This window comes from Coenobita brevimanus, chromosome 69, assembly GCF_032717465.1.
Source record: "Coenobita brevimanus isolate Jiangsu-jjx chromosome 69, ASM3271746v2, whole genome shotgun sequence".
NCBI classification, from domain to species: Eukaryota; Metazoa; Arthropoda; class Malacostraca; order Decapoda; family Coenobitidae; genus Coenobita; species Coenobita brevimanus.
Genome location: NC_137022.1, coordinates 25,294,998 through 25,583,355, shown reverse-complemented (window position 1 = coordinate 25,583,355; position 288,358 = coordinate 25,294,998). Strand labels below are relative to the sequence as shown.

Genomic DNA, 288,358 nt, shown 5'->3' with positions numbered 1-288,358 from the left:
GCTTTGCTGTCTGGCCGTACAAACATCCCTGAACTCCCGCCTAATCCCTCAAACTAGAGCCAGTGGACTGCAGGAAAAGGGCAGTGTCAGCCTGTAGTCCACTTTTGCATGACCAGCATCATATTCTACCGGCAATCCTTTATAAATTGTACTATACTTCTTTCACCTTAACATGGCCCATTTTCAGCATTTTGAAGCTTATTTCTCAATACTCAGTGATACAATAAGACAATTCTGTGGCCCTACATCCTTTCCATGGCACTAATTCATGACTAGCATCATATTCTAGTGTTTACTTTCAAAAGCTGTAAAATATTTCTTTCAACTTAACTTGGTCCAAATGTTCAGCCTTTTAAAGCTTTATTTCAAGAAGCTCATTGACAGTACAAGAGATCCGGAAGAAATGTTACCATTTTGCAAGCAGGTATTTTTAAAGTCTACCACAAACAGAGGGCAGCTTCACAATTATCACTTGGGAAGCTCACTTGTTATACTGTGACAGGCTTTTGTTTGCTTGTGACGGACCTGTTCCCTGTTGGAGGGGGTTGCCTTCATGTAGAGGCACTGATACAATCTGGCAGCTTTGCTGTCTGGCCGTACAAACATCCCTGAACTCCCGCCTAATCCCTCAAACTAGAGCCGGTGGACTGCAGGAAAAGGGCAGTGTCAGCCTGTAGTCCACTGGGTTCTTGTTCAGTTAAGCTTGGGGCCACAACCTTCTCACTTCAGCCATTCTTGACTGGGCCAAATGAAAGGAAATTGGTAGTTGCGGAAAAAGATCGGTTAGGTTCAGTCAGGAGAGTTAGGAGCTGTTAGGATTAGGGCATGAAGACATTAAGATTACTTAGAAAATGGTGAAAAGGGATGGGATTTAAACATAAATTTCATCCATTTTGCTCTACAATGCACCATTTCTGAGACATTGACAACCCTTCCATTTCAACTCCCTGGAATAAGTTTTCAACATTTCAGCTGTGGTTCCTCTACAGAGTGATGCTGCCTTTGAAACTTCATAAGCTCTAGTACAGGACATTAAGCGAAATGCTAGTCTTCCAAAGCTGCATTCTTGCTACTGTTGTTTGCAGCAAACCAAATGAACTATGCTCACTACCTCCCTGCAACAGTCTTGAGTATGAAGGACCTCCCTTTTAACAATCCAGGAAGAATTTCATACTGGTAACTTTGTTACCAAGCACAATGATGGTCAATCCAATTTAGTGTAGGTACACTGTGCCCTCGTGACTACAGAAAACAAGAACCTGAAAGGTGGAGAGGGGATCACAGGATTCACCTTCTGTGAAAAATGACTATATAGTTCTATGGTGCTTGGCAAGGCCAATAACAGCTCAATATGCTTCAAAATTTTTCCCTGGTTCCTAGGCAATGCCAAGCAAGACACCATTCAATGAGTCACCAGTAAAGAAATGGAATGATAATACAGTACAGTATTTCAAAACTGAAGGTAATGTTTGTCAGTTCCTACACTCACCCTTTCAGTCTGAGCAACCAGACAAATTAGTAATAAAGCCACAGGTGTCACTGCATCACCAAACACTAAGAACAGCATTCTTGGAGCTCTGGATAATACAGTAGAGAGAATGGTGGAGACATCTGGGCAGGAATCCAAAAAGCTACGACCCAATGTAACAGGCCATCATTCTGACAATGTCAGAGATGCAGAAGGTGAAAGTCAAGCGGAAATCAGTCAGTATGAATGGTGAACAGATATAAATGCAACTTCTTGCACAGAGCTCTCAGATCCATGTACTCTTTTCCAGAATAATGCCCTTCAAAAATGCCCCTGGTCCCCAGAGTCTATTCACAGATGAACAACTGCATGAAAAGTGATTTCCTCCATAAACTAAGAGGAAATTATGATGGAATACATGAAGACAGTACTGGTAACTTGACATACACTCACTATTGATGGGTTTGCATTGGTACAAACAATGCCAGAGCCAAGGTCACACTTGAGGAATGAGACATTTGCTCAACTCAATGCACAGTACCTAGACAAAGTGCTCAAACTAGCCAAGGGTGTGGGTTGCAGTTCTGGTCCAATTCACTGTATATGACAAGTGCTTGAGGGACAGCATTAAGGCCCAAACAATGATTCATAGAAACTCGGACTACAGAGACGTGTACCAAGTAAAACCAAACCACAACAGATGGTTTCTACTAGCTGGAAGCAAGTTCTTTCTGTTGGAGAACACAAAGCTGACCTAGTGGAATGCTTCAATGTACACACGAAAAACAAACCACAGCAGCACCTCAACACTAACCAGTGTCTTTTTCCTGGTGGCAGTAAGAAGGTTGAGACAGAAATGATACTGAAAGTAAGATGTCTGCCAGAACGTACATAGTAATCTGGTGGTAACAAGAACAGAGTATTGGTTAGGATCAGGTAGGAGGGTTTGGAGCCATTACGGTTAAGGCACAGTTAGAACTGATTACAAAATGGTTACAGGGGATGGAATTAGGAGCTCTTGGGGTAACAAATTTCATGTTTTGCTCTACAACACACTGTTTCCAAGATACTGATCATTAAAGGTTTAACCTATGCTCAGTTAGGTTGGTGGCAGTTGGTACTAGGATTAGTATTTATTTATTTATTTTTTTTAATTATTATTATTTTTTAATACTGTCATCTTAAAATGTCAGGACCAACTTGCCTAGCCCTGGGCTCCTACACTTGTGGGGCAACACAGAACTGGATGATGGATGAATAAGAATAGGATAGGGAGGGAGAGGGAGAATGAATTTCAACTCTTTTGCTCAACGACGTGTCTTCTTTAAATTTTGGCCGTTAAAGATTTTGTCAGATTTTTTCGCACCTGATTCAGTAAGCAGCAGTTAGGATTAGGGTTGTTGGGAGAGGTCATTCTGAAGGACCTCATCCCTTGTCTTCTTAGGTCTAGGTTTTGGTGCTCTAACTTCCACATTCACTCATTTATCTTTTCACCCAATATTCATCCTCTATGTCCAAACCACCTCAACCTCCCCTTACAAATAACAGCATCAACAATTCCATTTCCCAGCTTCTCATTTACAATTATACCTTATTTTTATGTACCAAAGAAAGAACCAAAAGATGCAAGTCTACTAAATGCTATTTCCAAGAAAAATTGAAAAAGTATTGTCAAATTTTGGAATTGTTCATTTCAACATGAACCTGGACACAAAGCATTTTGAAGACTTGGGGTCAATGTTAAACACAGACTAAGGAAAGCAATTCCAGAGCTGACCTGTTACAAACGTGAAAGACTGAGAATATTCATCCAATCATTAAGAGAAGCACTACACATCCATCTACTCTTAGTTCAACTTAGTTAGGTGTAAAATTAGCATCTCTTCCATCTTCAATGAACTTCAGTAAGAGTTCAACACACGTGGATAGTGCAGTCATGAAGTGTAACAAAAAGTATGGCGACAACACTAGATTATTTATCCACTGATCTACAGGGAAGAAATTGTAAGCAAACTAAAGTCTCCATTACACCAGTCCTGTATGCGACAGCCGTAGCATGTATTCAATGTGGACGGTGGGTGTTAGCACCGAAGTGGTGACATGTAGAGGTATATGGTATGTAGGAGTACTACTGGGCCTTGGTAGCAGGCTGTGAAGCCTATGCCCAGAGTTAGACACACACACACACACGCACGCACGCACGCACACACACACACACACACACACACACACACACACACACACACACACACACACACACACACACACACACAAAAGTTAAGGCGAATGAACTATGGTCATTCTCATTTCTGCATGGTCAAACCTAAACACATCCTCCCCCTTCATTGCCAAACACCATACACGTCTTACAAACAAAGAAAACAATTTTCTTTCAGTTTACTCTAAAGGGTAAAGTTGTCATAAATATCAAGAGGTAATGGTGTAGTTTCCTAATCTTCCATCCACTCCTAACAAAATCAGTGAAGACATATTCAGTTCCCCCCTGTAAAAATCACACCACAACTGGACACACAAAACAATGACATAAACATTATCAGAGTCTCTTCAAACAACAGTGCACCTCCATACATTCCATCACCATCAATAAGAAACTTAAGTATTCTTTTCACATGCATGGCAATGCACTACTTTGACCAGAGAATTATAATACATGCCCCCTTTCCCAATATCCAGCCATCACAGGTATCCTTAAACAAAAATGATCAAGTTTAACTCGCTACGCTTAAATCAGTATACACATTACCCTGCCCTCTTTAGTCACCAGCTCAGATTCATGCTGGGTGGAATTAACAATTAGATGTGCCTATTTGTAGAATAGGACCACACATCATACACCACATTATGGAGCACTGCATAACACGTCAGCCTAAGATGCACACAACAAGCATGGTGTTGGAAACCTATGAAACAAACCCCATGGGGGCAGTCGCTTCCCTGTGGTTGGGAGGTCTCTTCAGCCAGACAGTCTGGGATTAAGCAAAAACAAAAACAAATCTCATCACCCACATTTAAAAATTCCTCTACACATGCCAACAGGTCAGCTCTGGAACTGTCTCCCTCTATCTGTATTTCCTGCTGCCTATGATCTCCAGTCTTTCAAACGCAGTGTGTCCAGGCATCTCAAAATGATCGGATCTTGAATTTGGCTCTCTATTGAATTTTGTTTTTCTCTTGGAGGGAACTGTTACTGCGGGCTCTTGGCCTTTGGTTCCTTCTTCCTTGCATTAAAAATATATATATATATATATATATATATATATATTTGCAATATATATATATATATATATTTGCAAAGTCTATCTTAACATGTGCAGCCCTCTTTCCTTGTTCATTTATACCCATAATACATTCAAACTCTACTACATCCTACTTCTGACACCAATGCACCTCTTATGTATGTATTCATTACATCCACTCTGTCACGTTAAAGTAAATGTACCATGAGCCTCTTTCCTTGGCTAGGCAGGTTGGTCCTGACATTTAAGATGGGGGTGATCAGCCTCACTCATCCCTGATTGGCATTACATGAGAAATAAACCCCAACCATCCCTTGGATATAAACCTGCAGAGGCTCATATCTGACCGGAACTCTTTAATTACCCACTAAACCACCAGGTGCTATAATCTGGTTACATGTTTACCACCCAGCATACTAAGTGGTTTCCTGGCATACAGGAAACCATTTGACTTGTCACTCATTGCAAAGTCATCCATAGGCAGAAGGAAGAGGAAAGAATGAAGGAAAAATTCTGCCATATACTACAGCTTACTTCTGATACCACTGCACCTCTTGTGCATCCTTTAATTGCAAATATTAAATGGGTGCTGAAGATGGATGTCTTCAAGTAGTAGCACCAATACAACCAACTGACTGACAACAGATTCTCAACCCATTTTTTTTTTTTTTTTTTCTAGGGGGGGAGGGGGAGCTAAGGGTCCAAAAAATTTACCCCATCACTTGTGACACAAGGAACTTCCAGGAACTGATATGCTTAAGCCTAGTTCGATCCTTTCTGAGCTGGATTTGTATTGTTTCATCATCCCGTGCAATAACTGCTCAATGCTTGACCTTGAGTGCTAGCCAATTAAATTTTAGTACCAGTCCTTTGGCTAGACTTACAGTCCTGCAAGTGTTAGTAATATTATATTATGGTTCCCTGATTCTAACAGTATTTTATTTTTTTATTTTTTTTTGACTGAGGATCAAAATATATCTGTTTTAAATACTTAACTGCAATATAAGTACATCAGGTCAGCTCAGATGTTGCTGCACTGCAACACAATATTTTTAGTGAAAGGGGATCACAGAGCAAAAACTTGCTGCTAGAACTGCAGCCATCTCAGCAATACAGATCCAAGACTAAGCCAGAAGCACAAATAGCATATATACACTTACTGTGTCAGCAACATTCACTGTAAATTTATCAGACACCCCTATTCCTTTAAACATCAGTACTGTCCCGAGATTTCGAGGGCCTGCTTTACTTGTCCTGTGGTCTGCTTACTGTGCATTACTAACTCTAAAATGCCTCCCAACTTTCTGACACCACAGCTTCACTACAACTGCTTGTAATTTCTGTATACCTTCACTATAATTCCTAATTTTTTTCTTCATGTTACCCTATCATCACTGTGCATGAGTGCTTCCCCACCTTAAACTATGCTTCCTGGCATTCATCCACTTTGCTTCAATTTATTTCCCTGCCTTCCTTCTAATGCCTTAACACTGTACTGCTCTACATCCACTGTGTCCCATAAATTAACAAATCTCTGAGCTTTCCCGCCATAACTTTTCCCAAACACACAAGCTAGCAATCAACAATTTCTTGAGAACTTGATTAAAATTGCATCTTGAAAAAAAAAAAAAGCCATCAACAGGTAGTAGTAGTAGTAGCTGTTCCCAAGGCAGTTCAGCCATTAACAGATTGCTGCAGTACAAATGCTCTTTCATAGAACAAATGTATAATAACCAAATATGTACCATGCAAATGGCATCTCTTTATCCATTACATATTGCAATACAGTATGCAGCAAATCCCTCCCCCCTTTTTGTTTTTGTGGGAGGGGGGACAACCTGACCCTCCACCAACAACACCACTATCTCAAACTTACCCCCTATCCCCCAAAAGGCAGATAGCAGACTACACAACGGAAACTTCCGTCTCCAGTCTTTTAAAAGCAATAAGCCCAGGTATCTCAAAATGAACAGATCCTGGGTACGGCTTTCTTAACTGCATAAGCACAGCATAAATCTTTCCAACCGTACCCAGAGACAAAAGTTGATGGCCAGGAGTCATCAGATTAGAATGCCGATTTGACCAGCAACCATTAAGATTCATTTCTGCTTCATAACTATGGGTCACTGAATTTCATGGAAGCATGATTCTGCGATCAAGTTCAAGAACTGGCTAAATATCAAAGGACAAACACAAACCAACTTCAGTAATGAAGGATATTTCATTTTTACCACATAACTAAACATCATTAACTTTAATGCACCAAAGGCTTAGCATTCAATTTGTAAGCATAGCCCATTCCCATCAGATGAAAACAAGCTTATTATTGTCAAACTTCAATGTGGCCACCACCTTTCCCTGCTACAAAACCAACACAAAATGCAACTCATGAAGAAAAATCCACTCTGCCCACATTGCAATGCAGTCTCCCACACCACAGCACAGCTACCACATGAATCATGACATCACAAGACAGACAGTCGTTAAAAAAAAAAAAAAAAAAAAAAAAAAAAAAAAAAGACTTTTGGGAGTGACCAGTTGAAGTCACCACTATCCTGCAGTCAAGAGTAATATCTGACTGGGGTTTCAACAACAAAAGCACTATAATATGAAGCTAATCATGGACAGCCACTATGAAAAGAATGTTTGTGCCACAGTATTATCTTACTCTACTGCTGACCTACAGAATGGGAGAAAAAAAAATTTAGGGCAACAGATTGTCATCATAACTTACATTATTCCCATACCAAAGTTGCTGTGAGATGAAGAGCTGGTTGGGTGAAAGTCCATGAGCTTTTTCGTGAGGAAGAACATGTACAGTACATTTAAGGACATCGTTTACCTTTTTTTTTTTTTTTTTAATGCGAGGAAGAAGGAACCAAAGGCCATGAGCCCGCAGTAACAGTTCCCTCCAAGAGAAAAACAAAATACAATAGAGAGCCAAATTCAAGATCCGATCATTTTGAGATGCCTGGACACACTGCGTTTGAAAGACTGGAGATCATAGGCAGGAGGAAATACAGACAGAGGGAGACAGTTCCAGAGCTGACCTGTTGCATGAATGAAAGACTGGGAGTAACGGTTAACTCTTGCATTAGAGAGTTGGACAGAAAAGGGATGAGAGTTTGCTGCCAGACGGGTGCTACGCGCCCGTCGTAGAGGTGGAGGAATGCAAGCAGACAGTTCAGAGGAGCAGTGACCATTAAAGTAGCGATAGAAAAGAGATAAAGATGCAACAGTGCGGCGAAGAGACAGAGGTTGAAGGGAGTCAGTAAGAGGAGGAGAGTTAATGAGACGAAAAGCCTTTGACTCCACCCTATTGAGAAGGGCTGTATGTGGGAGCCTCCCCACACATGAGAGTTGTACTCCACACAGGGGCGGATAAAACCCCTGTATAGAGTCAATAATTGTGCAGGGGTAAGAAGAAAAGCGAGTCGGCTTAGCACACCCAATCTCTTGGAAGCAGATTTTACAAGAGATGTAATATGATCTTTCAAGATAAGTCCCAGTAAATGAAACCCCAAGCATGATCAAGGATGATGCAGGATTAATCTGAATATTATTAAACATTAGTGGGTATACCTGTGGAAGATTTTGTCGGGTTGATAGGTGTAAGAACTGAGTCTTAGAAGCATTAAAGACAACCATATTATTTTTACCCCAGTCAGAGATATGAGCCAAGTCAGACATTAGGTGTGCCATAGCCTCATCCCTTGTTTCTTGAAGTAACTGTTGAGATGGGCGTTGCGGGAACCGAATGGAAAGGTGAAGGGTGGAGTCATCAGCGTATGAGTGGATAGGGTTAGATGTACAGCTTAGAAGATCATTGATGAATAAAGGAAGAGAGTTGGTGATAGGACAGAGCCCTGAGGAACACCACTGTTGATAGATCTAGGAGAAGAACGATGGCCGTCTACGACAGCAGCTATAGAACGACCAGAAAGGAAGCTAGCGATGAAGGTACAGATAGAAGGATAGAAACCGTAGGAGGGCAGTTTGGAAATTAAAGATTTATGCCAGACTCGATCGAAAGCCTTTGAGATGTCAAGTGCAATGGCAAAGCTTTTCGCCAAAGTCCCGAAAGGAGGATGACCAGCAGTCTGAAAGGTAGGTGAGAAGATCGCCAGTGGAGGCGTCCCTGACGGAACCCATACTGACGATCGGAAGAAGGTTGTGATAGGAAAGATGCCTTAAAATTTTTTTATTAAGAATTGACTCGAAAACTTTAGAAAAACAGGACGTTAAAGAAATTTGACTATAGTTGGAGGGTTTGGAGTGGTCACCCTTATGTGGGACTGGCTGAATGAGAGCAAACTTCCAGCAAGAAGGAAAGGTACAAGTTGACAGACAAAGGCGAAATAGTTTGCCTAGGCAGGGTGTAAGCACAGAAAGCACAGTTTTTGAGAACAACAGGAGGGACCCATCAGGCCCATATGCCTTGTTGGTACTGAGGCCAGTGATGGCAGAAAATACATCAGCTGAAGAAATTTTAATGTCAGCCATGAGGAAGTCAGAGGGGGGAAGTCATGGGGGAACAGCACCGAATCGTCTAAGGTGGAATTGGAGGAGAAAGTCTGTGCGAAGAGATCTGCTTTATCAGTAGAAGAAATAGCTACAGAACCATCAGAGTAGAAAAGTGGAGGGAAGGATGATGAGGTAAAGTTGTTAGAAAGATTTTTGGCAAGGTGCCAGAAGGAGCGGGAAGAATTCGAGTTGGAGAGTTGAGAGCATTTAGTATGGATGAAATTATTTTTAGTAGAGCGAAGAACAGACTTAGCACGATTCCGGGCAGAAACGTAAAGATTATGTGATTCAGGGGTGGGTTGGCTCCGGTGCCTTTTGTAGGCCTTCTCCTTGTTGCGGACAGCATTAGAACAAGCGTGATTAAACCAAGGCTTTCTTGCGTTAGTCAAAGGATATGAGAAAGGGAATGTATGCTTCCATGCCCAGAGAATAACCTCCGTATCGCAAGGCACACTCAGATGGCTCACGGCCATGGAAGCAATAATCATTCCAGGAAAATCAAAGAAGTACTGCCTGAGGGCCTCCCAGTCCGCAGCTCCAAAATGCCAGAGACGACAGCGTTTCCCTGGAGGGTCCGCAGGCCGTACTGGGCGATAGGACAGGTTAAGGTAATAAGGTTGTGCTCGGAGGAGCCCAACGGAGAGAAAAGATTAACAGAGTAAGCAGAAGGATTAGTTGTGAGGAAGAGGTCAAGTATGTTGGAGCTCTCTCCAAGGCGGTCAGGGATACGGGTAGGGTGCTGTACAAGCTGCTCTAGGTCATTAAGGATAGAAAAGATGTAGGCTTGTTCACCAGGTGGATCCGTGAAAGGAGAGGAGAGCCAAAGGTGGTGGTGAACATTGAAATCTCCAAGCATGGAGATTTCAGAGAAAGGAGAAATGGACAGAATGTGTTCCATCGTAGAAGTAAGATAGTCGAAGAATTTTTGATAGTCAGTAGAATTAGGGGATAAGTAAACAGCACAGATATATTTAGTCAGAGAATGACAGGAAAGCCGAAGCCAGAGAGTGGAGAATTCAGAAGAATCAAGTTCAGGAACACGAGAGCAAGATAAGTCGTTGCGTATGTATACACAACAGCCACCTTTGGCTTTGAAATGAGTATAGAGAAAGTAGGAGGATACAGAAAAGGGTTTGCTGTCAGTTGCCTCAGACAGCTGAGTCTCCGTTAGAAAAAGAAGGTGAGGTTTAGAGGAGGAGAGGTGGTGCTCAACAGAGCGAAAGTTAGATGAAAGGCCGCGAATGCTGCAGAAATGAAGAAGAAGAGAGTCAGACAGTGGTTCCAGGCACCTCGAGTCGTCATTGGTGGCTGCTGCATTTATTTCACACTTATGGATATCTCTGTTACCTGGCTCCTGAACATCAGAATTATCTATTGGCAGGTATATAAATAAATCAGAACTCTCCCAGCTGAGAATAATACAGTAGGCAGCAGAGGAAAGTGGGAGATGAAATCCAAGGTAATGTTTTGTCAAACTGTACAAGATAAAGCATTTTCTAATTTGCACTGCACTGTTTTGGTTAATATTAGATGAATATTTGGTTCATTTATTCAATTATGTACCCAGTATCAATAAGTTTAAATGCATACACCATAATGCTGCAACCCTATTAAAAAAATAATAATTTCCTTCAATTCTGCTTCACCTACTATACAGTACACATTATTAGGCAATACAAATTATTCTACACACCTTAATCAAAATAATGGCAACCACCATCATCATTAGTGTTCATCATATAATAACAATCATTAATGACAATGATGATTAATCCTATACTGATATGTCTCAGGACAATTTTAATTCATTCTGACTAATCATATCTCTAGAGAGCCAACAGGGCTGAAAGGTTTATTGCAAATGTATAAGAAGCCATTTTTATCATTTAAAACAAATTTCACAGTTCAGTGACTGTATATAATAAAATGATCATAATAATAATAATAATAATAATAACAACAACAATAATTCCTCAAAGTCCGTAGTATTCAAAATTTACAATTAAGTTCTCTGTATAATTAAGCAGAAAGATAATTTTCTGCTAAACTTTTAGTTTAGCTCCTATAATTCCAAATATATATTTTATTCTTGCTACTACAAGACTATTTAACTGTTTGCATGAGAAAGAACATGTAATTGGGTGCCTGGTGGTTAGTAACTGGGTAGGGGAGTGGGGGTACTAAAAGTAGGTAATAGTGCACAGCACTAAAACTATGTCACCTTGAAAACTATTAAAGCTACAGTAGACCTACACATATCACTGGAAAGCTTGTGAAAAAGTGATCGATGCTGCTCTATTTACCTCTTCCAAACCATTAGGGATGATTTGATAGGCATGATTAGTGGTATGGACATAATGAAAGGATATGAAGGCATGCACGTATGGTACAAGGAATGAGGAGGGCGAAAATATACTAGAGTTTGGAGAAGCAATGAAAATGACTGTGTTCGACACTATTGTAAGGAAAAGGGACAGCAGGATTATAGAAGCAGGCTGTGAAGCCTATGCCCAGAGTCGGGGAAAAAAAAAAAAAAAAAAGGAATCCAGGGGTAATAGTATCCAGATTGACTACTGCCTGGGAAGGAGGGCTTATAAGATGCTGATAAAGGATGTGAAGGTTATAGAGCACAGAGAGTGTGTGCAGCACCACTGGTTACATGTGACATGGTACAAAAGAATCAGGTACAAAAGATGGGACCTATGCACTCAGGAGGAAAAATGGAAGTTTGAAAAAAACAAGCAGCAGGGGATGCCTTCTATAGCAAGACGAGTAAAAAGGTGGCCAAACAGGATGCTGCAGACACAAGTGTTAAATAGCAGTACTGAGCTCTCAAGAACAATCTCTTGAGGGTAACTGATTTCTCAAGAACAATCTCTTGAGGGTAACTGATTTCTCAAGAACAATCTCTTGAGGGTAACTGATTCAGTGTGTAAATGAACAAGGGGCCCACCAAGACACAAGGTAACATGGTGGTGGGGTGAGAGTGTAGAAACTGCAGACAAGGAGAAAAGAAGGAATGGAAAAGGGGTGGTAACAGAGGAAGACTTGGCTTCCATGCGCAGGACCAGAAGGGAGGTCTGTGGATATCACAGATTTCCACTGGAAAGCCTAAAAGTGTCAATAGGAAGAATGTGGTAATTAAGGTGGCAATGGAGATGAAGACAGTAAACTGGGGTGAGCAATGTGTCAAGAATGATGAAGGAAAAGTAGTGATGGACAGCAAGGATATTAAGATGCTTAGAGCAAATTATTACCAGCTGCTGATTAAGAAGGTTTGACGTCAGCAGAACCAGTGTTTGGCCCTTGGCCTTTCACTGATGCCGCTACTGTGAGCAGGGCAATTTGTAGGACACAGTTGGGGAAGGTAGCGGGTGTGTCTGGGTTGACCACTGAGATGTTGAATACCTCAAGAGATCTATGAGTGGGTTTAGTTCCGATTTGATAATTTCAATTATATACGAGTGTGTTGTTCCAGATAACTGGCTGAAGAGCACAACCGCAAATATGTACTGTATAAAGAGGAAAATGTGTCCCTGGAATGATGAAATTATACAGGTACAAAAATTCTAGACAATAATTAAGGTAATGGAGAGTCTTGGTAGGTGTAAGTGAGAGACTGAATACTGATAAGATGCAGTTTGGGTTTATGCCAGGCAAGGTGACCACTGATGCAATATTCAATGTCTGATTTCATGTGTGTGGTGTGCAGGAGAGACCATCCAGAGACTGATAGGTGGGAAAGGATTGACCTTCCTGGAGAGTCTCTTGAATGTATGGCCAAACTTTATTTGTGGGATGTAATATGTACTAGAGGTGGGGCTGGAACTAGCTATTTGTCCATGATAAGGAGTGGATGGAAATTAAGGGAACTGTTGCCTCTCCGGACATTCAGAGGACTCTCCTTACACGCTATGAGGTCCTTACATGCAGCATGTTAGGAGTGTAATGCTGTCCAGTAGTGACATGGGCAGTAAAAGAAAGGAAACTTGTAGGCTCAAATGTAGAGATGCAAATGATTAGATGGATGTTTGGTGTGTCTTTGAAAGACAGACCAGGGAGGCTAGGATTGCAAATTGATAACTAAAAAAAGGATGGGACTTGAATGTATTAGTACTGTACTGCAATGGGAAGGGGTTCACTGAGATGGTCTGGACATGTGAATAGTAAGGAGAATGATAACTGGATGCAGAGGGTATGATGTGTGAACGTTGAGGGAAGGGTTGCAAGAGGCAGACCAAAAAAGATCTGGGATGAGGTCATATTGGGACTGAATAGAGGCCGCTACAGATTGAGCAAATGGATAGCCGCCATTTGGTGACCAAGGCCAACTCTTGCGGGCATGTTGGTGCCTTTACAAATGATACAAACCAAATGCTTGTAAAACTACTGTATCTTAACATATTCCATCATTGGTCTGTGTATCAATCTGTCACCAAATCCTTTTTTACCCATGATTTTGGTGAAATAAAGTAAGAAGAGAGAAGCCAATCCCATATTACCTCTTTTGAGGTGTAACGGTCAATGGTTAAGTTACATTAACGGTAATCAACCAACTTCCCTAGATGACTGAAACACCTTCAGTCACCTTTTCAGATCTGAACCCATGCACACCATCATGCTGACTGAGGTATTGTAACCACATGAACACCAGGTGCTCTAGTTCATGTAGCAATTTCTTTAGACTAATAACAGAGAACTGTCTGAGATATTACAGCAGTCAACGGTTGGCAAATGAATTTAAAATGAAATCTAATAAAACTGATGCCATGATTCCTCTTGATGACATCCCAAATTTAAATTAGCTATGGTACAGCTGATGTTTTCAATGGACTGGAAGATAAACAAAGTGCTAAAACCAGCTTTTTATTTATTCCTAAGTGTGTGTCTCAAACATGAGACAAATAGGACAATAAAATAAATAAATAAATGTAAAAACTGTCTTTCCTTCCTTCAATCTTTCCTTGTCCTTCTGCCTACAGGTGACTTTACTATACCACTTCTTTTGTTCCTTCATTTTTTCCTCTTCCTTCTGCCCGTGGGTGACACTACACTGAGTGACAAGCAAAATGGTTTCCTGTACACCATTTATTACACTGAGTGGTAACCATATAACCAAATTTTGGCACCTGGTGGTTTAGTGGGTAATTACAGCACTCCATTCGGATTGAGCCTGTGTAGGTTTATATCTAAAGGGTGGTTAGGGTTTATAGTCCATATAATGCCACTCAGGGATGAGTGAGGTTGGTCACTCTCATCTTAAATGTCAGGACCTACTTGCCTAGCCCTGGGCTCCTACACTCCTCAAGGGGCGACATAGGATTGGATTGGATGATGAATGAATGAATGAAGTAAAAGGCATGAACAGATCTTGAATTTGGCTGTTATCTTGGTTTTGTTTTTTCTTTGAGGGAACAATCATGTGGGCTCCTGAACTTTGGTTCCTTCTTCCTTGCATTAAAAAAAAAAAAGGGCAGCCAAGGTACTGCTAATGTTTTCTATGGACTGGAAGCTAAATAAACTATCATATGGACTTACAATGAGGAAGTACTGCATGGTTCTGCCACATTACTGACCTGGGACAATTACAGTCAAAATTTTGCCCGGCACTTCCTAGCTATTGAATGGAAGGTGATATATGACATTATGAGACAGCAATATGAACCAAACAACAAAGGGGACTGAGAAGAAAGAACACTCTTATCTTCGGGAAAGAATGAGACGTTAATTACATAAAATACTGATGTGCTTGGGAAAGAGAGAGAAATTAATTACAGAAAACAAGAGTATTGTGATGTGATAACAATATGAAGGGAATGAGAAGAAATATTAGTCTTTGATGCTTGGGAAGGAATGAGAAATCTGATACATGAAATACTTTGTTGTGAGAGACAAATGGGTCTGAGGAGGAGGGACACTGACATTCAGGGAGGAATGAAATACAGGGAAGGCAGAACACAATGCTGGAAAGGGACTGTCAGTGAACTTTCACTTGCAATTGTAACTCAGGTCCATGGAAGAGCAGTGATTGACTTACCTTGTAATACACATTAAAATTTTTTATAAAACTATTGAACAATTTTCCAGTGTCAATGGTGCAGGTAGGAGCTGCCAATATAAATGCCCCTCAACTCCCTCCCCCTGCAAGAAGGATGGGGGACTGCAGGGTGAGGTACGGTCCAAAGCTCTTATACTTAATATGGCATGGGTACAACACCAATTTTCCAGCATCAGATGGTCCAGCTTTTAATCTGGACAATATCATGAGAGAGCACTTGAAATTCCCGCACCTGCCAGACTACTTTACCAGGTGGCCATAGTGTTCAGTGTAGTGTGTGCTCATGGGAATTTACTATGCTGCATGTCTTGGTGGTATCACCAGTATTCTGTGATTCTTATTTTACTTACAATAACCCTAGTTCCATTTCTAAGAAAGGTGCAGGTGCCAATGGTGATGTCATGCTAAACACCAGTCTATTCCAATACAGTCAAACCTCCTTCATTATGGTTAAGTGGTTTGCCAAACTACTGCAATGACAAAACCCATCAATAACCAACTAAAGCAATTAATGATTCTGGGTCCACAAGTTTACACTCTTTTGCCTAGTACCCAAATAATAATCCCTAAAACGACTGGAGGGACTGGATCAGCAAATGTCTACACCGATTCTGCTACTCTTGACTGTGAACCAAGCAGCTTTTTTCTCTTTTACTTCTAATTAATTTTCTGAGCCACCATTGTCATCAATGTATTTTGTGAATACGAAATTCTTACAATTAACCATTCCTAACCATCAATTTCTGTTCTTGTGAATACAACTATCTATCTATCTATAGCCCGACACCCTAATCCCGCAAAGGGTGGCCGCAGACAATACAACACTTCATCAAATTTCTCATTCTTTAGTTACGTTTACCATCACGTATTATATTGCCATTTCAGTTAATATTCTTAATGACAACCACAGTAAATTCAAAAGATTATTTTCATCACTGGTATCTATTAAAGCTTTATAAATGAGAGTGGAGTGCATAAAGCATTATTCCATTTCAGAGCTGTTTGCACGTAAAAGCCATTCGTCATGACGCAGGCTGTAACACAGTAACCAATACACAGCTACCCGGCAACCTACTGCACTGGCCACCTGGATCTCAAGTACATTATTACTCACCAGTCTGGCCATAATAGCATATTAACAGCTATTTGGGGAGATTCAATGCAGTAAAGAATGCTAAAAACAACAAGTAATATAGCAGGATAAGCTAGATTTGTTGAAAAAACTGGACTGTGGCATAACCATGTGGAAGTGAGCACATATGGTAGGCTACTGGTTCCCCAAGTGCTTATAACATCAAAGAGGGAAAATAAATACTGATTCTTCTAGGAAAACAGTGATTTGAAAAAGCAAATGAACATGAGAAAAACTATGAAAGATGGTAAAAGTACTGAACATGATATGGAATGGTTTTGACAGCAGCAGATGAAGTGGCCTTGTCAGGAAGCTTGATAACAAACCAGGCTCAGTTCTTCCATAAAAAAATTAAATCAGAACATGTATGTGATTACTCTGAACCTTAGTGGGTCAGAGGTGTATTGCTTAATTATTATACATGATCTCATGGTCCCAGTTGAATTATTATGAGACATAAGTAGCCTCAGTTAGTCTGGCAAAACGGTTCATCCAACACGGCTCTGGAATGAAGGGTGTCAGAAAACTGGTGGTGTACCTGTACCTAAAAAATGGGGAAATGAAACTCAGAAGCCTAACATTTATTTTTGTTGCTAAAGAGCAATTGGAAAGTGGGGTGCTTTCATGTGGCAGCACTGATACAAGAGGGTAAAGTACTGAAATGCCCTTCAGCTATCTTTTTTTTGCACATCCCATGAGGAGGATTTTGGTCTGCCGGAGAATGGATATTTCAGCCTGCAGTCCAGTGGGCTCATATCCAAGGGCCTCAACAACAATTTAACTGAATCTGGCCCAAATCATAGACCTAGAATCCTATGCCAATACTTCTCAATCAATATCAGCTTGTAGTCAAATTCCTTAATCCCATGCATTCCCAACAGCAAAACAGTAATCTCAGATCAGGCTTAAGTGAAATGAGTAAAAATATAACCAAAAGTCTTTATCCCAGATAGGGTGGCAGAACCATTTTTCTACTAATGCAACAATTAATGAAAAAATATCTTGTTACTCACAGATGCCCACAAAAAGCAGCAGAGGCATTGGTGGTGGAGATAGTGGTGATGGTTGTGGTGGCTGTGGTGGTGGTAGACACTTGTAGTAGTACCGTAACAGTGTTGGTGCCTTTTCTGTTTTCATTAGGAACATGAGGACACTCCCTGAAATCCAACAGTATGCCTTAGTGATCAGGTCTGAACATAAGATAACCCTTTTACTCTGGAGGCGTTACATCATAAATCTTTATAGTTTACGAAATCAGTGGTGATGAAGTATGCCCTCACACGCTGGCAATGACATGACCTGGCAGCCCTACTACCTAGCTTTAAAAACCTTCAACTCCTCCCTATTCCCCCAACAAAAGAATGGTGTGCTGCAGAAGGAAAACTTCAGCCCACAACCCATTTAGCCCATACCTAAATGAGGTTTGATCACAATAAAATAATAACAGCTAACAATCATAATGGCTGCGTGATAAATTACAATTAATTATCACAAATATCACCTACCGTAAATTAAGAAATGGCAAATCAACTTTATCACTGGCAGGGAAATTTTGATTAAAAAATTCTGTAAACCATACTGAAGATTTAACAATAAATAAGGAGGTACAAAAATGCTACATTACAATAAGGGACTACCATTTTACATACAACTACAGTACTGTAAACTGGGAGCTAGTAAATTTATGAGCATCAATGGAACTTCAATAAGCAATTTCTTTTTAATGAGGATTTTCATTTACCTAACACTGAATAATAATAATAATAATAATTATAATTATAATAATAACAACTGATGGCAATACTCATAAAAATCCCATTATAAGTAAAATTAATATACCTTATAAAGTAAATGAAATATCCAAGTACCACATAGATTTTCATCAAGGCAGCGGCCATGAACTGTCTCCATAGCTCCATCCATCTGCCCTCCCACCATGTCACACCACCTGAAAAAAAAAGATAACAATTAGTGTTTTGAAGGTGTATTCTTGTGGGCCCTTGCAGCATATCTTCCAAACCAATTTGAATATTCCACCAGAATGTTCTCTTGTATTTTTTTTTTTTTTTTTTATGCGAGGAAGAAGGAACCAAAGGCCATGAGCCCGCAATAACAGTTCCCTCCAAGAGAAAAACAAAATACAATAGAGAGCCAAATTCAAGATCCATTCATTTTGAGATGCCTGGACACACTGCGTCTGAAAGACTGGAGATCATAGGCAGCAGGAAATACAGACAGAGGGAGACAGTTCCAGAGCTGACCCGTTGCATAAATGAAGGACTGGGAGAACGGTTAACTCTTGCATTAGAGAGTTGGACAGAAAAGGGATGAGAGTTTGCTGCTAAACGGGTGCTACGTAACCGTCATAGAGGTGGAGGAATGCATGCAGACAGTTCAGAGGAGCAGTGACCTTTAAAGTAGCGACAGAAAAGAGATAAAGATGCAACAGTGCAGCGAAGAGACAGAGGTTGAAGGGAGTCAGTAAGAGGAGGAGGGTTAATGAGACGAAAAGCCTTTGACTCCACCCTATTGAGAAGAGCTGTATGTGGGGAGCCTCCCCACACATGAGAGTTGTACTCCACACAGGGGTGAATAAAACCCCTGTACAGAGTCAACAATTGTGCAGGGGTAAAGAAAGAAAGGAGTCGGCTTAGCACACCCAATCTCTTGGAAGCAGATTTTACAAGAGATGTAATATGATCTTTCCAAGATAAGTTCCGAGTAAATGAAACCCCAAGCATGTTCAAGGATAATGCAGGATTAAGCTGAATATCATTAAACATTAGTGGGTATACCTGTGGAAGATTTTGACGGGTTGATAGGTGTAAGAACCGAGTCTTAGATGCATTAAAAACAACAAGATTATTTTTACCTCCGTCAGAGATACGAGCCAAGTCAGACATTAGGTATGCCATAGCCTCATCCCTTGTTTGTTGAAGTAATTGTTGAGATGGGTGTTGCAGGAACCGAATGGAAAGGTGAGGGGTGGAGTCATCAGCGTATGAGTGGATAGGGTTAGATATACAGCTTAGAAGGTCATTGATGAATAAAAAGAAGAGAGTTGGTGATAGGACAGAGCCCTGAGGAACACCACTGTTGTTAGATCTAGGAGAAGAACGATGGCCGTCTACAACAGCGGCTATAGAATGACTAGAAAGGAAGTTAGCAATGAAGGCACAGAGAGAAGGATAGAAACCGTAAGAGGGCAGTTTGGAAATAAAAGATTTATGCCAGACTCGACTGAAAGCCTTTGAGATGTCAAGTGCAATGGCAAAGCTTTCACCAAAGTCCAGAAAGGAGGATGACCAGGAGTCTGAAAGGTAGGTGAGAAGATCGCCAGTGGAGCGTCCCTGACGGAACCCGTACTGATGATCAGAAAGAAGGCTGTGATAGGAAAGATGCCTTAAAATTTTTCTATTGAGAATTGACTCGAAAACTTTTGAAATACAGGACGTTAAAGCAATTGGACGATAGTTGGAGGGCTGGGAGTGGTCACTCTTCTTTGGGACTGGCTGAATGAGAGCAAACTTCCAGCAAGAAGGAAAGTACAAGTTGAAAGACAAAGGCGAAAGAGTTTGCCTAGGCAGGGTGTAAGCACAGAAGCACAGTTCTTGAGAACAACAGGAGGGACTCCATCAGGCCCATATGCCTTGTTAGTATTGAGGCCAGTGATGGCAGAAAATACATCAGCTGAAGAAATTTTAATGTCAGCCATGAGGAAGTCAGAGGGGGGAAGTGATGGAGGAACAGCACCGGAATCGTCTAAGGTGGAATTGGAGGAGAAAGTCTGTGCGAAGAGATCTGCTTTATCAGTAGAAGAAATAGCTACAGAACCATCAGAGTAGAAAAGAGGAGGGAAGGATGATGAGGTAAAGTTGTTAGAAAGGTTTTTGGCAAGGTGCCAGAAGGAGCGGGAAGAATTCGAGTTGAAGAGCTGAGAGCATCTTGTACAGATGAAATTATTTTTAGCAGAGCGAAGAACAGACTTGGCACGATTCCAGGCAGAAACGTAAAGATGATGTGATTCAAGGGTGGGTTGGCTCCGGTAATTTTTGTAGGCCCTCTCCTTGATGCGGACAGCATTAGAACAAGCGTGATTAAACCAAGGCTTTCTTGCGTTAGTCAGTGGATATGAGAAAGGAATGTATGCTTCCATGCCTGAGAGAATAACCTCTGTAATGCGCAAGGCACACTCAGATGGCTTCCGGCCATGGAAGCAATAATCATTCCAGGGAAAATCAAAAAAGTACTGCCTGAGGGTCTCCCAACTTGCGGCTCCAAAATGCCAGAGACGACGTTTCCCTGGAGGGTCCACAGGCAGTACCGGAGTGATAGGACAGGTTAAGGTAATAAGGTTGTGATCGGAGGAACCCAACGGAGAGAAAAAATTAACAGTGTAAGCAGAAGGATTAGTTGTAAGGAAGAGATCAAGTATGTTGGAGCTCTCTCCAAGGCGGTCAGGGATACGGGTAGGGTGCTGTACAAGCTGCTCTAGGTCATTAAGGATAGAAAAGATGTAGGCTTGTTCACCAGGTGGATCAGTGAAAGAAGAGGAGGGCCAAAGGTGGTGATGAACACTGAAATCTCCTAGAATGGAGATTGCAGAGAAAGGAGAAATGGATAGAATGTGTTCCATTGAAGATGTAAGATAGTCGAAGAATTTTTGATAGTAGAATTAGGGGATAAGTAAACAGCACAGATATATTTAGTCAGAGAATGACAGGAAAGCTGAAGCCATAGTGTAGAGAATTCAGAAGAATCGAGTTCAGGAACACGAGAGCAAGATAAGTCGTTGCGTATATATATACAACAGCCACCTTTGGCTTTGAAATGAGTATAGAGAAAGTAGGAGGATACAGAAAAGGGTTTCCTGTCAGTTGCCTCAGACAGCTGAGTCTCAGTTAGAAAAAGAAGGCGAGGTTTAGAGGAGGAGAGGTGGTGCCCAAAAGAGCGAAAGTTAGAGGAAAGGCCACGAATGTTGCGGAAATGAAGAAGAGAGTCAGACAGTGGTTCCAGGCACCTCGAGTCGTCACCGGGAGAGGGGCGCAAGGTGGGGGCATTTATGGTCCCCCCCCCCGGGGGACTCCGAGGCTGGGTGATGAGACGCCATTTTTTTTAAATTTTGGAAAAGGAAGTGTAGTGTGTACTGTGCATGTAGTTTGGTGTAGATAGAAAAATTTGTCTTGGAGAGCATGCTGGCCTACTCTCTGTGTAAATGAGACACTCAAAAAGTTCAACAAAGGGGAATGGTCAGGAACTAGTCCTGAGGGCTGATGAAACAGGAGCTCCAGCACTCCCTGTCATCAGCTTTCCATCCACCTCGGGAGTACTGCCCTGCTCAACTGGTGCTACAGTCTACTCCTCAGATTTGCTATTTATGTCTGTTTTAAGGCACTAGCACTAGAGAGGAATGCCAGGATAATAACTCATACTGTTATAATAACTATGCTCCACTGCTTCTTCACAGAAGCTTTCAACTACTTCCCTATCCCCCCAATGGACGACTGAAAACTCGACAAAAATGGCAAATTCATCCTGCAGTCCACTAGGTTCACATTCAGATGAGCTTGGGTCCACAAAAGACACATCGCAGTATTCCATTTATTAACCCCGAGGATGATTTGTATACGTGAAGGGGTTTATTAATGCTATGTCCAACTGTTCAAGTCTGATACCTCATTCCTAAGCTGAACAAAGGCTTCTGTTCAAAAAGTTAAAGCTCAATGGAGATAAAGAGCATAACACCGGTATGCATGTCCCTACACTAGAGATATGATTGATTTATTATCTTTATTATTTAATCAGTTATAGTCAGGCTTGCCTTAGGTTGCTATAGAAATGGCTTCAATGATCCACCTCCCCCAGTCCCTGGATCAGGTTGCTACAAGACTGATTCTTGTGATACCTGTATCAAGGAAGGAGATTTGTTTTCCTGTATCTATAATAATATTTACATATTTTCCTGTATCTATATCAATATTTACACCTACGCGTGTTTTCACAAACACACACTGTAACTGTAGTGCCTGAGGGCTGAACATCATTATCCCAACCTTTTGCTTCTTTTTCCCACCTATGAATGGGGTGAGGTGTTGTCCAAAGAAAATATCCAATACAGGAAAACACCTGCCCAGTTTAGGTAATAATAAAAATTAAAAAAAAATAAAAATAATAATAATAATAATAAAGAAATAAGTGCCTACAAGTTTAAACTTCGGGGGAAGGTAATTCAATCTGACATGCTGATGAATGGAAAGAGGTAAATTGGTTAAGAGTATTATAACTCAGTGCAGTAATTGAAAAAAAAAAAAAAAACTCAAAAATAAGGTAATCCCTAGATTATCCACAATAATATAGCCAAAGGCATGACCGAATACGGACAATGGACGGATACCGAGCAATATCCTCCACTGTACCCATACCCTACCTATATCCATACCCAACCTGTGTGTACAGTACTCCTCCTAATTTTGGCAGTTCTGCAATCTTTCGGCTGTTTTTATACATCGAAACACACATTGCAATATGCAATGTAATCCTCAACACAAAGGAAACAATGTATAAAAAAAAAAAAAATGCTCAGTACCCTTCCTAATTTTGGCGGTGTTGTGTGGTCTTTTGGCTATTTTGAGACACCAAATACGGTACACATTGGAATAGAGAATAAAATCCTAAACACTAAGAAATCAAAGCATAAACAACAATTATGAAAAAAAGAAAAAAAAAAGTACACTTACCACCCAGTGAACGGCAGACAGGCGTCATAACCCACCAGGTTGCAGCAGGTGTGCAGGTATCTTGTGTGGTCTAGTGGCTAAAAAAGCAACCCATCAAAGGTCAAAGAAATCCTCCTCCTCTTCCTCCACCTGCTGAAGCCGAGCAATGAGCAGGGATGTGAAGTGAGGCGATGGAGCCCTATCCACCCAAGGACTCTCTGAAGACAGCCGCAAGCTCACATCTAATGGTGACTCAATGGCCGTCAATGTGCTCAGTTGTGGGTCCGAGAATGAAGACTGGAGTTGAGCAGGTGGTGGTGGTTGTGGTGGGGTGAAGGGGCTGGCACTCCTGGGGGTGTTGTGCTTTAAAAGAGTCACTGTTCATCTGATTATAGGTACAGTGATTTTGTCAGAGGATGATGGAACTCCTGACTGCCCGCAGACCCATGGCCAGCTGAAGCGGCACTAACTCCTTGTCGCACCGAGGGTGCTCGGCATATTCAACCACCTGCCCAATGCTGGCCCGAAGTGCACCAAGATGAGTCACCAACTCCTTGTCGCACTGAGGGTGCTCAGCATATTCGAGCACGAGCCCAATGCTGGCCCGAAGTGCACCAAGACGAGGTAGTAAAGGAGTGGCAGGGCGGCCAGAGCCAGGGTCCTTGTCCATGTCCTCATCACTTTCCTCTGTCAGCCCTGCTGAGACAGCAATCTCCTCTTCAGACAATGTCTGATGACCTGGATCACTGCCATCGTAGTCCAGCCAATCCCTCACGTCATCGACGTCACATCCTTGCCTGTGTTTTGCAGCCAAAGGTGGAAATTGTCCACATCAAATCCTTCAAAGTCATGCATGGCCTCACATTCCTGAAGGAGATGACACCAACCACTTTCCAAGGTTTTGATGGAAACTTCCTCCCAAGCACTGGCCCAGTTGAAAATCACAGACTTGATGTAATGCTGCAGATTCTCCAAGGTCCGCTCCCCATATCTGTCATCTCCTTCCCCGTCCTCACGCACCACCATCACCTCATCAAGGAACCTCCGACAGTTAAGTCTCTTGCCCGCCACGATAAAATTCTGGTCCATTGGTTGAATGAGAGAAGTCGTATTAGGTGGAGGAAACAGACACCTAATCTGCCCATCATCAGCAATCAGATCTTTCTCTGACGGATGTGCAGTCACACTGTTGAGGATCTGGAGAGCCTTAACCTGGCAGCGAGGGATTCCACGTTCCTCCATCTGATAATGGATAACCTCCTTGACAAAGTGTCTGTGGAACCAATCTCTGAAGATCTTTGCAGTAAACCCAGCCTTCACAGTGCAGTATCCCACAACATGCAGGCTATCCATCAACCTACGGAGGCAATATGGCTGTTTTGGACATCCAACAATAACGGATTTGAGGCGGTGCATCCCGCTGGAACTGGCACAGCACAACCCCGAGACACATTGTTTGGACAACTTTTGACCAGGCACAGTCTTCTCCGTCTCTTCTGCCAGGGTGTTGGTGGGCAAAGCAGAAGAACAGGCCAGTTTCATCACCACTATACACCTGACCATGAGCAAGGCCCTCTTTCTCAATCAGGCGCTGCACTTTTGGCGAAACGGCTCAACATCTTCCACTGCCGCATCTAAAGCATCACCATGTGCCTCACAGCCAGTAAGTCCAATTCGAAATTTCAACTGGAAGAGCCAACCCTCGGATGCCTTGAAGTCGTGCACGTTGTGCAAGCGTGCAAACTTCTTGGCTGCAGCCTTCAACTTGGTCCCATGTACAAGCATGCCAGCAAAACCAAACCAAAGTCACCTGTACGATGATGACGTAACAGAGCTGGGACATAACCTTCCGGTCACTTTTTCGAGTGGTATTACTATGGTCCTGTCCATTCTGACATAGCATCTCCCATGATTTCTTGATATCAGACAAGGTTGAGTGGGGCATGTCAAATTCATGCAAAATGCATGAAGTTGGCCAGCCCGCATCAACCTTTGTCAACATAGTATTTCATGCATCTTCTCCAGTCAAAACCCTCCTCTTGTGTTTCTCGGGTGGTGGTGGATTCCTCGCACATACAGGAACACTGCAGAGGAGAATTAAGGCCTACAGAAGGTAAGGCATCACCACAAATGCTACAATGGAAGCTGCCATTGTTTAACTTCAGTCAAGAACATCCACACACAAAGACAAAGGCAGGAACTGAGGTGCGGTAGCGCTTGGGAGTGTACAGTGTTGCCATGTCGTTACCCACGCTTGGCTATAGGCATGCAAACCAAAAAGCGGCACACTGACTACAAGTGCAAGGGTCCTTTTTGGTCTCCCAGGCAAATGTAGCCATGTGGCAGAAACACTGGGCCCCCGTACATTTCAGGCCTAAGGTGTGACCAAGTAATCCGGCAGGCAATGCGACTTCTGACCACTTGATAAGGGAGCGGTTGGCCGTGTGTGGCTGGGAGTTTCTAGTCCAGGCGGCTGGGGGTATTTCGACCATACAGTAGGGACCCGTACAGCCATTCTCTCTCATCTTGTGGGTTACACTCTGTCTTCCTTGTGTGCCTCCGGAATGTTATTGGTGATCGAGGTGGCCAAAGGATTTCCACCATTTGGTAGGGACCTGTACAGCCATTCTCCCTCAGCTTGTTGTTTATGTCTGATTTCCTCACACGCAACCAATATGTTTCCATTGCTCAGGGTGGCCAGGTGATTTCGACAATACATTTGGGATCCGTACAGCCATTCTCACTCACTTTGTGGGTTTGTGTCTATTACTCATGTGTGGACACAGAAGCTGGTGAGCCATGGAACGAGTTTTTTTTTACTCTCGGCAGCAGGCCGGCTGCTGAAGTTCGGGCTTTTATGAACGGTTGCAAGATTTCACTTGCAATGTGAAATGCATAATAATTATCACTCACAGCTTATAGGTGGGACTAGAATTCCAATAAGCCTATATTAATTTTGTATCTGGTGAGAAAATATTCTATTATTCACAAATGGGAACTTTAACTAAAATTGTTAAGTAAATATAATTTAATTCTTGTGATTTTTATTCATTTATATTTTTTTCTTGTGACATGAAATAAATATTCAGACACTTGGGAGACCAGCCGCGAAGGCTGTCTGTTTTGTTTCCGAACAAGTGGAAATCAGATTGTGACCAATATTCGATATGGATCCTGCAGCAAGGGAACCTCTAGTAGACTGCCTTGTGGATCTGGAATTGCTGAAGTAGAAGAGGGGGTTGCAGAAACTGAGGAAAAGTGAGTGGGTACTCCGTGTTGGTTTGTTTACAAATGACTACGAGGCGCCAAGGCAGACGACACTGCTAGTCATTTTGGCTTGCAAAAACGCACACATGTGACGGCAACTCGACTTTGCTAGCTGTTTCGCTTCACAAAAGCTGCTCACATGTTAGCAGCTTTTGGCCCAGTGTGACGCTGCCTAAGAAGCACTGAAACTGAAAAACACACTCTGAAAAAAAATAAAACATCAAAGAAGAGGGAGAGTTGCCATGTGTGACTTACCACAAGGGTGTGGGAAATAATGCCATCTTGGGCCGTGTTTGTGATAAGTGGGTGCATGAGATATGTAGTGGTATTAGAGGCAGACTGAGAGATAATGGTGATTTCATGTGTGCAGTATGTTGGGGAGATCATGTGAGGATTGTCAGGCATGAAAGGATTGAACTTTCTGGCGAGTCTCTTGAGAGTAAGGAACAGTTTTCTTATTTGGGAGACATGTTATGTGCTGGAGGTGGGGCTAGACCTAGCTCTGTGGCTTGAGTGAGGAGTGGTTGGAAGAAGTTCAGGGATCTGTTGCCTCTCCTGACAATGAGAGGGCTCTCCCTCCATGCTCTGAGATCTTTGTATTCGGCATGTGTTAGGAGTATGATGCTGTATGGTAGTGAGACCTAAGCAGTAAAGGAAGAGGATATTCGCAGGCTCAAACATACAGAAATCATAATGATTAGACTGATGTTCAGTGCATTCCTTAGTGTGAGGACTAGGGGGATAGGTTCATGATAGAGGAGTTGAGAGGTAGAGTGGGACTGGAGTGTACTGGTGCTGTGATGAGATGTAGATTGAGATGGTTTGGGAATGGGTGCAGAAAGTGAGAAGTCTTAACATTAGGGGTAAGGTTGCGAGACGCAGACCGAAAAACACCTGGGATGAGGTCATTGAGTGAGACGTCAGGGATACGAGGCTCAACAGGGAAGATGAAAGAGATCGAGCAGCACTGACAGCTGCCATTAGGTGACCAAGGCCAATGCATGTTGGAGCCTTTAAAAAAAAAATAAAAAATAAAAAAAAATAAAATAAAATAAAATAAAAAATAAGAACCTTAATAAAGAAAAAACTGGAGAAAACTGCAAAATAAGATAGTCCCAAGTCTCCTTGATGAGTACTAAAAAAAAAAAAAAAAAAAAAAAAAAAAAAAAAAATTGATATCAGTACCACAGTACCCTGAAAACTTTTAAAAATAATATATATTCATCTAAAGTGGTTGCGAAAACTGCATAATATGGTTGTCCCATGCCTCCTGAAATGTAAAAAATAAAAGTTACCGTATGTATAAAAATGGCTATTAATTAAAAAAAAGGTTAGGTATACAAATGACTTGTAATTCATTTATGTATTGCATCATGTTAGGGTAGATATTTATGGTTTTTTATTTTTTTAACTGCGCAACACCTGGCTTTACTTCAGATTAAAATATATTTATCCCACGATTACAAAGTATTGACTGATTTTTACTTTGAAAATCATCCCCCCAATTCCTACTTAATGGGGCTGGCAGGTCAAAACCTATGAAACTAGTGATTTGCAAACGATCTGATGGTTTTCTCAAAACATACCAAACGGTATAAATACAATTCTATAATCCAGTGTCATGCTTTTCTAATAATTTAACTGCTGTACATAGACTTATAGGTCTACCTATCTTACCTCTAACACCTCAATCCAGTTTTTTTTTTTTTTTTTTTTTTCCATGCTACCTCCAATTCTAAATTCTCGAAAGGCCATACATACTGTTAAACAACCGCCCTTAACTTCCTCACAATTTGATATAACTGACAAGGGTGGGCAATGTTGTCCGTGAGTAGCACGAATGAAAAAAATAATACAACTAGTAAACGGCGACTAAGTGACGCTACCATTTTCAATACCATCACCAGCGAAATGAATTAAACTTTTCACTTAAAATTACTCTTTAAAAACTTTATTTTGTATGTTCCAAGCGATCTTGAATCTTTAATCACGCGGCAAATTCTGCCTATTTCACGTAAAATATGACATGAAGGAAAATGAAGAAACAAATAAAGACCACTCACCTGCGACAAAACGTCGCCCTCTTCGTCGTTTCCGTTCCAGTGATGGTTCAAACCTGATTAAGGACAAATAAAAACAAAACAGTCATTGTAAAAGGTCAAAATAATGCCTTACATACTATGCGAACAACTTATTCTACAAGGTAAGATTATCTTTTGGGAACTACGTCTAACAGAAGTAACAAAAATCAACGCAAGAATCCGTTTTATGCAGAGTTTACTATGCCATTTCGAGTTTTGGTGCCAGGGATTCGTGTTACCAAAGTTAACCATTTTTCTACTCGATGTGATATTCCACTTAGGGTCAATTTTGGCGTCTAGATTTGAGATGTTTTTTTTATTTTCTATAATAATATGAAGGACCAGAATCTTTTCCGTTAATGCACGTGCTTTTATAGGTATTTTCTTAAGCGTACTGTATTTAGCGTCAATCTAGTGTTTTTTGCTCTACTTTCATTTAGCAATTATATTAACGTTTAGGTGCAACATATCTTCCTATATTCTTGAAATTTCTCCATATTTATCGGTATTCCGTTGATTATATTATGTTTCTGCGATATGCTACAGGTTCTTGCTATAAAATATTCTAGCGGAGTTTGAGAACAGGTCGAATCTAGCAGCATTGGTAACACTCCTTCCTCCGGCATTTAAAGAGGGGCGGGTCATGAACTAGGTACATCGTTAACTAATCTTCTATATTATGGTTCACAGGAGGTACGTGCCTGGATTATTTATACAGAAATGTTGCCACAGGCGCCATGGACTTAATTACATGCAAAAATTCGTAGACAGGTTAGCTTTTCTTGCTGTAAAGAGGATTGTTTATGGTTACTCGTCAGAGAATGCCGGTACACCTTTAGATAAATTTAGCCAGTGGTCTTCCATATTTGGATGTCATGAATGAATTGTGCAATCTTTAGTAACATAAAGGATATTCCCACACAATCTGGTGTCGAAAATGGATTTACAAATGAAAAATTCCTGTTCTAAACTTCGTTTGTCTATAGGAACTCATGCAGATTGTCCCTTTATTACGTTGTTTTCTTAATTTATCTTGTAGTAGAATTAAACATACAGAACCTAACCCATCTGTGAAAGCTATGGACAGTAGGAATAGGAACGTTATTTTTTCTATGTTAGGCCCTCATCACAATATGTGGCTGTCTCAGATTTTTTTTTTTTTTTTTTTTTTTTTTAAACTACGAAAATTTTTATACCACGGATCCTGATCTAACCTTACCTCATTTAATTACTGCTGCTTAGTCTAACCTAACCATATGTAATATTCATAAGAAAATATAGGCTCCATTATCATCGATTATTTTTTTACATGTATGGAAAATCATCAGCAAAATGATATTAATAATAAACAGTCAGAAAATACAATTAAAAATCTGAAAGGTACACTTCATCCCCAATTTAACAAACCCAGTTTACCAAACAAAACCCTGTTTCCTCTTCTATCAATATCTATCTGTCTACTGTTACTGCTCAATGGCACATCCATAGACACTAATTCCTTGTTATTAGCTACTTTTTAAAGATCACTTATGAAATCAGCCAGAAATTTTAAAAAACTTGCTACCTGCCCATAAAGCTGATTTGCCACATTCTCTGATTCTGCAGTACCAATTATATGAAAGAAGTTTGCGATAATTTGGAAATGTCCTTGATTTACAATGAGGACAGCATGTATAATATTTATATTATTTACAGGATATATGTGTTTTCCTTGTACTTTGAATCCAGCCTCACTGTGTATGTGTGTTGTCCTTGCTCTTTGAACCTAGCCTCACTGTGAATGTGTGTTTTTGTTGCTCTTTAAGGCCTATTGCAGTGTTAATGTGTTTTTCTTGCTCTTTAAACCCATCTTCACTGTGTGTGTGTTTCTCTTTGAACCCTACCACACTGTGTATGTGTTTTTCTTGCCCTCTGACCCCTTCCTCACTATGAATGTGTGTGTTCTTGTTGCCCATTGAACCCTATCACACTGTGTGTACCGTATGAGTTTCTCTTGCTCTTGGAACCCCACCTTACTGTATTCATAGGTGGGCAATGAGCTGATGGTGATGATACTGGTTTACGTACATATATTCATCTCGCAGAGCAGTTTTCGTGCTCTCATGGATCAGAGTGTCTTCATGCATGACTTTTTGTTTCAGGTGCCTGGTGGTCTGTTAGTCAAAATACCTCAGCTGGGGTGACGGCCTTGCATACATTCAATTCCCAAGAGGTGGCTGGAGGTTTTTGATTTGAGTGTTGGCTGGTGTGATGCTGCTGCCGCTGAGGTTGGCTGGTGATGCTGCTGCCGCTGGGCCAGTGACATTGGACTCAGCTCCTGCTGCAACTACTACAGCTACTACCACCCTCCTGAAATATGAGTTGCACATTATTTGGTTTGTCCACCTTGACTTGGCAGTGATTTTTGTTCTTTGGTGGCCTTATTCCATAACTCAGAAGCAAAGTAAGACAGAAATAGCAATACTGTGGCTCTGCATCCTTTCCAAATCACTTTTAAGCCAAGTTGATGTGGACAGGGTATGTTAACAGTTGCTCCCCTATTTAGGAATGTTTTCTTGAGAATCCACACCCGATCCTTAGGTGGGAAAAGGAGTTAGGGCTGATGATGATGATGATGACAACTGTGATCAGTGGCAGTGCCAGGCTCCATGACCAGATCATTCCACCACTGGGGTATACAATTCCAGTTACTTCATTTAGGTTCTTATTTTACTTGCTAATGGACAACAGTGATGATAATGCAGTGCCAGGAATCAATTATTGGCACTATCAGGCTGACAGCTAAGCAGTAAAACAAACCACAAGGCCTAACAATATCCCAAGCTAGTTAATTGTTAACCTTGTCAACGACAAAAGTTCATAACTCAAAATAATGTTTGTAAGTGGGAGAGCAACACTCTTTTTTTTCTAACATCAGTTTTTTTTTTTTTTTTTTAACAGGGTGATTCATGGGGTTCTAAGGATGATTATGATCTTTAGTTTATAACCTGTCTGCAAGTCTACATCCTTACTATTAAACCTTTTCATGACTAGCATTATTCTATTTCATAAACTATATTGTTGAGAAGGTAATTTAATGCCCGGTTAGAGTAAGAAGAGCATACTAAGCAAATTCCCTAGGTATACCAGTAGCAGATATTGTTGAGAAGGTAATTTCATGCCAGGTTAGAGTAACAAGAACATACTAAGCATATTCCCTAGGTATACCAGTAGCAGATAGTTTTGAAACCTTGCCATTGCAATTCTTCATGATTAGCATGTTTCCTTGCTAAGCTGTTGCATCAACTCAACATTATTTCAAGTTGATAGACAGATAGATAGATAATCATTACACATCACAAACAGATGCAATATGTCCTGGTTATATGCCACAGATGCTCAGGATACAGGATGGTTCATATGTAACATGTCTGAATACATGTGTTTTGTCTTCTCTTTTTGGACCATATCTTACCCCATCCTTAGGTGGGAAGAAGAGGTTAGGATGATGATGATGATGATTATGATTGCAATGATGAGCATAATATGATGGCTGATGTTATTATGATGATGATTGATGTGGTGAACGGCTCAGTCATCAGTACCTATGTCTACTTTGCATCATTTTCTATTTCCCATAACCCTTCCTTACTTTATGGTGAGTGCTTGTTTGCATCCACTGTTTGCATTATTTTTTATAAAGTAATCAGATACATTCTTTTGCATCTGCTTCCAATACTTGCATAAAGTTCACTCATTTTAAGTAAGTAGAAATTTTTCCCCTCCTCTGACTTTTATCTGTGTAATGCCAGACACTTCAATCTCATAAGGGGCGTCCACAAACAAATTAACTTCACATCACTCTGTCTTCTGCCATTTGACTTGCCTCTCTCCAACTCAAACTCCCCTCCCTTGTATCTCCCTACTCCATTCTTCCATGTTAGCCTTAGTCTCTCCCTCTTCCTCTCCCCTGCCACCTAACCCACATACTCTCTTGTAGTCAGTCTCTCATTCTGCATTCTCACTACATGGCCAGACCATCTCAAAATATTTTTCCTAACAGTACTACAACACTGCCTTATTTTTTCATTGTCTTTCTGTGTGTTCATGAAACTCCACACAATCCTACTTCATTTCTACTGCTCTCACTCTTGATTTGTGTCCTTCCAACAGAATCCAAGCTTCACTTCCATGCTCACTTCCCTATTCCTTATCACAACTTTCAGTGATACAGCAACCTTTCTGTCCTGCTGTACCCTTTCAAGCACTTTCTTCCATCCTTACTCATCACACTACTTCAGTACTTGGGTACACTCTCATTCTCAATGTCCTCACCGTCCAGTCTCATTGTGTATGTTGTGACTTCCCTCAAGACCATAGTTTTACTCTTCTCTTCATTCTCTTTTAGATTCCATTTCCTACTTACACCCTCAAACTCATTCACCAAGACTTGCAGTTCACATTCATCCTCACTTAACAATACAGTATCATCAGCAAGCAACAGTTCAGAAAGTTTCCACACCTTTCCCTCTCTCATTAGGCACTCAATATATTCCCTTCCCTTCCTGTTATCTCTCATAGCTCTATCCATAAACAAACTGAACACAGAGATATGACACACAGAAACATCACATGAGGAGACATGACACACACAAAAACATAACACAAGGAGATATCACACACACACACACACACACACAGGCATGAGATTTTTTTCTTTATGCAGATTTACTTCCCATACCCCACTGGCAGAATAAGATAGCACTGTGGCCCAGCATCCTTTCCATAGCACTTCTTCATGACTAACACCATAATACAGTAGTCTTGTTTCAAATAGCATTGACAAAGAGATGGTAATTTGATGCCCTTACCTTAACTGGAGCATACTTGAATACCCGGTTGCTATTTCTGAAAGTCGTCATAATACCTACATCCCCCATACTAGCAGACTGAGTCGACAACACGCAATATATATATGAGCAGCCCTGTATTATGGTTCTGTAAATTGTGGGCTGCTGTTGCTGTGGTCCTGTATTCCTCTGTAGCAGTACCAAACCACTTCTCTGAACCAATATAGCATCAGTTTTAGCATTTTTACAGTGCTGTACAGTAACTGCTCCTTGACAAAGTGAAACAGGTCAGTTGTTTGTGTAGCTTATATGTGTGTGCCGATCATCTAGGTTCTTGAATGAGATGTCACTAAATGAGCTGTGAAATTCTGTGAAGGCTATATGCCCGTCATTTTCCAAAGTAGGCTGTTGGTAGTAAGATTCACACACACATCTGAAAAAGATTATTAGAGGATAACCTGTGTTGTAAGGATAAATTTGGAGCTTAACTCTTACAGAAAGTCAAATTGCTTTTCTTTCTAATTAGTTTCTCTAGCACTGACTGTGATTCTTAATAATGAAAATGAGGCAGGGACCACCACAACAGCCTCTATTATTAGCCCAAAAGTTCATAAATAAATGTGGTATATAAAAGGACTTTGATAAGCCATAGTGCTTTTTTACGTAACAATAATAGGTGTTTTGCATATATGATCCTGCCTGAAATATTGATATTTGTTGTGTTATATTTTTATGCCTATTTTCTTGTACTGATATGTTATTTTTGCAATTTTATTACAGCCATGTCATAGTGCTTTACTGCACAGTCTGCCACAGGAAGAAATATACTGAAATATATGCACCTATAGTCCTTGTTTGGAAGATTTTAATTGTCAACAGGTGAACTCTGAAACTGTTTTCCTTAGTCTTTATTTCCTTCTGCCTATGACCTCCAGTCTGTTAAATGCAATATTTGCAGGAATCTCAAAATTAACGGATCTTGAATTAGTCTCTCTTTTGTTTATTATTTCTTAAAGCCTTCTGTTTGTTCTCTGCATTAAAAAAGAATACTGCCCTGAATAGCTTTAAGAAATTAAGAACTAACGAGCATCATTAGTCAGCTATTAATGGGCAACTTGAGTTGTTTCCCTTAATTTCTAACCAAGAACAACGACCATTTTTAGTTGATTCTCTTCATTAAACATCCCCACTTGATTCCCTTCATTTATGTCGGAGATTAATGAGTTGAGAAGTTTCCCTTCATATACTGTATACAGTACGAACATTTGTCGTTGATACAGTTTATGTTTTCTGTCACCTTTTTTTTTTTTTTTTTTTTTTTCCCTGTGGCTAACTGTACGTTTATATATTGATTTGGGTATGTTTTTTGGTGCTTGTTTCTCTTGATTTATTCTGTATTCAGTTTGTGTTCACCTGACAGAGATTCATTACCTCTTAGCTTGGTTGATGGCCAAGTGCTGTCAGACTAGGGAGTCAATTGGACTAGTAACCAAGGAGGCTCATCCCTACCTCATCGCAAAGGCTTTTAGAATTATATACACCCATGATTTAGTACTGAAGTTATAAAAGTTGGCAGGCTTTCTCAGGTGAAAACAAACTGAACTACAGTTATGTATGTGCTGAATGTATTATGTTATTTTTACTTTTCTGTTCTTATTTGTAACACAGTGGGAAAATGTGCCCTTGTATGGTCATCTTTAGATGATTAAAGTTGTATGTAATGATCCTGAGGTGGCCACATGGACTGAACTATTTTGATATACTGTTTCAAATCACATAGCCATTTGCCGTATTTTCTTAAGCATTTGCAAGAACTAATTTGCATAATTTTGAATGGCTGTAGTGGCTAGGTAGTGAGTATGTACAGGATTAAATATTTATAGAAAAAAAAAAATGACTTAAAAAACATGGCATAATTATACACTAATGTAGTTCCATTCACATATCATTTGGATGGAGGTTGCCTATTAATTAATTTGGGCCAGTGGTCAAGTGAGAGCTCTAGTACAACATCTTAGGTGGTTTTAATGGCCATAATGCATTTGTTTTACCCTGATAAAGTGCAGTGAGACTGAGGGTCAGTTTAATTAGTAACCAAGGAGACTCATTCCTGTCTCATAACTAAGTTTGATGAAGTTTCATGGGATTGGTCCAGTTCTGTCAGATAAAAGTGAACTGACTTATTGTGAAGAGGACCATAGTGAGGTTGGACGAGAAGGCAACATCATAAGTCTGTGTGAAGGTCTTGTTGGGGTGTGGTGGTTGTTTACGATGTTTACGTGTTCATGTTTTTCTTAACTGAGAGTCCCTTGGTTGTCCTGTGTCTGTGTTTAGCCACGAGGGATCTCTGGCATTAAGAACACCAGCTGATATTGTATTGGTGTTGGTGTGGAATGGAAAAGTCATGGAGCTGATAATTACAAAGTGCTTTTGTAGAGAAAAATCTGAGATAGTCAGGATTCCAGAGGCTTAAATGGCAAGTGACCGAGCATCTGGCTTATTTTACTGGACATGGCCTGGTTATATCTGCCATCACATGAAGGTGTCTTCCCAGCAGCACATCTGTTTTGCAATTACCTTAACCTGCCCTGTTGCTCCGGTACGGCCTGTGGACCCTCCAAAGAAACGTCAACTGTGGCACTTTGCAGCTGCGGATTGGGAGGCCCTCAGGCAGTACTTCTTTGATTTTCCATGGAATGATTAGTGCTTCCATGGCCGGGAGCCATCTCGGTGTGCCTTGCGCATTACGGAGGTTATTCTCTTAGGCATGGAAGCTTACGTTCCTTTCTCATATCCTTTGACTAATGCAAGAAAGCCTTGATTTAATCATGCTTGTTCTAATGTTGTCCGCAACAAGGAGAGGGCCGATAAAAGGTACCAGAGTCAACACACCCCTGAATCACATCTTTATTATGTTTCTGCCCGGAATCATGCAAAGTCTGTTCTTTGCTCTGCTAAAAATAATGTCATCTATGCTAAATGCTCTCAACTGTTCAAATCAAATTCTTCTCGCTCCTTCTGTCAACTTGCCAAAAACCTTCCTAACAACTTTACCTCATCATCCTTCCCTCCTCTTGTCTACTGTGATGGCTCTGTAGTTATTTCTTCTACTGATAAAGCAGATATCTTTGCTCAGACTTTCTCCTCCAGTTCCACCTAAGACGATTCCGGTTCAGTTCCTCCATCACTTCCCCCCTCTGACTTCCTTATGGCTGACATTAAAATTTCTTCAGCTGATGTATTTTCTGCCATTACTGGCCTCAGTACTAACAAGGCATATGGGCCTGATGGTGTCTCCCTTGTTGTCCTCAAGAACTGTGCTTCTGCACTTACACCCTGCCTAGGTTAACTCTTTTGCCTTTGTCTTTCAACTTGTACTTTCCTTCTTGCTGGAAGTTTGCTCACATTCAGCCAGTCCCAGAGAAGGGTGACCATTTCCAACCCTCTAACTATCATCCAATTGCTTTAACATCCTGTGTTTCAAAAGTTTTTCGAGTCTATTCTTAACAGAAAAATTTTAAAGCATCTTTCCTATCACAACCTTCTTTCTGATTGTCAGTATGGGTTCCGTCAGGGATGCTCCACTGGCGATCTTCTCACCTACCTTTCAGATTCCTGGTCATCCTCCTTTTGGGACTTTGGTGAATGCTTTGCCATTGCACTTGACATCTTAAAGGCTTTCGATCAAGTTTGGCATAAATATTTAATTTCCCAATTGCCCTCTTATGGTTTCTATCCTTTTATCTGTGCCTTCATCTATAGTGTCCTTTCCAGTCATACGATAGCCGCTGTTGTAGACGGCCATTGTTCTCCTAGATCTGTCAAAAGTGGTGTTCCTCAGGGCTCTGTCCTATCACCAACTCTCTTTGTTTTCTTCATCAATGATCTTCTAAGCTGTATATCTAACCCTATCCACTCGTACGCTGATCATTCCACCCTTCACCTTTCCATTCGGTTCCTGCAATGTCCATCTCTGCAATTTCTTCAACAAACAAGGGATGAGGCTATGGCACAGCTAATGTCTGACTTGGCTTGTATCTCTGACTGGGGTAAAAATAATCTTGTTTTTAATGCATCAAAGGCTCAGTTTTTACACCTATCAACCCAACAAAATCTTCCACAGAAGTACCCACTAATGTTTAATAATATCCAGCTCAATCCTGCATCATCCTTGAACGTGCTTTGGGTTTCATTCACTCAGGATTTATCTTGGAAAGATCATATTGCATCTCTTGTAAAATCTGCTTCCAAGAGATTAGGCGTGCTAAGCCGACTCTGTACCTTCTTTACCCCTGCACAGTTGTTGACTTTATACAAAGTTTTTTTTTGCCACTGTGTAGATTACAATTCTCTTGTGTGGGGAGGCTCCCCACATAGAGCTCTTCTCAATAGGGTGGAGTCAAAGGCTTTTCGTCTCATTAACTCTCCTCGTCTTACTGGCTCCCTTCAACGTCTGTCTCTTTGCTGCAGTGTTGCCTCTTTATCTTTTCTATCACTACTTCAATGGTCACTGCTCCTCTTAACTGTCCGCTTGCATCCCTTCACCTCTACGATGGGTGCATATCACCTGTTTAGCAACAAACTCTCATCCCTTTTCTGTCGAACTCTCTAATGCAAGAGTTAACCGTTACTCCCAGTCATTCATTTATGCAACAAGTCAACTCTGGAGCTGTCTCCCTCTATCTGTATTTCCTACTTCCTATGATTTCCAGTCTTTCAAATGCAGTGTGTCCAGGCATCTCAAAATGAACGGATCTTGAATTTGGCTCTCTTTTGTATCGTTTTTTTGTTTTGTTTCTTGAAAGAAACTGTTTTGTGGGCTCCTAGCCTTTGGTTCCTTCTTCCTATTAAAAAAAAAAAAAAAATCCAGAGGGTGAGAAATGTGAGTGCAGGAAGTAGGGTTGAGAGAAGCAGACTGAAAAAGACCTGGGATGAGGTCACAGTATGTGACCTCAGGGATCAGGAACTGAACAGGGTAACAGTCAGAGATCAAGCAGCCTTTAGGCGTCCAAGACCAACGCAAGTGTGTTGGAGCCTTTATATACGATACAAACGTTACAAAAATTCCAAACTGCTCTAGAGGCCCATCATTATTCTCTGAATTTCAAGTTACTGCAGTAGTTCCGTATATATATGCATAGGATTTAACCCGTGGATTGCGAGCCACAGTTCAGGCTGGGTAGCGTCGCATTGTGAGCCACAGCTAAGGCTGTGCTAACCCTCCAGTGGTCAACCACTAACTACTCCACCCCTCAGCAAACTTACACATGGCACTACCCAGACGGAAAAAGAGAGATTTTTTTTCCTTTTCACCAGATGATGCCCTGGATGTTTATCTTCAGGTTTATAATAAACACAAACTAAAATTTCATTTTTTCACTACACCCTTACGCAAACTTACTCATAGGGCTCCGCAAGGAGAGAGGATTTTTTTTTTTTTTTTTTTTTTTCACTGTATGATGGCCTGGACCGTTTTGTTTTGTTTCGTTTTCAAAGGCTCCAACGTGCTTGCATGTGTCGGCCTTGGTCACTTAATGGCGTCTCTCCATGCTGCACGATCCATTGCAGCCTCCATGTTCAGTCCCTTAACCCTGAGGTCACACTTATTGACCTCGTCCCATGTCTTTCTCGGTCTACCCCTCTTAACCCCACCCCCAGTATTAACACTTCTCACCTTCCTCACCGAATTATCATCCCCCATCCTCTCCACATGTCCAAACCATCTCAATCTACCTCTCCTCATGACAACACCAATACACTCCAGTCCCATCCTACTTCTCAACTCTTCCATCGTAAACCCAGCCCCCCCAGATCTTGCATGCAGGAATGCACTACACATTTTGTTTATTTTATTTATTAAAAAAAAAAAAAAATGCACACGGGAAAAAAAAAAAAAGGTAATTGCGCAATCCACGTTACAAATGTTTAAATACATCTGAGATCTCGAGGCACATTTTCCACATTATTACAAACTGAATATGCATAAATTGTGAGTTTCGTTTGTGTATAATGCCAGCAAAGAGTAATTCCTCATTTAATAATCGATATATACTGTACTCCTATAAACTGTTAATAGATGAACATTGCGGGAAGCTAGGGTTAGGTTGCAGCAAAAGGGAATTTTTCTCAAGCATTTAAGGATCATATTCAAGACAGCAAGTAACAAGATATTTATGAATGGTAAATTTAAATTAGTGATATTTGTAGATGAATGAACCTTGATCTTTCACAACACACTTGAGAATAATTAAGAAGTTTGTGAAGCGTTTGTATTTTGACTGACAGTTTAAGGGAGAAACTTTGCTTACTGAAAGTATCTTAAATGAGGAATTACTGATAGGGTTTCACAGTTTATTATCATTATTATTAATATTTTACACTGTCAATTTCTGAAGCTTAAACTAATGATATCCCTTGTCGGCATTATATTAAAAATTGAAAACTTAAGTGTTATTTTCTGTGTGTGTTAGTATTTCAAATAGTTAATTTTTGTATTAGTCTCCCTTAATTCCCTCCTTCCACTCCATTTTCTTCTCCTGCTCCTTTTTCTTCCCCTTCCTCTTCATTTCTTGTTCCTCCCTCCTCCTCCTCCTCTTTCTTCCCCTTCCTCTTCATTTCTTGTTGCACCCTCCTCCTCCTCACCTTACCACACATCCAACCTTCCTACCACCACCACCATGCAACCAACCTCACTACCGCCACCACCACCACCATGTAACCAACCTTACTACCACCACCACCACCACCATGTAACCAACCTTACTACCACCACCACCATGTAACCAACCTTACTACCACCACCACCATGCAACCAACCTTACTACCACCACCACCATGCAACCAACCTTACTACCACCACCACCATGCAACCAACCTTACTACCACCACCACCATGCAACCAACCTTACTACCAGCACCACCATGCAACCAACCTTACTACCAGCACCACCATGCAACCAACCTTACTACCAGCACCACCATGCAACCAACCTTACTACCAGCACCACCATGCAACCAACCTTACTACCACCACCACCATGCAACCAACCTTAATACCACCACCACCATGCAACCAACCTTACTACCACCACCACCATGCAACCAACCTTACTACCACCACCACCATGCAACCAACCTTACTACCACCACCACCATGCAACCAACCTTACTACCACCACCACCATGCAACCAACCTTACTACCACCACCACCATGCAACCAACCTTACTACCACCACCACCATGCAACCAACCTTACTACCACCACCACCATGCAACCAACCTTACTACCACCACCACCATGGAACCAGCCATACCACCACCACCACCACCATCCTGCATGCCACCCATACCACCACCACCATCCTGCATGCCACCCTACCACCATCCCACCACTACCACTGCCCTGCAACCCACCCTACCATTACCACCACCGTGCAACCCACCCTACCATTACCACCACCCTGCAACCCACCCTACCATTACCACCACCCTGCAACCCACCCTACCATTACCACCACCCTGCAACCCACCCTACCACCACCACTGTCCTGCAGCCTACCCTACCACCACCACTGCCCTGCAGCCTACCCTACCACCACCACTGCCCTGCAGCCCACCCCACCCTGCCACCACCACTGCCCTGCAACCCACCCTACCACCACCACTGCCCTGCAACCCACCCTACCACCACTGTCCTGCAGCCTACACTACCATCACCACCACCACCACTGTCCTGCAGCCTACACTACCACCACCACCACTGTCCTGCAGCCTACACTACCACCACCACCACTGTCCTGCAGCCTATACCACCACCACCACCACCACCACCACCACCACCACCACCACTGTCCTGCAGCCTACACTACCACCACCACCACCACCACTGTCCTGCAGCCTACACTACCACCACCACCACTGTCCTGCAGCCTACCCTACCACCACCACCACTGTCCTGCAGCCTACCCTACCACCACCACTGCCCTGCAGCCCGCCCTGCCGCCCACCCTGCCCTGCTGTCTTCATGTCCTGCCCTTTTCCCTCCTCTTCCCAGTCTTCTGCCCTGCCCTGCTCTGCTTTGCCATCCCTTCCTCCCTGGATTGCTACCTTGCCATCACTGACATGTCCTATCCTGCAGCCTTGCAATACACAGCCATGCCCTCCCCTGCACCCTTCCTGTGCCCTGCCTTCCCGTGTTCTGCCATGTCTGCTATGTTCTTACCTTGTTGTGTCCTTCCCTGCTATCTCTGCTGTGTTATTATTGGCTTGTTGTGTCCTATCCTGTCCTATTCTTGGCCAGCCATGCTCTCCTTCCTCTGCTCTCCTCTTCCCTCCCTTGCTTTACCTCATCTGTAAATTGTGTAGTTTTATTTTAGAAGTTTGTTTATTTATAATTAACATTTCTTAGTTTGTAATTATCAAACCACAAGCCGATTTGTTTTGTCTGAATATATGTTCATGCTCAGCTTTTGCATATTCATAAGTCCTGAATGCTGATAATTTTTTAAAGTCTAGTTGCTGCTATTTACTAAAAAGCTTTGTGTATGTTTCATGTTGAGAGCATTCCAAGTTATGTTTTCTACATTCTGAGGTATATAGTGCAAAATGTGTCTAAGTTCAATAATTTTTCTATGTCCATCAACAATCGGGTTTTCCATATGTAGAACAAAGTGATATCTCCTTTGTACTATTCATGTCTGTTGGTATTATTTTTCTGATATTTTTCAAAGTCCACATTTGTATATATACATAAGTGATGTAGAAAGAAGGTATAGAATAAAGACATAGTAGTACAAGACATTGGTTTTATTTCCACTAGGTATACACAAGAGTAGAGGAGGTCAGAGTAGAGGTGGTCAAAAAATAACCTATCTCGATAAATGGGCCAGAGAAATAAGGACTGGTAACCCCAAGGTGTGAGGGTTGCCAGTCCTTATTTTCGTGGCCCATTTATCGAGATAGGTTCGGCGCTGCTCCCCTAGATACTTCCAAGAGCGTACCCTGCTCATCACTTCGTATATGCCATGTCTCGTATTGCTCTGCCCAGCTATAAGAGAAGCAGAGCTATACCAAGAAACATGGCAATCAACAATGGATGAGAAGGCCTTTCTTAACATGCATTAATTGCTAAACACAGTGTGCACCCTGTCTTTGCATTAATGCATGTTAAAGATCAACACAAAATAGTTTCGTACACAAAAATCAGTGGACTGACTAGGGACAATTAACCTCTTCAGTACAAGGACATTTTATGCCTGCTGACACCACACGATTTTATTTAGCTGAAGGGGTCGGGGAGGACATGGCTGGGTATAGCAAGGAGGTGATATACTGGAGAGGTAGGGGAGGGCACAGTTGGGTAAGCCTGACCCTGATAGCAAGGCAGGGATGGTACGAGAAATCCTTCCTAAGCTGAATAAAATAGTGTGCCACCAGCAAGAATAAACAAATAAAATCAAGTGGAATGTAGCAACAATAAACTAAGAAAAAACATCACAGTACTGAAAGGGTTCAAAGATAACATTCACCAGTTGTGATGCATGTTAAAGGTCAATTAACAAAATCACATTGCACTGAACCTAACAGTTTTATACCCTTCACTGTACAGTAACTTAGCAATTTCTCATTCTTTTCAAGCTGTCACATATCTTGTGGCATAGGAAGACAAAGTTATCGTTCAAGATCCTTTTCACAGTTTGAGAGTCGCATCATGTTCAAAGATTATTACAACTCACAATTCAGGCAGGAAAGATTAAAAATTTTGGTCAAGTGCTCTGAGTATAATCTCAGCAAACAAATCTTTTAAAGTATGTAACTCAAGCCCATATTACTGTTACCAAAAATGTCAAGGTGTGGACAAGCTATCTATAACCTGATTCACTAACCCTGTAGGGGTACAAACTGCCTCCCTGTCCCTTGCCATTTCACTGCCCTCCCTCCAACTTACATCTCCCCTCTCAATCATTAACTTAGTCTCCTACTCTCCATTCCCCCAAATCACACCCCCTCTCTCATATATCTCTCCACCCCATCCTTCAGTCTCCTCCTGCCTCTTCCCCCAAATCCACCTCACTCACATACACTTCTACTTAGTCTCACTCTTCATCTCTCCAACTTCCACCATCCTCTCTCTTATACCTCTACTACATCCATCCATCTCATCCTCAGCCTCCCCCTCCACCTCACTCAAGTGCCATCTCCTAGTTAATTCTCTCACTCCTTATTACTCCACTCCATCCCTCCACATCATCCTTAGTCTCCTAATTCTAATTTTTGGAGCCAAAGACAACAGAGTGACCTATTTCTGCCTAGACTACGATGTGTAATGCAGGCATAACAATTACCAATTACAGATCTTCCTGGAAAAAAAAAAAAAAAAAAGTAATATGGCCACAAATTATGAAGTAACAGTTCTCAGATTGTACAGGTTATGAAGTAACATTTCTCACCTTTAAGACTTTGTTCCCTAAAAAAAAAAAAAAAAAAAAAAAAAAAAAAAAAAAGGGGGGGCCTTTAGGAACAGCCTCCTGCAGTTTACATCCTTATTAATTTCTTGATCATATAACAGACAGACATGGATCTTAACTGAGACAGGTTGATGTTTAAATTAATTGCTCATGGTCTGGTGCATGTAAGCAACTAATAGTACAATTAAATTCAGTATGTTGTTCCTGGCCTATGCAGCCCTTTCAACCCATGAAACTAGTCTTTGATTAAGTCAAACATGACAGATGAACACTGCAGCAGATAATTTTTAGGCAATGCTGTTCCCAGAATGATTTGAATAACAAATATTTTTGGCAAGAAAGGAGGAGCCAAATGCTAGAAAGCCTGAAAGTTTGTTCCCTCCGACAAAAACAAAGTTATGAGCCAAGTTCAAGATCCATTCATTTTGAGATGCCTGGACAGCATTTCAAAGACTGGAGGGTCACAGGCAGTAGGAAGTGAGGAGGAAGGCAGTTCCAGAGTTGACTTGTTGCATACATGAAGGAATGGGAGTAATAGTTAACTCCTGCATTACAGAGTTGGTTAGAAAAGGGACGAGAGTTTGTTGCTAGACGGGTGCTACGCACCTGCCAGAGCGGTGCAGGAATGAAAGCACACACTTCAGAGGAGCACAGACCATTGACGTTGCAATAGAAATGAGATAAACATGCAACAGTTGTAGTCAGAAGGAATAAAAACTGGCACACTGCATCACCATGTGCAGTTTAAGCAAAATGTCAATAAGTCTCAAATAATTTTTGGTCTGCACCAGGAGCATGGATTTTTTTTGAGCTGCAGTTCATCAGTTACATGCTTAGTGTTTTGCGCAAGAGTTGCAAAAATACTTCACTCACTGGCAAAACTGAGGTAAGATTTTTAAAAGCACGATTAATTTTACCACATCCAAAATACTGCAAATTCTATGACTGCCCTGTCAAAATCTATCTGTTTTTCATATTACAAAAGTCTTATAGGTGAAAAACAGTGGACTCCACTAAACAGAATATTAAAACATTCATATTAAAGAATCATTTATTGGTATGAAAAAATGATATGATCAGCATATATAATTATACTGTACAGGTAATGGATGTGGGGTCATGACGGCAACATACTAAAACATCCATGAGTGAAGAACTGCTGAAAAATCAAAGGGTCTGACTGACTGAATGGCCAAGAGATGCTCCCACATCCACAATACAACAGTACAAAGGCCTACACAGATGTCCTCAGTTAGTAACAGGTATGGCCTTAACTAACAGTATTTCTTCCCAACAACTGGTTATGAAAATTCTGTCCTCTGACCAAGCTTTATAGGAAAAATTTTCAACTGACAGAACTTAAAAAAAAAAAAAAAAAAAAAAAAAAAAAAGTGGGGGGGGGGGAGGAATGCATTGTTTGATGATCTTTAGTTACGAGGAACGATCTCCTTGGTTACTTTTAGCTTCGTATCGCTTACAAGGCTCCAACATGCTTGCTGGGTTGGCCTTGGTCACCTAATGGCAACTCTCCATGTTATTCAATCTCTGGCAGTCTCCCTTTTCAGTCTCTTATCCCTGAGGTCTCACTCTATGACTTCATCCCAGGTCTTTTTGGGTCTGCCTCTCATAACTCTACCCTCAACAGTCACACTTTTCATCCTCCAAACCCAACTGTCATCCTCCATCCTCCCCACATGTCCAAACCATCTCGATCTACTCCTCCCCAACATTACACCAATACATTTACGTTCCATCCTTCCTTCCTCAACTCCTCAATTGCAATCCTAACACCCCCAAAGCCCTTGCATTCAAGGATACATTAGACACAAATCTAATCATTATTTCTTTATGTTTGAGATGAGAGGAGGGAGGAAGAGATCAGTAGGCCAGAAGTAGTAGAAGTAATGAAGAAGATCAAGATGGGAAAGACCCCAGGAATTGATGGATTGTGTGGTGAAATGCTGAAGTATGCGGGTGAGATTGTTGCGAAGTGGATATGGAAGTTGTGTGGCCTAGATTGGCTTGGGAAGAGGGAAGGTTTCCAGAGAACTGGAAATAAGGTATAAAAGTTCTTTCATACAAAGGAAAAGGGAAGAGAGAAGTATGTAGTAACCAGAGGGGTATTTGCCTTCTTAGTGTGACTGCAAAAATATATGGTAGAATACTCATTGATAGGGTCAGGCATATGACAGAGGAGCTAGTTGGAGAACAACAAGGGGGGTTTAGGAAGGGAAAAAGTGTGTAGATCAGATATTTGTTTTAAGATGTTTTGTGAAGTATCTAGACAAGGGAAAGAAAGTGTATGCTGCCTTCATGGACTTGGAGAAAGCTTATAACAGAATAGATAGGAACGGTATGTGGTAGGTATCAAGAATATATGGAGTGGATGGTAAGCTGAGCGAGTTCTTTGATTTAAATGTGGGACTGAAACAGGGATGTGTGGTGTCTCCATGGCTGTTTAATATATACATGGATGGGGTTGTAAAGGAGGTGCAAGGTAGGGCAGTGGATCTGTAGGTGGCTCTAATGAATGAGGGTGAGATGGGGAAGATTCTAATGTTTCTGTTTGCTGATGATACGGTACCGGTATTGTTGAGTGAAGATGAATGGGTGTTGCAAGGTTTGGTGAATGGATTTGGGACAGTGTGTAGGAAAAGGAATCTGAAGGTGAATGTAAACAAGAGTAAAGTTATGGTGTTTGAGAGGAATGAAGTCACAGAATGCACCATGAGGTTGGATGGTGAGGATATGGAGAAAGAGTGCATTCAAGTACTTGGGTAGTGTGATGAGTAAGGATGGAACTTTTGGGGATGAAGTGCTTGAAAGGGTACAGCAGGGAAGGAAGGTTGTTGGTTCAATGAAAACAGTGATGAGAAATGGGGAGGTGAGTATGGAAGTTAAGAAGTCACTGCATGATAGTATTGTGATCCCTACCCTGACGTATGGAAGCGAGGCATGGACCTTGCTAGAGGGGAACAAGTCAAGACAGAGCAGTGGAAATGTTACTTGAGACGAGCATGAGAAGTGACATGGAGGAACAGGCTGACGAATAAAGAAGTGAAGGAACGTTCTGGGCTGGATGAAGATGTGGTTGACAAAATTAGGAGAAATACTCTGAGGCGGTCTGGACATGTGGAGAGAATGAAGAATAAAAGACTGACTAAGAGAGTGTATGTGGGTGAAGAGGGGCGTGAGAGAGGGAGGGGAAAACCAAAGATGAGGTGGACGGATGGAGATGAAAAGTATATGAGGGAACGAGGAGTGAGTTGGGGGAAGGGCTGTCAAATGGTGGGTAACAGAGCGACTTGGAGGTGTTTTGTCTGCGGCCACCCTTTGCGGGATAAGGGCATCGGGCTATAGATAAATAGATAGAGTGACCATACGAATATCTCTTCCCTCACTACCCAGATTTCACCACCATACAACATTACACTCCTAACATGCTGCATACAAAGATCCCTTCGCACTTAGCACTGAGGGAGAGAGTTTTCAGTGTCAGATGCAACAGCTCCCTGAACTTCCTCCAACCACTTATTACCCTAGCAACAAAGCCAACTCCAGCCCACATCTCCAGCACATAATATCCCACCCCTCCCCCCAAAAAAGAATCCTCCAGACACTCAAGAGACCTACCACCAAGATAAATCCTTTCATGCCTGAATCTCCGTATACTCTCCCCCACACAACGCACACACCAAAGCAGCATTTTTCACAGTCTACCTCTAATACCACTACCCGGTACATCTCTTATGCACCCACTTATCAAACACTGAACAAGATGCAGTTACTTTCCATACCCTTGTGCCAAACCATACATGACCACACACCCTCTGCTTTGGGAGTACTGCCATCAGCCCTAGATGAGATCACTTTTGCATGCTAGTCATATCAGCCCTCCTATCTGACCACACTCCCATCAACTGAGGCAAAAGGGAATAAGGATCTGTCAGGTTTGAAAACATGCAATAACAACTACATTTTTTACACAATGGAGAGGGTTACCTTCATGACATGGCACAGTTTCCTCGATTATGGTTAGTAGTCAAATCAATGTGGTATAACAACAGACTTTGCCGAGACAAGAGGCCTGCTTTCATGTGCCTATTTGGTTACTAGTCCTTCAGGTGGTAGGTGATGGTTACCATCATTCACTCAATATACAGTGCAAACTCAAAAATTTGAAATCCTTTATGTCCACAAACTATTCAAACTTTTGAAAATTTTGAACTTTTGATAAAGCCTTTCTCTGGCTATCTTTTTCTTCATTCTCATAGTTTAGACATGCTTTTGACATAAGCATTTTAGTATGGGCTAACTAGCTTGCTTCAGGCATTCTATTTTCAAATTTTATAACACTACCATTTATCTCTTTTTCTAAACTCAAGGTAACGATAATTAATTAGTTTTTTTCTTGCACATTTCTCTTTCCTCATCTTGTGTATGCCGACTTGTTCTAACAGTTTGACAGTTGTATTCATATTTAACATCAATATGCTGTAAGGGACAATAATTCTCCATTCATTTATTTATGTAAAACAACTACATTACTGTACATGAATAGACATTTTTCACCATCCATCGCCCACTCAGTGTACAGTAGTGCTGCCAACTTTTTTCCTTCATCTTTATCATTTTTTCCCCCATGTCTGCATTATTATAATCATGCAGAAATACTGGAATCTCAGTGATGCAATGTGTGTGTGTACACTGTATGTGAAATGGTTGGAAAAAGATGGTGGGTGTTTATATCTACTCAAATATACTTTGCACTGTTTTTTAACAGTGATGCAAATCATCTGAGAGAATTATATTAGGGGACTGCTGCCTACCAACAACCATGCATATTAAAAGTGCATAAAATTCCTTAGTTGATGCATGATGGGTGTTCTATGGTGTTGTGTGGTTAAGGGATATTTACCAAAAATTCACTCAAAATTTAAAATTCTTATTACCCTGCTTTGTAATATCATTATGTTTAATGCGGCCACAATCTTTGAGAGCACGTGCAAAGAGTTATTTACTCTAGTTTCAGTTGGTGCAAAACTGAGTACCGATTCTTTAACATTCTTGTCATACATGGTAGTTTCCATCAACCCCCCCCCCACACACACACACAATAAGTACTTGTGTTTGCATTATGTTGCATACTTTCTTTTTTTTTTTTCTTCCAGCACTACACTAATCAGTAAAGCTAGGACACCTTTTTGATGCCACAAGTGTGGTGAAATGTGAATACGATAAAACTGAATCAAGGAATAACGAGTTCTTAATCACATGGAGGAAAGTTTTATTATCGGTGACTAGATGCTTTATAGTGAGGTCATAAGTACCAGTGTAGCTTGCAATTTTTGGTGATAGAGAGTCTGCAGTAATTTGCGAGCTAATTTAGGGAAATAAAACTATTTAATTATAGTATTCAAACTTTCAAGGTTGCACTGTAGTACTGCCTACTTCATCCTTCATCTCTCATCATTCTGTTTCTGTCCTCTCCACTTCTCCCTTTCCTTCCTGTCATTTTCTATTTCTCCTCTTTCCACTATGGGTAGTTCTAACCAGGTGACAAGTCTAATGTTTTCCTGCAACCCAAAAAACCATTTACAATGCTGGATGGTAACCATATAATCAGACAACAGGGTGATGTGGAGCCTACTATGGTGCCCATATTAACAGGATGGAGAGAAATGCAGCATCCATCCAGGAACCAAACTTCCACACTTTTCACTGCACCTCACAGTTGCAAGGAGCTGTCAGCCACAGGCAAATGACAACCCCCTGCAAGGAACTGTCATTTGCCTGTGGCTGATGGGTCTGCTTGGTCAGACAGACTGGGGTTGATCAACAGCTAGTACCTTGATTCAATCCCACCAAAACGTCCCTCAGTTCCCTCCCTATCCTCCCCAAAGATGGTGGACTATATGAGTCTCCATGGTTACTAGTCATATTAACCTAATTCATATGCACTGGAGAGGGTTGCCTTCATCAGTCTTCTTGCTTACTAGTCTTATACCTCCCTATCCTCCCAAAGGATAATGGTGGACTACAGGTGAAGAGGAAAGTCTGCCTGTAGACCACTATGTTCATGCTCATATAAACCTGGGGACAATATAATTCAGCATTTCTTCATGAGTGTCATATAAAAGAGCCTGGGGACAGGGAGTAAACTACCTTACCTGTATTTAGAACAAAAAAAATAAACAGAGACTATATACAACTATAGTTCTTCCACTAACTTTTCACAGCACTTCATGACTGACACAAACGAGCACTCTGTATATACAGCTATAATTTTCACCTTAGCTTGGTCAATATTTGTCCTTTGGAAGCATACTTTAGTTCAGTGGCAAAAACAAACAACAATGGCTCTACATCCTTTCCACAACACTTCATGACTAGCATCACAAATTCAAATCTACTCTCAAAGGTAAACACTTAAAATTCAAACACGGTAATTCTATGCCAAAGTTAAACCCTTCCCACAGCACTTCTTGAACAGCATGGTCATCTTAGGCCAAGTTAAAGCAAAAAGAGAGATGCAGTTTCAACACATTACCAATCTTCCTAGAACATAAAGTATGTTCCATTACACAGCTGGGCTGATCTTGCTGTCATTATACCATCTTCAACGATCTTGTTAGAAATTTACTCACCTCCTGCAAACAGAGAAAGACATTAGCTGGTTTGTTTGCATCTGATGAAACTGAACCACTCCCATCCCAACTCACCAGACCACCAGGCACCCAAACCCACTGGACCATCAGGCACTTAAACATGTTAACCTAATCGAAACACACTAACACACACCTAACATTCAAACACCTGCCAACTGATCACCTAACAAGATCATAACCCCCCTACCAAAAAAATAGAGGGGGGGGGGGACATCATATTCCAAAGCACTTCTAGCTGGATCACCTTTACCCACTAGACTACCAGACATTTACAGAACAATACACCAGCAAACACTATCTACTGTATCAATAGCCCGACACCCTAATCCCGCAAAGGGTGGCTGCAGACAAAACTCTTCCAAGTCGCTCTGTCACCCACCATTTGGCTGCCCTTCCCCCAACTCACTCCCCCCTCCCTCATATACCTCTCAACTCCATCCCTCCACCTCATCCTCGGTCTGCCCCACGCTCCACTTCACTTACATACACCCTCTTATGGTCAGTCTTTCATTCTCCACTCTCTCCACATGTCCAAACCACCTCAGTGTATTTCTCCTAATTTTCTCAGTCACATCTACATCCACTCCACAATGTTCATTTCACTTCTTCATTCATCAACCTGTCACTCCATGTCACTCCACATGCTCCTCTCAGGTAACTCATTTCTTCTGCTCTCACTCTTGACTTGTTCCCCTCTAGCAAGGTCCACGCCTTCCTTCCATACGTCATGGTAGGGATCACAGTATTATCATGCAGTGACTTCTTAACTTCCATACTCACATCTCTATTTCTCAACACCGCTTTCAGTGAACTAACAACCTTCCTTCCCTGCTGTACCCTTTCAAGCACTTCAACCCAAAACTTCCATCCTAACTCATCACACTACCCAAGTACTTGAATGCACTCACATTCTCCAGCAAACACACCCACTGAAAATCCAAACATCAGGCAATGGGAGCACCTCAACCCATTAAATGATGACAATGATGATGGCCAAATTTTTAAGGAAGCTACCTGTACTAACACACCAAAAGATAATCCACCATACTCTCCATGTTTTACATCTATTGAAGTAATCCTAGAGACAGTATTTTAAAGTTAGCATTACCGGTACAGTACATGAGAATGCTAGAACAATGAAAAAAATAAAATGAAAAAAACTTTCTGAACAATAACTGATCCATGATCCACTCACTGAAAGATGCTTTGATACCGTACTGTACTTCATTTAACCCGCGGCGTCCCGTCGACGTGAATTATATAACGTCCACACGTTTTGTCACTGCCAATCCCGTGGACGTACATAAACGCAAATCAATTGCACGGTCCCTAATTTGCACAATTTTCAATTTTCGCGAGTGATTTTTGCCACGTATACACGGGACACCTTCCTCTACAAGATGCCAGGCAGGGACAATGCCTTACCCAGCATGACCTCCTCCCCCCCCTGCATGCCCTTTACTCAGCAATTCACCTGTTATCAGTGACCTGGCCAGTAAAGCCGTCATGCCACGGTACGAAATTCAGGGCCAGAGTGATTCCCCAATCGATGACAATGTGGAGGACAAACAGAGGAAGAAACAGTCAGAAATGATGATCAGGTAATGTGGCAAAAAAAAGTCGGGAATGGTGATGAGTTAGTGAGTGAAACAATGCTTATAATGCCTATATTACCATTTGAAAACCAATATACTCCCGTACTACATATAAATTCGTACCAAATAAATAAATAAATACCGTTTATGAGTGGGGTGGAATAGTTATCCCCCCAAAGAACTCGGTTTCTTTGCAGCCAGCCTGATAGAAAACCCTGTAAGGTAAGGAGGTACTCCTACCTGGATCGAGTATTTTAAACCTCAGGTGAGCAATTTCTCTATGAATTTTCAATGTTTCTCACCAAAAGCGGAGGTTTGAGCCAAAAAAAAATTTTTCCAAAAATGGTCAGGATCGGGGGGAGTCAGTGGTGGAAAAGTGGTCGGGATGGGGCAGGTTAAAAGACAGTCACTGGCAGAAGAAAACAATTATTCAGTCATTGGTAAATGGAAACAGTCACATGCAAAAGAAAAAAAAATCACTAGCAGAAGGAGAAACGGTCACAGGAAGAAACTATTTTCCTACTTAAAATGGAGCCAAAGAGACCCTTATGTTAGGCCTGATATAACCAACTATCATTAACTACCACCCTATCCCCTGACCTGAAACGAGGATGGTGGACTGCAGGAGGGGGGGGGGGCAACTTGTCTGTAATCAATAGAGTTCATATTTCTGATGGACCTAGGGATGAATTCAAACATATTTCTAATTCCTTTACTTCCCTAGCACCTCTTAGTGATCTATTTTTGGGTTTCTTGCAATCACCAGCTAATTTTACAATGTAGGGAAGACCTATGGCTCTGATGGGCTCGTATTCTTGAGGTTCCCCTAGTACCTCTTCCTTTGTGATTTATTTTTGGTTTTATTCAGGAATTTTACAACTCACGGAGGGCCTATGACTGATAGGATTAACGAAGGTTGTCTTCCATTTTCATGGTGTATGGTAACGAAAATAGTCTGAAATTAGAATTTTTAAAATCAATCTATCAACTAGTTAAAGGTACCAATGCAACTTCAAAAAAAAAAAAAAAAAAAAAAAAAAAAAACATGGAAGGCAAGGTGTAAGGCTCTACTATCATGACAATGCTGTCCCTTAAAATACAGAAGTCTCGAAGCTGACTTTGGGTCAACCCCTACATCCTTGGTCACTTGTTCTGATTCACTCCTGCCAACACACAATTGTTGTATCCAGGTTAGGGAGTATTTTCTTGTGTAAAGAGGTAATAATGGCTATCTAACCCGTTCCTAGTCTCCAAAACTTTAGAGTGTCGTTTATATGACATTCTTGGGACTTGCAAAACTTGGATTAAGCGATTTTTACGTATAAAAATATAATATACAGTACTGGACGTACCTCTGCTTTGGCGAAAATACACCATCATCGTACAAGTTGTACATTTAATATCACAATATACATATAACACCACACTGTACAAGAGAACAGTACTGTACTCTTGTTTCCACCACTTAGTTTCACTTTGGGAGGTGCCATCGCGATATTTATCTGTTATAAATACCCAACACCAACCACGGTACACCCAAATACAACGTAAATATGGCAGCCGGGCCGGCCCAACAACGCTTGCCCTTACTCAAGCATTGTAAATGTAAACGTTACTATCGCGATGGCGTGAAAAAAGCCCGCCAAGTTTGAAATTTTGGTTGGGTCTGATTTCTTCGGTAAATTGAATTGAGAATTAATTAACAAAACCCTCGGTTAATGGCATTTTCCGGTTGCAAAAATGTCGTATAATCGAGTGACTACTGTGAAAGTACACAGAAAAGTTGTCAAATATACACAAGGTGGAAGGGGTATATAAATAATATCGAGATACGTGGCTGTTAGCCTTTTGATTCAACTACGATTGATCAGCTGTACGTGTTTTCATTTAGAAAGTCTATCTATCTATTGCCAGACGCCTCAATCCCGTTTGGGGTGGCCACAAACAAATCGCCTCCAAGTCGCCCTGTCCCCCGCCATTTCACTGCCCTGCTCCCAACTCACACACCCCTCTCTCATATACCTCTCCACCCCATCCCTTCATCTCATCCTCGGCCTCCCCCTCCCTCTTCCCCCCTCCACCTCACTCACATACACTCTCTTCGTCAGTCTTTCACCCTCCATCCTCTCCACATGGCCAAACCACCTCAGTGTGTTCCTCATAACGCTTCCTATCACATCCACATCCACACCACAACGCTCCTTTATATCCTCATTCGTCAACCTGTCTCTCCACGTGACTCCACAGGCTCCTCTTAAATAACTCATTTCCACTGCTCTCACTCTTGACTTGTGTCCTTCAAACAATGTCCAAGCTTCACTTCCGTACGTTAGAGTTGGTATCACAATACTGTCATGTAGTAACTTTTTCACTTCCATGCTCACTTCCCTGTTTCTTATCACTGCTTTCAAGGAACCAGCAACCTTTCTTCCCTGCTGTACCCTTTCAAGCACTTCACCCTCCAAACCTCCATCCTTACTCATCACACTACCCAAATACTTAAACGTACTCACATTTTCCAATTCCTCACCATCTAACCTCACTGTACATTCACTAACTTCACCTCTCTCAAAGACCATCACTTTACTCTTCCCTACATTCACCTTTAGGTTCCGTTTCTTACACACTCTCTCAAACTCATCCACCAAGCCTTGCAGCTCCCCTTCGTCTTCACTCAACAACACAGTATCATCTGCAAACAACAGTACAGGGAGTTTCCAAACACTATCCTCTCTCACCAGGGCCACTCCAACATCCACTACCCTACCTTGTACCTCTTTTATTACCCCATCCATGTACAGATTGAACAACCATGGAGACATGACACATCCCTGTTTCAAACCAACTTTCAAAGAGAATAATTCACTTAGTTCACCATCCACCATCCACACGCTTATTTTTTTTTATAAAAAAAAATAAGCAATACTTTTGCAAATTTAGCTTCCCAAGCTATTTAACCATAGGCTTTAGTGCATTCTAACTTCCCAGCACCTACTGAGGCAAGTTTTTCAACAAACTGTAAATTAGCAAAAGCTAGTACAATGGCAAGATTTAACAAACTAAACAGGTTGATGTATTATACACTCCACTGGGCCCATCGATGGTTATTTCAACAGACTGGCATCTAAATGATTAAGTAGCTATTACAGGCCTATATTTAAGATGGCTCACCATTTGGGTATCCAGCCGTATTGCTCCGCCACATCAAAGGTGATGGCTGTGGTGGTAGCGGTTGTTTACCACCAGACACCATCCTAGCAGGGGTGACCTCCTCTTTTCTTAAGTTGCCCCTCCTCTCCAAATGCCCTGAAGTACAAATATACTTTAGAACTCATTAACCCTTTATCTACAATGACAGTGCTACCTGTCAGGAGACTAACAGTTAATTTTCTTGCCATACAGGTATGTACCTATCCCTCAAAAAGAGGATGGCGGACTGCAGAAGGATAATTTCAACCTCAAGTCCCCCAGATTCACATGCCGATATGCATGAATCGACAACTGCTAAGGGCTCTAGTAAACCAGTTCTTCCCCAGTGAAAAACATTCACTCCAAAATTTACATGGTAACCAATGCTTCTTTTATTAAAGAGTATAATGCTACTTCCCTTTTCAAACTAAGCTAATGCAAAAAGTAAGTTAACTACCAGTATCTAGTGACAATTTTCCTTCATCCAGATCTTTTCCACCTAATGGTGGAGTGAAGCAAGGTGCAGAAAAAGATAGTTAGCCAACATTTCCTCCATTTATTCGTTTCTAAAGGCTCCCAGATGCTTCATTTATCCCGCTTAGGTCACCTAATGGCAACCCTCCATGCTGCTTGATTTCTAGCAGTTTCTCTATTCAGCCCCTTATCTCTGAGGCCACACTATGATCATCCCAGGCAATATTCAGTCTCCCACTCACATTTCTACCCTCAGCATTCACAATATCTCACCCTCTGCACCCAGCTATCCTCCATCCTCTCCACATTCCCAAACCATCTCAATCCATCCCTTTTCATCAAAACACTAATACATTCAGGTCTCATCCTTCCTCCCAAACCATTTCACTCTACCGCTTCTCAGTCTACCCCTTTCAACTCCACCTACGATATTCACTCCTTTCCTCCGCACTTATCCTCCATCCTCTTCACATGCCCAGTGAAAAGGACCACATTAAACTTCTATTACTGCACATACATTTATTTTACTCCTGCTCTCACCCACACTGGATAAAACAGTTAGGTCTCAAAGTTTCAGTCACAATCTGTCTCTAATACCTTCTTGCATGGTCTAACTTTAACATCAGTATCTAAATGAATGATGAGATTAATTCTGCTACTCAAAGAAGTGCAATGGCAAAGGTGCATAGACATGGTATAGTGTCATTTTAGCATTATGCTATATTAATCTACAAATGGACAAAAATATATAAAATTAAGGCTAAAAAACTACCTCCACCTTATTTCAATTTCTTAACTATGGGCAATATCTAACTAGAAAATTCTTACCTGATGGAACTAGTCTACTCCAACTTTAGTACACTAACTACAAAATTTCACTAACTTTATTGTTAAGGAGGTAGGAATGAGTCTCCCTGGTTATTATAACCAGTTTGTTTTCAATGGACAGAATGAACATTCCCACAATACTGTTTGGTTGCTTAAATTCAGTTTATCTATTGCCAGACACCTTAGGCCCATAGGGGGTGGCTACAAAACAAATTGCCTCCACATTGCCCTGTCCTGCCATATGACTGCCCTCCCTCTAACTCACACTCCCTCTCCAATCCCATTTCCATTCCATCCCTCCATGACGTCGAAGAGTCCTTGGTCAATTTAGCCTTACATAATTACCTAACTACACCAATAGCTGAAAATGCTAAGGAAGTTATCAGGTTAAAAACAAATGCACCACAGCACTATACGTATCTGGACGGACTTCTGCCGTTCTCCCCCGAGGAGTCAAGGCCCCTCGCTGCTTGACTTTTCTCGGAGTCTCCCACTGCTCCTCTTGAACCAGTATCAGGCTGCCCTTTCTGGAGCCACGCTGTCCTGATACTTCCTTTTCACCCACACGAACCCAGGGCCATCATAGAAACAGCGCTGCAATGATTGCAGAAATATAGTTTAAATTACTAACATTTAGAGTAGGCAATTATACAGTAGGTAACACTAGTGCTGCTACCTACTTGTCCTAGATTCTGACTTATGCAATCAATTTCCCATAGTTCAGTGGCAGAACAAGATTATGCTATTGCTAGTTTTCCTTTCCTCAGCACTTCGTGATCATATTCTAGTATTCATCTACTGTTACAACTCAAAATTCAAGATGCTTAGAAATTTTAGACCTAAGTTAAAGTAAACAGCTATAGCATCATAATTATTGTTTTTGTTACAGCTAAATATTCTGTGGAGAGTTGTCGCTTTAATCTGACAATGGGTCACTCCCACAAAAAACACGAAGATGTGGTTGCATGGACTTTGATGTGCCGTAGTTAAGAGTTAGGAATGAGTCCTCGTTATCATACTGCTTTTACTCTAACTTGGCCTAAAATTGGCATCTTTCCATCTTGAATGCCAAGTTGTAATACCTGATTAATACTAGAATAAGTCACGAAGAGTTACAAGAAGAAAGTAGAACCATACCATTGTCTTTCTGCCAATGAGCTATGTGAAATAAGTTACGGAGGAATGAAAATCTGGGCAAAGTTGTTGTGAAAGACCTAGAGTCAAAATTACCCTCACAGTCTGACTAAACTTGGCCATCAACGAAATTATATGAGGCTGGGGATCTTTATGAAGAGTGTCATAAGTTAATGTCTCTCTGGTTACTATTCAGAATAATTATCCCAGTTTTACTACACTTGGCTATAACTGAAAAGGTGTTAGGGATCACTTAGACGAGAACTGCCATACCATATGATATTTAGAATGTGAAAATATATATACCTAAACCTTCCAGAAGTCATGTGGAAGTAACAAGCATATAATAATAATAATAATAATAATAATAAAATTAAACTTTACACAGGGATGTGGGAAGTGTTAATACAGAAAAGGCTAAAGCATACTTACCAATTTAGTGTCCAGTTAAAAGCTCTCCAAAGTGATTGTTGTGGTTGCGCTAGTGATGGTGGTGGTGGTAGTTCTGGTAGTGGTTAAGCGTGGTGGTGTAGCTGTGGTAGTGGTAGTGGTATCCTAAAATGCCTTGAAACCGGAATGGGTGGCCACAAATTTTTCGCCTCCATGTCATGCTGTTTTTCGCCATCATGCTGGAACAAAGGTGACCTTATAAGCCATCACATCGAAAAAACACAAAAACGTCAACACTAAAATATCCATAAACACACTGAAAACTAAAATTCCACATCCAAAACCTGAATGTCACACCGACCCAGAACTCCACACGCACACGCCTACCCCACCCCAAACTCCACACGCATACCCAACCCCAAACTCCACAAGGGCACGCATACCTCACCCCAAACTCCACATAGGCACACACACCCGACGCCAAACTCCACACGCACACACACACCCGACCCCAAACTCCACACGCGCACACACATCCGACCCCAAACTCCACACGCACACACACATCCGACCCCAAACTCCACACACACACACGGCCGACCCCAAACTCCACACGCACACACACACACACGACCCCAAACTCCACACCCACACGCACACACGGCCGATCCCAAACCACACACACACACACACACACACGATCCTAAACTCCACACACGCGCACTCGACCCCAAACTCCACACACACACACACCCGACCCCAAACCTACACACGCACACCCGACGCCAAACTCCACACGCACACCCGACGCCAAACTCCACACGCACACCCGACGCCAAACTCCACGCGCACACCCGACGCCAAACTCCACGCGCACACCCGACGCCAAACTCCACGCGCACACCCGACGCCAAACTCCACGCGCACACCCGACGCCAAACTCCACGCGCACACCCGACTCCAAACTCCACGCGCACACCCGACTCCAAACTCCACGCGCACACCCGACTCCAAACTCCACGCGCACACCCGACTCCAAACTCCACGCGCACACCCGACTCCAAACTCCACGCGCACACCCGACTCCAAACTCCACGCGCACACCCGACTCCAAACTCCACGCGCACACCCGACTCCAAACTCCACGCGCACACCCGACTCCAAACTCCACGCGCACACCCGACTCCAAACTCCACGCGCACACCCGACTCCAAACTCCACGCGCACACCCGACTCCAAACTCCACGCGCACACCCGACTCCAAACTCCACGCGCACACCCGACTCCAAACTCCACGCGCACACCCGACTCCAAACTCCACGCGCACACCCGACTCCAAACTCCACGCGCACACCCGACTCCAAACTCCACGCGCACACCCGACTCCAAACTCCACGCGCACACCCGACTCCAAACTCCACGCGCACACCCGACTCCAAACTCCACGCGCACACCCGACTCCAAACTCCACGCGCACACCCGACTCCAAACTCCACGCGCACACCCGACTCCAAACTCCACGCGCACACCCTACTCCCAACACCACGCGCACACTCGACTCCAAACTCCACGCGCACACCCGACTCCAAACTCCACGCGCACACCCGACTCCAAACTCCACGCGCACACCCGACTCCAAACTCCACGCGCACACCCGACTCCAAACTCCACGCGCACACCCGACTCCAAACTCCACGCGCACACCCGACTCCAAACTCCACGCGCACACCCGACTCCAAACTCCACGCGCACACCCGACTCCAAACTCCACGCGCACACCCGACTCCAAACTCCACGCGCACACCCGACTCCAAACTCCACGCGCACACCCGACTCCAAACTCCACGCGCACACCCGACTCCAAACTCCACGCGCACACCCGACTCCAAACTCCACGCGCACACCCGACTCCAAACTCCACGCGCACACCCGACTCCAAACTCCACACACGCACACCCGACTCCAAACTCCACACGCACACCCGACTCCAAACTCCACACACGCACACCCTACCTCAAACTCCACACGCAAGCGCACACACCCAACTCTAAACTCCACACGCAAGCGCACACACCCAACTCTAAACTCCACATGCACGTACACACACCCAACCCTAAACTTTTCACACACAGACCCCTCTCCACACACAGACGACACAGCGCCGCCGTCCTTATATTTTCAGCTAATACGATTTCAGTATCTGAGTAAGCTTAGAACTGCTCAGGAGTGTTTATATTACAAACTAAGATCAATTTCATCTTCAAAAAAGCAACAAATGGGAAGGAAAAAGAAAAATATCTCACCACTGTCGCTGGGGACCTTCACGAGTCGCAGTTCAAGCCAGCCTGACCGAGAGCAGAGCCGGCGAATTCCACCTCCCCCCCCCTTTTCCCCCACTAGTTCTCCCCCTCTCCCCCCCCAACTTGCCTGTTTCCATCATTTTCCTTCCTTCATACCCTTTCTTCCTCATCCCTTCGCTCCCTCCACCCTCTCTCCCCCTTTTTTTTTTTTTTACTTTTCCTTAATTTCCTTTCCTTCCTTTCCCATTCTTGTCCTTCCACCTCTTGTCTTCCTCTTTCCCTACAACTCTTCCTCCTCCATGAAAAGCACGCTTCCTCCTCCCCCCCTCCCCTCTCCATCCCTCCCCCCTTATCTCCCCCCTCCCCTCCATACCCCTTCCCTCCTTCCCCCTTTACCTCCTCCCTCCCCTCCATCCCCTGTCGCTTTGTCCCTCCCCTTCCACCCTTCCTTCCTTCCCTCCTTATCGTTCTTCCAAACTCTGACTTCTAGAACATTCAATATTAGACACACACAAAAATACAAAGGAGAATTACTAGCACAGACTCTTGTAGGGAGCTACAAGAAGAATTAAATAAACTTCATGAATGGAGTAGTACATGGCAAATGGAATTCAATGTGGACAAGTGTCATGTAATCAAGTTTGGTAAAAGTGGAAAAAGACCTGATTGGGATTATAAGTTAGGAAATAAAACCCTATACACATCAGAAAGAGAGAAAGACCTAGGTGTGATTATCAATAACAGACTATCTCCGGCTGACCACATCAGCGAGAAGGTACGGAACTTGTATACACTGCTTGCAAATATGAGAATAGCATTCACATACATAAATGAAGACATGCTAAGAAGGATAATAACATCATTCATTAGACCAACCCTGGAATATGCATCAATAGTCTGGAGTCCTCATCTCAGAGAGCATATGGACGGGATTGAAAAAGTTCAAAGGGCCGCTACAAGATGGATACCAAGCTTAAGGGACCTAAGCTACGAAGAAAGACTAAATAAACTGAATCTACCAACACTACAGGAGAGAAGGAAAAGAGGTGACATGATAATGCTATATAAGTGCATATCAGGAAAGGAGAAAATAGACATAAATGATTACTTAACATATGGAGAAGCATCAGCAAGAGGACACTGCAAAGAGCTGCATAAGAAGAGAGGTGATAAAGACGTAAGGAAATTCAGTTTCCCAAACAGAGCAATTGATCAATGGAATGCACTACCGAATGAAATAGTGTGTGCCAAAACAATTCACAAATTTAAGGATATGTACGATAAATATGGTCTAAGACACGGGACAGTACGAGCTTGACTCATTCCTGTAAAGATACAATTAGGTAAGAACAATTAGGTAAGAACACACACACACACACACACACACACACACACACACAATCTACAGGATGATGATGATGACACTAATATTAATGGTTATATGATCTCAAACAGGATTAAAACCCCAGCAGACATTGCCACCAACCACCATCATTACCACTATTACTACTACCACCACCACAACCAACTTCCACCAATACCATCACCACAACCAACTACCACCAATACCACCATCACAACCAACTACCACCATTACCACCACCACAACTAACTACCACCAGTACCACCACCACAACCAACTATTACCAATACCACCATCACAACCAACTACCACCAATACCACCACCACAACCAACTACCACCAGTACCACCACCACAACCAACTACCACCAGTACCACCACCACAACCAACTACCACCAGTACCACCACCACAACCAACTACCACCAGTACCACCACCACAACCAACTACCGCCATTACCACCACCACAACCAACTATAACCAATACCACCATCACAACCAACTACCACCAATACCACCACCATAACCAACTATTACCAATACCACCATCACAACCAACTACCACCATTACCACCACCAACTACCACCACTGCCACCGACTCGACCAATTACCACAATTATCTCCACCACCACCAGCTACCACCATTACCACCACCAACAAAAACTACCACCGTTACCTCCACCATCACAACTACCTCCATTACCCCCACTACCACCACCACCACCACAACTACCTACCACCATCACCACCACCTACCACCATTACTATCACCACCACATACCACCATTACCATCACCACCACCTACCACCATAACCATCACCACCAACAACTACCACCATTACCTTCACCATCTACTACCACCATTACCATCACCACCACCAACAATACAACATCTACCACCATTACCACTACCACCAACTAATTACCACAATTACCAACCACCACCACAACCATAACTACCATCATTACCAACCACCATCACCACAACCATAACTACCATCATTACCAACCACCACCACCAATACTACCACAACCAACTACTACTATTACTACAACCAACTACCACTATTACCACCACCAAGAGCCAGAAAATTTAGAGAATGACAAAAATGATACCTGATGTTCGGCACCTTTAATATGCAGACCGAAAAGACTACTGTAAATTGCACTCACTAGAAAGGCGTAGAGTAAGGGGAGATTCAATGAGGTATTTAGGTGGATCAGGGGAATAAATAAGAGATATAAGCAAAACACTTACAAGTGAGCACACAGGACAGAACTAGAATTAATGGTGTCAACTGGATAAATGCCGTTTTAATAGGGAAACGGGTTGAAACTGTTTTGACAATAGATACGTGTCCCTTCCATTGAGAGTTTCAAGCACAGATTATCTATCTATCTATCTATATCCAGTATATCCATCACCCAATCCTATGTTGCCCCATAAGGAACGTAGGAGCCCGGGGCTAGGCAAGTTGGTCCTGACATTTAAGATGAGTGACCAGCCTCACTCATCCCTGAGTGCCATTACGTGAGCAATAAACCCCAACCACCCCTTGGATATAAATCTACACCGCCTCAATCCGATTGGAGCGCCTTAATTACCCACTAAACCACTAGGTGCCATAATTTGGTTATATGGTTACCACCCAGCGTAGTAAATAGTTTCCTGGCCTACCGCAGTAAGCCTTTTCTTATGTGCCCGTGTTGTGTGACCTTCAGTCGCACGTGAGCTCTTAATTCTTGCCAATATACATACATAACACCGTACTTACATCACGTGGAAGTAGCATTAATCAGGCCGAGGTCTATTTAGATGTTGATAAAGTGGCAAACTGTCACAGTCCCTAGTTATATATATATATATATATATATATATATATATATATATATATATATATATATATATATATATATATATATATATATATAATGCTGTTATGGTTGCAAATTTTAAAAAAATGTACAAGAAAAACGATCAGAAAAGTGATTACGAACAAAGTTTACCGCAAGTGCGGTGCAAATCGCCCACACTGAGTACGTACTCCGACGGAAGTGACTGGTTCTAGCATCTACAATTTCGTAACGTTCACATGAAAATGCTCGGGAAACACCTTTCTTCGCCTAACCCTATGTCTAGTACTATATTAAAACTATTTTGACCCCCTATGGATTTCAAACCGACACTTTTACCCACAGGATTTTCCTCCATTCTCAAGCCCCGGCCGTCCTCTTGTGTTGGCAGAACATAAACCACGGTTGGGGTATAAAATAACAAAGAAACATGCCTTAAATGAGGAGCAATACTAGTGTGAACAAGGCTTACAATAGAAGAAATAATTCCATACTCTAAAGCGTACTTTTTTACATCTTTATAGTCTCTGAATTAGTTCAGACAAAAATGTGACTTTACAAAATTACTAGAGGCAGTTCCCTCTCTCAATAACATATATCCAGTACAATATAGAACCTTTTCTTTATCCACATGCTTGCAACTACCTCCTTCATCTAAACTTTTTGCTCTAAACCTCCGCTCACTTTCTTGACCCTGTAACCTCTGTCCTATCAATGTCCTATGGCGGTCCATTCTCTCCACACATCATATGGAACCTTTCCATATTCCATTATTTCCTCAATCCGTCATCTGGAACCCATCCGATCTTCACTGTCCTCACTATTTCATGAACTCTACTCTCTCCTTCCATTTTTTGGGCTCCTAACAGATACACTAAATATGTGTCCTCATTTCCCACCAAACTACGGTACTACATTCTTGCACCTTCATGCTCACAGTTCCCCACCTGATAACTTCTTTAGTACCTTTCAGAGCAGCTGTTCCTGTAATTCTCTCTTCACGTATGAACTCTCAACAGCTGACCCACATACCAGATTCCGGTTACAGTAAACTAACTTTACTTAGCTATGGAACGCACTGCACCTGTATTTTTTTTTATCATGATCATTCTGAGCCTTATTGCCATCTAAAAATGAAATAAAACAGGATTAAGGAAAAAAAATATGAAAAATAACAAAACTCGGAGAACTATCAGCAGCATGCCCAGTGCCGTGCCCCATACAATCAGCCAAGTCCTGCAATCCCGTCTTCACCTTGCAAGGTTAACCATTTCCACATGCACGTATTATTGTCCCTTCACTCTCTACATATACTGTAAGCACAACATATATGGCATGGTCATTCCGTCGACTATTGCCAAAAAATGAAACCAAACCTCTGTCATGTGTTTCTTCATACATACTTAACTCGATGAACTCGATTCCATCAATTCCTTAGCCCCAGCAACGTCCAAGCATTTATTTCTCGCATACTGTACAGTACTGCCTTTGTACAGAACCCGAAGTGACCCGTGCAACTATGCTACAGCATATTTGCAGAATTGCAACACCAAAGAAACATCCCACTATTACCACCAACACACTGCATAAGCACATGACCTACATACAGTGCAAAACAAGTTTACTAGGCACAAGATAGGTGATATATATATATATATATATATATATATATATATATATATATATATATATATATATATATATATAAGCATATTCTAAATGAATATCAAAATAAGAAAATACAGGTATAGGGTAAAGCTGTACAAGTGTGTGGCACAAATGAATGAGACAATATTTAATATGCAATATCTGCAACAGAAAAAGAATTCGGACTGAAACTGTTTTAAATTAAGTGATCAAGATACACAGAAACGCATTTTTCCAATGCACATTAATTACTAATACAGAGGTGCCAAAAAATATTAGAAAGCAACTGTATAAAAAGCAGCAGCAGAATTATAAGAATAACAATACTTTTTTTTTTACATAAAGCAAGAGCAGTCACCACAAAGCCATAGAAATATATAAAACTCTACAAGCTGGGAAAAAAAAAAAAAAAAGTTCTGTAAAATTACAATTATCGTTAGGTAAGAACACACCCACCAAACATAGCAGCCAATTCTTCCCTCTTTGTATTGTTGCCCCTCACATCCGTCATTCATGCAACATACACCATCCTCCTCACAGCTTTAACTAATATAGTAAATTGGGTGGGCGAGATCCAAAATTATGCTGTTGATCAACCCCAGTCTGTCTGGTTGAGCAGACTCATTAACCAAAGGGAAACGACTGCCCCTGTGAAATGGGCAATATACCATTTAGCTTACCACTTCACATACAACCATGGAAAAATAATTGTTGACAAGCAGATTAAAATGGTGAGGAGCAATTTCCACAACGTACATCTCCAAGCATAGTTCACCCATCTCTTTCAATAACTTAGCCACCTCCACTTGCATACCTCACTTTCTCACATCTATTTCTCTATAGCTAGATGCCATACTCTCTTAAGGGGTGGCTGTTTTTCTTTGAGTTAGCTGCGTTACAAGGAGGGGCAATTCACCTCCGCCTACCCACTTGCTGACACGTAGGGAACATAATGAGTTGGTTATCACCCAGCGTTGTAAATGGTTTCCTGGCTTAAAGGAAACCATTTGGTTTGTCACTCCATGTAAAGGCACCTAAAAGGGAAAGAAGAGCAATAAAAAGTAACAGGAAAAATGAGAGAAATAGGAAGAGAGGAGGGCAGACACAGAATGATAAAGGAAGAGGTAGGCAACCTACATCGTGTGAGTGGATATTGGTCACCACCACCTACCACACACCTTTCACACATTCTAAATGCATCACTTTGCATTTGCATTCATCAAAGTTTAATGCATTATAATATTTATTACCTCAACCACTATTTCCACTTGATGAGGTATAGTAGGATCAAGAAACGAAATAAACAGAAGGAATTAAAGAGGGAGAAATAATCAACAACATGCCATGCGAAATGGGCCACACAATCAATCACTCATCATCACTCAAGCTGCCTCTGAGGGAATAACAATTCATATTTCTATTTCAATAGAATGTAAAAAGATTTATTGTTTTTCAATTTCTATTACAAACACTTTGTGATTGACATGAGGGATAGAAAAGAAGTTCTAAATACACGGAAGTCACTAACTTGGGCGTGCATCTGTCTAGTTGTACTACAAAAAATAATTTCATGGTGATTACACGAGACAGTTCTGGACAGTATATTTTCTATTTCTGTGGCACAATGTCATGTTCAGGATAAACCACATTGTATGGCTGTGTGGAATTATCAGAAACTTAGGACCATATACTTAAACCTTCTATTGTAAAGTGGAATGTAGGGCCCTAATTTCTGACAAATATTTGTGGAACTCCGGTAGTTATTAGGTAGGGTCAACCTGCATCCCATATTACACAGTGCACTCAGCAATGATACAGGCAGGCCAAACACGTTCCATCTTCATTACATACTTCAGAAACCGTCGTCAAAAATTGGAAGCCTGCATTCCAGTTCGCAACTTATGGTTTAAACATACTATCCCGAGTGTGAGACCTCCAGCAGTATACCAGGAAAATGGCATTATTAAATTAGGTGCCCCTTTAAGGAGCAAATGAATGAAGTGTCGTTCAAGTGTCAACTCCATAAATGCTCTTTTTTCGTAATTTAAGGCTTCAGAGGAAAAAAAAAAAAAAAAGTTGTAGTTTTCCCCCAATGGTTAACACTCAAAATGTAAACATAACATCTGAGGTCCCTTCATTCTTGTGTCCATTAACCCCCTCAGCTGAAGGGCATAATCTCTATTTCATTCTTGCTACAGCCAGATGAATTTTATTCAACTCACGGATGCTCTCTTAGTGAGGGGATTAATTCAGGCTGTGCATGATCCTCCACCTTAAAACTACTAAGCTTCATAAAATCATCCAGTGTTAGCAAGAACAGGCTAAAAAGTATGCCACCATACTGAACAGGTTAAGGTTAGCAGAGGGGAGGGTTGGCTGTAGGTAGGCAAGTTTAGGGGAGTTTGGGTGGGGGGGTGGTGGAGAGGGGGAGGGGGATCGTGTAATGCCCCTTAATGGTTCAGTGTTTGTGGCGAGTCAGCAACACCCACGCTGGAGCGACTTCTTAAAGCTAAATAGTGTCATCTAGGCCGCGGCAGTTTTTTTGAGACGTTGGTGAGGAGATGAGGGTGGTGGGTGTGTGGTGGCGGTCGCCCAAGTCAGGATGGGTCAGGTTCTCTGTGTACAGTCGCAAGCCATAGTTACTAGCTTATCCTCTACACCCTCCCCTACCTGAAGGGAAGTCATCACCAGGGATCCACAATGAACGAACACCTGTTGTTGGTAGTCTGGAGCTATAGTATTCTGTAGTTAAGAGTCATTACAAACTGTTCCTCAGAGTCTAGCTATGCTTCAGACTACCAATGTAGTCTGGGTTTCACACCAGGATGTTAATTTTACTCTTGCCACCTCCTGATAATTTTATACAGCGTATGATTCTCTTTTCAAACCAGAGGGGTTAGAAACAAAATTAATAAACCCCTTCATTGCATGATGCCTTTTCCCAGGTCGAATAAAAAGTCTGGCAGCTGCAAGAAAAAATTGCCAATGATGTCATTCAAAGCCAAGAGAATAATGGTGGTTAAGGGCTTTTCTACAGCACACGAGTAGCAGTGTCAATGCGAATTGTTCCCTATGCAGTCTAAAGAAGCTTCACTCACACTGCCACTGAACAGGTCTTCATTTGCTGTACAACCCTGGACAATGAATAGATCTCAACTCACTGTAACCCTGGGCATAACTTCTTTCCTGCCAGGGTTGTGGGCAGGGGGTAAGCAAGACCTAAGGCTTGCGAGTGTGCAACCCATTTGACGCTCCAAGTGTCTTGTGCATGTTTTATGTACAAAGTGTCTGCTGTAGGGGAGTGGTGGGTTGAAAAATGTCTTCTTTTAAAATATTTATAAAATAATTACACATTTCATGTATAAATTTTCTATCTTGACTTGATCCTGGTCAGTTATAGACAGGGCAATCATATGCCTTTGATAAGTCTTATCCCTGATCATATAAGCTATATATATGTATATATATAAATATATATATCTGGTAATAAATAACCAATTCTGGGAAGAATATCCCTATTTTGTGTCACAGGAGAAGAGATTTGGCTTAAAATGAGCCCACAACAACCAGTCGCCCCCATCTCCCCTGATTTCCGTCTTATACAAGAACACATCTTTATTAACAAATATGTTAATCAGATCATCTGTACAACTATAAATTATAATTATCATTCACTTGTACAACTGGCTCTGATGTGTTGAGTTCCAGCTCTGGGTCCCGGCGACAACTCGGGCTCAGTTGCAGAAATTGGTAGCAAGTTTGTGCTGTGGACACCTGCAGTGTTGAGGGTGGTGCGTGGCGAGGCGGGCCTGGTATGGGGCAGCTTCCAACCACTGCTACTTGCTACCATTCTTTTAATACTACATTGTACTGACAGGCGATCATGAGGCACATCAATTGATTTTATGCATCACTTATCTTAAATATTAAAGTTGCCATCAGCAGTCATTATAACATTTTAAGTGGACTCTGTGTGTGTGTGTGTGGTTTTTCCCAGTTTCTGAAGTTGGTACAGAACCTTGCAATACAGCACAGTGTCCACCCAGCGATGCTCTGAACACATAGTCACTGCTGTGTTGCTCCCTCCCTCACTGTACTGTACTATCACCAGCAAAAATTTGCCGACAATCCCCTACCAGTAACACATTCTGCCTTCCATACTTCTGGATTCCTCCTCAGGTGTCAGAGTGTATTCTCAAAACCTGTGTGCTTCATGTTGCTATCACATAAAAATATTTCATGTTCTACCTATCCCCACAACTGGCGGGGAAGTGTTAGCGAACTTCTGATTGCGATAATACTTCCCCTTCCTCCCTGCTGCATTTCACAGTCCACAACACCATCCCTGCTACTCTTGTACTCTCTAGGTGATGTCCACAAGCCCTCGCAGTTTGGTCTCTATTTACACGTCTTCAGTACAGTCTATAGTACAACTCAGTCACAGCTCAATGCGAGGGGGAGTGTATCGGTCCATCACTCTTCAAGTCACTCTTCATCAACACTTGGCATCTGGACTGTCCTGAAGGGGTCAAGTTTCAACACCAGGCGTTTGAACGGGAATCCGTGTGATGCCAAGCACTAAGAGTTCAGAGAGATGCCTGACCCCACTAGTTCTCTGGTCCCGTTCCAAAGCCACCCTAGCGTTAAGATCCCCCACTCACACTATTGCCGTTCCCTCCCCCACCCCCACCCTCATCCATTTCACACTTGTACTTGTTGTAAGGGGCAAATGGCGGGCGTGATGGATCATCAATTCGGACTGTCCGTGTGTTGTTCGGCCGCAAGCCTTCCGTGTGGCCCAGGAACCAGTCTGATGCAGCACGCTGGTCTGCCTCCGCCACGTGCCGGCTGCACCACGCGCCATGCCATGACACCAGACCACGACGCATCCTTTGGCTCACATGCTCGTGACTCTGAGTGATACACAGGGTACCATTGTCAACATACAGAGATGGAAACAAAATTATTATGAAACCAAGTTCCCCAGTCCATTCATCATTTGTTTGTGTGTGTATTACACACACACACACACACATTAACCCCTAAAGGAAACAATTCTCTCAGCAGGTCTGTCCCTCCAGCTGCAAAACATGGTTGGTTTTTCAACTTTCACCAAGGTAAAAATTTTTCTTCCACATTTCAAGAGACTGCATTTACACACCTGAAAATGTATGTTTCAGCCAGATTGACCAAATAGTTATCGCACAATCGCCCGTCAAAGATGCAAAAAAAGTTACCAATCCCCCATGGGCGAAAATAGAAAATGTACAGAAAATGCATTATTTACGGTAAATAATTATATATACATAACTAATGTCAATGTGAAGTGTTCCCTAGGCATGAAATGTCAGTGTGGCATACACCCACAGCAACAAAACAAGCCAGGCAAAAAGTGGAGGTGAAGTGTGTATGGCAGGAGGGGGGAGGATGATGGAGGGATAGGGGAGGAGGGAGAGAGAAGAAGGGTTGCTATGCACACACACCACTATAGAGGGTATGTTGGGGTATGGCTGGTTGGGAGGGGACAATGTGGAGATGACACAATGGGACTGAGGTAGGTAAAGTGACGGTGGTGGTGGGGGTTCCTTCTCCCCCATCTTAGGGGGCCAATCATGCCATACCACCCCAGACACTCTAGCTCTCATTGGTCTGATCCTATATATGTCACCAAAGGGGCAAAGTTAGCCTCCCCCAATTTTATGTGTGTCTTTATCGATTGTGCAGGATAGGTTGGCATGTTGAATTACACAAAAGCACGATTGTGCGGCATTGGTCTTAAGGGGTTAAAACAATATCGCTGTGACCAGTTTTGGTGGCACAGGTGAAAAATAAAAACAATCTCAATCAATCAACCTGCTGTCATTTACAATGGGCTACTGTACATCAAAGGAAACACAAAAACATAGTCAAGCTGTGTATGTGTGTGTCTAATTGTGCATTTGTTTGTTTCTATCATGGGAACAGTAATAGATATCGACCTACAGTAATTCGCATTAGGTCTGGGTAAGTCCAGTGAGTGTCTGAAAAAAACAAACAAACAAAAATTTTGGCTATGGCGCAAAACTGTCAAAAACTGCGACACAAAAAATATGCAAAAAATATTTTTTCAACTTTTGGGTCAGAATTGGTCATTATGGGCTCAATAATGGCATGGAAGCAAAGATAATGAGATCTGCAAATATCTGGTGATGAAAAGGCTATTAGTTAGTCTCGCAATTTTTTTTGGGGGGTAAGCACTATTTCTGTTAAAAAGTCTTCCCAAATGGTCCGCAGTTCACTGTGATCACTTCATGTTCATTCCAAATATTAAGCATCCATCTTTCTTTAAATACTTCTTATTTTAGAGCACTCATATCTCATCGTGTGCATCTCCCTACAACACATCATACTTTTTTCTTACACTCATTCTTGCATTCCTCTTGTATCATATTCTCCCCAACTCAGTCATCAACCGCTGAATTCTACCTTCTAAGTCTATAATGAAAGTTATGTCATCAACACGTGGCAAATGATATCCTCAAACACTAGTTACAGCAGACCCTCATTATATGATGAACCAGTATGCAAAGAATCACTTATACAATGATGAAATAGTCAGGGCCATCTTTTTCAGCATACAACAGAATTTTTACTTTAATGACAACGATCCTATATGAAGCCCCACTGGTGGATATGTGATTGCTGTTCTCACTTATGCAATTGCCTTCACGCAAGTCTACAGTCATTTGTTTGTTCCAAAATGGCATTTGCACATACCACCATCAGTTGCATCAGCATCAGTGATGGCACAGTAGTGTAGTGTTGGAGTTTAATCAGCAAATGATGTGCAGTGAAGTAAAATAACTACGGATTTAGTTGAGTTGGAAACTTGTTTTTAGGCCTCCTTTTGGTAGCAAAGCAGTAATTGCAGTAAAGTTAAATTACAACCAGTCTGACTGAGTTGCAAACTTACTTTCAGACTCTGTTGCGTGGGTGACCCTTGGCCAAAAGTGTATGTGTATCCCCACTGAACCCATGTTATGACTCCACATACAATAAACTGTTCAGCAAGATTTTTTTTTCAAATACATCATCTTAAAAAGAGGAAATGCTAAAATTAAAACAAGAACCATGAGTAAAAATACTGTCAAAATGTCCATCTATTTGTTACACAAATATTCATAAGCCATAATACCATATAGTAGTTGTTGTTATTCAACTAGTTTGTCAGACCAAGCAGACCCATCAACTACAGGCATGCAACTGCCCCTGCAAGGCAGTCCCGAATGGTGACTTAATGTTCCCTTGCAGCTGACAGCACCTTGCCACACCGAGGTGTGGGGAAAAGTGTAAGGTTTGGTTCCTGGATGTATGCTGCATTAGAGTCTCTCCATCTAGTTAACAGGTCACCACAGTAGGCTCTACTTCACCCTATGACTGGTTATATGGTTACTACCCTCCACTATAAATGGTTTCCTGGGTTACAGGAAACCATTAGACTTGTCACTCAGTGCAGAGCCACTTGAAATGGAAAGAAGAGCAATGAAAAGTGACAGAAAGAAAAGGGAGAAGTAGGAACAGAGGAGGGCAAACACAGAAATAGAATGATAAAGGTGAAGGAAGAAGTAGGCAGCACTACACTGTCAGTGGACGATCGTCACCACCACCTACTGCTGCAGCAATACAGTACTGGTATGTATATATAATAATATCCACACTGCAAGAATTATCCCCACTGTACTCTATCTGTCACAGAATATATCATATGTAACAATATCATTCCTACATGACACCAGTATTTTCTCCATCATATGAATCATAGCTACATATAGAAATTTTTAATAATATGTATTATAAAAATCAGACACTGGAACAAGGCATTAAAATGGAGAGGACTTTCCTCAGCACACCATACCAGACATCAAGGGGTTAAAGAAAGTAAAAAGGCACGGACTTTACACAATATATCATAAAGATGGAAAATGTGAAAAAGAGGTATTACAAAAAAAAAAAAAAAAAAAAAAAAAAAAAAAAAAAAAAGCTAAGATACACAGAAACTAAAGATAAAACCCAAGAATTAAATATTTACCTGTTTGGCCCTCTTGAGTGCCTGTTTCTTGTACATGTATGAGTCACTATTAACTACGAAGACCATTTTGAAGGATGACAGGTTGAATTTACACTGGGTGTTGTCAACCATGTCAATCTCAGGACACACTGGCGGCTTGACGTCCTCTGCACCACTTCCCCTAGACAGAAACACGTGCACACAAACATATCAGTCAATGTAAGGACTGCTAAATACGACAACAACACCATACAAGTCTACTTCACTGTAACCTCAACATTATCACAACCTTAATTCCCATTTGACATGGGGCAAGGCAGGTTCCAGAAACATACAAAAAGCACAAAAGATCTGTAAAAGCTTAATTATCATATGATCCTAACCCAATGTCTCATCCAAAAAACAGGATGAGTCAGGATTCAAAAACAAAGAAGGAAAAAACACCAACACCTATCAAACAGCATTCTGAATTTTATCTTGTGAAGATCTGGTATGTCTGCAGAAGGAAAAGAAAATTTAATCTATCAACAACTTTCATCTTTTTACTAACTACAAAACATGAGAGGAAATGAACTTCACATGTATTAAAATTTAAACAAATATCACCATTATCCTGGATGGCAACACTGTGGTGAAGGAAGGTATGTGGCCATGTGATGAGTGTGAAAAAACTTTAGGGGGCAATTCAATCTTACGTACTGTTTACAATAAATAGGTACACGAGGTATGGTGGTACCTGCGTTAAGCAGCCAGATGTGGTTGGCTCTGAGTGCGATGTGTGTAGGAATGAACGCAGAGAAAGTGCAGGATATCACGACAGACTCTGCAGACAAGTTTTTGAAGTTCGTGGAAGAACTTTGTTATCCGAGTTATTCTACCTGTGCTAGGGGAAGGATTGAAGAAGTTCAGGAAACTGTTTACTTTCTTGACACTGACTAGACTTTCCCTTTATACGTGTGTGATAAGTGTAACGATATGAAAACCAGGCAGTATTAAGGGGGACTGTATCAGTTGACTTACTTGTCTGTCTCCTGGCTGGCTTGCCTGGCTGCAGTCAACTTGCGCCAGGAACGTAAGTTTCGGGGGAGGAACACAGGTTTTCTCGACAGTTGCGCCTGCATCGCTGGTGACATCTGCAGGGCACACCACATATTGGTAATTAGAAAAGCCCTTTCAATGCTCTAAACAAACAATAAATACATTATCATCATCCCATCCCTAATACCTACCCACCTCTGAATTAAGTTATGAATACAGTATTTAACATCAAAGCATACCATTTTAGAATAAAAAAGTATCTTAAGTTATACACACACAAACAGTTTTTAGCCACTTCAACCCGGGGAAATCTTATCTAAGCTGAATAATACCATCAACCATTACCCAAATTACTTACAAAAAGAGATACCTGATCATTAGCCAAATTATTTACAAAAAGAGATGCCTGATATGAATGGCTTAAATCTGTTTATTTATGAACATGCTCCTTATGGATACAGACAGTTTGAAATCTGGATTAGACAAAAATTTCAATATAACCTTTTATGTAAAATATTTTTTTTACTTACACAGACTTAGTCTGATATACTGTATTCAGCTCTGTTTTTTCCTGTCAAGCTGCCAACAGGTGACATCATTTTGCATTGTCAATAGTCTCTACCCAGGTATAGCTGCATCATAATACATGGTTCCTTCCCGCCCTGTGATTTTTTTTGTACATATGGCAATGTCAGAGTGCTAGAACAGGTGGTGAATGAATATAAACTGCATGAACCATACAAGTAGATAATGATTTGAAAGAATATCCTGTGGGAATTGTACTTTCCGCAAACATTTTTCTCTGACTCACCGGTGGGGCGACTGATGAGACGTACTTTTCCACATACTCGCTCCATCTCTCCACCTCGGTCACAGCCGGGGGTATGGTGGTGGAGGCGGCAGGGGAAGTGGAGGGCCCCACAACAGAGGACCCACCTAGCCCAACCCCACCACTGTTGTTACCACCTCCGCTGTTCTCCTCAACCTCCTCAATCTCAGTGTCTATCAACTCTATCGTCATCTTGCAATTTCTCTTGTACTGTGTGAAGTATGACAGAAATCAACATTGTGTACAGAAAATTGCATGACTTAATTCCTATGTACTTATTAAACTATTTCTTTATCAACACTCATAATCTTGCCAATTCACTTATAAATTCCCTAATATTCATAAGCATATGCAAGTATAAAAGTGGCTGAAGAATGGCTGGGAGAAGGAGGGATATGAGAAGAGAGGAAGAAATCAGTAGGATGGGAGTTGTGAAAGCAATGAAGAAAGTCAAAAGGGGGAAAGCCCCACGACTGATGGAGTATGTGGTGAAATGCTGAAGCATGAGGGAGAGATAGTAATAGAATGGATATGGAAGATGTGCAGATTGGCCTGGGAGGAAGGTAGAGTCCCAGAGGATTGGAAGTCAGGTATAATTGTTCTCCTGTACAAAGGAAAAGGGAAAAAAGAAGTGTGTGGTAATCATGGGGGCACTGGTCTTCTTAGTGTAATAGGAAAAGTATATGGTGAGATACTTACTGGCAGACTTTGGGAAATAACAAAGGAATTAGTTGGAGAAGAACAGGTAGGTTTTAGGTGGGGAAGAGGTTGTGTTGATCAGATATTCATTCTTAGGTCTTTAGTGGTAAAGCTTCTAAAGAAGGGAAAGAAGTTGTATCCGGCCTTTGTGGATTTGGAGAATGCATATGGCAGGGTGGATAGACAAGGACTGGGGGAGGAATTAAGAGCATACGGAGTAAATAGAAAGCCGTGAAGAGTATGTATGTGGGTACTAAGGTTGCAGTGCATGTGGATAATGACCTGAATGAATTTTTCTATTTGAAGCATGGATTGAAATGGGGATGTGACATGTCTCCATGGTTGTTCAATCTGTATATGGAAAGGGTTATAAAAGAGATACAAAGTAGCAAAGTGGATGTTTGCGTGGCCTCAATGAGAGAGGGTAGTGTTTGGAAACTCCCTGCACTGTTGTCTGCAGATGATACTGTGTTGTTAAGTGAAGATGAAGGGGAGTTGCAAGGCTTGGTGAATGTATTTGGGAGTGTGTAAGAAATGGAATCTAAAGGTGAATGTAGGGAAGAGTAAAGTTATGGTCTTCGAGAGAAATGAAGTCAGTGGATGTACAGAGAGCGTGGATGAGGAGGAAATGGTAAATGTGAGTGCATTTAAGCACTTGTGTAGTGTGATGGGAAAGGATGGAAGTTTAAAGGGTGAAGTGCTTGAAAAGGTACAACAAGGAAGAAACGTTGCTTGTTCTTTGCAAGCAGTGATAAGAAACAGGGAAGTAGGCATGGAAGTAAGAAAGTTGCTGCATGACAGTATTGTGATACCAACTCTAACATATGGAGGTGAAGCTTGGACCTTGTTGGAGGAACACAAGTCAAGAGGGAGAGCAATGGAAATGAGTTATTTGAAAGAAGCATGTTGAGTCATATGGAAAGACAGACTGGCAAATAAGGAAGTGAAAGTGCATTGTGGAGTGGATGTGGATGTGACAGACAGCATTAGGAGATATACACTAAGGTGGTTTGGCCATATGGAGAGTGAGAGACTGATGAGATGAGTGTATGTGAGTGAGGTGCGGGGGGGGGGGGAAGCCAAGGATGAGATGGAGGGACGGAGTGGAGAGGTATAAGAGAGGGAGGTGTCGTGTCAGCTGGGAGCATAGAAGTGAAATGGTGGGGGACAGGGCAACATGGAGGTGATTTGTTTGTGGCCACCCCTTATGGGATTAAGGCATCTGGCAACAGATAGATGGATTAGTGTTAATTTATTGTTCTTTTGTAGGCTATGATAATTCTGAGGGATACTGTGCCATTTATGGGGCAGTATGGGGGATCTGGGAGGTTAGAACTGTATTACAGTATTTGTAAATTTCACATGAGTGTTGTGGCTGCGCAAGGATTACATGGGATGTCAGTGCCAGCTTTAACGTATTGGTGTGAGACTATGGTGTGGCATGAAAATAAAACGTCAAGATTAACAACAGGGGAGATGGGACTGCTGAGCAATGTATGTGGAGTACAGTGAGTGGCTAGAATACAGAATAATGTGATTCGTGAAAGATGCAGAGTGAGGAAGTTTGTGACCATCAGAATCGAAGAGAGTGTACTGAGATGGTATGGTTATATGGAAAGAATAGATAACAACTGAGTGGTGAAAAAGGTATACCTGAGTGAATTTGAAGGAAGGAGGAGGTGAGGTAGGCCAAGGAGAAGGTGGAAGGATATGGTGGATGAGTGTTTGAGCAAGAGAGGAATGGAAGTCAGTGAGGCTAGCAGACTGACAAGAGATCAAGCTGGCTGGATGAATGTTGTGAGAAGAAGTGCACGATCAGGGGTTTGACACCCCTTTTAAAATGACTGTGTTCAGACTGACTCTATCAGATATATATATATGTGTGAAGCTACAGAATGTGGTGAAAGTTTTTTGGTGGATCAGATACAGCCAGAATTCCGGGGGCTTGCATGATGAGTGCATGGCAGTGAGGCCTACTGGACTGGGCAAACTTTAGGCTGTCTGGACACTGCTACTCCTCACCCTGTCTTTGGGTGGGAAAGGAGGTCCAGATGATGATGTAAATTTCACATATTTGCACAAGCTTTGGTTATATTAGCATGGATTTTTATTAGTCTGCTGATCTGTGGATGGAAAATGGCCCCAAAATTAGTACCCAACAGAGCAACAGCTGAACTATCCACTTATCTTTTATATGTCCAAAAATTCTTCTATCATCTTGTGGTATTTCTTGTATATATAGTATATGTATTAAAAAAAAAAAAAAAAAAGTATTGTTATATAAAATAGCTATTTTTTTTTATCTAGCTATCATTAGGGAAGTGTCAAAATATATCTGTGTTCTTGATGCTTATCAATATTCTTGCCATATGGCATGTGTAGTCTTAAAAATCACTTAAATACCTGTACAAAGAAACACCCACCATAGCCAACACTCAGAAGGTATATTTTGAGAAACACATATATAATGTTAAAAAGACAAGACCCTCACTCCCATCCACACACACAAATCTTAACTCTCTCTCCTGAAGAGAAAAAAGTAAAATATATGACCAAAAACATACAACTATACAAAAATACCAAACAAACTCCACAAAAAGTCAACTCACAGTGTATATCTTAAAGCAGTTTTCATCCTGCAGTAACCTCTCTGACCGCTTCTGGTATGCATGCTCCTGTGCAAGCCGTCTATGTGCGGACGCCACTGGTCCCCCAGCCCCGCCCCTCTTGGCTTCACTCAGGAACATGGCTGTGCACTGGGCCGGGGGGTCATCACATACCAGGTGCTGCAATTGTCTTACTGCCCCCGTCACAACCTGAAGTTAAAGCCGAGGTAACATTTTAACGTTTAAATCAATAGAGGAACATAAGTCCTATTCAACTGCTTAACATGGTGCAGCAACATTATAAGTCTCACTTTAAACTACAGATTTATCTCCTATGTTTTATGGAAATCAGAGAGGAACACAAGTCCTATTCAACTGCTTTATATGGAGCAGCAACATTTTAAGTCTCACTAAGTTTTGCATGGAATTATATATTTGGTAGCCAGAATGGGATGACTCTATCACAACCGCACAGTAACATCAGTCAAAGCTAAATTCTTACTGCCACTGTTTCATCTTGGACAAAGTTCAAGACAATTAAAAATTCTACAATGAAAGGCAGTAACCACTCTGAATCATATCCTCAATGCCAAAAGAAGATTTAATACAAATGGCTGTAAGCTTAAAACTTAACCAGCAAATCAAAAAGGAGAATACAACCCCCCATTTTTGACAAGCATCTATAAATGCCTATGATTACTGAAACTGACCAGGAAAAGAGAGGTGAAAAGATTAGTAAAAGGGAGTAAGAAGAGAGTGGACAAGAAACTTAGAAGGAATTTGAGTGTAAAGCGGGAGGGAATGTAAGAAAATGTTCCAGAAAGAGGCAAAGACAGACAGGGTGATAAAGAAATTAGTCAGGGAGTGAAAGATAAAAATGGTAGATTGCTAGTGGAGAAGGGAGAAAAAGTGAGCAGATTGAGAGAACTTTCAGGAGCTGTCAAACAAAGAGAATGAAAGTGATGAGAGGTTAAGAGGCTGGGGAATTGCTGGAAGAAGGTGGGAGGTGAGAAGAAACGAAGAAATCAGTAGGATGGAACCAGTGGAAGCAATAAAGAACGTCAAAATACAGAAAGCCCCTCAATTAATGGAGTATGTGGCGAAATGCTGATGTATGAGGGACAATAGTAGAATGGACATGGAAGATGTGCAGATTGGCCAGGAAGGAAGGCAGGGTCCCGGAGGATTGGAAGTCAGGTATAATTATTCCCCTGTACAAAAGAAAAGGGGAAAAATAGGTGTGTGGTAATCTTAGGGGCATCTGCCTTCTTAGTGAAACAGGAAAAGTATGTGGTAGGATACTTATTGACAGAGTTAGGGAAACAATAGAGGAATTAGTTAGTGAAGAACAGGAATGTTTTACGAAGGGAGGAAGTTGCATAGATCAGACATTCATTCTTAGATCTTTAGTGGAAAAGTTTCTGGAGAAGGAAAAGAAGTTGTATGAGGCCTTCATGGATTTGGAGAAAGCAAATGACAGGGTGGATACACAAGGAATGTGGAAAATATTAAGAATATATGGAGTAAATGGGAAGTTGTTGAATGCCATGAAGAGTACGTATGGGGGCTAAGGCTGCAGTGCGTGTGGATAGTGAATTGAGTGAATTTTTCTATTTGAATGTTGGACTGGAACTGAGATGTGTCAAGTCTCCATGGTTGTTCAGTCTGCATATGGATGGGGTTATAAGAGATACAAGGTAGGGCAGTAGATGTTGGGGCGGCTTTAATGAGAGAGGGCAATGTTTGGAAATTCCCTGTACTATTGTTTGCGGATGATACTGTATTGTTAAGTGATGACGAAGGGGAGCTACAAGGCTTGGTGAATGTGTTTAGGTGTAAGAAATGGAATCTAAAGGTGAATGTAGTGAAGAGTAGTTATGGTCTTTGAAAGAAATGAAGTCACTGGATGTACAGTGAGGCTGGATAAGAAGGAAATGGAAAATGAGAGTGCATTTATGTGCATGGGTAGTGCAATGAGTATGGATGGAAGTTTGGAGGGTGAAGTGCTTGAAAGGGTGCAATGAGAAAGAAAGGTTGCTGGTTTTTTTAAAGCAGTGAAAGAAACAGGAAAATGAGCATGGAAGTAAAATAGTCGCCGCATGACAGTACTATGATACCAACTCTAATGTGTGGAAGTGGAGCTTGGACCTTGTTGGAAGGACACAAGTCAAGAGTGAGATCAGTAGAAATGAGTTACTACAGAGGAGCATGTGGTGTAACATGGAGAGACAGACTGACAAATGAAGAAGTGAGGGAACACTGTGGTGTGGATAAGGATGTGATAGAATGTGTTAGCAGAAATACAGAGGTGGTTTGGTCAAGTGGAGATGATGGAGAGCGCGAGACTAATGTAGGGAGTGTATGTGAATGAGGTGGAGGCCAAGGATGAGATGGAGGGATGGAATGGAGAGGTATATGAGATATGGGGGTGTGAGCTGGGAGCAGGGCAGTGAAATAGCAGGGGACTGGGTGAGATGGAGGCAGTTTGTCTGTGGCCACCCCCTAGGGGATTCAGGCATCTGGAAATAGACAGACAGATAGACCAGTCTGCATCTCCAATTACAGAGTGCATTTGGAAATGGCAGAGATGCCTAACACATTCCATTATTGTCATTTCCTGTAAAAATTATCATAGACAAGATTGCCAACATTCCATAGGGAATTCAAGATGGTCTCCACACAGCTAAAGTACACTTATATGCTTCTGTGCAAATTGCCATGATGATGATTAATGAATAAACACAAGATTTCAAATTTGCGAGTTTATATGGTCCTACATTTGACCTCATAAATCTCTTTAAAAGTCTTAATAAAAGAAATGAACAAGATTTCAGGGGCTATTGGCCTCAGAAATAGTTGTGCCAAGTTTACGGCAAACTGGTGAGAGTGAAAAAGCATTTGGAGGAAGAGCAGAGGAAATATAGTAGCTATCCACATTTTTCTGTGAAGACCTAAATACTGGGGGACTGTCGTCCCATTCATAATTCCTGCCTCAAGTATACTACAGTTAGGGTACACTTACATGCTTCTGTGCAAAGGTTTTAAGAGGTTGATGAATGGGATGAGTACGATTGAAAAATAGTAAGAGGAAACCACGAAAGTCGAATTATCAAAAGAATGCCATAATAACCATAAGTCTGAAAGATGTTACAAGACATATAAAATATATGAGTAGCACTGAGAAAGCAAAATTAACATCTATCCATCCATCATCCAATCCTATGTTGCCCCATGAGAAGTGTAGGTGCCCAGGGCAAAATTACTTCTTTTGAAATTTTCATTCTGGTTCTGTCAGACAAGTTCATCCAATTAAAAGTCCTCCTGTAGCAGCGTGATTAGAAGCAAGCTATAACCCCTTCAATACAATTACATCTCTCTTGTTTCATTCTTGCGACTGCCAGATTATCATACTCGCCTTAGGGGCCAGTACTCGAACTTGAACGGGAAAAATGTTTGCTACTGATGGGTCTTTAATATCAGTGCCATGAGATATATACAAATACAAGAAATTACATCCACACAATGAAGCTGTGTTCATTGTAAATATAAAATTTTAGTCTGACTTGGACCCTCTTCTGGGATGTGTTCATACTCACTACTAACCTTATCTAAAATGAAACCAGTGTTCACTACAAACCTTATCTAAGGTGCAACTAGAGTTCTCTACAAACCTTATCTAGGGTGAAACCAGTGAAGGCATGGATACCAAACATCTCCCTGAGTGTGTCCTCATATGCAGTGGACTCCAGATTGCCATCTAGTACATTCTTCACCATGTCCAGCATCGCTGGGTAGTAGTCCTCCACTGCTATCTCCGCTGTGAACACAATTATTACCATTCCTTCATTACTAGCATATTACAGTGGGGTGGGCAGCACAAAGTACATGTAATGGTAATAGTAGTTGTAGCACTAGGTTCAGCCGCAATGTGAACTCAATGGATTACGGGTCGAAGCTGCCTTTCCATGACAATCCACCATCCTCATTTCAAAGGATGGAAAGGGAATATCTGAAAAACCAGGCAGCTCCACCGACCATTCATTACAGTGCCACCATGCGAAGATGTCCCTCTCCAGCATCACAATGCACAGTGGTCGTCATCATCAAACAACTGTATCTTTTCAATGGAGGAAAGCACAGGAGCATAAAATACAGAGACAACACCTGGTGCATCAGAGCACTCATCAAAACTCAAATACTATCAACCTTATCCTATTTCTCACAAATAAATGAAGTAGGTAGGATTCAGAAACAGTAAAATAGGCTTTACAGCCATCATTCAAGCTTTCAAAATTAGGAACTGGATCTAAAGCAAAATCAGCAGGGATACGTATAATAGAGCTGCCAATGACGACGACAATGCAGTTTTAAGCCAAAACTCCATTCTTGCATAACTCTGGTGTTCTTCCTATTTTGAGGGCTTCACTGGAGCAGTAACGCCCTTCCTGCATAACTCTGGTGTTCTTCCTATTTTGAGGGCTTCACTGGAGCAGTAACGCCCTTCCTGATTTCAATCAATAGTTCATGGGCAGAATCATGTATCCCTTTTGATCTATACCATGCATCCTTAGACCACTATATTTCATAAACTATCTATTCTATGCATATATCACCTTAACACTTTCCCACTTATATAAAGAATGTGATTCCAAAAACAGAACAGAAAGAAGAAAACATACAAGCCACAGTGTCAAAAAGGCACTCAGTGAAACAATATACAAGTAATTTATGCTCACTCTTAGGCTTGAGGCGGAGGGCAACTGCAGTGGCCTCCTTGCGGTCCCGCTTATCCCTGGCCTCATCGGCAGCAATACGCACTGCTCGCTCATACATGGTAGTGAGGCGGCAGCACAGGATCTGGTGTAGCCGCAAGAACAGGTACCAGTTGTTGTTGCACATGAACAATCGATACTCATCATCCTGAAAACAAAGTAAGCATTTGTCACAATATACCCCGAGATTGATGCATGCAAGCAGGAACATGCAGCAAAACAAAGATTACTAACACATGACTTCATTTAGCTTAGGACAACTTTCCTATCCTCTTAGGGTTCATGTCTGGACTAGTCAACATGCTACAGATCTTTACACTGTAAGCATAAGCTATTCATGTTACCCTACTGCAGTGTATACATGGTGATAAGAAAAAAGCAAAGGCTAGTATTCTCACCGGCAATATGTTTCCACTGCCATGGATACCAGGCTCCTCCTTGATCTCCATCTTAATGTCACACGGTTCTGTTTTTATGTTCGTCTTCTCGTCCTCAGTTGCATCTCCATTTATCGCAGTCTTTCCCTTACCCTCTTCTTTGGTCTTGTTGTTGTTGTTGTTATTGTTGTTATTGTTATTATTATTATTGTTCCCACTGGAGTCCCTGTTTATTTTCAGATCTCCCTCCTTTTCCAACTCTATCCCCCTGTTCCGCGTTTTCCGCTTATTCGTGTTGCTGACCGTGGTGGTGGTTGATGTGGTAGTGGCGGTGGTTGTGGTACTGGAGTTTGTGGTGGTGTTGGAGGATAGTGTGGAGTTTGTGGTGGTGGATGTGGTGGTGTTTGTGGTGGTAGTTGTGTTGTTGTTGGTGGTAGGGGTGGTGGACCCAGAGGGTTGCTTACACTCCCGCCCCCTCAGGTCTCTCCGCCCTCCTCCACCTTCACCTTTCCCTTCACTCTTGTGGTCTTCTTCCTCCTCTTCCTCTTCTACAAAGAAAAGTAGTGATTACTCAACTAGAATAGTTTTCAGTTTTACACTGTTTTCTACATAGCTTGGCTAGATGCATTCACTATGAAAAGTATTGGAAATATTCTCAATTCAAACCACTTACAAAATTTCTCCTACTGTTGAACACACAAACATATACAAGCTTTCAATAACCATGTCTCTACAGACCAAACAGTACATTTCCACCTTCCACATACTACCCTACATGAATATATCACATCCTTGGCCATTTGAATCCTCCAACCATAGAGCATACTCACACAACAGCCAACATATATTCTTCTTTATAGGGTTGTGTTGATGTCATGATCCCTTTCCAAATTATAACAACTTTATACACCTCAAACAAACCCCAAACCACCCCTACTGAAACAATGCCTGTAATTCAAAACACCCACTATCTACATGCACCTCATTCACATATAATTATTTGACTAATATTTCACACATCATCCCCAGTGGCAACTAGTTCATTTAACAGAATTCATCCATCCATCCTTCATCGAATCCTACATTGCTCCATGAGAAGCGTAGGAGCCCAGGGTTAGGCAGCTGGTCCCGACATTTAAGATGAGAGTGAACAGTTTTAATGTAAGAAAATTATTAAAACTTTAATATTGGGTAACAACAATAACTATTCCTAAATAATCTGACACTCTTATAAAAGCTATCCCTCTTCCTCTTTCCAGGTTTCTGAACTGTCCATTACCTTTATTCCAACCACCAGTTATCCTTCCTAACTCTCCATAACCTCCACCTCCACCAGCTACAAACCACCCACATTCTTACTTTAGTCAGTCTGTTCCCATCTGATGGAACTGGGCCACTCACAAATTGAATTCTATGTTGTAGCTGCATGAAACTGGATGAGCCTTAGGCAGGAAAAAAAATCTCACTGATTGCTAGTAGCAAAAGTCAAACCGTTCTATCTGACTACACCTGATCAACAACTACACTACCGTGGGGTCAATTATCTTTGTTGGGTTAAGGTAAATGTGCTATAAAACCGTCTAACTCCAACACTGACATACACTCAACCCCTTGCAACCTTTCATTAACAAACCATCTCTGGTAACCATACATGACCTCCACTGCATGACAAACCAAACAACCATCCATCCTGATTTTCCATCACAACTGTATTACTCTTGAACATTAATCATCATAAATACCCTAACCATCCTTCCTGACATGGAGAAATAAATAAATAATAAAAAATAAAGGCAGTCATTTGTTTATCAAGTATTAGCTCTTCCTAAGGAATTCACTAACACTCTACACTCATTTACACTTTTACAATGACAAGAATTGTGACATCGCTAATGTGCAATATTCAATACAAACTAAAAACAGCAATTAAACCCTATAAATTGTCCACAATACCACCTATCCCCAAATCGTTGCTTCTTGCAAAGAGAAAGGCTTTGAGCTACCCGTAAATATTCAACATAAGTTAACTGCCTCATGAATATTGGCAATTTATTATATAACCTACAGGCTGTATAGGAAAAAGACCAACCAGAGAAAACGACTGATGAAAAGCTGCAGGCTCATCGAGGCACATGGAATCATCTTCACTTATCATCACACACGGGCATGCTGAGTGAAGTTTTAATTCAGCAAGTTACTTTGGTTCGCCAAATCTAAGAACCTTGAAAGTAATCCATCCATCCATCATCCAATCCTATGCTGCTCCATGAGGAGAGTAGAAGCCCAGGGCTAAGCAAGTTGGTCCTGACGCTTAAGATGAGAGTGACCAGCCTCACTCATCTCTGAGTGGCATTACATGAGCAACAAACCCCAACCACCCCTTAGATATAAACCTACACAGACTCCATCCGACTTGAGTGCTTTAATTATCCACTAGACCACCAGGCGCCATAATTTGGTTATATGGTTACCACACAGCGTAATAAATGGTTTCCCATTGAACAGGAAACCATTTGGCTTGTCACTCAGTGTAGATTCACCAACTGGCAGATGGAAGAGGAAAGAATAAAGGAAAGAAAGAAGAGGGAGTGTAAAGTCACCAGTAGGCAGGAGGAACAGGAATGAATGAAGGAAAGAAAGACATAAGAGGAAAGAAGGAAAAGAGAAAAAGGCAGACATCCAAAGCAGCACTACATCAAGTGAGTGGATAGTGAGTGTCCCTGCTTAACAGTTTAAAATTCAGTTCTAGCCTTTACTGGCAACCAGTGCAACTCAATTAGAAATGAGATGGTCAGAGTTCTTGGGGGAGCCAAAGATAGGCCTTGCTGCTCTACTCAACACAGAATGAACCTTCTTTTATTATTTTATTTGAGAGTTCTATCCATAACAAAACACAATAATCAACATCAAACAAGTCTATAACAAGGACCAATGTTTAGAGTCGATGACTATTCAGCAGCTTGCTCTTCAAGTACAAATTTCTGATGTGCAGATTACAACATCTGACAACTTGATTAATATGTACTTTATAATTTAGTTCTGAATTAAAATATACACCCAAGTTTTGGACAAAACTAGCCAGACAAAGTTGTGACTTGTCAATCTGCAGAGCCACGGTATTACCAGCCTCACCACCCCCCTTGTTTCCTTGAGTAATGATTATATCTGCTTTACTATTATTCAGCTTAAGTCTCCTCTTTGCCATCCACGTTTTAATATTGGTCATCAGAGATTACAATTTATTCTTGGTATCAATAATGTCTGTCATCTTAACACAGAGCTAAGTGTCATCACCATACCAAAGATACAACACCACAAGTGCTTCAAGAAGAGACAATAAACTACTCATATAAACTGTTATTAGAACTGGAACTAAAACAGATCCTTGAGGAACACCAAACAGAAGGTGAACTGAGCATGAGTAAGTGTTTTCCACAACTACTCTCTCACATGTCTTTTTTTTTTTAATGTGGGGAAGAAGGAACCAAAGGGAATGAGCCCGCAAAACTGTTCCTTTCAAGAGAAAAACAAAACACAAGAGAGAACCAAATTCAAGATCCAATCATTTTGAGACGCCTTGACACACTGCGTTTGAAAGACTGGAGTTCATAGGAAGCAGGAAATACAGACAGAGGGAGACAGCTCCAGAGTTGACCTGTAGCATAAATGAAGGACTGGGAGTAACGGTTAACTCTTGCATTAGAGAGTTGGACAGAGAAGGGGTGAGAGTTTGCTGCTAGACAGGTTCAACGCGCCTGTCGTAGAAGTGGAGGAATGCATGCAGACAGTTCAGAGGAACAGTGACCATTGAAGCAGCGATAGAAAAGAGATAAAGATGCAACAGTGCAGCGAAGAGACAGAGGTTGAAGGGAGTCAGTAAGAGGAGGAGAGTTAATGAGATGAAAAGCCTTTGACTCCACCCTATTGAGAAGAGCTGTATGTGGGGAGCCTCACCACACATGAGAGTTGTACTCCACACAGGGGTGGATAAAACCCCTGTATAGAGTCAACAATTGTGCAGGGGCAAAGAAGGAACGGAGTCGGCTTAGCACACCCAATCTTTTGGAAGCAAATTTTACAAGAGATGTAATATGATCCTTCCAAGACAAGTCCCGAGCAAATGAAACCCCAAGCATGTTCAACGATGATGCAGGATTAAGTTGAGTATTATTAAACATAAGTGGGTATACCTGTGGAAGATTTTGTCGGGTTGGTAGGTGCAAAAACTGAGTCTTTGATGCATTAAAAACAACCAGATTATTTTTACCCCAGTCAGAGATATGAGCCAAGTCAGACATTCGGTGTGCCATAGCCTCATCCCTTGCCTGTTGAAGTAACTGCTGAGATGGACATTGTGGGAATCGAATGGAAAGGTGAAGGGTGGAGTCATCAGCGTATGAGTGGATAGGGTTAGATGTACAGCTTAGAAGGTCATTGATGAATAAAAGGAAGAGAGTTGGTGATAGGACAGAGCCCTGAGGAACATCACTGTTAACAGATCTAGGAGAAGAACGATAGCCGTCTACAACAGCTGCTACAGAACGTACAGAAAGGAAGCTAGAGATGAAGGCACAGATAGAAGGATAGAAACAGTAAGAGGGCAGTTTGGAAATTAAAGATTTATGCCAGACTCAATCGAAAGCCTTTGAGATGTCAAGTGCAATGGCAATGCTTTCACCAAAGTCCCGAAAGGAGGATGACCAGGAGTCTGAAAGGCAGGTGAGAAGATCGCCTGTGAAGCGTCCCTGACGGAACCCATACTGACGATCAGAAAGAAGGTTGTGATAGGAAAGATGCTTTAAAATTTTTCTATTAAGAATAGACTCAAAAACTTTTGAGATACAGGATGTTAAAGCAATTGGACGATAGTTAGAGGGTTGGGAATGGTCACCCTTCTTTAGGACCGGCTGAATGAGAGCAAACTTCCAGCAAGAAGGAAAGGTATAAGTTGACAGACAAAGGCGAAAGAGTTTGCCTAGGCAGGGTGTAAGCACAGAAGTACAGTTCTTGAGAACAACAGGAGGGACTCCGTCAGGCTCATATGCCTTATTAGTACTGAGGCCAGCAATGGCAGAAAATACATCAGCTGAAGAAATTTTAATGTTAGCCATGAGGAAGTCAGAGGGGGGAAGTGATGGAGGAACAGCACCGGAATCATCTAAGGTGGAATTGGAGGAGAAAGTCTGAGCGAAGAGATCTGCTTTATCAGTAGAAGAAATAGCTACAGAGCCATCAGAGTAGAAAAGAGGAAGGAAGGATGATGAGGTAAAGTTGTTAGAAACGTTTTTGGCAAGGTGCCAGAAGGAGCAAGAAGAGTTCGAGTTAGAGAGTTGAGAGCATTTTGTACAGATGAAATTATTCTTAGCAGAGCGAAGAACAGACTTAGCACGATTCCGGGCAGAAATGTATAAAAGATGTGATTCAGGGGTGGGTTGGCTCCGGTACCTTTTGTAGCCCCTCTGACAGATATGACTTAAAGAGTAGAACAGCATCATCATGGATGCCATAAAACTGGAGGTCATTTAGCAATAGTTCATACTCTACTGGGTCAAACCCACAGGAAGATCCAACAGAACTAAGAGAGAGGTCAACCTGCTGCAGGTGGTCTGATCCAAGTCATCATGAATATTCATTAGTGCAGTTTCAGTCGAGTCGTACTTCCTATAGGCTGACTGAATGGGAGGAACAGGTCATCATGAATCTTCATTATTGCTGTTTCGGTTGAGTGGTATTTCCTATATGCCAACTGAATGGGAGGAAGAGCTCTGTTTTGTTCCAGTGCAGGTACAAGTTGATCTAGCATAGCTCGTTCAATAATCTTGGATATGAATGACAAACTGGAGACAGGATGAGAGTTTAACTTGCTCTGAACATCAAGACAAGGCTTCCTAAGCAGGGGCAGAAGCAAGGCACATTTCTTGGACTGCACAAAATAACCTTCTAAGAAGCATCTGTTTACCACAATTATTCCTCCCCCTGACCATCTTTTCCTTAAGCATCATCTATGAATGAGATGAGGTAGGATCCACAAGAAATGAAAGAGAGAGAGAGGACAAAACTGGGAGAACTATCAACAGAATACCCAGCTCTTCTAATGGGAGAACTATCAACATAATACCCAGCTCTTCTACCAGGGGAACGATCAACAGAATACCCAGCTCTTCTAATGGGAGAACTATCAACAGAATACCCAGCTCTTCTACCGGGAGAACTATCAACGGAAGACCCAGCTCTTCTACCTCTACTGCGACCAAATAATCAACAATCGTATGCAACAGCTCTCCATCGTAATAAGCTAATTTCCATATGATTTTTCTTGTATAATCAAAGCAACCACTTCTACACTTCCATAAAATAAAATCAAGAACAAGCAATCCTCCAACATTTCCTTCAATTTCCCACCACAAATATAACAATATTAACCTTCCAAACCTTCTCACTGCATTTTAACCTTCCACAACAGCTGTATTACCAATCAGCCATTCCAACCTTCCACCACACTAGTACAAGTCCTACAATTCCTTCTCGCTACATCTTAACCTTCCACCATGTTCCTACAACCATCCACCCACTCTAACCTCCCACCATATTCAAACTAACTTTCCATAGCTCTTATCATAATTTTTACCTTCTATCATATTCCTACAACTATCCACTCACTCTAACCTCCTATCACACTCAAACTAAGCTTCCAAATCTCTCTAATCATAATTTTAACCTTCAACCACACTTGCACCAACCTTCCAAATCCCTTTCATCATCAGACATCTCCTGCCGTGTGTGGAAGAGCAGGTCCGGGATAAAATGTCTGACTATCTGCTTGATCTTTGCCTTGTCCTCCTTGTGGTAGGTAGTCTGACGCTTGACATGGTGGATGATGAGCCCGGCTGCGTCATCTAGGATGGACTTGTCGGGGTAGTGGAGGACCAGGTGGGGGCCTGTGATCACCTCCCCACTCTCCTCTGCCTGTTCATGCCGCTGTGAAAGAATGTTGATTTTCATCATCATTCATCATCTAATCCTGCGTTGCTCCATGAGGAGCACAAGAGCCCTGGGCTAGGCAAGTTGGTCCTGAAATTTAAGATGAGGGTGACCAGTCTCACTCATCCCTGAGTGGCATTACAAGAGCAATAAACCCTAACCACCCCATGGATATAAATCTTCATTGGCTCAATCCGACTGGAGCGCCTTAATTGCCCACTAAACCTCCATGCTCCAATCAACAAATAATGCCTGACAACAATTCTTGCAATGTAACAATGATAACACTTCCATGATCAATGAAACCCTACTTCTTGCTGATAAATGGTGTAGGCAGGATTCAGGAATACTCTAACAGCAAGAAAAACAGTAGGAGAACTATCAATACAGTGCCCAGTGAAACAGGCCACACGTTTATCAACTTGGCATTAACACCATTTTTTTTTTTTGGGGGGGGGGGGGGGGTCCATTTTAGATAATTAATACTTTTCTCCCCTCCCCCCCCTTTTTTTTTTTTTTTTCCAAATAGCATTCAAAGTGCAATGAGTCAGATGCATACATTCAATTTTCATCAATCAAACCTATTATCAACACTTCTTTAATAAGAGTAATTTAAGCACAGCTACTCCTCACCCTGCCCTAGGGTGGGAAAGGAGATCTGGATGATGATGACAATGACGATGATGATGATGATGATAACTAGACACATTATGCACTGACCTCATCGAAAAGAGTTTCTATGTCATTAAGAAGACTCTTGGAGCGGATGGTTTTGACATCAGTCTGCTTGAAGGTGATGCCCTGGTGGTCGAGGCTCTTTAGGTAGTACTTCTCATTCTGTTCCCGCCAGATCTTGTTGAACCCTTTCTGTGCTTCCCGCCACTCCTCATCCTGGGGGAAGCCATGAGGGGCAAAGTTAGTTGGCAGGGTTGAATACTGGCCAAGGATTTACTCATTTACAACTTACTGGAAAACCATGACAAATTTAAGAGAATAAACCCAAATGTTTGAAGAGAAATGCAGTTCAAGGAAAATAATATTAGTCTTACTGTAGGATTACTAGAAAAGGAACTGAAAAACTGTAGCCACAGCATGTCACCTAGGTTTCAAAAGAAGTGCAGTTTATGGAAAAATACCAATCTCACTCTAAGATTATTAAAAAGAAAAAAGAAAAATTATACAGTGTATGTCAGGTTTCAATACCTTGATTTGTTCAACAGGACAAATTAAAGTACTGTACTCAATGGTCTTTGAAGATATACATTAACATTAATATTGCTGTACCATAACATTAACCACATAAGGAGGTGGCCAAAATTCATATGAAAGACCTGGATTAGAACTTATCTTACATGAAAATGCTAAGAGAAAGAGAGAAATGAGAAAAAGGGACAGAGAGGAGATGAAATACCGTAATCAAATCACACCTCACATCACTCACCTTGGCTTTTAACCTACGAAGAACAAGAGGAACTGCCACCACTGGATTCTTCTTCAGCCCATCAATAATATCCGGCGCCTTGTCTCCATATATTCTCCGGATGGTCCTCTGGTGTATGGTTGGGGAGTTGCCACCCAGGGAGTCGTCCAGGCGAAACCGTGCTGCCTCCTCTGGGCTCATTCTCTGCAATTTCTTGTGTACTCCCTCCAGCACTCGCATAGTTGCAAGGTTCGTTTCAAGGACAACATCAAGCTAGGAATGCAAAAGTAATATTATCATCCTCACTCTGTCTTCCATATTGACAATCATCATCACTACCCTGATCCCTCATATCGAGCTGAGGCTGCAGTACAAATATTATCATCCAATCACTACCCTGATCCCTCACATCAAGCTGAGGCTGCAGTACAAATATTATCATCCCATCACTACCCTGATCCCTCACATCAAGCTGGGGATGTAGTACAAATATCATCATCCCATCACTACCCTGATCCCTCATATCGAGCTGGGGATGCAGTACAAATATTATCATCCTCCTTCTAACCATTCAGCATATTAAAATTTATCACCATTATCCTAACCCCCCATACTGAGCTGGAGATAAGGAATAGGTATCACCCTCATTCAAACCATTCAGCATATCTATACAGTAGCCACCATGAATATTCTAACCCCTCCATGTCAAGCTAGGGACATGGTACAAGTATTTTCTTTCTCATCCTAGCCACCCAGCATATCTCTGAAGTCATCATTATTATTCTAACTCATTTTCAATTACTAAATGGAGTGGATATGATTCAGATGTAAGACAAGAAGGCAACAAAAGTACAGTAATCCCGCATTTTTGGCGGATTTTTTGTCTACGGTTTTGCCCTCTCGCGGATTTTCTTAGCATTAATAAGTTCAACTAAAATATCCTTGAATATACAGAAAAAAAAAAAATTGAAATTCCCGCAACTTCCAATTGTAGCGCGGTAAACTCACGCCACCCTCTGTCCCTTTCCCGCGGCCCCTCTGCCAGTGTTACCATATCTAGCATAATTTTATTCTTTTAGCATAATTTTGATAAAATTTTCGAGTCTGGAATATTTTTTAGCATATTAGAAGTTTTAGCATCATTCTAGTATAATTTAGAATGGAATGGAATATTTTTGGAATAATTTTATAAAAGCTACAAATCAGAGAGAGAGAGAGAGACGAATAAGGTAAGAAGATGTAAGGTTTGAATAGTTGGTTACTTTCAGTTTGGGCTTGGTTGGGTTGGATTAGGTTGGGTTGGATTAGGTTAGGTTAGGTTTTAGGTTAGGTTCGGTTTGGTTCGGTTAGGTTTGGTTAGGATAAGTTTGAGCTTTGTATTTTACCCATGAAACCTAGGTTTTTCCGATGGATTTTGGTATGATTCATTCGATTTTCAGCTTCATTTCAGTCGGAAATGACCATTTTCTGTGTTTCCCCCCCTCCCTATAACCCCCGATTCCCCAAAGCTCCCCCATTGTTGCAGGGGGATGGGGGGGGGTCATATATCAAAATCTGGTTATTTCCGACGGAAATGATGCTCAAAATCGAATGAATCACATCAAAATCCATCAGAAAAACGTAAGTTTCGTGGGAAAAAGCAGTATGGGCAGAAAACCGATATTTACCCTCTTACTGTATGTAGGTTCATTTTAATATTTTCATAGTAAACAGTACATAATTAATATGTAGCATGAATATGTATAGAATTTTATTATTTAGCTTCAAGTTAGCATAATTCATTTTTTACTTGGAACAAATTTGCTCAATCTAGCATAATTTTTTCACTGCCCTAGCATAATTTCGTTGTTTGGATATGGCAACACTGCTCTCTGCCCCACATTCTTCAGTCAACGCCTGACTGCCTCACGTGTTTGGTGTTCTTGTAACTGCACTATGATACGAGCCTCTTGCCTCCCACTTGCTTTCCACATGGCCCCAGGACGTAAGCCAGCCTCACCAAAGGCTAATAATACAATTAGTAAACACTCCAAAGTGACAAAACGATCAAGAAAAGTTATGACAGCAGAGAAAATTGTGTTACTGGACAAGCTAAGAAGCGACCGTGCGAGTGTTTGCTATCACCAGTTAATGCATGTTTTCATTTTGTACTGTTTTGTGAATGTGTAGATAATTGTGTATTACAGTACGGTGTTTACGTTTTTCCTTCATAATGGAGTATGTGCTTTCAATCTTGTAAGAAGGTATTTCGGGATGAGTATGGAGGTTTCAGGACAATTCGCAGTCACAACAAACACAAGATAATTCGCCTTCATTAATGAAGATAGCTATGGGTGACGCTAGAATATAATTCAAAGGCGACTACAGCGAGGAAGAAACAAGTTAATTATTGACTAAAGGTGCAACTAGTAAATAATATCCAGAACCTACGCTACTGAACATAGACTTTGCTGGATCCCGGATCCCCCTGAAATATAGTTATTAAAGTATTGATTAATTAATAATAAGTATATTTATAAAAGTATTGATTAGTATATTTATAAAATGGCGGGGAATCGTCCAGGGTGAGAATTGTTCTGAAGGGGAATCGTCCATGTTTTGACGGGGAATTGTCTGACGGCGAATTGTCTCGCAATCAGTATGGACATGGACTGTGTGATGGGCAGCATGGTGGACACAAGTGCAAGATTCAATTGTTAATAGAGTATTCGCGGATTTAAATTTTCGCGAGGGTTACAAGAACGTAACTACCGCGAAACATGCGGGATTACTGTATAAGTGAGATATCCAGTGAAAGTACAGTACAGTGAGTCCTTGAAATACGAAAACTCGAAGTACGAAAGCGATAAATGTAGGACAAATTCCACAATACGAAAGTACCTGTCTCCATGGTACATGAAAAACGATTCAAGAGGAAATACAAAAAATTCAAAATGGGCTCCTCTCCTCTCAGCTTTGCTGTACGTTACACTGTTTTTCACCATTCTTCACCTTTTCGTATTTTCAACATGCCTCCCAAGCACCCTGCATCATCTCCAGCATCCAGGGAACCAGCTGCAAAGAAGAAACAGCATCGTACTCTCACTCTTGAGAGGAAATTGGAAATAATAAGACGCCACGAGGAGGGGCCAGGAGTCTTGGAGATTGGGCGAGCTTTAGGCCTTGCACCATCAACCGTTGGGACTGTGACAAATGTACAAAAAGATGGCCACCTCCTTCTCTTCATCTTCAGCTGCCAGCCAAGCCATGAGGACCCGCAGCTTTCGCATGGACTTAGTGCCATATCGACACGAAATCTCCAGCCGCAGCACAGGTCTATATTTAACTGTACACTGTACTAATAATACAGTAATTAGTTGCATGTTTTATTTTTTTATGTCTGTACAATAGTATAGTACTGTATACGTGTATTGCATACTTCTAAATAGGAGGGGTAAAGTTTTATTGGAGGGTCCAATGGGGTCCTGGAACACATTCCCCCTTTTATATGTATATTTCAATGGGGAAAATCATTTCGATATACAAAATTTCGGATTACGAAAGTTTTTTTTTTTTTGGTCCCTATCCCTTTCGTATTTCGAGGACTCACTGTATGCCCTTGTTAAGCATCACAGCTTCTGATGTTCTGTTAATTACATAAATATTGTCAAGCAAATCTCCACTGCTACCTGTACAGTTCTGTCTACGTCCCCCAATTTACACCACTAACTTTATGGAAATATACACCTCTGAATTATATTGAGAAATGACTGCCTTCATTCACTCATCATTCAAGCTTTTAAAATTCTCTGCTCAAACTTATCATCATCATCATCACCAAACTTGTCAACACTCTAAAAAACAATCTTAATTTCAAAGCACACTCATCTAAGTAACTCACCTCAAACCTCTCATCCTCACAGCGGTAGATGTACTCCTCATACTGCGTCTTGCGAGAGGTGACAAAAGTGGAATCCTCAGACCAGGAAGGGAAGGATACCCAAGTGTCATTGAGCACCTCCCGACACAGGCTGTTGCGGCCTGAGCACTTAGGCTGAGGGTATGACTTAGGTAACGCACAGTACGATGCTCCCAGACGCTTGCAGGTTGTGTAATCTGCAGGCATAAAGAAAAAAACACAATTATCTACAGGTGATGCTGAAGAGGGACACCTTCATGTAGTGGTACCCATATAACCCTGTCTCCAAGTAACTGGTTGGTAATACAAATGTCCCTCAACTCCCACCCTATCTTCTGAAACGAAGGTGGTGGACTGCAAGAGAATGACAACTTCGGCCTGCAGTAAACTAGGTTCAGTCAAATGGGCCTAGGGTTGCAACTACAAACTACAGGTACTTTTAACATTACTGGTAAAACACTCATGGTAGGCTGGGTAATACAACTTACTGTGTTCATGGAAAATGAAAAGGTTATCTGCCGCTGAGACATGAAAAGGTGCATACTTACCGATTTCCATGGCAAGGTCCCCACTGATCCTCTCCTGCTTAGCCACAGTTGAGGTGATGATGTCTGACGAACCCAGTGCACCCTCTCGGTACCCCACAAACTCCTGTACATAAAATTAATGTTTAAGTCCTTCTTAATGATAACCTACACCAAAAATGACCAAACTACATATGACAGTCCACAGCATATTACTGAAATAATGCCACTCTAAATTTCACTGTTATTTATAAAGCTGATCTACCAGTTTCCCCTCCATTTCACAGTACTGATTTAATGGAAACCATTGTCGCTGTCACTGTTAATCAACCCCAGTCTGGCTGGGCAAGCAGACCCATCAAATGCAGGAAAGCAACTGTCCCTGTAAGGTTGTCCTGTGCAGTGAACCGATGTTTAGTTAGGGCAGACAGCTCTTCATATCAGTTAGGCATGAGGAAAAGTGTGGAGGTTTTGGTTCCTGGATGGATGCCACATTTGCATGGCTCCACCCAGTTAGCATGGACACCATATCACCCCATTATATGGTTACTGCCCAGAATTGTAAATGGATACCTACATTACATGAAACCAATAGGTTTGTCATTCACTGTAGAATTGCCTAATGAGGAAGGAGTAATAAAAGGTGAGAGGAAGGAAATGGAGAAAGTGGATGAGAGGAGGGAAGACAGGGACAAAATGATAAAGGTGAACGAAGAAGTATGCAGCACTATATAAGTGGATGATGGCTGCCACCAACTACCATCTGGAAAACATGGCGATATGTTCAAACACATCCCTGACTTATGATAGGGACTGCCTGTAACTTGAGAAGAAATGGTTATCATATATTGTCTGCCGCACCTTAAACCACTTGAGGAGGTCAGGGAACTTGGCAAGGAAGGGATGAACCAGCTGGACAAGTTCAGCGCGAGTGATGATCTCTTCGTTGTACAGGGTGATGCAACGCAGGAAGTTGTGGTAGGTTTCCTCATGACGCAATGCTTTTCGCACCTGATGAAGATTCAATGAAAACAATGTGGTGAGATGAATATTAGAACTCAGAAGGCAATTAAGTGGGATTAATTACAGGTGAGTTGCAAGGGAAAGTGAAGGGGTGGTAAGTCACGAGTAGATGAGGGAGGAAGTTAAAAATGACATCTATATTATAATGATCGTTTCTGTATGATTGTTGCTTTGTTTGTCCATTTGCTACCGTAACACAGGAAAAACGGCACACTGTAGTGCAATTTCTGTCACAGCAAGGTATTGCTAAAATACTCCTTGAAGAATAACAATTTCCAGTCCAATCGAGCAACCGGTTCCTGAGTCATGACTCACTTCTTGAATTCTCAAAATAACTGTGTACAGGCCTGTGAAAACTAGGCAAATGCACTGCACTAATAAATATCCATATTTTTGCCAGCACTGACACCAATTTTTCATCATCATCCAGACCTCCTTTCCCACCCTAGGGTAGGGTGAGGAGTAGCAACATCTAGACAGCCCAAGTCTGCCCAATCCAATGGGCCACACTTCCATTCACTCATCATCCAAGCTCCTGGAATCTTGGCTCTATCTGATACACCAGAAACATTCACATTCTGTGGCTTCACATAAAAGTATCCGATAGAGTCAATCCGGACGCTGTCATGTTAAAAAGGGGTGCCAAATCCCTGATCATGCACTTCTTCATTTTTTGAAGTTTCAAAAATCACTTTTTTTTTTTTTTTTTACCAATGTGAAGAGAATCGTCTGGAGCACCTGGTAACATAATTTTTAGCTTCCTAAACCCACCCTATAATTTGTAATGAATCGCAAGAAAAATCGTAAAATGACTGCGCACACACCTGTGGAAACTAAGTAAATGCACTGCACTAAAAAAATAAAACAAAATAAAATAAAATAATAAAAAAGTTTGCCGAACCGGTTTGGAATGACCAGAAATATGTAATACGAACAAAATTAGTACATATTATGGGAAATTTTATATAAAAAAGTTATTATGAAAGCAGAACATTGCACAATATTTGTAAGAGCAAGGGACTGTTAAATGCTCTAACTTGAAGAATAAAACAATTTCCAGCCCAATTGGGCCACCTGTTCCCGAATTATGACTCATTTCTAAAAACAGGGAGTGACGACATCAGGCAGAGATCACTAAAGGCGGCCTCTCAGTGAGTTCAAATAAAAGAGAATGGAGAGGGACCAAGTTATGCAAGAGGAAAGCAAAGGGAGTGTAAGTACAGAAGACGAGAGTGGAGGAAAAGGGAGTTAGATAAAAGTGGAAAGGTTTAGGAGAAAAATGACATGATCTTTTTCTTACATCTGCATAAAGGGGCAGAGATGACAGTAAGAGAATGGAGTGATGGGAAAGATGAGTTAATAAATGAAGGATGGGAGGATGATGGAGGGAGAATTACAAGTAAATGGCAAGGGGATAATATATGACAGAGTTGAAGGGGTGGAAAGTTGCACATGAAACAGTTTGGAAGGTGAGATGAGCAGCAAAAGAAAAGAAGGAAAAGAGATGTGTGTATGTGGAGAGAGAGAGAGAGAGAGAGAGATGAAGGGAGTGAAGGGGAAAGTGTCTAGTAGAGCACTGAGGGGAATGAATTAGGCAGCCGGGTGTGGATAGCATTAGGAAGGAAACAAAAAGGAGAAGACTGCAATCGTTTGAATATGGCGACAATGAATCCAAGGATTTAGGTGAAGAAACTTTGAGGCACCGGACTACTGATGGAGTGGGGGACTGAGGGAGACATGGAATGAGGTGGTGCATGCTGACCTTAGATCCCGATATATTATTACAGAGGTGGCACAGGGCAAAGCAAGATGTAGAAGTGCTTGCAAATTAACCTGTATGACCCATGTTTCAAGGAAAAGGACTAAAACTGACAATGATGATGGAATGTTTAAAGCCATGAGCTGTAAGGCATTATGCAGAGGGTGAAAAGATGCTAGCTCTCATACACACTCAAGAATGTGTACTCTGCAATCCCAAATGGTCACAGTGGCAACCTCTCTTCAGCTATACAGAAGATGGAAAGCACCTCCCCCCTCCACCCCCAAAAACTCAGCATGTACTGATCAAGGTATACCAATTAAACCCAGTCTACCTGAAGTTAAAAAAATCTCCACTTGTCTGGAGTTTCAAACCCATGCCTCCTGGATTAGTGGCCACTGACAGACACTGCAGATGGGTGAGTTTTGTAGGAGAGTTAAGGGACTGCATTAGGTTGGCAAGTTAGTGAAGCAAGTGGAGGGGAGAAGAGAAGTTAGGATAGGAGAGTGTAGGGCTAGTGAGTTATACAGGCAAGATGAGACGGAAAATGAGACATTAGAGTGTAAGACTGTGAGAGGGTGGGAGGGAATGAGGGGCACGGAGGTCTGTGGTGGAGCAGATTCATTTGTAAGACAGTTAAAATATGGAGAATCAAGAAACAATGGTAAATCTGGTTCTGGTAAAGTGGGATTGGGAGTGTGTGTGTGTGTGTGTGTGTGTGTGTGTGTGTGTGTGTGTGTGTGTGTGTGTGTGTGTGTGTGTGGGGGATGTGACACACGTAAAAACTTGTGCACACACACACAATGGAACAAGCTGAATGAAATAATCTGGTGATAGCATGAATACAATTTAAAAGGCAGTAGCTGAATAAATTATTCAGGGAAAAAAAAAAAAAAAAGTCACCTACATTGTGAACAGATTAAGCTACATGTGCCTCACCTTGTCAAAGAAGGCATACTCAGCCAAGGTGGCATACTTTCCAGCCTCAGCTGCACTCATGTCTTTCAAGTAGCCTAGCTTGGGCCTCTTGACAGGTGGCTGCTGGGCGTGAGGGTGCGGGTGGTGATGGGGATGGTGGTGTGGGTGTGGGTGGGTGGGGTGCCCCTGCGTGGTGGAGTGGGGTCGCTTCAGCTGGTGTCCAAACATGGGGGAGGTCTTGTTGGCTGCAGCATTGCCTGGTGGGCCCCCTCCACTGCCCCCACTTCCTGCCAGACTGCCCCCCACCCCTCCAACCATGTTGTTGCTGCTGTTGGTACCCCCACCGCCACCCGCACCACTCCCAGACCCCAGACCACATGGCACCCCACCCTTGAACCCTCCACCAGGCTTCTTGACGGAGGTGTGGTCGTTGCTCACCGACTTGTTGCTCTATTTAAAAAATACATAAATAAATAAAAAATATTAATAATCGTTGGTGTAATTAGGGCAGAATACATACCAACAATGACTCCATAAAACCTTGATTTACAATAGCACTACCCTACATGTAAAGTATCACGTGAAGTCACAAATGCACATCTCCGAAGAATCTAATTACACAACACATATAAAATTCCAATAAATTTTCTGCTATGGGGGGGAAAAAATAAAAAAAATAATAAACATGTTATAAAAAGCCGTGATTACTGAAAACTTCTGACTCCAACCTATTTAATACAAGCCTGGTTACATACCCCGTGATGGGTGCGGTACTGGTCCATGAAATCAGAGACGGCAGCCTGTGCAGCAGAGTTGTTGGTTGCATCAGGGAGGAACTGACCAAACTCCTGAAGTAAATCCTCTTGATTTTCAAACAGTTTGGCAACCTGGGAAAGGTACAATTTAATTATTATTATGAGCATTTCATCTCAATTTTTGTTAATTTCCTTGATTTGAACCACCATCATTTCAAGCATGTACTAGTAATTCCAACTATTTTTATATGGCAATGTACTTAGGATATCTGACCCTGGGAAGCCCATGGTGCTTAATGATGAATGGAATATTCTAGGCACAGAACATACTGTATGCTAGGAGGCACACATAATAGTTTTCTTGTAAAGTACCTGAGACTGATTACAAGTACTGTCATGAGAAATACAAAAAAATAAGGAAATGTCATGAAGCACATTTAGGGTCTGGGCAAATGCTGACATGCAGATAAATCAGTCCATCACTTTTTCTCTCTCTCTCTTTATGTTAAACAAACACAAGTGGTCCTACCTCATGTATTTTCTCATATGCTAGTTTCCACTACATTATTACCCAACACTCAACACAACCAATATTTAACCTACTCATAAAACACATTTACTCATCATGAATGTATTTCTAACAACACTCGCTTATCATCATCATCATCTCATCCCAGCCCCAAAATCCCCTTGAGAGAGAGAGAGAGAGAGAGAGAGAGAAAACCCTTATGCAGAACTATCAAATAAATGCTCAGTGAAATTGGCAAAATCAGCCAAGCCTTCAAAATAATTGCTCCATTAAGCAAAACAACCCTGGCAAAAACTTTTCCAAAAGTGCCCAGTCTGACAAACCTATGGTCAAGTGAGTTTAAATTATACAAACGAAGGATGACAACAGTAACAGCTGGCTTTCCATAAAGTGTATTATATCTCTAATGCAATCAATCATAATAAACATATGAGTGGTAGGTGGGGGCGCTCACCATCCACTCACTCGATGTACTGCTGCTTTGGGTGTCTTCCTTCTGCCTTTGGGTCACTCTACACTGAGTGACAAGCCAAATGGCCTCCTGTACACCAAGAAACCATTTACTATGCTGGGTGGCAACCACATAACCAAATTATGGTGCCTGGTGGTTTAGTGGGTAATTAAGGTGCTCCAATCAGATTGAGCCTGTGTAGGCTTATATCAAAGGGGTGGTTGGGGTTTATTGGTCACGTAATGCCACTCAGGGATGAGCGAGGCTGGTCACTCTCATCTTCAATGTCAGGACCAACTTGCCTAGCCCAGAGTTCCTACATTCTTTATGGGGTGACATAGGATTGGATGATGGATGGATACATTAACCTCTTCATTCTGATTATGTATTTATTTATTCTTACTATCTTCAAATAATTTTGTTCAGATCAGAAGTTTTTCAAATGGAGCGCTTAACTGTTGCCTTTGTTATTCCATTCCTTTTGAGAGAACTTTCCTGAGCTGAATGAAACTGCCTGGAGGTAGTAATAATGCAAGTAAACAGATGTCACCATACTGAAGAGGTTAAAGCACCAAATTAAGGGCTTTATGGGGCCTGAAGTGTGGCATGTGGGGAAGAGAATGGAGAATTGTGAGGGATTGACAAAGTAGGTGATTTGGTCAACATTGCCTTTCATTTATCATCCACTTCTTCACTTCCCTTCATTTATCATCCATTTCTTCACTGCCCAAGCAAGAGCCCTATAAAAAAACAAGGAAGAGAAGGAAGCAGCAATATATTCATCAGAAAGAATGGGCAAGTGTATAAAAGAATATGGGATGAGGGCATTACTACATATTATCAGGTCTTTTTGTAAGCATCAGTAAATAAACAAACTGAAAGTACTGTATAACAAAATATATCCACAAGTGGGAAGTAATGATGAGATTAATAATGAAGTACTAAATCAGAGACAACAAAGACCAGCATGACTTAAAATCCCTAAGTAAAGATGCTGATGTTGATGAACTGTTGAAACTACAAATACAGTACAAATATTGATGAACCACCAGACTTAAAACACTTGGCTATTCATGACTGGCGCTGACCTTGACAGCAGGTGTGCAGGCCATCACTCTATATCACCCTGTTCACCTGAGCTTCGTCCTGTCATTACAACATTCATGAATGCACTGCTTCGTTCTTGTTTCATTTACAGGTGCCTACTGTCTGAATCAGCAACATTATCACCATCATCGCTGTGACCTTTTATTTCCCATCTCAGGAAGGACTGTGGCAGAATCCAGAAAACAAGGAAAGATAAAGTATGCACCTGAGCTTCTTCCTGTCACAATATTCACTCATGGACTGCTTCATATTATGGTGCTTACTGTCTGAATCATCATCATCATCCTGACACCCCCACCCCACTTCCTTTTTTTTCCCCCTATCTCATGAAGGACTGCAGTAGGATCCAGGGAACAAGGAAAGAGGATGTACAAAAGTGGAAGAACTAAACTACCGACAAAACACCCAATGAAATACATAAGACTCTTAACACAGCATTCTGTATCCATCCAGCCATACATTGCCCCATAAGGAGCGTAAAAGCCCGGTACTAGGCTAGTTGGTCCTGACATTTAAGATCAGAGTGACTAACCTCACTCATCCCAGAGTGGCATTATGTGGGCAATAAACCCCAACCATCCCTTGGATATAAACCTACAAAGGCTCAATCCGATTGGAGCACCTTAATTACCCACCAAACCACCAGGCACCATAATTTGGTTATATGGTTACCACCCAGCATACTAACGGGTTTCCTTGTGTACAGGAAACCCTTTGGCATGTCACTCAGTGTGGCATCACCCATAAGCAGAAGGAAGGGGAAAGAATGAAGGAAAGACGGATGAGGATGGAAGGAAGAGAGGAAAGGACTGACACCCAAAGCAGCACTACACTGCGTAAGTGGATGGTGAGCACCTCACCTTAAAAAAAAAAAAAAAAAAAAAAAAAAAAAAAAAAAAAAGGATATATTACAAATACACCCATAAAGTCCAAAACACCTTAATTATTACTACTCATTACTGATCTGGAAGCCAGCTGCAGAGATGCAAAGTGTGCACAGTCATGTAACTCCATAAATTACTTACTATGCAAGGATTCAGTTTTAGCAACACTGAACATAACATGACACTGGTACAAACTGATTCATGGAGAAGAGTGTATGGGTTCAGTACACTTTCATCTATGCCATAATACTGTTAAACAGATGACCATCATCATGTCTAGCTCAGTTTTTCCCTTTTATATCCCTGCACAGTGAGAAATCAGTTTTACGAACAGAAGTAAATGTTAGCTTAAACTTAAAATTTCTTTGGGCATGTGGAGAGAATGGGGGATGATAACTGGATGCAAAAAGTGAGGTGTTACGTTAGGGGTAGAGTAGTGGGAGGTAGATCGAAAAAGACCTGGGACGAGGTCATTGAGTGTGACCTCAGGGTTAAGGGACTAAATAGGGTTGCCAGAGATCGAGCAGAATGGAAAGCAGTCATTAGGTGACCAAGGCTGAGGTATGCAAGCATGTCGGAGCTTTCAAAATCGAAAACGAAACATACACAAAACACTATAGTGTACAATGATTCATTACAAGCATTTACCCACTCCTGCTTCCAGTGACAACAAACTGGAAGGCATTCAGACACAAGAAAACAAAAATAGGAAAGTAGTAGCTATCACCTGTGCCTTGTGATAACCTGAGTAGGATTCAGACACATCACTAGGAGAGGAGGAGTGAAAAAATTATCACCTGTACATACCTAGTGAAAGTTGAACAGAATTCAGAAACACGGGAAACAAAACAGTTGTTCTGAACAAAGCACTATGAAAAGTGTCATACGTCCACTTATTCATCATAAAATACCTCACATGAAGCTTACACACAGATGAAAATGGGGAATTTCCATGAATAACCTTTTCAATCAACCTTGGTCTCAGTGAAGATGCAAGTGGGTATGGAGCACAGTGAAAAAAGCCAAAATAAAGATCTGGTCTTCTGGTTTTCAAGTGGCATTTCATTTCTTACAAAGGATGCCGCAAGTGTTTGAAACACATTTGCACCTTTATAGTTAGAAGAACTGTGGTGTTATTTATTTAAAATGCCAAATTCACCTGGAAAAGTGGTAACAATTATACAGTCAGTGGTCATGAGTTAGATGAATCACAGATGAAATAATAAAAAATTACCATCCCAGAAGTTTCATATTAGTTTCAGTCTTGGTTAGGATATGAGTGGGTGGAGTCCAATGAAAAGGGATGTTTTGTTTCGTTTCGTTTTTAAAGGCTCCAACATGCTTGCATGTGTCGGCCTTGGTCACCTAATGGCGGCTCTCCACGCTGAACGATCCATTGCAGCCTCCCTGTTCAGTCCCTTAACCCTAAGGTCACACTTAATGACCTCATCCCATGTCTTTCTCGGTCTACCCCTCATGACCCCACCCCCAATATTAACACTTCTCACCTTCCTCACCCAATTATCATCCCCCATCCTCTCCACATGTCCAAACCACCTCAATCTACCTCTCCTCATCACAACACCAATACACTCCAGTCCCATCCTACCTCTCAACTCTTCCATCGTAAACCCAGCCCCTCCAGGCCTTGGACGCAGGGACGCACTGCACATCCACCTAATCATTGTCATTTCTGTACGTCTGAGCCGGTGAATATCTTCCTCCTTCACTGCCCAGGTCTCACTACCATACAGCATTACACTCCTACCACATGCTGCATACAAAGACCCCTCAGCACGTAGGGAGAGCCCTCTCAATGTCAGGAGAGGCAAGAGCTCCCTGAACTTCTTCCAACCACTTCTCACCCTAGCCACAGAGCTAGCTCCAGCCCCACCTCCAGCACACAACATGTCTCCCAAATAACAAAACTCTTCCACACACTCAACAGATTCACCAGCAAGTTCAATCCTTTCACGTCTGACAATATCCACCTGCTCACCCCGACACGCCGTACACATAAAATCAGCATTATCTTGCAGTCTACCTCTGATACCACTACATCTCTTATGCACCCATTTATCACACACACTGCACAAGATGGAATTACTTCCCACGCCCTTGCGGCAAACTGCACATGGCCACTCTCCCTCGTCTTTGACACTACCGCCACCAACCCTAGATATCATCACTTTTGTTTTATCTGCATTTACCCTTAAACCCTTTTGCCCCATACCATCTCTCCACTTCCTAAGCCTTTCATCCGCCTCCCTTTCGTTCTCTGCAATCAACACCAAATCATCAGCATACAACAACTCCCACGGGAGTCTGTTTCTAAAGTCACGTGAAAGGGCTTCAAGTACCATGATAAACAACATGGGACTCAAGACTGACTCCTGATGCACACCAACATTCACGGAAAACTCATCACTCAAATCTCCATTCACACTCTCCTGGGTGTGAGCACCCATATACAGTACATGGCCATAACCACCCTAACCAGCCACTCCTCCAAGCCAAGCTTTCTCATTGCCCACTTCACCACCTCTCTAGGGACTCTGTCAAAGGCCTTTTCCAAATCAACAAAAACAAAATAAAGATCCCTTCTCCTACCAATATATTTTTCCTGAAGCTGTCGAACAATGAATATGGCATCAGTTGTCCCCCTACAAAACATAATCATCATTCAAAGGCTGGGTGAAGCTTACATGGTATAAAAGCCTAACTCATACAGCTGGAAATTCATCTTTATCTCTCTATCACCAGACACCTAAATCCCTTAAGTGGTGACCAAAAATGAATCACCTCCATGTCATCATGTCCTCTGGCATCATGCAGTCCTTTATTCAAATTACATCCCCAACTCTCACATACCTCTCTCCACCCTCTTTCTTCATTTTACCATCAGTCTTCCCCTCCCCTTCTCTCTCCACTTTACTCATATACATTCTACTAGCCAGTCTTTCATCCTCCTTTCTCTTCATATGGCTTAATCATCTCAAAGTAGTTTCCCCAATTCTTCCAAGCACAGAATGATAACAATTAATTCTCTTTACCTTTTCATACACCTCAGTTTCAGTAAGGGTGCGGGTGGGTATGGATCCGCCATCCTTGATGTGCCGTTGCTCCTTCTGGTAAGTGTGGAGGATTTCTAGGAACTGCTTGTAGATGTCTGGCTGCCCCTGGAACCGATGCTGGGGACATGGAGGGATTTGTTAAGAGGTTTGGTTCTGTGTCTATGTATCCATTTATCTATTTCGCTGTTTAAATCCATCTGTTTCTAGGAACTGTCACTATATGTCTGACTACCCTTAGAATCAGTGCTGGGAGGTGGAGGACTTTGTTACATGGTTCAGTTCCTTATATTAGTATCTTTCTTTTTATCAAGCAACGTACAACAATACCCCATTATAATGGACTATCCATCCATCCACCTATCATCCAATCCTATGATGCCCCATGAGGAGCGTAGGAGCCCGGGGCTAGGCAAATTGGTCCTGACATTTAAGATGCGAGTGACCAGCCTCACTCGCCCAAGTGACATTACGTGAGCAATAAACCCCAACCACCCCCTGGATATAAACCTACACAGGCTCAATCCGATTGGAACGTCTTAATTACCCACGAAACCACCAGGCGCCATAATTGGTTATATGGTTATCACCCAGCATAATAAATGGTTTCCAGGTATACAGGAAACCATTTGGCTTGTCACTCAGTGTAGAGTCACCCATAGGGAGAAGGAAGAGAAAAGAGCAAAGGAAAGAATGACAGAAGAGGAAGTGTAATGTCACACGTAGGCAGAAGGAAGAGGAAAGAATGAAGGGAAGAAAGACATAAGAGGAAGGAAGGGAGGAAAAGGCAGACACCCATAGGAGCACTACATCGAGTGAGTGGATGGTGAGCTACTGGGGGGAAGAGGCTGATGGTATATCTGATAGTTCAAGCCCAATAGGGACTCGCTATACTAGAAAGAGGGTCGATGTACTGGCATACCCTGATATCCGGCGCTTTGCTAACCAACAATTCGTTTGACTGAACAAAAGAAAAGGGGGAACATTCCCACGAACCACAAGGCTGTCGAATCGCTAGTCCGAACACTCCGCCACTCCCTAGGTTTGAAACGAGTGTCTAAATGCGGATGTGCACATGGATCTCCCTGTCCCCCCTACATCCCCTCTCTTCCCCCCCGTCCCTCCTCCATCCCCCATCACACTCAGCGCTGTCAGGAGCATCTCCCTCCCCATTCCCCCGCCCTCCTTCACCAGGGGTTGTCTCTCTCCCCGTCCTCCCACCCTCCTCTACCGCTGCTTGTCTCCTACATGCGTGCAAATGAGAGAGAGAGAGAGAGAGAGAGAGCAGGATGGGGGGTAGTAGGGCAATTTGGTTGTCTTGTCTCCCTCCCAGTCCCCCCACCCTCTCCCCCACCCCTGCTTGTCTCCCTCCCAGTCCCCCCACCCTCCCCCACCCCCACTTATCTCCCTCCCTATCCCCTCACCCTCCCTGACACCTGACCGCCTGCCCCGTTCCTTCACTCTCCAACCGCTTTGTCTGTTGGCCTGAATACCTTTCTGCATGTGATGTATATCTCATTTTTTAACAATAGTATGGTTTATGAGGATAATAATATTACCTATGGTGTTCCTGTGTCAATCTCTATTGACTGAGTAAGGTATATGAGAGTTTGGGTTTGGGCCTGGAATGCAACTCTGGATTTTCTTCAGGTTCTTATGGGGAAAATTGCTTCAATATCTGACATAATGTACTCACTAATCAAACACTCCCACTGGAATGCAACACTGCCATATATCAGTGTATGGGTGTATACAAAAAATGTTTCCTGTAGCAAGTTATCATCATCATATAATCCTGTGTAAGAGCCCTGGGCTAGTCAAGTTGGGCCTGACATGTAAGATGAGAGTGACCAGCTTCACTCATCCCTCAATGGTATTAAGTGGACAATAACCCCAACCAACCCTTGGCTATAAACCAACACAGACTCAATCTGACTGGAGCATCTTAATTACCTACTAAAATACCAGGCACCATAATTTGGTTATATGGTTACCACCCCACATAGTAAATGGTTTCCTGATGTACAAGAAATCACTTAGCCTGTCACTCAGTGTAGTCACCCACAGACAGAAGGAAGAGGAAAGTGAGGGAAAGGACATAAGCAGAAGGAAGAAGAGATGGAAGGAAGAGAGGAAAGGGTAGCCACCTGAGAGCAAGTTATGATGTCAATAAATCAGTACGTACGGGTTTGACCTGTGTCCCTTGATGTATAATAGATCAATAAGCAATAAAGAACTAATGTTGGCTCTCACTTCAATAGATAAAATTAAAATCAAGAGGAAATACAGTACTGGTCCTGGGATCAGTATAATAAAAAATTTGTCTAGTATACTGCTGGATGTGCTTCCTATATCAGACCTTGGTTCAGTATATAACACAGGTTGTCGGGTAGGGTCAAACAGTCCATTACATCCAAAGTCCAGTACAGTGTAAAAGGGTCCACTAAACCATGAGTTTACTGTACATCCATCTACTTTTAGGAACTGCTTGTAGATATCTGGGTGCCCTTAAGAGCAGTATAGCAGAGGCAGATGGGGTTTGTTAGGCTCAGCTGTACAGTAACCCACCTAAATTAATCAGAGTATTTATAAATCAAAGAACTACTGGTAAATTTTTGGCAAACCCTGAACCCACTGCTGAGGGTGTGAATGAACACCTATACAGTATGCTAATCTATCAATCTTTATCTTCCAATCAATGTACATTTTATCAGTGTATCTACAAGTACAGGTATACCCTGGTTTAAAGATCCAATTGGTTATGTAAAATCCCATCATTAGGCAGGGTATCATATACTGGGGTAGATTTAACATGTAAAGTACTGGGATGCATTTTTCAGCCTCGAGTTTCCCTCCCAACCAAGTCCAAAACCCACCCAAATGAGCCCAAAAACAAATTTAAAGTCAATCTAAATGGCCTAACCGATGTAAAAGAAGCTAACCTAAGCATTACAACAATAAATAGCTCACTAAAACCTACAAATAAAATCTGAAAATTGTCAAATATGGAAAAAAAAAAAAAAAAAAAAAAAAAAAAAATAGTAAACTGTACCCGAAAATGACAATGTTCACCCCACCTATGGCTAAAACACATTAATCTAAGTTTAATAAGTTTATAAATCAACCAAAACACACAATTTTAGTCTAAAATATCATCAAACTCTATTTAAAAAAACAAAAAACTATCATTAAACCTCAGTTTGGCCATTGTTAGGTGGGGTATGATGGTATTTCTACCCCATCATTAAGCCGGGGTATTGTATATCGAGGTATACCTACCATTTAAAACTAAATTTAAATTAATTCACTGCTATGCTGTAACAAGTTATGTATTATTCACCATACACTTCCTCAGTATTCAGTTACAAAACGAGAATCATATCTTACTTTATTTTTTTTAAAGGCTATTTATATCCAAACATTCCTATTTTTTTTAAAATAAATGTCTCGGGCATCACTAATGAGAACTCTGGGGAGAAATTTATAAACTTAGCAGACACTGAACTGTAACCTGAATTTACTCATACCAAAGTTCAGGCAGTGTACCTTAATCTTATTGACATAGTTGATGGCATGGTTGAACTCGACTGGTTGTGCTGGCTGCTGGTGGTGATGGTGGTGATGTTGGTGTGGTGGGGGTGGTGGTGGCGGTGGCTGAGGGTCCCGGCTGGGATGCTGTGGGGCAGTGTTGGTTGAGTGTGGCCCACCTGCCGCACTGCCCGTCACACCCGGGGTAGTGGCTGGAGTGGCATTGGGGTTGGTGGAGGGGGTACCACCGGCCACACCCACGCCCGACACCTGTGCGACGCCACTCCCGCCACCGCCTGTGCCCCCACCGCCAGCCACTGAGCCTCCTCCACCTGGTGTTGCTCCACTGCCAGCCCCACCACTGGCACCACCACCCCCTGGCCCTCCTCCGCCCACACTGTGAACACTGTGGGTGCTGACAAGACCTGCCCCGGGATGTTGCGTCACACTGGGGGGCAACGTGGTTCTGGACAGAACAAAATATATACAGTATATATATATATATATATATATATATATAAAGAATTTTGTCAATACACTATGAGCTTGAATTTCAACACTCAAGTATATAAATTAAATGCATCATCATTCTTATACAGACTTTTCACACCTGGGGATAGAGTGATGAGAGAGAGAGAGAGAGAGAGAGAAAAAAAATTTTTTTCCTAGCTCTGCCTCAGAGACATAACCATATGCACATGATTTGCTGATATTCTCTACTACAGATGTGCTTCACATATAGCTGCCAGAAGTACAAGCAAATCTATCACACAGCGTATTCATCGTAACTTGAATGTCAGCACCTGTAAATATAATAACTAAGTACTATCTTTAGGATACCTCCTTGCTCCATTATTACATATAACTCACATAAAACATTAAAAAGGCACTGTGAAACAATACTCAACATCTAAATCATCTCTCCCACATGTCCAAAGGGCAGGGAAATCCATAACAGAGGCCTTTGGATCTAGCATGGACATGAATATACAAGTGTAACTACAGTAACCCCTCCATTGTGTGGGTTCCATGTATGCAGATAAACACTACCCATATTCAATAAGTGTGTGTGCGGGGGGGTGGTCAGAAATTAACCTCTAAAACATGGGCTGCCAGGTGCCAACATTGAAAGTCCTGTGCAGTGCCATATGTCAACATGGCTGGTGATGTTTACATTAAATCTGCTACTCTTGATCATGAACCAGATGACCCTTTTCTCTCATATTTATCACAAGTAGAGAGCCAGTATTATGTGTTTTTGTCTGACATTACAAAATTCCCATAATTAACTGCTCCCAACCATCAGTTTCTGTCCTTGTGGATGACAGTTCACATAACATTTCGCATTCTTTTAGTAAAGTTTACCCTAACATTGTCAACACTTCAATTTATTCCTAATTACTAACCCAATCATATCTACAGCTTACTCCCATGACTGGAATCTACTGAGGCACTTTATAACTGAATGTGGAATGTACAAAGCATTATTACATTTTGAAGATGTTTGTTTTTGGAAGTCTGTCACTGTTCACTGTGGTGTTAAATGCAATAATAAATGAACAATGGCTTCTGACTATTCTACACCAGCTACTAGCGGAGGAAGAGACAGGCCTCAGAGAATGCCCATGTTGCTTCATCTCCTGTAATCATCACTTTTTAATAATTGTACAATCTAATTTTTTTTTTTTTTTTTAAATACCCAGCAATGTTCCTTCAGGTTGTATTCTTGCTAAAATGAGTGTTAGGCATGACCTGCCCCCCCTCCCCTCCAACTTTCCCTTGTGAGAGGCAAAAGGGGGACTTTGGGAAAATTTTTGGACTGCCCCACACCAATTAGCCATACTGATATAACATGGGTTTCAATGGTGTCATAAGTGCAGTTCAATCTACAAAGTAAACTTCAAAAATACTGTACATTAGTTGCACAAATGGAGGGGATACTGTATATCTGTCTCAATTAGAGTCATCATGAATTCTAGTTCACAGTCTAGCCTGCCAGGTGTCCATAGTGTAGCTTCTGGACAGAAAACTGAAACTGGACAGCTCAAAATATCCATACATATGTATATATTTCTGACAAACGTATTTTTCCCCATTTATTTTCTGTATAACATGTAATATATATGCAATATTGTACAATAACTGCAAGTGCTTCTTTGTCCTTGTGTTCACTGTTGAGCTCCTTCATCTTGGGATATATTCGGTATATACTTCACTCATTTTTCTTCAAATCCAGCAGCAGCATTCAGTGAATTCGTCCAAGTATTTCATTGCAGAATGTTTCATTACATGGCAGTCATCCCCTAATCTTAGTAACACCGTATGTAGTATCTTGCACTTATACCGAAATATGTTTCCCGGCTTGAACAATAACAAACCCAGCCCAGCTGACCAACCATGGGTATCGTCTGCTATGCTGCTAGGCTGAAAGTATTCTCAAGTACTGTGCCATTTATCAACAACATTTTATGAAATACATGTGTCAGGAAGATGGTCAGATGTCTTACTGACCTATAGGTAATTATAGGTCGATATATAGATATATACAGATAAATATATATAAGTATGTTACAGGCAGATTGTGAAATCATTCATTTCGTGAATTAAGGTTAGTTTAGTTTATTTAGGTTGGGCTGATCTAAGATAAGGTTAGGTTAGTTATGGATGGTTCAGGTTAGGTTAATTTAGGCTAAAGAAAAGGGGACGGTAACTTCCAGCATGACACTTCGTGCATACGACACTGGCAGTGTGATTCACCCCATGCAGTATGAAGTCAAATTCGTTTGAAAAATGGACTGTTGCACAGCTTAAGCAATACTGTACTTAAGACAAAGATCAGTGCCTCATTCGGGATATAGTAAAGGAAAACTAATACAGCTAGTGAGAAACTCTTCAACATCATGATTTACTGGATCAAGTTGAGCCAATTGATGGCAAGAGTGTAGGTGAATCGAGACAAACTGTTTGTGTTAATGGGAAATTATTGGCATTCCCAGATCCCCGTTTATAAACAAACTGGGATGATAACCAATTTCCTATCCAGTCAGTAAGATGTCTTGGGTAAACTGCATGGAATCTCGTAGCCTTCTATCCTTCATCCTGTTTACATCTATTTTCCCAGAGCTCTCGTCATTTTGGTTCCTTAGCTGAGGGAAATTTCGCCCAGTACATAACTTCAGCCACTGATGGATACTGATTAGTATTAGCACTCTTTATCTTTTAAAACATTAAATATTTCAATTCAATTCAATGCCTGTGAATTATTGTGTTATGTTGATGGTCCGAGACTCCCTAGAATGATAATCGTGCGCCTGGCAGCTTGGCGGGCATCTGCATGAAGATACAAGAGATTCCTCATTTCATATCTTGGCCAATTTATATCAACATTCACAGACAATGACATGCATTTAGATTACCTTTTACAATCTTACCATAGTTTCTGGGTACATAATAAGTCACTTCAGTAACCACTGGCTGTTCCAGAATGTATGAACGGGCTCTAAATTGGTATTTGTTAAATTTTCTTGTGGTAGGTGGGGGCGCTCACCATCCAATAACTCGATGAAGTGCTGCTCTCGGGTGTCTGCCCTTTCCTCTCCATCCTTCTTTCCTTCCATTCTCTTCTGTCTTTCTTTCCTTCATTCTTTCCACTTCCTTCAGCCTGTAGGTGACTCTGCACTGAGTGACAAGCCAGATGGTTTCCTATGCACCAGGAAACCATTTACTACGCTGGGTGGCAACCATATAACCAAATTTTGGCGCCTGGTGGTTTAGTGGGTAATTACTGCGCTCCAATCGGATTAAGCCGGTGAAGGTTTATATCCAAGGGATGGTTGGGGTTGATTGCTCATGTAATGCCACTCAGGGATGAGTGAGGCTGGTCACTCTTATCTTAAATGTCGGGACCGACTTCCTAGCCCCGGGCTCCTACGCTCCTCATGGGACAATGCAGGATTGGATGATGGATGGATAGATGGACGTTAAATTTCCTTACAAGGTTTGCAGTATTTACACGAGGATGACATGATTTTATTTATATTAGATAGTACATCTTTATATATACATACAATAATGAAAATTACTTTCAAGTATAGTTTAAGCTAAGGAACAAGAAAAATATAAATCTGTAACTGATTACTCCCTAACGTCCCTTGTCCCTATTCTCTGATAACAATACTATGAACACCTGGTGGGCTAGACCATGAACTAGAATTCGTGATGACTCTAATTTTTGCTGCATCAAGGGTGTTGGGGGCTCCTGGTTACTCAATTTTGAATTTTGACATTTAGGGTAAGGACAAACTGCCCTTTCATGCCAAATCCAACTTGATGGCCAGAAAAACAGGTATCCTATATTCAATTGCAATGTCGAGAACTCCCTATAGTGGCCTGATCATGAAAGATCAAGTCACCTCAAAAAAGCCTCTTTTTATCTAGCATGTATAACAGTGTCATAAGAATATAGTCTCATGCACTGTGCGAAACATGCAGAGAACAACTACCCCTTTTGTCAAACTGAGCAGGAGAACTGTTTTGTCTCCTACACTCTATAATCTATACATGCACGACATACCCACACCCGACACATCACAAATACACATAGCTTCCTATGCAGACGTCATAACACTAACATGTACACACCAAAATGCAAACACAACTGCAAACATCCTCCAATCTTACCTCAACTCACTACACAAATGGTTCACCACAAACAGACTCAAAATAGCCTCAGCCAAATCTAGTGACTCTTTTCACAAAGTGGACAGCAGAACATGGTAACATTCCACACCTCACCATAAACATCTCCCTACCACACACACACAAAATCCTTGGTGTAACATACATCAATGTCATTTATACAACACATCACAAGCATTATAAATAATCAGCATCAAGACTCCAAGGTCACTTGTCCTTACAATATTCGGACACAACAAAGAAACCTCCACCACAGTATACAAATAATATATGCGTTCCGTGATGAACTAAGCAAGCCCTGCTCGAGCTTCTAACCTCACTGAAACATAGTACAACACCATACAGACCATACAGAACAAGGCCCTAAAAATAATCGCAGGCTGCACAGCTACCACACCCACAGACTACCTACACAATGAAACCAAAGTCCTCAAAGTCAAGGATATGTAGACATGAAAGGCACATAAATTCTTGCTGCAGCCTCCACACACCATCCACTAAACTAAATGGTAGCACATCTACATACTCACCAAAAAACATCAAAACAAAACCCAGCACATGATATCATACACAAATACTGTCATCTCTTCCCCCTCTCCTGCCTCAAATCAGATTCCAGAAGCATATCCAAGCTCAAATTACCCACTGCTCCATTCAGTCACTCAAAGACAACACACTTCTGCATGCACGGTCTCCTGATATCCACTCTTCTGAATCCTACCTCCCTCATGAGGACAGGGTCCACCTGACCATGCTGAGATGTGGATATCATCCAGCCCTCTTGAGTTATCAGAAGAGGCTGGATGATTCCATCACTGATGCCTGTCCAGAATGCAACACAGCACCCCGTATTATTAAGCACATTATGGAAGACTGCATTACACACAATCGCCTGCACCAACAACACAACATACACTCCTTGAGAGCTCTGTGGGAAAGCCAGGTCTCAGCCATAGTCTTCCTTAGGGACTCGGGGCTGTTCAGCCAGACTGCTAATGGAACAACAACAACTACTACTACTACTACTACTACTGTTTGTTTGAAAGGGTAATGATGGTAACACTGCCAGGTCTATTTTTACCTCTGCCAAGGAGGTTGTGTTTGGCTCAGTTTGTTCGTCTTTCTGTCAGTCACCTAACAATATGGAGAAACTAAGAGAAACAAGCATTTAAATTTTCAGTTGTTGCTGTTGCTCAACCTCAGTCTCTCTGGCCAAACAGATCCACTGACTACAACAAAGAAGCCACTTCCTGCGGCAGATAGTGCCCCACCAGGGTTGCAAAAAGGTTCTTCCTCATGGCAAGGTACGTAATGTTCTTTATAGAATTGTACTTGAGTTTGGATGCATGATCCTGGACTTTCAGGGGGTCAAGATAACAACTGGCTCAATCACACCTGGGGCTTCAAAATATTGGCAAAGGTATGCACTTTGGGTGCCCTCGTTATGAATCATTCATTTGCCTTGTCTGTAGATTTCATAGTCTCTCATACACATAGCAAGTTCAACCTGGAATCACAACAGTAGCAAAAGAAATTATTATACCCATCCATTCACCATAAAAACCCTTTACTGTCCCATCAGGGGTAAAGGGGCCCTGGGCAAGGTTATTCAGTTCAAACATTAAAGATATGAATGACCAAATGCTCACCTCATATTGAAATATGTTTTCATGGGTATAATTCTTCCCTCTGAATGTGCCATCCACACATGATGACAAATAGCTATCACATACAACAATGAATCATTCTCTACACCTCCAAGCCAACATACCTTGGGGGTGGTGGGTGATGTGGGGGTTTGACTGTGACGGTGGGTGGTGGAGCAGGTGGGGGGTGATGTGTGGACGTTATATGATGGTGGACGCCCTGTGGAGTATGCACCACTGTCGTCTGCTGCCCAGGCACACTCACACTCACCTGAGGAACCAAAAACACAACAAACTGTAGCCGCTGGGGAGGAAAGGCATTTACATGGCCCTGCAAACAAATGCAGAGCTATGCAAACACATGAAAGGGTAACTGCTTTGTTGATATGGAGAGGCATTAGTACAGCCAAGTGGAATCATCCGCAACTCTGCAAAAAACAAAAAGAACCATGTGAGTTACTATCAACACACAAAAAGTCATTCCGTAATTCCCAAGTACAGTACATTCATAACTTTGAAAATCATGCATTCTGCTCAACCTCTTATCCTATCCGTGACTGGAGGGAAACTGTAACTGATTCTGAATCTGAATATTGTTTTTTAAAAGAACAATATATGTGAAGCTACAGAACATGGTGAATTTTTTTGGCCTATCTGATGAAGCCATGATTCCAGGGGCTTGAGTGACGACTGAATGGAAGCGTGGCCCATTGAATTGGGCAAACTAAGGCTGTCTGGATGGTGCTGCTCCTCACCCTGCCCTAGGGTGGGAGAGGAGGTCCAGATGATATGAAAATAATAATAATTGCTTTCCATGTCTGTGGTTCCAAATTAATGGAAACATGATTCTTAACCACCTGATTTTGTTACTCTTAACAGGGACCTCCTTAGGGTCTGACGATTTCCAGACAGTGTGAAGATTTCCAGACAGTGTGAAGGAACTACTGAATTCATACAGCTGTAAATAGCAGCTGCTGATTCTCCATCATCATCATCCAATCCTATACTGCTCCATGAGGAGCACAGATGCCCAGGGCTAGGCAAGATGGTCCTGAAATTTAAGATGAGAGTGACCAGCCTCACTCATCCCCGAGTGGCATTATGTGGGCAATAAACCTCAACCACCCCTTGGATACAAATGCACACAGGCTCAATCTGACTAGTGCACCTTAATTACTCACTAAACCACCAGGTGCCATAATTTGGTTATATGGTTCCCATTCAGCGTAGTAAATGGTTTCCTGGTGAACAGGAAACCGTTTGGCTTGTCACTCAGAGTAAAGTCACCCATAGGCAGAAGGAAGAGGAAAGTGTGAAGGAAAGACAGAAGAGGGAGTGTAAAGTCACCCATAGGCAGAAGGAAGGGGAAAGAATAAAGGAAAGAAAGACATAAGAGGAAGGAAGGAAGAGAGGAAAGGGCAGACACCCAAAGCGGCACTACATCAAGCGAATGGATGGTGAGCACCCCCATCTACCACTAAGCTGTCGATTCTAATGCAGAATATATGTAAATAATACAGTTCAGTTGGTATCACTAAATTGGAATGAAATAGATCTGGACAGCCTACAGAATGCACATATGGAATGTTTAGTTAGGAATGCTAAAGTCGTATGTGGTATGGCTGGAGTAACAACAAAAAAGAAAGGTACAGCACCGTGGGATGAAGAGGTTAAGAAAGCAGTGGAGAAATAGAGGAAGAAGTGGCTAGAGTGGTTACAGAACATGGGTTCAAAGGAAATAAGAAATGAATATACATGTATTGAGATCAAGAAGCACGTAAAGAGACTAACGAAGAAGAAAAAGATGGAGGTAAATGATGATCTAGGAAGAAAAATGAATGCAAATTGCTCTGAAAATGGGAAGTTTTTCTGGAAAGAGGTGTGGAAATGTAGAAGTGACAGCAGAAAGAAATGTGAAGGTGTGAAGTATGTAAGTGGTATACAGTATTATTAACCCATGGGGATGAAGTAAGGACAATATGGAAAGAATATTTTGAAAGTCTGATGAATGGGAATAGAGAGAGCAGAGTGACTGTAAACATGACTGGTTTTGGGGGTGTGCAGAGAAGGAATGCAGTGCCAGGAAACATGACACACAGATGAAGAACACTGTGAAGCAGTTGAAAAATGACAAAGCAGCTGCGGTTGATGAGGTGTATGCAGAGATGATTAAGTGTATTGGAGAAAGCAGATTGAAGTGCTTGTTGGAGATATGTAAGAAAGCATGGATGAGTGAAACTGTGCCAGCAGAGTAGAAAAAGGTTGTGATTGTACCCGTACAAAAATCAAGGTGAGCGAAGTGAAAGCAAGAATTACGTGGCATAAGTTTATTCAGTGTGGTAGGGAAGTATATAATTATAATAATAATAATAATAATAGAGAAAGTAAGAAAGATAAGAAAGAGAACAGAAATCCTAGTGAGTGATGAACAAAGTGGCTTCAGGAGTGGCAGAGGATGTGTGGACCAAATATTTGCTGTGAGACAAATAGTGGAGAAGGCTTGTGAGGAGGAGTATATGGAATTTAAGGCATTTATGGTCTGGAAAAAGCAAATGACAAAGTAGACAGAGAAGGATTGGGGAAGGTTTTGCGCATTTACAGCGTAGATGGTAAGCTGCTAGGTGCTGTTAAGAGTTTTCATGATGGTAGTGAGGCATGTGTAAGGGTAAATGGGCATCTAAGTAGTTCATGATTGACGTGGGCATGCGACAAGGTTGTGTGATGTCCCCATGCTTGTTCAATACATATATGGATGGGGTGATGAGGGAAGTAAAAACAAGAATAATGGAGAGAAGGATGAGGTTGGTAATGAATGATGGATGGATGGAATATCTCTAATTTGTTGTATGCTGATGATGCAGTGCTACTTAAAAATACTGGACAAGAACTTGGTAGACTAGTGCGGAGTTTTGCTGATGTTTGTGTGCATCATGCCCTGAGAGTAAATGGAGAAAAGAGTAAAGTGACGGTAATCGAGTGAGAAGGTGACTCCCAGTGTGATGTTACAGTGAATAGAGAGAGCTGGAATTGATGAGGGAGTTCAAGTACCTGGGTACAGTGATAGAACAGAGAGGAAAATGTGTAAAAGAAATGGAAAGTAGAGTGACACAAGGAAGGAAAGTAGCTGGTGCAATGAAGGCGTTGATAAGAAGACTTAAATGTTGCAGCTGCATGAGACTTACATGAAGGAGTGTTAGTGCCAGCTTTAACAAATGAGATATGAGACTATGGTGTGGTATATGAAAAGTCATGAGTGAAAGCAGTGGAGATGGGACTGCTGAGGAATGTATGTGGAGTATACAGAGTGGATAGGATACAAACTAACGTAATTTGTGAAAGATGTGGAGTGAGGAAGTCTGTGGACGCCAGAATCTAAGAGAGTGTACTGAGATGGTATGGCCATGTGGAGAGAATGGATAATAACAGAGTGGTGAAAATGGTATATCTGGGCATATCTGAAGGAGGGAGGAGGCGAGGTAGGCCAAGGAGAAGCCGGAGGGATATGGTGGATGAGTGTGTGAGGACAAGAGGAATGGAAGTCGGTGAGGCTAGCAGACTGACAAGAGATCAAGCTCGCTGGATGAATGTTGTGAGAAGAAATGCATGATCAGGGATTTGGCACCCCATTTTAACGTGACAGCGTTCAGATTGACTCTATTGGATACATTTATGTGAAGCTACAGAATGTGGTGAAAGTTTTTAGCATATCAGACTGAGCCAGGATTCCGGGGGCTTCAATGATGAGTGATTGGAAGCGTGACCCATTGGTTTGGGCAAACTCGGACTGTCTGGATGTTGCTACTCCTCACCCTGCCCTAGGGTGGGAAAGGAGGCCTGGATGATGATGATGATGATGATGAATACAGTCCTCACTCACAGTCACTCAATTACATCATCATGCAATCTCACCTAATTACACAATACATAGCAGCTGCTGATTCTAATGCAGAATGTAGGTAAATAACACAATCTTCACACTCAGTCACTCAATTACATCACCACCATACAGACCTAAGTAAATTACACAACTTAGGTTCTAATGCTATCCATTATGGTGATTCGCCAGCTTCCCCCTACTCAACATACCAACTGCATGGAAAAAGCTGTGATATTCTGCAACACATCCCTGACTTACAACAAAAACATCCTGTCATCATTCACTCAACATACAAGACATCAAAACTTTTGGATCCATGGGTTCTCCCATTGCTTAAGGAGGCCCTCTAGCACATCCTTATCAGCTTATTTCTGCATATGGCACATTATATTCTCTATAGCTATGTTATTTTTGCAATCAGAGATGAAATTAGTAACATTCAGATACCACTTTATATTAATCTGTAATATGCAAAATATACAGCTCAGGAAGAGGTACTATAAAGCCTCCCATGTCCATAAGAATATGACCCCATATCACAGGCTACACCATTCACAAATATACCACAGTACATATTAATATTAATCATTACACAACATACTGTATATAAAATACTGTACATATATACAGTATTGTATAACACAGTAAATAATATAATATGTTCATCACCAAACTTCTCCCTGATACATATGGTCATAATATATATATCAATAAATGTAAGAACTCCATTCAATTGTGCTGTATCTCGTCATGTCTCACTTGTAACAAAAGTTAGACAAAATTCTACTAACTAAAAACAGTGGCAAGAATGAAACTAGCAAACCAAAACCCAAATAAAAATCTAACCTGTTAGCTAACCTGAAAACACCTGTCCTCTGATAAAACAATTCCTCTACAAAAACATGGTTATGCACGCAAAAAACCAACATGCTTATGGAAAACTATCTACAGGGTAAACTTAACAAACTCTAACTTAATCACTAAATGAAACTACAACTAACTTTCCACATAATTTCAACAAATAATGCAGCAAAGAAAACTTGTCCAAAATTAAAAAACAATAAACTAACTTGACCTAAGTTACGAAAAGCAAAGACAAACCATAACTAAGTAAAACTCAAAATTTTAACTGACAACAAAAGAATCACTTACTTAAAAAATGAAAGAGTGTAAGTGTGAGACTCGCCATGTATATGAATGTGTCCTGAGATGAACTAACACACAAACATACTGGCCCCTTAGTACGGCCTACTTCAATGATTCAACTACTTCAGAAACATGGTATTTGAACAAAATCTCAATTCTTGCTACAGCCAAAAATTTTGAGAGAGAGAGAGGAAATCTTGAATGGTAAGCTATGGCTCATTAATCCTTTCATTACGATGATCTCTGCATAAAATTCTACAACCCACAGAGATGGTAACATTCTTTCAAGGATCAAAAAGTTCTTGCTAACAGATCTCCTTCTATCAGATTTTTCTCTTGCTCTCTGGACCTCACCCCATCCTTGGGTGGGAGAGATAAGAAGATTATGATGATGAAAATGATGATGATGATGTTAAGTTCTCCATTTCCAAAGGTCATTCATATTTTATAAACTAGTATGAACTGGGAACGTCTGTCATGTCAGACAGACAACTAAAATGCTCCAACAAGATCAATAGTTATAATTATTGACAGCTGAGGATGAAGTCACTATCTGCTGTCAATAATCTTAAAACAGCATTAAACTGTACTCCGTACTGATTTTCACAGCTAGGAATTGATAAACAGTATAAACTGTACTCCACACTACACAGTATCAACTGTTAAAAAGTGGTTATTGTTCAATATATTCAATGCAGCTGGCATTAAGATTGGCATATAAACTAATCATCATATTTCTGGGGCACACCATATGCAAATGTATGTGCATCCCATTAGGCACTAGCACATATACACAGCCGAGGTCTCTTGGTGTGGACGCGCACTGGCGTGTGTGTGGAGACAAGGAGACAAAACATCTGCGTGCAAACCTTCACCTGCTCATTCCCTTGCACCTCAATTTTGTAGCCGGGTGGCAGAAAGGTGTTGAAGCCGACAATGAGCTCTGGATGACCACGGAAGAGCTGGGACACGCGTGCGATGACCCCGGGTGTGTCAATGGACTGTGACTTGAACTCTTTCATGATGTCCAGGAAGTCATTGTACACCTGTGGCTGCTTCCCAAACCTCAGCTTCACCTGTTGAGGACAAATGGTTATCTGGGCACTACAAACTGGAGGTACATTAATTATAATACATTATCATCATCCAGACCTTACTGCAACCCAACCATGGGGTGAAGTAGGATCTACAAACAAGGAAACAGAAATTATGAAAGTAACTCAACTATCAACTGCATACCCAATGAAATGGGCCAAGTAATCAATCACATCAAAATCACAGCTCCAGCTCAATGTAAATAATGTACAAGTTAAAACACCAGTACACTCAAACAAAACATGATGAAATGAGTGCCATAATGTGGATGCATGACATGACTGTGGCACAAAGCATGATACCAATAGGCTTAGCAAACCTGCTGATATCAAAATCTGCACTCAAGGCCAGTGACAAGCATTAGCAAAACCTTATATCAATCATTAGCAATACTTCCAAATAAGAAATGGTGACAAGAACAAACCAGTCTTACGCTATTACTCATTCAAATCTCACTCTTCAATTGCCATGTATTTTAGCAAGGTACAGTGCTCATCATCACCAGCCCATCGTCTCATGACACACCAATCTTCCTTACAGCCTTCACGCATCCACCTAAACCACACTTCCACACACAGTCCTCCATACCATTCCCAGTCTAAATCTTCTCCCTCGGTCTCACCTGGTCCAGATAGGAGAGAGCATCCTCCACCTTAAGGCGCTGGAACTGTCCAGAACCTTGTGTAGCTCCGGCTGCCACCGCTGCCACACCCACAGCTGCAGCCGTCACATTGCTCCCTGTCTGGTGCACCACACTCCCTCCCCCCGCCACCTGCAAGACCAACAGTGTTGGTTGCATATCAAATAATGTGGTTTGGGGTTGTATTCTTGTAGGTCTGACCATTTCAGCCTGGAAATATCCATCCATAATCTAATCCTACGTTACCCCACGAGAAGCGTAGGAGCCCGGGGCTAGGTAAGGTGGTCCTGACATTTACGAAGAGAATGACCAGCCTCACTCATCCCTGAGTGGCATTACGTGAGCAATAACCCCAACCACCCCTTGGATATAAACCTACACCGGCTCAATCCACCTGGAGTGCTGTAATCACCCACTAAACCACCAGGCGCCATAATTTGGTTATATGGTTACCACCCAGTGTAGTAAATGGTTTCCTGGCATACAGGAAACTATTCGGCTTGTCACTCAGTGCTGAATCACCCACAGGCAGAAAGAAGAGGAATGAATAAAGGACAGAAAGACAAAAGAGAGAGTGTAAAGTCACCTGTAGGCAGAAGGACGTGGAAAGAATGAAGTAAAGAAAGAAGAAGAAGGAAGGAAAGGAGGGATGAGAGGAAAGGGCAGACACCTGAGAGCAGCACTACATCAACTGAGTGGATGGAAATATACTTTTCTTTTTATTCTCTCCAACAACCCAAGTTAGCCACAGGGTAATATAAAACAGCATCACATTCTTGTTGGCTTCACATCTTCAGCCCAGAGACATGCTTTTTATCACTGCTCTTTCTACCACTTGAATTTCTTATACTTCTCTAGAAAGAACTTTTTTCTGAACACGTTTAATGGAGGCTGTTTTGAACCCTTTCGTCATGAAAATTTCCCAGATGATAAGTACAACTGTCAGAAGGAAGTAAGAAAATGAACAGGCATCCACTGGCTGAAGGGGTTAAACACAGCTTCAGCACGGGAGTGAAACTATATCAGCAGACCAATTTACAAAACTGGAGGTTATTTCATAACAATATGAGTGAGAATGAAAGGGAAAGTGTAACTTTCAGTAATTTCCCGCATAATGGACATGTTCAGATTCTTTTGGCTACTGCCATTTCATTCTGCAGTGAGAAGTCACTGGCGGATTTAGTATTTCAAAATCCTTCAGAAACACAACAAAAATATGATTAAATGTCCAGGTATCATGACAGATATTGTGGAGAATGTCCTTGTTATAAGCCATCATATTTATGTTCTTTTTTTTTTTTTTTTTTTTTTTTTTTTTTTTGCAACTTAAGTCTAAAATAATCATTGAATGGTTACCTGTTAATGTTTCTGTTACACAGAAAACTGGTATGCCTGCTTAACGTAATTTACAATGCCATCTACATGTAACATGTCTCGGTATTTTAGAACACATCCCAGTCTTATAAGGAGGCCTGCCTGTACAATACTCAAAGTGGAGATAGTACACTGGCATGTGTACATTCGGCAAAGTGAATACAGATGTACTGCTCACTTATACAGCATCTGCACAATATTCCTACAAATGCTTTACAAATTAAATGCATTAATACTTGTGCTACTCATTTATACAGTATCTGCAAAGTTATATCTTGATATACGATACCTCTAGATGTGTTACCCGGTTTAACGATGGGGGTAGATATATGACCATACCCCGCCTAACGATGGCAAAACCCAGGTTTAACAAGGGGGTTTGATTTTTTAAAACCAATTTTGATGATAATATTAGACTAAAATTGTGTGTTTAGGTTGATTTATAAATTGTTTTTTTGACTTGATTAATGTGTTTTAGCCACAGGTAGGGAGAATATAGTCATTTTGGGGTACAGTTTACTAAGCCTGATTTTTTCCAGACTTATTTACAGGTGTTAGGCTTAGGTTAGCTTCTTTTACAGCTGTTAGGCCATTTAGATTGGCTTTAAAGCTTTAAACTTGTTTTTGGACTCATTTGGGTGGGTTTTGGACTTGGCTGGAGGGGAAACCCAAGGCTCAAAAATGCATCCCTATACTTTACATGTTAAATATACCCAAAGATACAATACCCCGCCTGATGACGGGTACGGTAAATACTTAACCAATTGCATCGTTAAGCTGGGGTATACCTGTACTCCTACAAATGTTTCACAAATTAAATGAATTAAAACATAAATACAGAAGCTTACTTTAGGTATTATAACAAAACCCTTCTCAACTAAAAACTCTAAGTACGACACATGCAACCTATAAAATAAATCACGAATAAGCATGCTGACTACATTCTCATTAAAGCAGCAGAAAATCAATTTTACATAATTTACAAGTGCTTGGTATATGTACAGTATGTTTTTAACCTTCCCTCCCCGCCCCCCATTCATCCATCCTTCCATCATCCAATCCTATGTTGCCCCATGAGGAGTGTTGGTGGCCGGGGCTAAGCAAGTTGGTCCTGACATTTAAACTCAACCACCCCTTGGATATAAACCTACACAGGCTCAATCTGACTGGAGTGCCTTAATTACCATTCCCATCCCCCTACTCATTCATGGTAAATTTAGAAAAAAATTTGAACCTAAAATCTCTAAATTTTTCCAAATTGGCCACCCGTTAAGCAAAGCCCTCAAGCTTAAGGAGTTTATTAGTCATATCTAATCCTTTCAGTACAGGCATAAATTAGAGATATATCAAACCCACCAATTCTAGAAGTCTAGCTCAGTCTGAGATACACTTGTCAAGAGATAGTATGAATTAAATAGTAAAGACGTCCCTGGTCTCTAACTAAAATAAGCGCTTTTAAATGACGAGTGAGAACCATAAGTGACAAATGAGAACAAAACCAGTGAAGTGAGAGCCTGACAAGACAAGTGCATGAAAACCAAACTCCAGTGGTTATCACTACTAAGCCTAAAATATTAGCTGGCAGTACCAGTTCATCAGGGCATCCACTCTGTTTTGGTACCTCAGACAAAGAGAGAAAGAGAAAGAGGGAGAGAGAGAGAGAGAAAAAAAAGAAAATTATGCCTTTTGCCAGGATGGTCTTTCAATTAATTTTTTATCCTTTTGGATGTTATTCACCTTATAACAGACTCCTTCAAGTGAAGGCATAAATATTATACATGAAAAGTACACCAAAAGCTAAGCTCTTAAATGATTTCAATACTGAAATGCCTTTAACAAAAATAAATTTTTTGATGCACAGAGTAAATAAAACTATCCAGCACCCCAAACATCCTATTGCACATTCTAACCTAACAAAACTCTAAACCCTCTCAAAACCTACAATGGCCAAGTATATTCACAATCAGTTTAATCAGTAACCAAGGAGACATAGTCCTAGCTAAGAATTCAAGCTCACTGAATATCATACAACCACAAATTAGTATTCACTGTTTTAATGGCTCAGAATCATCAATAACCAAAGAGATTTATTGCTACCTCACACTTCAGGCTCACTGAAGTTCATGCAACCAAAACATTTCATCAGATGAAAATAAACTATATTCCTACAAATCATGTGAAACAAGGGAGACTTTACTGTCATCTTATTCTTGCTACCACCAAATGACTTCCTTAAGCCTCACTGTGACCTCTAGTTATTAAGAGGTTGATGCACTAAACATATCCACTCATGGGAGAGGGGGAGGGAACTAAGCTGAAAACAGTACAACTGTCTAGAGGTTTTAATAAATAAAATAAATAAATAAATATAAACAGTGTAGTTATGTTCTTTCATTTTATTCTTGGCACCTCCTTACTTCCCCCCTCCCCGCCCCACTGGGTAGACTTTTTGAACTGGAGGGGTTAGATATTGCATTAATAAGTCCCCTTCAAAACAAGAAGCTATTCCCAAGTTAAACAGAAATTGTGTGGTAGCAACAAGAAGAAAGGAAACAAGTCATCACCCCATATCATCAGGATTATGACAGTAAGGAGTAACTATTACATCTACAGGTAAATATGCAAAATGTTACAGACGGCAACTGAGCCATAAACATGCAAATGTTACACACACTTATGCACACACAAACACACACAAAGTCCTTATATGTTCTAAAATACAAATGTCCTTAAGCAACATTACCCTCAATCTCTAATGGTAAAAAACTGACTCCAAAAACTTGTATGTAATTTTTGTTACCATGGGAAAAATTCATTACCGTAGTAATGTAGTGGCCTTTCAGCTCCAGAGTACAGGACCCACAGAAACATGCACAATCATCAAAGACAAACAGACTTAAAAAATAGAATACTGCATCAAAATAAGCAATAGACTTGATGACTAAAAAATGTGTGCAAAGTCCAATGAAAAATAACCCACACATTCCTATTACATATTTTAATTTTATTCTTGTTTCCATATGATTCTATTTGGCTTTGGAGAGACTAAGAACTGGAGGAGTCCAATACAGCCTTCATTAACTCTTTCACTAGTAGAGGTCTGTCTTCAGTTGAATAAAATCATCTGGTGATGGGTAAGAATAAAGTATATCCCTGGTTTGAGGGGATTACTAAATTAACAATACAGCACTAAAATGTAAATACATAAATAAATAAATAAATAAAAGGTACTGTCACCACCTAATCCAGAGTTGTCCCATGAGGAACGCAGGAGAAAATCAATCTATCAATCTATATAAAATATGAGTGCCTTAATCCCTGCAGTCAAGGGATGCCTCATTTCCCCCCCCCCCTCCCCATGCCAGATGGCTATACATGTATTCAGTTGCAGAAACACCTACCTACGCTAAGGGTTAAAAGCGATCAAAGTGGACTTATGAACAGTATACAGAATCATAACATTTATAATGTGTGCTTACAATATCACTACATAGGCAAGTGCAATGGCATAGTCAATAAATGTAAAGGGGAATATGTAAACCACTGTCAAAGACAAAACATAGCAATACAGTGATCCAGTGATGAAGAATGTTTAAGCCAAACATGTCCAATTCAGAGGGCCAACACTGAATTTGGCAAGAGATGGGCACAATATTGTAAAGACGTCATATAAAAAAAAGTCTAACCACAGCAAAATAGTGAATTATGATACAAGATGGGCACAATAACAAATCCGTAGTGAAGAATCAAAGAATGTTTGATAATATTAAAGCATGACACTGACTCAACCAAAAGATGGGAACAATTTCAACAATTTACTGAACAATTCAAAAGCAGACCCAAAATAGATGTTAAAAAAAAAAAAAAAAAAAAAAAAAAAAAATTGGTTCAGAGATCAAAGAGACAACAGGAGCAAAGAGACAGAAACAAACTTAACCATTCACACAGCAGTTATCAAGTAGCCACCAAATGATTCTCTGACCAAACAAAGTAGGTACAAAAAGACCAGTAAATCATTCCCAGGCTAAGCACAATAGACATAAGGAGACCAGCCAACACTTCTGTGACCAAGCACTGAGCTGGTATATGGAGGCCAATGAAATTATTCCATGCAGTGAAATATGTGACATCAAGACCATGCTATGCCATGATGGATTGGCATACCTAATGACAACTGTGGATAAGCAATTGGGTAAGGGGGAGGATAATACTGAGAGCATCATCAAATCTTTAGATGGCAATGCGAGGCAAAAATTAATGGTTCCAAGACAGAACAGAGAATATGCAACTTAAAGACCATGCTAAGAGAAACTAGCACTGTAAATTATTCCTAGACCAAGCAGAGGACAGATATAAATTAGGCTGCCACAACATGATTGCACAAGAAAATAAAGAGTAAGCATAAAAGAGACCAGTAATTGATTCTGAGATGAAGCAGAGAATATTCGACACCATGCTTTGCAATGAGAAGGGTGGATGCGTACCTTGTGGCACACCTGAGAGTGAGCAGCAGAATAGGAATAGAGAGGCGAAATGAGTAGCTCCAAAGGCAAATACAATACAGTGTAGGTACGAACAGGCCTAGTTAATCATTTCATTAAGCACTGAGTATGCGATACCATGCTATGCTATAAGATGCGGTGGGCGCATACCTTATGGCGCACCTGGGAGTGAGCGGCAGGGTGAGGGAGGACAGTAGTGGGAGCACCACCACCACCGCCACCACCTCCACTGCCCACAAGACCTGCTCCTCTACTCTCCACCACACCCGCCAGGCCGCCTTCTCCCTGCCACCACCACATCAATCAAGGTCAGCCAGGTAACACCAATTTAACCCATTCAATCCAATGGCTTTATTTGAGCCTGCCTGTCTCCAGCTGATCATGTTCAGCTATGGGGAGGCTGAAAGTAGTAGCAGCTGCAGCCCCAAGTTTATCTCAACATGAACCCAGAGGATTGCAAGTTAAAGTTACCTTCCTCCTGCAGTCCACCATCCTCGATTTGGGGGACTGGGAGGGAACTGTGGAACATTTGTATAAACTAGCAGCAGAGCCACCCAGTCATGCTGGTGCCACCATGTGAAGGCATCCCTCTCCACGACATCCTCTTTTGGTAAAGGAGTAAACTTCTCCATATCCAAAGATCTCAACAGCTTATAAAAAAAAAAAAATCTGGAGGTAGCAACAACAGAATGAAAAATATATCACCAGACTGAATGGGTTAACATAAGACACACACAATCATATCTCAACTGCCCCAAAACCTAACTGGGAAGTACATCAAATGTATGTGATCACATTAGAAAGATATTACCACAGATGAAGCATCCCAATCGAAAAATCATAATGTGCCGAAGTTATACTGTTATCCAGCAAAATTGAGATTTTGGCCTAAGTGGTGAGTTGGGTCCTTTGGATGGTATATGTCTCAAACGTAAACCTACGTAACTGATTCAACCTGAATGCATTTTTTTTTTTCTTTCTGATTTATAGGCAAAAGCAAAATTATTTTATTTCACTTAGGTCATCCTTGTCTGAAGGAGCTAAAGGCAAGCTCTATTTACCTCTCCTGCCCAAGGATGTGTTTAGATTTAATACTGGTTACCGACTTTTTTTTTTTATATTCTGCTTAAATTATGTTTTCTGGATGAAGGTACTGATATTACAACCTCACTCTACATCAAATAAGTTCATCCCAAAAACATTTGTACCAACTAAGCTACAGATTAATGTAGTTGCAGGTTCACATTATACATGTGGAATAAATGTAACACTCTGACCCTGCACAGTCAACCTGATAAACCTTTGCAGGGACGTGTTACACATCAGGATTTTATTTGTTTTATGGCATGGAACATCTTAATCTCTTCAATCTGATGATGTGCTTCATTAATTCACTCCTGCTACCACCAAATGACTTAATTTTAGTCTCTCTCTAAAGCTGAACATCACTGTCTAGTGGTATCAAAACTTAAATGATGAAGAGTGAAGAGGTTAACCAAGCGGGATAATAAATACTCCTCCATTATCTCCAATGTGTTAAGCTAACTCAGACAGGAAGCAACCTCCCATTAAATAACTGTTAGTAAAACTGTACAAGCGGTGAGCAGCATGGATAAATTTTCAAAAAGCAAAGATGATTGGTTATTAACACAATAAAGTGGCCGCATTTTAAAGGGCTGCTCTTAAATGCAACACCACAAAATCTTGTAAGCTACTATCTTGGACTTCCTCGCTTATTAACATATTTCTACATCAAAGTCACTTGGATTGCACACTACCACCTGCTTCCTCACAGGCTCCTAAAAACTAATTCAAATACCGGTACAGTCAAAGCATGTGTGTAACAATGTTACACATGCACTCTGAAAAGCAACTCCCATATTCATATCTCACATCCAGACAACTGTGCATCAAGACTGACTTGACAGATAAAACCCCAAAGTTACACATATGAATGCGATGGCAATTTGGGAAGCACAGCATTCGATAACTCAACCCATAGACCATTTTCTTTGTTCAGACAAACAGCTAGTACCAGTACCTTACGAGCTAAGATGATTAGCCCTTTCAGTACTATGTCTTTTCTGTCAATGTTCTTGTTATTGCCAGGTGATGTTAAGTTTATAAGATGTTTATTTATACTTGTTATTAATACATCATGTGATAAAGGTACTGTAAGTGATTTCAATGAACCACCTCAGTATGACTACTATTTTTACTGCACAGTTACTAGTCCCATCCATCTGTCTATCATCCAATCTCTGACTGCCTTAACAAAAGTGTAAGGGCTTAGGGCCTGGGCCACAGTCAAATAATTTTTTCAATTTCTGGGAGATTTTTCATAGGGAAGGGGTTACAGACTTCACCTTAAAGAACTTTTATAATGAAGGATGAAAAAGTTCACTCTGAACTGCTGTAAGTGGCTTAAGTTTCCAAACATCTCTTCCTCTGCAAGTTATTCTGAACATTACCCATCAATATCCTATTTTGTGTTGCTGTTGCAAGTTTTGTTAATAACAAAACTACATAAATAACCCACAAATGAGAGTAAAGGTGCAATACAAAAAAATAAATGGCTGAGGATGAGGTGCTTTAAACCTTCTATGCCACCCAAAATGGAATCTTTTATTGTATATTCAAGCAGATACCATGATTACCCTGCACCTCAGACACTGAAGGGAGAGGGAGCAGACTGACCTGAGACTGTGGTGCAGTGGAGAGAGTGGCGGAGTAGGCAGGGACGGCGTGGTGAACCCCTGCATGCATCTCCACCTTTCCGCCAGCGTAACCTGTGAACACTGAGCAAATGTTACTCATCTGCAATCACATAACAATTAAAATATATATCCATCAATCCATCAAACTAAATTATTTACAGAATTTATAAGCCTGTATGTTGCGTACTGGTGCAGTGCATTAATCCTATTGACATCACACTTTTTTAGATGCCTGGTGGTCTGGCAAGTCAAAAGTCCACAAACTAGGTGTGGCCCATACTGGTTTAATTCCAAGGGATGGTTGGGGTATACTGACTCAGATGCCACTATGGGGTGAGCAAATGGACACTCTTGCCTTAAATTTCTAGAATGTGGTGCCTAGCCTCTGGCCCCTATGATCCTGATGATGATTCTGATAATGATGACATACCAATGCCACTAAAAAGCTTAAGAATCAAAACACCTTAGAAAAATGGGCTTGGGTTTGATTAAAATATAGTGTGTGTCATTGTATATCTGAGCCCTAAAACCAGAATAATTCATGGTGCTAGACAGAGGAAGCACATTTGTTAACCCCTTCTGCCAGGGGGGGAAAAAAAAAAAGAAAAAAAGAGGCTGCTATCATACAGATTTTACACAGCTTAGAAAAGCCCCCTGGTAGTGGATGGTTGGGTGAAGGCTAATATCTAAACCCTGAAGGTCAAATAGTCTTTCCTAAGCTGAATAATACTGGCTGGAGACAGCAACAGTTGCTGCTGTTATTGTTCCACCCCGGTATTTCTGGCAGAGAAGACACATCAGTCACAAACAAGTGGAAGAATAAAATACAGGCAGACCCCAAAATACAATACCCCTTCATGCAATACCCTATTAACGATGGGGATAGAAATACCATGCTATGCCGCCTAACAATGGCCAAACCCTGGTTTAATGATGGACTTTTAATTTTTTAAAACAAATTTTGATATTTTTTCTCAAATTTTGTGTTTAGGTTGATTTATAAACTGTTCTTAGACTTGGATTAATGTGTTTTTAATCACAGGTTGGGTGAACATTGTCATTTTGGAGTACAGTTTACTACATTTGATTTTTTCCAGACATATTTGATGATTTTCAGATTTTATTTTTGGGTTTGGGTGAGTTATGGCTTGGTTTAGCTTGTTTTAAACCTATTTTGGGGTTTAGGTTAGCTATTAACTTGTTTTTGGACTCATTTGGGTGGGTTTAGGACTTCACTGGGGGGGAGGGGTGACCCAAGGCTCAAAAATGCATCCCTATACAAGTTAAATCTACCCTGAGATACAATACCTGCCTAGTGATGGGTTTTTACTTAACCAACTGCATCATTAAACCTGGGTATGCCTGTACAGCTATCACTCATTATGACTTTTTTTTTAAACTATTAATACGTCAATTATAGACATACTGTATTACCCCTTAAAATCTTCACTGACACCGACAAAGTTGATCCTGCCAGTTTCCTAGACACGGTTCTCACTGACATTAAGCATGCAATCTTGGCACAATATGTTGGAGACTGACATAGAGCAAAGTCCTGTACATCAAAGCACTGCCAATAATAAGTCTTCAAAATCATTCCAACCCTATTTCCCACTACAGAGAATATGTTGAGGTGGTTATAATAATACCATCTTATTTTAATTTGGTGATTTGCTGGCAATTTAGGTGACAGCCATATTATAATCATGATCTCATAACTTTCACAACTTTCTTCACATCTTTTAAACTCCTGAACTAAGTTTTTCATTACACATTAATGTACAAGCAAACCAATACAGAATTTCCAAGCCTTTTCACTTGGGTCATGATAACAAGATTTACAGTGAACCAGCAACAGTAATACTCCTTTATTTCAACAATAACTGGATTGCCAAGCTGATGATATAATGGAATGGCTAGCTTACTGGAAGAACAGTGGGAGCAGAAAATACGAAACAACAGTGAAATGTAATACATCATAATAAGACGGAGAGAGAGAGAGAGAGAGAAGGACAACATAATGCTAATCAGACTGCTGTACTCTACAAGTGTTTTTCCTTCCTTTATTTGCAAAGTCTGATTTGCATTACTCAGAAGTACACTGACATCACAGTACAGTACTGTACAGCAATAATTATATTTATTATAAAGTACACCAAAATCATAAGATCTGGCTTTATACAACACCATGTTAGAATACACGAATCCATGTATCTTTCGAAAAAACAGAAAACTGGAATGATAAAATAAGAGAATAGAATAAATGGTGTAACATAATGAAGAAAATAAAGAACTATTACAAAGCCAAAATAATGTATGAAATATTTTATTCAAACAGACTGTATGAGAGTTTGTGATGACACTGTTACTGCACATGGGTAGGAAAAGTTTTGAACTACCAGCAACAGGTGTGCAAACCATGACTATGATGACATCCTTTCAATCAAGAACAGTTATAGAGTCAAGCAGAAACTATAGCACACAACTGTACAATATCAGCATTACTGGTCAAGGCCTTACTGTTGGAATGACATAGGCACAGATTCTCACCGGGCTGAGATGGGGGGTTGTGGGGCTGGTGGTCGAGGGGTGAGGGAGCTGCTCCGCCCACCCCCGCCCCGGCCGTAGTGGCAGGGACTGGCACGACTCCGGGAACTGATGCCCCAGAGACCACAGGTGGGGCAACCACAGGGGTGTTGGGTTGCCCTGGTCGTGCCCCCAGCTGGGTGATTGGGGGCCCACGCACGTAGCACCCTGAGCCCCCCTGGGCTCCCCCCTGCGTCAGCCCTGCTCCCACACCCCCAGCACTCACTATGCCCGACACTGCTGCCTCACCCCGACCCGAAAGTTCATCAACACGACGTTTCATCACGCACTACATTACACCTGAAACAAACACAAATATAACAACTCTGCAAGAAATACAATGCACCTTAAGCATAACATAGCAGCTCTGCAAGTAATAAAATATAGTTTAAACAAACATAACACAGTCTAACTAATAATTCTGCAAGTGACACACTACACAGCAACATTCTCATAACTTAAATCATCTAGAAACTTTGCAAAAACTTTGAAATACTACGGTAATTCAAGTATGTCGCCACACTATATTACGGTATACCAGAAACAACATTAATGAAATACATGCATTAATAATAAGTAATAATAATAATCATAATGATATAATCACCATCATCATTATCCGGACCTCCTTTCCCACCCTAGGGCAGGGTGAGGAATAATAAATTGATAAAGCAGTCACTATCACTCTAATCCTATTTTGCACTAATATGAGGCAGCACTGAGCACAGTATAAGGCTACAGTACTAAACTGCACATTAAAACTCCTGCAGTGTTAACAAAACTTATAATCCTGGATATTATGAGATCACTAAGTAAAAATGACAGACATGTATGAAACCAAAGGAGGCTACTTACAAGTTTTATACAAAACTGTTCAGCAGCCCCTTCAAACTGATGATGTGTTTTGCCTTACATCTAAGCTACCTCCAGGCGATTTTGCATAGGTTTGTATCAATTATATATTCACCCTACATTGCTAAGGTAATGCTTTTACTAACCCCTTCAGTGCAACAGGTCTTTCCTACGATGCAACAAATAATACTTTCCTTAGCAAGAATGAAATATAAAATACATCATTGGAATGAAGAGGTTAAAATTATGATAATCCTGAACCGTACTAACCTGACAAAATATTTTAAATGCTTTTAAAAGACTGAATCAAGGTGACCTTATCAGAGGAATAAAAAAAAAAAAAAAATGATGAGGTTTAAGTCTTTGTGAAGCTGATTATCATACAATCGGACTCACTTCCGGCCGTACTCCACAGCATCTCCCTCCCCCTCCCGTTTAAAGCAAGGTGAGTTAAAATGTTGAACTTGTTTCTGTCTATAGTTCACAAGCATACAAGTACATTGACTAGAACCAATCTGTTAAGTGGAAAACAACATCCACTATATTATCTACATCTCATTCAAACTGAGATGACTGCTTTAGGTTAAATCCTAGTACATAATTTTGATAACTACCCAGCTTCATCTAAATACTCGTAGACATGGACTCATGAAACAGTCAGTCATCATCCTAACTCTAAACCCACATTATAATATAGGGCGCAAACCCAAAATAGGTACTGCAAATTAGGGATAACTGGCTAATCTGCTTTTCTGGCAGCAATGTATCGAAACTTTCCCATTGAAATAGGACATACTGGTGGCTTGTGGTGACTTCCTATATACGCTTTTCCCCTGGTAATGAATGTGGAGTCAGCTACCCACTGTAAATGCCATCGTACAATCTATTTACCCCCAAGAAACTCAACCTTTATAACAAAATTAGGCACCTGTACTATCCCTTCTGAATGAAATAGGCCAGACTAATGTTTATATTTTACTAGTGTGAAATTTCTTTACCTACAAACTTTCCCCTGCACGGTCGGTGTGGTCTATATCTAGGTAATTCATAATGAAAATGTGACTTATCTTCCATGCCTACACTACTTTCTATTATGATTCTGAAATACGCAGCTTCCTACCTATCTCAGTTCCAAGGTAACATTTTTTCTAAAACAGAGTATAACAAGGTGTTGAAAGTCACCGAACAACGTATAGCTTTAATTATCAACAAGGATGCACCCAACGTTAATATCTGCCTCAGTTTACTATTTCAACCGCAGGCCCCTGGTAACGCAGTGTGGCGGCGCAGTTGTTTTGAGAGGGTGCGGGTGGTGGCTGGGAGGGAGGCGGGGCCGAGTGCGCAGAAGCCAGGAGCGTGTGTATCGATCACTCAGTCAAGCTTCAGTCAAGTGGAGCTACGGCTGGAGAGGAGTGTGTGGCCTATCTATTCTCAGAGTTCCCTCACCCCCTATATTAACTGCAGTATTCTAGGGGTCGTATTGTCTGTGACTGGAATTTCGTAACACCTCTTCCTTACCGATTCATTCTGCACAGTATGCCTCAATATATGCAAATTATGTCCATATATTAATACGGCATAATTGCACACAAAAAAACGTTACGGAGTGGTACGTAAAATAAATAGCTAAGGAAAGGGTGCTACGAAACCTCCCATGCCACCTAGAATACGTCCTACCAGCATCTTCGCGATCTGTTTAGCCTGCAACAGCTTTCCCATGTATTTTATATCATTTAGCACTGATAATTTACAAAATGGGTAATGAGGTAATGTGCAGTATAAATCGCTAAGGAAGAGGCGTTACGAAATCTCCAAAGCCACTTACAAAACGACTCTAGGCACCTACCCAACCCCGTTATCAATGGGATAGCTGTCCCCCACACGGCCAAGAACACTGGGTCGATTGTTGCATTGCAAATCAATCCGCATTCACCTCACAGATCCCTACCATACTTGAGAATTTTATTAAACTTGCGAAAACATGTTGCAAGATCCATTCATGTATCATAAACCCCCGTCTCAGTTCTAATACTGAAATTGATAACATCATTGGCGTTATTCCCCACCACACAAAATTCGGAAATCTGAGTACACATACCTGTACCTCAATCTAAAACAATTCAAGGTTGAAACGATTACCAGCCAACCATATTGTCGCAATATCAATTTTAACGCGCCTCGGAACATAAGAACGAAATCTATTGTTTATTCTCGTGTTTACTGAATCATTTGCCAGGACATGTGATTCTTGTGAAGTTTGGGATGCAGGTGTCTGGCCTGACACGCGCAGCTTTTAAAAATAAGCAAAAATACCTGCTTAAAATACTGAAGTTTGGGCTGCGTGCCTTAAACTGATGATAAAACGTGCTTAACATGTCAGTTTGGGTTGTTCGTCACTAGTAAAAAAAAAAAAAAAAACTTCAAGCTAGTATTAAAAGACGCAAATGACCATGACCTTAAAACAACAAAAACAATAATAAATAAAATCAATTAAATGATGGTTGAGCATTTCAATGACCGAGGTCGATAATTCAGCCGGAACTGCTGTTATGCGAACCTGGAGACCAGAAAAATAAAAAGCTGCTACCTCGCCCTTCACACCAGCCAGCCTTGCGTCTCAACATCTGCCAGTGGAGGGAAAAAACGACCAACGGAAAGAGAAAGGATGCAACATGGGAGGGAGAGAAAAAGGGGCATGCATAAGAATACTCTCCACCGGCGGGAGGAGAGTTCAAGGAGAGATCTGGGGAGACTGACTTTAGTAAGGGAAAGGTTTCAGGGGAGGAGAGAAATTGAGGGAGATTCACTGGGAAGGGAGAAAGAATACGCGATACTCTACCGGTGGGGGGGAGTTCAAGGAGAGACATCTAGGGAGACTTGATTTTAAAACTGAGGGAGAGGTTTCCAGGGAGAGGAAAACAGATTCAAAGGAAGGAAGGGAGATATTGAGAATACAAACGAGTACTCTACCGGTGGGAGGGAGTTCAAGGAGGGGCATCTAGGGAGACGGATTGGAAAACTGAAGGTGAGGAAGAGGAGGGAATTAAAGGGAGATTCAAAGGGAGGGATGGAGGGAGGGACAGAAAGAGAGGGAGGATTCAAGGGCGGCTCTTTGCACTCTCCCCCTGCAAATACAAGACTAGCCAAGACGTTCGCACAAAGACTTGATCGATTTATTCCAAAGCCGGGCTCGTACATTGCAAAATCTGGACAAAATCACGCCACTCACAAGAAGAGCAAACTCCGACCGCTATGCAAGCTTCCCAAAATACAGTGTAATTGTGCTTGTATTTAAATAGTTTCGGGCGTCAAACAGTGTGCAGCAAGACGAAACCCAGACGAATGTTATGGAAAACGTTCAGGAGGGATGTGTGTGGGGGTGTGTGAGGGGGAAGGGGATGCGGGGGGGTGATGGAGGGGAAGAAGGGGGGGTGATGTCGCCAAGACAGAGGTAGTGGCGCGCTCTCGTCCCCAGCCACTCTCACTACCGATCCTCCGCCATCACAACAATAATGCGGCTCCTCCCCAGCCCTTCTCGGTGCTCACATGCCGCAGCTCTCGTCCCAAGCTCCTCTTTCTCGCTCTCTCTACGAGCTCTCAACAAGAAGTTCAAGAATGGGTTTGGACATTACCAATAAACAATCAAATTTACCCTACTAAGCACTAAAAAAATCCTAAATACGAAGGGCAGTATCAGCCCACACAAATATGTCAATCCTAATGTATGGATTACATGACTAGTATCAATGCGCAAATGGGAGAAAAAAGTGGGGAAATGTGGTCGGTGGCACCTCACTGCAGCACTAGCACCCAGGGAGCCAGGAGGCAGGACTCAACCTGCCAGATCAGCTCGAGCGGTGGCCTCGCCCAGCTGTTGCCTCTCTCCGGTGACATTAGTGACTCCTAATCCCGACCAAAATGAAAACTCTGTAAATCTGAGTATTAAGGTGACGCCCGCGATGTGGAAAGCAGTTAAAATCAATGCAATAAAGAGGAAAAATGTAGCAGAAATATTTGATAAGGTGCTGTACGACACCTGCCAGGCGCTGCCAGACTGATAAAACGGACCTCGCTATTTCATCCTTCAACCCACCATCACTACACCTTCGAGTCTGTCGTTGCTTCTCACGACCCGCAGTGTAAAGACATTCATCCTGCCTCAATACCCAATTGGCTATTTCGAGGAAACTTCCCGATGAAGCATCCCAAAGTACGTGCTATTAGGGTTGAGGTTTTAAAAAGGCTTTGTCCCGACCCCACCCCACAAATATCCCCATGTTCGTTCGACTACACTTCACACTAGTATATTGCGATACTTAACAATGGAAAGCACAAGTCAGTCACACTGATTATCATTGTATTATGATTCATAAAGTAACAAGAGACACATCGTTGTCAATTTTAATTTGACTAGATTACCCTATATGACGCTTCTTCACTAGCAACGTCTATTCAACATACAGTACTACCTGGTTGAGCCCCATGACTTATACGCGACCAAACTCATTATGAATTTACAACTTCCGCAATACCGCCCAAAATCAAATTCTAGTACACCTTCCATAGCTGCTTTTAAAATAATCAGCTACACAATTTGGAGCGGCATTACTCCATTGCACAACTGCCAGAGAGCCAAGGCGTTGTATCCGTGCCAAAAATGTGCAGTTGTGTTCGTGCAAGGAGGGAGTCGGATTGGCACGAACGCTTTGGCCACAGATAGTCACCCGTCAGATATTCCAACAGAATGGACGGTAATTCCTATTTATAGGAAAGGTATGGCGACCTATGCACATTTAACGAATCAAAACATCTGAGCAAATGCGAAAGAATTACCATTCATATAAAGTTACGTTCATCAAAAGTGGTCGTGTGGTATGCAAATTAAACGATTAAAAAAAAAATCTTAAAGTATATGCATAACTACGATATTGAAGGCTGTGATTCTAGAGTGACAGAATAATTGGGTCTGGATAATCAAATTCCCTTTAACAACGAGAATCACTTATTATTTTATATATGAAGGCCATGGTGATTGGTGACATTAATCAACAAAACATACTTGTTCTGTGTGGCTAATTGAAAAAATATTGCGTTTTATACATTCGATTTCTGAAGTGACAGGCTGACGTAAATGCACCTATGAAACCAATTTATTTGTAGCTGAACCAAAAGAGTTAAGACAAACAAAAGTAACGGTGAATTTGTGATAAACTGAAGTACATGGACTCTTTTAAACTGCCTTTCATTGAATCACTTAAAATTACGATTTATAGGAACTCTAGTGAAAGGTGATGTGATGGAATTTCTACGATTTACGAACTATATATATATTGAGCTTTGCCACACTGCAAGTTTGGATTAGCCAGTTAACTGATTATATATATATATATATATATATATATATATATATATATATATATATATATATATATATTTATATCCATCCCATTGAATCCCAGAGCTGCTGCGCGAGGCACGGCACTGGGAGGGTACCAAGCGAACCGCCCTCCGCCTATCGGCTCATAGTCGCGAAGCTCATAGGTCCCTACCCGGGGGTTCCCTACTTTTGGATCTGAAAATTTCCAGTTCTGTCCAATACTCTGGACACAGGGTTCCAATGGGATATATACAGTATGTAGAAGGATGTTACCGTACTGAAGAAGGTCAAGATGAATGTTTTCACTTTCGCTACCTACTGGGGGTCTATAGAATATACATCGGTACAAAGAATAAAATACATCCTCGACCTTGCACGGATAAAATGCTATCACCTTTCAATTTCCTATGACAAAAGGGTACGTGGGAGGAAGGAAGAAAGAAAAAGCAGCAGACGCTCTCAACACATTACCCTTTGAAATGATCCACACATCCATTCACTCGGTTCAACCCTTAAAATTCTCGTCTCCATCCACAAGAAGCAGCCAACGTGTTTTCATAGGATAAGGAAGATAACTTGTCGCTCTTTCCTACAGACTGTTTTGCAACCTGAACTTTTAACCTATGAAACCATAATTCTTGCTGCCACCGCTCCTCCTTTCCCACCTATCCTAACCTAAATCTCATCACCCTTCATGACTTCATTATCTTGATCATTTGCCAGCCATTCATTTCATGATCTTGATTATTTGTCATCCATTCACGACTTCACTATCTTGATTATCTGTCACTCATGACATTATCGATTATTTGTCATACATGACTATTATCTTGATTACTTAAGTCTTGATATGCCAAATGATTATTCAGCTAAGGAATGACCACGTCGCCTGATGGTTCATTTTCCCATGTGTATCATTCATCTTTTTCACTATTGACATCTGGCAGAATAACATCAGAATATTTACGTGACAGTAACTTAAATAGGTAAGGGACATGTACTAAAACCTCCAGAGCTTATGAGAATGCCTCCAACAATCACCAGTACCCCGTACTACCATCATTACCCACAACAATCACCAATACTTCCAACTACCATCATTACCCACAACAATCACCAATACTTCCACCTACCATCATTACCCACAAAATCACCAACACCCCCTACCGTGGTACAAAAATATCCCATCATCACCAATACCTCCTCCTACTATCACACATACCCCAACCATTACTAATACCCCCATCACCAAGATCCCCTACCATCACCAATACCCCCAACCATCACCAATACCCCCTACCATCAACAGTGTCCCCTACCATCACCAATACTGCTTTTAGTCTATTACTCTGACATTTCTCTCACCGAACTGAAAAAGCTAATCAATCTCCAGTTAGATATTGCAGTATAGCTATCGTAATTAAAGGGATACTCGGGTTCAACAATGGTGTGGAGTGATGGAGCACAACGCATTATGGAGGGTTATATTTTGTTGGACTGGGGTAAACACAGCTGGGTTGGGCTTGAGGGAATGGTAAAACAGGGACTTGGAAACAGGGAGTAGGTAGAGAGGATGGAAAGAAGAGATAAGGGATCAGGAAGGGGAGGGAAAAGAGAGAGAAGGGAAGTACGTGGAGCGCAGGGAAAGAAAAGAGGGAAGGGAAATGTGGAGAGGGGATGGAAAGAAGAGAAATGGGGGAGGGGAGGGAAGAACAAAAAAGGGAGGTTGGAGGGGACGGAAAAGCGAGATAAAAGGTGAGGGGAACAGGGACAGGAAACAGTTTAAGAAAAAGAAGAGGGAAGGGATATTAACCTAAAAGTAGGATCCAGGTTTTTTTTTTTTTTTTTTTTTTTTTTTTTTTTTTTTAAGATCCAGTTTATACAGCTACCGGTACTGCATCTCACCAGACGATTTTATCCAGTTTATACAGCTACCGGTACTGCATCTCACCAGACGATTTTATTAAGCTGAAGGAAACCCGTGAAGTGGTAGGTGGTGGAGACCATCATCCACTTACTTGATGTAGTGCTACCTACTTCTTCCTCAGCCTTTATCATTCTTTTTCTGTGCCTGCCCTTCTCTCTTCCTATTTCTCCCAACTTTCCTGTCACTTCTTATTGCTTTTCTTTCCTCAACAGGTGGCTTTACATTGAGTGACAAGCCAAATGGTTTCCTGTAAGCCAAGAAACCATTTACAACGCTGGGTGGTAACCATATAACCAAACCATACGTGTTCCCCACGTATCAACAAGTGGGTTGGTGGAGAGTTAGTGCCCCTCCCCGTAAAACAAATAACTCAAAAGTCAAACGGCCAGGGCGTCTGGCAATATATAGATAGAAACTCGTGGCCTCCAAAGGGTTAACCAGGCACAATAACAGTGAACAGTAGTGGAGCACAAAACAGTAAGGTGGTTGCACAGTACAGGGCTGGGGTCAACACCTAGCTGGATTTTGATCCGCGGGTAGGATGGAAGGTGGAGGGAAGTAGAGGAAAGTAGGAACACAGTGGGAGAAACAGTTGGGAGGAAGGACAGTAAACAGACGAGGAGAGGGAAGAAAAGGGACGAAAGGAAAGAAAGATGGGGGTTATATGCACTTGTTAAATGTTATAAACCTTTTAGGTTAGCCCACATTTTCCTTCTTTTGTAGGTTACTGCACGTAGCTCAGTAACAGAAAAAAGACACTATTACGGTTAAACTCTCCTGCCATAGCACTACTTTGTGACTGGCATTGTACTCGTGTTAATCTACTGACAACTGAGGATGGAAGACAAACTAATGATAATTTTAGACCAAGTTAGTGTAAAATCATTGCAGTACTGAGTGAAGAGGGCAAATACAAAAGAAGTGTACAGTACTGAAGCACGATACAGTAAGGTGGTTGTATAGTGCCGTGCTGGGGTCAACACAACTGGATTTAGGCCCGGAAGGAAAGACGGAGGGTGTGGGAAGAAGGCAGGTGCTAGGAGGAAAGGAAAAAAACGGAGGGGGTGGGCTACTGGGGGGAAAGGAAGGAAAAGGAAAGGGAAACAGTAGCAGGCAGACGAGCGAAGGGAAGCTAAAGAGAAAGAGAGGTGACAGAATGAATGGGAGAAGGGAAGATGGAAGGACGAAAAGGGAAATTGGAGGAGGGAGGGCAAAGGGGGTGTGGTAAGGAGGGAGAAGGGGAGAAAAGCAGAAAGAATGGAAAGGAAAGGAAGAAAGAAGGGGGGGGGAAATGGGAATGAGAAAAGTAGGAGACAGATTTAGTGAGAATTAGTAAACATTAAAATTGGGAAGGAGACAAAGTGGGGTAATGTGGGGTGGAGGAGGAACAAAAACAGGTAGGAAGAGAAAGAGGTGAAAGATTACAGGTAGGAGTAAATTACAAGGCGTTAGGGAAGAAAACAGAGTAAAAGAGAGTAAGGTGAAGGGAGTGAGGAAGATGGACGATGAAGAAGGAAGAGGAAAGGGAAGGGAGAGAGATGGCAAGGCTGAATTATATACGTGGAGGAAAGCAGAATATAAAAGACGGAGAAGGGGAAGTGAAGCAAATGTGAGGAAGAGACTCAAATGAACAGATGTGTGTGTGTGTGTGTGAGAGAGAGAGAGAGAGGGTACTTCCATTTCACATGATAGTAAAATAATTAATTCCTCCTGATCATCAGGCACAACATATAATTACTGCAGATACGCCACTCTGAGCCTGATTATTAATATTAAGCCTATCACTAGTAACAGCTACATGGATAGATATATACAGGCAAATAAGTAGATAAAACAAATAAGATGGGTAGATAGGCAAACTGGAAGGTAGAGATACAGAAAGACACATAGCTAAGGTATAATGATAGGCAGGGAGACACAGATAAGGTGGACTGGTAGGTAGAGACATAGATAACAGACAGATAAGTATATAAGCAAGGAGGCACAGATAGACTGGAGAGATCAGACACAGACACATATGGACAGACAGAAATGGAACAACACTGAGGGGAACCACAGTCTTTTCAACACCGTACGAATATATTCCACTGCAAACACTTCATCTAATTACTCTAAATAAAGCAAAATAGCCTAACCATGAAACTTATGCCTATCTGCACTAATTAGAAGCATCAAACACTCATTCGTATTTAAAAAGTTATTGATTCTGCTATTAGATTAAAATAGAAAAAGACGTATGGTAGCAGGAGGAGGAGGTGGGTGAGAGAAAGTGACTGTGTGTGTGTGTGTGTGTGTGTGTGTGTGTGTGTGTGTGTGTGTGTGTGTGTGTGTGTAGGTGGTGTGCGTTGACATGAATGTATTTATCCTGGAGAGAGAGAGAGAGAGAATGTGTGGGAGGGGAGGGGAGGGGAGGGGAGGGGAGGGGAGGGAGCAAAGCTAGTAGTTAGCGATGTGTACAAACGTGCACGTATGTGCGTAAGTGTGTGTGCGTGTGTGCAGCCTACTTTTACCGCAGGAGAGGTGGTCACAGTGTAACACACACACACACACACACACACACACAACCCATTCATTCCCACACACAATCACCTTCCATCCCCTTCCTCTCTCTCTCTCTCTCTCTCTCTCTCTCTCACTCTAGCACACGCTACGGGGAATAATCGTCGAGGGGAAATGAAGACGCAGAGGAAGACCGGAATGCTGGAGGAGGAGGAAGAGGCCAGACGATTTTATCCAGTAGTGAGTTACAGGAGGCCGCCATTACCAGGGACTACAGTTTATACTCAACCTGGCCTACAACTACAGTACCTAATCTCCGTCTTCCATGTTGAGTTGGAAAAATAAATTATCACTAGAACATGCTTGTCACGAAGAAGTGCAATGGAAACCAGACACAGGAAAACAGGCTACAAAGGACACCAATCTATGCAAGTTATGTGCTGGTAATCCCGTCGGTTGAGGAAGCTCCCAAACATCTCTTCCTTGGCGATTTATTTGCTATTGCCATACTCTGCATAAATAACGTACAAAATTATGTTAGTCACCCATATCCAAGAATAAATCGCTAAGGAAGAGGTCCTAGGGTCCTTAACCGACGAGAATACAAGCCAAGGTAAGGAGTGCAGTACCATTAATGGCGTCGTTAAGACTCCCTAACACCTCTTCCTCAGCGATTTATTTTTGGATACGGCTACCTACTATCAGCTTCCATGTTATTTATGAGTATGGTGGTATATGGCTGATTTAAATAACACAGAAGATAGTAAAGAGTAATGAGCAAAATAAATCGCTTGGGGAGACGTGTTAGGGAGCTTTCTTACCCGACGAGAATACAGGCCTTGGTCGGGTAAACTCTAGGGCCCGTTTTCTCATAGGCTAAAGTGGTTCCCTAACACCTCTTCCTCAGCGATTTATTTTCCAAGATACACTTTAATATCCTCTTTTGTTTCTTAAACGTTTTTAATATGGACATCGTATGAATTATACCCCATAATATAGTAGCAGTGAAGACTCAGAAATAAATCGCTAATGAGAAGTTACTAAGCTTCCAGAACGTATGGGATTGCAGACCTAGTAATCTACCTAACGCTGTAAGATTTCTTTCACTTGAGACGGACTGAGAGAGAGAGAGAGAGAGAGAGAGAGAGAGAGAGGAATACCTACCCTCTCCCCATGGGGATAACTTTAGTACACCATTCCATTTAACCCTGACGATTATATTCACAGCCAGTGTTAAAGGTAACTTATGAGATGGAAAGACCCCCCCCCCCGAGAATGCAGTTCCCTCCCTCCCTCACCTCCTCCCCCTCTCTCTCCTCCCTCACCTCCTCCAGCCAGTCGCCATGACCTAACTTCTAAATCTGTACCTCTCTCTCTCTCTCTCTCTCTCTCTCTCCTACAGACACATAAACCACACACACCTTCAGGCTTTAACTTTGTGATTTAACCTAATGATAAAGGAGAAAAATATCTGTTTTATTTCGTCCCGGCTAACGCATAACGATGTTATACACAAGACGCGGAGAGAGAGAGAGAGAGAGAGAGAGAGAGAGATGGAAGGGTAAGAAGTAATGGGTCAGGGAGGGTAAGGAAAAATGAGAATGTAGGAGGGAGAGAGGGAGGGGAGAGAGGCTTGGAGAGTCAGGGCGAGAGGGTTACACGGGAGGAAGGGATAATGGAGGAGGAGGAGGAGGAGGGAGGGCTGACCGACAGACGCGTGTGGGAGAGGAGGGAGGAGAGGGAATAGCGTGAAGGTGAGTGGAGGGAGGGAGGGAGGGGAAGGGAAAAGAAGGCAAGGACAACGGAGGAGGAAGAGGAGGAGGAGGAGGAGGGAAAGGGGGCTAAAGGAAAGAAGAGATAAGAGATGGGACTTGTTGGAAGGGCAGGTGAGAGGAAAGAGAGGGAAGGGGACTGAAGAGGACGATAGGGGAAAAGGAAGAATGGGAGAGGAGGTGGATGGTAGATAAGGAAGAGAAAGAAATGAGGAGAGGGAAGGGACGGGAAGGGAAGGAAAGGGAGGGGAAGGGAAGGAAAGGGAGGGGAAGGGAAGGGAAGGTGAAGTACAGGAGGGCTGGTTGCTAGACGCGTGTGGGAAGGGGTGGGGAGGCCAGAGGGAAGAGGATAGAGAGGTAAGACAGGGGTGGACAACAGACGAGTAAGCAGGAGGAGGAGGAGGAAAATAAGGTAGGGGAAAGGATGGGACTGGAAGTGATATGTGATAGGATGAAAAGGATGAGATGAAAACTGAGGTGAAGGGGGGAAAGAAACCGGAGGAGAGGAGAGGAGAGGAGAGGAGAGGAGAGGAGAGAAGAGGAGGGAGGGAGGGAGATAGATAGACATATAGATAAACAGATAGATAGATGGATAGGTAGAGAGAGAGAGGGGGGGAGAGGGGAAGGATGACGGGAGGGCAAACGCGTGTGCAGGTGGGGGTGGAAGAGGAATGGAGGGGGAGGGGGGGGGAGTATTTTACTACGCCATACGCAGCAACCTCTAGCTTCCCGCCCCGCCCCTGCTCTCTCTCTCTCTCTCTCTCTCTCTCTCTCTCTCTCTCACAACATTCTGATTTCCATTTTCAACAATCTTATCAATCACGTCCTCATTTTTGTCTTCCACTATCTCAACTGTCTCGCTTTCGTCCTCAACTTCGATTGTCAACTCTCTCTCTCTCTCTCTCTCAGCAACCTCCAACCAAGCCCCCAACCAAAGACTACTAGGCAGCCCTAATAACACTACCTATTCCTACCTAATACTTACCCTTGTACACTCCATCCTAATATTACATAGGATACTGTATTCTTAGGTCCGCATTAGGTGACAAACGGCTTCGTAGCTCCCTTTCCTTAGCGATTTATTTTGCACATTACACCATAACGTCCTCTTGTAATATTTATATACCTTTATATCGGCACAGAAGGCATCCGTAACACAGATGACTATAATGAAGTGTACTGCGAATAATAAATCAGTAAGGAAGTGGTGTTACGTAATCCACACAAGAAGAAGACCACGACCCATAATCCTAAGGGAAAGTAACGGATCAACAGAAATGCCTAGTAAGGGAAAAGTGCTCCCCCTCCCCCGAATCCACAACAATATGCAACACCTCAGCGCAGAAATAAAGTGGTAAAGGCGGAGGTGTTACCGAGCCCGTAAAGCCCACGGTAATAAATATGTTAGAGGTGAGAGGGGTGCTCGGGAGCCTCACACACACACACACACACACACACACACACACACACACACACACACACACACACACACACACAAACAAAACTTACAAATTACTCCAAAATATATAGATTGATAAAGAACAAACAATCTAAAGTAAATAACACTGACGCAAGGAAAAAAAAAGCTAGAAATATCAGGAGAACCCCGAAAAAGCCATTACGACAACTAAAGCATTAAATATACATTTATCTATCAATCTAGCTATCTATTTATAACTTAACACTTAAATTCCGGAAGGTGTGACCACGTAAGAATCTGCGCTCCGCCACCCCACTTCCCTCTCCAATTCCACAACCCTCCTCTCCACCCCATATTTTCATCCTAGGTCTCTTCCTTTCTCACCCTCCATCTCATTCACATATATTTTCCTGTTCGATCTCTCCTTCTCAGTTCTCTCCACATGGCTAAACCATTTCTAATATTTTTCACGCACCCACAAGAACACATTTGCACTTCCTCATTTATTTCTCTCCACGTTGCTCCACTTCCACATCAACACCAAAACTTTCCATCAATTCATCATGTCTGTCGGTCACCGTAACTCTTAAGTGCTTCTCTCAAACATCTCAATACACAGGCCTACGATACGGAAATAAACAGCAAGGAAGAGGCGATGCAAAGCCTCCCAAATCCTTACGAACACAAAGAATATTAGAACGCCAAATATAGAGATAATATGGTGAGGGAAAGGTAATCAGGCTCCTCCTCAGGCTACTAAAATGCAGTCCGCCCGTCTCCCACCTGTCTCGCCTCGCACCCTCAGGCATCAGGCTATCTGTTATCCATATGCTACCTCTTCACTACACCAACACCACTTCTCTCTCTCTCTCTCTCTCTCTCTCTCTCTCTCTCTCTCTCTCTCTCAACAGTCTAACAAATAAGATAATCATCACTCCTAAATATAAGGACATAACAAAGTTGACTGATATTAAGCCAACCTGACTCCATTATATAACAGATAATACTAACAGTGCCGCTAAAAACAACAGTAATACTATTAGTAGTCGTACTAGCAGCGGCAGTAGTAGTAGTAGTAGTGGTAGTGCTGGTGGAGGTAAAAGTTGTAGAAGTAGTAATAGTGGCAGTAATTAATAGTAGTAGTAGTAACAGTAGTAGTAGTAGTAGCAGTAGTAGTAATAATAATAATATAATAACGATAAATAATGCCAACAACCTTGCAGTACTCATTTAATGTCCTACCTCCCCCTCCCCCCAAAAAAAGTCTTCCTGCCGCCTAAAATATAACCATCTCCAGCTGCCATCAAACACATCGCAACTGGGGCATAAAATCTTGTTGGCAATAATACAAAATTGTCACCATCCGTGAGGCCATGGACTGAGCTGGCTTTTAAATGTCCTGAGGTGGACTTTAAATGCCCAAAGATGGATGTTTAATACCTCTTGAAATGAGGCTTAAATGTCCGAACACAGGTTTTAAAATGTACTTTGAGACAGGGTTTAAATGCCCTATGATGAATTTTAAATGTCAAATGGACTAGGTTTAAATGCCGAAGATGATTTTAAATGTACTCTGAGCTGGATTTAAATGCCCATTGATTTTCGATGTACTGTCAGATGGGGTTTAAATGCCAGAGGACGGATTTTAAATGTACTATTAGATACCTTTTAAATAAGTTTGTGCTCTGAAATACACACATTCCGGTACGGCACATACATACATAAATACAAGAAGCCACTCATTTACTTGTTTCATGTACATTGTCTCTCCCTCCCCCTCTGTCACGCACGTCTGTTAGAGCGGTTACCATGGCTACCCATGCTAGCCACTACACTGGTCTCCACACACACACACACACACACACACACACACACACACACACACACACGGTATCCAAGTTCCCGTCGAGAGAGAGAGAGAGAGAGAGAGAGAGAGAGAGAGAGAGAGAGAGAGAGAGAGAGAGAGAGAGATTAAATCTCTCAGAAAATCAACAAACAAACAAGGGTCCAAAATCAGGCGAGTCGGAAATGTTAAATGCTGTCCAAGGTGGGGAGAAGGAAGACGAGGAAGAGGTGCAGGTGACGATCACGAGGAAAAGTGCAGTATGAAGTGGCAGCGGACGAGGTAGAGGGATGGGAGAAAAGTGGTGAGTAGCGGGGGTGGTGGTGATGATGATAAGGAGATGATGATGATATGATACGATGAGAAGCAGGAGGAAGAGGAAGAAGAGGAGGAGGAGGAGGAAAAGGAAGAGGGGTGGAGGAGAGAAAAAAAAAATGGGGAAGGAGGAAAAGAATACGAATGAGAGAGGGGAATGGAAGGAGGAAAAAGTAGTTGGGGAGGAAGGAAAATGTGTGTGTGTGTGTGTGTGTGTGTGTGTGTGTGTGTGTGTGTGTGTGTGTGTGTGAGAGAGAGAGAGAGAGAGAGAATGGAGTACACGGAGCTTCAGATACAAACATATGTATAGACAAACTCCCAGATCTCGTCACACAGTATAACCATTAAAAGACAGTTTACTCTTCAAATCACCTGAGACAGCTTTACAAATAGGCATGCAGGATATTTATCAACAAAAATCATAGTCTGAAAAGAGGGAGTGAAATACTGTATGTACAAGAGTAAGAAATGGGTTAGATAAGATATAATTACTGAATCGATATAGTGATTGATTTTTTATACCGACAGACACACAGACAGACAAACAGATCCATATATAGGCAGAAACAAAGAACCTGATAAATTTAACGTGGACAGGTAATGGTAAAGATCAGTAAATAAAGTTGTGGGTCGACTGAGTAAAAGTGCAGCGGTTACGTCAAGGATTCTCTCTCTCTCTCTCAGGATTTTACATGCAAGGACAAACATGCAAAAAGAGTATTAAAACACTCATACCTATCTGCTATCTAAACACACACACACACACACACACTCTTGGCACTAAAAGGTGACATGTGCCTCCCCCCCCCCTCTCTCTCTCTCTCCTGCTTCAAGCTCTACCTTCACAATCCAGTCAATGTGATGTCGATGTTGCTAATTTTTCTGGCATTTCTCCCTCCCTCCCTCTCTCTCTCTCTCTCTCTCTCTCTCTCTCTCTCTCTCTCTCAGGATCTTTACATGCAAGGACAGACATACAAAAAGAATATTAAAGCACTCATACCCATCTGCTATCTAACACACACACACACACACACACACACACACACACACACACACACACACATTTGGCACTAAAAGGTGACATGTGCCCCCCCCCCTCTCTCTCTCTCTCTCCTGCTTCAAGCTCTACCTTCACAATCCAGTCAATGTTAAGTCGATGTTGCTAATTTTTCTGGCATTTCCCCCCCCCTCCTCCTCTCTCTCTCTCTCTCTCTCTCTCTCTCTCTCTCTCTCCTGTTCAATGTTCCCTTCTCCTCCTCCTCCACTTCTCCCTTTCCTCTCCTTCCCTTCATCTCTTCTTTCCTCTACTCCCGCCTTCACTCCTAACTTTCTTGTTCTATTATTATGTGTGCTTTTATCATTTTTGTTCTCTCTCTCTCTCTCTCTCTCTCTCTCTCTCTCTCACACACACGCACACACACACACACCAATGCCTTGATATCTCCATCCACCTCCCTTCCTCCCTTACCCAATTTGTCTTTTAGTTCTCCATCCCTCCCTTCCTCCCTCTCGCTCTACCCACCCACACCCATTTAGGTTAAACCCCAGTCCACAGCAACACAAACCTTATGACCCTCCATCCTCCCAGTAAATCTAAGCCCCCCTTCCCTGCGCCCACTCACATACTCAACCCCTCCACATACACTCAAACCTCTATTATACATCTAAGTCTCTACTAATTCAACCTCCAGCCAACCTCACTAGAAACCCAATTTAATCTCCAACCCCTCACAACCTCTTTATGATCACGAACATTACTTTTATTCCTGCTATCTCCTCTATGCTTTATTCAGTTCAGGAGACACTTCATACACTAAAAATGCTGTGTAAAACCTTTATTTCTACTTCTATTCATGTCTCTTCCATGTCAAATAAAAGTAGGAAGTTAGTAAGAAAAAAAACTCACCGAATCGAAACCTTAAAAGACCCAACCCATCTAACCTAACCCCCAAACCCACTAACCTCAGCCAGAACTCTTAATTTATGAGTAACCACAAAAAGGCGAGGTGGAGGAGAAAGGGATGAGCAAGGGGTGGGGTGAAGGAAAGGGAATGGGGGAGAGCAGGGACAGGAAGAGGAAGGAAGAGAAGCGAAGGAAGGAGGAGGGTAAGTGGAGAGGAAATTGGGGAAGAGTGAAGGATAAGGAAGAAAGAAAGGGTAAAAAAGAAAGTGGAGGGATAAAGAAGAGAACAAAGTAGGGAAACTGGGGGAGGGAAGAGAAAAGGAGAGGAATGGAGAGTGAACAAAGATAGACAGACGGGAGGGTAGGAAGGCCAAGAAAGAGAACGAAGGAGGGAAGAAATTGAGAGGAAGGGGGGAGGAGGAGGAGGAGGAGGAGGAGGAGGAGGAATGCATGAAGGATAAAGAGGGGAGGATGGGAGGGTAAATGTGTGCGTGCATGTGTCATCTTCTGTGGCTTACCTCACACCCTCTTTCCCATCCCAACCCCACACCGCCCTCCCATCCCGCCAGGCAAACCCAAATAACTATTACTCGCACCAACATTACACACACACACACACACACACACACACACACACACACACACACACACACACACACTATATGCGCATATAAAAATAACCATCTCACATAAGCACATTCTTTCCCACTTTTCCCTTGCTCTTATACAAACATGGCCATTATACAGTATCTCTCTCTCTCTCTCTCTCTCTCTCTCTCACACACACACACACACACACACACACACACACACACACACACATACACACACACACACACACACACACACTACAAAAAATAAACACCGCTTCATACCCACTGTCTGTTTCTCTGTTTACTCACACCACCTGACAACACGCAAATAAACAAGAGGATGAGAGGACCCTGTACCAATTTATTTATCTACTTTTCAACCTACCTATCTACCTCAGGACCTACCAATTCTTCCCTTTGCCCACCTACATATCTATCAACCTAACTCTACACCTACCAGCTCTTCCTTCTACCTACCTACTTACCTACCTATGTGCCTCCCCATCTTCCAATCTACCATCCTGTCATCCTACCAGATACCTTCCGACTTGTTATATACCGACATATCTATCTTAGTAACTACACATCTAGCGAGCAGCCTCTACACACCTACCAACTACCAATATTCCCCCTTATCTACCTACCTACCTGCCCAACAATCAAGTTATCTACCTACCATTCACAAAGCTATAACATACTATCGACGTCTATCTCTTAACTTGTCTCCTGTTACAGGCTCACCCGAGAGTTGAGGAGGACTTGAGTTAAGAAGCCTCTCTCTCTCTCTCTCCCCTCTCTCTCTCTCCACCACCCCCACGCCTACTCAGAGCTATTCTAGTGTTGCCTCTATATTTATACCCTCACGCCTCCGTTCTCTTAGTCCCGGGGTCTTGCGGTAGCTTAGATGTGTGTGTGTGTGTGTGTGTGTGTGTGTGTGTGAGAGAGAGAGAGAGAGAGAGAGAGAGAGAGAGAGAGCCATATCACTATTATCACATGAAGTCGCTGAGTGAGAGGGGCCAAATTGATAAAGTTTTTCATGGCAACTATATTTACCAACTTACATCTCTCTCTCTCTCTCTCCACCACACACCCTACCAAATTCTCTCACACCTCAACATCCCACATCACACCACACACATCCCTCAATCCTTACCAATAATAAACCACACACACACACACACACACACACACACACAAAACCACCCTTATCCCCACCACACACCCTCTAACACTTCCTTACCCTCTCCACCAACAAAATCACCACATCATCTCTCTCATTCTTCTTCACCCCTGACTACACCACACACTCATCCTCAACCACATCACCCTCCACATCATGACTTTCCCTCTCTCATTCTACCGCAACCCACCCCACCACACCAATCATACCTCAACTCACCACTCCACCCCATCCTCCCACCACTCTCTCCACCCTCATCCCCACCACACCCAGCGAACTAGCCCAGGTCTCCCCAGGGACCACCTAGCCTAGACTAGAAGGGGTTCAACAGGTGGTTTCAGGACTAGAGCCAGGAGTGATCGAGAGGCGGGGTGACCAGAATACCAAGGTGTGTGTGTGTGTGTGTGTGTGTGTGTGTGTGTGTGTGTGTGTGTGTGTGAGAGAGAGAGAGAGAGAGAGAGAGAGAGAGAGAGAGACAGAGAGAGAGAGAGAGAGAGAGAGAGAGAGAGTGTACAATGTAGTGTAAAGGTAAAAAGAGATAATGTTAAGTACCGTAACACATTATCACTTTCTCTAGTGTTACGTGTCGGTGATAGGCTGGGGTGGGGTCTAACAAAGTAGGCCGAGGAATTTAAATGCAGTATTCTAAATCAACTGAGATTCCGTGACACCTCTTCCTTAACAATTTATTCTACACATTACACCTCAATATTCTAGCTAGGGTGAAGAGCCCTAACAAGGTGGGCCGAGGAATTTAATGTCTTAATTTATTCTAGGTTAACTTGGAGTACGTAACACATCTTCCTAAGTCATTTACTCTCTGCACACTGCATCTCAACATCTTATTTCTATGCAGCAGATGAAAGCTACGTCGATAATGACAGACATAAATATAAAAATTGTTCGAGTTTGAAATTAAATCGTTTGAGTCTGAAATTAAATCGCTAAGGAAGAGACGTCACGAAGCCTTCCACGCCACATAGGCTAGTAGACTCACACTGGCCAAGAGTACAGTCCATTACAGGATGGGGAAGGGCATTGTTGGGAGGTGCTGGTGGTGGCTGAAGGGGAGGGATATGGAATTTATGTACAATAAAATACGTGTTACGGCATCACAGTCTTAAATAACTCCATCTTAGCACAACACGGACGGTGGGTGTTAGTGCTAAAGGTGTGTGTGTGTATGTGTGTGTGTGTGTGTGTGTGTGTGTGTGTGTGTAGACAGCTGTGCTTAGAAGCGGACTGGCGAGTATATACACAGAATCAAAAAATAAAAACTATTAGCTAATTCAGAATCTGATAAAAATAGCAACGTTAATACTACATAGATACACCTTCACCATAAACATTGCAAAATAAACAGTCCATTACAAACACGTATACCTGACCAAATAGAACGAGAGATAGATAGATAGAGAGAGAGAGAGAGAGAGAGAGAGAGAGAATTCCAGTTACATACACGGCCACAGACTTTGATCCCAACAAGACGGTCTGGTCTGGTCTCTCTCTCTCTCTCTCTCTCTCTCTCTCTCACACACACACACACACACACACACCTTATCCCTAAGTCAGGAAGTACCAGTAAGAGAGATGGATAGCGACTTTTGAGGAATGGCGGTTGGAGAAGCGAAGATTTAACTGAGGAGGAGGAGGAGAAGGAGGAAGAGGAGGAGGAACCCCTGGACTGGAACAGTGGGAAGACCAAGAGGAAATAAGAGGTGGGTGTGTATATGTGTGTGTGCATGTGTATATTATATATATATATATATATATATACAGTATACAGTATATTACACGGAGAGAGAGAGAGAGAGAGGGGGGGGGTGGCTGCAGGACAAAATGAGACAGTAGGAAGGGAGGATATACCTCCCCCTTTAAGACCCAGCGCAGGACAGAACAGGGTCACATTCCCTCCTCATCCATCCCTTCTCTCTCTCTCTCTCTCTCTCTCTCTCTCTCTCTCTCTCTCTCTCTCTCTCTCACACACACACACACACACACACACACACACCTTATATTTTCGCCTCTTCATCCACACACACACACACACATACACACAACCTGCCTTGCATTCATGTCTCTTCTAATTTTGTACCTTGTTAAACAACCCTTCCTCTCTTGTTCCTCCCATCCTTCCTCAACTACTTTTCCTGCAATACTGTCCCTCTCCCTGTCCTCCTCTCTCATACTGTGTCCTTCCTATCTTCTCCCACCAACCTGTACCGCATCCCTGTCCTGCGTTTATCTGTCCTGCTTATCTTCCTCCAACAACTCTGCTCTGCACTCCTGTCTTGCGCTCTCTTAGTGTGTCCTGTGCTTATCTGATCTTCCCCAACAATTTGCCCTGCGCTCCTGTTCCTTTCACCGTTCTGCGCCCTGCCTTCATGTGTCCTACGCTTATCTTTCCTATTTCCTCCAATTCCAGCCCTGCCCTCCTGTCTTGCTTACTTGTCCTGACCATATTTTCCATTCCTATTTTCATCCGAGTAAACTGTCCTGCGCTCCACTACTCTGCCCTAACTTACAGTGTCTTGCGCTTTCTCTCTCTCTCTCTCTCTTTCCCACTTGTCCTTCGTGTGTCCTCTTACTCTCTCGGTTTACTCCTACCACGTCTCTCTTTCCCTCTCTCGTCCCAGGGCACAGATTTCAAGCCACGCCTCTCTCTCTCTCTCTCTCTCTCTCTGTCATGTCCGGTCGCCTTAAGTCCTCCACCCTCTTTCTTCTACCTCCCTCCCAACTTCCACATTCTCTCTCTCTCTCTCTCCCCTCCACCTTCCCTACTTCTATCAAAACCAGGGTTCTTTTTCTCGTTATTCAAAATATTAAAACGCTGACTACTACATTTTTAAACAAGTGGAGAGAGAGAGAGAGAGAGAGAGAGAGAGAGAGAGAGAGAGAGAAATTCTATAACACAGACTACGGAAAAGGAATGGTCAGAAAGAGAATGGATGTTTGTGTTTGTGGAAGTTATGTATGTGTATATAATATTTTTGGATATTTTAGTACGAGATAGATAAGTATATTTAACTGTGTGTGTGTGTGTGTGTGTGTGTGTGTGTGTACGCGTGTCCCTGTGTAAGTAACCGTACGTGCCCTCCATCGTGAATCAGATATCAAGTGTTTTAAGACCCAGGACGCCTATCTCAACCCGCCTGTGTTATGTACAGTCGCGAGCAGGTCATGTAATATCCCTTAACCTATTTTCAATTTTTCACACAATACCATTATCACATGATGTATAGTCCTTTCACTTAAACTTGGCTCAATATTCCTCCACCCATATTTAATTCTTCCCACGTTAGCACGATTTTTCTTTTTATTTATACGATATTCCTATTATCTTAACACGATCCATTATACCTCAATCCATATTAAATGCTCACTCCTTTCCTCCCCTCTACGATTTTCTTTAGTCCTTTTACCTTGACTTGGCCCAGAATTCTTTAACCCATAATCACTTGTCCATTATCACAAGAGAATTTTGCTTATATTTCTTTTACTTTAGCCCAGTATTTCTTCATTTAGCTATAGTTTATTCTTCCCACTCCGGCACGGTTTAATTCAGCCTATACTCCTTTCACCTTAATTTGGCCCAGTACATATTCCTAAACACATATTCAGTTCTTCTCTCTTACACGATTTTATGTATAACCCTTTCACTCGGCCCAGCGCTCCCCAGCCTACAGTTATTTCTTCCCCACTCCACCTCACTTACAGGCTATTTATACGGTACGTCTTTCACCTTACCTTGTCCCAAATATTCCTTCTTTCTCAGCTTATTTCGCGGAGGTCAATGTCAGAGGGATAATACCACAGCTTATTCTATTCCTGTCATTACCACATGTTTTTGTGTGTAGTTCACTCACTTTACCTGGAGGAGATTCATCTTTTTGTACCCAATTTCCCGCAACTCAATGTCAGAATAAGACAATACGAAGGCTCTTTAGATGAGGTAAGACTAGGTGAGTGTGGGGTGCTGGGGAGTGAGGTAAAGCAGATTATGTGGTGTGTGTGTGTGTGTGTGTGTGTGTGTGTGTGTGTGTGTGTGTGTGTGTGTGTGTGTGTGTGAGAGAGAGAGAGAGAGAGAGAGGAGTGAACGAGATACGTGAGGTGACTTCAACCAAAAGTGGATGATCACACACACACACACACACACACACACACACACACACACACACACACACACACACTATAATCCCTTTGTACCTAACTGCCTTCCTGCTTTCGCTCTCTCTCAGCGTGCAAGCAAAAGGTTTCATGAGTAATTTTGTAAGGATTTTTGTGTAGCTCTTTGTACGACCGACATTACGAACACACACACACACACACACACATACATATTTGTCACAGCCTCGCAATCACAGCTCTCGCTCTCTCTCCAACCCCAATCCCACCCACCTTACTCTCATCCACCCCTAACTCCCCTCCACCACCACCTAACCCCACTCCACCCTGACTTACCTACAGAAACCTTATATTTTCACCTCCTCATCCACCCAACCACACTCATCCACCCTTGACTCTCAGACATCCACCCACATCCACATTATACAGTATCATCTAAAAACAAACACAAATACTCGTCCACTCTTCTTTTAACAAGGTGTAAAATAACCATATCAGCTAACCTTGAATGCTGAGCTGTAACTAGTGATTAATAGTGGAATATGGTATAGTCACGAAGAAGTGCTAAGGAAAGGATGTCGAGCTGTTCTTCCTGCCACGAAAATAAACTACAAAAGGACGACGACATTGTAAATCTACCATCCAAGTACACCCACATTCATTCATCCATTTCAGTCTCTTCATCCACCTCCATCTACATCCATAAAACAATCCACCTACACCCGCACTCATCCTCATGCACTCTTCATCCACCTACTCTTCGCAACGCCCATCCACCCACACCCACTTTCAGACCATCTGCATCCACCCTGTTAGTCATTCCCAACCACACGCTTACTCATTTAACCAGCTGAGAGAGAGAGAGAGAGAGAGAGAGAGAGAGAGAGAGAGTCAACCACAAGCATACAGGTGAATCATTAAAGCATCAATAGCCAAACACACCTGGTCGCACCTACCTGACGCAATTCCGGGACTTAGAATCGAACACGCAAAATTAGGAACACCGCCATTACTTGTACCACAGACCCATTCATTTAATATTCAACTCTTCCACACACACACACACACACACACACACACACACACACACACTACGTCGACGTTTTATGCTTTGGTACTTTCTAATTATATATAAGAAAACTTCTCTCGTAGTGGAAAGGATTAAAATAGATATACCATTCAACAGTATCTAATCCTTTAACTTAGGTCTCTCTCTCCCTCTCTCTCTCTCTCTAAAAAAAAAAAAATCTGGAGGCAACATGAATAAAATACAACAGACGTCATCGTAGGCTAATTAATTCCTACAGCTTAGACATAAAATATAAACCATCACTCACATCCGACATCCATTCATAAACTTCCGTATTTATCTCTTCCACTCCTCCACCACAGTATGGATGAGTGTGGAGTGGAGTGTGTGGTAGAAGTGTGGAGTGAGGAGTATGGAAAGAATTGTGTGGATTGCATGGTGGAGGGAGAAGTGGAGTACTGCTGGAAAAGTGTGGAGCGAACAGGTGTGGAGACAGGTGTGTGGGAGAGGGAGTGGGGTCCGTGTGTGTGTGTGTGTGTGTGTGTGTGTGTGTGTGTGTGTGTCAGAGGTGTGAGTTGTGGAAGAGCTCTATAAAACGTGGGGAGAAGCAAAGATACATGGTGGAAGAGGTGGAGCAGGTGTGGAGAGGGGTGAGTGTGGAAGGGGTGGAGGGAGGGGGGGGGAATGGAGGTGGCGCTCTAGTGATGAGGTCAGATCAATAAGCTAGGTCCATCTGCTCATAACCTCACCCACCCAACGCACCACAAAATACCACCACAGTCACCACGCAAAACCACAAATTACCACAACGCACAAAATCAAACTACAACCAAACAGAAACACAACATGCTACCAGTCACCATAAAAACCACAAATTACCACTACGCAAAAAATCAATCTACAACCAAACAGAACCACAACATGCTACCAGTCACCATAAAAACCACAAATTGCCACCTCATTCACCACAAAATGGCACCAGTCACCACACACAACCAGAAAATACCACCAGTCACACACAACCACAACTTTACTACCACAGTCACCACACACAGTTATGATGAGGATGAAGATGGTGGTGGTGGTGGTAATGAAAAACCAGAACATGCAACGGTAACTGTACAAAAACTGGGCAATGTATAATGGCGCCACACCAAACAGCATTACCCATCACTACTACATCACAATCGGTCATCACCCTATCGCCACACCTGACAAAGAGTAAGGGACAAACTAATTCAACTATCAAACAATCCATCTCTCCAGGCATATCTGTCACTACTCAACAACAAGCCCCTTTTGACATGAATCTCCATTGAACACTCTCAAACCCTAAGCCGTATTCAAAGTGTTATAAGGGGCTTCGTCGCACCTCTTCCTTAGCGATTTATTTTACATATTACATGTTAACATCCTGCTTGTTATTCATACCATTTTAGTACCGACAGTGTCAATCAATAACATACCGAACAAGATAATAATATGTGACCTGCAGAATAAATGGCTAAGGAAGGGATGTTCAGACACTTCCACAACCTCGCATGATACAATCCCGACTCTCTCCATCTCCTATCCACCACCCAACGCCTACTCTCCTGGTCAGTCTCATCAATGACAAACAAACGAAAACTCTTTTAATTCGACACTATGAATTGTTTTTATTTTCTACTGCCTGCCACCATACGATTTTATTCTGATGTGTGTGTGCGCGTGTGTGTGTGCGTGCGTGCGTGCGTGCGTGCGTGCGTGTGTGTGTGTGTGTGTGTGTGTGTGTGTGTGTGTGTGTGTGTGTGTGTGTGTGTGTGTGTGTGTGTGTGTGTGAGAGAGAGAGAGAGAGAGAGTGTTTGTAGAGGGGTTGTCTCCTAGCGACGCCAGCACCCTAGGGAGACCATATGAGAGAGAGAGAGAGAGAGAGAGAGAGAGAGAGAGTAACCGTCACACCTGCAGCATAACTCCTCTGCAATCACACACACACACAACTCCATAACTCTGACAATTATCACACACACACACACACAATCCCTCCCCACATCTCAACACCACCCATTACACACACACACAGTATTCTACCATCAGTATCATCATCATCATCATTACACCTACTCGCCCACACACCTACACCCACATCCAAAAATCCCACACAAAACCCCGCCTACCACCAGCAGGACAATCCCTCACCTCTCCGGCTAATGATCATAAATGAATGCAAAGTAGATGCTCAATTAATCAGTTAGTTACACAAAAAAGTTCACCTACTATTTCACTGCCTGTACTTCAAACTAACACCTCTATTACAATAACACCGTTCACATTCCACTGCTACCTCCAGACGGTTTCGCTCAGGATAAGGAAGGCATCTATCACTACAGGGGTTAACAAAGGCTACATCTAACCTCTCCTGAGTCGACACAGCCCAGCCTCTCGCAGCTTAGGAATATTTTACAGCAGAGGAAAGTGCAGAATCGATCGACTGGCAGACAAACATTCAGTCTCTCTCTGCTTTGGAATATATGTCAGCAGAGGAAAGTGAAGAACCAATGTGAACCATACCCAGCCTCTCTCAGCTAGGGAATAATAGTCAGCAGGGGAAACAGGAAAACGGAGTAGGTGAAATATTAGGCAGTTTTGTATACTAAAAAAAAAAAAAAAAAAAAAAAAAAAAAAAAAAAAAAAAAAACCCCCCCCCGGGGGGGGGGGGGGCTAATATCTCACTGTACCTACTTCACACTTAGGCAAGTCGACAACTTTTATCTCTAACGCATCGCAGCTACTAAATTCATCAATGGGCAGTTAATATACCAAACTTCTCTTGTTTTGGGTATGTAACCATGAGAGTGAAGTGTATGTGGAGCATTCACTTTAACCTCATATAAGATCACTAACCCCTTTCAGCTCAATTAATGGTCGTGTATTTAAACTGGAGGATCAACTTAACCACTAACCAAGGATTTTCATTTCTGCCTCATAAGCAACGTTCACTGAATTTCATGTAAACAATACTTAGGACTGTGTGAATGACAAAATTCCGTTAGATTAAAACAAACTAACTACAGAAAGTAAAGTGAATGTCTAGGCTTTTTAATAATCAGTTAGATTCACATACTTCAGTGCTTTACACCTGCTGGCCTTATCAATACTTTCTGCCGACAGCCATCTTACAACACGAGATTAAGTAATACAGAGTTATTTAGAGTCTTAGGGTACAACCTTCGCCTTGAGTCCCCCACCCCCACACACATGCACACCAGCAACCGTGACCCAAATAAAGAATGTGGCGCTGAAGGGGAGACTTGCCTAACACTCACTCAAGCGTGGTGAAGCTCAATACAGTCATCTCCCTTGCATCTGAAATCAATATCGTCAACCATCATCACTCATTACCATACCCAGCCACATATACTCATCAACAGCATATCAAGTAACCATCATCATCATCACAGTAAGTAAACCCAACCGCACATCCATTATCAAACTTTTTACTCTTGCTACACATCCATCATCATCATCATCATCATGGCATCCACCTTTGTCCCCAGTGAGTGGCACTGACGGGGAAACCAGCCTACTTCACTCCAGCGCGTTCCAGGTCAGTATCCTCCTGCACTTCCTTTCCTTCCCGATGTGAGGTCACGTGCACTACAATATCAGGTCTAAATCACCACATCACTATCATCATCATATCACCCACTAAAACATCATCATATTTTCAGCATCACAAAATATTCATCACCCTATCACAGTATCACTCAATATTCATCACTATAATCATATCACCCACCTAACACCATATCTTCAGCATCAAATTACACAACATTCATCATTATCAACATATCACCGCATCACTCAACAGTCATCAATACCGCCATCATACATTCAGCACTGCATACCATTCACCATCACCACAAGATACATTTTCAGCATTACATCACACTGACTACACCAAATCTTTCATTCTTACTGATGGGGGAAACAGCACTAAGCATTTAAGAAAAACTTTTCACACACACACACACACACACACACAGAGGAATGACACTGGAGAAAGGACCACTAACTCTCCCCCCCTCTCTCTCGCGTTCCAGCCTCATAATTCACATTTTTTGCTTGCGATCGATTTTCCTTAAGGTTAGGCTATTCCGTCTTCCTGTTTGGTACGTATTCATTCGATCCAGTGTTTACCTCTCTCTCTCTCTCTCTCTCTCTCTCTCTCAACCAATCACTTTTACCAACATCTTTTACACTTTCTTCCTTTCTTAACACGACCAGTAATATTTCTCTACGTTACTCCCTCTCTCCCTCCCTCTTTCTCTTATCCAGTCACACACCTCTATCTTACCATCCCCCCTCCCTCCCTCTCTCTCTCTCTCAGGTCATCAACAAACAGAACGAACGCGTGGTGAACTTTAACAGGCAGGGGGCACTGACCAATCCCCGTTCAATACTGGAAGTCAGATGGCGGGGGGGAGGGGAGAGACGCCCCCCACCCACCCACTGCTACCACTCACTCACCAACACAAGCGTTCAAGTTCAAGGCCACTGTTATAGATGCTTTAGTTTTCGTCTGGTTTCCTTTACCTGTGGCTGTTTATTCTTTTACTTATTAACTTTACTACACTTTCAGTCTTTACTCAGCTTTACTCGCAGTTCAAGTTCAAGGCCACTGTTACTGTTGTTTTATTTTCAAAGTTTGGCTTCCTTTATTTGTAGCTATTTATTCGTACTATATGTTACTTCGTTTTCAATCTTTCCTCAGCTTTCATTCGCAGTTCATGTTCAAGGTCACTTAATTATTGCTTTATTTTTAAGGTTTGGTCTCCCTTCAGGTAATTACTAAATATGCCACATTTACCGTACTTTACATCCAGTTGCTCTACCTCCTCCTCCTCCTTATCATCATCATCCAGACCTCTACATTGCTTTTATCACCGTCCAGATTCAAGATCGGTGCCATGAACTTCCTATATCATTCACTAATTATTTAACCTTTATTATACTTTTACTCCCATCCCTTCCATTAATGGGGATGATATTCAGTTTCAGTCCTTAAACTTCGAAAGACAACTAATCTATTTCACTTGGCTACTAATAATAATTTTTAAAATCTTTCCCCGCTGACGAAACCGAGACCCGAGAGTTAATTAGATGACACGATACAGGATATTATGATATATACTACACTTAATTATATATACAGGGCGTCTCGGGAGGGAACGGCTTAACTCTAGGTAATGATGGAGGAGGAAATACTACTACTACTACTACTACTACTACTAATAATAATAATAATAATAATAATAATAATAAAACTATCAACATGGGTCCAAATCTCAACCGCTACGGAGCTATAATTACTGATAATCTTTCGTGGGAAAATTGTGTATAATTACTGATAACCTTTTGGGCGAAAATGGTCTCCCCCACAATGTGCCCAGATCATCATTAAAGCAGATCCGTAATGATTAAGATTTGGACACACTGATATATATACCATTTTTTCCCTTTAGCACTCCCTCATCTATCCCTTCCTTCCTGGACACCTTGTATATTGTAGTGTACTCAGGGATAATAAGAACCTGCTTTAAATCACACTTCTGAGTTACGTATTTATTTTGTTTTAATTTAAGAACATGTGTGCAAAAATTATACTACCTTTAACAATGGCTGACTTCTGTACGAGTTCAATAATTGTTGCAACAGTTATAATCTTCAAGGACCACACATACTAGTAATTTTTGAAGTCATTAAAATTACTGAAGGAATTTAAGTTTAAGAAATTAGAATGCCTGACACACACACACGAGAGAGAGAGAGAGAGAGAGAGAGAGAAAGAAATATTGGTATGAATGAATGTGAATGAATGGCCAAAAAAAAGGAATGTAAGAGAGAGAAATATATGAATGAATGAAAGGACGAAAAAAAAAAAAAAAGTAAAGTTGAATGAAGACTGGAAGAAAAGAATGCAAAAGCTGAAGACAACGTAAAAAATAAATGAATGAATGGGAGACGAGTGGAAGGAAACAGGCAGGGAGGAGGAAAATGAATGAACCCCAGGAAATCGATTACACATAAATGTCACCTAAAAAGTCAATGGTATGGCTGGAACTTGTTTGAGAGAGAGAGAGAGAGAGAGAGAGAGAGAATCAATGAACAGATGGTGAATGAATGAATAAACAGGATGAAGAAAACGTATTTAGAGAAATGAATGAATGGAAGTAAATAAGTGAGAAAAAAGAAAGATAATAGTTACTGATGAAAACAGTGAGATAATGTGTATGCGTTAACTCACTCACTCTCTCATCTCAAACCCACTCACTCTGCCGCATCTTCCTTTTATCACTTCACACCCACCCACACACACTCTCCTTCACATGGAATACGGTACGAAGTCAGTCAGTCAGTCTCCCTCTCTCTCCAAAACCCACTCACTCTGCCTCATTCTCCCCTTTATCATTTCACACCCACCCACACATTCTCTCGCTCGCACAGAATACGCAGTCTCCCTCCCTCTCCATTCACACCCAATCTAACTCTCTCCCATTCGTTTTCATTTACCATTCACACCCTTCCCCTACCCTCACCCTACCACCCTTTCCTCCCTTCCCCCTTCCCTACACTTGACCTTCCTATCCCCACCTACCCACTCACCTCCCTTCTCCCCACATACCTCTCACCCCAACATTACCGAAGAGTCAGGGGAAGGTAAGCAGAAGGGTAGAACCAATACACGGGACAGACGGTGAAATAACAATCCCTTCCACCAATCCCCCTCCTCCATTCCCCCTCTCCTACCCTATTTTTTCCCCACTGGCTTCCTCCCCCAATCCATCCCGCCTAACCTCGTCCCTACTGCAATGTCTAGTCATCCCCTACTCTCTCGGTGACCATCCCCCCCTACCTCTCCTTCTGCTATTCAGTGCTAACACCTTCCAGTTTCTCTCTCTTCATTTTCCATTCACCTTCTCTCCCACTCACTTCCCTTCCCCCTCCAGTGACCTTCTTTCCTTCCAACCCGTCCTCACATCCCCCACCCACATCATCCCCTTCCCTTCCTCCTCCCTCCCTTCCCTACTTCTCTTCCACTTCCTCTCCCTCTCACACACAATTTCCTGGACCCCTCCCTTCTTCACTTCCCAGAATTCCCACTTCCTCTTTCACTGACCCTCTCTTCTTCTCCCAACCTCTCACTTTATTTCACCTTCTCATATCCCCATACTCATCTTCTTTCTCCCTCTCCCAAATTTCCCCCATCCCCCTGACTAAGCTTCCCTCTCCTGCCCTTTTCTACTTCCCTGGCCCTCCTCTTCCCTCCATCTACACCTTCCTTTACCCCTCCTTCTCCCTTGCCTCCTCCCCTTTCCCTTTCACCTCCCCTTCTCCCAAACTCCCCCCTCCCACTACACCACCCCCGACACCATCCCCGACTCGGCTTCTACAACGTCTCCTCTTCCTCTCCCGTCCCCCATCTATCCTCTCCCACTCCAAGCCTCGTATTTACCGACCCAGCATCAAGGTCTGGCCAGTCAGTCAGTCTGGAAGCAAAGGTTATTTACCCTCACTTCCTAACTCATCACTTCCTCTCTTCTCCCGCCTCCCTTTCCACTTAACTCTTCTCCCCCTTCCTTTCCCTCACCACCTCCTCCGCACTTCCTGGAAACCCACCTCTCCCCCTTCACCCACTCCCTGATTCAGGCTCTCTCTTTCAACTCTTCTGTTCCTCCACCACCCTCCCCCTTCCACTTTCCCTTCTCCCCCTCCCTTTCCACTACCTCTCTTGTTTACCTCCTCTTCATCTCCTGCTCCTCTTGGTTCCCAGCCACCCTCTCCCCTCCTCCCCACTCTGCCTCTCTCAAACTCCCTCCTCCTCCCCCACCAAAGCCTCACATTTACTGACCCCGCATCAAGGTCTGCCTAGTCAGTCAGGCTCAAAGAAAAGGTTATTTACCCTCGCTCTTCCTGCGTACATACCGGTTCAGGCATACACAATACTCACACTAATACTACTACTCACACACACACACACTGGCTTACGGAACCATTACTGCTACCATTCCGTACCGTACTTAACCAGCTATGTACAGCGCTTTATGCTCGCTGCTGCGGTACACAAATACAACACCCGGTACTAAAATCCTTTACGGCCATTAGCCAACTACAATCACCACCACCACCACTACAACTATTATTTCTACTACTACTACTACTACTACTACTACTACCACCACCACCACCACCAAGACTCTTCCCGAATTTACTAATGTACAAAAATTCAGTAACTAACCATTCAAGTATTCAAAAGTTGTACTTGTCAGATCCATTTATACCAAAATACTTGACCTTTTCCCTATGATAAGATCTATCACTTCAATCCTGCTGCCTCCAGACGATTTTATTCAGCTTGAGACGCCTTTCCAAACAGTTGAGGGTTAACAAGGTATACTCTACATTACTCCATTCACTGTTAGGCTGATCTGCGGTAAATACGTTCCTCTGATAGCAACGAGAAGGCCATGAAAAACAGCAACATCGAAGTGAAGGGCTAAAATTGTACAGAACAGTGTTTTTGACGATGACTGCGGAACAACGTGACAAACTGATGGGCGGGAATGGTAAACAGAAAAGGCTGTGAAATGGAAGTTGTCCAGGTAGAAAAAAAAAAATAGTTAAGTGAAATGAATGACAGGTAATTAAGTCCACGTGGGGGAAAGCATACAGAACCGGCAGTGCAATCACGACGAGAAAAGTATACACAGGTGCAATAATAAGACGAGAAAAGTATACACAAGTGCAATAAAGACGGGAAAAGTATACACAAGTGCAATAACGACGGGAAAAGTATACACAAACGAGTGCAATAAAAACGGCAAAATATACACCAATGACAAATGACAGGAAAAGTATACACAAACGAGTCCACTAAAGACGAGAAAAGTATGCAAATAGAGTGAAATAAACACGTTCCCGTATTACAGGGGTTAAATTTAAGCTCCGTTCCAGGGATTTCGTTGTTACGCAAAATGACGCAAGAACCGTAGGGGGGTTACGCGTTTCTTCTTGTTACACCCAGATGGCTCTCTCTCTCTCTCTTTCGCCATACTCAAGGAGGCAGGAATATTACCACTTCACCACAAGTTCTCCCATAACCTTAATTAAATCTAGTGGAAAAAAAAAAAAAAAGGCAACTTTCACGTCATCGTACCTCATAATTCTAAGGACTCGGTTGTTGGAAAAGCATGACGTAATGATGACGTAACAGTTACTATTAAAGGGGTGACGCAATGCACGTGTTTTGTACTTTAGTGATTGTTGGTTTTATGGTTAGGGTACAGGACTGCGAGAGAGAGAGAGAGAGAGAGAGAGAGAGAGAGAGAGAATTAAAAATTAGAATACCTGACCTCCTAAATGCTCTCTCTCTCTCTCTCAACACTGAAGCAACAAAGTGCATACTGACGTCATTCTTCCTGCTTGCCTACGCAAATAACACCTAAGCATGGAAAACGCACACACACACACACACACAAACACACACACACACACACACACAAATCCTCCTGAATCAGTTTCGCTCAACGTACAGCACACACAAAAATAGCCTATAATCTTTCACTTACACATTCAACTCTCTCTCTCTCTCTCTCTTACCATCTGTCACCTTAGGCTAAACCCTACCCCTCCAACCAACCCTGCCCCTCGACCGCAAGAAACACTACTGTACTGCCGTACTACTACAAGCCATCCATTCACAAACTTTTATAGGACTGACCTGCCTATTTATCACTTCCCTACAATACCCACAACCAGAACAGTAATTACTATTACTACTACAACAACCCAACTAACCATTCACAAAACTGACCCAACGATCTATCAACCACCACCACAACTACTACTACTACCATTCTTGAGCATCCATTTATAAGCTCTGACCCGAGTAATCTGCCAGTGACCCATCTGATCTGACCCCTATGCTATCAGTGCTTGAGATCAGCTGATAAGACAATCCATATATACACTAATAACTTTACGCACAACCTCTGATAAATCCACTGATCTCCCCTCCCCTCTCTCTCCTTCACTACACCCCCACAGCCTACGTAAACTTTCAGCACACACCCACACCCACATACTCTACTCAAAGCAACCATAAAACGATAATACATAAACACTTCATCTCAAGGACACACACACACACACACACACACACACACACACACACACACACACACACACACACACCATAAACCTAACACAAACTTTCCAACTTACCCCATACAATTTCATCAAAGCCTATTCAACATATTCTCTCTCTCTCTCTCTCTCTCATCTCCCAACCCCAACTCTGCCTACAACCACGTGACTACTGTTTACTACCGACCAGCACTCCCATTCACAACTACTATTTACTACTACCTCCTCCCCTTCCATTCACAAACCCCGACTTGGGTGACCTTGCTGACCCCTCCCCCCCCTACCCCAACTCCTCCTTTCCCTGTCATTAATGCTGGATTCCTTAAGACTATGGTATCCTTTATTCTTGCTATCCCAGACGATTTTAACCACTATAAAGGAGGGATAACACAGGTACTGAAGAAGCCTGACACAATACAAACTATGATCCTTTTATCTTTACTTGGACTAGATGTATCCTTATTTCAAGTAGTTGTCATACAAGAGACTATACTTCTGCTACTTTCCACAGCACTTCTTCGTGACCAGCAATCACTAGCGTCAATCTACTGGCACAACTCAGCATTCAAGATGGAGAGGGCAATTTCAGGCTAAGTTGGGGTAAAATGGGTAAAAGAAGGAGAGTTTGATTTTACTCCTACTACAGCTAAAAATTTTACTTAGCTTTAGGAGACAGCTAAGAGTACCAGGGTTTTAATACATTCCCCACTGCCACCTCTTTGTGTGTGAGAGCGTCGCGTGCTTAGTTTAGGCTCTCAAATCCCCTTCCTCTCCCAAATTTATCCTACTTTTATTATCCCGCTCTTACAGTTTTCTGTCCCCCCCCCCTCTCTCGCTCTCTCCTGTAAAGGGATCCAGAATTTCCCAATATAAATTCGATTATAAAAAAAAATTCGGGTGTTTATTATCAGTGAACACACACACACACACACACACACACACACACACATACACACACACACACACACACACACACACACACACACACACGTTATAATTCAGTCATAAATCTCTCCGCCTAATGTAAACCTATTCTTCCTGACCCGATCCTGCCTAATCAAGATCAGGACCCCCCCAATTTTCACAGGCAAATGTCCAAACCACCAGAAGCTAATCACCTCCCACCAGAAGCTAATCACCTCACTGGAGACCGCTAATCCATTCACTACGACTCTCTCCCTCCAACTCTTTCAATTCCATGACACAGTTCCATACCCTAAGCAACCTTCCAGCATCTAGTGGGACGCCTTCAGGTGGTGGCACCGATATGATAAGAGGTACTGAAGCTGCAAAACTATAAAACATAAACTATAAAACATTCATCATTGCCCTCCCTGTTCTCTTAAGATATGGCTGACTGTGGAACCAGGGCAACCAGAGCCTGTAGTCCACCAGGTTCACATGCAGATGAGCCCGGGGTTACTACTAAGTCTACTATTACTGCTACTACTACTACTCTTGCATATATCACGTACCTTAATTATCATCCATCTATTTATTGCCCAACACTGCATCTTGTGAGGGCGGAGTCAGTATATTATCTACAGCAACACTATCCTGGCAATACTGCAGTTCTTTATCCATCCCAAGCAATCTTTGAATCCTACATTCTATTCCAAACCTTTGCAGCATTGTTTGTGAGATGTGCTCTCGAAATTTGTTGGTAACAAAGCATTCATATCTCTACTCAGTATATAACAACCCGTCTTCCCAACCATGTTCTTCCCATATTCTAAAGTTGTTACATTACAATCATAATGCACTGTTCGAAATTGTCCCTACTCATTAACGATCCCTCTTCCCAACACTCTTGATATCGTGCCGTATTGCCTACCATCTCACCCTAACCCCCCCCCCCATCTCTTTTTCCGGCATATTAAATTAAAATCCTTGCATTACAGCCACCATGATTCAGTTAAAACACTTCTCCCTACTCAGTAATGACCCCTCCACACACCACACCACCCTCTCTCATATATTATCCTACCTGAACCCTCCAATCTTTTATCCAACGTATAAAACTAAAATTCCTATTACTCAACACAATTCACTGTCAAGCACTTTGTCCCTACTCAGCAACGACACTTCCCACCACACCACCCTCCCTCATATACCATCCCACCCTGACCCCTCCATTTTCTTTTTTTTTGTTCCACCACACTAAAATTCTAACCTTATAAGCAGCATAATTCACTACTGTAGCTAGCCTAATTTCCTTAAAAGCTTTACCCCCGACACTAATACACTCTAATATGATAAACCAGCATTACACACAAAATTCCACTGCACACCACCACACCACAATATCACAGAACAGGATATTTATTGCCTTTACTTCTGCATCGCATTTTCTTGTATACTCTTGCTGTTATTTAGAGGGTGGTCCAAATATAACGCTCCTCTTCCACTTCGTTTCCTGGTGTGTTGCGTGTACGGCCCTGCCAGCGTTATCAGTCTATACTGCATCATTCATTTTATACTTTTACCGCCCCACCCTCGCCCACACCAGAAGACTGAGCCGTCTCCGCAAGACATAATATACAAGATACCACCAAGTGTTTTCAGTGGAGTGCTAATTACGGGCCATCCTGTATACCAGTTACAATAACAATTATGTAATATAAAAATAATAATAAAAATAAAAATAATAATAATAAAAATAATAATAATAATAATAAAAATAATAATAATAAACCCACATCATTGGTGGCTGCTAGTGGAGCGCTATTTACGGATCACCTTATAATTAATTAAAAAAAATAAATAATAATAATAATAATAATTAATCCATCCATCATCCAATCCTATGTCGCTCCATAAGGGGCGTAAGAACCTGGGGCTAGGCAAGTTGGTCCTGATATTTATGAGTGACCAGCCTCAATCATTTCTACGTGGCAGTACGTGAGCAATTAACACCAACCACCCCTTGGCTATAAACCTACACAGGCTCAATCCATTTGGAGCACCTTAATTACCCACTAAACCACCAGGCGCCACAATTTGGTTAAGCTATATGGTTACCACCCAGCGTAGCAAATGGTTTCCTGGTGTACAGAAAACCATATGGCTTGTCACTTAGTGTAGTCACCCACAGGCAGAAGGAAGAGGAAAGAATGAAGGAAAGAATGAGAGAAGAGTGAGTGAAGTCACCCGTAGGCAGAAGAAAGAGGAAAGAATGAAGTAAAGACAGAAAAGGTAGGATGGAAAGACAGAAAAAGGCAGACACCCATAGCAGCACTACATCGAGTGAGTGGATGGTGAGTGCCCCCACCTACCATAAATAATAATAATAATAATAACAATACTGCATCACTTCCCCCGCCTTTCGCTCAAGCCCTGTAACACAACACGACGGAGAGAATGTAACATAATGCAGCTCCTGGTCAATGTGGCGATGTGGGCATACTAATATTTCTTTTATCAGCTCTACTTCAGGCGGTAATAGCCTGCGCGCGACACACACACACACACACACACACACACACACACACACACACACACACACACACACACACACACTCCTCTCATCGCCTCGCTCAGCATCTCATCACAATCTCTGTTAACTGGAATCATAAAAGCAAGTGTTCCGAGTGGACATAACAAGAACAAACGGCTAAGCAAGAGGAAAGTGGCGCTAAAATTTAATCCAAAAAAAAAAAAAAAAGTTATCTAAAAAAAATATAGGATAATGAAAAAAGTATACCGTAAATTGAACCCTCTGACAAAATATAAATTCCAGCCTCTTTGATAATGCATAAATTCAACTCTATAAAGACCTACACATTCAAGCCTCTATGAAAAAGTACCGTATAAGTTCAAGCCTTGCACAGCTATGTTTTATCTCTCAGCAACTGCATTTTATTTCAGCTAACGCCAAACGATTTTATTCAGCTGAGTCAGAGGGTTCCAACCATTTTCTCAACATCAGAACACCTGTAGCATTCTATTTCAGCTTACATCAGCCATTTCATTCAGATGAGAGAGTAGTAGGTTTGGAGAAAAAAAAAAAAAAAAAGTAAAATCCTACGTTTTCTTCGCAATACCTTAAATAATCCTTTTCCCATTACATATGTTAACTTTTCAATTAATTATACAAATAGCAATAAAATCTTACATCCTTTAAATGTCTCCTCCCTTTCAAAAAATATCAAAACAGCTCTACTACAAGCACGAAAACAATGTTATGGTAATATTGTTCTACACGTAAGACAAATGTTACCAGTATATGCTCTCCAACGCGGAAGAAAAACAACGTTAACTATTCTTTCCATTGCAAGAAAAACGTTCACTGTTCTTCTAGACGCACGAAAAACGTTCACTATTCTTCTAGACGCACGAAAAAAAAGTTAAACTGCTCTTCTACACGTAAGAAATGCAACGCACTTGCTCTTCTACATGTACGAAAAATAAGACGTCTGCACTGCAACATGCCTGAAAAATAACGTAACTGCCTTTGACGTTATTACATACAACTATCTTTAAAATAAGATCTCTACTTCATACATTAATCTGTTTTCTAATTCAATACCTACCGGTAAACAGATTTATTTGCAATATGAGGAGCATTTAAAAAAAAAAAAAAAAAAAAAGTCCACAAGCTCATTTGGCATGCAAACACTTTCAACATTAACATCTTCCCACTGTGTTCACCAAAAGTAATTTGACTGTGGTCCTTTTTGATTAACGCCAACCAAATCCAACCTGTCACTGTGTTCACTTACAGTAATGTTCTTTCATAATGACAGCCAATTTATATTAAATCCTCCTATGATAAAATCTACAAAATACAGACTACTGTCATCATTAATAACCTTAAAATACTTTTTGGGTGAGATATGTGAGATATATTCGTTCTACCTAATAAAAAATTTATTCAACTTAGAAGAGGATTCCTGCCCTCTTAAAGGCTGTCACTCAAATGCACTGATCTTCAGATAAAAAAAAAAAAAAAAATCCCACTCCATATCAAGAAACAACTTACTGTACACCACAACCTTGAACAACCGGTGCCCAAATATAAGGTGTGTGTGTGTGTGTGTGTGCGTGTGTGTGTGTGTGTGTGTGCGTGTGTGTGTGTGTGTGCGTGTGCGCGCGTGTGTGTGTGTGTGTGTGTGTGTGTGTGTGTGTGTGTGTGTGTGTGTGTGTGTGTGTGTGAAAATCCTACTCCCACTCCATATTCGGTTGTCACAACACATGGTTGTTACTTGAAAATCTGTTATGATACTCTCAAATTATCCTTCCTAGATGCAACATTGTGAACTAATGTTGCACAACGGAAATCCTTTCAATCTAGTTACGCATTTTTTTTTTTTATATTATTGCCATCTACTAACGATTCATTTAGCTTTGGGGAGGCCTCTTGCTGTGGAGTAAATGAAAACTACCTTTAACCTCTCTGGCTCGGGGAAAACAAAAATTCCAAAGCAGAGTCCAATCGTCTGGGGATAACACGAACAGCCTAAACAAGATGTCATCGGAATGGAGGGACTGCATGGCAGACCTTCACTAAATGATCCCATTCCAGTTCTATTTTAGGTTTGTCGTTTGCAACTCACGTGCTTCTTCTCTCACTTCAAAGTATGTCATAAAACTCTCAAACTGCTTTTAAGATACACCACGTACGGTAACTAACACAATGGTAAACTATGTAAACTTGGAGCCAAATCCCATTAGTGTCCCTTTTCTAGTTTCATCCTGGGTTTCTTCACAATGGGTAATGTGGGTGTCAGGTCAATTAAAATCCACCATTATACTTCCATATTATCAAGAATATTAACCATGATACTACAAAGTTCAACTGTCAGTGACACACAAATTATATTCTTCCCGCGCTCCTGTCCCTGTTTAACATCATTATCAAATACACTCGGTTATTTTTACTTCAAAACGCGCCTACTATACTCGAGAATTACCCATATCATATGCTCTCGTTCAACCACACACAACTAAATTAACACAGTTCAGCAGTATATCAACAGGTTTAACGTTATTACTACCGTACTAATTTTATCTCTTGTTGATTCACTATACACAACACATATCTTCACTCTGAGTCACAATACTCTTTAACATTTACCTCCAGCATTCACCCACGTTCAACGACAATACAATTTTTCTGGGCAATACGATACACTACAATAAACAGGTCCCGTAGATATATTCATCACACTACACCTCGTCCCATTTTTGGCTAATGCAAACCAATATGAGCACTGCTTTTGGTACCCTTGCATATACCTTACTATTCACACCCCATTTTGCTTAGCTGAGAGAAACCAAGCAATCAGTCTGAAAAAACAATCTTTTCTCAGCCACTGATATGCCTACGACTTTTACTTGGGTAACACTAGGATTTTATTCAGTCGAGAAAAATCACTACTCTCAATGAGTACAATTACATTATAATGGCTAACTAATAACATACTCGAAGAACAAAGCCATCCATGTCAAACAGTACGGTGAAAGAAATAAGCATCTATAAATCTGGGCTGAATGTCGATACTTTGAGCTTCGTTACTCTAGGTACAGGTGGCGCTAGTACCGTAATTCAGAAACAGACGCTTGAAACTGACACTGCAGACGAAAGTCCCTGGGAGGTAACAAAATGGAGTACCTAGCCCACGAGCTCCAATCCACTGCACATCATGGCATCTAATATCACTCTACGAACGATACGGCATCACATATTTTCCATGTTTTCTTTTTTTGCTTTTCTTAGCACAAATCAAATAACACATGCACTTTTTATAACTACTGCAGCGCCTTTTCCAACACCATCCAATCAACGTTATCTCACTAATATATCTCGATTATACCAACACTATATAACATCCCATTTCCCATTGCACTTTTAACCACAAAAATCACTGTCGTAGTAATGCAATGCCGTTCTTTACCTGACTACTTCACTCTCCCCTATGTATGTTTTTTCAGATCTAGTATTAACCTCGCAATTACAAAAATATACCAAAGTTCTTTTCCTGACTACTGAAGCACCTTATGCCACAAGATTCTAGTAATTTCTGGCACGAATGGGTTTAATACAGCAATATATCACAGAATAAACCATCACATCCCACTTCCACCATCACAAATCTGAACTCTTCACAAAATCTTTGCAATATGCTAGTTTTTTTTTTTACCACTGCATCACTTTTTCATGCAAGATCATGACACAACTAAACTCACAGACGCCAAAACAGAGTAAACTTTTTAAACCTCCACTAACAATCATCCAAGTTTCAGGACATTTACCAGACGGGTCATAATTTTCCTGTTATGGTGAAGGTCTACGCACCCTTCTCCCCCTCACCCACGCTCCCCCAATCAATTCGGGCCCCTACAACCCCTCTCCACACACCCTCCCACAACTCCCAATCACTTTTGTCCCATTTGCCAGGAACTACGGCTGCTGTCTAGGTTCCAAATGCCATGTCATCATAACTCTACGGTGGGTTCTCTCCATCTGTCATATTTACATGTCCTAGAGCTACCAACATCACTTGAAATGGGCGATGAACATTCGCTTTCATCTCCCCCAACTTTCATGCATCTCTTACTACCTAAAAATGACATTATCCTTCGAGATGGTCATACTGAAGAGATTTCGTGGATTTCATTGCATATTTCACGGCTCTTCACGTATGACTCACTTCACCGTTCTCTGTCACCCCCCCTATCCTTCTATTAAAGCTAACCACCTAGAACCAAAACACTAACCCGCGAATAATCAACATCTAAACCCTATTTCGTGGACTTAGCCTTGCAATCAGACTCACTTCACAATCAGACCCGACTCAGCAAACGAAGGTAGTGATAAGCCCACCCAACGACCGTGAGTACAACTCCTTATCTCTATAAAACTAAACGCACTCAGATCCACAATATATAACGCACCCTTTTCCCCCCAGTTCCCATTATCGCCACGTACACGAATGAACGCACTTGATCATCACCATTATGCCACCAAACACTAACCAAACGCCTTAATAGTCCAGCTAGACACAAAACAATGGCTTACTTAGTAAGGGCACCCAAGGGTTTAAATAAGGATATGAAATACGTTGATAAGTACCTCTGTCGAATGGTATGAGTGAATGGGAACCAACTTACCTCTTAGAGGAACTAAATAGGGCCACAAATTCATTATCCTTTCTTCGGAGTGGGTGTGGGTTTGAGAGGGTGAGTATGGTTGTGCCGCGTCTATCGCTTGCAGGTTGAGGCGATCAGAAGTCTGCCAACAAGAGGGAGTGTGTAATGGCCAACTCCCTTCCACCTCTCCACCACCCCGAACACCTGGCCCTAACACAGTGACTTTCTCAGCACTAACACTGCGTCTCTGCCTCGTCTGGAGCACAAAACACTGCACCAAATCCGTTTTCGGCAGCTTGATTCGCCTGTTTCACTTCAAAAACGCCACGCCACACCGCCGGACTTTGTCACAGAACCGGACTCCCCATCTCAGTCGATTTCTGAGCGTCGGGGCTACTTCAACACACTCCAACCCCCTCACGCCCTGCACGCACACTAGTCACACACGCACACACGCCTGCAACGCCTTCTTTGTACTCTAGACACTTAAAATCTCGAATAAACTACGGAGCAACTCACTCGTTCGCCCCCTTTTCTCTATTAGGCCTACGTGGTTACGGTGACAGGGGCTGGGGACGAGACAAGGCGGGTGAGGCTCCCCCCGGCGGCCGCAGTGGACTCGCCCGAACACACAAACTTGTGGCGGACACCAAACTGGCACACCGACCCCGCTACCACAAACACACCTACAAATACCACCTAACTCATTACCAATCGTTGATTTCATCACTTATCCTTCAACATACATGCATAAAGCATCTCCTGAGAGTTAGAGCATGCAACTGTCTCCTCCAGGAAAGAAAAAAGACATGACTGGTCACAGGAATTTGGCTTCACTCATATATTGGGTGACATTTTGACCTTAGGTACTCCGAGCACCGTAATTATAGTCTATAAGGATAGGAATTGATCATATTCACCATATAACACCAGAATATCAAGCATATCGCGGCTTACTACGAGGATTTTTGACGTTGGCCATAGAGAAGGATCCCGTGGCCATAAATACACGTTCCCACATATTCAGACTCAAAATTTTCTCATCACGAAAGTTTCAGCACTAAACACGACTACTACACACTACTTCACAGTACAAAAATCACCCAAATGGCAGAAATCTTCAGCTAGTGGGTGTTCCTCTCTTCGGCTCGATTTCTGCGGATGCTGGGAGGGCTGGTTATTATCGGCCCCTCAGGAATCATCCAGAGGCATTACAGTAAGATATATAAAACACTCACCATTTCACGTCCGCAGATGAAGGAGATGTTGGGGGATAAAGCTGGGAGTGACACACGAACACATCCGCCATGGAAAATGCACAACAACGAATTTGAGGGGATGATGACGTCACAGTGTTTGCCTCGCCATGGCCAATCAGGAGCGAGGGGTAAATTTCTCGCCGTATTGTCACAGACTTGAAAAATTCATAAACTCTACTTTTTTCCATTCCTTTAGCGATGTCTCTTATATATTAAATCTTTTCTCGGTTAATTTACGACTTTAGCTCAATTATCTTATTAATACTGCTCAAAATCTAAAACTTTCAAAGAATTCATATGTATCGTTGGAATGTTATGGTCTTCCCTGGTAAACAAGTATCAGCTGATAGTCGGAACACGTCTGAATGCAAGTGTTTTTTCGCTGGTTTACTTGCGATCTTCAAGCTCCCCCGTGCGATTTTGTGTGCCAGTTTCTTCTATAAGCATTAAAGTATGCCGTGTGGCTCTAACAGAGACGTTATTCTACAGCATTCAAGCAAGAAGAGTGGAAAATGTGGGCAGGGGGCTTGGCTGCCTGTGTCGCCGATGAGCATGGCTGCCAGGAGAGCGATCCCGCTGCCCAGGTGGGTGTCGCGACCATGAGCTAATGCAAATATGTCATGTAGGTGTTTTGTGATTATTTGTGATGAAAGCTGGAAAAATTTTATAACTGTGTTTATTTTACGAATCAGAATTGCATTTTGTATACTTGTAAAGTGCAGATTAGGGCCATATTTAGAAGGTACTCAAAAATTCACTTTAAAAATTTGCAAAAATATCCGGTTTGTTATCCACCGGCTTGTTATAAGGGCACAATATTTTTTGTTCATAATATCATAAAATTCACCAGAGTAACTTCTGTTTGGCTTAAAATAATAATCTCTGCTGATTGTTATTAATAAATTGTTATTTTAAGTATGTAGATTAAGTGATCTGAAATGTGTTTTACCGTAGAGGCCCAGAGCCCCAGACTTTGAGGCAAGAGCTTATCCCTGGTTGGCATTATATAGCTTAAGCAGGATACCCTTAACATCCACCAAATAGAAACATTTATGGGCCACATCTGGTTAAAGCATTTGAACCCTTTAGACCACAAGGTTTCCATGTGATTGTGTGGTGTAGTAAATGGTTTGGAGGGCTGCGAGAATCCATGTGGCTTCTCAGTGAATAGTTACCTGAATCGGCATGTTGTATGTGTTGTAATCCAGAATTAATCAGTAAAGCATACCGAAAATATCCATCCGTCTATATATCTATTGCCAGATGCCTTAATCTTGTAAGGGGTGGCCACAAACAAATCACTTTCATGTCACCCTGTCCTCCGCCATTTCATTGCCCTGCTCCCAGCTCACATCCCCCTGTTTCATATACCTCTCCCTTCCATCTCATCCCTGGCCCCCCCTCCCTTTCCCCCCCCCTCCACCCCACTTACACACACTCTCCTCATCAGTCTCTCACTCTCCATCCTCTTCACATGGCCAAACCATCTCAGTGTGTTTCTCCTAATGCTTCTTATCACATCCACATCCACACCACAACACTCCTTCACTTCCTCATTTGTCAGTCTGTCTCTCCATGTGAGTCCACATGCTCCTTTCAAATAACTCGTTTCCACTGCTGTCACTCTTGACTTTAGTCCCTTCAACAAGGTCCAAGCTTCACATCCATATGTTAGAGTTGGTATCACAATCCTGTTATGTAGTATATAGCTTTTTCACTTCCCTGGTTTTTATCACTGCTTTCAAGGGACCAGCAACTTTTCTTCCTTGCTGTACCCTTTCAAGCACTTCACCCTCTAAACTTCCATTCTTACTCGTCACATTACCTAAGTACTTAAATGCACTCACATTTTCCATTTCCTCCTCATCCAACCTCAGTGTACCTTTGCTGACTTCACTTATCTCGAAGACCATAACTTTACTCTTCCCTATATTCACCTTTAGATTCCGTTTCATACACACTATCCCAAACTCATCCGCTGAAGATATGCTTTCTGAAAGTGAAGGATTACTGTATAGGTATAATTTGATAGTTTAGATTGCTTTATGTAAGACTGACATGATCGTAATTACTCTATAATTATTTTTTTTATTGACAAAGTACAGTTCTTTCAGTGTTTTTTAACTCCTGCCCAGGAACACCAGTTTTAATATAATATTCCTGTTTCTTCATCAGTTTTGTTCAGCTCACCTGTTGAAGTGAAAGAATTAATGATGGCCATGTCCAATCCCTCCCGGTTGGACTCTCCTAAATGGAATAAAATAGCTTTGTGGAAATTAAAAAATAAATAAATAAATAAGAAAACTACCCAATTGAATAAGTTATAAATACCTAGAAGAGAATAATTTAAACCCTGAAGCTTGCATCATTAGATGTGTGTAGCATGAACAGCAAGATTTACATTGCTTACTGTCTGTCAGTTCTGAAATTTGAGATATTTTTAACTTATTTTAATAAGAACTGTAATCATGTTGTTGTTATCCTGGTCTGTCAGGCAAAGTACACCCATCAGCCACAGGCAAGGAACCATCCAGTGTTAAAGGTGAAAGGAATAAGTAGGCAGTACTACATCAAATGAATGGATGATGGTTACCATCACCTACCACCAGCTGTAATGCTGTTGCTCAACCTTGGTCCGTCTGATCAACCAGACCTGTCAGCCATGTAAACAACTGCCCTTATGTGATTGTCCAATGGGTTCCCTAAAACATTGATGTTGTCTGCAGCTTAGTGTGTCATGTGCTGTTCAGTACTCCATACCTTGTGTATTGTATCGTGTGGACACAAGCAGGCATGTGTCATCTGTGATTCCATCCAATCCAGTCTTTGTAACTGAAGAGGGCTGAGTGATGCCCTGCTCTAAGCCTAGCGAGGTGAACTCAATCATCTTCATTTCAGGACTCCTCCTTTAGGTGGATGTCAGGAGGTGAGGTCTGTAGTATGGTGTTATGATCGAGGTGTTGTATTGCCCTGCATGTGAAGTGAGTATATAGATGTTTTTTCATTGCCAGGTTTGAAATATCTGCAGGTGGGATATTGTTGTAGAGGGTTTGATAATGTTTGTGTGGTGATGTTTTATGTGCCTAGGTGTGTTTTGCATTTGTCATATAATGACAGGTGCTGTGTATTGGAACGGGCTGTTTCATAGAACTGTGTGCCCCTCTTATCAGATAAGTCTCTTAACAGGGAGGACTTTAGTTTCAGAGTGTTAGTGAGTTGTGGAAGTGGTTTTGGTGCAGCTAGTGGTGATGCATAAGGCAGCGTTCTGTATGGTTTCCTGTTTCTTAAGCCAACGTACCACATGTATTGGTAAATTAAGATGGTGATGACAGTACAAGTTCTCCAACTTGTATGAGTCATTTTGTATCTCTTGATCCCACCCCATTTTTTAAAGAGGGTATAGGATTAAATGATAATCTTTTTCTGAAACTTGGGTTCACCACTACAGGTTCATCACTGAGAGTCACTACCACTTGGACCTCATTCAAGATGTGAGTGCTGGATTGTCACATGGGAGTAATGGTATTATAGCCTTCATTACCACTTAACCTGATGATGCTACAAACATCTCAGATTTGGAAAACATGCAGTTAGCAAGAGCTAAACACTTTTACTGATAGCTGTAATTATTCGATGACATCAGCTCCATTCTGTAGTGGTCTTGTTCATTGCAGCCATGTGGTTATATGTAAACTTGATCCTGCCTCAAAAGGTGCGGTCCACTAACTTCGTGTGGTTCTTTTTTGTCATCTCTTCTGTGTATACATTATACTCTGAATACATTTTTTATTTTTAAAAAATGCATTTGTGATACTTAAATGCTGATGTTCTCTTAGCTGTATTCTGCAGTACCAGTGAGCAATTATAGTAATATTTTGATCTGAATTTATAACACGGGTGAATGTTTATTGCACTCAGTAGTCATAAAACATCTCTGATCTTATAGATTCTTGATTTCAGGTTGTACTGTACAATATCAATACAGTATTTTATTATACAGCACTGTAATTAATAGCTGCATATATATACAGTAGATTTATGTACTGAAATATATATAATAACTTTTCAGATGACAGGAGGTGGGAGAAGCAGTAATATAGGGCTTAGGTATGATGTCAAGCCTGGCTTCCTAAATAACCTAAGCTAACCTCATCAGCCGCTTCAAATCAGGAAGTGATGTAGCTGATTTGAAACCAGCATACTGCAGGTCCCTGTCTTACAAGCTGTTTCAGCCCCTTCTGGTTCACTGTTGCTGGAATGAACAGTAAGTCAGGAGTAAAATTGGATTTCAGGATGTGGAGAGTTTGATCACAGTACGGTATATACTTTACTGCACAGGAGTTGGAGTTGAATTTCTTTGGCATGGATAATGAATGAATGATTGTGTGGTTTATTTCACTAGGCACTCTGATTACAGTTGCACTACTTTATGCTTTTCTGGGTCCAGTTTCTGAATCCTTCTTATTTAAAAATGGGAATTGGGGTTCATCATCATATTCTTTCGTTCTGTCAAGTATATGCACAGTTTTATCTTCAGTCATTATAACTGCTTACTACTCATGTGGTTTTTGCATAATGCTGGGTTTGCATTTTAAAGCAGTACAGTACCGCATAAATCTGATCACAGCAAGGCTGCATTCCCATGTATTAAAAGAGGTTTACCATTAGCTCAGCCACATGACCGAACACATTTGTTGCTGATACAGCACTTAGGACCGTATTCACAGTGGCATCGGAGGCTTCGTATCACTGTTTACTGAGTAATTTGTTTTACTTATTGTCACACTTTTTACTGTACTTAAAGACTTTAAGTATTAACAGAGTTTTCATGAAGGTTATAATGAGGATGTTGATGTGTAATGTACAAAATAAATCGCCATCTAAGAAGTGTTACGAAAGAAACGGAAGCTGTTTTGAATATGAGCCTTACCCACACAGCAGCAGCCAGAGTATAATAATGGTATGGCACACATTACACTCAGCCCACACAATCTATATTCTGTCACCTTTAACTCAGCTTAAAAGTGCTAAGGACAGGATGCAGAATTGTCATATCATTTACCTTACCACTAAGCTCCAAAAGTTCAGAAATCTCCAACAGGCTAACATGGATAAGCTTTACCAAATGGTTTGCAACATACAAAGCTCCCAAACCACACCAGTGTTTGATGCATAGAACACACCTATCACATTCACAGTGAATCAGATTTAGTTTATAAAAAAAGTGTAGAATGACACGAGTGAATCTCCACACGATAAGGTACAGTATTTGTACTGTGACAGAATATATTATACATACATGTAAATTAACTGTTAAGTATCTGTCAGCAAATTTTGTGGCATACATCATGTTCAGTCACAATTGGCTGAATTAATTAAAAAGAAGTGTGTGGTAATCACAGGGGCATTTGTCTTCTTAGTATAATAGGAAAAGTGTATGGTAGGATACTTATTGACAGAGTTAGAGAAAGAACAGAGGAATTAGTTGGAGAAGAACAGGGAGGCTTTAGGAAAGGAAGAGGTTGTGTAGATCAGATATTCATTCTTAGATCTTTAGTGGAAAAGTTTCTAGAGAAGGGAAAGAAGTTGTATGCGGCTTTCATGGATGTGGAGAAGCATATGACAGGGTGGATAGACAAGGATTGTGGAAAGTATTAAGAATATATGGAGTAGATGGGAAGTTGTTGAATGCTGTGAAGAGTATGTATGATGGTGCTAAGGCTACAGCGCGTGTGGATGGTGAACTAAGTGAATTTTTCTCTTTTGAAGGTTGGGTTGAAATGGGGATGTTTCATGTCTCCATGGTTGTTCAATCTGTACATGGATGGGGTAATAAAAGAGGTACAAGGTAGGGTAGTGGATGTTGGAGTGGCCCTGGTGAGAGAGGATAGTGTTTGGAAACTCCCTGTACTGTTGTTTGCAGATGATACTGTGTTGTTGAGTGAAGACGAAGGGGAGCTGCAAGGCTTGGTGGATGAGTTTGGGAGAGTGTGTAAGAAACGGAATCTAAAGGTGAATGTTGGGAAAAGTAAAGTGATGGTCTGTGAGAGAGGTGAAATCAGTGAATGTACAGTGAGGTTGGATGGTGAGGAATTGGAAAATGTATGTTTAAGTACTTGGGTAGTGTGATGAGTAAGGATGGAGGTTTGGAGGGTGAAGTGCTTGAAAGGGTACAGCAGGGAAGAAAGGTTGCTGGTTCTTTGAAAGCAGTGATAAGAAACAGGGAAGTGAGCATGGAAGTGAAAAAGTTACTACATGACAGTATTGTGATACCGACTCTAACGTATGGAAGTGAAGCTTGGACGTTGTTGGAAGGACACAAGTCAAGAGTGAGAGCAGTGGAAATGAGTTATTTAAGAGGAGCCTGTGGAGTCACATGGAGAGACAGGCTGACGAATGGGGATATAAAGGAGCGTTGTGATGTGGATGTGATAGGAAGCGTTATGAGGAACACACTGAGGTGGTTCGGCCATGTGGAGAGGATGGAGGGTGAGAGACTGACGAAGAGAGTGTATGTGAGTGAGGTGGAGGGGGGAAGAGAGAGGGGGAGGCCGAGGATGAGATGGAGGGATGGGGTGGAGAGTTATATGAGAGAGGGGGGTGTGAGTTGGGAGCAGGGCAGTGAAATGGCGGAACAGGGCAACGTGAAGGCGATTTGTTTGTGGCCACCCCAAACGGGATTGAGGCGTCTGGCAATAGATAGATAGAGATAGAATTAAAATTCCCTGGGAAACCCCAATAATGAAATCCACACCATTTGTCTCATCACCCAAACACAATTTCCCGGCGCTTTTCTCGTAACTTGGAATTCTGGCTCACAACAGAAAGCTTCATTTCACTCTAATATCTACCTTTATGTCCTTTCTTTTTTTATCAGTTCATGTTTTCAGTATTCAATAAACAGTACAGACTGTAAGCTGGAGGATTGAATTCAATGCCTTAGGTCTTACCACCAGATATTTTTTCTGTTGTTGCCATATTTGGTGGTCTCCCCTATCCTGGAGTTTATCTCACTGCAGAGGGTATTACAGTATTTCTTTCTGATTTGTTCCCCGAGTGTTGCTATTTTTGTTTTCCTCTCATGTTCAATACATGTATTAAATATGTACCGTTTGTACCTCGTCAATACATTTCATACCACATTTTCTCTTGTTTACTACGGTATATCTTGTCACAAAACACATGACAACATGTCGGTCTCCCGAACCCTCCCTTCCCCAAGGCTGCCGCTCTCTCGCCAGTATGCCACATAGCAGCCATACTGTCAAGATGCAGCTCTGTTTATGGTGGAGTTCCTCACCTTTGTTTTCATCCTTGTGTTTATGCATGACCTGCTACAAACTGCATGGGATTTATCAAGAAATTTTCCCACTACTCTCTGGTGAATTGAATCCCCCTAATACCTTCTGTTTTATTTCACTCATGCCTCACTGATTCTCTCTCTTTCTCTCTCTCTCTCCTTGCGCTTGGTTAAGTCTGCCTATCGTCTTTCTGTCTGTCTTGGTAACCTGCGTTACCCAGCAAACTCTGCTTCCAGGGGTCAAGTGTACAGTGTAGAGTGCAGTGACATTATATCATGTTTATTACAATATTTGAGGGTGGTTTTTTTTATGTTTCAACAGTCATACAGTACAGATGTAGGGTTTTATAGGGGATTTGACTCCCTGTAGGTCCTGTAGGGGGTTTTGGGGTGTATACAGGTATATTTGTACATTAATATCTGTCAGTCTGTCAAAATCTGTCACCCCCTTGGCCACTGTGCACTAGGTAACTGAGATTTTGCTGTACAGTATACAGAATGCTGTAGCTATTTCATGTTTAATGCGACAAAGATTCCTAATCACTTTCATGTTGCTTGTTTGATGGCCAAATGTAGTCAGACCGGAGGATGAATTTTACTGATATCTAAGGAAACTCACTCCCACCTTATAACCAAGTCATGAAATTCCATCCAACCACTACTTATTATGCAAGTTTGAGTGGCCTAGTTCTGTCAAATGAAAACAGACCAACCATAGCATGTTTTTTCTCACCTTACGAATATCCCTAACCTCATTTACTTCAGTTGATGGCCAAATGTCAGCAGTGATGGTTACATGGCATTGGTGTGGCCAATGGGAACCATGCACTTCTCCAGTCTTTAATCTCATTAGTATGATAATATACTTTTATATTATTCCCACTATCACCAGATGATTTCATTCAACTTAGGAACTTTTTGAATATGAGAAGTCAAATATACCCTTCATAAATTTACTTGAGTACAAGAGGTCTTTCCTAAGCTGAATGAAATTGTCAGGAGGTAGCAAGAATGAAAATTTAAAAGTCTCTTGAGTCAGTAGGTTGAAATTATGAAATAAAATGCAACAAATTAACACTGATTGGCCAGAGATGAGACAGCATCATCAGTAGAGCTACCACTTATATTCTGTTCTATTTAACTAGACCAAAAAGTACTTTCTTTCTCCATCTCAAATATTGAACTGTAGTTGTGACCAGAGGTTAATTGAACATGAACCTGGTGGACTGCAGGCTGAAGTTTCCCATCTCCTGCAGTCCATCATCCTTTTTTTCACGGGATAGGGGGAAAGTTTAGGGATATTTGTATAATGGGACAGCAGAACTGCTTGATTATGTCAGTGCCACCACATGTTATACCTACTCTAGCGTTTGGCTGAACTGTAAGATCAATGCCAGACTGTGGTGCTAGTCACAATGAAGTGCTGTGGAAAGAATGTGGAGTAACAATATTCTTATTTTGCCATTGAGCTACATGAAATAGCTACAAATGTACAAAAATTTCCACCAGGCTGACCACTTCAGTGTGATGACACACTGTATAGTTTTATAAACAATTAATAGTCAAAGTGAATTGAAGTATATTATACTTGGCATAAGAGGAGTCAGTCATTCACATTATTCCCTATGAGGTAGTTAGGGCTACTTAAATTATGAGACAGGATCAAAGACCATTGTTCATGTTGCTTCATCAGTGTTGTCTATTGTGACATCTAACTGTCAAAATATTACATGTATTTTTGCTGGGAGTTCATGTTCCTTTATAACCCTTTGTGCTCGCCCAGTATGAGAGCTTTTGCAAGGCATGTACAATACTTCACAACAGAGCTTGGTTATACTCCTTTTACTCTAATTGAGATCTCTCCTTCTTGAAGTCTGCACTGTAATGACAGACAGACACCAGAATGTGATCTTAACCATGGTGATATATTGTGTAAAGAATGTACAGCTGCAACACTGTGTTTTTCTGTCACTGAGCTGCATAAACTAAGTTGCCAAATGACAAAAATCTGGACCAAGTTAACCCCTTAACCGCGGGGCGTCACTTTCGTGACGCTTGGGAGCAAGGGATCATACCGTGGGGCGTCGCTTTGGTGATTCTGTGTTATCTTGAATTCACCCGTGCTTCCAAGTGGGGGCTTGTATCATCTATCGGTACTGCCAGTGCCCAACACTAGTCAGCAATCCTAATCTCATCTGTACTCCCATCCATTGTTGACAATTTAGCCATTTCTCACCGTTCTTGACTCCCCTCCCTACCCTCCCTCCATTACCGTATCCTCTCGCCTGCCCGGCCGTGCTACGCTAAGTAAATCTTCCCTGGAATTTTTCACTGATTTCATCCATTGAAATAAGCCCTATGTCCTATTCTTATACCAAATAATATATACAAGAAAGAAATAAGGTAAGTGAGAGTGCCATACACCTGGAATTGGCTAATTATCACCTGACAACACCTCACGTGCACTCGTTCGCTAATTTTCGCTGTTTTTTTCCCCTTGAAATATGCCCTATAATCTATTTTCGTAATAAATATACATGTAAGGAGGGAAGGGAGAACCCTAAGTGATATTTACATTCACCTGGAACTACCTAATTTATAATGTATTGTCTAGATTTCCTGCCAATCATATCAGTGCTAGACAAAGCTGTTTGAAGATATAACATTGGTAGCTCTGAATATATATATCTCCTAAGTAGGCCTCTAATCTATTTTCGTAATAAATATACATGTAAGGAGGGAAGGGAGCAACCTAAGTGATATTTACATTCACCTGGAACTACCAAATTTATAATGTATTGTCTAGATTTCCTGCCAATCATATCAGTGCTAGACTTAGCTGTTTCAAGAAGTAATATTGGTAACTCTGAATAACCCCTAGCAGGCCTCTACGCTGGTGGTCCTCCGTTATCACTCAGTTCTCTCTCAACTTCCGAAGCGAGAGTACGTATGTTTCTTCTTGCTGACTTCAAGGCCTTTTTTCACCCCCATGCAAATGGCCCTGTGACCTTTACCCCTACTAAACCTCGTGTGGAAAGAGGTAAAGGGCTGACAATTGATAAAAGAATGACTACGATCTTTCTATTGAGTAAAACAGTGCAAGTGGAATTGTAAATAATGTGTAAATAATGTGTAAACAGCAAGTGAAAGTAATGAATGTAAATATACGTGAACAATGGAAAATAGTTTTATAAGTTATTTCAAGTGACAGTGCACAACACAGTGTAAATAAAATAGAAATGTAAATAACATAAATAAAATAGAGAACGTAAATAGAAATGTAAATGAGTAGTATTATAAGAATACGAGTATATACCCTAGGAGTAATGAAAGTGAAAGTTTCACTCTAGCATGTCTGAATGCTATGAGTTATGAGAGTGAAGATGAAAGTGACATTCACTCTCAATGCCAGTATACAGGACGAGAAAGTGAATGCTACGTATTTTACTGAAAGAAATTGAATCCCTACAGTGACAATAAACTAATACTACTGAAGGAAACTTATGGATAAAGACTATAGATATATATAAGTGTTATATAGTAATAGAAATATAAAGTGTGAGGGTTTTATGAATAATAAAATGACAGACTACCAAGAGCGAACTAGTGCCAGTGCGACGATCAGACGCGCTCGTAATTTCCATTGCTTTCACAGTGTTTTTTTTTTTTTTTAGTATGGATCCCAAACTACTTGAAAATTGTAGAATAGTGTTTATAGTGTTTGTATCTGGCTGTGGTAATCATATTACGGGTTGTCGGGAAGTGTAAAGTGGAGACTTCGTTACCCTACTTCAGAGGTCTCCACAAGTCCTACGGTAACCGATGAAGGCTCAACAATCATTCCAGGAGAAAGCTGAAGGTATGTGCCATAAGCATATATAGTTTTATTATTCTAGGACTAATAACTGATTTTTGGCAAATATTTTTTGAGAGTCTGTCGGAGCCCAAATAACCCCGCGGCACACGCAAGTTATTGGTAAACAAGCCCGCGGTGTAGGGGTTAAAGATCTCTACAGTACTTATAACGTTACCAGTGATCAGCAATATTAGATTCTTGGTATCCAAGCACTCCAAGGCACAGACCAGTAATGTCCTTAACCCCTTTACTACAATGACCAGTTCTGGTTCCTTCACCTGAACCGAGATGAGATTTTTCTCTTAGAACTTATTTCACATAGTTCGTTGACAGAAAAAGACAGTGCTCAGCATGTGGCTTCACATCTAATTCACAGCATTTCAGCATGGTTAGCACCATATTCTGGAGTTAATTTTTTATTACAACTCAGCATTCAAATTGGAAAGATGACAGTTTTAGGGCAAGTTATAATAGACAAAATATAGACACACTACTAATGTGAATGCATTTAAGAACTTGGGTAGTGTGATGAGTAAGGATGGAAGTTTAGAGGAAGAAGTGCTTGAAACGGTACAGCAAGGAAGAAGGGTTGCTGGTTCTTTGAAAGCAGTGATAAGAAACAGGAAAGTGAGCATGGAAGTGAAAAAGTTACTGCATGACAGTATTGTGATACCAACTCAAACGTATGGAAGTGAAGCTTGGACCTTGTTGGAGGGACACAAGAGTGAGAGCAGTGGAAATGAGTTATTTGAGAGGAGCAAGTGGAGTCTTATGGAGAGAGAGCCTGACAAATGAAGAAGTGAAGGAGTGTTGTGGTGTGGATGTGGATGTGATGGGAAGCATTAGGAGAAACACACTGAGGTTTGGCCATGTAGAGAGGATGGAGAACGAGAGACTGACAAGGAGAGTGTATGTGAGTGACATGGAAGGGGGAGGGGGAAGGGGAGGCCAAGGATGAAATGGAGGGATGGAGTGGAGGTTTTGAGAGTGGGGGGTGTGAGCTGGGAACTGGGCATCGATATGGTGGGGGACAGGGCGACATGGAAGCAATTTGTTTGTGGCCACCCCTTATGGGATTAAGGTGTCTGGCAGTAGACAGATAAACAGATTTTAGCTGCTGCATTGGAGAGATTAATAATGGCTATATCTAACTCTTCTAGTTCTGCAGCATCTTCTTGAACTTGAATAAAATTACCAAAAAAGAACAAGAATGAAATGAAAATATGTGGCAGAATTATGTAAGCTTAAAATTCATTATCTTTAAAACAATCAGATCTCAGGACAGTCACTGCCTTCATGTGACTATATAGCTTGCCTGTAGACTGTATACAATAGTTGTACCATGATCATCATCTCAGCATCTTTTCTCATGCAGGGATGAGAATAGGGTCCAGAGACTAAGACAAAAATGGTAGAGGGAGAATTGCTGTACCAAAAGTCTGCCTCTGCTCCTTACCTATAAATATTGGTCGAACTTGTCTGTAGTATTAGTAACCTCTTAAGCACAATTACTTTATTTTCTTGCTACCATCATACTAAGCTTCAGGGTAACTGCTCCTGCTCTAAGTGGTGTATTGGTTTGTCTCCAGTCCAGTCACATAAGGTCTCTCCTGAGCTAAGTAACATCAGTAGGAGGTAATGAATGTGAAGTAAGGAACACATCATCATACTAAATGAATTAACCTCTTCATTCAAATTATGTATTTGTATTTTATTCTGAGTGGTAGGTGGTGGTGACCATCATCCACTCACTTGATGTAGTACTGCCAACTTCTTCCCTTGCCTTTATCATTCTTTTTGTGTCTGTCTTCCTCTCTGCCTGTTTCTCCCATCTTCCCTGTCGCTTTTTAATAATAAACTCTTCTTTCCATTTCAGGTGGCTTTACATTAAGTGAGAAGCCTAATGGTTTCCTTTTAATCAGGAAACCATTTACAGTGCTGGGTGGCAACCATATAACCAAGCTATTCGTGTTCGCTACATGTCAACAAGTGAGTTGGTAGAAGGTTAGTTCCCCTCCCTGTAAAACAAATAACTCAGAGACAAATGGCCACCACTTACGGTATTATGGCGACTGGCTATAGATAGATAGCATTTTATTCCTGCTGATACCCGACAGTTTTATGTAGTACCAAGTCCCAGTGGTGAAGAATTAATGATGGCTATATCTAACCCCTTCATTTCGGTAAATTTTTAAGCTCAGTAAAATTGTCTGGAGATGGCACAAATAAAATGACAAGGACATTCTAAGATCGAGGGGACCAGTGCCATCATTGTGGCGATTCTGAGAAAACACACTATAGTCACCTGTCGTCATCCACTTTCTTACCTGTGCTTGTGTTCATTCATTCATTTGTTTATAAAGGCCCCAACCTGCTTGCATGGATTGGCTTTCATCACCTAATGGCAGCTCTCCATGCTGCTCAATCTCTTGCAGTCTCACTGTTCAGTCCCTTATCCTTGAGGTCACATTCCATGACCTCTCTAAAGTCTTTCTCCATCTGCCTCTTACAACTGTACCCTCATTGTTCACACCTCTCACCCTTTGCACCAAGTTGTCATCCTCCATATGATAAATTTACCAGAGAAAACTAAATGTAACTGAAGTTACATTTTGTAAACATGAAAACAAGCAGACACAATATTAGCTTTGAAATTGCAATTAGTACTGTACACTAATAGAACAAACACAGTCACAAACATTAACCCTTCAATATGATTTTTAGTTTTTTAGTTTTTATTTATTTATTTTAAATACTGTATTCCTGCTGTCAGCAGACAAATTGATTCAGTTTAGGAGAAATACCTCATAGTGAAGGTGTTAGGGAAGGCTGTATGTAACCCCTGCAGTTTGAAGTCTCATAAACTAAATAAAATCATCCTTTGCCTGAGGGAATTAATAAATTATCAATATTTATTCACTCTCATCTTAAATGTCAGGACCAACTTGCCTAACCCCTGGCTCCTTCGCTCCTCATGGGGCAACATAGGTTTGGATGATGGATGGATGGTTGGATCAGTATTTATGTACTATGCCATTACACAATGTTCTCTTTATCAACAGATGGATTTCCAACTCCAGAAAAGGAAGGGTGTAGCAAGAATTAGCTCAGCAGATGGCACTCTCCTTTCCACTGAACAGTTACCATCATCACGTCTGGTTACATCACCATCGGTTTTTAGATGGCAATACAATAAGGTCTCTTGAATAATATGAACAGTTCTTACTTCTGTATATCATTGATAGAGTCCAGAATTTTATGTCAGAGGTGTATTGCAGATTATCACCATTGTTTCCATGCAATTACAGCAGCACTTGTAAATAAGCTATGTAGTGTAGGCAGCAGTGGAACATTAACAGGCAATTTTTTTCCCCTTAACTGTGGGTTTAATATTAAATAAAAAGAACAAATATAGTATACAGACTATGACTTACACATTATTATTGTATCATACCCTCACTAGGATAAATTATCATCATACCTTCACTATGAGAGAGTAACTTAACCCCTAAAACGCGGGTGTTTACAGTCGATCCCCCCCGAGTGGCGGGGTTGTATCGCGGTCTGAGTACCTGTAGGAAAATATTCGCCAAAAATCAGAGATTAACCCTAGAACATTATACTTGGTATGGCAGATAGTACTTACATTCAGCTTTCTCCAGAGACAGGTGTTGAGCCTTCGTGGACTACCCAAGGACTTGTGGAGACTTGCAAAGTTGGGTAACCAAATTTTCACTTTCACACCTCCAGCAACCCGGTTTCCCCTCTGCCACAGCCTCATTCTGTCACAGTAAACTTTATACTACAATGTAAAGGTAGTTAGGAATCCGTATTTGTACAATAAGCACTGAAAATAAGGCTAAAATCAACGGAGCGTGCGGCCGACATGCACTGTGGCGGCGGTCTTCCCGTCACTCAACAAACATTTCCATTTTCACAGCTAAAAACATGTATACTACATTATTTTCAATCATATTACTTCCCAAAAGATCACCACGGCGCGCTTTTTATTCTGCCTTACGTCCGCCACTTTATTCTCGTTCCTGTCGGCTGCTTGCACTGACTGGGAAGAGCTAGAACTCGCCATAATCTCACTTTGAAAGCCTGCAGTAAACTGACGCTAAACAGAGGCAAAAGCTAGTGTTACAACTGGGGAAACAAGCATTTCCTAGTAGCATAAACTGCTTGTGAGAGGAGATCGCAGATTTACAGTTCTGAGCGCTCAGAGCGCTGCCATGTATCACAGCCAGGCTGGCCGGGCCGTGGTGGGGGGGGTACGGGGGGAAAACGCGATATTTGGCAACAACTGAGGTCAGTAGTACAAAGGTAAAGTATGCTAGTTGTAGCTAGAGGGTGGTGGTACTGATAGACAATACCAGCTGGAGCCTGCTTGCCCGCGGTTATTCAAAATTTACTAAAATCGCAAACGCGACGACCTGCCATCCTGCCCTTATGGCCGAGCGTCGCGAACGCGACGATCCGCGTTTTAGGGGTTAAAAGTTTAACATAACTTGAATCATTTAACCCGTGTTTTGCAACTTACCCCATATGAGTCAACTCTGAGGACATGTGACCTACAGTACTTCATGAGTGGAACCTTTAGCAAAGCATGATGAAATTTTTCACTGGAGCAGCATTATGCAGTTTTTATGGAATATTAGGCTTTCTCTCATCTCTCACCCCAACCTTCTAGGGCCTAGGTTGACCCCAGACACAAAGTAACAGTAGATACAGCACTATGAATGAAATGCATGAACTGCCTATTCATTTTCCACAACGTTAGCACCTGAGGAATGCACGAACCTGTCTCATACACTTTTTTTTTTTTTTAATGATAAAATGGAATGCAAATCAGGTAGTGGCTAAAGGAATGGAGGGAAAGAGTATTTAAATTATTAAAAGTTGCACATCAGGTTCAAGTTATGGCTTGTTGGACAACCTGGCAACTCACTGAAGCATTGACAAGTGTAAGTCCCCTTTGTATAGGTTGTCAGTTTCCCACTAAATTGGAAATCTCTGATCACATCAACTCTGTAACTATGGTGAATTAAGCAAATATATTGCACGGGTAGGCGTGTAATGCCATGTCCAAGATGATGATGTACATCTTGTACATCCAGTCTTTTTTAAATGCAGTGTGTCCAGGCATCAAAATGGAAAAATCCCCCCCCCCCCAGGAGGGGACAGTCTTGTGGGCTTCTAGCTTTGGTCCCTTCATTTTTGCATTAAAAAAAAAAAGGGGGTGGGGGGGTATTTTGCAATTGTCACTAAACTGGCAATATTGCCAAACCAGAGAGACTCTTGCAACCTCCTTGCCACAGTCCTTGAGTTATTGTTTTATCTAGCATGTCCTTTTTTGTTTTGAAATTTTTTTTTTTTTTCCTTTTTAATAATAAATCCATAATAAAGAAAAATTGCTTGTTACAGTTCTGTTGCAACTGATATATCCAATTTACCATTTTCTCCAAGTTTACAGTACCAGTTGTATGGACAAAGGAATGGTAGTTTTAACACAGCAGTGACACAGTGAGGAATAGCTGTACATGAAGAGGGTTCTTCTTGGACTGAAACTGTTGTAATCATGTAGTAAATGCAATTTCAGTATTTAGGTTTCATTCTTTCAGTTGAACAATTCAATCCTTTGAAATGCCACATGTATTGCAAGCCACAGGTCCAGCTTTGCTTATGGGGGAGTGCTAGTTGCAGTCCAGGGTCCCATGACAAACTGCTTTTCAAATTGTTATTTATAAAGCTTCCCACAGGCATGCATTCTTTGGCCTTGGTCGTCTAATGGCAACTCTCCACATGGCTTGATCTCTGGCAGCTGCCTTATTCAGTCCGTTATCCTTGAGGTCACAGTCTGTGACCTTATCCCTGGATTTTTTTGGTCTCTCTCTTGCAACCTTACCTTCGACATTCATACATCTCACTTGCCGCACCCAAATGTCATCCTTCATCTTCTCAACATGTTCAGACCATCTCGGTCTACCCCTCCTTATCACAACACCAGTACATTCCAGTCCCAGTCTTCCTTTGAACTCTCCACTCTCCATGGTATTATTATTATTATTTTTTTTTCTGTTCATAATTTTAAGAATTTTCCATTTGAAAATTCCAAACGACCCCATCTTGTTTGCATTCATGGTTAATCCAGATGCTTAGGCAGATGAATGCTTTCATTTAAGCAATAATATTACTAATAATAATCCTTCCATCCATCATCCAATCCTGTATCGCTGAGGAGCATAGGAACCCGGGGCTAGGCAAGTTAGTCCTGACATTTAAGGTAGTGACCAGCCTCACTTATCCCTGAGTGGCATTGTGCAAGCAGTAAACCCCAACCACCTCTTGGATGTAAACCTGCACAGGCTCAGTCCGACTGGAGCACCTCAATTACCCACTAAACCACCAGGTGCCATAATTTGGTTATATGGTTACCACCCAGCATAGTAATTGGGTTCCTGTTGTAGAGGATACCATTTGGCTTGTCACTCAGTGTAGAGTCACCCATAGACAGAAGGAAGAGGAAAGACTGAAGGAAAAGACAGAAGAGGAAGGGAGGAAAGAAGAGAGGAAAGGGCAATCATCCGAAAGCAGCACTACATTGAGTGAGTGATGGTAAGCACCCCCACCTACAACAATAACAATAATAATACAGTGAGACCTTTTTCTAATGGACTGATTGGTGTGAAAGGCAGACAGTATACTGGACAGTTCATTATATAAAACAAGATTTGAGTGCATTATCCCAGCTGAAGGGTGTGACTGTACATGTGTATATGGGGAAGGGTGATGCTCTGGAAAGAGGAAATTATACAGGCATAAAACTTTGGATCAGATAATGAAGGTAATGGAAAGAGTCCTTTGAAGGTATGATAAGGGGAAGAGTGAATATTGATGAGATGCAGGTAGGGTTTATGTCAGGTAAAGGGATGACTGATGCAATGTTGATTGTTTGACATCATCAGGAAAAATATATAGGAAAGAAAATGGGAGCTGTTCTTTGTGTTGACTTAAAGGTTTTTGACAGAGTCCCTTAGGGAGGTGGTGAAGTGACCACTGAGAAATCTTGGGTCCAAGGTCTGGCTGGTTAGAGTGGTTATGGCTATATATTTGGATGGTCACACCCAGGTGGGAGTGCATGAAGATTTGAGTGATGAGTTTTCTGTGAATGTTGGCAAAAGTCAGAGGTCAGTCTTGAGCCCCTTATTGTTTCATGGGTACTTGAAACTCTCTCTCGTGACTTCAGCAATGGATTCCTGTGGGAAATGTTGTATGTTGATGACTTGCTGTTGACTGCAGAAAATGAAAGGAAGAGGAAAGATTTGGGAAGTGGAGAGATGGACTGGGGCAAAAAGGTTTGAAAGTAAAAGCGTATACAACAAAATTGATGATATCTAGGGCTGGTGGTGGTACTGTCAAACCAGAGGGAGTGTGGCTATGTGCAGTTTGCCACAAGGGTGTATGAGGCAACTCTCATCTTGTGCAGTTTGTGATAAATGGGTTCATGAGATGTGTAGTGGATTTAGAGGTAGGCTGCAAAATAATGCTGATTTCTTGTGTGCAGTGTGTCAGGGAGAGAATGTAGAGACTGAAAGGACTGCTCTTGCTGGTTAGTCTCTTGAATGTGTGGAGGAGTTTTGTTATTTGGGGGACACGTTATGTGCAAGGGATGGGGCTGTGTCTTTAGCTAGGGTAAGGAATGGCTAGAGGAAGTTCATAGGAGCTGTCGTCTCTTGTAACATTGAGAAGGCTCCGTGCTAAGAGGTTCTTGTATGCAGCATGTCAAGAGTGTAATACTGTATGATAGTAACACCTGGACAGTACGGAAAGAGGGTATTTATAGGCTCAAAAGTATAGATGAGACAATGATTAGATGGATGTGTAGTGTGTCCTAGAATGCAGGGTTTGGGGACTAGGATTGCAATTGAAGAGCTGGGACTTGAATATACGAGGTCTGTCCAAAAAGAAACCAAACTTTTTAAATAGCACACCAACTAACCAATGTAGCATGATCGTGATGGGAGTGCTGTGTAGTGGCAACTTTGAGCTTTAGTCTAAAATTAGCTGCATCACACCACGTCACGTAGTCATCAAGGTACATGTGCTTTGGGTGAACGTGTGTTTAGTGCACTTCGTGGGTGGGTGGAGGGGAGTTCACAGGAGGCCAAATTCTGGGAGTAGGGTGACTGGGGGACAATAGTTGTCTTGTGTTTTGCCAAAGTCGTGGACAAGGAGCAACATGTGAGCAGGTGCATTATCATGGTGCTGCAGCCAGGTTTTGTTTGTCCACGCCTCAGGCCTCTTCCTTCGCACTGCCTCCCTCAAATGCTTCAGGACATCCAAGTTAAACTCCTTAGACTGTTTGACCACATGGAATAAACTTGCAGTAAACAATGCCCTTAAAAAACAAAAAAAAAAAAAAAGTGATTCTCTCTCCTCCCCCCCCACAGTGACAGTGTTCCAACCCACTGCAATGTCAGCCTTTTTATTTCAATAGCATAGCTGTACATCCATGTTTCATCACCTGTTATGAAATTTTTCAGAATGTTTTCATCAGCATGTGACACGGTTCTCATTTTGCTTGATTGTCAGCAAACATGGCACAAATTTTGTGACAATACAATGCATCCTCAGTTTTTCAATTAAAATCACATGGCACGAACTTTTACAGATGCATATGTCTTTGGAAATTTCAAGGACAGTCAGGCAACAATTCTCACAAATCACAGGATGCACTTTCTCACCGTGGAAGGCCGTCCAGATTCTGGATTGTCTTTAATGGATGTTCTTCCCAATTTGAACCACTGAAACGACTTGTGAAATTGTGTATGGCTCAAACAATCCTCCTCATATGCCAGTTGCAATATTTTAAAAGTCTCCATACAATATTTCCCAATTTGAAACAGAACTTCAAGCAAACACATTGCTTTTCAAGATCTTTTGTTGTTCAACTTGCAACAAATCATCATGTGCACTAAACATACTTTCACTCAAGCACATGCACCTTCATGACTAGGTGATGTGGCGCGATGCAGCTAGTGTTAGACAAAAGCTCAAAGTTGTTGCTACACAGCACTCCCGTCACCATCACGCCACGCGAGCTAGTTGGTGAGCTATTTAAAAAGTTTGGTTTCTTTTACACAGACTTCGTATTGGTGTCATGATGAAGGGCAGATTGAAATGGTTTGGGCATGTTGAAAGGATGGAAGAGGACAGTTGGATGCACAAGGTGAGGGGTGTAAACATCAAGGGTATAGCTGCGAGAGGCACACCAAAAATGACCTGAAATGAAATCACAGAATATGACCTCACAAATAAAGGACTGAATAAGGAGGCTACCAGAGATCAAGTAGCATGGAGAGACGCCATTAGGTAACCAAGGTCGATGCATGCAAGCATGCTGAAGCCTTCATATACAATAAGATACCCAATAGGGACCTGCTATTCTGGACCCAGGGTCGGAATAAATGAAAAATGGTTTGGAAGATACCCTGTGTAGGCCAAGTAAAGACATCAATAAATCAGTACCTGTACTGTATGAGTTTGGCTTGTATTCCTTAACATACATTAAAATTGATCAGCAAGCAATACTGAACTAATGTTGGCACTCATTTCAATAGATAATAATGAAAAGAAGGGGAAGTATCAGGCCTGAGTCTGATATTTAACAAAAGTTGTTCGGTGGGGTCAAAGGGTGTGTTATATCCAGATTGTGGTATACACTGGTTTGTTAAAGTGAGAGTTTACTTAACAAATAATAGTAGTAGTACTAATAATAATCTATCCATCCATTGTCCAATCCTATGTCACCTCACAGAGGAGTGCAGGAACCCAGGGCTAGGCAAGTTGGTTAATAATAATAATAACACTTACTTTTTGTTTTCTCTGTGTATTATCCTCACTGCCTATATATTTATGAGATGTGTTGGGGTGGGATTTTGCCACAATTAGTTCATTAAAGCTGAGGTTTTACTTTATTGCAATTGAAAAAATTCTCTAACCTATTTTAGCTCAGTGACAGCAAAGTGTAATCAGACTGGGGGGGGGGGTCCATTGGTAATCATGTTTCCAGGGGTTACCCAGTTCCGTTTATGCACTTTATTGCCACCAACGCATGAATTTGTCGACACTGTTGTGTATACCATGAGACCTGTACAGCACACTAAAACTATCCCAGGTTCCAATGTGGCATACCGTATCTAGGAAATAAGGATCTCTAGCTATATCTTGCCAAACACCATGGCCCATACTCTTGTGTGTGAAGGAAGCATTCTAATACTGTACCTCATATTTACCAATTATTTCTGTAAAAGGAAAAAAGGAAGAAGAACTGTCTGGGAATCACAGGGGCATTTGTCTTCATAGTGTACAGTAATAGGAAAGGTATGGGGAAGGATACTAATCAACAGAGTTAGGGAAATAACAGATTAATTAGTTGGAGAAGAAAAGGAAGTTTTAAGGAAGGAAAGAGGTTGTGTAGATCAGATGTTCATCCTTAGGTCTCGAGTGAAAAGGGGTCTAGAGGAGGGAAAGAAGTTGTATGCGGCCTTCATGAATTTAGAGATAGCATATGACAGAGCAGATAGACAAGAAAAGTGGAAAATATTAAGAATATATGGAGTAAATGGGAAACTGTCGAATGCTGTGAGAAGCATGTATAAGAGTGCTAAGACTGCAGTGCATGTGGATGGTGAACTGAGCAAGTTTTCTATTTGAATTTTGGACTGAAACAGGGATGTGTTATGTCACTGTGGTTGTTCAATCTGTATATGGATGGGGTTATAAAAGAGATACAAGGTAAGGCAGTGAATGTTGTAGTGGCTCTAATTAGAGAGGGCAGCATTTGGAAACTTCCTGTCCTATTGTTTGCAGGTGATACTGTATTAAATGAAGATGATCGGGAACTGCAAGGCTTGGTGAATGAGTTTGGGAAAGTGTGTACTAAATGGAATGTAACAGTGAATGAAGGGAAGAATAAAGTTATGGCCTTTGAGAGAAATGAAGTCACTGAATGTACAGTGAGGTTGGAGGATGAAGAAATGGAAAATGTGAGTGCATTTAAGTACTTGGGCTGTGTGATAAGTAAGGATGGAAGTCTGGAGGATGAAGTGCCTGAAAGGGTACAACAGGGAAGAAAAATTGCTGGTTCTTTGAAAGCAGTGATAAGAAATAGGGAAGTGAGCATGGAGGCAAAAAAGTCGCTGCATGACAGTACTGTGATACCAACTCTAACATATGGACGCGAAGCTTGGACCTTGTTGGAAGGACACAAGTCAAGAGTGAGAGCAGTGGAAATGAGATCTGAGAGGAGCATGTAGAGTTACATGGAGAGACAGACTGACAAATGAGGAAATGAAGAAGTGGTGTGGATGTGGATGAGATAGAGGCATTAGGAGAAATACACTGAGGTGGTTTGGCCATGTGGGGAGGATGGATAGCAAGAGACTAATGAGGAGAGTGTATGAGTGAAGTGGAGGGGGGGGGGGATGCTGAGGCAGTGGATGAGATGGAGTGGAGAAGTACAGCATGTGCGAGAGAATGGTGTGAGCTGGGGGGAGGGCAGTGAAATGGCGGGGGACAGGGCAACATGGAGGCGATTTGTTTGCGGCCATCCCTTATGAGATTAAGGCATCTGGCAATAGATTGATATGCAGTACCCTCGCATCCAGTATGTGTTTGTCCTGTACTATTTTCGTCCAGTACGGTCGGCAAAAAAATAATAAATAAATAAATAAAATAATTTATTACTGTAGTACGGATTTGTTGGTGTAGTACGGATCGGCCACGCAAGGTGGGCCAAATCCAAGGAGTTCTTCTCTAGTACTGACGTGCTACATCCAGTACTATTACCCGCACGTGCACGGGAAGATGGCCAACACCGAGGAACATTTCCCAAGTACTGCCGCGCCAGTCCAGTACACCTTCCTCGTGACGTGTGCCAGTCAAATTGCAGTATTGCACTTCCCCCTAATGACGAAGACAACAATGTGTCAGTGTGTGACTATGAAGGACTTGTGAGGGAGGTTGAGGCAGAGAAGCCTCCTCAGGATCCTGAAAATGGTGGGGGGGAAGCAACATACAACAAGAACTTGCTGTACATTCCACGTTAACCATTCACACACCACAATACGTCTTTTTATTCTCCCTAATAGTTTTATTTCTTTAACATCATCATCATTATTCTCTCTTAACCTTTTTAATCCAGTGATGTCAATTATATTTCATTCTTGCTATAGCCTGACTATTTTAATCTGTTTGAAGATACTCTTATCAAACCGGGGAAGATGAGTACAATTATCTATTTGTAGCATGATAGAACATTAAAATGATGTTACAGCCATGAAAAAAATGCAGGTGCTTATTACTGTATTTTAAGTTGCAAAAATTATTGTGGGATACAAAAAATATGAAAAATATGCTTCAAGTATGTGACTCCAGTTGTAAATTAAGCAGGATTCGCGAGTGGAGAGAAAGCATCATATCTCCATATTAACCTGTCATGACACACTACTTCATTTCTGCTACCTCCTGACAGTTTCATTCAACTCTGGAAAGGCAGTAAGTATTCCTATCCCATCCCAGTTTGTAGTGTTTCTCCAAATCTGAATACAGTATAGCCATCTTCAGATGGTAAAAATCCTCATTTAAGGATTAGGTGAGGCAGGGTCCAGAGAGCTAAAATAATAATGAAAAGATCATCTGACTGAATGGCTTAACTGTCAGCGCTGGGGTGCAGTCTACTCAATTCAGATGACTTTGGACAGAGATCGCATAAGAGGTTGGATAATATTTTGATAAGCCCTAAGTACCGAGTTTGTGATAATCAGACATCACAGTTGCCCTTTTCACTGTCTACAGAGCTATCTCTCAGTCTATTGCCAGTCATCCCCATTATGGAAGGACTGGTAAAAAATGAAATGTTCCCATATCACTTTGTCCTCTGCCATCAGGAAACATATCCATATCATCCCCTCCCCTTTCTCTCTCATACACCTCTCCATCCCATCCCTCCATCTCATCCTTGGCCTTCCCCACCACCTCACTTAAATTTTTTCCAGGTCAGTTTCGTATTCCCCATTCTTTCCATGTATGGATGCATTATTTCGTGGAGGATACCACAAGACAATTTTGTTCAGCTACAGAACATTCCTAGAGCCAAAGAGTTAAAAATTATTGGTTAATCCTTGGAATGCTCAGAGTTTCCTCCACTGAATACAGTAATACAGTCTCAGTTTTGCCTGATTAAAATGCTGTTCATGCACAGTACTGAAAGAAGTGAATGACGGTTATATACATCAGTCTTGAAAGCTCAGTAAACCAAGTAAAAGCCTTTTTTAATACTTGGTGCCACTGTACTTATATAATGCCTCGCAAGATTTTTTGGGAGGCTATGCTAGAACTATGAGGAATAATGTAGAAGCTGTATCATTATTGGTACAGTTCTCAACCTTTATGAAGTGACAGTTAATGATACCTTATGGTTTAATTACTGTATGTGGAAAACCATGTGAACCCATACAGTTATTAACTGCAGATTCTTAATGGCTTGTAATTAGACCTATGTCAATACATTTATTACTTAAAATCAGCCTTACAATAACCTAAAGTTTCTAAAAATCTGACAGAACACTGTATTTTCTTGCCTATTATCCCATCTCTAGTCTGAATCCTACTTATTTTCTGACGCAAGAAAATGGGGTGATATGCCGTGCTAAAAATGGAGGTTATCAAGGTCATTCTATCTTTATCTACTGCCAGACGCCATAATCCCGTAAGGGGTGGCCATTTGACTTTTAGTTATTTGTTTTACGGGGAGGGGCACTAACCCTCCATCAACCCACTTGTTGACACGTAGGGAGTGCATATGGTTTGGTTATATGGTTACCACCCAGCGTTGTAAATGGTTTCTTGGCTTACAGGAAACCATTTGGCTTGTCACTAAATGTAAAGCCACCTGTAAAGGAAAGAAAAGCAATAAGAAGTGACAGGAAAGATGGGAGAAATAGGAAGAGAGGAGGACAGGCACAGAAAAAGAATGATAAAGGCTAAGGAAGAAGTAGGCAGCACTACATCAAGTGAGTGGATGATGGTCGCCACCACCAAGAGTAAAATTTACTCTCCATATAGATAACTCAGGTGAGGGCAGTGTTGCCGGTGGGAGCTATGTTGCCAAACAAAAATACTGATGTAGTATGATGGAAAAAGGTTGCTGCCGATGTTGTTGAGTAACCTTGGTTTGTTAGGCCAAGCAGACCCATCAACTGCAGGGAAGCAACCACTGCTTCAGACCTGTCTCATGCAGTGAACCATTGTTCCCTTGGAGTAGACAACACCTCACCAGGTGCAGGGACAGGTGTGAAAATTTGATTCCAGGATGGACACCGCATTCGTATCTCTCCACCCAGTTAATATGAGCACCATGAAAGGCTCCACACCACCTGTTATGTGAGTATACGGTTACCAACCAACATTGTAAATGGTTTCCTGGGTAACAGGAAACCATTAAACTTGTAAGTGTTGAGCCACCTGAAGTGGAAGTGGAAGGAAGAGTAATAAGAAAAATGCCAAGACAGATGGAAGAGGGAGGAAGAGAGTTCCGACCCAAAATAAATAAGTAAATAAAATAAAATAAAGGTAATGGAAGAAGCAGACAGGACATTAAGGACGTCGATGATGGTTACCACCACCTACTACAGTACACCAGAAAACTGGGTTAAAGAATTTTAATAAAAGAAGTCAAAAATATGTGGACGTAATTGCAGCCTGTCCAAAAGGGAACAGCTCTACTAGTCAACTATGAGGGAGGAAATTAATCAAGTGCAATCTTTTTATTTGTTTCTCCGTATGTACTATATTCATCTGTTCACTAGGACCTTAAAACTGCCATCTCTCTAGTTTGCATGCTGATACACATATAACATGAGATTAACAACAGAATATGATGCTAGTCATGAAGAAGTGCTGCGGAAAAGATGTACAGCCTTAGTTTTGTCTTTATTCTGCCACTGCTACAAGAAATAAACTCCAGAAGGATAAAACCTCCACCGTGTTAAAAGAACAATTGTTCCTATTGGCTCAAAAAATGGGGCAGTACATTTTATGATGATAAGGATGGTGATAACGATGACTGTCTTGCATTACTGATGATAAGACAGTTGACTACAGCTGCTCGTATTTATTCATTTATTTACAGTATTTATTTTTTAAGTCCTAAAGTGATACGCTTTCATCATCATCGTCATCTCGATCCTAATTTCCAACCAAGAGATGGGATGATGAGTGATCCAGAAATGAAGAAAACGAAACTGAAAAAGCAGAATATCATCATTTAAACCTTATTTTCTAAAGGTGGGATGGGGTGACTGGTGATCCGGAAAATATAATAACAATCATCATCATGCTCCCAACCCTTCTTCCTAGGTGATGTTGTGATGAGTGATTATATATATATATATATATATATATATATATATATATATATATATATATATATATATATATATATATATATATATATATATATATATATATATATATATATATATATATATATATATATATATATATATATATATATATATATATATATATATATATATATATATATATATATATATATATATATATATATATATATATATATATATATATATATATATATATATATATATATATATATATATATATATATATATATATATATATATATCATCACCTAAGCCCTAAATCCAAACTGAGATGGGTGAGATAAGACGAACCAGGAGACACGGGTGTGGTTAACGCAAGCAAATGGCAACAATATATAAATACATGAGGACATTGTTTAATTGACAATCACCAGGACACAGAACTCAGAGTGCGTAATTACTGACGTGGCCGGCTTCATGAGATCTGCTGGGTCACAGATGTCTAGGGCTGCAACAACAACCAAGAAGCATTTACTCCGCAAGATGATGCCTCTCTCATACCCTTGAACAACAGCAACGAGAGCTGGATTTCTGGCTATCGACTTACTGTCCTCCCTTCAACTCACACACTCCTCTCATTTCTCCTCGTCATCCCTTTATCTCATCCTTGGCCTTGTGCTGTGTGTAAATCAAGGAGTGAGAAGGAATTCTGTTATGTGTAACTTGTAACAGATGGGTTCACAGGAGATGCAATGGTGTTAGGGGCAGACTGAAGGATGGAATGCATGAAGTCCTGTTACCTGGTAGGCATACTGTGTGCAGGAGGAGGAGCAGAGGCTAGATCCACCGCTTGAATGAGAAGTGGATGCAAGAAATTATGGAACTTATATTTTCTGACTTGATGGGGCTTTACTTTTCGTGCTAAGGGTGTTTTCTAAAAAGGTGTGCAAGAAGTATATTGCTGTATGACAATAAAACTTAGCCAGTTTGAGAAGAGGATACTAGCAGACTGGAATGTACACAAATGAGAATCTTGAGACTGATGAGCAGGGTATTACTGAGTTACAAGAACGGATAACAATGTATTGCCAAAGAGATCTGACAGGAAATCTCTGAGAAGTGATGTCAGATGGTAGGTCATGATGAGCTGGACAAGTTGTGAAGGAGAACAGTGACTGAATGAGCCTGGTCACAAGGAGAACAGTGACTGAATGAGCCTGGTCACAGGAATGAATATGGAGGGGAAGAATTTTCAGAGGCAGACCAAGGAATAAAGGAGTCTTGCATGGAGACTTCCGGGACGCAGTCTAGGGTCATATTCAGTAGTCATGCACTTGTCATGTATATTTATGCTTATGACAATACTCTCTCTCTCTCTCTCTCCCCTAGTAACAACCTCTCTTTTCTGAAACACTCGTTTTCCCTCAACCATGCTGCCCTCCTAACATCGCCAATGACCCTTTAGTTTTTAGGCTGCCATGAACGCTAAGTCAATCTCCTAATAGTCACATTTAGAATTTGCAGGAAACGCAAAGTGAGGTAGAGAGCTACTAGTCTTTCCTGCAAAAAAAAAAAACATGCTAGGAGAGTGATCGAATTCCTGTGAACCAACGTCCTGACCTGACGAGAGCTGGCAACCCTCCTCTGCTCCTACCTTCCTTTACTCTTATCCCAGTCCGATGCCGACCAGCCGCCAGTCCCTCCTACATCAGTAACCCAGCAGACGTGAGGGGTGGAACTTGCGCGTATCGAAATCGCTTACAACTATTCATTTTTCCTCCTCAAGCCCAAACTCCAATATGTCTGCTACAGGTTCGTATACATTTAGTTTACATGCCCGTTAAAATCATACTGTATGTTACACAGTGAAAAATAATACTTTTAAATATTTCACATACGTTTCAGGCACAAATACGTTTTTTTTTTTTTTTTTTCCGGAGAAAATCAGGCTGGAGGTGTCCATAACAAAGAATTCATTTAAATACACTAAATGCCACCAGGCAACACATTTCACCCACTTTAATAGAAGGCTTACTAAAAATATATATCAAAATTTGGTCATCAGTGTTAACAGAACTCTTATTTATCACACATGTTGAGATTAAAAACAAAAAGACTAGCACAGGAAGACTGATGGAATCAAAATGGATAACATTCCGTGGTAAAGACAAGTATGGCTTGGAATAAATTAAATGAATAACTGGTCACGGTGGTTTACGTAAGTGATGCCGTTTCACTTCTTACTGACTAGATTTCATTCGATTTTGGCCGTTCATGGAAATTATTATTTTTTTTTTTTTTACACGACAATGCCGGTACTAAAAACTTACTGATATGCAAACTGCGTCGACAGAATAATAATTATACCTATAAAAATATTAAGATAGGTAGTTCATTTACCTTAACTTGGCCCAGTTTTCATCCTTTTAGCTTCTTCACCAACACTGCCTGGGTGGCAGATAAAGATTGTATTACGCCTCTACATCTTCTCCATAGGAATTCTTCGTGACCAGCGTCACATTTAAACGTTAATCTAGTGTTGCATCTAAGCATTCACGATGGAGATGGCAATTTTAAACCAGATTAGTCATTTTTTTTTTTTTTTAATGCTGTTAAAATACTTCACTACGACGTCTTTCATTCTTCCTACGCATGAGTTTTTATTTGTAGTTTCGGATGGACTTGTCGAACAGGAGTTTTGTTACTGGTTAGTCAACCCCTTCAACACGTCTCCAAAGCTGAGTAAAACCGTCTGGTGGTGGTAAAAACGAAAGGTCACAGACTGGTCAACCTTCATCACACGCGTCTTAATTCGTCTGAGATAGCAAGGTCAGGGAATACGGATTCAATCCCTTCCACACACACACACACACACACACACACACACAGTAAAACAGTCTGGGGGTAGCAAAAATCAGGGTTATGGTCAGATATATTCGTCAACCACTTCAACACGAGTCTAAACTGAATCAAATCGTCTGAAATCAGCAAGAAGAAAGGATATTGCTGCAGGGGGTAGGGGGAGGGGCTGATTCTTTGGATAAAATGAGCACGTTAATGGACATAAATACTGATGCACCCCATAACTATGAGACGATAAACGATGTCTTTCGGGACTCCAGTGATGCGATATTTGAAGTCAGCATTTTTTTTTTTTCCGAAATGTTCCAAAATTGTTCAACTATACAGTGAAACGATTTTTATTTCTTTTTTTTTTTCCCCTGTAACTGTACGTGACATTCGAAATCAGTAATATATTCTGCGTTTCATAATTGTTTGCCTACAGTGGAGCGATATTTTTTGTCTCTAACTGTACATGGGGAAGAGCGGCGTGGGGTGGCATGAGGAAGACAATGTGTGTGATGACAACAGCAGGGAGATTCTGAGTCACGGAGGACGCTTCGTTGCTTCCCTTCGCGATTTATTTTCCTTATTGTACCTTAACATCGTCTTAAACCCTTCAGTCTGATGACGCATACTGTAGTTTACATTTCAGCTTCCAGACTACTTAAATTACAGGTCTCTCTCTCTCTCTCTCTCTCTCTCAAACCCGCCCAGATTTTCATCTTTTTGCAGCTAATTTCATGTGGCTCAGCGGAAGAAGACACTGCTACGGCTATACTGGTACATCATTTACGCAGCACTTCGTCGAGCACACCATATATCAGTGTTAACCTTTCCAATTTCACTTTGGGACTGGAAAAGTCTGGATGATGATGATGATGATGATGATGATGATGATGATTAGTTAATAATCTCGTACGTTATTTATGCAGTCCACGTCAGTAATAAAATAATACAACTAACACATGAGAATATCTAGTTATAATATTCATGAAAAATTACTAAGAGGTGTTAGATGGCCGTCCCAAGCTGACAGTACCACCGACCTAAAACTCATGGATAAAAAAAATAATAATAATAATGTGGCATTAGCTGAAACAAGCCGAGTTGGCTCTGCAAATTCATACATGATAAAGATATCAGTGATGCAGCCATGACGGTAAAGCATGACTAATCAACTTTGTTATTGTAAAGATACTTTTTTTTTTTTTAATACTTTCGTTACTACCCGACGTGGTTTTACTTATTTACTTAGTAACTGGCAAGATTTTTCGAACTGGAGGGGCTACCCTTCTTCACTACTAGTGATCTTGGATTCTCTCTCTCTCTCTCTCTCAGGGGAAACAGAGGGTAGGCAGTTACGCTTTCTGAAGTGTTCCTCTCATCAGCATCAACGTCTTTCCTATACCGTTTCCTTCTGAAGTCGGTAATAACGGTAAGGCTAGCGTTGAAAATTGGCACGAAAAATACACGAGGACGTTATATGCCGTTTGCCCGGGAAAAAAAAAAAAAAAATCCCGAGATCTGTCGCACGTTGAATGAAATCGTCTGAAAGGGCATGAAGCTATTGTCTAAGAACATTGCAGGCTTCGCAGGACCTTTACTTAGCCATTTACTCTGTACCTCAGCATCCTCTTGTATTGAGGCAAAGTACAGGTCAGTCAGTTAAAAAAATGTAAACAGCACAGGTGAGAGTTTTCTGGTGTAATATGTAAAATAAATCCCATAAGAGGAGGTGTTAGGAAGGTGATGCAGCATACTAGGCGCATTATCAGGATGAGCCAATCAAACCAAGGTCAAGATCTGCTGGAGCCGCTGTTCCTAAACCCCCCCTCCCACAGGTCTACGTGCACATATTTACAATCATAGGCCTCCATACACACACAGGTCTACGTGCACATATGTACATAATCGTAGGTCTCCATGCTTACTAACACACACACACACACATACAAGTCCACATGTGCAGTTACACACACACACACATACATACAAGTCCACATGTGCAGTTGCACACACACACACACACACACATACATACAAGTCCACATGTGCAGTTACACACACACACACACACACACACACACACACACGTCTACGTGCGCAGTTCCACACACCTCCACAAACTACTCGTATGTATAAAAAGGCCGATCCCATTTCACCCCCATCTAGGTGTAGGTTCCCGAGGCTAGGCTATCAAAATCCAGTACATTTAAGGGCAGATGACAAGCCTATACCTCCTTTGATGGCATGAGAGAGAGAGAGAGAGAGAGAATTGCTTGAACAACAGATTCAAGGCCAGACATCACCGAGTCTCTCTCACTCTCTCTCTTCATGGTGGCAGTGATAGTTGCTAGGTTGTTTGGATGTAAGTGATGTTGGTGACAGTAACATTATTATTATTATTATTATTATTATATTACTGGTGGTGGTGGTAGTAGTAGTAACAGCAGAAGTAGTCGTTGTAGTTGATAATGGTAGTGTTGGTTGTGGCAGTGGCGGTGTTTGTGATGTGCTACGTTGTTTTGAATCAAGAAGCTTCGATAAGAGTGATAGTCATTACATCAGGCACTGTCACCTCCTTACGTAACTGGAGTGTCTTTATCTGACGGAACTGGCCAAATACAACTTGAATACTAAACTGTGGTTGCATGAAATTGGATGAGCCTTAGTTATGAGGTTAGGAATGTGTCTCCTTGGTTACTAGACAAACCAGCCCTCCAATCTAACTACACCTGACCATCAAGTAAGCTGGAGGGGATTAAGGATCTGTTAGGTTCGATACTAAACTCTCTTATTTCACCACCTATTTATCATTCATTAATTACCATCTATTGTCATTATCGCTTTCCAATTATCACATTTATTTAGTTACCTATCTTTAGCCCAGAAATATATAAAAATTAATTGTTTGATTTTATGGCAACGTTTTCCACAAGGACAATGTTGCCATACGTAGGAAGGCGGTCATCAATTGAGCTGAAAGGGGTTCGACATATTTGCCAGATAGTAGTAGTAGTAGTGGTAGTAGTAGCAGCTGTAGTAGTAGTAGTAGTAGTAACTGTTGTTGTAACCCCAGGCCCAAGTGAACGTGAACCCGGTGGACTGCAGGCTAAAGTTTCCCTCACCCTGCGGTCTACCATCCTCCTTACGGGGGATAGGGAGTTAGCTGAGACATTTGTATGACCGGGCAATTCCGCCACCCATTATATCGGTGCGACCACATGAAGGCGTCCATCTCTATCGCCAATGGATAACTGTGCACCCCGCTTATATAAAGGCCGCTTCAGTAACTTATGTTTGCTCACACACATGATACGGGGGGCTGACAGAGAGAGAGAGAGAGAGAGAGACCTTACGATCCCTGCGAGGGCTCCGGCCTTATCACTAATACAGTACTGTATCACTAATCACTGAAGTAGGAGAAAAAGATAGTACAGCAGAAGGCTTTCTTCCCAACCCTTCAGATTTGTCAGTACAGGAGGAAAAATAATGCAGGTTCATTTACTTGTTTCACGTCCCCACAGAACAGACAAGTATATGTTGGTGAAGGTGATGACCACACCTGATACAGCATATTGGTCAGGTCAGGCCGAACCAGGTCAAGACTCGCCCATCCACCTTCTCCCCGGACAGGAAATATTCATATGCATATACATACATAAGTACATGGGCACACACACATACACGTATCAATACACTTTTCCTATTGTATCTGTATAATACTGCGCTTCAAGTTGTGTATTTAATCTCTTTTTGAATTACTGCACTGCTTTCCACTACATTCCTAGTGTGTTTGTTCATCATTTACAACGGAGACAGTGAAGATGTCTTTGGTTATATCAAGATTAGTCTTCCTTGCTTGCAGCTTCATGCCATAACCTCGAGTTGTGGTCTCTGTAACAGCTTTAAGCAATTAAACAGAATGACTGAGTAACGCAGAACACACTAGAACATTTACACACACACACACACACACACACACACACACACACACACGCGCGCGCGCAACCTATCGCCTGTTATACAACTTAGATGAAGTATACATTTGCACGACTCTCTCTCGCTCACTGAACATGTTTTCCCCTGTATTCCTCCTCTTTCTTTTTTCACCATTGTCCTGCATTTCTCATCTCATCTCTTATTCTTCCTCATTTGCTCTCTTTCTCTTCTCAGTTTCTTCCCGTTTCCCTCATACTCCCGTTCCCTTTACTTCTCCCAGTGAATTCCAACAAAATCGACATCTACATATAATAATAATAGTAATAATAATAATAATAATAAAAATAATAATAATAATAATAATAATAATGGTGATACGCTCCAAACCAAAGTCCTCTACCCAGGGACAACGCCTTAGCCCTTATTGAAAAAAGGGGAAGGCGTAAAATTAAAAAAATGATGATGATGATAAACCCCTCATAAAACGAATCAAAGTGCCTTGAGACAGCAGTAATAAACCAACAAATTTCGTCACACGGAGAGACGTGAGACGTGCTGGGAAACCTCAAACGCAGACTGACCTTGACTACGATTATGATACTTGCAATTTTTAGACTGCCTTCTCTGTGTGATTTTGTCAGCTTAGGAGATATTTGTTATACTAGAGGGGTTAAATATAGCCTTCACTGACCGTGACACTGGGCTCTCGTCAGCTGAATAAAACCGTCTGGATAGTAAAAAATAGATGGTAAAAGAGGTTCTCAGGGTGAAGGGTTAAGATCAATCAAATGTCACGGGCTCGTCTGTGAAGGTGTAATTCAGCATCCAACACACGTACTCCTAGTAATGCTGACGTTTACCAAGCACACACCTCAACCATTTTATTTCTCTCGGGAAGTTTAGTGTCAATTGTCTTTTCTGGAACCTCTTAGAACCTTCCATCTTGTGTATGTTGTAATCTTCTGACAGAGTTTCCAAAAAGTCGTTTAGGCGCTACGTTTTCTCCCGAGGTATTTTGATGCGAAAATTTATTCTCGAAACTCAAAGCTCCACGCGGGCTCTTACTTCGCTGCATGCCTGCGAATAAACATGCTCCCACCTCGATGTCCAGAGAATTAGAAAAGCATGTATCCCAATATAATAAAGCTGTTTCACACTGGAAAAGCCTAGGCCACGTTTTGAACACGTAAACCTGGTGACCAACTACTAGAGAAATAAAGATATGTTCTAAACAATCCTAAACGACAATCTGAAAAGTTTCTAGCCATCTGTAAGTTAGAGAGAGAGAGAGAGAGAGAGAGAGAGGAAAAACAATCCCAAACGACAATCTGAAGTTTCTAGCCATCTGTCAGTTAGAGAGAGAGAGAGAGAGGAAAAACATGCCACTTCCAACATGAAGTTGATAAGCTACGCGTTGAAACCTCACCCACGTTTTAAAGAAGCACATTTCCAACAAGCCTAACTTATTTTGGAAGTCGTCACGCATTTTGAAAACTATTACATATTTCCCGCAAGCCTGGGGCATTTTGAAAACAACCAATTAAGTCTTTGGAAGTAAATCCCGTTCTGAAGAAACACGCGCCAATAACCTAGCCTAAGAAGCCAGGGAACTTATTTCCAGTAAACCTAAACTAAACCATTTTGAGAGAAACCAGTTATGGACTTGGAATTCTGCCGAACGTTTCTAACAAACCCATCATTAAAAACAAGAACAACGCATTTTGAACCTGTCCCACGCTTTTAATAGATCGTTTGGAGAAAATTTGGCGCAGTTAAAAATCTATCTCTGGTACTGAAAAAACTATAAATCGAAAGAGAAGACTGAGAAACACATGCACAATCGAGGAGCCGAAACAGACAAAGGGTGAGTGCTATCTTTAACGTCGGGAGGAATGAGCCAGGTGGACAGAGTATAGTGGGAAGAGTTAAACTGATGATTATTTCTTTGTCAGTGCTAGGAATTAAAATATGCATAGAAGAATACTTGAACACTTTCGAGGTAACACGTTTCCTTCAGTTATAAATCATCTGGCGTTAGCAAACTAGCCTCCCGTTTTGAAATTTTGGAATATATAATGTGTTCACAGTATGCAACATTAGGCCCCCCCAGAACGAGTCCTGTCCCCACCTTGGCCCCTTATTTGTGGAGACCTGACTTCGCCACTGGGTTGATAAGAAAAACACGTGGCATGACTGTCTCTAACCTTTCGAGGACGGGGGTTGCTATCTGATGAATAATACCGTCTGACAGTAACCGGATTTAAGTAAGAGAAGAGACGTGCTTTATAGAATTAAGGCGTATATAATATGCAAAAACCCAAGAGAAGAGGTGCTAGTATGTGATATAAGCGAACAGGATATTGCAGCCACGTGGAGTTATGCAGTAGTCCAGTGATATGGTGTGAGTGATGTGTGACGTTATGCTTTGAGGGTGAAGTTTGGTACTGTGTGAACTCTGGTGTGACGTCATGCTTTGTGGGTGGAGCTCAGAGCATAGTGGTGGCGATGTGGTAGGCATGTGGGGGGGAGGGGAGGGGAGGGGGTAGTTCAGAGGTAACGCTTCGAAACTTTGCTGTCAGAAATGTTATTTACTATTTAAAGACAAAATTTCCACCAGCGCACCATCCTCATTTTGGGGAGAGCTGAGGAATGTTATAACCGGCCAGCGGAGCAGATTGGTTATAACACTGCCACCACACGAAGGCGCCCCTCTCCACCACCACAGGGAATAAGAAAAAATAAAAATACAAACAAACGATTTTCCTGCCATGCGATCTTTTACACACACACACACACACACACACACACACACACACACACACACACACACACACACACCACAACATCCCCCCCTCCTCTCTCTCTGTGCGTGTGATAAGCTGTTGGTGCCTTAGATTAGCCTTGTCTCCGACGATGTTGGTAAGAGATGTAATGATATAAGTTCCTCATCATAAGCAACTGTGCCTTAAGTTACCCTACTTCATCCCACACCACCTCACCCTGCCCTACTCCTGCCTATTCCACACCACCTTACCCTGCCCTACTCCTGCCTATTCCACACCACCTCACCCTGCCTTACTCCTCCCTGTTCCACACCACCTCACCCTGCCCTAAGTGTCTTACCCAACTCAGCCATGCCCTACCCTGCCCAGTCCTATCCCAGCTCTCCCTGTCCCACCCTATCCCGTAGTCCTTTACCCTGTCCTGCTCCATCATCACCCTGCCTCATCCTACTCACCTCACAATACAGACAACCTTTCAGCATAACCCAAACAAAAGATGCACAGTAATACATGGATGAAGTGATCAATTTCCTGAAGTTCAAGGTTTTAAAGTTTGGACCACAACAACAACACAACATTATCACGCCCTGTCCCTCCTACCCATCCCACCTTACTATCTCTTCTTTCCTGCCCTCCTTTGTCCTCCCCTTTCCCATACTATTTCACACTCATCCTGCCCTGCCGTGTCCTATCCTGTCCCATCCTACCTCATCCTGCCTTACCATACCATACCATACCATGTGCTACCCAATCCTAACCTAACCTGCTCTACTCTGCCCTGACTTACACTGTTCCCTCCTGTTCTTTCTTCATCATGCACTATCTTACCCTGCCCTATACTGCGCTGCTCAGTTCTAACCTGCTGTGCCCTATTCCGCCTTTTTTTCTCTACCCAAGCCAGCTCTGCTCTGTTCTACCTTGCTGTGCCTTATTCAGTCTTAATCTCTACCCTACACTGCTCTGCTCTTCTCTGCCCTACTGTGCTCTGTTCTGTTTTATTCTACCTCTACCCTGCTCTGCCCTATCTTCCTGCTCTGCCCTACCCTGGCCCACCCCTCGGAGCCTGACTCACAACCTGGTACTTCATAAACCTTCCTCAACCACCGCATTAACTCTCCAGGTCCCGGCTACCCGTCACCGCTGGCCGCGATGAACTACGGGCCTCGTGAGAAAATACTGTGGCTTCCCTGCATCCGTACTAACTCAGGCAAACCGGACTATCTCGCTACCGTGGATGTTGACCCTGCCTCACCTGATTTCTGTAAGGTAGGCGTACATAATTATCTTTTATCATCTTTAATGCTGTTGTCATATTTATTGTTATCATGACTACCATTATTACCTACATTATTATTATTACCTTCATCATGATCATCATCATTACCAGCGTTACCGTCATCGTCATTATCTTATTATATTACTGTTACTACTACTATTACTGCTACTTCTATTATTATTATTTATTGTTGTTATGATTATAACCATACCATCAAACTGTTTTCAGATAATATATTTGGCGTATAAGATTCAGAAATGTGGACAGGAAAGCACTCCCCACCCTACCCTATGCTACCTCCCAGTCCTGAAATGTGTTGGTTGTAAAACGAAGATGACGACGATGATTTGCTAATGACGATGGTGACAAGTTCTTAAAAGATCATACAGTCACAGCTCATGAAATAAACACCAAATACTCAGTACCTCACTCCATCTTTACACGCACACACACACACACACGCACACACACAAAGGCCAGGACGATAATATTCCAACACACTGATAATAATGATGATGATGATGATGATTCCCTACGTGCCCCCAGGTGATCCATCGTCTGTACCTGCCTTACCTGGACGACGAGATCCACCACATGGGCTGGAACACCTGCTCCTCCTGCTACGACGACCCCTCCCGCGTCCGCAACCGGCTCGTTATGCCCGCCCTCGGCTCCTCCAGGGTCTACGTCATTGACATCTCCGAAGAACGCAAGCCTAAGATGTTCAAGGAAAGGGTGGACGGTTAGGAGGTTGTGTCTGGGGGAAGGGGTAATGTGAGCTGTGTGTGTGTGTGTGTGTGTGTGTGTGTGTGTGTGTGTGTGTGTGTGTGTGTGTGTGTGTGTGTGTGTAATGTGAGTTGTGGGTGTGTATTGTGATAGTGTAGTGTTGTTGTTGTGTTTGACAGTATGTAGCTGTGGAAGACATTATGGTGAGATGTGGCTGTGTGTGGCAGTGTGAGGTGGGCTGATGCGTTGTATGGCAGTGTAAGGTCTATCATTGTGACCAGGGTTTGGTATTGTAAACCGTAAGTGTGAGGTGTAGAAGTGTGTGGCCTGTTTGCGTGTGGCAGTGTAAGGTGTGGAGGTGTGTGGCTTATTTGTGTGGCAGTGTGAGGTGTGGAAGTGTGTGGCTTGTTTCGGCAGTGTGAGGTGTGGAAGTGTGTGGCTTGTTTCGGCAGTGTGAGGTGTGGAAGTGTGTGGCTTGTTTCGGCAGTGTGAGGTGTGGAAGTGTGTGGCTTGTTTCGGCAGTGTGAGGTGTGGAATTAACTGCTGCTCTTAACCTCTTCCCAACAGATTATGGAACCCGAAGTGCTTAAGTCTAACGGCGTAAGTCACCCCCACACCACGCACTGCCTCCCCAACGGCCAGGTGATGATCTCCACGCTGGGGGACGCTCACGGCAAGGGAAAGGGATCGTTCATCACCTTCGACTCCTTGACTTTCGAGCACACAGGTAGGTGGAGGAGGGCACAGGCTAATGGGAAAGTGCATAGGGTAGTAGGGGTGTGAATATTTTAGCAGGGAAGTGCACAGGCTAGTAGGGAAGTGCATGGGCTAGAAGGGGAAGTGCACAGGCTAGTAAGGAAGCGAACAGGCTTGAAAGGAAGTGCATAGGTTAGTAATGAAGTATATAGGCTAGAAAGGAAGTGCATAGGTTAGTAATGATGTACAGTATACAGGCTAGCAGGGAAGTGCATAGGCTAGTAGGGATGTGAAGAGGGTACTAGGGAAGTGCATAGGTTAGTAGAGAAGTTATTGTAAGCCATCTTTTATATCTTTCTTTTTTTGCACCCGGAATCACATTAAATGCTCATTGTAAGTTACCTTTTTTGCACCTTCAGTCACGCACAGTTAATTTCTCGACAGTTATCATCATTTTCCTCACAACCAGATCTCCCTAATATCCACAAATACACCCAGTCATTTCCAACAGCCCACAAATACACCCAGTCATTTCCAACAGCCCACAAATACACCCAGTCATTTCCAACACTCCACAAATACACCCAGTCATTTCTAACACCCCTGTCTTTGCCTGTGTTACTAGGGAAATGGACGGAGATGGACTCAGAGTATGGGTATGACTACTGGTACCAGCCCACTCATGACGTCCTCATCTCCAGCGAGTGGGGTTGTCCTACCGCGTTTTGGAAGGGATTCGACCCTAAGGATGTGCAGGCAGGTGAGTGAGGTGGTGATAATGATGATGATGATGATGAGGAGGAGGAGGAGGGTGATGGAAAGGGAGGCGAGCAGGATAAGAAGGAGGTGAAGTGGGTATGTCGGTGTGTGAGGGGAATGAGAAGGAGGGTAAGGTGCAGAAGTAAGGTAGGAAATTGGGTGTGGGTGTTGAAGCCTGTAAGGAAACGGTTGTGGGTGGCGTGAACATACGACAGACAAACCCTCACTATATCAGATTTGTTATATCGGACTCTGATTTTACCCATTAAACTTTCTGTATTGTCGCATTTACTGTATTTCTGTCCCCAGCATCACATCACTATCCATACTTCATTTCAGTGTCTTGGATTAATGGCTGCATCAGAATTTTTCCACCATAATGGTATATGAACTGTTGTCCAACAGTCTAGAAAAAAAAAAGTTTTTTCACCCAACAACCCTGATGAAAGAAGATATTAACATTGCACCATCTGTCTATCTATGTGCGTGTGTATATACCTGCGTGTGTAATTCACCGGGTCGGTCAGGATCACGTGATGGTTTGTGATCATCGGCATTTTACCCTCCCGGAAGAGAGCTGAGAGCTCATATAGTCCGATCTAAGGGCAAAGCCTTGACCTTCACACACGCACACACCCATCCTCTTGCTCAAGGAGGACAGTGACCACCCGCTTTGTCAGTGAAACTTTTTCGCATCCCGAGCAAGGCGCGAACCCCCGTCTTAGCAGATGCTAGGCGAGAGCGTTACCACTGCACCAGCGAGAGGTGTGTGTGTGTGTGTGTGTGTATATATATATATATATATATATATATATATATATATATCTTCGAGAGATAACTGTAGGCTATGTAGTAATACTTGCAAACATAAATATGGTGAACAACGTCCAAAGCCACACCAGTACCAACACTATACCTGCACTCCCTTCCTGTAGGTATATGAGACACCTGAACACAAGTTTACCCGTGCCTCCCCTCGCAGGTAAATACGGGACACACCTGAACGTGTACTCGTGGTCTGATCGTCGTCTGCTGCAGCGCGTAGACCTGGGGCCAGAAGGGGTGATGCCACTGGAGATACGCTTCCTGCACGAGCCCACCGCCACAGAGGGATTCGTTGGTTGTGCCCTCTATGCCAATGTCTTCAGGTATGACTCTTACTGCCCTGCGAAGTAGTAATGAGAGAGAGAGTTTTCCAGATTCGTAATAACTCTCAAATTATTCCATGAGCTAATGTGCCACAGTCCTAGTCAGAGAAGTAGACGAAGAACTTTGTCACGTAAAACACTGCCAGACATTGGATAGGCTCCTCTAATTTAACTGATCTGGACTACGGTGGCCTGGCCTTTGACCCACCCACACCTCAGGTCCTTCTGGGTCCCCAAAGGAATTGCACAGGACTGGATGTTACTTTACAAAAACACGCCGGGTGATAAAGAGGGGTTCCAGTACATCTATCTTGCTTTGCCTCCCTTACCACATCTATCTTGCCTTACCTCCCTTACAAGTTCTATCTTGCTTTGCCTCCCTTACTAGATCTATCTTGCCTTAACTCCCTTACTGCATCTATCTTGCCTTGCCGCCCTTACTTTTTTTTTCTTTTTTTTTTTTTTTAGATGTCCGACTCTGGGCAAAGGCTTCAGGGCCTATATCTCGGGGGCAGTAGCCTATCCCCAGTCCCAGTAGTCCTCCTACACCTCCACATGTCACCACTTCGGCGCTAACACCCACCGTCCATACTGAATACATGCTAGGGCTGTCTCATACAGGACTGATGTATTGTTATTAGCGGGGGTATTTTTACGACATTTTGGCGGGTCATCTGGTAGGTCAGGAAAGTCTGCTTTTTATGAAATTCAAGTCCTTAAACTGTCCCCTGCCCCAGCCAGGATTCGAACCTGGGTCCATCAGGACTGCAAGCCGCCTCTGTACCGATTCAGCCACCGCCTCCCCCAAACCTTGCCTTGCCTTCCTCACTATAGTCGGTTTTTTGTTATCTGCCAAAGCTGAGCCACTCCTACAACTTAATACTTTAGGTTCTGGTTATATAAAATACGATAAGCTTTAATTATGAAGGAAAGGTCTCCTTCGTTACTAAATCAACCTTTCAATCTGACCACACTTGGCCATCAATTGAACTGAAAGATGACGGGGATCTCTGCCAGGTTTGACAAAAAGGCACACACTGTAACAATTCTCACGTCCCCAGATTCTACCGCAAGGATGACGGGACGTACGCAGCCCACAAGGTGATCAGCATCCCGCCCAAGAAGGTGGAAGGCTGGGCACTACCGGAGATGCCAGGTGTGTATCCATGGCAACTGACTGAGGTGCCTGGTCGGTATAACGGAGACAACTGTGGCAACATACACCACGCACTGTGCAAATAATCATGTGCAGTCAAACAGTATCTTGCACAGTACGGAACAATATCGTCAGCAATCTTACAAAATGGTGTGCACACTGGCAAAATATTACCATCGCTGTAACAAAATTATGTACACTGTGGCAAAATATCATGTGCACTGTGGGAAATATGTGCATTGTGGCAAATATCATGTGCACTGTGGCAGATATGTGCACTCTGACAAAATTAATCAGTGCCCCATTTCCACTGCTGTATCATCTTTTAATCCCTTCAGTATCAGCGAAATTTCCTAATATCAGTATCAGTGAAATTTCCTAATATCAGTATCAGTGAAGTTTCCTAATATCAGCAAAATCCCGTTAAAAAAAAATAAGGAACTAAAATAAAAAATAAATGGATATCCTCCTAGGAGGCTTAACCTAATGGACACTGACTGTAACCCAATTGATACGAAATATCCCCCAACAGCTCTGTTTTATTACGTAGCAGCGGAAAGAAAAATCTATTATTTATTTTTATCTCTACCATACCGAAGGGGTTAATAATGAAAGACAGTGAAGCACGAGACATGACAGCTGCAGATAACGACCACCACTTAACACTGGTGCTGTGAGAGACGCGCCAACTGACGGTTTAACAGGGATTCATTATTCACTGAGTGTCACGGTGCTGGAGAGACGCCTTCATGAAGTGGCACCCATGTAATTTAAAGTTTCCTCTGCCTGGCTTTACAAATGTCCCTAGTAGTGGTGTACTGCGGGGAAAGCGCAACTTAGGCCTGCAGTCCACCGGGCTCACATTTCAGCTGGGGCTACAACAATAATTTCAACAGTATAATCCACAACTGATGGAGAAAAACATAAATATATTACTAAGTTTGTGAATGAAAACCTTAACTGATGTTCACTCCCCTGCCAAGATTTTTTTCATGCACAGAATCAGCCAGTGTATTAAAACATCAGTTAAATTCCGTAATGGATTCGCTTTGGGGGAAGTGTAACGAAGATATATTAATAAGATTTGTCTGTTGTCTGATCTGCTTAAATGTTAACTCTGATGATGAATTGGGCAGCTGGGCAACAAGGAACAAATTATTAGTTTATGGCCAGGTAGATAAACGTATTAATACTAAATACTGTGAACCATCACAACCAATCAAAAGTCCTCCCCCCCCCCCCAAAAAAAAAAAGGTGGAAAAGACAGATACTTGTGTATGAAACAGGCTATATGAAAAAATATATACCGGTATACAATATAGTTTCAACGTCAGTACAAATGAGGTGGGACCAATACAGACATATGAGTAATTATGCGATAAATAAATATATACCGTAAATAAATTAATACAGAGACATAAACTAACTCACCTCCACAGTGCACGTATCATGATTCACACACACACACACACACACACACACACACACACACAAGATAGAGCTAACCTGTCTTCCCACTGCAGGTATAATGACGGACATCCTGATCTCCCTGGACGATCGTTTCCTGTACTTCAGCAACTGGGCCCACGGTGACATCCGCCAGTACGACATCACCGACCCCGCCAACCCTAAGCTGGCGGGTCAGATCTTCCTCGGAGGGTCCATCGTGAAGGGCGGACCCGTCAAAGTTGTGCACGATCAGGAGCTGGATGTTAGTAATGTGAAGTTGAAGTCCATATGTTTACATCTGACGGAACTGAGTCACTCCCACTGATTGAATAGTATGTTGTGTTTGCATGAAATTTGATAAGCCATAGTTATGAGGTACGAATGATTCTCTTAGTTAAATCGACCCTGCAATCTGGCTACATGTGGCCCTCACAAGGGTTGGGGATCTTTGCTTCTGTGGGGACGTCCGTCAGGAACAGTACAATCTATATACCGTGCAGGGATCCACCGCCCCCGTGTAGTGGACAAAGCCTCAGCAGGGTTGGACTAGGGTCCTTCCAACGGCGAGGTTTATGGAAATATTGAGGAGGTTTGGCTTCTGGCCGCACGCCACAACTGTTCCACCCAGGATGCACAGCGCCGCCATGAGTAGGCTCCTCTTCAGCCCCTCAAATTAGAGTTAATGCACTCTAGTACCCATCACCAATACAAAACAGAAACAAACACCAAAAAAAGATCACCCTACCGCCAACAATCATCATTATAAACCCCTTTAGTTTTAGGACATACCGAACTTCGTATTTTGAGTAATGCTAAATGATTTATGCTCTGCTCAGAAGAGACTCCATGGCCTGAATGTTGTTGTAACTAGTGCACATTAGTAATCAAAATGGTAATAGCTTTAAAAGACAACAAATATACTGTATATAGGCATTAGTTTACATTGAAGAATATGGGATGGATATAAATCCCAGTGAAGCATATGTAATAATCATTAAATACAGCACACAGCGTTATGTGCACTTTTACATTTTTTTTTTTAGGAACTTTCATAACACCAGCCATGAGTTACTACATACATTTACTAAACTTTCTTTATACACAAAAGAACAACAAATCTACTGATTACAATATCATCTCGTCCTGCTCTGACCACAGGAGCAGCCTGATCCCGTGTACATCCAGGGTCGTCGCATCATGGGCAGTCCACAGATGCTGCAACTGTCCCTGGATGGCAAGCGTCTCTACGTCACCGACTCCCTCTTCTCACCCTGGGACAGACAGTTCTACCCAGATATCGTCAAGTACGTACCGTTGCCTCACGTACAGTCAACAAAAAAGTGCAGCAAGTATCGCACACTTGGGGTACGATGGATGTGAATGTTAGCGTGTTTTGTAGGACACGTGAATCTAATAACCTAATGCCTTAAAAAACACAGCACCCAGTATTTGAACTTTGTGCGATTTCGAGTCCTAATAAATGCCAAGGATAATATTTGCACTTATAACGACCAGCTGATCCATGTCAGTGCTTCGTCCATGTCACAGAATGATGTGTGCGGGAAGAAGCTCGATACTTTTTTGGTTTATTGTACTGTAATTTGTGATACTACACTCGTTACATACCCAGCAAAGTACCTATGATATTTACCGTAACTTACACCACGAGAAAAATTGTCCGTGAAACATCATATCCATTAATGTTGATACAATACCAGTTATACTTTGAATTGGCCTAGAAATTGTCATTTCTTCATCTTGAGTGCTCGGTTGTAACAAAAAATTAACATAATGCAGCTAGTCACGAAGAAGCGCTATGGAAAGGATGCAGAGCCGTAGTATTTCTTAGTCTGTCACTAAGCGATGTGAAATATGCTGCAAAAGGACGAAATTCTCGGTCAAATAAGTGTAAAATTAATATAGTGTCTGAAATCTACACCTTAATATTGTAGCCTGTCAAGCTTCTGCACCTCACACTGTTAGGAGACAGAGTGTTACCATTTTAGTCTACAAAGTCTTAGAACTTTTTCCACATAGTTTAAGAATTTTGAGATTTCCAAAGTTCTGAACCAATATCATCCCAACTTTAACTGTCACCATAATAAATAATTCACTATATATATATATATATATATATATATATATATATATATATATATATAATAGGTAAAAAGGGACAAGAAACCAAAAATTTGAAAACACAAAAGCAAGAGAAACTGTGATCTAAGCAGAGGAAACCATAATGATCCACGGAGGGGAAAGAAGAATGATTGAAACATCGAGAGTGAAATACTGCAAAACGTACATCAATAAAAGTCCTAATAACACCCCCATAATAATAATAATAGTTATAATAAAAATAACAGCACTAATACTTCCCTCTCCCCTGCCTCCCCACAGGAAGGGCTCCCTGATGCTGCAGATTGACGTGGATACAGAGAAGGGCGGCCTGACTCTCAATCGCAACTTCCTCATCGACTTTGGCAAGGAACCCGAGGGACCTGCACTGGCCCATGAAATAAGGCAAGTTTTAGTGAGAATGTTTTTAGTGGTTGGGTAAGATGGGAAATGTGGGTGGAAGTGGAGCTGAGTGGGTATGGGTGGGAGTGAAATTGGGTGGACTAGACAGGAAATGTGGGTGGAAGTGAAAATGGCTGTATATGATGGGAATTATGGGAGGAAGTGAAAATGTAGTGATTAGTGGGGAAAATTTTTAATTTACTGATTTGTTTTTTTTTAACAAATTTTAGGATATAATGTAATTGCGGAGTTTAATTGAACATACAACAAGCCCCCGTGTGTGGAAAAGTTTTAAAGGGAAGTTTTAGGACAGTGTATAATGTGCAAAATATATAAGGATACTTTACGCTCATGGAGTAAGGCAGTTGTTTGTGGGTGTGTGTGTGTGTGTGTGTGTGTGTGTGTGTGAGAGAGAGAGAGAGAGAGACTACAGAATTATGACACTCTAGTACAGATGGACAGGACGCTGAGAGGTGGATATAAGGGAAGGTTGGTCAGAGAATGAAAAAAAATAAAAAAGAAAAAAAAGAAAAAATTTTGCTGCGAAGAATAACTCATGAGTGAATATTATGGTGTAAGAAATCCGTTAAGTCTGTAGTGAACACAGACCACTATTATGAAAATCTGACAAGTGAAATTTCCAGCTTACAGAATCAGGAAAATTCTAAGTGAGGACCGAATGATAAAACTTTTAAATGAATGGATGGGATGGTAAGTAAAGGCCTATCAGAGAATATAAATAAATACAGTAAATAAATAACTTAAAAAATAAAATTCGAGCAATGTTAGGATTATTTATTTTTTGATGATGAAAGCCGTACCCTCTAATATTAACTCTTTTTACATTTACGTATACCCTGGTGGGGACTGCATATCAAACATCTCGCAATAAAGAAAGAAAAAAGAAAAGAAAAGAAGAAAGAATGAATGAACGAAAAAAGGGAAGATAGACTGAATGAAAGAAAAAGGGGAAGAACAAATTAAAGTGAAGAAAAAATGCATGAACGAAAAAAAGGGGAGAAAGAATGAATGAATGAAAAAGGAGAAGAATGAGTTAATGAAAGAAAAATGGTTGAAAGGAAAAGGAAGGAAAGAAAGTCAATCGGTTCGCTCTAAAATGAACTCTCCTCTCACAGATACCCAGGCGGGGACTGCACATCGGACATCTGGCTTCCCCCCGGCTCTAAGGAATGTGCCCACAGCAAGGTCCCCAAGGCTGGTCTCTAAGCACTATAGACACAAAGCATCACGTGTATATAATGTATAAAAACACCAATGTTTACCAGTACCTTGTATACTGCATTATCTATATTTATGTCTAGATACAGACTCTGTCTATGTACTTATCTACGGTATATGTACCTCCTTACCTATCAGTCTACTTATAACCAAACACAATATAACATCTATCTACCTATTTGTCTGTCTACCTATGACCCCTTTCTATATCTATCTATCTATATCTTCCTACCTATTTATTGGTCTATCTGTAGCCGGACCCTGAATTTCGTAAGGGGTGACCACAAACTACTCGCCTCCACGTCACCCCGTACTCAGCTATCTGGCTACCCTCTGTCCAACTTATACCCCCTTTCGTCATCCTCTCCACCTCATCCCTATATTATACTTTCCAATTTTTTTTTAATAACTCTAGAGCGCTGTTATAAGTTGCCTTTTTAGATATCCTTTTCTGTTATCCCCTACGACACGATTTCAAGTCCCGGTTCATGACTTTTGTTTTTTTCGTCCACAAGGTATTTTAAAAAGTTAAAGATGGATTTGTGATATTTTGTGGATATGTGGGTCATGGGCCAAGGAAGAGTTGATTCAATTTTAGTGGTGATCTGAATTGTCTGGTATAGGCGTTGGTGGAGGTATGCGCCTTCTGGGTACTGTCTAGTTTATCAGTGGAGAAACCTTATGTGCTCAAGAGGAATGGTGCTCCTTCATGCCACAGCTTTCCTATATGCAAAATAGTACTATCTGTGGGTGACACGACTATAATAATGTTCAACGCTATAGATGCAAATGAAATAAATAAAACCTTATCATATGTGACTTTAACTGACAAACTGTTACGTATGCCTGGAGGTCAAAGTTATCTACGAAAGGTCAAGGGTCCCTGGTTACTGTATCTATGGTCTATCTTGCCCTGGGTGACAAGTGTTTACCCTCCGCAAATCAGCGTAGATAATGATGCTTCAGATTAATACGGTATATATGTTATCAGTGCTTCAGTTCTTTTATTTTCACTTGGCTCAGATTTTCTTTTCAGCTTAGTTCACATAGATCAATGGCAGAAAATGACAATACTACGGCTCTACATCTTCTCCATAATGCTCCATGACCAGTATCATATTCTGGGCATTCAAGGTGGGGAAGGCAATTTTAGGCCAAGTTAGAGTAAAAAGGGTATCGTGTCAATTTTATCATTAATTCTTACATTGGTAAACACTTTAATAGATAATAATAGTAATAATAATTAATAATAATAATAATAATAATAATAATAATTTTAGCACCATTAATAACATGTACCAAGCATGTTTGTATAAAGGGGTCGAAAGGAATGTAAACAGCAACTGGTCCATTGGACCTTTAGCGAATTTGCTGCAGGAAAGGCTATAACTAAGGAACTGTTTTACGAGTCAGAAAAAAATATTTATTTAGTAGTTATTTCATTTAAAAGTGACAAGTAAGACATGAAAAAATAACTTGTTTCACTTAGTTATGTAATGTAACATCTAGAGATCTACTAACGTTACCAAATGGAAACGAAGGCGAAAATTGTTTATAAAAAAGCTAACAGGTTAAAAAAAAAAAAAATATATGGATCAGTGACTGGTGAAAGAATGGTCGGCGAAGTGGGTTGCCTATGTACAATCCTGAAACTCGCCTATCATAATTAAGTGATTTGGACACATTGTTAAACTGAGTACCGTTTTACCTTCAAAGAACTTAATAATTTTATCATAGTGAATTGTGAGGGTGTGTCGTTTAACTGGTAGCATTACTTTTAACATTACTGGAACTTCTGTGTCATAACTTTTTTTCTGTGTTTTTCCCTCCTCTGTTCATCCTCTGTAAAAAAAAAAAATAAATAAATAAAGTAAATATATAAAAAACCAAGTGGTGTACATGGAGGTGACTTGGTGTGGTAGTTTAGGGTTTTTGAATCTATGTCGGTAGCATTCTCAAACCTTTTCCCCCCTAGATCTTGTAACCCCTAGCACATTTAACTGACTGATTTAACCCCTTGGAATGGTGATGGAGAGGGACGCCTTCACGTGGTGGCACTAATATATCCTGGTTGTTCGGTTATTCAAACATCCCTCAGCTTGATCCCTATCCCTCTTAAAGATTACAAAACATCCCTCAACTCTCCCCCTATCCCCTGAAAGGATGATGGTGAGGGAGGAGGGGAACTTCAGCCTGCAGTCCACCGAGTCCACGTCCAGATAAGCACAGGCCACAATCCTTTACATGAGTGGTATTTTAAAAGTTTATTCTTGTTGGTACTAAGCTAATATATATAATGAATTTGGGAAGGCTGTCGTGCTGAAAGGGTTTGTTAATGTATGTGTATGTGTGTGTGTGTGTGAGAGAGAGAGAGAGAGAGAGAGAGAGAGATTTAATCTGGGAAGTCTTGTACTAAAAGGGTTTCTGTATCACACACACACACACACAAAATTACCCTGCTTGTAAAGATATAAATACAGCTGGCTAGTGTACTTTATTAGGATACTTTTAATAAAATTTCCCAGACAAAATAAAAATTACCCTGTTTGCAGAAATAAACATAAATAAACAAAATAAACATATCGTAGCTGACTCGTGTTGCAGTATTTTTAAATGAACTTCCTTTCACACACACACACACAAAACATAAACAGCCGATTAAACTGCTAGGGTTCTTTTCATGAGCTCTCCTGTTCATACCATACCCTTGTTTGTAAAGAAGTAAACACAGCTGGTTAGACTTTGGTACTCTCAATAAACATCCCTATTACTATCAGAAACTTTGCAGAAATAGACACGGCTGACTAAAATGTTATGGGGATTTTAATATACAGCCCCATTCACACACACACACACACACACACACACACACACACAATGTAGAAATAAACACAGCTGACCAAACTGTTATCATGCTTTTTATAAACATCCCTCTTCAACGCAGAATAATTTTGTAGTTGCAACCCTAGGCCAATCTGAACGTGAGCTCGATGGACTGCAGGCTGAAGTTGTCCTCCTACAGTCCACCATCCTCCTTGCGGGGAAAAGGAAGGGAGCCGAGGGACGTTTGTTTAACCAAGCAGTGGAGACGACCGGGTATATCGATGCCAACGCGAAAAGGGGTGGTAGTAGTAGTAGCAATAGTGTAGTGGTGGCAGCATAATAGTAGTAGTGCAGAAGTAGTAGTGATAGTGTAGTAACAGTAGTGGTGGCAGTAGTGTAGTAGTGGCAATGGAAAGTAGTCGTGGTAGTATAGTAGTAGTAGTGGTGGTGGTGGTAGTAGTAGTAGAGTAGTAGTAGTAGTAGTAGTGGTAGTAGTACTAGTAATAGTAGTAGTAGTAGTAGTGGTGGTAATAGTAGTAGTAGTAGTGGCTGCAACCCCAGGCTAAGCTGAATGTGAACCCGGTGCATTGCAAGCTTAAGTTCCTCTCCTCCTGCAGTCCATTATCCTCATTTCCGGGGATAAGGAACAAACAGACGTTTGCATAACCATACTAAGATTAACCTAAATATTCATTCTTTATGGTCAAGATATAAAGAAAACGTTAGCTCACAATATAAATCTCGGGGAAACTAACTTAACTCCCAGCATATCAACACTTATCACCACTATATTGAACTTTATCATTTACTACTAAAAAACAGCTGAGGATAATATAGTTCATAATACATAGACTAACTGTAGTGAAAGTATACCCTGCAAAATCGCCTGTAGAAGAGTCTGAGGACGAAGGAAATGCAATAGTCAATAATCAAACTGCGTCAATAACTGTGCATGCAAGGTTTCCAATATGACGTGCATTCGGAAGCTCTTTGTGTGTGTGTGTGTGTGTGTGTGTGTGTGTGTGTGTGTGTGTGTGTGTGTGTGTGTGCGCTCAACAAACTACAAAACACAAAAACTCTCAATACAGTGGAAATACAAAATGCTCACAAGATCTCAAGCGTTAATTGGCTGATATAGTGACGTCATCATGTTATTGGTAGCTGACGTCATTGTTAGGTAAGTGACGTCAATACCCTCTGTGTGTAAATAAAACATGATATTATGCCTCCACTCTCACCTCAAAACAAGTCAAATTTTGGTTGCTTTAAACCATCCAGACTTTTCGCAAAATAATCTCAAATTCTGATCTCTAAACATAACAAAAAACACATCAAGTACCTCATTACGTCAAACAAACTGGAGACCCATCTAAAACCACCAAACCCTTCACCCCAAGTACCTCAAAATTTATTCTTGCTCTCTCCTTCCGATGTGAATCAGCTTAGGGGGGACTTTCCGACCTGAAGAATCTCATATAGCCTTCATTAACCCTTCCACTAATATAGGTCTTCCATGAGGCGAATAAAGTCAGATGGTAGAGGTAGAATTAAAAATATCAACGGACTGAAGGGTTAACAGATCGTAGGTGGTAGTGGTAGTAGCAGTAATAGTAAAGTAATCGTACTGAACCAGCTGACAGCATCAACTATGAAAAGTCTACGGTATTTACCTTCGCGTTTCACTAAGTAAAAGTTTAACCGCAAACTATACGCATTTCAGGCCCGTAGCCGAGAGAGGAGGGGGCGAGAGGATCAGACGCCCTCCCCCCTCCACCTGCCTAAAGGTTCACTGTCTCACGGTCGTTTTTTTTTTTTTTTAATATCAGTGCAAAAAGAGTCACTGTCCGTTCGTTGTTCAGAAGTTTTGTGCTGCTTCTCAACGTCGCTTATACATACACCCAGACCCCCATAGCAGGCATGTAGCACACCCTTGACCAGCTGGCTGCCATGCAAGTCCAGATTCAGCAGAAAACGACACCCTCCCAGCCCTTCGAAAAGTCTGGGTACGAGCCTGCATTTGCTTCAGAATCTTATAACACCCTCTATTAACATTTAAGTAAGGTGATCATAAATAAAAAAATAAATAAATAAAAAAAAATAAACAGGGTGCAATGGTAAATTTTTAAAGATGATGCTCAAGGAAAATTAATGGCCTAATAATGTCTAATCTGCCTCTGTTAATTCCGTAATGTGTGTGTGTGTGTGTGTGTGTGTGTGTGTGTGTGTGTGTGTGTGTGTGTGTGTGTGTGTGTGTGTGTGTGTGTGTGTGTGTGTGTGTGTGTGTGTGTGTGTGTGTGTGTGTGTGTGTGTGTGTGTGTGTGTGTGTGTGTATACAGTTATTACACATTCTTACACTAATCATCCACTGTGGAAAGAAGGCAAAGTATCTATGTGAACGTGTGTGTGTGTGTGTGTGTGTGTGTGTGTGTGTGTGTGTGTGTATGTATACAGTTATTACACATTCTTACACTAATCATCCACTGTGGAAAGAAGGCAAAGTATCTATGTGAACGTGTGTGTGTGTGTGTGTGTGTGTGTGTGTGTGTGTGTGTGTGTGGTAGCGCTGGCAACGAGTGTGATGGGTGGTGGTGGTGGTGGGGTGAGGGTGGTGTGGTGGGTGGGTGGTGGTAGTGGCAGTGTGTGTTAAGGTGTGTGCTCGACAGGGTGTCCTCTCACGCACTCTCCACCACTCACTCTAGCTCTCACTCCCTCACACTCATTTTCTCACACATCCAAACTTCTGTACTCACTCTTGTCATTCATTCCTACCTTCTCACACACACTTCCTGCTTCACGCACGCATTTCTCGTCTCACAATCACTAACTTACACCACGCACTTTACTCAGCCTCCCTCCTTCACACATACTCACACTTTCTCATTCATACTTGTACTGTCTTTATTCATCATTCACTCTTCCCCTCACACTCACATACTAGTTTTTTCTCCTTCACTCATATAATAAAACTTCTCATTCATATTCTCTCTCTCCCTCTCACTTACACCCACTCAAATTCTCACTGACTCACCCTCCCTCACAACACTTTCACACACACACACACACACACACACACACACACACACACACACATTCCCTTTCACCCTTCCCCTATTCCACTCCCCATCCCTTCCTCACCCCTTCTCTGACAGACACGAAATATCCTTCAAGTGCTCGATCAGCGCAGAAATTATCCCGTACAACCACAAGTCGTACTCGTAACCCCTTCACTCCCATGACGTATTTTAAATGGTGTATTCTCGCAGCAGTCTTTTCACGTTATGCAGTTTATTTAATGAATCTCACAGGCAGTAAGACAATACAGTGACTTTAAAACAGTTCCACAATAGTTTTTCATGACTGGCATCATATTCCAGTGTTAAACTATTGTTACAACTCAGCATTCAAGATGAAATGATGTCAACTGTAGTCCAAGTTAGTGTTGTTGTTACTCTACCCCTGACTGTCTGGGTGAGCAGGCCCATCGACCACAGGCAAGCAACTGCTTTCCTGTGCAGGACAGCGTCTCGCCAGGGTGGGAACAGGGTCCTTCCCCATGGCGAGGTGCAGGGAAAATGGAGGAGGCATAACCCCCAAGAGGGCAAGCTGTGTATAAGAGATATGTATGAGTAGCAGTCTCAGCCTGGATTTTGACTAGTTGGTGAATGTGGTTGAGTTGACCCCTGCGAATACAATGCAAGGCCAGTTACCACTTGACTCCCATGGTAGTACCTCCCGGGACGATGGTAACCATCCACCTACTACCATTTGGTGGGCTAACGGGTGCTACACCTTGCCCAAGGGTGACCCGGGACTATGCAGGGCAGGGGCGTCCATCTTCCCTGAGCCGGACACATGCCAGGCCGCATACCCAGGGCAGACAGAGTAAAAATATTGTACAGTGGCCTTGTGGTGAAAGTCACTGAAGGCTATATCAAACCCCCAGTTGGAAAACCTCTAGAGAGCTGATAAAACTTGTACGATAGTAGCAAGATACTTTGCGTAAAATACGTCATCGGATTGAGAGCGTTCATTCTACTCTTGGTAGTACCAGATGATTCTATTCAACTTAGGGTGCAACTGTATTTGTGATGGCGTCAGTGAAGGCTGTCTGATCCCTCCAGTTCAAAGTTCCCATGACTGGATAAAACTGTCAATAAATACCATTATACAAAAACGTCATGGGATTGAAGAGTTAAGGCTATACTGTATTGCTAAAACTGAATGTGCGGAGGTGTAGAGAAGCCCACACCCCCCAACCCACTCCTACAACCCCCAACCCACTCCCACAACCCCCAACCCACTCCTACAACCCCCAACCCACTCCCACAACCCCCAACCCACTCTCACAATCCCCAACCCACACCCACAACCCCCCAACCCACTCCCACAACCCCCAACCCACTCCCACAACCCCCAACCCACTCCCACAACTCCCAAACCATCCCCACAACCCCCAACCCACTCCCACCAGGAACTAATAAAAAGAAAACGAGATAAATTGAGGCTGATAATTATAAAGCAATTACCTCCTGCATTTTTCAGGTAATACGATAAATAATAAATAAACAGTCACGTTACCATGGATACGACATTCGCCACATTTTACCACTAGTCTCCTGGGAACACCACAATGAGGTAAGAAATAAATGGAAGTCTTGATATATATATGAAATTATTATTATATGTGAAAGTAGAGTTAAAGCAGAATGATTTTGATGAGGCTGTGTCTACCTACATTTCTATCTATCTATGTATCTACCAGTCAATCACTTTATCTACCTATCTATTTACCTTTGTCTACCTACCAATCTATGTATCTATCTACTAATCTATCTATCTATTATGTCTATATTTTTCAACTGCTAACTTCAAAATGTGAAAATAAAATTATTACGTAAAAAATATGTAACTTGTTATTTTGATGACTGAAGAAGGTTTAAAAGTAGAATATTATGATTTACTGTGGAATGTACCATATTATGATCAATTATGTGAAGTACCATATCTATCTATCTACCCATCTATCTATCAATTAGGGTAGCATATTATGAACCATTACGTAAAGTATTATATATATCTATCGATCTGTTTATCTATTACTCTTAGGTCCCATGATCAATTATGTAAAATACCATGTCCATCAATCCATCCATCTATCACTCTACGGTACCATATTATTATCTATTATGTAAAGTAGCATATATACCTATCTATCATTAGGGTACCGTATCATAATCAATCACCCTAGGGTACCATATCATTATCTATTATGTAAAGTACGAAATCCATCCACCTATCTATCAATCACTCTATCAGTCTGTAACTCAACCTGTCCAGGTGTTTCTTTGTTCACCTGGAAACTTTAAATGTCATGACAAAATAACTGAGGATATTATCGTCAACCACACACTCTTCATCTAAGCGGATTAGGGGAGATTAAATACCACATTTTTAAAGAACTTTCATGTAAATACTCCTCTCAGTCTATCTATCTATCTATCTATCTGGGACTGCGTGATCGGTATCGAAGTTCATCTTTTTTATTACGGTATAAACTGAAATGCGTTCCACTGCACCCACCGACGGTCATTTCAGAGGGCATAGTAGTTGGTTAGGTGAGGTGAGGTGAGGTCTGTGGTGGTGAGGTGAGGTGTGGTGTGGTGTGGTTGGGTGTGGTGTGGTGTGGTGTGGTGTGGTGTGGTGTGGTGGGGTGAGGTGTGGTTAGGTGTGGTGTGGTGAGGTGAGGTGTGGTTAGGTGTGGTGTGGTGAGGATAGGTTAGACTGAACTGGGTTAGGTTAGGCCAAGTTGTCAGGTTAAATTAAGTTACATAATAATACTTTCTCTCTTAAACACAGCCACGACATTACCTAACTTTACTCCTGTTCTGAATATAATATTTTGGTAGCAACAACGATAGAATAAAAACGTCTATGTAAATGAGTAAAAAAATGTGTATCTTTCCCGGCTTGTCTGTTTGAATGACTCTTTGCAAAATTTCTCTATCTGCTTGCTTGAGTTCGCCTATTTCTCTTTTTCTGAAGTAATGTGTTTGCATAATTTCTCTGTTTCTTTGTGCGTTCGTCTGCATATGTTTGCCTAGGTGTCTGTCTGTGTTTGTTAGCGATGTCCCTTGGCAACGAATAGGGCGAAGTCTCACCAGGCAACGTCAGCACCAACGGATACCATGCATAGTTCGTACTGCATATCATCATCATCATCATTATAATATTGTTTTCACGGTAATAATCAGCGTCATAACCGTCATTGTCATTTTATTATCATCCATTCCTCAACATCATCATCATTTCATTCTCATCCATTCTTTATCGTTATCATCATTATCATCGTCATCCCCATCATTATTTCAAATCTATTTTCCACTGATACTTCCCCCCATCCACCTCATTCACATTCTCCTAGTCAGCCTCCCATTCTCTCCTACTTACACCCTCCTCCTTCATATCCCTCCACCTCCACCTTATTTTCGGTCTCCCTCTCCCCTTCCTTCCTCCACCTCACTCACATAAACTCTCCTAGTCAGTCTCCCATTCTCTCTCCAACTAACACCCTCCTTTCATATACCTCTCCACCCCATCCCTCCTCATTCTCGTTCCCCTCCCACCTGCCCTTCCTCCCTCCACCTCACTCACATAAACTCTCCTAGCCAGTCTTCCAGTCTCTCTTCAACTCACACCCTCCTCTCACACATCTCTCCACCTCACTCACATAAACTCTCCCAGTCACTCTCACACTCTCCTCGTGCTGAAGTGGTATTTGTTCGTATTAACCACGGCACCAGGAGGCATGAAGGTCGCATACAACACACGCAACGATTCGGATTCCTGAGAGGCGGCAAGAAGTTTTTTTCCATCTGGCAATGACCCATATTCTCGTCGGTGAAGGAAGCTCCCTAACACCTTTTCCTAGGCGATTTATTTTGTTTATTACACCTCTTCTGTGTTATTTAAATAATTCTAATATCACCATACTCTGCATAAATAACGTACAAAAGGATATTAACCAACCGTATCCTAAATATAAATCGGTAAGGAAGAAGTGTTAGGGAGTCTTCTTACCCGACGAGAATACGGGCCAATGCCACTAAGGTCCATATTCCCGTCAATTAAGGAAGCCCCGTAACACCTTTTCCTTGCCAGTTTATTCTTGGATAAAGCTTATTAATAATCGCGTGTGCGTCACTTTTGCCCTCCATGTTGTTATTTAAAAGATATAAACATTCGAGATAGCAGTAAGACGTACAGGTTGTATGGAAAATAAATCGCTAAGTAAAAGGTATCTGAGAGTTTTTGTGGCCGACGAAAATACAGACCTAGGAGTTTAGGCGAGTTACTTAACCATAACAAAATCATTAACCTCTTCAGTTCCATAAATCTCACCTCAATCGTAAATTTCGCCTGTATGAGAGAGAGAGAGAGAGAGAGAGAGAGAGAGAGAGAGGCTAAGAAATGAGAAACAATAGAAAGACGTCAACATACTGAAGGGGTTTGTCTGAGTTAAACAAAATTGATACCCACAATGTTGTCATCGTGAACTCTTCAACGTGAACCCGGTGGACTGCAGGCTTTGATTACGTTCGTCCAGCGGTCCACCGAGGTACTCTTGGGGGACAGGGAGGGAGTTGACGGACACTTGTATAACCGCGTAGATAAGCCGCCCGGAAATCAGTACCACCACATGAAGGCGTCCCTCTCCAGTACCCCTCATAAAATACCTAAGTGGGTGGCTGGCCGTGAGGGGATAATTGCAGGCGGTGTCGTGAGTGAGGGTCGCTGGGGTAGGGTACGAGTGGCCATTTATTCCTTCACCTCCACCACCCACTGTACGAGGTGGTTCATATATTGCACCTGTTAATTTTGTGTTGCGGGGACGGCTCAGTATGCAGTACCCGTTTCTGCTTCCCATAAACCTTTTCGTATTTCAGTGTCTGTGTCTATTATGTCTACAATTCAAAGGTTACTGATACAAAAGAAGCTAAAATATCTTCGCTGCTGACAAAAGCACCCGGAGTGTCCCCGTAACAGGTGACACAGGAGCTCAATCTACGGAATACGTATCCTAGACCCGGCCCCCTATATTCCTGATGGGGCAATTAAAGACCAGATGATATATACATAATATATCCAAACGCTACTTGAGGTGTACGTCAGTCTCTCACCCTGAAATATCCAGAGTTTGGGATCACCTAGCCTAGGGTCACAAAGGGGTACATGTGGGTTAACCCAAATGGTGACCAAGGTCTGGCATTTTCAAAATTAAATAAAGAGCGAGGGAAGTACGCTAAGTACCCTTCCAGCAAAATCCCCTACACAGGAACCCCGGGCATTAATGAGCAGAAAGTGAGGTAACGTAAATAAGTATAAATTGAGATGAATTACTGTGTATCGTAAATTACGAGAAGGGAATAATTTTAAGGTAATATATTAACTGACATGTGATAACTTTCCTTTTACTCAGTCCTAACCCATCATGCTACATTTTACACACACACACACACACATTAATATATATCTATATCTATCTATCTATCTATCTATCTATATATATATATATATATATATATATATATATATATATATATATATATATATATAATGTGGAGTTTCACTTGGAAATGATTTAGTGCAAGTGTACTTACGAGTTCCGGAGGGACCATAAATGATTGGATCAGCCGTGGGTGTTTGAGTCACATGATAAGTGGATATGATAAGGACTGGAATCACTGCAGCCAATACCACCAGCACGGCCGTGGGTGGCTGGCTGGCGGTGGTGTGTGGCCTGGTGACTTTTTCGGCCTGGTAATGGTAAGTGTGTGGGCCGTAATGCCAGCTGGGAGCGAGAGTGCCGGGACAAGGAATGGTTACAAAGCACGAGTAGTATAAGCACTCTGTAAAGAATCCCCACCTTCACGCAATGTAAAGTATGATTTTAAATTTGAGCGACCTATACTATTTCCACTCACTTGGCCTAAAAATTGCTGTCTATACTGTGCATTTTGAATATTAAGTTGTAACAAGAGAATAACACTATAATACGATGCTACAGTGAAGTGCTATGGGAAGGATGCATAGTAATAGTACTGTCTTTTTCTACCCCTGACGCGTGATATAAGCTGCAAATGGGTGAAAGTCGGGCCGAGAGAGAGAGAGAGAGAGAGAGAGTACAGTGCTTAGCCGGAAACGTTCACGCCCGACCTAGGACAAGAGAAATATAACAGTACCGGTAAAAAAAAAAGAAACTGTTTGATTTCGACCTTGGACAACAGAAAAAAAACATAAACAGCTTAAAGGAACTGTTACTTTCGACCCTGGACAACAGACATATAGCAGTAAGATAAAAAAATAAATAAATAAATAAATAAAAATAAATAAATAAAACTGATAGATTCGTCAGTGTTTAAATAATTGAACGGAACATTGACCGCCATGTGGAGAGGACAGTGAGAGACTAACGAGGAGAGTGTGTGGGGTGGAGGGGGTGAAAGGGAGGGGGAGACCGAGAATAAGATGGAGGGATGATGAGGTGTATTAAAGTGGGCGGTGTAAGTTGGGGAGATGAGAGGCGAAATGGCAAAGGATAGGTAGACACGGAGGCGATTTGTTTGTGGGCAACCCTTATGGGATTAAGGAGTCTGGCAATATATAGATAGATAGCCTTACCGCTAAAATACAGGCTCTTCACTGTAATCACCAGGCAATTTACTGTATCGCCACAAATTACAGGGAGGTAATTCTGTATCCCCAGCCTTGAGCCCCGGCCTTTCAGTAATTAGCATGATAAGTCAGCGGGTACAGAGGGAGATTACAGGCGAAATATGGCACCTGCTTTGTACCCGACGCGTTTTGTAGTCGCGTTTCATATATGGAGTGTATTATTTACCTCTTTAATGTTCTGTATTATTTTTCCTTTTTGTAATTTTCATGTGTAACTTCATTGTCATCTATTTAATCCTTTTATAACAATGTGAAAATTAATGACTCGTGAATGTGTAACGTATATTATTATTATTATTATTATCATTATTATTATTATTATTATTATTATATGGATCCTATTTTGCACCTCATTTGTTTAACTTCGTACTGAGTTGAATGTGGCTACGGATTCTTGTTAATTTAGAGCAAACGCAGTATAGTATATGATGACAATGGTAGTAGTAGTAGTAGCAGTAGTAGTTATTATTAATGTGAAAGCAGTGGTAGTGGTGTTAGTTGTGGTAGTGATGTTGGTAGTGGTGATGAGTTGGTTGTGGTAGTGATAGTGGTGGAAATGGTAGCGGTATTATTGTGGTAGTGATGGTGGTTGTATGGGTAATGAGGTTGCTGGTAGTGGTGATAGTGACTGTAGTAGTAGTGGTAGTAATCCTGGTGACGGTAGTGGTTGTGATGGTAGCAGCAGTGATGATAATTGTGGTAGGTGTGGTAGTAATCTGTCACATCCACACAGCGATCGATGGTGGTGGTTGTTCCAGTATCATCTCTCTCTCTTTCTCTCTCCTACAAACGTACAGATTTATGTAGACATGGAAATGAGCTAAATACAAGGACACACACACACACACACACACACACACACACACACACACACACACACACACACACACGCACGCACAAACAGTCAATCAAACACACAGACGAGGTCAATCACTCATACAGACATGCAAACACGCAACCAAGAGAGAGAGAGAGAGAGAGAGAGATCTTGGACAGTTATGGTGTACTTGACCACCTCGGGTCGTCTACCTCTCGCGTGAGCAACAGTACAGCCACACACATTTCTCTCTCTCTCTCCTCTCTCTCTCTCTCTCTCTCTCTCCTCATTTCTTAAAACCACCCAATTCTAATACCTTAATGGCCATTGACTTTTAATTCCTCGGTCAACCACCTCACGGGATGATGATTAAAATGTCAGCTGGTTGGATTATAAGGAACATAAAAGTTAGGTTAGGCTAGGTCGGGTCGGGTCGGGTTGGGATGGGTTGGATTGGGTTGGGTTGGGTTGGGATGGGTTGGGTTGGGATGGGTTGGGTTGGGTTGGGTTGGGATGGGTTGGATTGGGTTGGGTTGGGTTGGGATAGGTTGGGATGGGTTGGGTTGGGTTGGGTTGGGATGGGTTGGGTTGGGTTGGGTTGGGTTGGGTTGGGTTGGGATGGGTTGGGTTGGGTTGGGTTGGGATGGGATGGGTTGGGTTGGGTTGGGTTGGGATGGGTTGGGTTGGGTTGGGTTGGCTTAATTTGGATTTGGCAATGTTTGGGTAAATTAGTATACCTCGCTTCGTCTCCTCTCTCTCTTCCCTCCTCCTACTACTACCCCTTCCCTCTCTCGACCCTCCCCCCTTCACCTTCTCCCCTCCCTGCATTTCTTCCTCTCCTCTCGCCTCACCCCCACTTCCCTCATTTCTTCCACTGATCTTTTCTCCATTACCCCCCCCAGTCACCCTCCCTCCTTCCTTCCATCCCTCACCCCCCCTTCCCCTCCCTCCCCACTCCCTGTCCTTGCATCCTCTCTCTCTCTTCCCAAGCCCCCCTTCCTTCTCTCCCCCCTCCCCACCCTCAACCTCTGTGTAATATCAGTAGGTCAGACTTCCTAGAAAGAACCGGAATGACTGAGATCTTGTAGGTTAAAATCCATTATTGAGAGAGAGAGAGAGAGAGAGAGAGAGAGAGAGAGAGAGAGAGAGAGAGAGAGAGAGAGAGAGAGAGAATCTTTAAAGGCCCAATCTATCCATCAGTTAAGAAAGTAGGTTATCTTATTATCTATCAATCCATCTAATCTTACGTTTGTCTGTCTGTCTGTTATTCTATCTCCCTAGTCATACATCTACCCATATATCTATCACTACCAATCCACCTACTTAATGTCTATCAATCACAATCTATCTATCCATCCATCTACCCCTATTATTTACCTATGTATCACTACCCTTCTATCTATCCCCCCATCCTCCCACCCACATATCTATCTCTGACCACCTATCTACCTATCCATCTACCTGCCTATTTATCTCATCCATATATTTGCCTCTCAGTCAAATAATTCAGTGCAATATATCAACAGTTCTTTCTAAACGTCTATCTATATATCTGTTCATAAACCCATGAATCTATCTGTCTATCTATCAGGTCAAGCAAATAATTATGCTTATCCAGATGGCGCTGAAGTTCATGATTCATTGGTGCGTGACGTCACATGCCAGTCACCTCGTTCGGACCAAGACACTCCTTAACTACCCTTTTAAACATCAATAACAACCTTCACACCTTGCTAACGAGACTCAAAAATAAGGAAAAATAATGGTTTTGTATTGATTATGGTGAAAAAAATGTGTAAATAAATTGTAAATACCGTAAAAAAATGCCAGGAAATCGAAGCCAAGATATTTTCAACTTGTCGGGACGAAGCTATTGATTTCCCGCGCTTGCTCCTTTTCTCAACTTTCACAGCTCGACTCTCTACCCATGCGGCTGACTTTTGGCTTCCCTTTTTACCTTGCAAACTTCTTCCTGGCTTCTTTCGCACATTTTTCTTCCTGGAAAATTTATTACGAGTGATTTAAACGCATACGGAGAATTCTGACAGGTGTTGGTGCCGAGAAAAACGGATTCCACCTGTTCGAACACGGCTAAAAGTGCGAGGTGTTTGTGTTGTTCGGTTGCCATTGCTAAGACCTTGCTAGAGTACATCGACAGTGACTTGGCCTTGGAAGATAGACACAACAGTGAGAGAGAGATAGAAGGAAAAAGCGAGGGGGAGGAAGAACACAGTACCGGCCATATAAACTCCCCATCATTTGAAGTCTTCCAACCCATTTTAACGGAAAGCACCGGAACTGCATGTTCGTCCGTTCTTCGATGTGTCTGACCTTTGGAGTGGAAGGAACACCTCGGCGCGATGGGCTGTGATTGATCTGACACTCGACATGCTCAACAAGGCTGCAGAATGGCCTCCAGTAGGGAAATATTGCTTAGGAAATTAACTGGACTGCTGAAAAGGTAGGTAATCATTTATAACCTAAAAATAATAATTAATAAATAAATAAATACTGTGAATGACAGTATCGTCGATATTACAATACCGGTACCTGAAATCCCAATCTCTCCATCCTAATTACTGAGTTGTAACGAGAGGATAACACTAGAATATGCAGCTAGTCACAAAGCAGTGCTATGGAAAGTGTGTAGAGCAGTAGCACTGTTTCTGCCACAGGGCTACGTGAAATAAGCAGCAAAACGACAAAAATCTAGGCCAAGTTACAATGAAAACATTATAACTTCAAGTGATTCCAAAGCCTTAAATGACACAATGTGGTTTGCGTTTACTGATGGAGCTGTAAAGTTTAGGAAATGATAAATCGCAGATTATTTTTGTATTTACACGAAGTATTTTGCTTCAACAATGCACTTTAATGGTGACTGTAATGCCTTTTTAAACTATACTCATTATATGCAAGTACCAAGCTTGAGTGTCCATTAATATATTTACTTGCAAGTTGGCTGCATTTAAGGGGTATCTTGAAACTCAGATTTTATTAACATTATAAACCTCAATAGTTGCTAAAATGAAAAAAAAAAAAAATGTTTACGATATACAACTAGAGCCTAACCACACTCCTTTACTATGTTTACGTCTTTGTGTTCCTTGCAATGCCAGTCGATTTTCTAGCTGCTAAAATAAATAAATAAATAATGCATACGGTATATAACTAGAGCCTAACTGTACCCCTTTATTATGTTTACGTCTTCTGTGTTCCTTGTAGTGCCAATCAATTTTATAGCTTTGGGGAGAGCTATGGTAAGGAAAACATTAGAATCAAGTCTCCTAATGACACTTTGAGTACGTTTTTTTTATTCTTGCTATCGGCAGAAGAAAAAAACGATCATGGTAAGGAATTAGCAGCTGTCTTCGTTCAGTGATATACAGTAACATCGTAATGAACCTTAAATATACATAATCTGTTAGTACAAGGTATCAATTTTTCAAGAACCCAAAAATCAAGCCATTTCTGTGCTTACTCAGTATTAAACCCCTCTTCTCATCGACACCAACCTCCCACCATTACTACTGACTTCATAGTTCATCATCATCATCATCATCATCATCATCATCATCACCACCACCACCACCACCATCATCATCATCTCAAGCATAACAACCCTTCTTCCCACATCTCAATGGGGTGGGTCAGATCTGAACGTATGGAAAATTAAATACAGTCATTAGACTACCCAGTGAAATGATTCCTGAACTCATCCACATTCGCAACACCTGTAAGGCAGAGCAATTCCGTCAACAACCACATCAATAAAAGAAGTCCAATACTTTTTTTTTCCAATCTCCATATACTCTTATACTTCATTCTACCATTTTCTCTCCTTCATCTATATTTACAATCCTCAACTCTCACATACACTTGAGAACTTTTTTTTAATATTATTTTCTTAACAAATATAAAATAATCTTCCAATCAATCAGTTTTCATCTCACGGAACCTGGACACACACACACACACACACACACACACACACACACACACACACACACACACACACACACACACACACACACACACACACACACACACACCATTACAAAATTTACCCAGGGATGAAACTCTATGAGCCTTAGTGATCAGGCAGCGTACGTCTCCTTGGTTACTAGTCAAATGAACTCTCCAATCTGACTACCCTTAATAATCAACAGAGCTCACAGGGATTTGGATTTTTTTTTTCTCGTCAGGTTGCAAAACACACCATAATCAATCGTACCTCAACCTCTTCTCTCCAACGACGTACTTTTATATTTTTCACTTTATATAAATTCACGCTTCCTATTCCATCTCTTTTTGGGCTATTTATATTTTTCCATCGACCGCACAAGGAGGCTGCCTAACACCTCTTGCTTAGCGATTTATTTTCTGGCTATGGCTGGTTAATACCCTTTTGTACGTTATTTATGCGGAGTATGACGATAGAGGAAGGATTTATGTAACACAGAACAGGACAGTAAGGTGTAATAAGCAAAATAAATCGCTTAGGAAAAGGTGCTATGGAGTTTCCTTAACCGACAAGAATACGGGGTCCATGACTTCCGGCACCCTTCCTCCCTCCTGAAACTCAAATTTAAAAATAACCGAAATACCGGTAATTGAGAACAGTTACGTCATGCTTGAATTACTTATGTATGCGTTTATTTGCCGGGTTAATTTTAAAGAATGAGAGAGAGAGAGAGAGAGAGAGAGAGAGAGAGAGAGAGAGAGAGAGAGAGAGAGAGAGAGAGAGAGAGAGAGAGAGTTAAGAAAGCAGAGAAAAAAAGCTTCATACCCACCTTCTCTCTCTCCCCAACATTTGAAAAGAAGAGAAAGTTGAGTTAGTAATCTCTCTCTCTCTCTCTCTCTCTCTCTCGTGGTGCCTGTATATATTAAGCAGGCAGGTAGTATCGATCCCAGACAACATGGTGGTGCGTGACTCCCTTCTTCCTCTCTCTCTCTCCTTCTGTTTTCCGTGTTGTTTTTTTCTGCTCTTTAATACTCTCTCTTCTCTCTCTCTCTCTCTAACATCTACACACATAAAATCATCTGGTAGTAGCAATGTCTTAAAAAAAATCTTACATGAGTTTTGGTTTGTATGTATGTATGTCACTGTAACTATGTATTTATCTATCTCTGCATCTATGTATCTATCTATGCCTCTATATATCCATCTCCATACTATATATCTATCTATCTACAGTCAGATGCTTTAATCACTGGAGGGATGACCAAAAACTAAATCGCCACCACGTTATCCTCTCCTCCGCCATCACGCTGCCCCCTCTCCACATCACACCCCTCTCATATACCTCTCTCTCTCTCTCTCTCTCTCCGCAATCACGCTGGCCTCTCTCCATATCACACCCATCTCTAATATACCCCTCCAACTCCTCCCTACATCTCATCCTCAGTCTCCCCCTCACCACCTCACCCACATCCGCCCCTTCTCTTCGAGGTTCAATTCAAAATAAACAATAAAAATGAAAATCCTGTTCGTTGCTAAGAATAAATACAAAAAAGAAGCCACTGTATTAAAGGAAATCAAGCCATAACACTTAGTCAAACAAGAGCAAAACACGTGTGGCTTGTGGTGTGTGTATCTTGGTAACAAACATGCACACACGCACGCCAACACACACGTATGCGCTCCCCCCCAAACTCTCTCTCTCTCTCTCTCTCTCTCTCTCTCTCTCTCTCTCTCTCTCTCTCACGTAACTTAGCCCCTGACAAAAATAACCAAAGTAATAAGAGTAATTCTACGACCATAATTGCTTGTAAACTTGAAATTACTTCTTACGTGTGTGTGTGTGTGTGTGTGTGTGTGTGTGTGTGTGTGTGTGTGTGTGTGTGTGTGTGTGTGTGTGTGTGTGTGTGTGTGTGTGTGTGTGTGTGTGTGAGAGAGAGAGAGAGAGAGAGAGAGAGAGAGAGAGAGAGTGAGAGTATAGGTGAAGGAAGGTCTGTAACGAAGAAGGGAAGGAGAGGGAGAGAACAAAGCGAGGAGGAAAATGTGAAGGAAAGGAGGAAGGAAGAATGGAAGGAAGCATGTGAGAGAGGAAGGAAGGAAGGTATGAGGGAAGGAAGCCTATGAATGAGGGTGCAAGGGGGGAAGAAAATGTATGAAGGAAGGAGGGAGAAAAAGTATGAAAGGGAGGGTGGGAGGAAACGCGTGAGGAGGGGAGGAATGGAGGAAAATGTTTGTGTTTGTGTGTGTGTGTGTGTGTGTGTGTAGGAGGGTCATGGTTATACATCTGTGCACATGGAATCATGTGCGTGTATGTCCACGTTTGTATGCATGTACTAATATCATCTGACATTGACAGTCTTCCTTGCGGACAGAGAGAGAGAGAGAGAGAGAGAGAGAGAGAGAGAGAGAGAGGGAGAGAGAGAGAGAGTTAATTACAGATATTTTACCCCTGGACTTCAGAAACTTTGGTCATGTACAATGAAGAATGAGAGACTGACTAGGAGTGCATGTGCGGCGGAGAAGACAAGAGGAAGATCAAGAATGAGATGGAGGGATGGATGGAGCGATAAAAGAATACGATATGTGTGAAATAGAAAGGGCAGCCTGAATACGAACGAAAAAAAAATGACGTGGAGGCGATTTGCTTGTGGCCATCCTCTCCCACGACAGATAGAAAACGGGATAGGGTTTCTTCCTCGACTGAATAAAATCGTCTGGCAGAAGGAAGAAAACACAGGTGAGAGGGTTTAGCAGGTCAGGGTCAAAGTTCAAATTATGACTAAGACGATTTAATGTTTCTTCGATTTGCTGTTTTTTTTTTTGTATTATTGTTTTTATTGCTGTTTCTCGGTACCTGCCACTGACTTCCGTATATTGCAAGAGTGAAGAGCTTATACGGTCAAGTTTTCATATGCCTGACTTATGCTATACGTCCATGTCTCGCTTTCACACACACACACACACACTCAACACTTTCATTCCCACCGATCTAACTCCACATTTTTACACAGACACAGACACACACGCGCGCGCGCGCACACACACGCACGCACACACACACACACACACACACACACACACACACACGCACGCACACACACACACACACACACACACACACACACACACACACACACACACACACACACACACACACACTTCCATTCCCACCTACCTTACTCTACATTTTTACACACACACACACACACACACACACACACACACACTCCACTTCCATTCCCACCGACCTTACTTTACATTACACACACAAACTCCTCAAATCCCAAAGGGAATAGAAAGATAGAAGGAACGAGGAGAGAGAGAAAGGACACGAAATCTGGAGGAAAAAGTGAAGGACGGACGGATGAGAGGGCAGGAGGGGGGAAGAGATAACAATGAGAGGGAAGGAAGGTGGAGGGAATAAGAGGGAAACAGGACGAAGGAAATGAAGAAAAGGAGAGAACAGAAACAAAAGGAAGAAAATAAGATAAACAAAAGGAAGAAGGAAGGATGAAAGGATGAAATATAAAACAAAAGGAAGAAGGAAGCAAGAAGGAAGAAAGGATGAATTATAAAGAAAAGGAAGAAGGAAGAAAGGAAGAATGATAAAACAAAAGGAAGAAGAAAGAAAGGGATGGAAAAGGGAAAGAAGGAAGTAGCACGCAAGGAAGAAAGATAAGAAGAGGCGTCTCGTCCTATATCGAGGTTATGTTAGGGTAAAGGTAATAAAGATACTCCCCCAATGTGTGTGAGGTGGGAGAGAGAGAGAGAGAGAGAGAGAGAGAGAGAGAGTGAAATCTATTTCTTTATACACACAAACACTAACAGATACATACTGATAGAAAGACAGACAAACAGACTGATAGATAGCTCGATTAAGAGCAAGAAAAAAAATATATGATATATGAAGGAATGAGAGAGTCAAAATCAAAGGGAAGCAGAGACATGAATAATATATGAATAAAAAAGACGGGAGGAGGGAGGGGGAGAGAAAGAGTGGAGGGAAGGAAGAAGAGGGGAGGGGAGAAGAGGGAGGAAGACATGAAAGAAGGAGGAAGGAAGGAAGGATGGAGGGGAAACGGAAGAGAGAGAGAGAGAGAGAGAGAGAGAGAGAGAGAGAGAGAGAGAGAGAGAGAGAGAGAGCGAGAGAGAGCGAGAGAGAAGGGGGGGTAAGTGAAGGTTTGCGTGAGTGAGTGTGTTTGTGAGGTAGGTCACGCACTCAACCAACCTACCACCATCACTACCACCACCACTGTCATCAATACTTTCACTACCACCACCACCACAATCATGAATACAACCACTACAACCACCACCACCACTATCATCAGTACCCTCACCACCACCACAACTATCATAATACTATCACTAACACCATCACTATCGCCGCTACCATCACCATCACCATCAATACCACAATCAGCATTACTATTATCATATGTTATCAATATTACCTTTACCGCAATGTTGCCTCTCTCTCTCTCTCTCTCTCTCTCTCTCTCTCTCTCTCTCTCTCTCTCTCTCTCTCTCTCATGTCCGCTCGCATTCTTCCTCGTAACGGCGGGGATGCAGCGCCCGTCTTGTTACGTACGCTCTATCCTTTACAATCAAACTCTAGGATACAAAAGTCACCTGTACTCAAATTTTTCATACACAACTGGCCAACTCAACATCTGTCTCCCTTCTCTCTTTTCCCCCTACCTACGACCTCCATACTTTTAAACGCAATATTTCTTCTTCTTTTTTACGGAGGACGCCAGTAAAGAAGTGTATGGATTTTTTTTACTGATCTGTTTTTCCTTCCTCTCTTTATCTTCTGGAAAAACAAAATCAAAAGTACTGGATCTTGTATTCTGGGTGTCTCTCGTTTTTCTTTGCAAGTTGTGGAAGTTCTCAGCCTTGAATTCTTTCTTTTCTTTCATTTAAAAAAAAATCACCAATTGAACTTTCCACAACCACCACCGCTACCAAAACTACCACTACCACCGCCAAATCACCCCTCCTCCTCACACCCACAACTACCACCACCACAAAAAACCATCATCATCTTCACTACTGCCACGATTACCACCACCACAACTTCCACCACTACCACCATCACCACCACAACCACAACAACCATCTCAACCTTCAAAACCACCACGATCACCACCATCAATTTCACCACCACCATCACCATAACCACTACCACAATCACCACCACCACAACAAGCACTACCATAACTCCTACCTCCACCTCCACTACCACAATCACCACCACCACAACGAGCACTACCATAACTCCTACCTCCACCACCATCACCATCACCACCACCACCACAACGAGCACTACCGTAACTCCTACCTCCACCTCCAATACCACAACCACCACCACACCGAGCCCTACCATAACTCCTACCTCCACCACAACAACCACAGTCTCAAGGCCACCACAATATCCAAACCACCCTCACCAAAACAAGTGATACATTTAGCTTTAAAAATAACAACTTTAATAACAATAATTTCTTTCCTGACTATCTTAATGACTGTAAATAACTCGGAACTGCCCGATAGCATGCCTGGTTATTGTCTCTCTCTCTCTCTCTCTCTCTCTCTCTCTCTCTCTCCTTTCTTCATTCCATCCCCCTCCTTTTCATTCTTTTTCTTTCTCATTATGGAAGATTTGTATTTCTCTGCCTTTCATTTACTCTCACTTTCACCATCAATTTTCTCTCATTTTCTCTGCGTCAACGAGAGAGAGAGAGAGAGAGAGAGAGAGAGAGATAAGAGGCTTTGTGATGAGGTCAATGATATTAGAGAGGAGAGGAGGGGGGAGTTTAGGGGAAGAGAGAGAGAGAGAGAGAGAGAGAGGCCAAAACTCCCCAAAACCACACCTACCAACTTCCACTCATTATCAAATTACATAAATGAGGAAAATAATAAGTGACGGAAAACAAGAGACGATAAAATAAAAGGTAAATATGATAACTGTAAATGTGTGGAAGTGACAGAGAAGTGAAGTGACGTGAAATGAAGTGAAAATAATGAGGTAGATGGAGTTAATATGAGTGGAGGATGAAGGAAGGTAGTGAGAAGAAGGGAAGATGAAACGATAGGAAAGGGTCGGGGAGGAAGTGAGAGGGGGGAAGTGACATGAGAAGTGAAGAGGGGAAGTGACAGTAGGGGATATGACAGGTGGCGAGAATGAAAGTGACGAAGAAAGTGAAAAATGGAAAGTGACAGGAGACAAAACGAAGACTGGAGCGAAAGGACATGAAGGACGCGACAGGGGAAGTGACAGGGAGGGAATGTGAAAGTTGGTGGGTAGAGAAGTGAAGGAAGTGACAGAGCAAATAACGGAAAGTGGCAGAAGGGGAATATGACAGGTGGGGAGAAAGGATATGAAGGCAGTGACAAGGGAAGTGAAAGAGGTGGGAAGTGGCAGAAAAAGAATGTTAAAGGTGAAAGTGACAAGGAAAGTGACAAACAGACTGAGGCATGAAGAAGGAAACTGAAGAGGGAAGTGACAATAGAAATGAACGAGGGGAAGTGACGTAGAAGGTAAATAATGACAGATGAGGAGGAAGTGGATAAGATTGAGAGAGAGAGAGAGAGAGAGAGAGAGAGAGAGAGAGAGAGAGAGAGAGAGAGGAAAAATGAGTGTGACTTTGGGGTCGAGGGTGAAATGAGGGGAGGGGAACTGAGAAAGTGTCAAAGGAATAAAAGTGTGTGACTGTGTGTGTGTGTGTGTGTGTGTGTGTGTGTGTGTGTGTGTGTGTGTGTGTGTGTGTGTGTGTGTGTGTGTGTGTGTGTGTGTGTGTGTGTGTGTGTGTGTGTGTGTGTGTGTGTGTGTGTGGAGGGGGTGCTGGAGTGGAGATGGGGGTACGGGGTGCTGTGATGGGGTAACAGTTATAATGAAGGTAAATTACACGCCGTTACTTGGTTATTTTATAGCTCGGTGGGGGACAGGGAGTGACAATCCTTCCTCCTCCCCCTCCTCTTCCCCTACCTATCCCCACCTCCTATCCCTCTTCCCTTCCTCTACCTACTCTCTCCCCTTTACCTCCTCCTCCCATCTCCCCCTCCTCTTTCCCTACCTACCCTCTACCTCCAGTCTCCCTTCCCTTCCCTCTCACACTCTTCCTTCTTCCCCTCGCTAATCCTCACCTTCTCAGTTTTCCTTTCTTCTTTCTCCTTGACTACCTTCCCCTCCCTTCTCTTCCCCCTCTACCATCCCTCTTTCCATTTTCTTCGACCCTCACATTCTCCTGTTCTTCCTTTCCTCCTCCTTCCTCCCCTCTGCCTCGTCCCCTACTTCTTTTTACATACCCCACCTCTCCTCCCTGACACCAATCTCATTTGTAATAATACTACTGTCTTGCTACGGTAGCCTGTTACTACTACTAATGTTGCTACTTTGCTTCTTTCTACTACTACTGCTGCTGCAACTACTACTACTACTAATAACATTAATAATATGCCAACATAATAATAATAGTTATACGGTACTATTATTAGCAACAACATTAGGTGTAATATCAACAATGATAATGATGATGGATGATAATAATAATAACTAGAGGGACACTCAGTGGAGCGCATCTCTCCGATAAGGGCAACGTATTTCCAAACCACTCTTCATAATGGGTTAGATTTTCTCACTGATTAGCGGGTCACAAAAAATGTTTTCCTGATCCAGAATCTGTAATACGATCCGGATCGGTCCCAAAAGTTAATCAATTGTTCCCTGGGACATGGGCTATTTACCCACCAAATTTTATCCAAATCTCTCTTTCAGTTTTTGAGTAATCCTGCTAACAGACAAACTAACAAACAAACAGGGGTGAAAACATACTTTCCTTGTCCAATAGTAATAATAATAATAATAATAATAATAAATAACAACAACAAATTCTATTAATTCCACTCCTGTCACAACTATCAAATAAAACAAAACCAGTCAATCAACCTAAACTCAAATCACAACCACACACACCCAAGACCAACAAAATCAGCGAGATATTCTAAGTGTTAACAGTGAATATCCGACCTTCAGCAAGCAAATTATGAGTCATTTGGGGGTAATTAGGAAAGAGATAATTACTCACAAGGAACGGCAATGTATTAATAATGAAAGTGTGTGCCGGGCAAGGATAATACTCAAGCATTCTCACAGACTACGGCAAGCAACCGTCCAATGTGCAATCTATCAATTGCCAGACACCATAATCCCGTGAGGGGTGACATTTTGTTTTGAGGTATTTGTTTTAGAGGGAGGGACACTGACCCTCGCCAACCCACTTGCTGACAAGTAGGGAACACGTATGGGTTGGTTATATGGTTACCATCCGGCGTTGTAAATGGTTTCCTGACTTACAGGAAACCATTAGACTTGTCACTCAATGTAAAGCCACCTGAAATGGAAAGAGGAGTAATAAAAAGTGACAGGAAAGATGGGAGAAACAAGAAGAGAGGAGGGCAGACACAGAAAATGAATGATAAAGAAGGAAGAAGCAGGCAGCACTACATTAAGTGAGTGGATAATGGTCACCACCACCTACCACTTCCCTACATTTACATTTAATTACAAGAGTGTCACACATGTTAGCACCATATTTACACTAATGACTCCTTTCTTGGACTAAATTTAAGCGAATTTGCATTTATTTTTCCCTATTTTCACTTAATCACACTAACACTAGTTTCTTCCACTTGAAACTATACCTATTTCTTAAGCCTAACTAATCCCTCTGCACTTCACCCTCTCCCATTTCTTTCCTTCTTCCCTCTACTAATTCATCCTCAGTCCTCTCATGCTTCTGATTTTCCTAATTTTACACCTCTCTCCCTAGTAATTCCTCCCGAGTCCTCTCGTCCTCTAGAGCAATCCTTCCCATATTTCTCTTCCTTCTCGACTATCCTTCACCAATTTTCTCTCTTTTGAACATACTGTACAGGTGTCTTTCCTAACCCTTCCTCTCTTTTCCCTAAACTGATCCTCTCTATCATGCATACCTTCTCTCCCCCTGACGAGTACTTCGTCTCTCCTTCCCATACTAATCCACTCAGTCATCCATACTTTCCCTTTCCACACCTATTTACTCTGGCTCGCTTTATTCATCTCTCCTTCAACAGGCAACCTACTGAGGGAACTCAACTTTAGGGTAAAGCTGAATTACATGGACCTACTCCGGGGTAAACCCAGAGTAGGGGGGGAGGAGAATCTACCCTACTTTGGGGTAAACCAAAAGAAGGCGGTCAGAACAACTGCCAGATCAGTTCCAGGTGGATCACAGTAGGAAAGGGGAGCGAGCAACCCAGAGGGTTTCCACCTCGCAGGTTCCACGGGGTTGGAGTCAAACTTTTCTCATCAGATACTCAGATCGACTCCTTCCACACAAGTGGACAATCGAGAACCCACTCCCAACTTACTGATCCCCAACACATGAACTTTCACCAACAGCAGCACCACCGAGCCATACCTGCCCCCTGCCACCTTGGTTTGGCACCCTGTTGACGGCCACTCCTCAGGCATATTTAACCTCTCCCTACTTCTCTTCAAGTCTCTTTCAGTCTACTTGATTTCTTTTTAAGCATCATTCAACTCCCAATTTCTCTTCAGCCATCTTTCTGCTCATTTCTCTTCAATTATCTTTCAGTTCTCCCTAATTCTTTTTCAAACATCTTTTAGCTCTACCTATTATTTTCAGACATCTTTCAGCTCTGCCTTTTTCAGGTATCTTTCAATCGACCCATTTCTCTTCAGGTACCTTTCAGTCCCACCTATTTCTCTTCAGCTCTACCTATTTCTTTACAGGTATCGTTCAGCTCTGCCTATTTCTCTTCAGGCGCTGTATATTTTACTTTAAAATACTGTATAGAGTGTCTTTCATTTACCGCATATCTATTTTTTCCGCGTGAATTACTTTACGTACACTATACAGTAGTGTTTGAACAGCACAATAATACTGCATCATATACTGTACCAAGACTACATCAGGAAGACTATCTGGGGTTCGTTTTCAATGTTTATTTAGGGTCGTTCTTTCAATGTTGTGATAGTTAAACATTACAATATAGGAGTTTTGTAGGGGTTGTACTGAAAAACGCATTACCGTAACCGACATGGTTTTGGCTGAATTATAACGGATAATCAGGACATTATTGTGCTCAAAGTCTAAATGAGCATCCTCTTACATATCTTACATAATGCAAGTCCTTATTCCAATTCAAGGTGAAGACAGACTAAGGTAATGTCAGTCTATCTAGCGAACGGGCTGGGATAATTCTGTCTGTCAGTCTCTCTATCGATCTATCTACCTTCCTATATTCAGACGCCTGAATCCTTGAAGGGGTGGCCACAGTCTGGTTCGATGGGCTCATACGAAGCAATGCTAGTTCCTCTTAGTAGCAACAATATTAATAATAATAATAGTAATAATAATAATAGTAATAATAATAATAATCATCATCATCATAATAATAATAATGATGATGATGATGATGAACTGCAAATCTGAGGGAAGGTGGCAGCAGTGGAAAAAAAAAACGCAAAAATAGGAGAAATGTGCGTGGTAGATGATAGGAATAATGAGAGAGAGAGAGAGAGAGAGAGAGAGAGAGAGAGAGAGAGAGAGAGAGAGAGAGAATGAGGAATAAAAAGTGAAGCAAATCAATATACAGGATAATGAAAAAAATACGAGGGAGGGAGGGAAGGCAATAGAGGGAAGGAAGGAAGGAAGGAGGGAGGGAGGGAGGGACGGCAACAGAAGGAAGGAAGGAAGGAAGGAAGGGAGGGATGGATGGAGGGAGAGAGGGAGAAGAGAAAGAACGGAGGAAGATAAGAATGCTAAAATGATGTGAGGATGAAGGAACAAGTTAGATAATGGCTAAAAATAATAGAAGAGAGAGAGAAAAGGAGAAATAACAGTGATGGATGATGAAAATGGGGGGAAGGGAAGAAGAAAAGAGAACTGAGAAATTAGGGAGAATGAAGGAACAATGAACATGATAATGGGTAAAAAAAAAAAAAAAAAAAAAAAAAGGAGGTTGAGAGAGAGAGAGAGAGAGAGAGAGAGAGAGAGAGAGAGAGAGGAGGAAAACAGGATAACGATTAAATATAGGTGACAGGAAGAGAGGGAAGGAGGGGTGGGAAGAAAAATTGCAGGGGGCAGGAAGAAAGAGTAAAGGGAGGGATGAAAGGCAGGAAGGCGGAAAGACGGATGACACGACATTCAATTATCCCTACTTATTCCACCGTTTTCCCTCAAGATTGCCCCCTTTCAACCACACACGCCTCACCACCCGACTCCCACACCCATCCACATTGACCAGACAGAGTACGATCCCCTAAACAGACGTGAAAATAGTAAAAATAGTTCAAAATACTTCTCACCCTATTCTAGCGACATCCTGTAACTTTCCGCCTCCACATAAATGACATTATCCTTCTTACTCGACATTTTCCCGCTAATCACCAATATTCCAACATATAAGCCTAACTAAACAATTCCCCCACCTATTCACCCTAACCGGAAGGAGCAACGCCGATTAATAAGCATGAAAATGGTAAAAATTATTCGAAAAAGTCTGCTCCCCTCTCCATGGTGGCTTCCAGCAACTCCCTGGCACCACACGCAAGCCGACTCTCACTTGTCAAATATTTTCCGCCCAGTCCTTCAAAACCCAGAGGGGACTTGGGAATTATTAACCCGGCTAAACTAGGGCGAGGATTTTCTTCTTTTCTTATGAAATTTATTCCAAACGCGTGGATTTGTAAAGTAACATGGTTGTGGGACGAGGGCGTAAAAGCTGCAGTTAAGAGAATTCATATTACCCGGAATTTGGTATTACAATCTACTTTTACATCTAGTGGAGTTGGCAAGTAGGCAGGGAGGAGTACAGTAATATTAAGGGAAAGCTATTTTAAATCAGGAATTCTTAACGTCTAGTGGTTGAGTGATTCAGGGAACCAGTCGCAGTGACCTTTCCTTCTGCATATGGGTTCCAGACCAGGTGACTGAAGGATTTTCACATAAGTCCCTAAAACCAGTAATTTATTATAAAACTCTCGCACCTGAAGGTCATTTTGTATATTATTGTGACTTAGATGAGGCAATATCAGTCACTTAATTAAGCAATGATCCAGCGAAGGTAGAAAAGTACAAATTTCCTGGAGAACAGTATCCTCAAATGATCACTAATTTCTCTGTCCTACCACCCCATTCTCACATACCATCCCTCATACACTGGGTGGTCCATATATAGCACTCCATTATACACTGATAGGGGATTTCTTGCGTATTTCGGGGACGGCTCAAGCGGCTTTGTCAATCCTGTATTATTTATTCATTTCTTACCACTGCCACACCTATGCCCACACCAGCACATTCAATCTTCCATGCAACACTAATCGAGCGCTATTTAATAATCATCCAATAATTCACAACTCGTTCTCTGCCTCCCTCTCCTTCCAACAATATTTCCAGTCGATCTAAATCCATTTGTACCCTCCTCAAAACACACACACACACACACATTCTCTCTCTCTCTCTCTGTAAATAAACAAACGCGATGTTGATGTAATTATATTTCTATTTATAGCCCCTTCTGTTATGCAATGTTATTATATACGGTTAGAGAGAGAGAGAGAGAGAGAGAGAGAGAGAATTACAACGAAATCAAAACCGCATAAAACAACGAAGGGGAAACGGAAGAGAAGCGAAAGAAAGAGCAAAGTAGGTAGGAAAAATGATGATGATGATGATAAGGAGGAGGAGGAGGAAGAGCAAGAAGAGGAGGAGGAGGAGCAAGATGGATGAGGGGAGGGAAAGGAGGAGGAGAAGTATGAGGAAGAGGAAGAATTAAAGGATGAAGAAGTGGAGTACAAGGTAAGGGTTCCTGAATTATGGATGATATCGATTGTCTCACATTCTCTCTCTCTCTCTCTCTCTCTCTCTCTCTCTCTCTCTCTCTCTCTCTCTCTCTCTCTCTCTCTCTCTCTCTCTCTCTCTCCTGCATGTCACGTATTAAATTTTCATAAACATCATTATAATTATCAGTATTATTATCATTATTATCATCATCATCATTACTACTATTATTATTACTGTTCTTGTTAATGTTCTTTTTCTCAGCCATAAAAGTATTCTTAAATGTCCCCCTCTTACACAAGTCTCTCTCTCTCTCTCTCTCTCTCTCTCTCCACACACAACTCTTTCTATACATACTCTCTCTTCGATCACATGCTAACTTCAAATATATCCTTATAAAATACTTCAGTGGCTATTTCTTTTCTGGTTCTGTTATTCTTGATATTCAACGGCTGATTCTAAGTTCATTTACAGGAGAGAGAGAGAGAGAGAGAGAGAGAGTCGTAGTACGATATACACAATTATTATTATAACTACACTCGTGCAAACTATCACATCAACATACCCACAAAGCAATTACTTTTATTATCCTCCTACACACACATACACACACTATCTCATTAACATACCCTAAACCATCAGCTGCACACACACACACACACACACACACACACACACACAAGGAGAATAATTAAGTATCTGACCTTGACCTTTCATCTTTTATCTAACAAACGACTGAGGTCATCACTCTCCCCTTCCCGTTCCTCCGTCTCTTATACGTGTCTTCCTCTTCAGTTATTCCGTCGCTTTGTGCTTTTCTCCACTCTCTCTCTCTCTCTCTCTCTCTCTCTCTCTCCACTGACACACTACTTTCCCTCCCTCCCTCCTACCCTCTCACCGTCAGTTTCCGCCCCCCCCCTCCTCAAAATTATTACCTTCCCTCCCTTCCTCATTCATTCTCTCCATCACTCCCTTCCTCCCTACAACCCTTCCCTCTCACCTTCAGTCTCTCCTTCCCCACGTACCTCACTCCCCCCTCCCCCTCTCATAGCTCAAGCATCCAGGTCAGGGCCATACGAACTATCCCCACCCCCCACCCCCTTCCTGGACATGCCCCCATACCATCAATAATCTCAAGTTCAATGTCCACGTTACTCTACCCCCCCATCCCCCTACCCTCTCTCTACTCCCCCCCCCTTCACCTCTCTCTCTCATAGCTCTGTGGCACAAAACAGACAATGCTACGGCTCTACATCTTTTCCTCAGCACCTCAGCGTGACTAGTACCATAATTCAATCTCTTGCTAGAACTGAACATTCAAGAGGGAAAGATGGCATTTTAGGTTAAGTTAGAGTGCGGTTAAAGGGTATGGTATATAGTAATTGTCTAGATCTATCTTAATTTTTATCATCTATTTATGTATATACAAGTATTGCATATAAATACTGTACCTACATCTAGTAACCCACTTTTCAACATGTCCACCTCCCTATCTATCTAAATGTTTGTTACTTATACACACACAGACACACTTTTTCCTCTATTTCTTATGTGTACCAGTGTGGATAGTGTTGTGTACGTATGTATATAATGTATGTATTTGTGTGTATGCAAGAGCGTATGTATTCAGCTGGTTCACTGTCCTCGGAAAAATACTCCAGATTCCGTTTACTATAGCTCTCTCTCTCTCTCTCTCTCTCCTATGACCTTTCTCTTCCCCTATACTTCTAATCAATTATTCACCCGCAGACGACGACTAAAGGATTACTGTGTTTAGAATCCATAATACATTTTTTATCGTCACCATTATCCAACCCTCTCCCCTAAGCCGACTAAAATATTAAGCTAAAAATAAAATAAATAAATGAGTGAAAGTAAATAAAACAATATACCTCAATAAAGCAAATTAAAGTGAACGAAACCAAATTAAACTGAACAAAAATAAGTGAATTAAACTGTAACTGATAACTAAAGGTAAATAAATGAATGAAACTAAATAAGACTGAAAATAAACGAATGAAACCAAGTAAAACAAATAAAAATAAATGATACAGATAAATGAAACTAAATAAAACTAAATGAAAATAAATGAAACTGAATAAAACTAATAAATATAAATGTGATATAGATGAATGAAACAAAATAAAACAGAATGAAAATAAATGAAGGAAACTAAACAAAACTGAATGAAAATAAACGAATGAAACTAAATAAAACTGAATAAAAATAAATGACACACTATATAACTAATAAATCAAGATACATAAATGATTGACATTATATATAAAACTGGGTACAAAGTGAACGAAACTAAATGAAACACTATATTCAATTAAATCGAATGCAACTAAATAAACCTGAACAAAATAAAGTAAATGGAAGTGAATTATACCCAATTAAACCGAATACAAATAAGCTTAAAAATTGTGCTGTGTTAAAGGATAATTTGCAACCTCTTCCTTACGAGAACCTGAACAAGACTGCTGGGTGAAGAGAGAGAGAGAGAGAGAGAGAGAGAGAGAGAGAGAGAGAGAGTCCTAGGGCTGAAAGGGTGATGTTACTTGTTTTGAACTGCTGTTAAAAAGTGAAAATCGATAATTATGTTTGAGCGGTGCATTTTTTTTTATTCCCCCTTGCGTGGTAGGATAAGCGGCACTGGGTCCTCTCTCTCTCTCTCTCTCTCTTCTCTCTCTCTCTCTGGATCTATATGCAGTGAGGTGAATTAGCATTAATACTTCAGGCCGTCCTTGCCGTCGAAGGTTGGGTAGAGGGTTGTGTGTGTGTGTGTGTGTGTGTGTGTGTGTGTGTGTGTGTGTGTGTGTGTGTGTGTGTGTGTGTGTGTGTGTGTGTGTGTGTGTGTGTGTGTGTGTGTGTGTCCATATTACATCAACGGCACGTCCTCGGAGGGAGTAACAGCCAGAATTACCCCTTCCCTATGCTGACGAAGTACGAATGAAGAAGAGATAAGCAAGTGAAAATTGTTGTTGTTGCTCTACCTCTGACTGTCTGGCCGAGGAGATCCATCGACCACAAGCAAGCAGCCACTTTCCTGTGGCAGAAAACGCCTTGCCAGGGTGGGAACAGGGTTCTTCCCCATGGCGAGGTGCAGGGAAAATGGAGGAGGCACAGCACCCGTGAGGATGAACTGTGTATAGGAGATATGAATGAGTAATAGCCTCAGCCCGGATTTTGACTACTTCGTAAACGTGGCTGAGTTCCCCGCCTGGGAGTGTTGTGCAAGGCCATCTACCACGTGACTCCCATGGTAATACCTCCCGGGACGATAGTAACCATCCACCTACTTCCTGTTGGTGGGCTAACGAGTGCTACACCTTGCCCAAGGGTGACCCGGGACTATGCAGGGCAGGGGCGTCCATCTTCCCTGAGCCGGACACATGATCCAGCCGCATACCCAGACATGAAAGTCAAAGTGTTGTAAATGCCATATTTGTGCGTGTAAGAAGCTGTATAAATTATCTGCCATAACTGTGTGTGTCAGAGTTTGTATAAATTACGTCAATAGTAAAATAGGCAAAATGATAACACATACAAGCACACGAAAGGACATACAACCAGCACTTCTAAAATGTTCGCCACGGCTGGGGTTCGAACCCTATCCGCGGGGCTCACACAACATAATACTATAGCCATCACGCCATACAGGCACAAATAAAAGAAACGATAAACTAAAATGCATCGTAGGTTCACAAAAATCATCAAGAGAGAGAGAGAGAGAGAGAGACCTTGGAATGAAGTAAATGAGATATTGAATCATTTCCAGACACCGCCATTATACACACGCAACGCTGGTTAATCTGACACTGGCCACACTCGCTGGAATGAACCGATACATGATTATATAACTATTGGCAGTTAATTTTATGATGGTTCTCTCTCTCTCTCTCTCTTCTATTTCTTGTCTTTCTCCTTTTGATCCTCGGCTTTTCCTTCCTCTCTCTAAGTGAAATATGGGTTGTTGTTCCCGTAGATTTTATCCATCATTTTCTTTCCGCTTTACAGTAGACTGATAGACAAAGATACTGTAGATTGATTCGGAAAGAGCTAAACAAACAGAAAAAGGCATATACAGAAAGGACATCTATCTCTGTCACACACACACACACACACACACACACACACACACAATTCTGTCTTTAACCCCTTCAGTCCGGTAGCGTATTTTTCATATCTTTCATACGATTTCATTCAACTTAGATTTTTCGAAATGGAGAGATTACATATATTCGTTCACTTCTTCAATAATTACAGGTTTATTCTAAGCTTATTAATATTGTCTGAAGGTAGCGAGAAGGAATACAAAATGACGGATTACGAAGAGAGAGAGAGAGAGAGAGAGAGAGAGAAATACCGTCTCTCAAACCCAAGCTGCATCGTAATAAAGAGCTATCGTGTATAAGAGTAATATTGTTGTAACGTAGTCTGTTGTACCGTGGCCTTGAGACGGCACCTGGCCTATCGACACTTTGAGGCCTGCTGGTGTGTTGTATAGATCCGTGGTGTCGATAGTGTGTGTGTGTGTGTGTGTGTGTGTGTGTGTGTGTGTGTGTGAGAGAGAGAGAGAGAGAGAGAGAGAGAGAGAGAGAGAGAGAGAGAGAGAGAGAGAGAGAGAGAGAGAGAGAGAGAGAGATAGGGGGTGAGGGAGACTTAATTGGTCATAGTAATTTACCTACGTCTTATTATTAAGCTAATTATAGAAACCTACTGAGAGAGAGAGAGAGAGAGAGAGAGAGAGAGAGAGAGAGAGAGAGAGAGAGAGAGAAATACTAATTACTATTTTTATTTTTTCATCCTTTCAATCTCCAGACAATTACACACACACACACACACACACACAAGCAACCTCATATGACCTCCCTTAAGCACTGTCCTAACCTTGCCTAATTATACACGAGAAGGTTAGCATGAAGAAGAGCCCAGAGATAAGGAAAAATATCAGTTAAGCAAAGATATAAACCATTAGGTGAGAGAGAGAGAGAGAGAGAGAGTTCCTAAATCAACAAACTCTAATGCCAGTCACCTTCAAGTATGCATTTGACAAGACGGGTGTGTTCAGTCTCTCTCTCTCTCCTTTTTTTTTCTCTCTCTCTTCAATATATCAGGAGAAGGTATTAGGGAGCTTCCTTAACCGACGAGAATATGGATCTTTAACATTTACAGAATAAATAATAAGTTAAAATTCACAGGTAATCTACTGCGGTAATTCTCGTGCCTAACACCATGGATAAACTGAAGTGCGTGTCGACCTGGAGGGTATGCAAGTGGCTGGTCGATAATGCTTTTCTTTCGTCCTTTTCTGCTTTCTTACACTCGTTGTTTTCTTTTTTTACTCTCTCTCTCTCTCTCTCTCCCCCTGTAATTTTGTGTGTGTGTGTGTGTGTGTGTGTGTGTGTGTGTGTGTGTGTGTGTGTGACTTTCTATGTATGTACTCTTTTTAACACTTTCTCTCTCTCTCTCTCTCTCTCTCTCTCTCTCCCTGTACTTTCTTTTTGAGTGTGTGTGTGTGTGTGTGTGTGTGTGTGTGTGTGTGTGTGTGTGTGTGACTTTCTATATATGTACTTTTTTAACTCTCTCTCTCTCTCTCTCTCTCTCTCTCTCTCTCTCTCTCGGTAAAAGTCAACCTCTCATTCCTGCCACTCACACTCACACGATAACCCACTCATTTCACCATATCACTCACGCCACGCCAAGGTTCACAGCAAGGCACACCAAGACTCCCTAACATCTCTTCCTAAGCGATTTATTTTGTTTTTTATACCTTACTGATCTGTGTTATATAAATCCACTCAATATCGGCATACTCTGCTTATATAACGTACACAAGGATATTAACTACCCTTACACAAAAATAAATCGTTCAGGAAGAGGTGTTAGGGAGCTTTCTTACCCTTGCATCTCTTCCTTAGCGATTTATTTTTGGATATGGGAGGTTAATACCCTTTTGTGTGTTATCTAAAGTATGGTGATGTTGGATTTGTGTAACACGGTGGAGGGCAGTAGGGAGTAACAAGCAAAATAAATCACTTACGAAAAGATGTTAGAGAACTTCCTTACGCGACACGAGGACTGGACCCAAAACAGAATTCCAAAAGTTTGAGCCGTATTCTAAATGGCTTCAAATTTCGTAACGCTTCTTCCTTAGCGATTTATTTATTTATTTATTTTTGCAATATGACGGCTATACTCTTATACGGTATTCATTCCGCAATATTACGGCTATTCTTTCACACATTATTTACTTCGTTTTATTATCGCTGTGTGAAGTAAATCGCTAGAGAGGTGCTGTTACGTCACCAAACCCACCCTAAAGATTTCCGTGCGTGTTTTGTGCATGTATTTAGGGTGAGATATATGACACCCTGGTACACGTAACACTTTCCCCTAACACCTCTTCATTAGCGACTCATTCTTTATATTACATCTCTTTATCTTCTTGGAGGTCACGTGATACAAGCCACGTTAAACAATGTAAATAATGTATAAGGCAATGCGTAGGTGTAATATGCACTGGGGACTGCCTAGCGTCTCTTAGTGGAGAGAGAGAGAGAGAGAGAGAGAGAGAGAGAGAGAGAGAGAGAGAGATGTTAAAATATAATACCCAAAATAAATCGCTAGTGAACAAGTGCAACGAAGCCTATGACACCTAAAATACAGATACCAGTATCTCCAGAGTTTTTAAAAGTTCCCGCGTAGAAGCCCGTAGTGATGTGGGTGAGCGTTTTCTGTGTTGTTAGGGCGAGAGTTATGACATGGCGGCAAGCGTGTTTATATTCTTTTTCTTTCATTTTATGCTTCTCGTGCGTGACCAATTGCCTTTCATGGACGATGGGCGAGGCATTATAGATCCATTTGTTAATATTTTACACAACTCCATGGGCTGACTCACCGCTTTGGAAGATGGCGGGGCACTATTCCTTATACACCAACTTGATGTAGATTTTCGTCCTTTCGCAGCTTATTTCACGTAGCTCATCGACAGAACACAATACTACGGATGTACGTCCTTGTCACAGCACTTCTGCGTGACTAACATCATAATTCAAGTGTTAATCTATTGTTACAACACATCATTCAAGACAGATGTCAGTTTTAGGCCAAGTTAGAGTAAAAGCGACATAACAAAAGAATTACCGCTTCCATTTTTCTATTGTATCCCGAAATGCATGATTATTTTTTATTATTTTTCGCCCAAATTTGAGTGATACTACTGTTTACTATTTTCCATCGCCACTCACAGAACTAAAATAACAACACAACATCCACTTGTATGAACTGACTCAAAATAACACGACGTCCACTTGGATTTACTTGATTCAAAATAACACGACGTCAGCTTGGTTTTACTTGATCCACAATAACACGACGTCAACTTGCATTAACTGCCTCAAAATAACGCGACGTCAACTTGCATTTACTTGATGCAAAATAACGTCAACTTGGATTTACCTGATCCAAAATAACACGACGTCAACTTTCATTTACTTGATGCGAAATAACACGACGTCAACTTGCATTAATTGACTCAAAATAACACGACGTCAACTTGAATTTACGTGACGCAAAATAACACGACGTCAACTTGCATTTAAATGACCCAAAATTATAAGACACACAGAGGCTCTTATCGTCAGTTAAGGAAGCTCCCTAACACCTCTTCTTTACCGATTTATTTTTGAATACGGCTGGCTAATAGATCTGTGTGTTATTTATGTAGAGTATGGTGATATTAAAATGACGAAGACCGTAAGGTGTAGTAAGCAATAACTCGCTAAGGAAAAGGTGTTAGGGAGATTCCTTAACTGACGAGAATAAGGGCCTGAGTATAGAAAGGTCCATATGCTCGTCGGGTAAGAAGGATCCCTAACACCTCTCCCTAGGTTATTTATTTTGCTGATTACACCTTACTATCCTCCTCTGTGTCACTTAAACCATTCTAAAGTCACCATACTCTGCATAAATAACGTACAAAAGGCTATTAGCAGGCCATATCCAAATGTAAATCGCTAAGGATGAGGTGTTAGTAAGCTCCCTAATCGCACCAGAGTACCGTCCAAAGAAACATGACAAACAGTGATCACGCAAGCTGAAATGAGCCCTAAAATCCTATTACTTTTTTCTCGTTATCTCCAGATGGTTTTACTCAGTGTGGGAGAAGAGTGAAGGGGTTGATGAAGGAAATATCTAACCTCTGTATTTCAGTCTCTCCTAAGCTGTATAAAATAGTAGAAAGTTAGCAGACCAGTAAAAAAAAAAAAAAAAAAAAAAAAAAAAAAAGTCATTGTTGTGATGCAGTTAAAATGGCGATGATAATGACGCCTGGGATCCGTGTCGTTCGTATGATTAACAGTTTTTATTAGGATGATGGTATTTATATTTTATTCTTGCTACTACCAGACGATTTTACGCAGTTCGTGTGAGGTTATTCGAACAAGAGGGGTTTGATACAGCCTTCATCAACCACTTCACTGCCAGAAGCGTACGGGAAGGCACTGCACCGGGGGAGGGGAGGATGGAAGGTTTGTCTTGAAAATACTCAAAGTTGCCCTGATCTCTAATGTCCTAATAAGCCCCAATGTATGAAATAACACAACTGCTAAAACTAACATACAGTAGAACATCCCGAGACTGTATACTGAGAAATCATAATATTATTGAAAAAAAAAAAAAAGGAAAAAAGACTGAATTTCCATGTAAACTATAAAATAACGTACTTCATCCGGAAAAAAGTCAAAATAATAATGCACAATTCTACTTTAAAATGTCATCCAAATTTCATACATATAAACGAGCATGCTATTTCAAACATTCAAAAGAAATACCTTAACTCACTGTGCCTGCGTTTTCACTCTGCATGCACCGATATATTGTTAAATTAAATCAATATACCACCACACGTTAAAAATACTCTTTTAATATTGCGAGGATTCGAACAGCATTAACTATAAATCCCTTTAGAGGTACATGAATCAGTATCCCATATGATGAAAATGCAATGAAAGATCAGATTTTGCCCCCCCCTCCCCCAAACTCGAAGCGTCTCCAGGAAAAAAAAAAACACACACACACACACACATACACAGCTAAGATTTCTGCCGAGGTCTGAAGGCTAACCGAACCTACTCATAAGAAATAAAAAAAGAAAAAGTCAAAGGGATAAAGGAAAAAGAAAAGAAAGGGAAGACGTAAGCAGTTGGTCACGTATCAGTCCTTCCGAGGTGTAGGGGTCAGAGGATGGGTAGGTGACGAAGGCAACATCCCTGGTGCCACTATACGACCGAAAAAACCTCCTGCCGCCCCTTGGGAATCCGAATCGATAAACACTGCTTATATCTGGATTCTGCTTCACCTCAACTCTTATACAGTCGCGCTAGGAAATGACATCACGAATTCCACTGATATTATAGATTTCGTGTCGCCACTGATTTTATGTGGCTTTCGTTACGTCATTGACATTATGTAGTGTATTTTGATTTTATGTGGCTTTCGTTACGTCATTGACATTATGTGCATTTATGTAATCGATTTTATATGCATTTCCTGGGATTTTTTATTTTATATGGATTTTGTGACATCACTGTTTTTATTATGGACTTCGTGACATCATTGATTTTATATGCATTTCGTGGCATTACTGATTTTATTATGGATTTCGTGACGTCAATGATTTTATTATGAATTTTGTGACGTCAATGATTTTATTGTGGATTTCGTGACGTCATTGATTTTATATGGATTTCGTGACGTCACTGATTTTATGGATTTCGTGATGTCATTGTTTTTAGTATGGATTTCGTGACATCACTTGATAGCGCATCTGTACATGTCAACTGGGGCTGGTAGGATGCTGGGAAAGAAAATATTTTACTGGTGATACACTGTGACAGAGGTAGGTGGGACATACACCATCCACTCACATGATGGAGTTCTACCTTCAGGTGACTACACAAACTGATATCTGTACCCCAGGAAGCTTGGGTCTAATGGGTTAAGACTCTGCAACCGAATGTGGCCTATAAAGATTAAATCCGAGTGATGGTTGAGTTTTATTGCAGACATATTGTAGTTTAGGGAAGAGCGACTGGTCCCTTGCTGTAAATGTATGGAACAGCCTAACCCCGTGCCCCTACTCTCCTAAAAATAATAATAATAATAATAAAATAAAATAATGGATGATGGGTGCATTGTTTCTTCCTCTTCTTCGTGATACTGGTGATGATACTGGTTCTATTAGCCTGATATGAGTTTCCTTTTTCCCTGCCCAGGATAACGGACGCGGATGACGACTACACGGTAACGGCGGACCAGCGGGCGGCCCTGATGGAGCTGGAGTCGTTAACGTGGAACTACCCGACACCCCAGACCCACAACACTGCAGCCACACCCAACGCCACAACGCCTGCCGCCACACACCACCTACACTACCACGACGACGACACCGATGACGATGACGACGAGTCTTATTGTGAGTTGATGTACTTTTCATAATCGTCTTGTCTTACGCGCGTCATTTCTTACGAGGGATTTCACTAGCCCTTATGTTTGCACCTATACAATAACGCTGAAATTATTCATATAAAATACAAATTTTGTCTGCAGTATCTTTCTATCTACCTATAAAGGTTTAGTTTATAGTCTAAAATACTAATACTGTACTTCTACTGTACTACTACTAATGATGATAATAATAATAATACAAATAATAATAATAATAATAATAATACAAATAATAATAATAATAATAATACAAATAATAATAATAATAATACAAATAATAATAATAATCCAGGGTGCAATTTCAAGTTATTAATGCCAACCAGGAGAAGGAGATAGCAAAACAGAAACTTCATAAATAGGTCACAGTGATTATCTAACGTAATAACCCTTCAGCAATCGTTAAACATGAATCTGTTTTAACTACTAACCCCTAATCTCACGGGGACTTGTATTTGTCCATGAATCTCGTGGCAGCCGAAAAGAAAAAATCAAATCGACACAGAACACAAGTGAAGCTAATATAAATAATCCAACACAAATGATGATGATAGGGACTTCCATCTGTTGAAAAAAAAATAATAATAATGATAATAATAATAATAACCTCGTTGTAGCCGAAATACAAATAATAATAATCATCATCATCATCATCATCATCATCCGGACCTCTTTTCCCACCCTAGGGCAGGGTGAGGAGTAGCAATAATAATAATAATAATAATAATAATAATAATAATAATAATGAATCGACACAGAAGACATGTGAAAATGGTATAAATGTAATAAAATAATCCCGCTGTAGCCGAAATAAAAATAATAATAAATCGACACAGACGAAAAGTAAAGGTGGTATAAATAATCTGATAAAATAGTTTCGTTGTATCAGAAGAGAAAATAAATCAATCAACACAGAAGACAAGTACAGTAAAGATAGCAAAAATCATCCAACCCATCTGATGACGCAACTCGGGAAATCTCGTTGTAGCCGAAATACAAATACAAACAGTAATAATAATAATAATAATAATAATAATAATAATAATATAATAACAATAACAACAATAATAATAACAATAATATAATAATAATAACAAAAATAATAATAATAATAACAATAATAGTGAATAGACACAGAAGGCAGATGAAAGTGGTATAAATGTAATGAAATAATCCCGTTGTAGCCGAAATGAAAATAAATAAATCGACACAAAACACAAATAAAGGCGGTATAAATAATCTAATAAAATAATCTCGTTGTAGCCGAGGAGAAAATAAATAAATCGACACAGGAGACACGCAAAGACAGCAAAAATCATCCAACCCATCTGATGACGCAACTCTGGGGAACGACTGGGGTACACGTGTATAAAGAAGGGTTGGGTTCATCTCTAACGTGACCTGAGCGGCAAAGGCAACCACGACACACGGCAATCTCCGCCAAAATTACACGCATTTCGTCTTCCGCCATCCAAACATCAAACCAAACGTGATGAGGGTCTTGTTTGTCTCTGCAGGAACTCGTGGCTGCCCCAGTTCTGACGTAACCTTCCATATCCGTGTCGCTAAAACAAACATATACCCACCATGAAAATTAAGTCACTACGCGTTAAATCTTTATTAGTCATCAGTTTTTGCTTTTGTGAGAAATTTCATACGTACTTCGTCTTCCAGATCAAACTATCTGACTGGAATTATGATACCCACCATGAAAATTGTCACTACGCTTTTCACCTCTACCAGTCATTACTACTTGCTCTGGAGTGAAATTTTCATGGCATTTCGTCTTCCCAATCAAGGCAGCAAACTATCCGATTAGAATCGTGATACCCATCATGAAAAATACGTCACTATGCTTTTCATCTCTATCAGTCATTACCATTTGCTTTGGGGGAAATTTTATCCGCAGTTCTTCTTCTCAGTCAAACCATTAAACCCTGCCCAACTAAAACTGTCCTACTCCCACTTCTGACGTAACCACACAGTATAAACAATGGAAAATAAGTAGCCTGTATTTTCCCGCCAACCATTCCTTAATTACTTCTTGAACAAACTACACACATTTCGTCTTCCTAATTCAAAACACCAAACCGTACATAATCAGTCCTGCTTGTTTTTGACGAAACTCGTGGCTGCCCTAGTTCTGACGTATGTAATATTTTAATGACTAAAGAGGAGGGTCGAGGAAACAGTCTTGCCCAGTTGACAGCCCGGCGTTTTCGCGCCTTTTATTGCTTGTAAACAAACAGGGATCCTTATTATAGGGGATACATGCATAAACTCTAATACATAAAATGTCACACTGCTTCCCCCTAAAAAAAAATGAGTATCTTGCGACTGCATGGATTATAGAGTACTGTATTAAGAAAGTTCCTTTATGACAGTTAAAAATAATACCTTATGCAAAAATTAATACTGTACCTTTACTTTTTTTTTAGTGACCGCTTACAAATCAAGTCTATTCACAGGCTTTATGATCCTACCATATCTGCTCTTTAAGGGAGTCTCGTCTTTTCCAGATAATTCATCCGAAGCAGCTTGTGTGAGCGGCAGCTTACTAGGCAAACTCCCATCCACTCCCATATCTGCCTCACTTGCATTGTTCATTGATTCATGATCAACACTGTCAGTATCTGGGTGTGGGTCACTGATAGTTATTTCGGCAGGTTCGCTACTGAGATCCGGAGAGTCATTGGCTTTGATCACGTGATCTATGTGAACCTTCTTCAGTATATCACCAACTCTCACAATTAGCGTCCTGCAACCGAGCACCTTTTCAACCACTCCACTGAGCCATTTTTCTGTACTGTCCCTCCGTGCAGCATTGTTTTTTACTCTTACTATATCTCCAGCTGAGAATGTTCTTTCACTCTTGTTGTTGTTCCCATCATGATAATACTTCTGTCTGATTTGCTTTTTAGCAACATTTTCGGCCAGGCTAGGTATGACCATACTCAGCCTTGTTCTCAGCTGTCTTTTAACCATTAACTCTGCAGGCGTACAATTGGTTGTGCTATGTGGGGTGGTTCGGTACTTCAGCAGGAACCTGGCTAGCCTGTGTTTGATGGTCTTGTGTTTACACCCTTCAATGACTTGTTTGAGCAAAGCTTCTTTAACCACACGCACAGTACGTTCAGCTGCCCCATTTGAAGATGGATGGTAAGAAGGTACCAGTACATGTTTGATGCCATTAAGTTTTGTAAAATTTTTGAATTCAGCTGACTGGAACGGTGGGCCATTGTCTGATACTAGCATTTCAGGTAGCCCATGCTCTGCAAAAATAAGTCTGAGTTCATCCATGGTGCTCTGCGCTGTGGTACTGTGCATGGGTTTTACATCAATCCACTTTGAGTAGCTGTCCACTAATACCAAAAATTTGTCACTACCCTTTTCACAAAAATCCAAATGTACACGCTGAAACGGGCGTGCAGGCCAACCCCAGGGGTTGAGAGGAGCTTTAGGGGGCAAGTTTCGTGCCTTTTGACACACTGAACATTGCCTAACAACTTGTTCAATGGCCTCATCCATCTTTGGCCACCAAATGAAACTCCTTCCCAGAGCCTTCATGGAACAGACACCTGGATGTTCAGCATGAAGTTCTTTCAACATGAAAGTCTGGTAGGTTTTAGGTATTATAACTCTCAAACCCCATAAGAGGCACCCTTGCTGAACAGATAACTCTAACTGTCTAGAATAATATGGTTTGAGTTCATCAGTCACTTCCCTTTCATTACACCATCCAAACTGGGTATACCGTATAACTTGTGCCAGAATTTTGTCCTTCTTTGTAGCTTCAGCAATTAAGTTTGCTGTTATAGGGAATTCATCATCAACTAACATTACAGCATATATTTCTGACTCATCACTAGTTTCTTTAGTATCTCCAACCTCTGCACATGGCAACCTAGACAAAGCATCGGCATTTGAGTGTTCCTTTGAACATCTAAATTCTAATTCATAGTCATAACCTGTTAATAGTATAGCCCATCTTTGCATTCTTGCAGCAGCTAGGGCTGGAACTTGTGATTTTGGTCCAAGGATGGAAAGTAAAGGTTTGTGATCAGTCACAAGAGTGAATCTTCGTCCATAGAGATATTGATTAAATTTTTTAACACCAAACACAATTGACAGAGCCTCCTTTTCAATCTGAGAATAATTTTTCTCACTCTTTGTTAGACGTCTGGAAGCAAATGCAACTGGACGTTCCGATCCATCATCCATAATGTGACTGATCACAGCACCTAAACCTATGCTAGAGGCATCACATGCAAGTTTCAGAGTCTTTTCATTGTCATAGTGCACCAATAATTTTGCACTTGTGAGTTTCTTTTTGCACTCTTCAAATGATTTCTGTGTGGTAGCTGACCAATGCCATCTAATGTTCTTCTTCAGCAACTCATGCAGAGGGGCTAATGTGGTTGAGAGATCACTCAAAAACTTTGCATAATACTGGACCATCCCAAGGAAGGCCCTTAGTTCACTAACATTGTTTGGAGGTGGCATATCTGTGATATTCTTTATTTTATCTTTTAGTGGCTCAGTGCCTTCTTCATTTACCTTATGACCAAGATAGGTAACCTCCCTGACCAAGAATTTACACTTCTTTTGATTAAGACTTATATTGTACTGGCTCAACCTACTGAAGACCCTCTCCAGAGTTGCTAAATGATCAGAAATGTTTCTGCTTACAATCAGTAAATCATCCTGCTGACATAAGACACCTTCGATACCAACAAGTACAGAGTCTATTATTTTCTGAAAAATCTTTGGTGATGACTTTATTCCGTACGGTAACTTCAGGTACTTGTAAAGACCCTTGTGCGTGTTGATTGTAAGATACTTCTGGCTCTCATCATCTACATTCACCTGTGCATAGGCATGGGACATGTCTAACTTTGAAAAAACCTTACCCCCAGACAAAGTTGCAAACAGGTCTTGTGAGGTTGGGAGAGGATACTGTTCATCAGTTACAGCTTGGTTGACCGTAATTTTGTAGTCCCCGCACAACCTAACAGACCTGTCCGCCTTTGGGACAATTACCAGTGGGGAAGCCCAGTCACTTTTGTCTACTTTTTCTATTACTTTATTTTTCTCCAATTTCTCCAATTCCTTTTCCACAGTGCCTTTGAGAGCATACGGCACTGATCTAGCTTTACAGAACACTGGTCTAGCATCTTCAGACACTGTGATATGAGCTTTGTGATGCTTAATTCCTTCATAGGAATCCTTGAACAAATCAGAATACTTGTCTAAAAGTGACTGTACCTCACCACCCGCATCTACAGTTACTTTGTGTACATCAAAGATTTTCTGCCAGTCCAGCTTTAGTTTACTAAGCCAGTTTTTCCCCAAGAGCGTAGGCCTTCCTTCATCTTTGACAACGATCATCGGTAATTTCTCTTGCTGGTCATTGTGGCTTACATCACACATAAATTGTCCCAATAGTTCCAGTGTTTCTCCTGTGTACGTTCTCAGCATAACATTTGCCTTTTCCAGATTCACTGGGCCAAACGTTTTCTTGCAAATATCTTGACTCATTACTGACAGGTCTGCAGCTGTGTCAACTTCCATATTTACTGTCTTTCCATTAATATCCAGGTCAGCTGTATATTTAAACTTTGGATTTCTTACCTGTGTTGCATATAATGACTTCACTTTGGCCTCATTGCTATCAGAGTCACTTTCACAGTTCACATTTTGGACCTTACCTTTACCTCTGGTGTCCACACTACGACAAGCTGTTGCAATATGGCCTACCCTTTTGCACTTATAACACCTTACATTCTTCATCCTGCAGCTTGATGAATAGTGTGAACCATGACATCTACTACATTTAACATCAGGTGTGCTTCTACTCTCACTCTTTTGGGGGCCTTCAGAGCATTTTCTTGATCTCTCACTACCCAACTTACACACTTCTCCTGAAATACATAACTCCTTTGGTATATTACAAACCCTTCCCACACTCTGCATATCTTCCTTCACAAATTCCTTAGTATTTCTTTCAGCAGCCTCCATTGCCAAGGACAACTGACATGCCTTGTCAAAAGATAAGTTTTCTGTATTGAGTAATTTGTTCTGTATCTTTTCACAGTTTAGTCCAACAACAAATCTATCTCTTAGTGCTCTGTCTAAAAACGTGCCAAAATTACAGTTAATTGATAATTTTTTTAGGGCTACTATATACTCACTCACACTCTCACTTTTCTCTCTGTTCCTGGAACCAAACTTAAAGCTTGCAGCAATCTCTAGTGGAGCTGGATCATAGTGTTTCTTCAGGATTTTCATTATGTCCTCCAGTGACGTATCCTTGGGTTTTGTGGGCGCTAGCAAATTGGACAAGATACTGTACACAGGGGCGCCTACCTCGGTCAAGAAAATTGCCTTCTTCTGGTTAATTACAGGCTCCTCGTTGGATGTAAGTCCGTTAGCTATGAAGAACAACTCCATCCGGTCACAGTAAGAGCCAAAATCTTCCTGAGTCTCGTCATAGGGCCCAAGACGTCCAATGTAGCTAGTAGGTTTCTCTGCCATGGCTGCCTTCCTTGTGTACTCGTCTCTGCACTCTAACACTCCTTCCCAGTCACCAATATTATAGTAGAACACGACCTATATATTCACGGGAGCAAGTGGTGCACAGCAGGATCCCATCCTCGTCGCCAAATGTAATATTTTAATGACTAAAGAGGAGGGTCAAGGAAACAGTCTTGCCCAGTTGACAGCCCGGCGTTTTCGCGCCTTTTATTGCTTGTAAACAAACAGGGATCCTTATTATAGGGGATACATGCATAAACTCTAATACATAAAATGTCACAACGTAAACATGCATCACCACTCACGTCATGAGAAAGATAAAATATTCAAGTAGAAAACAAGAAAGGAATAGTAAAGAACAAGCCCCACTCCAGAAAATTGCTACATGGCATTAAAGTTGATGGCAGTAGGGGAGTAATTAAATCAAATGCAAGATGTGAAGACAGATTCGGCGTTGACAGAATTAAAGTAAAGTACGTGGGAGACCCTATTTAAAGGGCAGTTGGATTCCCAGCCCCTGCCACCCCCTCGCCTATAGTCGCCTCCTACGGCACGAAGAGAATACTAGGATAGTATTCTGCTTCCCCTTTACCAAGGGACCCTCCTTTTCCAGGGTGGTTGTGGATAGTAAGTAGCCTATCTACGTTTTTCTCTCTATCAAGCGGTATTATTACGTACTTCTTGGGAATATTATACGAATTTCGTTTTCCAAATCAAAGCATCAAACCCTACCCGTGCAGGATAGTGCTAGTTCCTGTTATGGCGCAACTTCACATTAAAAACAATGAAAAACGTCGTATTTTCCGGCCAATCAACCCATAACTGATTACTGGAAAAATTATAAGCATTTCGTCTTCCTCTTCAAAGCACCAAACACTAATTAGAATCCTGTTTGTTTTGGGGCGAAACTATTGGTTGCCCCAGTTCTGACGTAAAACAAGCATCATCAATCATGCTACTACTAACGGGCAAAATTTTCAAGTACCCGTAGTGGAAAACAAGTATCTGCGTTTTTCCTCTTCACCTAACAGTCGTCACTAACTACATCCTAGGAATAATACTCGTATACGAAAAAGATAAAATTTGTCGTTATCTTGTTTGACGTAACCTAGCACATAAATAAAACTGGAAAATAAGCAACATCTCTTCTACCTGACCCAAACCATTCCTAATTGTTACTTCTTTAGCTCTGTCGTAATACTGTATCATCACTCGCGCTTCAGGAATAATAGGAGTGGAAAATTAGTCAGTATTCCGTCAGTTAGATGTGTATACGCCACAACAGGAGCTTCAGTCTCATCAACATTTATCGTTCATCAACCAGAATAACCCTGCCGACACAAGGGGTAAAGTAAATGAAGAAAGAGAATGAAGCAAAATAAATGCGTTAAAAAATAATAATAATAAAAAAATGACAAGAAAATGGTGAAAAAAGAAGAAGAAGAAGAGAAATCTCGACACCAACACCGTGGGCACCGATGTGACAGCCACACCAGCAGAATGTGTCACCATTGCTGCTCATCTCGTCATGGCCACGCTGCCTCAGTTCAGAGTGCAGCTATGCCAATTCCCAGCCGCCCCTACCCTCGTGACAACTATGGCAATTGTCTGTCCAACAAGAGGCTTACAATGTTCCAAGCCCCCACCCAAAGTGTTCTCCAAAGGTTAAACCCGCAGATGAAACTATGTTTCTGTGTCCCCTGCACCACTGAACGCTCATTAAAAACAGAATTGAGGCTTGGGGGTCCCTCACCTACATCCGGACGCTGGGGTCGCATGGGATTTCTCCAGCAACCTTCATCAATGGTGCTGCCCAACAGGGTTAGAACCTAGGACGATAATCCTGCTCCGCCCGTTTGTGGGTAGGGACCTCTCAGTAAAAGATCTGCGCCACAGTCAGCCGAGACTAGCTTACCCTGATCTCTTTCTCCTCTTGACGATTTTCGGGGCGATAGCAGTTTCCACAGGGTCAAAGTGCAAACCCCTTCCCTACCTCCCAAGTCAGTGGAGGACTCACCATTACCCCATGGACAGGGTCGTGGGTTCTCTGGGCACCTGGTTGGCTATCCTTTGGTGGGAATAGCCAATCATGGGTAACAAGCTCCACGTTATCACACTAAATGGCCGATGGATTGCCAATCATGGCTAACGAGCTCCATCTATCCCACTAAATGGCCGTTGGCTGAAGAAACTCATCCGCCCTAAGACAGGTCTTTTTTTTTTTTTTTTTTTTTTTTTTTTTTTTTTAGTCCTGCTGGGTGCCTTGTCACCGTTTTCATTAGGCAAGACAAGTGGCACTGCCGGTTTAGTCGTCGACGATTCGACCATGAAACAGGTAGTACTGGATTACATGGTACCAGTAGCAGATCAGTGTCTGACCTGACTAAGGTAACGATGACGTTACACCACATTCCTATCCACTACTTCAGTAACACCAAATTACAATAAGTATTATACTGTAAAATAAGCCATATAAGCGTGCTGTTCCCGCCACCAAGTGCTGTCCTTACCCTACTTCTTGGGAGTTATGCTAATTTCTGCTTCCAGGTCAGAATATCGAACACAACTTAAGTATACCCTTCGTTCTCCTATTTCATGCCTACCCTCGCATTTCTACCCACGCCCTCTGTAGTAAAGAACTTTTTACAAAATAGCTGAGCCAGTGAAAAATATATCAGTATGATTTCCCGCCAAAAATAAGGAGCCGAATTCAAAGTGGCATTGGAGTCTTCGTTGCACGTTTCCTCACCGACTTATGCAGCATATTACACTTTAACATTACCTTGTATGTTATTTATCCCGTTGCAGTATCGACACAGTTTGCAGCGACAACACATAAGCGTAAACAGAGGTATAATGTGCTAAATATATCGATACGTAAGATGTGTTGCGAAATTTATAAAGTTCCCGCCTCCCACATGCATGTAATGTGTAATATTTTCGTTTACTTCGGAGCTGTGGAAACATCTCTTCATGAGCGATTTATTTTGACTATTTTTATATTACCTTGTATGCCGCTGGTGACAACTTTTTCGATACTAAAAAGATATAAACAGCGTACCCAAAGGTCCAGAATGCAAAAATAAATCGCCAAGGAACAGTTGTCAGCGAGAGAACGGGTCAGCGTCTGGTTAAACAAACATTGCGAGAATATATTTTACTGATCACGTGACTCCGACGTGAATGAAGCAATTTTTAACATGGAAACACACACACACACACACACACACACACACACACACGCAGAGAAAACTCAGGCTCCTTGGCCAGCATTCTCGCTGGTTAAGGATGCTCCCTAACACCTACTCCTAAGCGATTTATTTTCCTTATTGCACCTAACTGTCCTCTTCTGTTACATATATTCTTACAATATAGCCATACTGTGCATAAATAACATACAAAAGGATATTCGCCAGCCATATCCAAAAGTAAATCGCTAAGGAAGAGGTGTTAGGGAACTTCCTTAACCGACGAAAATACCAGCCCATATCATTAGCTCCCAACTGAATAATAATAATAATAATAATAGTAGTTGTAGTAGTAATGATAATTAACAGTAATAATAATGATAATTAACAGTAATAATAATAATAATAATGATAATTAACAGTAATAATAATAATAATAATAATAATAATAATAGGGAATAACAGTAATAATAATAATAATAATAATAGTAGTAGTAGTAGTAGTAATGATAATTAACAGTAATAATGATAATTAACAGTAATAATAATAATAATAATAATAATAATAGGGAATAACAGTAATAATAATAATAATAATAATGAAAATACTAAAAAAAAAAAAAGCCACACCAACTCATTTTCGCCTTTTTACATAAGAGTTCATTATTTAATCCATACCCATCATGCGCTCTCTCTCTTAGCAATCTGGCTGTGGGGGGAATAATGGTGACGTAGAGAGAGAGAGAGAGAGAGAGAGAGAGAGAGAGAGAGAGAGAGAAGACTATTTTCACCGATTCTCAATTTGGGATGACCGCTCTAGGCCCGTATTCTCGTCGGCTAAGGAAGCTCCCTAACATCTTTTCCTAATCGATTTAATTTTGGACATGGCTAGTTCAAATCTTCCTGCACGTTATCTGTGCAGAGTATGGCGATATCCGATTCACCTAACACTAAGGGCAGTAGGGAGTAAGAAGCAAAACAAATCGCTTACGAAAAGGTGTTTGGGAACTTCCTTAATCAACGAGAATACGTGCCCCAGAGTAATTTGCTTTCACCTGAGGGAACTGGGCCACAAATAAAATAGTAATAAGCCTTAACTATGAGGTAGGTATAATTCACTAAGGTTACTATGCTCCTTTCACTTTAACTTGGTCCAGATTTTCGCCTTTTTCCAGCTTATTTCACGTAGCTCAGTGGAAGAAATAGACAATCCTGAGGGCCTACACCCTTTCGCTGGCACTTCTTCGTGACCAGCATCATATCTGTAATTAATATATTGTTACAACTCGATGACGGCAATTTTAGGCCAAGTTAGAGTAAAAAGGGTATAGTCAAACTTATCCTCCAGTCAAACTACACTTGGCCATCAACTGAGCTAAATGGGGTTAGGGATCTGTCAGGTAAAATATATAAATAAATAAATAAATAAAATGCGATCCTGTATTTAACTTTCCTTAATCTCATCTCATAATATTGATAATGGTGATGGTGATGATGATGAAGAGGAGGACAAGGATAATAATGATGATGATGATGATGATAAGGAGGAGGAGGAGGATAATAATGATGAGGATAAGCAGGAGAGTAATCATGATAATGAGAAGGATAATAATGATGAGGATGAGAAGAACGATTAGGATTAGGATGATGATGATATGGAGGATAAAGATGAGGAGGAGGACAAGGATAATGATGATGCGGAGGAGGAGGAGGAGAGGAGAATAACGATGAGGATAAGGAGAATAATAATTATGATAATAATGATGATGAGGAGGAGGAGGAGGAAGATAATAATGATAATGATAATGAGACAAAGGGTTAATTTCACTATACATTTATTCAGTACTCAGATCGACACTGCCAACTAATAAAACCCCACGTTCAACATCTCGCAGACGTGGAGTTGGCGCCCTATGACATGACGGAGAGGCTGAAGGAGGTGAACCGCGCCCTAGTGGAAGACCCGACCCCCGCGGAGAGTGACAGGACCATCACCGTACGCTTCAGGGAGGTTATAGCTGACTACCAGAGCCCCAGAGAGTACTATCCATCCGGTGAGTATGGTGAACTATTCTGTTTCCCTCATCACCCGAACCTAAGAGAGTGCTATCCATCAGGTAAGGTGAAAGGCTGAGTATTACTGGAACTGTTTTCGTTTCTCTACCTATGTCTATCATACAATCTTCTCTCTCTCTCTCTTTTTCGGTGGGTAGAGCTGACACTGAAAATAATTAATAATCTTCACCTGTCTTAAAGCCTTTTTGTTGGGTTCATTACGTTTCTCTGGTTAATTCGACTGGAGGTTAAGTGTCTTACTATCAATCTCTGGTTCCGTCTCTCTCATTTCCCTTTTGCTTCCTCTGTGTTTATATGCATAAGAGAAGTGTGTATCAAATGCAAACTAATTACAGAAAGCTGAAGAGAAGCCATTGCCATATCCTCTAAGTCTGGCACAATCTTTAATTAGGTCTATATCAGGGGTAGAAATTAAACTAAATAAAAATAATAATAATAATAATAATAATAGTCTGATACCATAAGTCGTTAATATTTTAAAATAAACATCACTGAGTGGTTATTTCTCTACTGCATAATCTCTGCTGAACTGCATGAGATGGTCACTGTACAAATCCGAATTAACACTATGAACTATTATGCAGACTCTGACGATGGATATGGCGATTCCTCGGACCTCCTTTACGACGCGGAGGAGGAGGAGGTGGATGACGGCATGACGACTCTTCCGCCAGAACTCTTGGGCGGAAATCTTGGCGCGATAAACCTCGTCTCAACCCTAGCACGAGAAAACGAAGACAGTCAACAAAAGGGAGATCAAAGTTGTTCAGACACCCTGAAAAACGAATTGCTAACGAATACCTGGAATAACGATATAACGGGAGAAAGCAATCCTGAAATACCGAAACTGCACCTCGGAGATCAAGATGAAGCCGAAAGCAATACAAAAATTACCACAAACCTCACTTCATCTTACCCAATGCCTCACGAGAAGTCAATGCTTAAAGTAGACGAATCAGGACTGGCGGATTTAGAGTCCTTCATGAAAGAAATCGAGTCTTCAGATATTCAAGAAAACCTTCCAGAAGAATTTTATAGTTTAGAGGCCGAGGGTGCCCCAGAGGAAGGCGAAACCTTATCCTTAGTTGAGGTCAGTGAGCGAACGCAAGTTGAACGTGGTCCAAAGAGCTTGAATGACCTCGACGAAGAGAAACTGGAAATTACCAATGCCCAAGAGGGTGATAATGACGACTATGTCGATGCCTCTGAAGTCGGCAATGTCCAGGTTGCCGCCAAGAGCGAATCAGACTTCATTTCAATGGAGTACAGTGACGACTTTGAAGAATTTCCCGATGACGAGGAAAACGGAAACAGTGAGGAAAGTGAGAAGAACGTAAAGAAGATAAAGCCAATTTCCACCTCTCAGTCTTCCCCAGAGCACAGTAAAAAGACGGAGAAGAAAGAGAAGATGGAAGAAGCTAGTAATGTAGCCCAACCAGGCGAACGAACACATAGCAGGTCACCAAGTCCGTTGAAACAGGGTCACAGAAGCAGACGTGAACAAGAAAGCATAAGAAAGGCAGGAGGGTCGTCTGGAGATAGAGGGACGAGGAGAGGTGAAAGCAAATCCCCTTCAGAACCCTCCAAGCCAATTGCACCATCCACCACAAGCACCCGTGTCAAAACCAAACGAGCATCAGCCACTCCGCCAACCATTAAACCAGCCCTCCTGACGCCTGACAGGCTGGTTAATATCAAATCGAGTGAACCATCTCGCCACAGATCCAGAACTACCACCAGCGGATCTTTAACTTCATCGTCCGCATCGTCCTCATCTTCCTCGTCACCATCGTCTTCCGCATCGTCCTCATCCGGTCGCAGCGCCACCAAGAGTAAAGTGACCATCTCAGGCCCCGTCCGCCCCACCGCACACTCGTCAGGGAGTTCTAAGGTGTATGGGAGCCCGGTTAAGTCTCTAGCAACACCTGGCCAACTTAGTACGCCTACCACCGGTGTTAGTCAGAACGTGCGGCTTGTACCACCAGCGAGGGTGAGAAAGGCCGCCAGTGCTTCGGATCTACACAAGTGAGTCCTTACGAAAATTATATACATATTTTTCATCCATTTACATTAGTGAATCCTTCGAAAATTCCATCCATCATCCATCTGCATGAGTCCTTGGGAAATTCAATCCATCATCCATCCACATAAATAAGTCCTTAGAAAATTCCATCCATCATCCATCCACATAACTGAATCCCTAGAAAATTATGTGGATAGGCCTACTTTTCAACCATCATCCAGATCTTCATTTCCCCATATTGAGCAAAGGGGCCTGGGGCTAAGTTACTCTCTCCACAAGACCCAGCACACATCCATACTACCCAGTTTTGTATGACCTGAGAAACGTACTGTATTCCTAAATCAAGAGCAGAAGATGCCCTTGGTATATAATCTCTCCTGACGATTATTTTAATTAGGAAAGAGCTGTAGCATTGTCTTTCATGTCCTTATATTAATCAATCAGCTGCATGGGTATCATCGACAGGGCATAACCGCTTCAGTCTAGTAACAGTTGTTGCCACCTCCCGACGATTCTAAGTTTATGAGATTTAGAACTGAAATGCTTAGATACAGCCTTCATTTACCTTCACTACGAGGTTTTACTAGAGCTGAAAGAAAAAAAAAATCGTCTAGAGGGAGCAAGAAAAAAAAAAAAAAAAAAAAAAAAAAAAAAGTCAGAATTCAAGAGGTTAAAAGAATGACTCTAGAAATATAATACACTATACCATCCACCTGCCAGCCGAGTGAGTGACGAGAATGAGGACAGACGGAGGATGAACGATGAGGTGTTTCGTGCCTGGCTCAAGAGGAAGGACAAACAAGCAGCGGCTAATAAGAGGTGAGGGATGAATCTGTCTGTGCGGGTCGAGTGATTAGCCATGTTGACTGCTGTCCAAAAAGATGAAAGTTCGATCCCAGACTGGGACAGGAAACAGTATGATGGCTTTAACTTCATTAAAAAGAATCTACTGGTTTTCCACAACTCACCGACATGTCACAAAAGATCCTCCGCTAATACCATCACACCAGCCTTAAATGCTACAGCCTTGACATACATGCAGTACGAATCGTGGGTCCATACAGTACTGGTGTCAAAGTGATGACATAAAAGTGTGAGGCATATTACTGTTAGGCCTTACAGTGCTAACCATTATGAATGTGCCCACAGCCAGTCCATAAATGTAAGACAAAGGACACCTTTCATATCCGCATCTACCCCTGCAATACTGTAAGGAGGAAAAAATAATTACTTATGAGGGAGGTGGAGGGGCAAACTTTGCGGATCCCATCCTTCATAATCTCTGGTCCGTGGGAAGGTCTATTACTGTGCAAAACTTCATGCACCTACGCAAAAACTATGGCATTGTCCTCCTTTGGAGCAGTTACCGCCGTGGAGCATGGCCAACGGGGGTATGACCCTGCCTAAAATGTGGTCGGGGTGAACTTCTACCATTATGCAACATTTCAATTTCTTACATAAAAATTGTCATCCCCCAAGCCCCTCCCCGCCGCCAATAGGGGGTGGTCGTCAGGGGTCCCACCTTGCCTAAATCATGGCTGGGATAAATGCCTACAATATGCAAAATTTCGTGTTCCTACGTTAAAAACCATGGATAAGCACAAAGCCTTTCCCGAGACCTCCAAAGGCCTCTCTCACTCCCATGAGGGGCAACCCTTGGTGGTTTCACTCTTGCCAAATCATGGCCGGGGTGAACATCTATCATAATGCAGATTTTCATGTTCTTCAGTTTAAAACTTTGGCCGTACATAATGACTTTCAAAGAAACCTCACAATGGGCAGCTCTCGGGGGTCCCACCATGTTTATAATCTGGGACAAGTGATGTTGTACCACTGTGCAAAAATTCGTGCTCCTAGGATAAAGAAACTGGCCATGCCTAATGGTTTTGGGCGGGGCACCAAGTGGCTGCTGCCCCCGTCGGGGTTGGCCCCTTGGGGATCCAAGCCTAACTGAAACCTGGCCAAGGCAGGTCTACCACTGTGTAAAGTTTCGCTTTCCTTACACTCGTCTCATAAGGCTTGGACTCCATTCTTCAAGAAAGTACAGTAACTGAGTGAGTGAGCAACAGTTAGAAAGAAGCACTGTTTTTTGGCTGCCCCTGCAGGTAATAATAATAATAATAATGACACTTCAAATAATAAACTCATTTCCCTTTTACAGACAGCAGAAATCCTCAGGTTCAGCAGGTCGTGGTAAAAATGCTGCTGAGGTGGCTGAGAGGAGGGCCAGGGCAGAGGAGGCCTTTCAGGCATGGCTGGCAAGGAAGCGGGAACAACTGAGACTCGAGAAACGCATGAGGGGCGAGCGACGCAGATTAGAGGATCAGAATCGCTACGCCAGATCTAAAGCAGAGTGTGATTCTGCTTACAGAGAGTAAGTCAAGCAAGAGGAGGCAGGGGAAGCTGGGATATAAGGTGTGAGGTTGAGGATCTTCTAATAATACTTGGACAACTTTCTCATTTGTGGTGCATCTGTCACTGAAGTTACTACAAACACTTATCTGCTGTGGTTTGTATGGCTATTTCCACTCTTGAAAAGTTGGGGATTCCCGCAGCTCAATACAATTGCTTGATTCAAAATGTTTGAAAGGAATGAGGGAGAGGTAAGGGAAGTGGTTGATGGCTTGATGGTGTAAGGCTTGTGGATCATGGTTTGGGGCAGCAGTGGGGTATGATGATTATGATCTGTGTGGAGTGGAGGATGTTAGAAATGTATGGGTGATACGGAGATGCACAGTATGGAGTACAAATTCTATTCTAATTAGTGCCCAGTGGTTCACATTCATAGCAGCAAAGTTGCTCGCCCATGAGCACCAGGGTTTGAGTCCTGATGTGGGCGGCTGGTTCCATTCAGCTCAGGATTCCATCCGTCCCTTGTGCATTGGTAGGTGATGTGAGTACCAAGGAAAAATCTAAGGGATGTAACTGTGGTTACCTGGATGACAAAGTACCCATTTATTCCTGGATTGAGTGAAAAACGTGCCACAGGCCCAAGTTACGGAGATGAGCACTGTGATTAAGCAACTCATGGTATCTGCCATCATTTCTACCTTGTCCTAATATTGGATGAGTTCACTGTGTCAAGAAATACAGTGACCAGTAAGATTATTAATTCTAGCGAGAAAGTTTGCACGTAAAATACAAATTAAGGTTGTTGTTACTTATGATCCCTGTCTCTGGCTGAGCAGACCCATCAACCACTGGTAAGCAACTGCTTCTCTGGGGCCATCCTATAGGTATACTACAGTTAAGTACACCCTCTAAGGAACCAGTGCCCCCTTATGGTGGACAGCACCTAGCTAGGGTCAGACCAGTGTCTTTCCCATACCAAAGTGCAGGGAACTATGAGGAGGTTTTGCTTCCAGATGGACACCACAGCTCCTTAGCTCCACCCAGACTGCAGAGCACCAATATGTGTGGGGCCTTTGTCAATGATAAAAATGTTAGCAGAGATAAATCAAACCCCTGATATGTAGATTATGATTAAATTACTGAGCTTGTGATATATGTGTGCACAGATGGTGTCGGCGGAAACGAGAGGAAGTACGTACAACAAGCCGAGGCGGCGGTGGAGTACCAAGATCACAAAGCCTGGAGAGACCATGGGTACAGGAGAAGACCAGGAACCTTTACTCAGCATACCTTAATGCTCACTAGCAACATTACATAATGCCAGGATAACATACCGTGACTTCAACATTCCAAACAATGCCAGGACAACACACAGTACCTATAATACTCCCAGGAATCCCATGGCAACATACAGCAATATCACTAAATCCAGGCAACATCAAAACCCTGTTAACTCAGTAACTTTCAAAACATAAAGTACACCAAAATACAGTAATACAAAGACATCAAACCCATACAAAGCGGACCATCAACAAAACACTAGACAATGCTGCTGAGGTGAAAAATGTGCCATCCTAAAGAAAGAAGCATTACCCATACTACTCACTGTTCTCTTTACAGAGGTAAGGCTTCACATCCGTATCCCTTCCCTCACAACATACAGTCATGCAAATGATGCAGGATGCATGGTACAAAATATTATCATGGAACACCTCAGCCCAAAAGAGGAGAGCTGAACATCTTATTTATCAGCTGACAGCAATGAGCATAACCAGGCATCAAATAACAAACATAAACTGTTGTGTTTTAAGAAAATAAATAATAAAGACCTTAGTAAAACAGGTCTTGCCTGACTTGATATTCCAAAGACAAAGATGCTGTTCAGTAAAGCATGCAAACTACCATCCTAAGATGTATATCCACATGGAGAGAAAAAAGCCTCATTCCCTTGTACAGCATAAAAACAAGTTACTGTTGTTATAAGAATCCTAAATTATATGCTTTCAGAACAAAAGACAAAAAAAGTAGTTGCAGTACCTCCTCTCTTCTGTATCACAGAAGACATGGGGCTGCCTGTGCCACACTGCTTTGCAGTGGAAGTGCTACATCCTTGTGCAGTGCAAGGAAGGAATTCTAATCCTCTCTCCCAGCTCTCACTCCAGTTAATCACCTCATACATCAAGCAGGGAAGAGCCTACAAGGCAGGTATTCCTTCTTCCCTGTTCACTTGGATATTATTACATAAATTACAACAATAATAATATTAGGAAAACTCAACACTATTCCTATATATATCCAGCAAGTACAAACACAGCACCAAACTAACATCAAAATGCTATTACTATACAGAATTATCAACACATACACCAAAACACCAGATTAGTACTAAGATTACAAAAAATAGCATCAAAATAATGCCAAAGCTTGAGAAATCAAGAAAAGGACTATATACTGTAATAGTCATGATGTGTACAGTCAGGACTTCCAGCTCACATATCCTTCACTTTTTAACCATAAACCAAATACAGTATATAATCAAATTATTCTTATTAACCAAACATGTAATCAAAATATTCTGCTAAGTTAAAGAAAAAAGATCCCTCCTGGATGTAAAACAATGTCAGTTCCATATACATGTTAAATGTAATATACTCACTGACTAGGTTCTGAAAATTAGAAATGAAAAGTATATAGAGGCCACAACATTCTGTTTATTCCACAGATTATACTGATTCCATAAACACAGAAATTGTTTTCCTTGTGGTTATACCAACACAGTTGCACCATATTCAGGAAGAGTAAAAAAGTACTATCATAAATGTAATTATGCAAATACTGACACTAAGGTTATGCACACTGAAATAAACTTGTTTCATTTGTTTATTACTGATCACTAAGATATTTTAAAAATGTAAACATAGTCTGTTTTTGTGCCATTGGTAGTTAACTAACTGTAAAAACAAATGATTTGCTTTAAGTCCATGTTAGCCTAAACAGTAAATATGAAAACTGTGTTTGTTTCAACTACCACCGGGCTACTGTTTTAAAAATATAATTACCTTCAGGAAAAGTACTTTCAGAATGGTAATGATGCAATCATAAGCTGTTTGGGGATATGATGTACTGTATACCCTACTTTATGGACTGTTTTGGTAATTTCTGCAGTGTTACACCTTTATATTCACTCAGGAGCATCAGGCCTGGGGCTAGGCTACTTGTTACAGCACAGCCATTTAAGGCTAGAGTGACCAATCCATTATGAACATGTTACATCGCCACTTGATTGACATTTGGGGGCAGGAGAGAGACAGCTTTATACTGTGGCACATACACCACTGCTGGTTATTGTTATAAGCATCCCTCAACTCCCTCTCCATCTCCTCAAAGGAGGATGGACATCAGCCTACATTCCAAGGCCACAACAACAATACCTGATTTGTTACTACCCTGACAGTGTTTTTCCTGATGAAACAGATTTCCCACAAAAATCCCATTATCCAATATAGTTTCTTTTTGTTCCAAGCCATTCCTAGCCAACAGTTGTAAGCCCCAAGATGCTTGCAACCTTCGAAAGGACCCCCAACACTCATTATTTATAGAGCAAACTAACAAAGACTAGATGGGTGTCCTAGTCCATAACTTTGTCTTACCAACAATGCTTCTCTCACTATAACGATGATAGTGATGATGACAGCATTACCAGAATTAGTGTACTGTAATGAACTGTATATTGTAAGTTACTGTGTAATTGTGTACAGGAATATGGTCTTACAGGCACTAATGTTAAATGTTGATGGAAAAAGCAATGTATAGCACAGCTTCTTTCTCAACTACATGGGGAAGGTATGTATATGGATTGTATCTGTATATATAGTAATAAACTACTGCATAAAGTGTGTTATTTATTCTCTCTTGGTCCTGTCCTGTACACTATTCCACCTAATCATCAAACTTCAGTAATGTGAATTTTAGGAGTCTGAGATTTAGTATAGTCAGGATATTTCTGGTATTCTATTTCAGCTAATGCCAGACAATTCTCTTAGAGATAAGTGAATCGAAGAAGCCTGACAGTATTACTGTTAACCATTTCTTAGTTGGGATAATAAATATTCCATTCCTGACAAAAACCATCTGATACTGATCAACTGAGTATTAGGAGACTGAGGGTTAAAATTCATTATGGTCAATTTTCCACGTTCATTCTTATTATCTAGAGTCAGATACCTTATTCCTGTTGTGTGACCACACCCAGATCATTTGTCCTCAGCCACCTGCCTTCTCTCTCTAACTCACAACCTTCTCTCCCATGAAACTCTCCACCCCATCCCTCTATCTCATCCCTGGGTTATTTACTGTAAAGCTCCTTGATTTCAAAACAGGAGACCAATTTCAATGGAGAAGTTACCAACAATCAAGAAAATGGTTCATGACCCCAGGCTAACTACTAGTGTCCTGTAGTATAGCCATTTGGCCTAACCAAGATCCCTAACCCTTTTCATCAAGTTGCTGGCAAAGTGCAGTATGACTGGGGAGGCATTCTGACTAATAATCAATGGGTCTCACTCCTACCTCATACCTATGGCTCACTGAATTTCAAATTACAACTCAGTAAAGTATTCAACTAAAAAATATCACAAACTGGTATAATCTATATTGAGCAAAGGTTGTCCAAAGTTAAACATGGCTGAAAATACCAATATATTTACAAGAACACACTCATGACATGTACAACATGTATGTTCTGTTTACTGTACGTTACAAACACTAGGGGTTCCACTTGTTTACATTGCTTTACTTTAACAGGTTTTTATACCATTTTATAAAATAACTTTTTTGTCTTTATTATCCTTTCCACCTCTTATGTCTTTGCTATTTCCAGTGTTATTACATTTAAGAGAAGTTTTACTGGAGAGGTAGGATGTACAATAGCAACCAAGTACTGTTTTCCTTTCCACACCGATATTTTTACACTAGTAAATAAGGCGCCATCACACATGATCTTCGAACACAGCATCAGCAGAATGTGGCTATAAGGCTACTGCTAGCAGCCACTCTGGCATAAGTTCAATGAACGTGTGTGTCTGCCACATTTACTGCTTAGAAATATCATGGTGGGAAGAAATACCTGTCACAACAGTACATACTAGGCGTGTCTTTATTTTATTATTACTAATTCCCAGAAATTTCATTCAGCTTACAATATTCTTCAAACAAAGGTGGTTAGTGTGATCTTTATTAGCCCCTTCACTATAAGAGGCCTTGCTTAATCCTTTCA

The 288,358-nt window shown here is 41.6% G+C and overlaps 4 protein-coding genes across 11 annotated transcripts; 3 read left to right on the top strand and 1 right to left on the bottom strand.

Annotated features, from left to right (window-relative positions):
• Positions 1 to 57,066: 57,066 nt before the first annotated feature.
• LOC145406158 (paired amphipathic helix protein Sin3a-like) lies at positions 57,067 to 178,371 on the bottom strand. Its single transcript, XM_080277354.1, has 28 exons — positions 177,873 to 178,371; positions 134,704 to 135,039; positions 132,134 to 132,234; positions 129,587 to 129,721; positions 123,543 to 123,692; positions 122,719 to 122,901; positions 116,928 to 117,073; positions 110,477 to 110,924; positions 106,913 to 107,050; positions 100,889 to 101,020; positions 100,484 to 100,583; positions 100,155 to 100,402; positions 97,295 to 97,444; positions 96,458 to 96,560; positions 95,892 to 96,106; positions 92,033 to 92,284; positions 91,312 to 91,482; positions 90,351 to 90,588; positions 83,632 to 84,158; positions 83,198 to 83,381; positions 82,133 to 82,278; positions 78,465 to 78,671; positions 75,139 to 75,366; positions 74,310 to 74,422; positions 73,311 to 73,470; positions 69,904 to 70,155; positions 58,857 to 60,086; positions 57,067 to 57,147 (listed from the first exon to the last, which is right to left on the bottom strand). Exons 2-28 carry the CDS (start codon positions 135,020 to 135,022, stop codon positions 57,067 to 57,069), a joined length of 6,357 nt encoding a protein of 2,118 aa, XP_080133480.1. The 5' UTR covers positions 135,023 to 135,039; positions 177,873 to 178,371.
• Positions 139,785 to 193,765, top strand: LOC145405999 (uncharacterized). Of its 8 annotated transcripts, none has more exons than XM_080277184.1 (5): positions 139,785 to 139,801; positions 179,600 to 179,694; positions 183,180 to 183,374; positions 192,143 to 192,255; positions 193,329 to 193,765. In XM_080277184.1, the coding sequence occupies exons 3-5, from the start codon at positions 183,368 to 183,370 to the stop codon at positions 193,470 to 193,472; spliced, it is 264 nt and encodes an 87-aa protein (XP_080133310.1). In that variant the 5' UTR covers positions 139,785 to 139,801; positions 179,600 to 179,694; positions 183,180 to 183,367; the 3' UTR covers positions 193,473 to 193,765. The 8 variants fall into 8 exon arrangements, 4 of the variants coding, with proteins under 4 accessions (XP_080133310.1, XP_080133311.1, XP_080133308.1 ...); XM_080277185.1 differs by lacking the exon at positions 139,785 to 139,801 and adding an exon at positions 177,391 to 177,401; XR_013898495.1 differs by lacking the exon at positions 139,785 to 139,801 and adding an exon at positions 179,110 to 179,238.
• Positions 193,766 to 207,363: 13,598 nt separating this feature from the next.
• Positions 207,364 to 227,004, top strand: LOC145406109 (methanethiol oxidase). Its single transcript, XM_080277306.1, has 11 exons — positions 207,364 to 207,488; positions 216,366 to 216,511; positions 217,068 to 217,250; positions 217,815 to 217,974; positions 218,569 to 218,703; positions 219,685 to 219,850; positions 220,912 to 221,006; positions 222,530 to 222,717; positions 223,614 to 223,759; positions 224,856 to 224,978; positions 226,112 to 227,004. Exons 1-11 carry the CDS (start codon positions 207,476 to 207,478, stop codon positions 226,200 to 226,202), a joined length of 1,446 nt encoding a protein of 481 aa, XP_080133432.1. The 5' UTR covers positions 207,364 to 207,475; the 3' UTR covers positions 226,203 to 227,004.
• Positions 227,005 to 241,204: 14,200 nt separating this feature from the next.
• Positions 241,205 to 284,566, top strand: LOC145406157 (uncharacterized). Its single transcript, XM_080277353.1, has 7 exons — positions 241,205 to 241,230; positions 266,682 to 266,881; positions 278,528 to 278,686; positions 279,293 to 280,733; positions 281,452 to 281,550; positions 282,893 to 283,105; positions 284,250 to 284,566. The coding sequence occupies exons 1-7, from the start codon at positions 241,205 to 241,207 to the stop codon at positions 284,386 to 284,388; spliced, it is 2,277 nt and encodes a 758-aa protein (XP_080133479.1). The 3' UTR covers positions 284,389 to 284,566.
• The last annotated feature ends 3,792 nt before the right edge of the window (positions 284,567 to 288,358 follow it).

Excerpts from the sequence above, each read along its gene's own strand:
- LOC145406109 (XM_080277306.1), top strand. Across the intron at positions 219,851-220,911 it reads CTCTATGCCAATGTCTTCAG|ATTCTACCGCAAGGATGACG; the intron begins GTATGACTCTTA and ends TCACGTCCCCAG. Across the intron at positions 223,760-224,855 it reads TTCTACCCAGATATCGTCAA|GAAGGGCTCCCTGATGCTGC; the intron begins GTACGTACCGTT and ends GCCTCCCCACAG.
- LOC145405999 (XM_080277182.1), top strand. The coding sequence starts at position 179,115 with ATGTTGGGGGATAAAGCTGGGAGTGACACACGAACACATCCGCCATGG. Across the intron at positions 179,239-179,599 it reads TGGCCAATCAGGAGCGAGGG|CATTCAAGCAAGAAGAGTGG; the intron begins GTAAATTTCTCG and ends GTTATTCTACAG. Across the intron at positions 179,695-193,328 it reads AGAGCGATCCCGCTGCCCAG|ATGGATTTCCAACTCCAGAA; the intron begins GTGGGTGTCGCG and ends CTTTATCAACAG.
- LOC145406157 (XM_080277353.1), top strand. The coding sequence starts at position 241,205 with ATGGCGCTGAAGTTCATGATTCATTG. Across the intron at positions 266,882-278,527 it reads CGATGACGACGAGTCTTATT|ACGTGGAGTTGGCGCCCTAT; the intron begins GTGAGTTGATGT and ends AACATCTCGCAG. Across the intron at positions 281,551-282,892 it reads CAAGCAGCGGCTAATAAGAG|ACAGCAGAAATCCTCAGGTT; the intron begins GTGAGGGATGAA and ends TCCCTTTTACAG.
- LOC145406158 (XM_080277354.1), bottom strand. The coding sequence starts at position 135,022 with ATGAAACGTCGTGTTGATGAACTTTCGGGTCGGGGTGAGGCAGCAGTG. Across the intron at positions 101,021-106,912 it reads AAACTGAGGTGTATGAAAAG|GTTGCCAAACTGTTTGAAAA; the intron begins GTAAAGAGAATT and ends TACCTTTCCCAG. Across the intron at positions 73,471-74,309 it reads GCCAGCCAGGAGACAGACAA|GGGAAGTGGTGCAGAGGACG; the intron begins GTAAGTCAACTG and ends GTTTCTGTCTAG.